We start from the raw sequence: 207,592 nt of genomic DNA, 5'->3' as shown, positions 1-207,592 counted from the left end.
GACATACTTCTGTAAATTAAAAAATGAGATTTGTGCATAAACACCTGCTACTTTCATTACTTCTTGTATTGTCATCAGTTAATTATACGTGCCTTTATTATGGAAATAGCTGCATGACAACAAGATCCTGACCCAGCCCTTTGTTCTACAATCCTGCCATTAAATTCATCTACATTGATCATAGCGCAGTTTTCAGCAATATGCATCTCCATGATACATTACAACTTTCTGTAATGGTGGCAGGCAGAGAAATAAGAGGTAGGTAGACAGATAGTAAATAGATAGATAGATAGATACACATATAGTTTAAATATAAAGAATTCCAGAAATAATGAAGTTTATATGTAAATTACAAAATAAGACAGCAGCAGAAACGTTAAGAGGCATAACAAGATTGAGCAAATTGCTTAAAATATGGCAGATAAAATGAGTGTGGTGGGAATCTGAACATTTCACAATGAATATATATATATATATATATATATATATATATATATATATATATATATATTTATAGTAGCAACAAGAAGCTGTAGGGCAGCTAGCCCCCCCGTCCCAAAAAAGTTTTATGTATAGAGAAAACCCTCATCGCCCCACCACCATATAAAGTAGCGCTTACTACTGATTATCAGCACTTCATACTTCCAAGCTTTCATTTGAAAATAAAAATGAAAACGGGAGAATACTTTGTTTTAGACAAAAGTTGTGTATCTGCATTTATTTATTTATTTTTAGACTTCAGAACACCAGAGTACCATTTCTGAAACATTGTGGTTGAATTTGTCTGATTCAGGAACTCCTAGTTTAGGTGAAAATGTGTATCTCGAACGAATTTGATACACTGATGTTGAAAGGGAACTAGCAGCGAAAAGGAGCTAAGAAGGCCGTAACAAATGACCTAAAAGTAATCAAGTAGATTCAGAATGCAGCAAGTACAACTAGCGGAATACTTGAATACAAAGAGAAAAAAAGGAGCTAAGAAGGCCATAACAAATGACCGAAAAGTAATCAAGTAGATTCGGAATGCAGCAAGTACAACTAGCGGAATACTTTAATACAAAGAGCAAAAAAGGAGCTAAGAAGGTCGTAACAAATGACCTAAAAGTAATCAAGTAGATTCGGAATGCAGCAAGTACAACTAGCGGAATACTTGAATACAAAGAGAAAAAAAGGAGCTAAGAAGGCCATAACAAATGACCGAAAAGTAATCAAGTAGATTCGGAATGCAGCAAGTACAACTAGCGGAATACTTTAATACAAAGAGAAAAAAAGGAGCTAAGAAGGTCGTAACAAATGACCTAAAAGTAATCAAGTAGATTCGGAATGCAGCAAGTACAACTAGCGGAATACTTGAATACAAAGAGAAAAAAAGGAGCTAAGAAGGTCGTAACAAATGACCTAAAAGTAATCAAGTAGATTCGGAATGCAGCAAGTACAACTAGCGGAATACTTTAATACAAAGGGAAAAAAAGGAGCTAAGAAGGCCGTAACAAATGACCTAAAAGTAATCAAGTAGATTCGGAATGCAGCAAGTACAACTAGCGGAATACTTGAATATAAAAAGAAAAAACACCACCTGTAGAAAATAAGATGTTATTATCCCACTTTACAGAAACTAGATACATTTACATCTAACATACTGTGTAGTATTTATTTAGTTTAGTTTAATTTGCTAGCCGGGAAATTTTGACTGGGCATAACTCATTTCAGTGTAGGTCTAGGGAGAAAAGCCCCAGTAGAAAAAAACACAACACAATCAAACATAACAACATTTTGTGGTCTTACAATATGACAGGTTCTACATATATACATACATGCATTCAATGAGTCTAAACAATACAGTACTATTAAACATAAATGGTAAACACTGATTTAGGTTACATTACTTAAATATTATGAGTTCTAAGGCAGTATGTACATGTTTACTTAGGGTTGTGTGAAATACTAGGACATATTATTTCACAAGAAAGTGGTGTGAATTTTGATCAGACTTCTTAGAAAGGTAAAAAGGGCACACAGTGACTGAATTCTAGAATGTGTGGGTCAAAATATAATCCCCAGAAGGATTGTGGAGGGTCTTGAATAAGATGTTAAATAAGTAGGACCTGCAGCTTAAAAAATCAAGGTGGGTTGTCCCTTTCCTTCCATCAAAATATGTTTCTCTAGTTCTGTTGGCTCAGAGGAACAGACCTCTGACTGTGACCCAGGCAACACACGTTTAGTTAGCGACGTGGGAAAGAGAAAGAAATGACAGTTTCTTGCTTTCTCACCTCTCCTGGGGGACAGGCAGGAATGATGTGCTGGTGAAATACAGGCTGCTTAGAATGACAGCTCACTTTGGCATATGGGTAAGTTTGGGAGGCATCCCTGCCTTAATGCCTGTAGCAGTGATGCTCCTAAGCCACTCTTCATTGTACTCTGTGGCTAATACAAGGGACGCCAGCAAGCTGATGGGTGGGGGAACTATGAGACAAGACAAAATCTCCTATTATGTGCAGCTATGGTGTCTCATTGGCTCGCCCTCTCAATTTACTTTGCTAGTAAATCAGATGGCTGGTGTCCTCCACCAATGGGATTGCAACTGAGAATCAAGATTACACATGAATGGGTATTTATGGAGAATGCCATGTTTTTGCAGTTGTAGACCCCTAACTTGCTATATGAAAATGTAAAAAAGCGCCTTTTCTGTTTTTGACAACATAAACCAACATTTAGGTTATGTGCACAGCAACAGAGTTCTTTATGGCAGCTGTATTTATCATTACAGGTATTTAGCTGTTTTGTTTTTTTTTTTGCAAAAAATGTTCTCCTTCATTTTCACCACTTAACCAAAGTACATCATTTTATGATTTTAAACACTATCCATTTGTGCCTTGTCCACCATTAAAAAACACTGTGCTGAATTGCTATAAGAAATGAAAGTAAGGCAGTCTAGCCAAATCATATGTAATCTGAACATGATTCAGTGAACTCAGCAAGTCTTAACAAAACTGCCAGTCTAACAACTGGGCAAAAGCAGGTTGATTGTCTACAAGACTGAAGTATGTGTTTGTGTGTAGGGGGATTGAGTTTGGAAGTGATCCATCAGTGGTCAGAAGTATGTGAAAGTGTGTTGCATTGTGAGTGGCAGATTAGTTTTTTTTTCTGTGTAAAAGGGAAAAAAAGTGTTGCACAGCTCTCAACCAGTCAGGGACAAAGCTCAACAGAACCAGGAACAAATCCAGAAATAATCATGGACACTGAAAATATTAATACTGTTAACTTGAAATATTGATAGAACGTGAATTATATACATTTTCTGAACTAAAAGAAGTCTATAATTTTAATAATTATCATCACTTATTAAGTGTAATTCACCACCTTATTCTCCAAAAGTCAACAGTTTTAAGAGGGATTGAGAGGGACAGAGCTAAAATTTCTGTCAAAATCAGGGACATCCCTGAATATGAGGGTCAGCTAAGAGGTTTGAAATGTTGGAGTACATGTTATTTTGAATGTTCATAACAGGACTGGTCAAACGAGAGGTAACTTAAAGCATGGAATAAAGATGAAACCATTGATGCAATCATGCAGAATACATTGTGATACAGAATATGAGATGGTAAAGAAGAAATGGAATGAAACAAAGATAAGTAGATTGTGGGAGGTACAAAAAGTATATGAAAGGGAAGGGTGAGCTATCTGGAATATTTTAAGAAGAATAAAAGATAAATAAATGAGTACAGTGTGCAGGTCCCTGTAAAGGCGTGGGGGGGTTGCCCTGATGCCCTTTCGCTGAATTGTTTTAGGTTGAAGTTCACCGAATTAAGTGTCATGTTAATGTGTTGGTCTGCTACATTTTTATATACTGCATTATATTTCATAATTATTCTGCCCTTTTGTTTGTTTGCTTGAACGATTCCCTTTTTAATAAAACATGCTTGAGGAAAGATGTAACGCTTTTCGTAAGTGCCTAAAATTGCATCAACAATTGAGTTTGACATTGTCGGTTTAAGTATGCGATATAAAATCTTTAAGACATTTTACCATCTAAAAAAAGAGCACTTCCAAAAAGCAAAGTGGAATTCATTTAAAAAAGTTAAGACAAAACTTCACAGAAGGATGAAATGTTTTACTGTAAATAAATGTACATTCAAAGAAACTGGCACTACATTTAAAAGCCTTTTAGTTACACTTGCTTAAATTTATTTAACGGTTAAATGTGAGCAAGAGCAATTTACGAATTCTTATTCTTAACTTTTTTTGTATCCTTCACTAACTTGCTTTATTCAGTTCCTTCCTCTTCAATTGAAGCGCTCCGCTCCTTCCATTTTCCAATCCAACAGGACAGGTGAAACTCAAACCATCAGCAAGTTGAAGGTGCACTGCTCAGTGCTCTGCTGTCCGATTGAATTAACTACTGCTGACTGGTTCTCACTCTCTTTTTCCCGGCACACAATGTGCAGAAAGAGAAGAGAGTGAGAACCAATTAGTAGCCATCCAGCCATCCGCGTCATGTACGTGACTGCAGATGTGGCAGTCCAATCCCCTTCTACTTTACTGCGGTTACAAACCACATAGACTTCTTGGCATCTGTACACTGATGCCTTCTCTTCTTAATTTGGACTGGTTTTACAGGTGTCCGAATTTACAAAAGAAACTTTTTTTTATACCCGAAACTCGTCGAGCATGCATGCAATTCGAGTCCGGGACTTTAACAGTGAGTCAGTTGGACTCACAGCTAATCAGCCACTGCCAGCCAGTATTAATTTGCAAATACTAAATATTTTCTTTTCTTTCTTTTCACAGCTGGGGGGGGGGGGCTGCAGTCCTGCAGTCTGATGGCACAACCCACCCCGAGTAAAACCAAGATAAAACTATTTAACTATTACTGAATAACCTGACAAATGATTGGGAAGAAGAACAGAAACATTCTCAGAAAGGAATCTTTCCAGATTTCAAATATGTCTGAAAAAAGCTTATGTTATACTACTATGATGTGAATTCAATTAAACATCAGCCCAGAAATGCTTTCAAAGGTGAAGTAGTCCATTTGTGACAGCTTTTGACAAAATGTATACAGATTTTTGACATCTGTGCCAAAAGTATGAAATTCCCTGTAATTTATTCTTCAAAAGAAGGCAGTAGTTGCAACATGCACAGAAATCTGTAACAGACAAAACACACTCTGAATCTGCTCATTTAAGCTTTTTTCACGTATTTACCAGGTCAGTTAAGTTGCCTTTTTCTCCTCATTTGCAAGATTAAATATACCCAAGCCTGTGAAATAATGTGACTGAAACTGCATGAACAGCAAAACTTTCAGACATTTAACAGTTCTTTAAACCCTAGAATACTTCTCAACTGTCCAGATATCTGCAGAATAACCACATTTTGCCTCATATTTTGGTCTGCTCCTCTTAAAATTTGTGGCAAACTACAGAAGATTTAAGCCAGTAAATAATGACGTACATTTGAGTTTCAGACTGTGTATCCTTCAGAAAAAACAAGCTAACACAAAACCTGTTAGTCTAGCAACATTCTAAATTCATAAAAACAATATTTAAAATCTGTCTGCATTTTTTGGGTTTTTGTCCACCCTATTATTTAGGGCTTTATCCAGATTTCTTATGTTAGGAACTTGAGAGGTATGCCAAAACAGTGGTATATATCTCCAGTGTAATTGTTTTTTTCCTCTAGTGTAATTGTTAATCCCAAACACTTAAAGGAATGCTTATCACTGTCACCCACTTTACTCATTGTATCTGCTTTCAATATATTTAAACTATGTAATTAATTAATCCATTTCACAGCTCTTTGAAAATAAGTAATACACTTGTAGCATACATTGACAAGCCCAGTTGTGATCTCAGGGTGAAATTGGCCAGAAATCCAAGTGCTTATGTACACTGACACACACACACACACACACACACACACACACACACACACACACACACACACACACACACACACACACACACACACACACACCATTGTCAAAATATCTTGCTGTCTGTTGTCATCAGATTTAAAAACAAAAACGTACAAGCCGTCGAGTATGTTTCTTTCTTACTTACCTTGAGAAAAAAGTAAATGTCCTCATCCTGCAACCTGTGGACAGTGGACACGAGTGGGCGGCTGTGTGGTGTCAGTCTCGTTCTCTCTGCAGAAGTTTGCTAGACTACCTGCTGCTGCTATTTTCTTCCTGAATCCCATCCGAGTATCACCTCTCCAGGACCAGCAGTCTTCCTCGTGACGTGACATCATCTCACAAACACAAGACGTTGACGTGACATACACTTTGGTTGGGTGCCACAAATAGTGGATGTGTTGTGGCTGTAAACAACTTTTTTTTAAGCTGAGTCACTCAGACTAGCAGTTAGGCACTGTCTCATCATGCTGACATCATCACGCATGCCTCTGCATGTTGATGACGTTGTGGGATAACATCAGAGATGCTTGATTAGATAAACTTTAACTACAAAATGTAGATAACAAAAATTGGGATTTGAAGGGGCCACTTGCAATTCATTTCACCCCCAAAAAGGGGAAATTCTGAGGAATTCAGTATGGTTTACTGCATAAGAAGTCATCAAACAGCCCTCTTCTCAGGCAAGTGCCAGAACTCTAGAAGGACAGTAGTGCTAATCAAATAATAAAGCCAAAATAGAAGAATAAGTCTCAAAAGTCTTCAGCCAATATAACCAAATCATTGATTAACAGGTTGCTGTTAGGCAGTAGACCAGTTGAGCCTATTAAAGTCAGAGGGACTGATAAAGGTCAGTTGGGTTCCCTAACTAACATATCAGGAAGATTGGAAACTACTTAGGCCTATCTATCCTAAGTATCAGATTCTGAGACCAAGCGTTATAAATAAGAAATTTTGTAAATTAAGAGTCCATCATTAAAGAAGGATAATATCCCCTTCCAAAAAGCATGACTGAGTCAAGCCTTAGTTGTAGAACAATTCCACAGATAAAGAAAATTAAGGAAGAAGCCCATAACCTCAAACCAGATGATTACGACCCTAGGCTAAAAATAATGAAGAAGTAAAACAACAGGCTGTTAAATCTGTGTGTGTGTCTGGGGGGTGGCTATGTTAACCTTAACCAGGAAAATGAATAATGATTTCTGTGTCAATCAACCACTTTGGGCAGGGTATTGTAAAACTATATCAGTGATATAAATACAGAGGAGGGAACTGCATGACCCTGAATGCATTTATAACAGATAACAGATGTCTGAAAATTATTTGTATAAGGGAAACTGTTCTAAAGGTGTCTTCCATAACAAATAAGAAATGGAAAGGGTGGACAGACAGGTGCATATATCTTGCGTTTTATCCTCTTCTACCATTTAAGCTGCCTTATCCATAGCTAAGTGATGGGCAAACCTGCACACCTACAGTTAAATTTAATCTGTTTCATAAAAAAAACCTTTTTATATTTGTTGTTTTAACTATTGCTCTTGTACACGTGGGGAGATGTTGCTGGGGGTACGCATACACCTATGAGCGGTCTCAGTCATTCTTTTGGGACTTGTCTGTTGTTCTTCATTGCAGGGGTGTATATATTCTGAGAGCTCTGCTCTCAGACATGCCCCCTGCACTCTTACACCCTCCATGCAAGATTAAGGGCTCAGGCAGTGCGCCTTCATTAATATGCATGTTGTGCTGCCGTCTTGCTCCTAAACGGCCATTTCCATGCAGGACTAGGCTATTCCTGCACAGACAGATAGTAAATCCACGGGCCAGTGTGGGCGGCTCCCCCTCATTACTTATATATACTAACTTTGACATTGCCAAACCACAGAGAAAAAGGAAAACACTGATGCACCATGAGCTTGGTTTTATTGGCCCCATTTTCGTATATTCATACACGAGAGCCTCAAAAATGTAAAACTGTTACCATATAGTACATATACTAGAACTCTTATTTCTTTTAATTTGTCACTGCTTACTTTTGTTTTCATTCTTAGTCTTAACATATACTAGAACTGTAGCTCAGTCAGTCATTGTTTTCTCTGTTTTCCTTTGGTACATATATGGGATGATTTATTTGGCAGTGGGTTCTCTCTGAAAATAGGTTTAACTCAAGTCAGCAAAATATAACAAATTAAAGTCACAATTGTCACATAATCACAATTTGTAAGTATTTATATATTATATTTATGTATGTATTTATGCATCATTTGTTAACTGGCCAACTGAACTGATCAACAGACCCTCTTCAATAATGGCTTTAGACAGAAGAAATATTCCAAATTATCACAAATAGAGACACAGAACATAAACACATACAGAGAAATTAAATCACTTGTTGAAAATAGCACTGTGAATAAACACAAAAATTGAAATAGCTACATAAAACTGAAATCATTTATTAACAGTAACATAGTAAACTCAAATAACACAGACACACACACGCACACACACACACACACACACACACACACACACACACACACACACACACACACACACACACACACACACACACACACACACACACACAAACATTTATAATACAGATGTTCCAACAACAGAGCTTACATAATGTTACTACACTTATATTTCAATACTTTTAACTTTGGAACTGTGTGATTAACTATTGTATCTGTACATTTGACACATGTAAGTATCCTAAAGGTAATCTTTAATTTGTACTGAATGCACTATTGCAGTGTTGTGTGGGCTTCTTTGTCCCATTTAAGCCTACAGTGCTTGAAAGGCATATTCACACACAGTGCTATTATTTTATTGTAACTAAATTGTGGTACTGAATTCATAGTATTTAATGACTGTGCAATTAAACAATTCCAATATAAAAAGAAATTATCTGAACAAGTACGATGAATGGATGCTTTATTTGTTCAGTTTAAAAGAATTTTCTCACATTTAACTTTTCATTGATTCTGAGCTTCATTCAATTATTATGCAGCCTACCAGTAGTCAAGAATGTGACATCTTATTAACTGACTGCCAGCAGCTATGAATGAGTTAAGTTTTTCCCTTGAATGTTAATATATTTTGTTAGCACAGTTTCAAAGGAACCGCCTCCTGCCTGGGTCCCTCGTGAATGAGGGGAAATTAGTATAAGAGCCCCCTGCTGCATGGATCATAAAGAGTAATGGGACGATGCTTCTGATAATTTTTCTGAAAGTGGTAGATGATAGCCAGGATGTAGTAGTCTAGCAGTTAGCACAGGGGATTAAGGCTCTGAACTGTTAACATGCTTCTTCCTGTAATGCATGGTATGAGTAAGTCATATAACCAAATAGTATTTCTGGGTTCACAAATGAATAAAATAAAACAAAAAATACAAATGGATTTAATACTAAGTTGAACCTTGCTATGGTAGGAAGAAAATTGGCTCCTATCTTGTTTAAGTTTTAGTGTGATCTGGAGTAGGTGCATACTGCCCAGAAGATGAAAGGCAAGCAGCAGATGTAAACGTTCAGGCCTTGCAATATATAGTTATTCCTATTGCTTTATTTGTTTCTGGTTTTAAGTGGTTTGAAAGCTTGTATCGGTCTTGAATTGTTTCAAAACTTTATCAGTGTGTGTATGTATGTGAGTGAGTGTGTGTAATTCAATGAAAGGATTAGCGTGTAAGCATAACTGAAGGCACTTGTCTGCTTCTATAATGTCATCTAAATTTCAAAGGAGAAAAAGGAGGCACAAATGTTTAAGTGTGTCTACTTAAATGTGTATATGGCTAGGCATCTTATGCTCCTTGTGATCACTTTGTGATCACTTACTTAGTATTTGTTATATGTTACTAGATCTTTAATCAGAAGTGGTTCTGCATGCTTGAGTTTCTGCTTGGTGCCAAATGTCATGGCTGCATAGGTGGCAGTTGTCCTGATAAGATTATTAGCTGTGAAGCAAGATCAGACTTGGTTAAATCTTCCTGTAGACCTTCCTTAACAAGAGCTCATAGGTTCATAGGCTCATAGGTAGATACTAGCCTATCAACCCAAGGGCCTATGTAAGCCTAGCGAACAAGGTTCCCTGGTTTATGCCACCCAAGAAAGTTATTTTCCTGTGCCACTGTCCAACAGAGACACAGAAGTGATCCCCGGGGTGTATTTCCTATTTCCCATACACTCATCAAGATTTTTCTTGAAGAGTGCTAATGAAGAACTTTGCTTGACATAGATGGGTAGCCTGTTCCAGAGTATGGGAAGTCTCTGGGACAGGAATCTATCCCTCCAGCATGTCCTGTTTATTGTGGTGACAATGTTTAGGTCCCTAGAGTGTGTAGCTCAGAGGGATTGGGATTTCTTTAGGTGTGGCATGTCTAACAGCTCTGGGTTTGACATAGCTTTATATGTTAGGCAGAGATCACCTTGGAGTAGACGATATGCTACGGAGTAAAGCTGGAGTTTTTTGAGGCGGTCAGTGTAGAGCATTTGTTTGAGACCAGTAATCCTCTTTGTGAGGTACTTCTGTGGCCTTTCCAGCTGTTGCAGATGTCTTGTGAGGTACATTCCAAAAGGGGTCGTTGTACTCTATAATGGGTCGAATGAGTGTCGAGTAGAGGGGAACAATTACCTCTTTTTTCCTGGATGAGAACCCTTTTATGATGAGGTGTGCCACAGAGTAGGACTTCCTGACTACTGTGGCGATGTGACTATCAAAGGAGAGACTACTGTCCACCTGGGTCCCAGTGTCTCTTGTCACGCATTTGGTGTTAAGTAGATTGCTGCCTATGTGGTAGTTCATGGGTACAGAGTTTTTACCAAAGGGGATGACACTGCACTTTTTGGCATTGAACTTGAGGCCATGGCTCTGACACCAGGCATCTGTCTCAGCGAGGCCCTTCTGTAGGATGTCCACATTGTTTGGGGACTTGACTATGGCTCCTAGTTTGCAGTCATCAATTAACTTCATTAGCCAGAGGCCTTTTGTTTTAGCCTGTACTTCAGAGAAGTAGATACCAAACAGGAGAGGTCCCAGGACAGAACCCTGTGGTACTCCACTTGTCACTGTTTTGAGGTCAGATTTGGAGTCTGCAACTTTTACAGTGTGGGTTCTATCAGTGAGCCAGTTGGCAACCCATCTTGTGACGTAGGGATTTATACCTAGTTTAGTGAGTTTAGTTATAATTCCAGAATGGGGGATGGTGTCGAAAGCCTTGGCGAGGTCAAGATAGGCTGTGTGAACCACCTTACCCTCATCTACGGCTTTGGTGACTTCCTCAAAGAAGTCGATCAGGTTCAGGAGGCATGATCTGCCTTTCACAAACCCGAACTGGGTGGGATCCAGAGTTTGGAGGGTGCCAATGTCTGTGTTTATGAGTTCCATGATGATATGTTCCATGGCCTTGCAGACCAGGCTCATCAGGCTAATAGGTCGATAGTTCCCAGGATCAGTGGTGGCTCCCCCTTTGTGGAGTTTGATAACTGTTGCTGTGCGCCATTCAGTGGGCACAAAGCCTGATGCAAGGCTATTATTGAACATGGTGCTTAAGTGGGGAGCCAGTTCATTCTGAAGTTCGTGTAAAATGCAGCCTGGGATGTTGTCGGGTCCCATGGATGCTGTGTTTTTGGCTTTAGAGAGTGCAGCTTTTACCTGCGTAGTTGTGATTACAGGGACTCTGCATTCTTCCTGTATAGATATGGGCCCTTTAGGGGGTGAGAGGGGGATAAAGTTAGCACTGAACCTATCTGCCAGGATGTTGGCAATATCAGTTGGTTCTGTAATTTTCTTGCCTTTGTGCTGTAACTCAGAGCAGATCTGGGTGTTGCCATCGAGATTCTTGACATAGCTATAGAATGCTTTGTGGTTGTCCTTGGAATTAGTGGCAATTTTGTTTTTGTAGCTAGCTTTGGAAGATCTTATAAGGGATCTCAGCTTCTTACTGAGGTTGATCAGGGAGCTCCTCCACTCATGGGATTTTACTCTCTTTTGCAACAGTTTCTTCCTTCTGTTGTACAGTTTGTTTATGGCAGGGGACCACCAGATTGGCTTCCTTTTTTTGGAGGATAGCTTCTTGGTTCTGTTTGGGATAGCATGATCCATGCACTCGTGTAAGTGCTTATAGAGTGCATTTGTGTAGGATTCAGCAGTTGTAGCTGTATTGTCCATCTGCATGGGTGTCATGAAGTTCACCACTTCTGCCTTAAGAAGCATGAAGTTGGCTTTGGAGAAATTTTGTACTGTGGTTTCCTTAATGGGGGGTGGGATGTCAATATCAAGGGTGATTAGCTTATGGTTGGATCGGACCAACAAGGAGCTGACTTCAGGTGTGGAACACCGGTCACTCATGTTGGTAATGACTATGTCTAGGATATTGTTGCCCCTGGTGGGGGTGTGGATAAGTTGATCCAGGGCATTGGAGTTTATGAATTCCAGAAAGCGTTGAGCTAAGGAGTTGGTACATGAGTAGTTTTCCCAGTTAATGGTGGGGTAGTTGAAGTCACCCATTATTAGGGTGTTTGGTTGAACCCTAATATTTTCCAGTACATCAAGAAAAGATGAGTGGGAATCCCAGGGCATGGTGGGGGATCTGTAGCAAGCTACAATTTGGATTGCAGTTTTGCCCAGAGTTAGTTGCACCTGGATATCCTCAGATACATTATGCTGAGCAACTAGCCATGAGGTGTGGATATCCTTAATGAATATGGACACACCTCCGCCTTTGGTGTTTCAGTCCAGGTTACATGGCCGAAAAATGTGGCATGAGTTATAGCCTGGTAGTGCAGGGGTGCTCTCTGGAGCCTTGAACAAGGTTTCGGTCACTGCACATATATTGATGTTCTCCATTTTAAGGAGTGCCTCGAGTGAGTGCATTTTGAGATTTAGACTTCTAGCATTGAGTAGCATTACCCTCAGTTTTTGCTTGCCTGTTCCTGTTATGGTGGTGAATTTGTTATTTGAACCTTGCCTAAAAAAGGCACTATAGGGGCAGCAAGAGCCTTAGCCAGTATCCAGAATCCCAGGGGTGACAGGTGCAGGCCATCTGTGGCAAAGCATCGTGGTCTGTCGACCATGTCATCCCAAGCAGACAGATACTGGATCCCCTTAGAATGACATCAAAAGCTTAGCCAATTGTTGAAGTCAATCATTTTGTCCTTGTACTGGGGTATCATTCTGGATGATGACAGAATGCTACTCAGGGCTAGGGTCATACCTGCCTGGGTAGCTCACCCCCACACCCCCCTTACTATATATACCAGCTCTGAGACTGCACTACAGTGGAGAAAAGGGGTTTGAAACACTTCCGTGTATAAGACGTTGTGTTGGACAACTAGTTACTTACTCTGTTGAAGAAATGAAAGTTTGATGACTAAACATTTGGTGTTTATTGTTCGCTGTTCAGCTGTTTGATATTTAGCTCATTCGACAGTTGAACATAGACCCAACCAAGGGTTATTTTTAACTTTTGATGGATGTGAAGCAGATCCTAACCAAACTTTCAAGTGAGTTTAGTTAAAGGTGTATATGGTTAGACAGCTTATGATCTTCATGATCACTTACCTAGTATTCTTCCTGTGTTCCTATCAATAATGAATAAAGAAAAGAAGACAGGGCCCCAAACCGAATCCTGAATATACCCCTACCTGCAGTTTACATTGTTCAAATCAGCAATTAGTATTGCAACCATGAATAATTCATTTTCCCAGTTTTTAACAAATTTGCTCTGTTACAGTACGAGAAGGTCGTTTGTAACTATGTCTCATAAAATATCATGTTGTATCCTGTAAAGTGCCTTACTCAAATCATCTGCCACAATTTTAACATCTGTTTCCCTCTTTATTATATTATCTATAGTTTCTCTTTTTATCATTAATAACCCTTGGGTTCCTCTTCCCTTTTTCTGAAATATTGTTTGTTCTAACATTTTATTTAATTTAGTCTCCAATCTCTTTTCCATCATCTTCACAAACATCTTATAATCTGAATTATTTAAATCTATCTGTCTTGTCTCCAGTTTTTTATATCCTGTTTTCCCCCTTTTTTCTATATAAATTTCATAGTTCTAACACATATTTCTTCTTTTCAAAAACCTTCCTCTAACCATTCATTTAATACTTCTACAAAGTACTCTTTCTGCCAATCTAACATGTCATATAAATAATATTCTATCCCATCCAATCCCATTGCTGATTCTACATTTACTATTTTTAATACATTATACATTATTCACTTCTTCCAATGTTGTTTTTTTTCTAAATCTTCATTGTCCTATTTTGTTAAATTTTTAACTTTCCACTTTTGTTTTCTTTCTATCTTATTTTTTATAAATGTCTTTTCTATATATTCTATTACATTCATTATTTCTTCACTTTTAACACTTTCTCTTCTCTCATTGCTTAATTATTTTCTTATTCTTTTGTTTTCTCTTACTATTCTGTTTAAATAAGGTGCCACCTCTTCATTTTTCCATTGTAAAAATACCTTTGTTCAAACATCTTTTTACTCTTCTCTTGATTCATCTCATACATTTCCTTTTACCTCTCAAAATATTCCTTCTTATTTCTTATTAAATCTCTAAAGCATAATTGCGTACTTCTTTGCATTTGTTTTTCTCATATTTTCTGTTTAAATTTTGCTATTAAAAAAAAACATTTCTTATATTTTTCTTTAAAACTTATCCACCAACATGTCCAGTTCTTGTAAAATTCTTTCACATCTACAAGATCTTTTCATAATTGCCTAACTCTTTCTGTATCTTTCTTATCTAAATCCTTTTCATTTTTTCTTTTAATACTTTTGCCTATTTGTATATATTCCCTTTTTCCTGACTATCTATCCAAATTGTATAATTTTCATACTTACTGAAACAATAAAGTAATCTACCTTGGCTCTTAAATTATATTCCTTCTGTAGGTCCAACGTCTATTGTTCCGTATATCTATCTATATAGATATATATCTATATATATTTATACATACACACACACACACACACACACATATATATATATATATATATATATATATATATATAGATATATATAGATATATATATATATCTTTCCATCCATGGTGGTGCAGCGGTAGCATTGTTGCCTCACAGCAAGAGGTTCTCCTGTTCGATTCTCAGCTAGTGCGTGGGGCGTGCCTTTTGTGTGGAGTCTACATGTCCTCCCCGCGGGTCGAGTGGCATTCCGAAAGACATGCGTGAATGGACGTGCCTTTGTTGAAGGTTGGGCATTGAGCTGGCAACTCGGCACCATGAAAATCTACTGCCAATCATTAGCGGACCGGAGTTCTGCTGTGGCGACCCCTAACCGGGAAAAGCCGAAAGACAACAACATATATATAGCTTTCCACCTTGAATTATGTCTGACATTATTTTAACATCATCACCCTCTTTTTTATTTTTCTCAAATCACAATTAAAATGCTCCATTAATATTAGCTCAATATTCACACTTACATAATCTAATATTTTTTAACATCCCCTCTACTTCTTTTTTTGGTTACATATGCATACACTGCTATAATTCTATAAACTTGCTCTTCCATCTCATATCTATTTTAAAGAAAAATCCAAAATTCCTATTGAACGTTTACAAGATATTCCTATACCTGAGCATGTTTTTCCCATATATTCTAAATAGTCTCACCTCCCCATAACTTTTCTACTTGTAATCTCACATTTTCTGTTAAAATTCTTGTGTCTTGCAGTATAATATTATCATCAAGTGTCATGCACCATTCCAATAGACCTAGTCTTCTTTTTATATTCTTTATACTGTTCACATTTATTGCTAAAATTCTGAGATTTTCTTTTATTGATTTAGTTTCCCTTTATTTATTATGTGCCTTTTTATTTTCTTTCATACCTAATCCTTTAAATTTCCTTTTCCTGTCTTTTACCCTTTTCCCAGTAGTTTTTTTCTTCCCTTAACCACTCTCCTACTATTTTTTTCTTTATCACTTGCTTCTATTATTACTTCATGCCATTCTTTTTCTATCATTTTATCTTTTACTTCTCCACCTTCTACTAGATCATTATTATCTGTCATTATCTGCTCTTCTTGTTCTTTTCCTTGATCTCTTTCTAGTTTTTCCTCCTTCTCTATCTCTTGTCCAGTCTCATGCTTTCTACCCACTTTCTTCTCATATTCTTCTGTATTTTCCTTACAATCCATCCATAAGTGACCTGTTTTTCACATTTAAAACATTTAAATTCACATCTTTTTGCATCGTTCCATACTTTACCACAAATATAACATTTCATTTTGCTACAATTGTTAATTAAATTATCACAATTTCCACAAAAAAAAAAAAAATTTTTTGTTACCCCCAATATTTTACAGTACATTTGTTTCTTTCTACATTTATCCAACTCCATTTTCCACCTGCCCCCACTACTCCTACTTTTATCACCGCTAGTCACCTGACCACACCCTGCTCCAATCAACTACCCCTTGTCTTTTTCTCCAGTCACACTCCCTATCTTGACTCTGTCCTTAGCACATACATAATAACTGCTGCCCATGCCCTCACGCTTGCCTCCATATTTGAACCACAATACCACTAATACCCAACCACCTCTCCCACACAAAATGCAATTCACCTTAGGATGTATATTCCTCACCTTCACACTCCTAACCAACATCACATCCATTCATACTAACACTTCACTAGAAAACACAATGTTCCATATAACACATACTTCCACTAAAACAAACTCACACATAAATTTCCCTATCAGCGCTACACTATTTAAAGAGAGCTGAATACTACACATATATAAGTTTCACATAACATATTACACTAGAAAAATATAATTTACATCCAACAAAGAAATAGCACACACAATTAGACACATATTATTTATCACAAAGAGACTTCTTATATCAGGAAACATGCACCCAAACCCAGGACCACTTAATACCCTATTCCCAACCAAACAAACGTCAGACTTACTGACTCTTAACATCAACACCAGGAGTATATCTAACAAGCTTCCTGACCTGCATGCATTTATAACCCACTACTCCCCAGACATACTAACCATTACTGAGACCTGGCTAAAACCAAGCATCCAAAATGAAGAAATACTACCACCAGGGTATAATATCTTAAGACTGGATAGAACAGGCAGGAAGGGGGTGGGGTTGCCATTCTCTTTAAAAATACACTAAACATAAAACCTCTACAGCCCCCTCTACCTAAATTTCAAAATGCTGCAACCATAGGCTCAATTCTATACATAAATAACACCAAAAAAAAAAATCAGTATTCTCTGCTGTTACATTCCCCCAGGTAATAACTCTCCCACTATTGAGGAAATCTTACAATGGACTTCAGATAATCTTCCACAGGAAACCATCCTACTAGGTGACCTGAATACTGACTGGTTAGCCTGTAACTCCAACAACCCCACTGACCATATTAATCTCTTTGGTTTTCCCCAACTCATTCAAGAAACCACTAGAGTAGATAAAAAAACCCCATAAACAATCGATTTTAGATTGGACACTAGTCAATTGCCCCAAGCAAAACTACCAGACAGGATGCCTACCAGATGGCCTAAGTGACCATCTCCCCACATTCCTCCTACATAAATGCACCAACTTTTCTAAGTCCATAGTTTTTAGACAAGTCAGAGATGACTGCAAACTAAATATATAGGATCTTAACTGTATTCTAAGGCAATGTAAATGGGAACCGCTACTAACCCTAGGTTTGGACCAAGCCATCGAATACTTTAACAGTACTCTCACTAATGTCCTTAATATAGTCGCACTCATTAGGAAAATTAGAGTCAAGGCAAACTATGCACCATGGCTAAGTAGGGACACAAGATCCCTATTAAAAGCTAGAGATAAGGCTTGGAAAATCTTGAAGAGGGATCACGCTTATCCAAACAAAACTACCATCAACTTAGAAATAAAGTCAAGAAACAAATCAAACTCGATAGACATAATTATTTCCTTGGTGTCTAAAACAAACACTCAAAAGATCCCCAAAAGTTTTGGCATACTATCAACTCCCTACTAAAACCAGGAAAAATGATCACTCCCACTCCCAGCTCCACCAATACTACTAAAGACATAGCCTCCCAATTTAACCACAACTTCACAGACTCCATCTTATCTCTATAATCCCAACTATCCAAAAACAACCATACATATATCCCAGTCAAACATCCTGATAATATCCCTTCCTTTACTCTCTCACCTGTTCCTACCTCTACAATCAAAAAACTCCTCCAAAAACTGAAACCTACCACCCTTTCTCCTGACAGTTTACCTGCCAACTTCCTAAAAATAGCTGCTGAATCTTTCTTACCCTGTTTCCGTCCTTATCAACTGCTCCATACAGGAAGCCTATATCCCTCAGCTATGGAAAGTATCATATATTATTCCTCTTCACAAAGGTGGGAACTCTTACGACTTTTCAAGTTACCATCCCATAGCCATCCTATCCCCTTTAGCTAAAGTACTCGAGAAACGTATTCACTCTCAGGTTATGCAATTCCTAAACTCACACAATCTCCTCTCATAGGTTCATAGGTTGGTACTGGGCTATCTGCCCGAAGGCATATATTAGCCCAGCCACGTTGTGCGGTATTCACCACCCCTTTAGTAGTTCCCTAGACCCTTGTACTAGCAGCTAGTACCCTTGGCCCCTATCTAGTAGTGCTGTTGGTGTGATCCCCGGTGTAAACTTTCTGTTACCCATCCACTCATCAAGGTTCCTCTTGAAGAGTGATAGTGAGGGGCTCTGTCTTATGTAGATCGGGACCCTGTTCCATAGTAAGGGAAGTCTATGCGAAGGGAATCTATCCCTCCAGCATATTCTATTCATTGTTGTGTTGAGATTTATATCCCTAGAGCATGTAGCTTGAGTAGATTTGGTTTTGCTAAGATGGAGCATGTTCAACAATTCTGGGTTGGACATGGCTCTGTACATTAGACAGAGATCGCCTCTGAGAAAGCGGTATGCAACAGAGAACAGTCTTTAGCTTTTTCAATCATGCTGCATAGGGCAACTGTTTGAGGCCAGTAATCCTCTTGGTTAGGTACCTCTGTGGTCTCTCCAGCTGCTGGAGATGTCTAGCCAGGTACATTCCAATTGGTGCATTGTACTCAATAATGGGTCTGATGAGGGAAGAGTAGAGGGGCACCATTACATCCTTAGATCTTGATGCGATCCCTTTCGTGATCAGACGGGTCACATAGAAGGATTTTCTAACCACTTTGGCAACATGGTTATCAAAGGAAAGCTGACTATCTACTTGGGTCCCTAGATCCCTTATTTCTTTTTTAGATTTCAGGGGATTACCTCCTATGTTGCAGTTTGCGGGTACTCTGTTTTTTCCAAAGGGGATTACTATGCATTTTTTTTGCATTTAGCTTGAGGCCATGGCTTTAACACCATGCATCAGTCTCATTTAGACCCTTCTGGAGGATCTCCATGTCGGCTTTTGTTATATTTTCCCTAATAGGTCCACCAGATATACCTTCACTGTGGCAAATCAAGTTCCAGTCCCCATCTATATTCCCTACTATTTCTCCCAAAATTTCTTAAGCTCCATAATAGCACTTTTCAGTAGAATATAAATACATGCCATTGTAATACTCCTCCCTTGCCAGTATCCCCTTACTACCAGAAAATCTACAATTTTTGTGTTTTTCTTCTCATCTGTCACTGTTGGAGCCCCTCTAGCAATTAGTATAATTATGCCTCTTTTCAACTGTCCCTGATATTCTGCTAAATATCCATTCTGAAATCCTCTGTTTGTCAAATTCACATGCTCATTTCTTTCCAAATGTGTCTCCTGCAGCATTGCTATTTGAACTCTGCATTTCTTAATATAATTTAGTAATCTCCTTTTTATCTGTACCTGCAAGGCCATTAAAGTTCCAGGATAATATGAACAGCATAGCCATCATGATAAAAAGCTATTGTTCCCACCTGTTATACATGACAGTTTTTTTTTGAATGTGTATTTCCAGCTTTTTTGTTACATGCATTTAGCTGTTAATTGTTAAGACTCATCTACCACTAACCTTGGCATAATTAAGTCTCCCATAAATATTTCCTTTTGTGGTTTTTCTTGATTTCTACATTTCTCTACTTTTATACAAATTTTCATAACATTTCTGAAATATCTGTAGTATTTTACAGGATCTCTGTTATGTTTCTTGTTATATGCTCTCTAAGTTTAACGACAACCTTTTCTACTTTCTGTTGCCTATCTCTTTGTGCTAAAAGTTTTTGTGCTGTCGAGTTATTATCAAAAAATAGTTGCTTAACAGCAAATTCGATGTTGTTAATCTCCATTCATTCTTGACTGATGGGTTTGGTTCCAACTTCACGGAACCAACTCAGCCGTCACACATAGCTCGTGCCAGGCAAAAACTCTTGAGCTAAGGCTCTACCCACAATACCCCTCTTCTCATTACCTCAGATCTCATTTGCCACTCTGAAAATTGGATGTGTCAGCTGATACTCTCAGATAAGTGCCTTTATTTAGTGCTTTTTGCGATTTTGCTAAAACGTTTAACTATTTCTTTCTTGATAGTCTCACTATTTTTCTGAGTGTTTGACTGCTTTCTGTTGTATTCTACTCAACCCCTTTTATCTGAAGGTATTCTTGTTACCATCACTGGTAACTTGCCTTCCCTCCCTTTCTCTTCTTATTGTTGGTAATCTTGGATACCATAGCTGGTATCTTTCTTTCACTCTCTTTACCTTTTTAGGTATTTTTAGTATACCATTACTGGTAGATCTAACTTTCAAAAAACAAACAGACTTTTTTCCCCCTCATACTGTTGTTTGTGTGTGTGTGTGTATGTGTGTGTGTGTGTGTGTGTGTGTGTGTGTGTGTGTGTGTGTGTGTGTGTGTGTGCATGTGGCGTGTGTGTGTGTGTGTGTGTGTGTGTGTGTGTGTGTGTGTGTGTGTGTATGTTTGTGTGTGTGTGAATTGGAAATGGCAGAAAAACAGAAAGGGACATCCAGTTTCAAACAATCAGGTCTGTGACAGAAAGATGCCCAATTTAGATGGGCATCTTTTTTGGGTGTACTGTTTGGGTGCACCCATCTAAACATTATATGTAAAATTTGTCAGGGCTTCAGTGCCCATTACTCTAGGAGAGAGACCTAATAAACTTATCTTGAAAGGCTTATTAAAATGTTCGTTTGATGAAGCCCGTATAAGTCTGAGACATCTAAATCTTCAAAGACAGGTACAGAAAAAGAGAAATCATTCTGTGCCAATCTCACCATAGGCACATGAGGTAAAGTCTCATAAGTTGCAGGTTCCCTCTGTCTCTTTGGAACCGACAGCAAAAGTTACTAAATTGACAGAATCAAGATCTTTCACACTGACAGTGGCAGAGTCTCCATTGGTACTGATGGTTATTGCACTGATACAGACTACTTTGGCACCGTCCACTGTTTCAGCTCCGATGACCTCTTCGGCACCGACAATAGCTTCTGCACCAGCATCACTTATTTCTCATTCGGTCCTGGCATCCCCTTCTACACAGCAACCGATGGTGCCAAAAGTCAAGTCAGTTATACTTCCCAGTACTACTTATTCCTCTTCTGTGGACCCCTTCTTGAGTCAACTCACCCAGCCCCTTTTATGACAGACCTGAGTCCCCTTCGGGAATGTCGATCTGTTCTTCCAGGAGTCTTTCTGAATTAGATGTAGTTAGATTGGAGGACCAGCTTTTGGCAGCCAGGAGTCTTCAGATCTCTCTCCCTCCCAGAGTTGAAGCTTACTGTCCAAGGACTCCACCAGTTTATCCTCCTTCAACCTCCCTCCAAGGTCTGGAGCCCTCCACTTTGATGTCCCCTGGTACCAGCTACCTTGGTGCCAACAGTGGACCTTACCTCGGCACCGGGGTTGTCTCTGTTGTCTTCAGATTCTTTGGATCAATTGCACACCTGGGACTGTGGTTCGGCTGTCGGTTCCGAGACCCTTTGTATGGTTTTGGTTGCTTCTATGGCGCTGTCTCTGGGTCTTGGGACTATAGCAGTTTCGTGCCCTCCCTGGCTCCTGTTCTGGATGGCGGCTCATCGGATTGGGGTGTGACCCCAATTCCAAGGTTGTCTTTCTCAGTTCTGGGTTCCCATTCCTCTTCAGGTGGGCCTGCCTTCCAGATCATGGAGAGAGCTTCGGCTTCAGCAGGCTCCCAGCTGGCTCCTTCCTCATCAGAGTGGCATATTTTTGTATCCTTTGGCTCACAGCTGTCACAGTCTACTACGTCTGGACAGGGGGTACAGGAGCAGCAAGACACCCCTGTTCAGGGTCTCCCCTCCTCAGAGTCTTTTTCAGAATTTCCCCCTGAGGAGACACCCCATAAGAGGATGTGCAAGAGGAAGCACCTAGATTCTCCAGAAGAATCAGTCACAGAAGACACAGATTACGATGAAGGGGAAAGTTCCCCCAGTCACCCCCTGAAGATGCCTCCTTCTAAGACCTCCAGGAAATATTGAAACAGAGGGGTGATTGGAAGCCCTCAAACCCATCCTCTGAGGAATCTGTGTTCTTGCAAGCTTTTCGTGCCCACCTATCTACTTCCTGGGTGACCCCCACCTGCTGGTGATCTAATTAAGCTGATTGTTCAGCGGGTGTGGAAGGCTCCTTATTCCATAGAGCCCATTCCCCAGAGACCAGATAAAATTCTGACAGCCCCAGAAGATCAGTCCCATTGGAGAAGGGGTCTAGCAGTGGATGCCATGGTGGTGGTGGCGGCCACCAAAAAGGAACTCGCCGAGGAGAGTTTGACTGTCCATCCTCCTAACTGAGAGCCTAGGATGATGGACAGGTTTGAGAAGTGGGTTTTTGCTTCATCAACCTTTGCTATTAGGTCCTTTAACTTTTTAACACATTTTACTAGACTTCAAAGGGACCTGATAACTGAGCTGTCAGTCATCTTTGCAAGAGCTGTATCTGACGAGGTTCGGGGCAAAATTGCCTCACAGCTTGCCACCCTGGAGTTTGTCTCAAACTCGTTCAACCTGCTCATTGCCCATGCAGCTGAAGGGACGGCTAGGGCAGTGGGTACAGGTGTTGCCATTAGGCGACATGCCTTGATGCGCTTGTTTGACTTCATGGAACCCTTCAAGTCTTCCTTCATCAACGCTCCGGTTAACAGCTCCTCTTTCTTTGGCCCAAAAGTTAAGTGTGAAAAAGACGGAAAGACCCTTTCTGCTGTAGCTGTTCATTTTTCTGTTCCTCAACAATCCTATTCTAGGAATCAGAGGAGTTTGAGAATGTGTTTCAGGAAAATCCCAAGGGCCTTTTTGTTACAAATGTGTTGAGTACTCCCCCCGGGGCAGAGGGGGAAACACTACTGGAAGACGTCCTCCCTGTGGCAGAGGAGGTCCGCATAATCAGGGTTCCAGAGATACCTTTTCCAGACAACCCTACCAGCGCTCCTGAATGGGGCCCAATTGCTTACCTCTGGAAGCAGTCAGGGGAAGATTTTCACTGCACCAATCAGCCTGGCTTATGATAACTGCAGATATCTGGGTGCAGAAATTTATCACCAGAGGTTACCCTATTCCCTTCAATCTCTTACCAAGGCTTCAAAAGCAAATCCCCAATGTTCCACCCAGTCAAAGGGATCTAGCAGCATTAGAAATCCAAAAGCTGCTCCTAAAAAGAGTCATCCAAGAAGTCCCACCAGACCAAATAGGATCCGGATTTTACTCAAGATTCTTTTTACTATCAAAAATGACAGGGGACTGGAGGCCAATTCTGCATCTTAGCCTATTGAACAAATTTGTACAATAGACAAAATTCCGGATGGTCATGGCTCAGTCTATCCATCCCTTTCTGGAGAAGGATGATTGGATGTTCTCTATAGATCTTCAGGATGCGTATTACTACATAAAGATGGACAAGCGCTCCAGAAGATATCTCCACTTCCGTCTAGGAGCCAGTCATTACCAATTTCAAGCACTGCCCTTTGGTCTCACCACAGCCCTAAGGGTGTTCACCAAATACATGGCAGTTGTAACAGCTCACTTGAGACTATGAGGATTCTGAGTGTTTCCATATCTAGATGACTGGCACCTCACTGTCCCCTCCAGGCATCTACTGCTTTATGTCACAGACTTCGTGCTGCACCTCGCCGAGGCACTAGGCATTTCAGTCAACAAAGAAAAAATCACAATTGACTCGTACACAAGGTTTAGAGTTCATCAGAGCAAGACTAAATACAATTTCCTGTGTGACATCCCTTCCCCTCCACAGGCTCATGAAGCTGAGGTCACAAGTTCAAGCGATCATTTCCCAAAACAAAGTTCTTGCTCACCTGGTACTGCAAACTCTGGGGACCATGGCAGTAGCTATAACCTTAGTACCCCTAACAAGGTATCACACGAGTCTGCTTCAATGACTGTTGGCATCACAATGGTCGAGTCTAACGCAACCGATGTTCCATCCAATCCTGATAACAAATTGCACAACAACCGGCCAACCAACACAGAAATAACAACAACTTTGTGTCTGCAATATTCTTAGACCTATCCAAAGCATTTGACAGGGTGTCACATTCCATATGGCCTCCCTATCCTTTGCCCCGTCAACTATTTCCTGGTTTAAAAGCTATCTGTCAGATAGACAGCAATCTGTCCAATGGCAAAGCATATGATCTTCCTTACTTCCAACTACTATAGGCGTACCACAAGGCTCGATTTTAGGCCCACTTCTCTTCTCAGTATTTACTAACAATCTTCATACCTCCACCCAGCATGCTACACTTATACAGTACGCAGATGCTTCATATCTGCTCTGCACCATCACTCACCACTTTACAACAGCTCACTCAGGAATCCTTTACCTCTGTGGAAAGTTGGATTACACAGATCCAACTTATCCTAAACCCCAACAAGACTAAATTGTTACTATTCACCCTCAACAAAACTAAATCCATCCTTCTACCCTTTACAATCACTTCCAAAAATGGTACTAGCATCTCTCCCTCTGACGACACCAAACTCCTTGGTGTAGAAATTGACAAAAACCTACACTTTGATGTCCATATTTCACAAACCATCAAAAAGGTCCATAAAAAAATGGGAACACTATATAGACACAAGAAATTCTGCTCAGATCAGGCACAGATCACCTTAGCCCAAACTCATCTACTATCCACTCTAATGTATGCCTCATCAATTCTTACCCAGATAAGAAAACTGGATCTTGCCAGACTTGAGTCATGTTATAATAAAATTGTCAAGTTTGCTAGCAACTCCACCTTCAGAGCCCATCACTGTCAAGCCCTAAGGGAACTTAAATGGCTAGAACTTCCCCAGCTACTCAATTATCACCAACTAATTATTGCCCACAATATTGTGAAATATCCTGATATAACCTCAGCACTAAGCCATCTTCTCACTCACTCCAGTTTAAATCGTCCTCTCCCTTCTACTGACAAATCCCTCCTCTGTATCTCCAGGGCTAACAACACTGCAGGGAAAGCATTACTCTCTCATAACATAGCTAGAAACTGGAACAACCTACCCCCTGCTCTGACTTCTGCCTCTACTACTACACAGTTCAAAAACTCACTTAAGGTACACCTGATGAATACCTGGCTATGTCCATGCACTACATAACCTCTGTCTGTCCACTCTTAACATCTACCTATCCTATTATACCTACTGTTAATTTGCTACAGTCTTAGGAATCTTTTCTGCTGATTTCAAATGTTATATCACTTTATGTTTAACTGTGTTATTTGATTCTGTATTAATGTTCTTTTATTTTGTACATGTCTTGTATTAGTATCATGTGTCTAATTATGTTTACTTAATGAGGAGCTTTTCTCCCTGGGCCTCCACTGTAAATGGACCTGTATCCAGTCAGACTATTCCAGTAAACAAATGTAAAATAAAAAAAATAAATAAATAAATAATGCTTGGAATATGTACTATTCTTTTGTTTTCCATTTTAATACAACACAATACTCCCAACCCCCAGTCCATAAACCACTATTATCATAAATTTTTGTAAAGTCTTTAACATCTTTACATACAGTCTTTAAATAGTCTATTAATTATTCTTTTCCTACTCCATTCTGAAACTGAACAAAGATTTTCTTTTTTGTCTGTCTATTAAAAGTTTGCAAACCATAAAAGTTCCATGGGTTGCAGTTTTTCTGTAGTTCATATTTTTCCAAAAAATTCTCCATGTTGTTGTTGTGTCTTTCGGCTTTTCCCGATTAGGGGTCGCCACAGTGGAACTCCGGTCCGCTAATGATTGGCAGTAGATTTTTACATGCCGAGTTCCTGGCCCCGATGCACAACCTTCAATGAAAGTACGCTCATTCACGCATGTCTCCACACAGAAGACGCTTTAGCTGAGAATTGAACAGGACAACGTCTTACTGTGAGGCGACAACGCTACCGCAGCACCATGCATGGTTCTGAAATATAATGTCAAAAAAGTATCTTTATTAATATGAATGAATGCTCTTACCTCTTTCTATGAAATATCAAACAGTGCCATTATGCTATTCCATTTCTTTTTCTGCTTTACAACTTTTTCTTACTAAATGCTTCTTTGTCCTTAATTCTGTCTTCTTATCTTCTCTTCTTTCTCCCTGTTTCATCAGTTCTGCATACAGGTTCATATTATATGATAGAACGCTAGAAATAGTGAATGATATATTATCAAACTCAAATGCACGAAACCACAAAATGTCGAAGAAACAGATCAGCGAATTTTTTCCCTGGGAAAAGTACAGGCAACATAAAGTGGGGGACTTCACCCCCCCACACCTTAAATATAACAACTCTGAGATCGCATCACAGTGAAGAAAACAGCAAAGCCCGGAGAATGGACCAGCAAATTTTTTCCCTGGGAAAAAATTCGCTGATCCGTTCCTTCGATATTCTGTGATTTCATGCATTTTGGTTCGACAAATGAACGTTCACTATTTCTAGAGTTCGATCATGTAATAGGAACCCTTCTGCATACAACTTCTTTTCTCTTATCACTTAATCCACTACTTCTTCTTGAATTCTCTCCATAATATCGGGGTGTATATTACCACATTGAAAAAGCTGTTAATTGAACAGCTTTATAACCGAAAATGCTGATAAAAGAACTATGTCAATGCCAATGGCAATGGTCTCTGGCTGACTAAATTTGCAGATGATTGCAAATTAGGAGCAGTTATAGAATCCCCACACAAATGTTCTCCAGGAAGGGCTGACACAGACAAATACCTAGTGTCAGAGTCATGAACTAAAACTAAATGTCAAGAAATGCATAATGATATCCTTCGGGAAGTCATCCAATAATGGCAACTATCATATTGACAACACACCCTTAAGAGTTGACCCAGTAGCCAGGAACTTGGGGAAACACATATACAGTAATCATGCCTTTGCCCATCACCTCTACAGTAGTGAGAAAATCATTCTATGTTGTGCAACTTATAAACAAAGGTATGGCATCTAGGTACAAAGAAGTCATTGTTAAACTGTATTTGGCATTCATCAGACCTGTCATTAAGTACAATGCTCCATTTCACATGTACCTAGACAGGCATATTCAACATTTGGAATGACCACAGAGGTTCCTCACTAAAAGAACACAGGGCATAAGTAACATGTCTTATGCAGACTGCTTCAAGGCCCTAACCCTGTATTCTGTCTCCTACAGGCTGTTGAGGAGAGATCTATGCCTGGCATGCAAGGCATTGTCAGACCCCACCCTGATGGACTTCCTGCATATCTGAAAATCAAAGCATAACAATTACCCATTCTAAAGACGTAAACATTGACTGTGATATAAATAGGACCTGTTGGAGAGACAGGTATGTATCCCAGAGACTACCCCTTCTCTGGAACAGGCTCCCCTGTTTTGGCACCTATGTCTCTAATGGACATAGGCAGCCTGTAAGTGGTTCATCTCCCAAGCCCCTGCCTACATTTATCAAGGGTACCAGAACTTGTCAGAGATTTAGGATGCATGGCTGGGTTTAAAAAAGTCCTTGTGGTCATTAGTCTAGTAAACACCTAAGAACCTATGAACCTATGATCTTCCCCTTTGTGGAGCCAAACTGTTTTATATAAGCTTTTGTAGATATAATCTCTTATGTTTTAGAATAAATTTTAGAATCTATATACAGTTTACTGATCTGTATTTCCTTACTCCTAACACAATATCTTATATATCTATAAAATAGCTTCTCATTATGATAAATATCTTTATATAAATTTACTTCAGTTTTTGTTCCTTATATTGTCTGTTTAATTTGTCTGTCCAGTTTGCTTAGTTCAGTTTTCAAAGTCATAGTTCATCCTTGTTTCTATTTTTTATATGATCTCTCATCTTAATTATCTTGTTCTTATGGAAATATATACTACTAACCTTGTGTGCCTAGATCCTGATATTATTTTTTTATTTTTTGCATTCATACGATTTGTCTTTCAAAACTTGTCACATTCCTTCTGTCATCTTTCCACTGAATGCATCACTGCAATTAGTTTTACATAGTGACTGTTTTGCTTCCATATAGTCTGTTATTAATCTTCTGTGCACTGGTTTAGATTTCAGTTTGGCAGATTTATCTATCAGTAGTTTAATCATTATAACCCCATGGTCATTGCACATCAAATTTGATAAAACTTGACATTAAATAACAATCATCTTTTTAGGAACCCAAAGAATACCCAGTATGTTCCATTCCCTGGTAGCAATCTGCAACAATTGTTGCTCCTGTACATACATTGTAAATAATTTCTTTACTAATGTTGTAGAATCAGTATTAATCCAGTCTCTTTGTGGTAAATTTAAGTCCTCAGCTACCACTGTTTTTCACTGCTGCTTTTCATGCAAGAAATATGTGAATTCATCCACTTGACATTAGTGGGCCATACAGTCCAACAATTGTAATCTGTTCCAGAGTTGTCTTTGTTGTCACAGTTACACAACCTACAGTATTGGTGTTAAAATCAAAGAAGTAATAATCTTCTTCTTCTTCTTTCGGCTGCTCCCGTTAGGGGTCGCCACAGCAGATCAACTGTTGCCATTTCTTCCTGTCCTCTGCATCTTGCTCTGTCACACCAACTGCCTGCATGTCCTCTCTCACCACATCCATAAACCTTATCTTAGGCCTTCCTCTTTTCCTGTTACCTGGCAGCTTCATCCTTAGCATCTTTTCCCCAATATACTCTGCATCCCTCCTCAGCACATGTCCAAACCAACGTAATCTTGCCTCTCTGGCTTTGTCTCCAAACCTTTCAACCTGGGCTGACCCGCTAATATACTTATTCCTAATCCTGTCCATCCTCGTCACACTCAGTGCAAATCTTAACATCTTCAACTCTGCCACGTCAAGCTCTGACTCCTGCCTTTTTGTCAGTGCCACTGTCTCCAACCGTATAACATAGCTGGTCTCACTACCCTCTTGTAGACCTTCCCTTTCACTCTTACTGGTACTCGTCTGTCACAAATCACTCCTGACACTCTTCTCCACCCACTCCATCCTGCCTGTACTCTCTTCTTCACCTCTCTTCCACACTCACCATTACTCTGAACTGTTGATCCGAAGTACTTAAACTCATTCACCTTTGCCACCTCTACTCCCTGCATCCTCACCATTCCTCTGTCCTCCCTCTCATTCACACACATATATTCTGTCTTAGTCCTGCTGACCTTCATTCCTCTTCTCTCTAGAGCATATCTCCACCTCTCCAGGGTCTCCTCCACCTGTTCCCTACTCTCACTACTGATCGCAATGTCATCTGCAAACATCATAGTCCATGGGGACTCCTGTCTGATCTCGTCTGTCAACCTGTCCATCACCATTGCAAATAAGAAAGGGCTCAGAGCTGATCCTTGATGTAATCCCACCTCCACCTTAAATGCATCCATCACTCCCACCGCAGACCTCACTGCTGTCACACTACCCTCATACATATCCTGTACCACTCTTACATACTTCTCTGACACTCCCGACTTCCTCATACAATACCACAACTCCTCTCTAGGCACCCTGTCATATGCTTTCTCTAAATCCACAAAGACACAATGCAACTCCTTCTGACCTTCTCTGTACTTCTCCATCAACACTCTCAGAGCAAACATCACATCTGTAGTGCTCTTCCCTGGTATGAAACCATACTGCTGATCACTAATCATCACCTCCCTTCTTAACCTAGCTTCCACTACTCTTTCCCGTAACTTCATGCTGTGACTGATCAGTTTAATCCCTCTGTAGTTACTACAGCTCTGCACATCACCCTAAGAAGTAATAATCACAGGTCTTAAAACAATCTTCAATCCCTGTCATAACACCTCCACTTGATTTTTTGTTAGAATGTCTGTTAACTAAAAAACAGTCATACCCTGACAGAATTGGTTTTCAATCATTGTTTTTTATCCATATTTCATTATCATAATCAACGCGATTTTCCACATTTTCTATATCAAAGCTATTGCTCTGGCTACAAAAGCCAATACATATTACTGAACTATGACAGCATTTAAGAAATATATGAATAAATTGCCAGATAAAAGGCGTGCAAAGCACATAATGTTAAATGGACAGACCTCCTTAATTCATAGTAGCTATTCCATTAAGTATTCATTTGTAAAAATGAATAATAAATAAATAAAAGTTTAAAAAGTCATGCCTCAGAATAACCATGTACAAAATAGTGAGTTCTTGGAACAGCTTAAGTGATATTGGATGCTAGCAAGACCTTAACAAACATGCAGATGAACAGGAGGTACCTATTACTCTAGCAGTTCATAAAAAGGGACTGGATGATGGATGCCTCTATTTTATCTACTAATAGTAAGCATCAACAAGAAATGGTGGTGACACCTAATTTATCACCTGATACAAATGTTAGCAAACTCAGTAAAAAATCAGTAGGCAGCAACTAAGTAAGACAATAATGCTTCTTCCCAACTCTTATGTTCTATCATGGAACAATCAGTGGCTGCACCTGTAAAAAGAGAGATACTGTAGCTCAAGAAACCAGATTGATTTCATTTATTCCCACCTGTGCTGCAGGTATGTGACACAGAATGTAACCAGGCAAGGGTACAAACAATAGCTGGTCAATACAGTTTCATAGTAAAATAAGTTACTTATTTTAGCTAACCTTTGAGGTTATTGCAGTCTTTAGTAAGCTTTTACCTAATAACTCTATTCAGCAAGTATGGGACACAGTTTTGAAGTAATAAATGGACCCCTGATTTAACAGTGGCATGAGAATGTATGCAGAGAGAACAAAATAAATATAAACACTCAGTTAATATGACACCAGAGATCTGCATACACAGAAATTGGCAACAGCTGCCTCTTTTGAGTTGTGATACTTGTTAATTATGCCTTTGAGCTGTATGAAGGTTAATGTGCCAAAGTCAAACTACACAAAATGTTTTTTTTTCTGTGGAAAGGAAAGCAGGTTGCACTTGCATGAATTGCAACTACTTAGCCTCCTTTGATTTATGATTAATTGATATACAGAACATGAATTAACTGAGCAGGATTGAGTTAAATATAGCAAACTAGTGAACACAAGAAATCACTGTAAGATAGTAACAGTCTATTAAAACCATTATATTTAGCTGTTACATATCAGATGATCAGTATAAGGAATCACCAGTTTGAAGAGGCATTATCTTTCAGAAAAAAAAGGATGATAAGAATGACAGAACAGAGAACACTGTTTGATGGCATAGAGTAGAATGGATACTGAATGACTACACACGTGGAATGGATACTGAATGACTACACACATGGAATGGGTACTGAATGACTACACACTTGGAATGGATACTGAATGACTACAAATGTGGAATGGGTACTGAATGACTACACACGTGTAATGGATACTGAATGACTACACACGTGGAATGGGTACTGAATGACTACAAATGTGGAATGGGTACTGAATGACTACACACGTGGAATGGATACTGAATGACTACAAATGTAGAAGGGATACTGAATGACTACACATGTGGAATGGATACTGAATGACTACACATGTGGAATGGATACTGAATGACTACACACGTGGAATGGATACTGAATGACTACAAATGTGGAATGGATACTGAATGACTACACACGTGGAATGGATACTGAATGACTACACACGTGGAATGGATACTGAATGACTGCACACATGGAATGGATACTGAATGACTACACACATGGAATGGATACTGAATGACTACACACGTGGAATGGATACTGAATGACTACACACATGGAATGGATACTGAATGACTACAAATGTGGAATGGATACTGAATGACTACAAATGTGGAATGGATACTGAATGACTACACACGTGGAATGGATACTGAATGACTACACACATGGAATGGATACTGAATGACTACAAATGTGGAATGGGTACTGAATGACTACACACATGGAATGGATACTGAATGACTACAAATGTGGAATAGATACTGAATGACTACACACGTGGAATGGATACTGAATGACTACACACATGGAATGGATACTGAATGACTACAAATCTGGAATGGGTACTGAATGACTACACACATGGAATCGATACTGAATGACTACACACGTGGAATGGATACTGAATGACTACACACATGGAATGGATACTGAATGACTACAAATGTGGAATGGGTACTGAATGACTACACACATGGAATGGATACTGATTGACTACACACATGGAATGGATACTGAATGACTACACACGTGGAATGGATACTGAATGACTACAAATGTGGAATGGATACTGAATGACTACACACATGGAATGGATACTGAATGACTACAAATGTGGAATGGATACTGAATGACTACACACGTGGAATGGGTACTGAATGACTACACACTTGGAATGGATACTGAATGACTACAAATGTGGAATGGGTACTGAATGACTACACACATGGAATGGATACTGAATGACTACACACGTGGAATGGATACTGAATGACTACACACGTAGAATGGATACTGAATGACTACAAGTGAAGTAGCTTATGTGCCATAGTGGAAAGTCTTACACAAAACTGTCTTCTTGAGGAAGTGTGGTGTCAGAAGCAGTGACATAATTTAAAATAAATGAAACTCAAGCACTACAGATAATGTCTATGACGTGTGTTTGATGTGGGTTCTGCTCCACCTTCTGAAGGCAGGAAAATGGAAGAACTGTCTAGGTTAAGTGTGAGAATTGTGTAAGCTAAGTAATACAAGTATCACTACGGAAACCGAATGTAAACCACAGCTGGGTAAAAAGGGAACTGTTCTAGCTGCCTGCAGTGTGTAAGCACCTGCAATATTTTCTCATGCAATTTTGGAAGCATGAAATGATCTCCAGCTAGGGATATGAAATGTTCACCAAGCATGCATACCTCCAAAACCAGAACTGGTCTTTTAATTCTGTTAAGCTGCCCATTACTGAGCAGCTTCACATACATAGAGCTGGAATTCATTCCTCACATCAAACTTGGGAATATTCATTATGTTTTTTTAATCTGTTTGTTTACTGAGCTCCATGCTGGGGTGCCTTCTGTGTGGAGTCTGCATGTCCTCCCTGTGGTCGCGTGGGTTTCCTCCAGGTGCTCCGGTTTCCTCCCACATCCCAAAGACATGCTGTAGGTGGATTGGACACTCTAAATTGTCCCTAGGTGTGTGTGTGTGAGTGTGTGGAAGGTTGGGCACCGGGCTGGCAACTCGACATCGTAAAACTCCACTGCCAATCATGAGCAGACAGGTGATCCGCTGTGGCGACCCCTAACCGGGAAAAAGCCGAAAGAAGAAGAAGAAGAAGAAGAAGTTTACTGAGCTCCATGAACCTTTTTCAGATTCAGCCTGGTAGTGCTGTCTTGTCAGGTGACTTGCTTAGAGTCACACAGACAATGGAGACTGAGGAAATCAAACCATTGACCACACGAAGTGGCTCATTATCAGCACCTTAATCCACTGCTAAAACTGTCAGTGGCTTATAATAATAACCGTGCAAACAATACTTATTGAATAATACATTTTAGTCACATTCATAGCTAATAATTCCTTGAAATCATACACTAATACTAGAAGTTGTTGATGTAACAATACAAATTCCAAGTTCAACATACAAAATGTGCAGAGACTAGGCAAAAAGATACCAGAAGTACTAATGGTGGAGACTCTTTTGGCTGATGTCAAAGAGACTATTGAAAGTGACATTAAGACAGTCAGTACACAATTAGCAGAATATGTTTCAGAGGTAAGGGAGTGTGAGTCAGAGACAGTGGATGTTATGAATTCATGTGGGGATGCTATTGAGGAGTTGCAAAAAGAAAATCTGGATTTAAAAGAGAAATAAGATTTCCTGGTGAATGAAGCAGAAATAGAAAAAGCAGGTAGATCTTACCTGTCAACCTCTTTGCTCAAGAATTCTGTATGAGGTCAAAATAATAGTGGGGACAGACCCAAAATCAGGGACAATTTTAAATATTACTCTAAGCAATTAAAAAGTTAATGGAACAACAATATTTACATCAATGTGTAGCTGCCATCTGACATTATTGACTAACTGTAATCCTCAGTGATTTACCAGGGAAATATATGAAGGACTGTGCAAAAATATAAGGAAAATCATGGACATTCAGTAAAATTCTGGACAGCTGAGAAGTGAGGTGGATATGGAGGACTGAGTCCTTCTGAAGAATATTTCAACCGCAGGAGTAAGACAGAGCATCAAAGACCTGAACTATATATATAAAAATAATAATGTAACAAGTTGGGCTGGGTTACATGTGACATTAAAGTAGAGTGAGCTCATCAACTATGTATGATGCACAGGTTGATGAAACTTAGACAAGCAAACCTAGAGTGTCATCTCTTTTACAAACACAATAAAAGATAGAGAATATAGGTGATAACAGTTTTTTTAACCACGGCCTTACCTCTCAACTGTCTATATTTTTGCAGAATGATCAGATTTTATTTGCCTCAAATGTTTGGTCATTTCCTCATAAAAGCTGTAGAGTTCTGGCAAATCACGGAGGCACTAAATAATGACAGATATTTTGAGTTGCAGGCTTCATATCCTTCAGAAAATGCATGCTATCACATAACCTGTTATTCTAGCAACTTTTTAAGTTTATAAGAGCAGTATTTACACTTTGTCCCTGTTTTTGGGAATTTGCCCCTCCCCATTATTTTAGGGTTTTGTCCAGATTTCCTGTGCAAAGAAGTTGAGAGGTATAACCACAGCTACTCATTTCATCCAAGAAAGCAGAGGACATAGTTTATAATAGCCACGAGGAGTGCAGGTGAGGAAGATCACATTTTGTTTATTCTGCCTGCTAATGGGTCGAGTATTTTTCATGAATGGTTGCAAGGCATTCACAGTCTCACAAACCTTTCAATCCATAAAAGTGTATGAGATGGGAAAGGATAGAAAATGAGAAAACTGCAAGAGGTAAGGCAGGAAATGAGGCAAGTTAAAAATATGTATTGCATCATGGAACAAGTTGAAAAAAATCAGAGATAGGTGCGGTGGTGCAACAGTAGCATTGTTGCCTCACAGCAAGAGGTTCTCCTGTTCAATTCTCAGCTGGAGCACCTTGTGTGTGGAGTTGGCATGTCCTCCCTGTGGTCAAGTGGCATTCAAAAGACATGTGCATGCCTTTGATGAAGGTTGGGCATCGAGCTAGCACCTGGGCACCCATAAAAAAAAATCTACTGCCAATCATTAGCAGACTGGAGTTCCGCTGTGGCAACCCCTAACTAGGAAAAATCAAAATAAGAACAGGTGCAGGAGAGCACTTGGGAAATTTTACATCTTGAATGAGGCAAAAGCAAAAGAAAGCAAGTAGCTTATGCAAGAATGGTAGATGAAAAAGAGAAAATGAGCTGTTGTTAAGTAAAGTAGACCTTTGTTTTCTGTGTTATGTCTTTTGAGAGAAAGAAGGCTAATGCAACATTTAATGTAGACATCTGCTTTCCAGGTTGGAAGCTAGTTTGTCTTGAAAGAGTGATAGTAGGGAGAGTCTCTGCCTGTCTAAGAGATGAACTATGGGATTGGAATTTCCTCATTGTAATGCATGAGGTACAGGACAAGGGAAGTTGCTGTTTGGCATTGCCTCATTGGAACACATTGGGGGAGGAGGGAGGGAGTTTGCTCACCATTTACAGCACTGGACAGCTAGAGGTAAAAGTTGTGTGAAGTGTACTGGGCAACTGGCTAAGTTGTTGGCTCTAATAATTATAATATTTTAGTAAATTTGTAATTTAAACTTAAGGGCAAATAATTATACAAAAATATGTAAGGAGTAAGAGTGTCAGATGGGGTGTAAAAGGTAGCACTACACCTGATGATTAGAGTTGTCCTTAGACAAGTATACAAATTGCAGATTAATATTAATTAGTGTTTGGGCTGAGTTCATTTATTTGGCAAAAAGGAGAGGAAAACCTAATGAGTTATCAAATGTGAACTCCTTGCACATTGTAACTGTCAAAACAGTGATATGCAATAAGTGAATTTCTCTCCTTTGCTCTAAGTTGTATGGCCTGAGTATTGCTATATAAGTTACAGTGGTGTAGTATGGGGAATGCTGGTACGCTGAGTGTTTCCTGCTGTAAAGGAAGAGTCTTGCTCATTTAACATTTTTTTTTCAAAGACATTGCCTAAATAAACATAAAATATGTGCTTTTTTTGAAAGAAAACACGTATTTTATCTATGTTTAGGTAAAGTGAAGCAGGCCAGCCAGGTAATGCTAACTTTGCACAGCATCTATCAGTGGCTTAATTTGTTTTTCTGCAGAACATTGCCTACCGCTAGAACTGAATTCCATGGCAGGGAATGCTCGTGCATGCTCTAGCTGTGGAAATAATATAGGCGGAGCTGAAAACAGTTTGTGGTACCAGCCAAACATTTACCCCCCCCCCCCCCCCCCCACACACACACACACACACACATACACCTTGAAATATCACACTGGGAATAAAGGATTTGTCTTAAAGGGAATCTTCAAATAGTTTAGTTGGAATGCTTACAAGCCAAGGTGTGCTGTCTAGTATCAGGTATGTATGGGTGGAGCATGGAAGCTTTGAATGAGGAAAATGTACCGTACATTTCCCTAAGCAGTCCCTTTAGTAGTTTCACCAAGTACGCATAAGCACCAAAATGAAGCATTTCCTTCAAGCACCACAATGAAGCATTTCCTCCAGTGATCCCTTCAGCTGTTTGATCAACTATGCACAATCATTTAATTGACACCAAAATGAAGCATTTTCCCAAACAACCCCTTCAGTAGTTTGTCAATGTATGCAAAAATCACTTCACGAACACCAAGGTTAATCATTTCCCCCAGCAACCCCTTCAGTAGTTTGTCCATGTGTGCAGAAGCAGTAAAATGCAGTAAAACAATTTATTAACTAAAGTCAATAATTGTACCCCCCCCTTTTACAATGTATGGCAGTACCCTATTCTTTTTTCCCTTCCCCTCGCAACTCTGTATTCTCTTAGTAATTTGCTGCTTACTGGTGTAAGTTCAGGGCCATTTGCATGTTTAGTATGCAAATGAGGTCCTGTCAGATTAATATACGTGAATCCTACTGATATACAAACATGTAAGGCCTCTTGTCTGCATATTAGCTGTCTCCCTGTCACTTATGTCTTAAGCATGTAAGGCTTTTGTGATAGGGAGGTGTGTTTAACAAAACTCCCTATCACTCCCTGTCACTTATGTTTTAAACATGTAAGGCTTTTGTGATAGGGAGGTGTATTTGACAAAACACCTTTGCAATGTTGATGTCATCCTGATAGATGTGATTTGCATAACCACTTAGCACCATTCTTTGCAGATTACTGCTACAAAAATGTGAAGGGCTGGATTATGAGTACAGACCTGTAATTCTGTCTGGCTTCATTTCAGAACTCATGGGTAGGTATTTGGGTACCACTGAATGTTTTGTAATACACTCATGTCACCAAGTTAAAAATGTAGTCATTGCTTGCTGATGAATTTTTCCTTTTACCTGCTGATACAATTTGAGTGTAAGGTGGTTATAAATTGAGGCATAGCAGAATTGTAAGTCAGCATCTGACTTGCCTGTGAGTGACGTTGCTATAGTAAATGATGACTGACTTGCTCTGGTTATGTGTTGCTTCTATAAATAAATGAAAAAAGTGAGCTGTTTATTTGTGTTGTTCTTGGGTTCAGCAATGTAATATTGTTCATTATGGATTATGGTTCATAGCCATGATACCCCCAAATGGTGTGACACTTTAATTCGTACAGCCCGTGTCACATTAGACTTATGCAGAGACAAAGCCATAATACCTAGAAACAAAGTAATTTGAGTTTTTTAAGTATTTCAACACTAAATTTGTGTACTACTGTGAGTACAATAGGTATGAAACCATGTGGAAGATGTTCTATCTGTCCTTTTATGGTATCATATTTTGATAAGATAAATGGGATTGCTTTTACTCCTAGATTAAGTGTTAAGCTGTAATACTAAGGGAGTAGTATATGCATTAAAGTGCTCCTGTAACCTGTTCTATATTGGTGAAACTAAAAGGTTATTTAGGACAAGGTTGCAGGAGTACTTAAGAGATATAAAAAAATAAGAAAGTGGAAAGTCCCATAGCACAACATTATATGTCATGTCATAATGGCAATAATGAGTGTTTAAGGGCTACAATATTGGAAGTTGTGCAAGAATGGATGATATAGAAGTCAAAAACAGACTTTTATACAAAGAAACTGTTTGTATGCTTAATTTGAAACATTGTCACCTAATGGGTTAAACACTGAGTGTAATTGGGGGGTGTTCCTTTAATTAGAATTTTAATTGGTGTTAATTTGTGCTCTGTATATGCTTAATACTGGATGTAATATTTTATCTCTTGAAGACTTGTTAGCTGAGGTGCTAAGATCGATTAAAGCTTTTTCTACTGTGGTCTGCTGTCCTTCTCTTTTGTGGTATTGTTTTTACTTGCTTATACCTGGTTGTTTTATATGGTCAGTGATCCAGATTATCAGTTCTCTAAAATTTTTTAGGGAAGAAGGAACTAATTCTGCTCAAAGAACCATTGATAGTTTTGTGACCAGAGGAGATGATGGTTTTCCTGAACCAGTTGCTGGCATGAGTGGGAAAGACAAATCTAATTTCCAGTGGAGAGAATTGTGGGAAGAAGGTCACAATTGGAGAGTGAATAATCCTTTCTCAGATGTAAGGCAAAGAAATGTAAGTTCCTTACAACCTGAGTTGCAGGAATCGGTGATGAAACTGGAAAGACTGTTAACTAAAAAAACCTCTCTAGAATATAATTTACTCTGCCTGCAAAGGTATGTGGAACTAGATTTTACCCCTCGGGGTCTTAGGGGTGCAATGTAACAGCAGGAGGAGGCATACACAGTGAAGGTTTTAACAACAATACCAATGCTGGCTTTGACTTCTGCTTCAGATTTATCATACTGTTCTCTGCATATTTATTTGGAAAATAATGCTTTAACTTATTTATTTCAAATAAAACACTTTATTATTGAAATTTAAATGCATTTCACTGATGGTTTAGTTATTGGTAAGCAATTATGCATTTTGCTTGTGCACCAGACTATGTAGTATGTGTCCTTAGAGTTATGACTGGTTAGATCTATTTGGTACTAGTTTAAAATATTTAAAGACTAGCTTATTTTAAGGGCAAACAATACGGTGCTTTTTGGTTTATTATTTTTGCTGAATTGTTGGCAGTGTACAGAATTGGAAGCTCCTGTCCATCACTATGGGTATAAGGACAGAGGTTAGGAGCCTGGAAAAGCTTCAGCAGACTAGCCGTATGCATAGGCGAACTTGGCAGCTACCTAGGGCTTCCTTTGGCTAGGGGGTATCTTTCTGATTTTATTTACTTATTTCCTGTTTCTTTACTTAATAAAGAATAGGAAAAATAAATAAAAGTGAGAAGGTACCTCTAGCTGAAGGGTGCCATACAGTAGAAGATACTAGCTTCTTAGTTGCTGCTGTGTGGTAGCAAGGATTAAAAAAAGTCTGTAAATTGATGGCCAGGTACACTATACCTTGCCGATCAATTTGTAGAACTTTTTATTCTTTACCATCACACATGAGCTAGTAGAAAGCCAACACAAATGAAACAAGTCAATTGACTGTGGGATTATAACAGTAGCAGCAGCTCACGATAATGCGAGGTAAACATTTTCTTTTTAAGATCCTGGCAGGTAACCAAATTAAAATAGTGAATACATTTGTAAGGTAAACTGTCAGGTACTCCATTTGCCCTGCAAAAGTGTCCACTGCAGCTGCTAATTGTAGATCAGTGTGCAAGTGATGTGTATCCTGTATCGTTAAGAAGCATTACTTCTAATTCTTGTAAATATTAGAGCATGCTACTTTTCAGCACTGTGACTAAACTGTATGTTTATATTTTTAGTACTCACACTTTCTTATGTGGATGACTATAATTTGTTCTGTATACAGCATTTCAGTTTGTAGTCTACTTTATCTTATGTATTATGTTTCTTTTTACTTTTTATTGCTGTAGAAGTTATTGGAGCTTTTCTCCTCGGGTGTCCACTGAAAATGTTTTGTTTTGTAACTCAGCCAGACCAACCCGGTTAACAAATGTGAAATAAATAATAAATAAGGAGTTGGGAAGGTGGCCTAATGGTTAAGGTGTTTGCCTTACAAACACAAGGTGCAGCGTTTGATTCTCACAAGGGATAATTGGCTAGACTTAAAATGGCTCACAAGAGCAGTTAGCTTAGTACGAACCTATGAGCTTTCATATCCCATAAGCATGTCAAGGCTATAGATGCACATATAAATTCCAGACATGTGGATTCCCTACTGTTATTTTGAAAGAGCAGCCAGGGAGAGGGTATGCAAGATCACAGTTGTTAGTTTGTATATAAGTTACTTAAGTTAAAGTCAGTAATCTTCTATAGTGATGTATTTGTATAAATAAAGCTACTTGAAGAGAACTCATGAAGACTCTTCTATTGTGTCCTAGAGAAGAGAGTGACATGGCGTCAGAACCGGGATTGAAGAGAATAATATTCAGAGCCATGAGGTGCAGAGATGACAGTGAATGTAAAATTGAGAGAAAAGAGCACAGGGCCAGAAAAGAATCAAAGGTAATGAGAAATAGAGCAAACTGTTTATTTAATACAAAATACAAAAAGGGACATTATAAGGGCACAGACCATATTATTAAGCAAGCAGAAAGACCAAAAAGTTTGTTAAAGGAAATGTTAAAATAAAGGCATTTTATAAAACGATTAATAGTAAAGCAAAACAAGTATGTTTAAAGCAAAAAACAGGCATGTTTACAGCAAAATGAGTGTGTTTAAGGCAAAACTGGGCATGTTTAGAATAAAACGAGCAGAAGAAAAGTACGTTGGGCATGAAAAGGGCTTAAACGAGCAAAACAAATATAATAAGGACAAAAAAAGGGCACATTAATGTGTTTTGGCAAAGTGCTATGTTTTGGCATAAATACGACTTCGTATTGTATCAGGGGCATAACTAAAGTTATTCGAAGTATCTCAAAGTGTATAAAAGTGCTTACAGAATGTGCTTATTACTGTGCATGCATTGCAAAGTGTTATGTGTAAAGTGCAACTATTTTGTGGAAAACAGTCAAAGTACAGCCATTTTGAAAAGTTTCTTGTGCTGGGTGTCTATTTGCAAAGTGCTGCCATTACAGAGTGTTTCTTGTACTGTAAAGAGTTGCCTAGCAAGGTACTGCCATTTTGGGGACATTTCAGTGTGCTGTATGCAGTTACTTGCAAAGTGAAATTACTTTGAAGTATTACTGAGTTTTGGACAAGAGATGTTCGATTTATTTGCATTGTGCAGCTATTTGATATGTTTCTTACATTGATATGAAGTGATTTCTTGCAAAAGACAACATTACAAGAGTATTACAGTGCCTGAGAGTTATCCAGTGGCATCGTAAAGTTGTTGAAAGGTTTCTTAAAATGATGATAAATGACTCTGACAAAGAGATGATAAATGACTTTAGCATTTTAGCCTTTCAAAACGATATTGCAAAAGTATAAAGTGCCCAACAAGTTTATTTTATAATGTCCAGTTATTCAAAGGTACTACGAGTTTGTCCTTTAGCATAATTTTGAGAAACTCAAAAGGCATAAATTCAGAAGTGCAAAGGCATTGGACAAAGTTACAAATACTCGCATAAGTTTCTGGCATATGTGCATGTGTGTATGTTTGCGCTTATTTGGAAAACCCTTCACGGATTTCAAAAGCCCCTACCACTTGTGTTTGATCAGACTATTGCAGACAATTGGAAAATATTTGAGCAAGAGTATGATATTTTTATACAAGTAGCTTATGCAGATAAAGATGCAAGCACCAGTATATGAAGGAGAAGCTGAAAATCATCATATTGTTGAACAGGCTGAATCAAGGGGAAGACCCCCAGTGTTTGAACTGCAAGTTCAGAGATATGTGTAAACCCCAGACGGATATTACATTAGAGAGGCATTTGTTTTACACAAGAGATCAGAAACCCTGGGGAAACATTTGCAGCTTATATAACTGACTTGAGAAACAGAGCTAAAACGTGTCAGTTTGGTGACTTAAAAGATGAGCTAATAAAGGACAGGCTTGTGTATGGCATTAATAGTGCTGCTATGAGAAAGATTTTACTTCGTGACAGTGATTTAACATTGAGCAAAGCCATAGAGATTTGTCAAATCCATGAGGTGACAGAAAAACAGACAAATATACTTGCGAGTCACAAGAGCATGATTTCGGCTGGCTCCAGAGCAAAGGCAGATAGTATGCAACACATGGCAAACAAAAGCAGGCCCAAGCACGTAGTAGCTACAGGATTTCCAGGGAAGGCGCATGGCTTTAAGAAAGTTCTAAGAAAGGAGTGCATTCAAGCTTAGTGCAGTTCAAGTATAAAACATCAAAACACAAGTCTAGATTCATTGTTAACTGTCACAATTGTGGTGTAAATCATGAGTCTAAAAGAAAGAAGTGCTGAGCATTTTGTTAGCAATGTCACAAGTGTAAAAAATGGAACCATTTCCAAAAGGTTTGCAAATCAAGTAAGCCTCACACAGTTGTAAAGAAAGGGCTCACTAAAAAACAAGTTGATCAAGTAGACCATAAACAGTCAGCTTTCTATGTAGATGGTGTATCGGTGCTTTGTGAAAGAGTTGATGCTGTGAATTTACTGACAAGGAGTGAAGTGTTTTGTACTGTCCGGATTAATGGAAAATCCACAGAACTCAAAGTAGACACCGGTTCAAAGTGTAATGTTAAATCAGCAGACACATTTGCTAAAGTGAGAACTAACGATCAACGCAATGTGGCCAGTAGTGCGAGACTTTTTGCTTATGGAGTTGATGAAATTCAAACTGAAGGTACAGTGATGCTTTCATGTTATTTGGCCGAGAACTGTTGCAACTTGTTATTTTATGTAGTCTTAAGACCAGTGCAGTCTTTATTGGGTCTCAAAGATAGTTTAAGAATGAATTTGCTTTCTTTTGCTAAAGAAGTCCATCACATAAGTGCATTTCCGAGTTCTAATTTTTCTGAAGCCATTTTCTCAGAGTTAGGCAAACTTCCAGTTGTATATTCCATGAAGTTAGACCCAGAGGTCACTCCAGTAGTCAGACCAGCAAGAAGAGTTCCGATAGCCATGCAGGAAAAAGTAAAAGCTCAGTTGGATAAAATGGTGCAGCAAAGTGTGATTTGTCCAGTCACAGAACCAACTGAATGGGTGTCACCCATGGTAGCTGCTCACAAAAAGGCTCAGATGAAATCAGAATATGTATCGACCCAAGAGATCTGAACAAAGCATTAAAGGGACCGTATCATCCCAATGTGCACAGTCAAAGACGTTGCAGCTCTAATCCCGAATGCTACTGCAGTTTCTGTTTTGGATGCAAAGAGTTCATTTTGGCAAGTGATGCTTGATCCTAAATCCTCATTTCTAACTACTTTGGTACTCCGTTTGGCAGATACAGATTCCTACAGATGCCATTTGGAATAAATTATGCAAGTGAAGTATTTCAGCGTGCAATGGAGCAAATTTGTTTTCGGTTATCCTTGTGCCATAATAGTAGATGATTTATTGGTTGGAGGCAATGGTGAAGCAGAGCATGACAGAAACCCTAAGAAAGTTCTAAACAGAGTACGTGAAGTAAACTTGAAGCTCAATCCTCTGAAGTGCAAATTCAGACTTCCAGAAGTTACATATGTAGGTCATTTGTTTATGAGTACACGCTTGAGACCAGACCCGACCAAGCAAGCAGCTATTCTTGAGATGTCAGTAGCAGATAATGTACAAGCTCTACAGCATTTCCTAGGCATGGTCAACTATTTAGGCAAGTTTATACCAGACTTCAGTGAGTTGACAACACCTTTAAGAGAGCTAGCACGCAAAAATGTTGTATGGTCATGGTTGGAACAGCATCAGAAGGCATTTGAAGACCTCAAGCAGAAAATTGCCACCCCACCTACATTAAGATACTATGATATGAACAAACCAGTTACTCTTTCCTGTGATGCTTCAAAATTTGGTCTTGGCGCAGTTATACTTCAAGAGGGCAGACCAATAGCCTATGCATCTAGAACACTTACCCAAACTGAGATGCAGTCTGCTCAAACTGAGAAGGAGCTTTTGGCAATAGTATTTGTATGTTCCAAGTTTCATGATTATATTTATGGTCGAGCTATTCAGATTGTAACTGACCATCAACCTCTAGTTACTACTATTCTAAAGAAGCCTATGCATTCCACTCCAGTGAGATTACAAAGAATGATACTCAAATTGCAAAAGTACAATTTCAAAATGGTCTACATAAAAGGCAAATTGCTCTATCTGGCTGATACCTTTTCTAGATCATGCAGAAATATGACAGAACAGCTTGATGCAGAGAATTTTGACTTTGATGTGATGTCAGTGCATAATGTTTCCACCACTAGACTTGATGAGTTAAGAGATCACACTCAGACTGATCCAGTTTTGCAAAAGCTCAGTCACTACGTTAATGTTGGATGGCCGTCAAAGCAATCTAGTGTACCACCTGAAGTGCAAACCTATTTTCCTTACAGAGATGAATTGTTGATGGAAGATGGAATTATTTTCAAAGGTCCTAAAATTGTTGTTTCTGCTTCCTTATAACAAGAATATATCCAGATTTTGCAGCGTGGTCACCCAGAATCTGCATCCACTAAGAGAAGAGCAAGAGAATTAGTATTTTGGCATTCATTACCAAAAGACATTGATAGAGTACATTCCTCTTGCTGAGTATGCAATAGTACTAGACCATATTTGCAAAGAGAACCAATTCAGCTAAGTCCAGTTCCTGAACTACTTTGATCTACTGTCGCAACTGATATCTTTGAGTGGAACGATCAACACTACTTGGTTTTGGTAGACTCTTATCCGAATTGGTTTCAGATAGATCTACTACCTAACCTAACATCCACTGCTGTTATTACTAAGTTGAAATGTCATTTCTCAGTTCATGGTAGTCCACACAAACTTCTTTCTGACAATGGTACTCAATTTACTAGCCAGTTGTTTTGGCAATTTTTAAAAGAATGGGACTTTGTACATGTCACTAGTAGTCCTGAATATCCTCAGTCCAATAATCTAGCTGAATGTGTAGTGCAAAGTGCAAAGCAATTACTTGAGATGGCAAAGCATGACAATACCAATATGTTCTTGAATTTGGTTAATCTCAGAAACTTACCCTGTGATGATATTCTTGGCTCACCTGCTAAAAGACTACTTTCCAGGCAAACTAGAACTATGCTACCCATTACTTCTAATTTATTGAAGTCTAAACCTAAGAACAATAAAATCGTCAAGGCTCAATTGTTGAAGAAGTGTAATATCCAGAAATCTAGTTACAACAGATCGAGCAGAGGGAAGGAGAGATGGTACAAGTCCAGACAACAAAAGGATTTGATTGAATAGCAGTCTTGTCAAGAAAGCCACAGGCAAACTCTACCTGATGTGTTAGTTGCTTTTAATCAATGCGCACTTTCGTTCGACTCCATGGCCGAACTTCCTTAGACTGTAAAAAAGTTTAATCTAAAAACATTCCAATAAAATATAACATAACAAAATCACATGCCTCAACACCATCGATGGTAGTGCACAGCCCTCACATTAATCAACACAATAATTGTTAACACCTATCCGCCCTTTACAAGCATCCATTACATGCCTAAGAACAAACAGTGGGCAGATAAATATAACCTCACATTCACATATTTAAAAGCCCTGTTAGATTAAGCATTTAAATATGCAGGATAAATCTGGCAACAATAAATCAAGTGCGGCTGGAATCACTACTTAAAATAAATCCTATAAGAATTAACATATGAAGTAGAGGGAAATAAATTCCTTACATAAGTACTTTAAGGATGCATCGGTCACAGAAAGAGAAAATGTCATCCTCTTGTTGAAATTTTATAAATACAAATAAACTATTGCATTGGTATAACATTCGGCATATAGCAATGCTTTCTAGCTTCTTGCCATTTAGCCTTGCTCCCAACAGCCCCATTTAGGCTGAATGGCATATATGGACCTTCATAGCGGCTCTTTTTTTTTTTTTTTAATAGCTCTTTTTCAGCAAGTTTACACATTTCCTAGGATAACTGGAGTCAGCGCAACAAATGCATACAACCCCTCCTTCACAAAATTGACGTAATGACAAGTCTCTCTTCTCAGAGCTCCGCCCATAAGAACTTGCTCGTAATCAAGTGGGCGTGTTGTATTGCCTTGAGACTTATCAGTAAACAGCAATAACAAAACATATGTTGCTCCACAAGAAAATGCTCATCCATCAGCCCAATGAGCGGAAATAACTAATACATCAATTTCAAAGCTAGAGCTATCGTAGTGAATAAAATACACCTACTCTAAGCAGCGCTTTTAATATTAGCGCTATAACTACAGAAACCTACTAGACTGAATAATGCCAATCAAAGATTAAAAATAGGTTGAATAAAATAAGACCAGAGGGTTCCCCATAAATTTCAGGGGTAATGGCTTATCTTATATGACTTTAGCGTATGGTAGGCACAAAACAGTGCTAACTAAACTACCAGCTCACACATTACAACTATAACATAGAGCTATCCTATATGTCCAAATGATGGTACATGGATATAAAACAACCATATCCAAACATTGAGTCTACTACAAAATTACTAAAGCTAAATGTAACATGCAAAAACATTTTATAGAACTAACTCATGTAACTATATTATGATATATCATATGCTATAAGTTTAATGAGCTCATATAGGGGTGCTCTTAAGATAAAAGTAAGATGCATAAATATTTAATAGAGCTAACTTATATTACTGTATTATGATATATCATATGCTATAAGCTGAATGAGCTCATATGGGAATGCTCTTAAGGAACTACCCTAATATTCACCTTAATTTATACATTACATCAAATGCATTATCTTCCCAAGCTTTTCAACTTTAGGACACATTTAATTAAGCAAGCATTGTTCAAGCCTGGATATTTATAGGCATCAAGCCTGATTTGCCAAAGCAATTCAAGTTCTTCTAACTTTAAACTCAAAGGGCCACCTCTTATATTGTGTGTAACACAATCGATAGCTGAGTATTTAAATGAATGGCCTGTGAAACATAAAACATGTTTTGTTAAGGCATTCTCTATCTTGTCCTTGCTAATTGCATATCAGTGCTCATAGATGCGTTCACGGACCTTCCGGTCCGTTTTGCCTATATAATAGGCAGGGCATTGTTGACATTTAGCAAGATAGATGACCGCCTTTGAGTTACAGCTAAATTTATGCCTAATTCTGTATTCCATACCATTAATGTGGAACAAATTAATGACTTCAATATGCCTACAAAAATTGCATGCCTCACATCTAAACATGCCAGTCAACTTAGGTTTCCTTATTATTTTTCCTGACAGAAGGTTCAAGTAGGGACCCCTCTTGAATATAACTTTTGGTGGGCCTCCTATTCTACTCGCCAAATCTGCATTGCTATTAATTAGGTCCCAGTTTTTATTTAAGCTATACCTTACCATCTCACTATCCATGTTAAAGGTAGTAATCAGGCACGAGGCAAAGTTAACTACCCTGTTCAAGGTAGATTCCCCTATGATGGTTCTCTGTTCATTTTCTCTAGTGGGGCTACTCCCATTACTGATACTCAATATAGGGGCATAAATCCCTCTATTCCTCTTAAGTTTAACTTCCAAGGTCAAAGATTCAATCAATTTTTCTGCGTAGCCCCTACTAAGAGACATTGTTTTCAATATCAGGCATTCCTTAACGAAATCTTCCTCCAGGGTTACTATCCTCACCACCCTTACCAACTGTCCCTTAACTGCAGAACATTTCTGGTGATAGGGGCGGCTACTGGAGAAGTGTACGAAAGAGTTCGATAAGTAGATTTATTTTATTTATTATTTATTTATTTTTTATTTTACATTTGTTAACTGGGAAAGTCTGACTTAATACATATCCATTTTCAGCAGAGGCCTGGGGAGAAAAGCTCCACATTGAAATTAAATTACACTAAACATTGTGGTTACAGAGAAGTCTAAAAACATTTAACATCAGTGACAGATTATAGTCAAGGTTACATTTAGATAAAAAACAATCATTGTTGGTAAATGGATTTGATATACAGAGATAACAATTACATACCTGAGGTGTATATAATAAAGAGAAGGATTTCCAGGTAGAACGTAAGGATGATAGTTAAGAGAAAGGTGGTTAGGTAAGAAGGAAATAATTTATTGAAGGCAGGAAAGTAGGTTATCTTCCTGATGATGTGATAAAAGAGTTCTAATGGTTGAGGGAAGTGTATGTTGTGAGGGTGGGGAGAGAAAAATAAAAGGGTAATCACCTCTGTGGGCTATGTTTGGGCTACCTTTGTCTTGGTATTATTTGGGTTAGTCTGGGTTTAGACCTGGTCATGGCTATGTTTATTTTGCCTCTTCTGATTTTTGTTTGGATTAGTCAGGGTTTAGACATGGACATAGCCAGTCACTGTTCATGTACCTCTTTAGGGATGTTTTGAATTGGGGCAAGGAGCATGTGGCGGTTAGTTCAGCAGGAAGTGAGTTCCATTTTTTTCCAGCAGAGTTGGAAAATAAGGAATCTCCAGCTGAGTTGTTGGCTTTGGTGGTTTGTACTAACATTTTATTGGATGAGCGGAGGGATGCTAGGTTGCTGTAGGGGGTAATAATATTAGTCAGAATGGGAGTACTGGTAGGTTGGTAGAGGATTTTATGAATAACTGAGTTGGTTATAATATATCTGATTGGGTAGTTCTAGCCAGCCTAATTTGTGAAGATTATGACAGTGGTGGGTTCTATAGGCTGAGCCTGTGGTAAATCTAGCTATATTATTATAGCAGCTAGTGATTTTGTTAAGGTTTGATTTGGTTAGATTTGTAAGGATGGGTGAGGCATAGAGAAGGGTTGACAGAAGATGTGTGAGAGCTATGGCGGTTCTGGCAGATGGGGTAAATAATTGCTTAATCCTATACATGGAGCCTATTTTTTTGTTTACTGTTTTTATGGTTTTGTCTATATGGGCATCATACTTCAGATTATTATCAATGATTATCCCTAGTAGTTTAGTGGAAGGTTGAGGAGTGATTATGGTGCCATTGTTGAAAGAGACTGTAATTGATGGTAATGCTAGCTTACGGGAGGGGGAGAAAAGTAGTAATTTGGTTTTGGTTGGGTTCAGTAGGAGATGATGATTATTCAGCCAGTTTTCTACTTTGTTGAAGGTGATTTGGGATAGGGATTATAAATCTGTGGGAGTGGAGGCAGAGCAGATAAGTGTAGAATCATCTGCATACTGTATACAAGTTGCATCTGAGTTAATTTTCGGTAGGTCAATGAATATAGAGAAAAGGAAGGGACCCAGGATAGAACCTTAGGGTACTCCAAGGGTGACAGGTAGAAGGGGGAGGGGATAAATTGTCTTTCCACAGGACAGCTTGTTGTCTGCCGTGCAGGTAAGAGTGGAACCAGCTGAGTACTGGGTTATCTAAGGACAGTGATTTTAGAGAGTCTAGGAGTAGGTGGTGATTTACTATATCGAATGCTTTAGATAAATCAAGAAAGACGGCAGAGGAGAGCATATTCTGATTATAGTTTTGATTTATAGTGTGAGAAAAGGAGAGAAGGGTGGTGGTTGTACTATGGGTTGGTCTGAAGCCATGATGGGTTGGGGCTAGGAGAGTATTCTGGGTAAGGTGGGTTAAGAGTTGCTTCTGTATGCATTTCTCCATTAGTTTGGCTAAAGGAGATAGAATGGCTATAGATCTCTAATTAGAGAGTTCGGTGGAGTTTCCCCCTTTATGAAGTGGAATAATATGAGAGATTTTCCAGATGGAGGGAATGTAGGATTTGTGGATAGTGCAATTGATTAAGATGGAGATAGGGTAAGCTATAACATTAGCGAATTTTTGTAGAAACTCTGCAGGAAGTTGGTCATCTGCCAGGGTGGTAGGTTTTAGTTTTTGAAGTAGGGATTTAATATAGTCTGTGGGGATAGGATCAGATTTGAGGAGGGGGGGGGGGTATTTTCCTGAGGAGGTGAGATTGTAGCAGAAGAGGTGGGAGATAGATTGTTATCTAGGGTCTGGACTGCTGAAGTCAGTGAAGAAAATGTTAAAGGTCTTAGCAACACATTTGGGAGGTAGTTGTACGGTAGCTGAGGGGGTGGGGGTAGAGGATTTACCTGGGTGGAGCAGTTTATTCAGTCATGACCAGAATTTTGAGGCTGATTTTGGTGCTTTTGCTGTAAATTGAAATAGTAGTTTTGCTTGTCTAACACAATAGACCTTTGTGCTTCATTTCTCATTTGTTTGAATGTAATGTTGGCTTGTGGGGATTTGGTGGCTCTCCAGGAGGTCCATGCTGAATTTCTAGCAGTAATTTTTTGTCTAGTAGTATTGGTTAGCCATGGAACAATTTTATTTTTGGTTCTGATAGTACGTGTGGGAGCATGTCTGTCCAAGATGGCCAGGAATCTAGTGTTGAATTCAGAGACTGCTTCATCAAGCGGAGGTGTTTTTAGATTGGCCCATTTGCATGAGCTAAGATTGGCCTGGAAACTAGTTAAGTTAAGATTCTTTGTATACCTAAGGATTTTAAAGGTGGTTTGGTGAGACATGTCATCCCTTTTCCTGATTATATAGGTTAGGAGGTGATCGCTCATGTCTTCAGGTAGGGTGCCTTATTTGTATAACTGTGGTTTGTTATTTATTAAGATCCAATCTAGGATGCTTTCCTTTTTATTGGGCTTGTTGATTCTGGTGGGGGTGGTAATAGTCTGGGAGAAACCATGTAAGTTAATATGGGTGGTGGGGAAGTTTGCTGAACAAGTTGTCCAGTCAATGTTGAAGTCCCTGAGAATGATTGTTTCTTGGGGGTGGGTAGTAGATAACCATTGGAGGGTGCTTTCTAAGGTGTCTATGTTGTTGTCTGGGGGAAATATAGCTGCATATTATGTTTATAGATTTGTGTCTGTTAAGTTGTACTTTTGAGATGATTGTTTCAGAGTTGTTAGGTCTTGTGGGGTGATAATTGTGGATATCTCAAGAGTAGATTTATATAGGATGGCTACTCCACCTCCTTTTCTACCTTTACGGTCAAGTCTTCTTATATTATAGTTGGGGGGTAATATTTCATTATCAGGGATAGTGGGTTTGAGCCAGGTTTCTGTAAGGCAGAATAGATCAGGGGAGTGCATGTCTAGGAGGGCATGCAGATAGTGGATTTTCTTATTTATACTTCTGATATTTAGGTGGCAGACTAGAAATGATTTGGGAGCATTATGTGAGCTTCTTAGGTTGGTAGGAGTAAAATTTATAGGGTTAGTGGTAGCTGGTGAGTTTGGGCCTGGTTGGGGTGGATGTCGCCGTCCGCTATGTGGTTAGGTAATATACTCCTTATGAGTTTGGTGAACTTAAGTAGGAGTTGGTAATAGTTCTTAGTCCTTGGGTTTAAGTAAGTAGGTTGTATGGGATGGAGAGGTTTTGGAGTAGTGCAATTGGTGAAGAAGTGGGTTAGTATTGGTGGCAGGGTGTATGTTTGGATGCTAGTGGTTGTGATTGATGTAGGATACTGAGAGCTAGGTAGGTAGTGGAATTCATACGTGATGAAAACATAAAGTATTATAAATGGGGGTATGAGGTAGTAATATGGTTTAGGTTATGGAGATAAGGTGGGAGTAAGTGGATACATTGTGGCTGGGGTAGTAGATGGGTTAACGAGTATGGGTGGGTGATAGAGGAGAGTGAAATATTGGTGAAATGGGAGTGGGGGTTGGGTGTGTAGAAAGGATGAGTTGTGATAGGATGGTTGTAGTTAGTGGGAAAGGCTGACTAAGTGGGGAGTGTGGTTAGGGAAGTATAAGAGTAGGTGTACTGTGGACGGGTGTGATTTGGGGGCAGGGTAGGGGAGCGGAGTGAGCCCGCAGGGCGAACAGAGAAGGTAGAGCCAGAGAAGGACTGAAATCAGGGAAAACAATCAGTGGAGTGCTGACTGTTAAGGTAAGTTTAAAGGGAGATAGTAAACTGTGCAGTTGAGAAATGTATGGTAAAAAGTGGGGTAAATTGGGTCTAGCAGATAGATAAATATGGTAAAGAGAGGAAGTCTGAGAGTTAAATTATCAGAATGGAGAATGGTTATGCAGGGAGAATAGACCTGGGAATAGGGTGCCACCTAGTTGGCAATGGTTATAATGCAATCAGGCTACTCTCAGGGCTAGCAGCTCTCGTGTGATAAGGTAGGGTGGCACAGGAGTAGAATAAGGAGGCTATAGGAGTGGAAGCTATGGTGGTTGGGAGGAGAGAAAGGTTTGGCTGCTGGGTGTCCTGGCTAGGGAGTTTACAATATACACCTGGGCTGATATAAGAAGTGTATCATTTACAAACAGTAGGTATACAACATAATTTCTTGTATCCTTGAGAAGAATAAAGTCCAGAGAGGTTTGCCTATGTTTCTTAGCTTGGGAAAGAGGCAGCAATCATAGACAAGGCTAAAAACCCAAGACCTAGTACAGGTCAAGCAGGTTGGAGTGCTGGGTAGATAAAGGGAGAGAAAACAGTGGTGAAGTAAGAAGTAGGTTGGACACACTCTTTAAGTAATTTACTAGAAAAGACAGTACTTTTGTAATCCCTTTAACCAAGAATGTGCTTGTTAGTATTCCAGATATTCATTTAGGTTAGTGCAACTGAGTGCAAGGTAGATGCAGTTTCTAGAGCAACTTAATACAGTAAAAGGTCTAAACTATCAGCTTAACAACAACTCTACAGGTCTGGTAAAATAAAGCAGTAGAAGAATACACTAGGCGTCCATTCATGTCATAGCACAGATTAGAGTGGCCCAGAATTGAGAACAGGGTATTTGTTCACTAAATACTACGTGAATTCTCTTTTAAAGGAAAGAACCCCTATGTAACTAGTTAATATAAAATAAAATAGCTGGGGCCAGTGTAACAAGAATGCTAAACCTAATTCAGCGTTTTAGCCTCATTAATATCCTGAGTTAAGTAAGATGAACCATGGCATTATTATCCTGATGTAAATAAGGTAAACCACTCAAATGAAGGTTAGACACCGGAGCGCTACTCTAGTCCGGTGTTCTTGTATTTAAAATAAGTACCGGATCCACATAGCTTGTTATCGGTTGCCTTTGACCGGAGCAGATGCGGTTTACAGTGCTGATTCTACAGCTATATTCTTTGTAAAAGTGGAACAGCATCCAAGATAGTCAGGTATAAACTTAATTACCTCTTTAATCAGTAACAACCTTAAGGAGCCGAGGTATGTGCATGCCGCATAAACATATAGAAAAAAATACTGGCATTAAAGATTAGTTAGTTAGAGCAGTTACATGAGTTATTAGTTCACTAAGCAGCCTTTGTATGTATTATAATCCGTGCAAGAAATGCTACCCTGACCTTATTTTAGCTGTACTGACATAGAGTATCCTCATATTGTTAATTTGCTATGTTATTCTGGCACAAATACCCTACATTAATTGTTATGATACCTCGCTTTGGTAATGTTTCTTAGCTAAGCTCCAGTACCACCCCACTTTATGAACAGAATGTTTTGTAATCCCGTTTAGTGGCACTAATCAGCTCCATGTGCTGCAAACATTCAAAATAATTCTTGCCAGAGATAGAGCAGCTAGGGCACCATTTCAAGTGTACAAAATAACATACATCTTTATGGAAACCATTACTCTCACTGTAACATGTCCTCATTAACAAATTCAGCATGTATCAGCTCCACGTGCTACAAACAGTAAAATATCGTATCTGCTAGAGAAACAGCATCTAGTACATCATTCAATTTAAAAAATATGGTTTGTTGCTATACAGAAACAGTTACAGATTGTTGTTGCTATACAGAAACAGGTACAAATTCAGCACGTATCAGCTCCACGTGCTACAAACAATAAAATATAGTATCTGCACTGGTGGTAGAGCAGCTAGTACATCACTGAATTTAAAAAATATGGCTTGCTGCTAAACAGAAACAGTTACAGTCACTATAATAAGTATTCAGCAAGCAAAATACAGCAGTTAGGAAGGCAGGAGCGCACAGCAGCCTGGGGTAACTCTAAGATTAAAGATGGCGCCACTTTGGGTTAGGTATATTTATGGGTTGGGTGAGGGAATAAGGTAGAAGGGGGAGGAGTGTAGTGGGTGGGTGCAGGTACAGACCGGAAGTGAGCAGTACACTGTTCCTGCAGGGTAGGTTGGAAACAGATAAAACCTATTGTGTTTCAATAGGCTGACATAGGTAGTCTTCAGAAAGGGGGGTGGGGCAGGGAACAAGGAGAGAGCAGACCGATAGGTAGGCAGTGGTGTGAAGGTATAGTTGTAGCAGGGAGGTGACTTTCAGGGAGGAGATTTTCTATACACTCTTGCTGCAAGGCCCTGGTTGTGGACATCCTTCCTTAAATTGATGTCCAAATAACTAATCTCATCTTTACTAAAGCTGAATGTAAATTTCATAAAATGTGTGGTTTTATTGAGGTAGTTAACCAGGGTCTCAGCTTTATCCCTATCTCCCTTGATGATGATGAAAATATCATCAAGAAAGCGTGTCTAGAAAATAATTTCATCACTAATTTGCTTGACTTTAAAAATGAACTCATATTCCCACTGGGCCATGACTACGTTAGCCACACTTGCCCCCCAAGGTGATCCCGTAGCCACCCCTATCTTTTGCAGATAGTATTCCCTCTCGAATAGGAAGAAATTATTGGATAAAGTTAAGTCCAATAATTCGAGCACTAAGTCGATTTCCGTTTTAACAGCACCCCTCCTGGTCAAGAAGGATCCTATCCACTCTAACCCTACTTCATGGGGGATTGAGGTATATGCGTCTTTCACATCTATTGTAAGGAACCCATGGTCATCATCAAACTTTAATTGATCTATTTTCTGCAAAAAAGACCATGAGTCCTTACAGATTTGTGTTTTGAGTGGTAGGTATTTCTTTAAAATGGAATCAACCCACTTGGCACAAAGATAAATAATCAAGTTTCTTGCATTAACCAAGGGCCTCATTGGGGGTGTCAGTCATAACTTTGTGGATTTTGGGGATCCTGAACAAAACTGGAGTTCGGGGAAATGGCATACTCAATTATATATGTTCATATCAATTCTTCCATCAATAAAGAATTCCTCTATTTGACTCCTAATTCTTTGTTGAACCATATTGAATTCGTTTAAGGAAACCCTTTGGTATGCTTCTATAGCCAAGATCTTATGCATCAGGGCTACATAATCCCAATTATCATAATAGTACAAACCAGTTGAATTCTACCTCAGGGCTTCTTGGGGTCCCCATTTTTGAGGACTGGGTTAATGGCATTTCAGCCTTATCATTCGATCACCCAGCCCCTGCTAGGGGACAACTGGCTGGAGGTTTGGATTCAAATCAAGGAACATCGGTATCAATCAATGAGAAATTAAATAACGTGGATTATAAACTTCTGAAAGTCAAGAAGTTACAACTGGAAATACAGTACTTTAAGGAATGTATCAAGCAACAGTTGGTACCAAAGGGGTTAAGGAAGGCCCAGTATCCTACTGGGCTCGAGGCTAACTCACCCTTCCATCTAGAGATAGAAACCAGTCTGAATGATGACCTCAAAGTAGTCACTAATACCACAGGTGACTTTAAAATTTATAATTTTTTGTCAGTGTCTGTATCATTGGACTTAGAATTGCTGTTGAAGGGGCATACGTTTGTCTCCAGTTTTCATATGGACCTACCAAGGACAATTATCAACTTTAAATGTTTGACTAAGAAATTGAACTTAAAGGTTCTATTGGGGGATGGTGTAACTGAGATGAATAACCCCTTACGTATAGCCAGCATGTTCAATTCCCACGACTAATCCAACATTACAAGTATTTGAAAGGATGTGCGAGTTGGACCTCCGGTCAATATATGGTAGAATAAATGTGAGACATCCTACCCCACTTAGTAGAAATTACAATGTCTTTAAACAAGAGTGTGAATCTTTGACTCTCCTAAGAACAGCAGATGTGAGAGTCAATAAGCCTGATAAAGGTTGGGGCCTTGTCATAATGGATAATTGGGATTATGTAGACCGAATGCATAAGATCTTGGCTACAGAAGCATACGAAAGGGTTTCCTTAAATGAATTCAATGTGGCCCAACAAAGAATTAATTGCCAAACAGAGGAATTCTTTATTGATGGAAGAACTTATATGAACATATATAATTATTTGAGTATGCCATTTTCCCGAACTCCAGTTTTGTTCGGGATCCCCAAAATCCACAAAGTTATCGTTGACCCCCCCACAATGAGGCCCTTGGTGGATGCAAGGAACTCTATTACTTGTGCCAAATGGGTTGATTCCATTTTAAAGAAATACCTACCACTCGAAACACAAATTTATAAGGACTCATGGCATTTTTTGCAGAAAATACATCAATTAAAGTTTGATGACGACCATGGGTTCCTTACAACAGATGTGAAAGACTTATATACCTCAATCCCCCATGAGGTCGGGTTAGAGTGGATAGGATCCTTCTTGACCAGGAGGGGTGCCGTTAAAACAGAAATTGACTTAGTGCTCAAATTATTGGACTTAACTTTATCCAATAATTTCTTCCTATTCGAAAAGAAATACTATCTGCAAAAGATAGGGGTGGCTATGGGATCACCTTGTGGGGCAAGTGTGGCTAACTTAGTCATGGCCCAGTGGGAATATGAGTTCATTTTTAAAGTCAAGTGAATTAGTGATGAAATTATTTTCTTCACATGCTTCCTTGATGATATCTTCATCATCATCAAGGGAGATACAGATAAAGTTGAGACCCTGGTTGACTATCTCAATAACACCACAAATTTCTGAAATTTATATTCAGCTTTAGTAAAGAGTTATTTGGACATCAATTTAAGGAAGGATGTCTGCAACCAGGGCCTTGTAGCAAGAGTGTATACAAAATCTACTTATTCGAACTCTTTCTTACACTTCTCCAGTAGCCACCCCTATCACCAGAAACATTCCATAGTTAAAGGACAGTTGGTAAGGGCAGCGAGGATAGTACCTCTGGAGGAAGATTTCGTTAATGAATGCCTGACATTGAAAAGGATGTTTCTTAGTAGGGGCTACCCAGAAAAATTGACTGAATCTTTGACCTTGGAAGTTAAACTTAAGAGGAATAGAGGGATTTATGCCCCTGTATTGAGTATCAGTAATGGGAGTAGCCCCACTAGAGAAATTGAACAGAGAACCATCATAGGGGAATCTACCTTGAACAGCGTAGTTAACTTTTCCTTGTGCCTGATTACTACCTTTAACATGGATAGTGAGATGGTTAGGTATATCTTAAATAAAAAATGGGACCTAATTAATAGCAATGCAGATTTGGCGAGTAGAATAGAAGGTCCACTAAAAGTTATATTCAAAAGGGGTCCCTACTTGAAGAACCTTTTGGCAGGAAAAATAATAAGGAAACCTAAGTTGATTGGCGTGTTTAGATGTGAGGCATACAATTTTTGTAAGCATATAGGAGTCATTAATTTGTTCCACATTAATGGTATGGAATACAGAATTAGGCACAAATTTAGCTGTAACTCAAAGGCGGTCATCTATCTTGCTAAATGTCAACAATGCCCTGCCTATTATATAGGCAAAATAGACCGGATGGTCTGTGAACGTATCTATGAGCACCAATATGCAATTAGCAAGGGCAAGATGGAGAATGCCTTAACGAAACATGTTTTATGTTTCACAGGCCATTCATTTAAATACTCAGCTATCGATTGTGTTACACACAATATAGGAGGTGGCCCTTTGAGTTTAAAGTTAGAAGAACTTGAATTGCTTTGGCAAATCAGGCTTGATGCCTATAAATATCCAGGCTTGAACAATGCTTGTTCAATTAAATGTGTCCTAAAGTTGAAAAGCTTGGGAAGATAATGCATTTGATGTAATATATAAATTAAGGTGAATATTAGGGTAGTTCCTTAAGAGCATTCCCATATGTGCTCATTCAGCTAATAGCATATGATATATCATAATACAGTCATATAAGTTAGCTCTATTAAATATTTATGCATCTTACTTTTATCTTAAGAGCATCCCTATATGAGCTCATTAAACTTATAGCATATTGATATATCATAATATAGTTACATGAGTTAGTTCTATAAAATGTTTTTGCATGTTACTTTTAGATTTAGTAATTTTGTAGTAGACTCAATGTTTGGATATGGTTGTTTTATATCAATGTACCATCATTTGGACATATAGGATAGCTCTATGTTATAGTTGTATGGCTCTATGTTATATTTGTAATGTGTGAGTTGGTAGTTTAGTTAGCACTGTTTTGTGCCTACCATACGCTAAAGTCATGTAAGATAAGCCATTACTCCTTCGATTTATGGAGAACCCTCTGGTCTTATTTTATTTTATTCTACCTATTTTTAATCTTTGATTGGCTTTATTCAGTCTAATAGGTTTCTCTAGTTATAGCGCTAATATTAAGTGCGCTGCTTGGAGTAGGTGTATTCATTCACTATGATAGCTCTAGCTTTTAAATTGATGTATTAGTTATTTCCGCTCATTGCACTGATGGATGAGCATTTTCTTATGGAGTGACATATGTTTTGTTATTGCTGTTGACTGATAAGTCTCAAGGCAATACAACATGCCCACTTGATTACGAGTGAGTTCATATGGGCGGAGCTCTGAGAAGAGAGACCTGCTGTTACGTCAACTTTGTGAAGGAGGGGTTGTATGCGTTTGTTTTGCTCACTCCAGTTATTCTAGGAAATGTGTAAACTTGCTGAAAAAGAGCTATTTAAAAAAAAAAAAAAAGAGCCACTATGAAGATCCGTTTATGCCATTCAGCCTAAATGGGGCTGTTGGGAGCAAGGCTATATGGTAAGAAGCTAGAAAGCATTGTTATGTGCCAAATGTTATAACAATGCGATAGTTTGTATTTATAAAATTTCAACAAGAAGGTGACATTTTCTCTTTCTGTGACCGATGCATCCTTAAAGTACTTATGTAAGGAATTTATTTTTCTCTACTTCATATGTTAATTCTTATAGGATTTATTTTAAGTAGTGATTCCATCTGCACTTGATTTATTGTTGCCAGATTTATCCTGCATCTTTAAATGCTTGATCTAACAGGGTTTTTAAATATGTGAATGTGAGGTTAGATTTATTTGCCCACTGTTTGTTCTTAGGCATGTAATGGATGCTTGTAAAGGGCGGATAGGTGCTAACAATTATTGTGTTGATTAATGTGAGGGCTGTGCACTACCATCGATGGTGTTGAGGCATGTGATTTTGTTATGTTATATTTTATTGGAATGTTTTTAGATGAAACTTTTTTATAGTCTGAGGAAGTTCGGCCAGGGAGTCGAACAAAAGTGCATTGATTAAAAGCAACTAACACATCGGGTGGAGTTTGCCTGTGGCTTTCTTGACAAGTTTGTTTTTTAAGAAGTTTTAGTTTGTTTTTGTACGCTGTTTTGTGACTGAATAGGACAGATTACAGACATCTGTGCCAAGCCAAAATCCTACCTGTTATCTCCGAGGCTGTGAAGTATAGCACTAACCATAGACATCTTCTTCCTGTACCAGAATCATCATCACCATCACAACATTGCTTCTGTGATGTAGACTCCAAATCTAAGGGTGAATCAGACACTGTTCCCATACCAGAATGTGTTCAAAATTCTGATTCCATTCCAGAATATGATCCGAACATTTCACATTAACCATTTTGCAGACACAGTTCCACTTACTAAATCTCATTCCCAGTTTTATGTCACGTGATATGCGCAAGTATCTAAGCTTAGTGCGAAATACGCAGTAACGTGGACCTGATTGTATATATGTGTATTTAATATTGAGTAATGCATGACCAAGAATTACCTGTGATTTCTGCATTGTATGATCTATTTCTCAAAGAGAGAGGGTGTAGATCAGAGTTCAAGTGATGTGTATGCTGTATCTTTAAGAAGCATGTCAAGGCTATATTTGCATGTATTAATTTCAGACACATGCATTCCCTAGTGCCCTTTTGAAAGAGCAGGATCTGCTGAGCCTGTCTGCTACAATGTTTTGCTCTGATGGGATGTATGAATCCTGCAAAGTCAGAGAATACTGAGAAGCCAGCTCCCAGGCCATCATTGCCAAACAATATCACATTACTCTGGTGTTGTCCATCATCACCTGGGGAGGACCCAGAGTCCATAAGTGATGAAAAACCTTCAAAATGTGAATCACTGCCAACATCTCCTTGATATTGATGTGCTTCTGTGCATCCTTGGGCTCCCAAGCAGCTTGCACTTGCTTCCTCACTGACAGCTCAACATGTGAAGTCGGACAAATTTGTCTGGACAGATTGCACACATATCAGAGGGGAGAATGGAAGTTCTGGAATGTCACTTAACTGTTCTCTCCACTACTGTAACTCTTTTATGATGAAAGGAAGCAAAGCTACCATTATCCCATTACACAAAGATGGTGCCTCCATGGACTCTGGGAACTAAAGACCCATTAGCCTGACTGGTCTAATCTACAAGGCCATGGAATGTATCGTCATGGACCTCATAAACAAAGACATTGCCATTCTCCAAGTATTTGACCCTACCCAGTGTGGATTTGTGAAAGGGAGATCATGTCTGCTGAACCTTGTGAACTTCTTTGAAATAGTCACCAAGACCCTGGATGAGGGGAAAACTGTGCATACTGTCTACCTGGACCTAGCCAAGGTATTTGACACCATTCCTCACTCGGGCATCATTGGCAAACTTACCCAGCTATACATCAACCCTCACTTCATTAGGTGGGTAGCAAAGTGGTTTACTAATAGAACGCATACAGCCAAAGTAGTGGAATCAACCTCCAAAGTAGACCTGTAACCAGGAGTGTACCACAGTGATCAGTCCTGGTATCCCTGCTATTCAGAATCCACTTCTCTGAGTTGAAGACAAAAACTAAAGGTCTATGGCTGAGAAAGTTTGCAGACAACTGCAAAATCGGGGCTGTGTTAGATTCCCCAATTGATGCAAACATTCTACAAGAAGGTCTCACCCTAATGAACTAATTATGCCAGAATCATGGCCTCAAACTCAATGCTAAAAATATATTATCATGCCCTTTGGCAAGAACAATATTCCTGCTAAATACAACATCAGTGGCAATGCCCTAAGCATGCTTTTACTGGTGAGAGACTTAGGCACACAAGTTGATAGCAACCTAACATTTGACCACCATGTCACCACAGTGGTAAGAAGGGCTTTCTATATGGGTCACCTCATAAGTAAGGGCATTGCATTCAGAAAAAAAGAAGTGATAACCTCCCTGTACTCTCCCCTCATCAGACCAATAATTGAGTATAATTCCCCCTTTGCTATGTATCTTTCTAAGCACCTGCAGCAGCTGGAGAGATCACAGAGGTTCCAGACTAGGAAAATTCACGGTTGCAAGCACCTACCTTATGTAGATAAGCTCAAATCCTTTTCTCTTTATTCTGTGTCATACAGATTGCTGAGTCTGGACTATGCTAGAGAATAGAAGGGAATAACAAATACTGGACAGGAACATGAGGTGGAACCTCCCTGAATAAAGGATGGTAATCTTTCAATGCTATCAGTAACCCCTGTTCAAAATGTTGAGCCCATTTGTCAGAAACCACTGATGGCCATGCCTCCTTTTTGAGGGACAATTGGCCACACCTCCTTGTTGAGAGACAATTTTAGAGAAGTAGCACCCAGTGGGGGGCTTGGAAAAGACAGGTGCTATGTCTTGGCATAGTCATAGATTGGGAGGAGGGTTATTTGTTTCTGATTTAGATGTCAACAAGTTTTGTTTACAATTTGATGGTTTAAGGATTGGTACCAGAGTTCCTTTCCTGGACGTGGTGCTTGACATTTCAGATGGCCATAATTTGGTTACTTCCATTAATAGAAAATTTGAAGGGGGTTTTCAATATGTACATGGAACCAGTGGCCATCTTCCCCATACTCTGCAGGCTTTGCCATATGGAGAAATGCTGAGAATTTCTAGGTTATGTAATGAACATCATACATTTAATAATGAATTATCTTCTATGGTACAATCTTTTTTGGCCAGGGGGTACAATAAACAAGTAATGGAGGATGGTTATAAGCGTTTAAATGGTGGCGAGAAACAAATTCATAATCAATCTTTCTTTAGGTCTAAGAAAAGTATCAATATCTATAATGGGTCACAGGAGAATAGAGAGGTTATATATTTTGTGTCGACATTTGGCTGCTTTACTGTAGAGTTCATTCAAATTATTAAACAATTTTGGGAATATTTATGTTCATTGGATAGTGTTCAGACATGGTTGAATTTGGAACTTAAATTTTCTTACTGCAGGGGTAAAAATATAAAAGATTTTTTAGTCAAAAGTAGATTTAATTTACCATTGGATATTCTTCATTATAACATTGGTAAAAAAGGCACTTACCCTTGTGGTAAGTGTAAGGCATGTAACTTTGTTGTATCTTGTTTTCCATATATTAATAGTATTAAGTTTAATACTAAATGCACCTTTCATTGTAATTCTGAGGGTGTTATATATGCATTACAGTGTCCATGCAAGAAATTTTACATTGGTGAAACTAAGAGAGCCTTCAAAGTGAGGCTCTTGGAACACATTAGGGACATTGATAATAAAAAAGAGTCAAGCCCTGTAGCTATGCACTTTTTAAATTTTCATAATGGTGATAGCAGGGGCTTACAAGGTATCATCTTGGAACAAGTTCATGTTTCTGAATACAATAATGTAGATATCAAATCACTTTTACTGCATAAAGAAGCTGTATATATGTTGAAATTTAAAACAGTTTCTCCTTTTGGTTTGAATGAAGATTTTAATTGGAAAGTGCTGCTAAACTAATTGTTAATTTTTATTAGTTAATTATATAATTGGTATTTTACTCAGTATATATTTGTCTGTGGTTTTTCATGTTTTATACTCCTTGAAGGCTGTGGCCGAGACGTCAGAGTTTTATAATAAATTGCTTTTGGTGGATCTTTTGGCTGTTGTTTTTCCTAGAAGGAGACACAATGTCTATAGTGTTGGCCTCTTGAACTAGGGAACTTGGTTGAAGGTGCTTAGAAAGGAAAGGTCAACACTGTTCACTACAAAAGTTCTTTTCTGGGAACCAGGAAAAGTAAGAATAAAAAGACCTTCATTCTCTTGGAAAGAGGAACTGGTTTTATGACCCCTGAGTCTAGACTATGCTAGAGAATAGAAGGGAATAACAAATACTGGACAGGAACATGAGGGGGAACCTCCCTGAATAAAGGATGGTAATCTTTCAATGCTATCAGTAACCCCTGCTCAAAATGTTAGGAGCCCATTTGTCAGAAACCACTGGTGGCCATGCCTCCTTTTTGAGGGACAATTGGCCACACCTCCTTGTTGAGAGACAATTTTAGAGAAGTAGCACCCAGTGGGGGGCTTGGAAAAGACAGGTGCTATGTCTTGGCATAGTCATAGATTGGGAGGAGGGTTATCCTTTTTTGGGAAAGGGCCCTGTCATTTTAGGCTTTGTGGTGCTCCCATCCTGCCATTTCCTTTTATTACTTGGTTCTTGTTATCCTGAGGCTTTTGTTTAAGAGGCCACCAAAACGCATCCTTCTTAAAGGAGAGAAACTTGCAAATATAAGCAATTTTGACACTCTTTCCATCAATTTACCTCTGTTATCCCAGAGTTTAAGGATCTGATTAGCTGTTGTGCCAAAAACACAATCAGACTCAATAGGAGCATTCAAATCTCATTTTTAAATTGTCAGTGAAATTCTGGTTGTGCAAACAAGCATTCCCCCTCAACATCACAGACAAAGCTGTAGTTCTAGAAACTGTATCATCCCCCTCCAATGCACCCTTTACCACATGTATTGATACCTGAGAAACATTGGAAACAATATCCTTGACAGACTTTTTGGTCAACAGGCAACAATGCAGCAAACTCTTCTAAACTATACATACATTTCTATACAAACTTCCACATAAAACAGTGATACTTAAATATTTTAAAAGCTACCATGCTGGACTACATCAGATTCTAGTCACTTGCCTAATTTATCTTGGGGGACCGGATTTGAGGAAGATATGGTCTTTTTATTGGAAACTCATGGTCCACAAAGGGGACTTAAAAACCTGGCATGACAAAGAATACTCAAAAAATTTTCTAAGCACTTTTTTAAGGAGAGCCTCAATAAACAGAGGAGAATTACAAGTTTTCTTCAAAACATCCTCCAATGCTGGGATCACTGGAGGAAGGGACTTGAGGACTGGTCCCTCATCCTCAAAAAGATCATATAACCTGCCAGTTTGGGGGTAAAAGAAGACTGCTTCCAATTTAAAACATCCCTAACGCTAGCCAGCATTTGGAAAAAGGAAACATCTGTTTTGGTTCCTGTACCTGTTCTTTATCAGAGGAAACTAACTGACTGATCTGACTCAGACAGGTCAGAACCCTCAGACACCTAATCCCCATCAAAATCAGGATCCTTAAATGAATGACCAGTGGTGGAAGCACTGGCATTACTAATAACAAGAGTATGCAACATGCACTACACTAGAAGGAAAATTTATGTAGGGAGATGTATCAGCTCTGGCAATGAATTCTGCACCCCTACTTTCCCTGTACCAAAAGAGTTTACTTTCCCTGTAAATGAGGATGTGTCTGACCCTTGTGTCATGCACACTTGTGGTATCAACACCATAACAGGGAACCTGGAGGTAAAAGAAGGCAAGTGGCCCAAGAGCACGCCCTTGGCTGAAGCTATTGGGAGTCACAAGCCATAGGCTGATTTATATTTTTTTGCTTTATTTTTATATTTTTTAACTGTAGATGAGGTAGATGGTAGTGGTGTTGATGTTGGTGGTGGGGGGGCTGTATCAGAATCCATCAAGACAGGGAGCAAAACACTAGCCAGGTCAGAATTACTGGAGAACACCAGGCCCAGTATCCTAAAGGACAAAATTCTAATATCCACCACTTAAATAGATAGGAAAATAATAGAATAATGTACTGAAGAAATAGCCAGTGATCTCAGTAATCAAACACGAAGCACAACGACATATCATAAAAATCCCAGTTAAATTAAAACAATGGCTAATTTCATCTCCATATGAATTAAAAAAACATGCTAAATTAGCCTTTGACAAAGAACTGAATATAAACTTAAGAAAAAATCCTCTTAGAAACAAAATGGCTCCAAAATATAAATTTAAACCAAAAAACTCATTTAAAAGGTCATCAAACTGCACAATTCCCTTACATACTTGATGCTATGAAGAGAAAAACAGAAAAAAAAAACAGTAAGTGTTCTTGTCAAACGTTTCAGAATAATGCCTTAAATCAATGGAAATGACTGCTACAAATTACTCGGGATTATGTCAGAACAAGGCAATGACAGAACTGCACTAAAAAAGAAAAACCCAGAGCAGAAACTCTGTAAAACATTCACCAAAGACCTCAAAACACTAAGAGCAGTCTGCCCTAGTTAGGATGTGTTAACAGGATGCAGGAAAAAAATCAAAGCTGAAAAATAAGACTGAATTTCTTTCCTTAGCCATGATTTTTGTTCAAGGTATCACTAAATCAAAATGATGGGAAACAACTCCTAAACTACAACTCATAACATTTAGAAACCCCGTGGCTTCCACTGATTTCATTCAGTTTTTTTGTCCATAGTTATTGCAATGCAGTCTGGCTGAGGGCAAGCGTGTTGCAAAGATGCAAGAGAAAGCTGGAAGAATAAGGCAAAATGTATAAAATGTAGAAAAAAGTAAATTGGATGATGTCAACAGGACATGACGGGGTGGAAGTGGACACTGATGGATGTGTGTTTGGGTGGGGTGGGGTGGGAGAGGTGGTCAGTCTGGGTGCTATGGAGGTCTTCGCCAAGAGTGTTATTTCACCTAAGGCTGGCTATAAGCTTTATATACTGAGTTGTCTATTGCATAATGGCAATACTCTTGTTGTTACTTAGGATGGATCACCATGCACCAGACACTGATATACATCTAGTATTACTGCAAACGTATTTATAACTGCAGATATATTTTAAGCCATGCTTTATTTTTGTATTTTTCCATAAAGGGCAATGACAATAGACAGAATGTCAGTTATGAAGCAGCAACAGAAGTAAATATTTTGTGAAGTGTAGTTGTGTACTGAATTTTATTTTCCATCAGTCTGATGTGTCTGTTTCTGTTGTTACATTTTAATCATTACAATTTAAGATTCATTCAGAAGATATGTCGTAAGCTGATTTATCAAATGTTGCCCTTGAAACATCTAGATCTGAATCTGTATTTTGGTCTTCATACTGTTGATCCTCTAGGCACAATTCTTTTTTTGCAGCCTGGGCATCACTTGATATTGCATGAACTTTTGGTAGGGAATCAAGTTGTTAAAAGGAGTGCATTGATTCATAGTTGTTATCTGGAGTGTGTTTTTCCTTGCTCCTTGAAGTATCATTGGCTGCCTGGGGAGTGAAAAAGATTAATGTTATTCTAGCAAGGTTTATTAAAATCTGTACAAACTGAAGAAATGTATCAGGTCTCTAGAACTCTCAACTTGTCTATTATAAAGATTCTTTCAGATAAAATCAATGGTGAGCATTTCAAAGTACCATTAGCAAGAGACCTATTAATGTTTTTGATTTTTCAATATTGTCTATCTTGAAGATTTTGTGACTTAACAATATGGATATAAATTTAGGACCCTTACCTCAATGTAGTGGATTATGATTGGGTCTCTGAGCATAACCATCTTATTATGCGCTTGAGGCATGGATGCCAAGAAATTCATCTAAAGTGAAGCTTGAAATGTAAATCTTGGCATCCATATCAAGAATACATAATATTGGTTATGATCAGTGAAACATGATCATAATTCTCTGTAATACATGCAACTTTATTTGCTCTTTGAACTACAAGTTTCAAAAAAATGTCGGAGCAGAAGACGTCTTACTTTCTTTCAAAGCCTTTGAAAGCCAGTAAAACACTTAGCAGTGCTGATCAGAGAGTAGGCAGAAATAAAAGCCCCCCCTGAGGAAGAAAGGGCTTCAAAAGCTGTTAGATACTTTGTCCTGCCACACATTTTGTTAGTAAGTATGGTGGAATGCAGTATCTAACAGCTTCTAAATTGTTTTACCTTCTGCCCACTGTACTGTGCCATGTTGTACTGTCCACTGTTAACTCCCCTAGCATGACACTCAATCTTAACAGAGCTTGGGGGTGCTTAACAAAACCTTCACAAGCACCATTCTGACACCAGAAAGGTGCTTAACAAGCTTGTGTTTTCCAGTTTCTTAAGCATAAACACAGTGTTCCATAAAACTGCATTTTTTTATGTTCCAACCCAAGCTGTGTGCTTTTGTTCATTCAGCTTTGATGCCATTTTAGTACAGCAAAAAACTAAACCATACAAATCAGTGGTGTGTTAAAAATGGGCTTAAAATGAACACGTGTCGAATTTTCATCTTTGGTAAACAAATCTCAAAAGCAGCTTATGGAATAGACAGCATCCTAGTCTAGACTTATACAGTTAGGAAGAGATTTTGGCACCTTCCTAAATGACTTTCAGCTTTTGACCAGCATGTAGAAACAGTAGTCGGGAAGTCCTTTAATCTAGGACAATTAATAAATAAAAGTATCTCATCCAGGTCAAAATAAGTAATTATTCCTCTATGCTCGTCTCTTATCAGACCAATCATAGAATATAATGCTCCTTTAAGTGTGTATCTATCCACTCACACGATGCAGCTAGAAAGACCTCAGAAGTTCCTAACTAAAAGAGATCATCAGATTAAAAACCATTCACTACTGAGACAGGTTTAATGCTCTATCCCTGTACTCTTTCTTTTACAGACACCTTCAAAGGAATTTATATGTAGTATCCTGTGCTATTAAGGACCCACACATTTACACTCTCCTACATATCCATAAAAACAAACAGCTTCACAAGCACTCAAATTATAGACTTGAATCTCCATTAACGAAATGAATAAGACATGATGGAGGCATAGATTTTCTACTTATCACTTACCCCATCTCTGGATGCATGCTACGTAAAAATAGAGAATAACCATCACTTCTATTACGGCCAACCTTGATGATTTGATGGGTGCTCATAAAGTCATCCCAAGAATGTCATGATTTGCTCTCCTGGAGGCAGACAGTGCCTTATGAGAGTAGGTACTTGCAAATTGGTTTTGGTACCTGAGCTGAGTACAGCTTGTAAACTCTTTGAATTAATAGATCTAGGAATGATTGGTGTCTGTTAAATCCCTCTGGTCTTCTTTTATTCTTTGGCATGTGCATCGCCTCATCTTGACGTGTGCATGATAATCTTCAGCTCTTTTCACTGCTATTGCAAGCTACAGCTCTTAGTGCTGCACCACACGTTTTTTGTGTGTAAAATAGTTAAAAGGCCAGAAAAGCTTATCATATTACTACAAAATGCTCTGTGTGTGTGTGCGTGTGAATGTGTATGTATATATATATATATATATATATATATATATATATATATATATATATATATCTATAAATATATATATATATGTCCCACTTAAGTTTTTCTTTAACTATGTCAGGAAGTTAAGATCTAACACCCAACAGTGTTCAGAGCTAGTCCACAATTATATTACACTCTCTGACCCAAAGGAAATAGCTAATATCCTAGCTAACAAATTTAGAGCAACTTTTACTCCACCCACAGTTATAACTATTCCACAAGTTCCAAAATCCTAACCCTGTACTCTTTCTTGGGAGGATGGCCTAATGGTTAAGGTGTTTGCCTTACAAACACAAGGTGCAGGGTTTGAGTCTCACAAGGGATAATTGGCTAGGCTTAAAATGGCTCGCAAGGGCAGTTAGCCTAGTATGAACCTATGAACCTATGAACCACCTTTTTAATTACTCTCAGCCCTTTCAAGAACTAAGAATGTTTCACTCATGGAGGCTGAAAACATTCCAGGTTGTCTTATTATTAATGCCAAATATGGCCTTTCTGAACCCCTACTTAACATCTCTAATCTGTGCCTCCCCACTGGTTACAATCCTGAGCCTGGAAAGCAGACATTGTAATGACATTACACAAGCATGACCCAACCACAAATTCTGGTAACTATAGACCCATTAGTCTCACTAGCCTCATATCCCAGACTTCATTACTCTGAACAATGAAAATCTCTTAACCCTGGGCCATCATCAATTTAGGTTTTTCAAAGGAAGGTCCTGCCTCTAACCTCATTAATTTCTTTGAAAAAGTAATTGAAGCAGTGGATAGAGGTTATGCAATACATGTAACATATCTAGACCTAGCCAAGGTCTTTAACACTATTCCCCATGCAGGAGTTATTGGTAGATTTGTAAATCTGAATATAAATCCTTATAATTTGTGATGGATAGTGAACTGATTGTCTGACAGAACTCATGTGGTTAAAGTAGCATATGTGACTTCTGAAAGCAAAAATGTTACCAGTGGTGTACTATGAGGCTCAGTTTTGGGATTTCTCCTATTTGGCATATATTTCTTAGACCTTCAAGCCAGCACTTCTGGCTTATGGTTAACTAACTTTGCAGATGACTGTAAATTGGGTGTTATTTGATCTTCAACTGAATCACAATTGCTCTCACATGGCTTAGACCTTGTTAACCATTGGTGGAAGGATAATGGTCATAAATTAAATGTAAAAAATGTAGCATTGTTTATTCTAGTAAACAAAACAGTTTCACATACCACATAATAGCTGCACCCCTTCCAGTGAAACACTTTTGTCAGGGATTTAGGTACTCTTGCTGATAATTCTTTATCATTTGACCATCATGCCTCCACAACAGTTCGGAAAGCCTTTTACCCGGCTCATTTAACTTCCAAAGGCATCTCCACTAGATCCAGAGAGGTCTTAATTCCCCTTTACTTATATCTCATCAGACCCATTATTGAAAATAATGCACCCTTTGGCATACATTTATCTATACATATAACAGAACTTGAGAAAAACCCAGATATTCATAACTAAAAAGATCAGTGGCCTCAAAAATCTTACTTATCAGGAGAGACTGGGAACCCTTTCTCTGTATTCAGTCTCTTACAGACTGTTAAATGTAGTTCTATTTCGAGCCTTTCGTGCCATGAAAAATCCAATCTTATTTGATCTCCTAATCCTAATTTGTTGGGTTTTATCTGTGAGCCAGTTAGCTAGCCATTGGGTTACATAAAGGTTTACATAAATTGGATTAATATACCGATAATGCCTGAATGTGCCATGGTATCAAATATCTTGTCCAGGTCAAAGTACATTGTGTGACATGATTTGCTGTCATGCAGTGCTACAGTGACATTATTCAAAGACTTCAACTGACTAAAACCCAGCACACAGAACAAAGAATTCTCCCTCCAGGATATAATATCCTACGGCTAGACAGAACGGGAAAGAAGGGTGGGGGCATTGCAGTTGTCTATAAAAATACAATTTCTCTCCAACCTCTACTAACTCCGCTACCTAAATTTAATACTGCTGAGATCATAGGCTCTGTCCTACTGTTAAATAAGAAAAAGAGCATCAATATTCTCTGTGCATATATCCCTCCAGGTAATAATGTTCCAATAATTGAGGAGATTCTACAATGGTCAAAAGATAATCTCCAACAGGAAACTATTTTATTAGGTGACCTAAACACTGACTGGCTAGCCTGTAACTCTAAAAACCTCACTAACCACATCAATCTGTATGGATTTTCTCAACTCATTCAAGAACGAACTAGAGTAGACAAAAAAATCCCATAAGGAATCTATACTAGATTGGACATTAGTAAATTACCCTGAACATAATTACCAAGTAGGTAGTCTACCTGACAGATTTAGTGACAATCTCCCCACTTTCCTCCTACGAAAACGAACTAATGTACCCAAACCTACAGTCTATAGACAAGTCAGAAATTACTGCAATGTTAACCCTCTAGAACTCAGCACTATATTAACAAAATGTAACTGGGAACCACTACACAGCCTTGACCTAGACCAAGCAGTGGACTATTTTAATAGGACTCTTATTAACATCCTTGATTCAGTTGCTCCAGTAAGAAAAAATAGAGCTAAGCAACACTATGCTCCTTGGCTTATTAAATCCACTAGAGCCCTCTTAAAAACCAGAGACAATGCATGGAAAACCTGGAAGAAAGCTAACACAAGTCTATCCAAACAAAACTATCAACACCTTAGGAATCAGGTCAAAAAACAAACAAAGCTTGATAAACAGAACTACTTTCTAGATATACAAAATAAACACTCCAATAAGCCCCAAAAGTTCTGGCATGCAATAAAATTTCTACTAAAACCTTGTAAAACCTCCACACCAGCTCCCACCTCCACCTCTACAAAAACAGATAGCGATATAGCCTCCCAATTTAATCACCACTTCACTGAATCCATTAAATCACTATCAACTCAACATTCCAAAAATAGCTACTCATCCATACCAACAACTCCTAACAACTCACCTCCCTTTACATTCTCTCCTGTCCCAACCTCAGCAACAAAAAAATACCTCTTAAAACCTAAACCCACTACTCTTGCAGCAGGTGGTATACCTGCTCATTTCCCAAAAATGGCTGCTGACTCTCTATCCTACCCAGTCTCAATCTTAATCAACCGCTCCATACAGGAATCCCACATCCCTCAATTATGGAAAATCTCTTATATTATTCCCCTTCATAAGGGTGGGAATTCCTATGATTTCTCTAACTATCGCCTCATAGACATTCTGTCTCCTTTATCAAAGATACTTCAGAAATGCATACACTCTCAGGTCATGCATTTCCTAGACCCTAACAATCTCTTCTCTACACAACATGGTTTCTGCCCACACCAGAGGACAACTTCAGCCCTTCTCTCTTTCATAAACCTGGTTAACCAACATAGAAATAACAACAGATGTGTATCTGCTATAGTCCCGGACCTCTCCAAAGCATTTGACATGGTTTCCCACTCCATTCTAATAGATACTCTTACCTCTTTATCCTTTGCCCCTAACACTTTTCCATGGTTTAAAAACTATCTATCAGACCAGCAACAAGCTGTCCAGTGGCAAGGAGTTATATCATCTTTACTCACAACTACCACTGGTGTACCTCAAGGTTCCATACTCGGTCCACTCCACTTTTCTATCTTTACCAATAATCTACATACCTCTACCCTACAGGCTTCACTCATACAGTATGCAGACGATTCCACCCTAATCTCCTCTGCTCAAATCTCACCACCCTACAGCATCTCGCCCAGGAATCTTTTACCTCAGTAGAAAGGTGGATCACAGATATTCAACTTATCTTAAATCCCAACAAAATGAAAGTACTTCTGTTTACCCCAAACAAATCAAAAACCACTCCACTCTCCTTCTCTATCTCCTCCAATAATGGAACTGTCATTTCACCCTCTCTCCACACCAAGCTGCTTGGCATCAAAATAGATAACAATCTACACTTTGACATCCATATCTCTCAAACTATTATAAAGGTACACAAAAATGGGGTCATTATACAGATAAAACGACTTTCTATTAGATCAAGCTCAGGTCATCCTTGCTCAAACCCACCTTCTTTCCACACTCATGTATGCAGCACCTAGTCTCACCTATGTTAGAAAATCTAACCTGGAGAAACTTGAGTCGTGTTATAACAAAATCGCCAAGTTTGCAAAAAATTCCCTCTTTAGAACACACCATTGTATACCTCTTAGGCAACTTCAGTGGCCTGTGCTCCCACAGTTACTAACCTACCACCAACTAGTCATAGCTTATAACAACCTAAAATATCCTGAAAAAACTCCAGCCCTTGGGGAACTACTGACTAACTACATTCCAAATTGACCACTCCGCTCTGCCAACAGATCACTCCTCTCTATCTCCACAGCCAACAACACAGCAGGTAAAGCTCTATTTTCTCACAGTATATCAAAAAGTTGGAATAATCTCCCTCCCTCATTGACATCTGCACCTAATACCAAACAATTCAAAAACTCCCTTAAGGCTCATCTTATTAGCTCTTGGCTATGTCCATGTGTTACTTAATCCTAGTATGCTACCACCATCTTTCTTCTCTCCAATTATCAGACCCTCGCTAAAAATGGAAGTAACAAATGGTATCCCTTGACATCTGGAAATGTTGTTGTGATCTCTGTTTGTATATTTTGAGTAACTTAATGTTCACTTGTATATATTGCTGATATGATCTTTCTTTGTGTACTGTTCTGTCATGCACAAAATACTGCTCAATAACAAAGTCTTTACTTTACATTATGTATTATTATCATTGTCTGTTGTATTAATTAAGTGGAGCTTTTCTCCCCGGGCCTCCGCTGTAAATGGACCTCGTCCAGTCAGACCATCCCTGTTAACAAATGTAAAATAAATAAAAAAAATAAATAAAATAAATAAACGTGGCTTACTATCACAATGTTTGAACCACACAATCTTCAAAATAAAAACCTGTAGATCATAATATAGAAAGACCAAAATGCTGAAGAACACAATATAGAACTCTTGGACTTGGTCTCTGCAGGACACATGTTGCCACTTGTTCCTGAGTCTACACCCTTGTAGGACCAATGTTAACACATGTTTCTGACTTCACACTTACATGGGGATTTGGTATTTAACTTTTGTAAACATTGTGGTCTTCAGGATATTGGTCTTTCAATATTTATGTTCTTCAGATTATGATTTTCAAGATTTTGTGGTTCAAGACTGTGATAGTAATCTATACATATATGTGTGTGTGTGTGGTATGTATATATATATATATATATATATATATATATATATATATATATATATATATATACGTAGATATATATATATATATATATATATATATATATATATATATATATAGTTTACTATTAAAATGTCAAATGGCAAAATATTTTCCGTTTGACACACCGGAAAAAAAAAAGAGAAAGTCAAAATGTACAACATAGCACAATGTTGAATCAGCTGAATGAATTCAGCAGATTTGACATCGATGCAGAACAGAATACGTGATCTCCATCTAGGAGCTCAGGTAAAGGAACTCCTATACCTAACATCACATTTTTGCAGGCTTGCACCCCCCTATGGGGGGGCTACACCCCCACACCCCCTGCTAACTATATATTTCAACCCTGAGATCGCACTAGAGTGAGGAAAGGGATGACTTTCCCACACCGCACTGTACTGCGATCTCTGTACAATACTTCGAGTTTATATTAGCACATGCACTGTGCATTTGCTGATATAAACCTTCAAACATGGAAATGTTCAGCAAGATGGAAATTCAAACATCCATGTTTTGAGTTTCCATCTGCGAAGATTCTCCGTTCCACCTTTTGATAGTAAACTATATATGTATATATATATATATATATATATATATATATATATATATATATATATATATGGGTCTACTTCATAAGAGCGACAGACCACTTGGTCGACCGACCATTTGGTCGACAACCAGTATTCAAGGAACTTAACAGGGATTTGCCCCCCTCCCCAATGTTGTGCGACTCTGGAGTTGATATATATAGTTAGGAAATACAACAAAAACTACACATTTTAAATGAAAATAGGTGGGGGGCTGTGTCCCCCACATCCCCCTTAACTATATATATATCGACTCCAGGTTCGCACAACATTGGGGAGGCAGGCAATTCCCAGGTTTTTGACTTGAATACTGGTTGTCGACCAAATGGTCTGTTGACCAAATGAATGTCAATCAAATGGTTCATCAATCTTATGAAGTAGACCCATATATATATATATATATATATATATATATATATATATATATATATATATATATATATATATATATATAGATATGTCAGAGATTAAAATAAGCAAATCTCTCTAATGTTGATGTCTGTTTTGTCGAAGCACTTTTGTCAACAGAACAGATGGTCAACATGCCTGCGAGATTGACAATCCCCAGACTGGGGAATATGTTTCTTCCTGGGGACCATGTGATCTCTGAGTTAGTATATATAATTTGCATGGGGTATGGGGGGGGGGGGTGCAGGGGGACAAAAAAGAATGTTTAAGTTTTGAATACTTTAAGGTTATGCTTGGAGCAAGTGAGATGTAGTGTAGATGTTCTGGTTTCTGACTTTTAGGTGTTGACATTACTGACATTGACATTTGTGTTTCAGATATTTTAAGTACTCCCATATATCATACATGTGCACGCGCACACACACACACACACACACACACACACACACACACACACACACACACACATACATATATATATGTGTGTGTGTGTGTGTGTGTGTGTGTATTAGGACCCAGTGAAAGTCAAGTATGGGCTTTAACATAGGTCAAAAAGTGAGCAAACCCATTACTCTCCCACTTCAAGTTTGAGACAAGAGTTGATATTTTATTTTCAATGAGCCATTGTTTGTTGAATTATGGCTCCACTAAATTCAGTGTACCCCTGAATATATATACATATATGTGTTTGTGTTTGTGTGTGTGTGTGTGTGTGTGTGTGTGTGTGTGTGTGTGTGTGTGTGTGTGTGTGTGTGTGTGTGTGTGTGTGTGTGTGTGTGTGTGTGTGTGTGTGTGTGTGTATATCATACCTCTCAACTTCTTAGAGCAAGAAATCTGGACAAAGCCATAAATAAAAGTGTGACAAAGATCCAAGAAGAGGGACAGTTTTTAAATGTTGCTCTTACAAACTTAGAAAGTTGATAGAATAACAGTTTTTGCATTAGCATGAATTTTCTGAAGGGTATGAAGTCTGAAACTCAAATGTCTGTCATTGTTTAACTTCAATATGTGATGATTTGCCACTAATTTGCCAGAAAACCACAATTTTATGAAAAACAGAGCAAAAATATAAGGCAAAAATCTGGACATTTTTGCAAATATCTGTATAGTTGAGAGGTATGAAGTGTATCTAAATATCTATATACCTATATCTATCTACCTATCTCTCTCTCTCTCTCTCTCTCTATATATATATATATATATGCACACACCTACACAAACACACACTCTACACACACACACACACACACACACACACACACACACACACACAGTCATAGATAGGAGAAACACCTGCAGTTCCCTGCTTTCACATCTATCACAAAATGATAGACAGATATGTATAAATCACAGTATCACTGTATTTCAAATGTTCAAAAGCCCATCGGTAGTCTAACAACACAAACCAAAATTCATATCCATCAGAAATGCAATGACTGAACCAGACTAAACACAGAGGCATGGGAACTACACATGGTGATATTTGTGAAGTGTACATGGAGCCATATTTGTTAACAGATAGGGCAGAAAACAGAAAGTGGATATTCAAGATTCAGCTGCATTGCATTATGTCAGTATAAGCAGGCAGTATGACATCACTACAATAACATGTTAGGTGTGCTGTACTAACAGTGTTCACTAAGAATGTGCTAATGACATTATAAATATATCCATAAGTTCTTTTGTGTAGAAATGGCATAAGGCAAATGAAATGTTCTATATGAGGTAAGACGTAGCAGCACATGCAAATGAGTCTCACAGCAGTCTCAGATAATATAAACTATGTAAGTTCACACCAAATGTATTACTTAACATTCACATACTAGCAACAATAAGGCAGAAGGCAGAACAAATACGTAGCTTACCTCATAAAGTGGAAAAAATGTGAAAGTATGCAGCCTAGGTAGATAAAATACTAAAAGATACCAACAATATGACTTCATCTTCAGTACCGATGAGAAAGCACTACATGTTGAGTATGTTGATGAGTTTGGTAAGATGTAAGGACATGTACTGATCAATATTGTAAATGACCATGAAGCAGTCATTCTGAAGACTATGCAAACAAATGCAAGACATGTACTCTGTATCTCTGCATCAAATTATTCAACACTAAACGAATACAAACACATGGGGTTTGTCAGCTGCTGCTGTTTTCCTGATCATGCCTTCTTATCATGTAGTGACTTAAATTGTATATTCTATTATTTATTATAATTTAGTAGTTATTTGTGCTTCTGTAAAGCTAATCCATTTACAGTCACAGCCAGGCAAGATAACTGAGCACTTAATGGGTAAACTGAAGACAGCGTGGTTGGTCTACCTCTGAAGGACCACTTCAGCCACTGCATCATGATGCACAGGAATCTCTTCTCTGTCATGGATGTGTGGGAGGTGGGGATGAGTGTGGTACTATTAGCTGGCAAAATTAAGCTATAACTGAAAAACTAAGCGAGACAGGTTTATATTAAAGTATGATTTTGAAAATATACCACCAGAGCTCAGACAGTGTCTGCAAAATTAATTTCTTTCATTAGAAGGGAGAGTGCACAGAGAAAACCTGAGATGTTTTGCTGCATCAGAGTATCTGGAAGGAATTCACAACATTAATTTTATGAATGTACAAATGAAAAAAATAGACTTGTTTTCCCAGCAGAATTTATTAACTGAGAGGGAACATTTTGTGTATGCTCCAACTATGACCATGAGAAAGTAGCCGAGACCTACATTTAGTATTGATGCAGTCATACCAGCAGAAAGAGCTGCTCTTGACAAAATTGAGGCAAAATGGAACATATTAAAAATTGGGGACATTGGAGGATATTTTTTTCTTTTTAAACAAGAAATTTCTTTATTAAATTATCATGTATGACATAGGCAATCTTGCCTTTATATAAATGAAAATAAACCATACAGACACAATCTCAGTTGTAAACATTATACATTACAAACCATGCCAAGATAACTGTAGCTGCAAACATTATACATTGCTTATAATATATCCAGTCACTGTCAGTCAACCACTGCATAGTTCATTCAAATCCTGCCTTCTCCTAAACCGTGTTCCTCCTCTGCATGTACTGATCCCACACTTCCCATTTTTCCTATGTAACTTGATCCTAACCTTTTCTAAAGATCCCAGTTCCAGTTGTTTTAGCTCTGTTACTATCTTCACTACTTCTAGTAAAGGTGGTTTACACTGTGATTTTCCTTTTCTAGTAATTGCTTTTAAGGCAGCCATCATAATTAGACTCAGCAAGGCCTTACTATGTCCAGACAACTTAGATTCTGTATCATAGCTCAAAAAATCATTTCCTTAGTTACACCAATTTGCTCACCCAGCATCTCTAACGGAGTAGTCAGCAAGGAATCTTTAAAGTCTGCCAACTCATTACCCTTCCAGAAAATATGTTCCCAGTTAAGGCTTTCTTCCCCATCACACAACCAACATTTGCTGTCCACCTGAGGAAAAATTCTTTGGAGTCTACCTGGGGTATAAAAATACCTGTGTAAATACTTCCAAGCAAAGATATTAAATCTTCTAGACTTTGTTGAATATTTGCAAGACATATCTATATTCTCTCATTGTTTCCTTGTGAATTGCTTACCCAATCTCTCCTCCCAATCCTTTCTAACCTCCTCTAATTGATTCTTAAAGTTATCATGCAATATTTTATATGCTCTACTAATTATTCCATTCTTAATGGCAACTGCTGTTCTAAATTCTTCTAAAAATTCTACCAGTGCTGGGCTTTCATTTAGGACCCACTTATTTATTTCTCTTTGCCTATACTATGATAGCAATTTATTTATTTTATTTTATTTATTTTACATTTGTTAACCGGGCTAGTCCAACTGGATACAAGTCCATTTTCAGTGGAGGCCCGAGGAGAAAAGCTCCACTAACTACTACTTAACAAGTTAAAAATATACAAAACTTATACAATAAAAATAAAAATAAAAATGAAAATAAAAAAAAAAAACAATGTCATAGGTTAATTACAGGCTATATCAGAATTTGATTTCCATGTGAGGTAGAGCAGAAGTCTAGGTTAGATAAAAATGCTAGGTTAAGGTGTGTTATTCAAAGACATAAGTATTTAGGTTAAGAAATATGAATGAATAAAGAGGAATAGACAGATGGATTAATAGGAGGGAAAGTTAAGTAACCTGGAGAAATGATGAAGAAGGCCAGGTGAAGAGTAAAGGAGGGAAGCAAGGTGAGTGAGAAAGGTTACCCAGGGTCGTTGCAGGAACATAGCCTGTGGTTGTTTAGGTAGAGTCTTAGATTGGATTTAAATAGTGGAATAGAAGTCAGTGTTGTGAGGTCTGGTGGAAGTTGATTCCAAATTTTGCCAATTGAGTTGGAAAATATGGAGTCTCCTGCTACATTGTTTGATTTAGAAGTTTTTATCAGAGTTTTGTTGAAGGAACGGAGATGCCTCATGTTGTGATAGGGTGTTATTGGGGACATTGGAGGATATTTTTTTCTTTTTAAACAAGAAATTTCTTTATTAAATTATCATGTATGACATAGGCAATCTTGCCTTTATATAAATGAAAATAAACCAAACAGACACAATCTCAGTTGCAAACATGATACATTACAAACCATGCCAAGATAACTGTAGCTGCAAACATTATACATTGCTTATAATATATCCAGTCACTGTCAGTCAACCACTGCATAGTTCATTCAAATCCTGCCTTCTCTTAAACTTTGTTCCTCCTCTGCATGTACTGATCCCACACTTCCCATTTTTACCTATGTAACTTGATCCTAACCTTTTCTAAAGATCCCAGTTCCAGTTGTTTTAGCTCTGTTACTATCTTCACTACTTCTAGGTTAGGGAGTGATCACTGTGATTTTCCTTTTCTAGTAATTGCTTTTAAGGCAGCCATCATAATTAGACTCAGCAAGGCCTTACTATGTCCAGACAACTTAGATTCTGTATCATAGCTCAAAAAATCATTCCCTTAGTTACACCAATTTGCTCACCCAGTATCACTAACGGAGTAGTCAGCAGGGAATCTTTAAAGTCTGCCAACTCATTACCCTTCCAGAAAATATGTTCCCAGTTAAGGCTTTCTTCCCCATCACACCTCCAACATTTGCTGTCCACCTGAGGAAAAATTCTTTGGAGTCTACCTGGGGTATAAAAATACCTGTGTAAATACTTCCAAGCAAAGATATTAAATCTTCTAGACTTTGTTGAATATTTGCAAGACATATCTATATTCTCTCATTGTTTCCTTGTGAATTGCTTACCCAATCTCTCCTCCCAATCCTTTCTAACCTCCTCTAATTGATTCTTAAAGTTATCATGCAATATTTTATATGCTCTACTAATTATTCCATTCTTAATGGCAACTTCTGTTCTAAATTCTTCTAAAAATTCTACCAGTGCTGGGCTTTCATTTAGGACCCACTTATTTATTTCTCTTTGCCTATACTATGATATCAGTCCTTAATAGGGACAGCAATCTCTAACTTGCAGTACAAATAAGTCCTTGATGTATTCCCATTCTATTAACTTTCCGTCTCTAGTTATTTGCTCCTAATACCTTGGTTTCTTTGCCAGTTTTCTCCATTAAATTCCAGTCCCCTCTTGTCTATTGTCTGTATACCTAATTGCAGTCATCTCTATTGGAAAAATCTCTTTTCTCCATTCCCGTGTTGGCTTAGTTCTTGGAATACTTTCTGCTACTTCACGAATATAATATTCTGTACGATTACTGTTATTCCCCTTAAAGGTCTGCATCCAAAATCCCAGTCTCTCCTTGTTTCTTGAGGTTACCCCTGTTTCATCATCATCTCCTTCCACTTTGAATTATAGTTTTCTGCTTGTGGTATGTATAGGAGTCTTAAGTGTGTTGCTCTGAAATACCCCTTCAAATCTGGTAATCCCAAACTGTCCTGCTCTATTGGAAGAATAAGCTTATCCAACTTGACTGTTGCCATCTTCCTACCTTAGATAAAATCCTTCAGCGGTTTATTAATTGCTATCCACAACTTCTCTGGTTGATAAAAATATGCCTGACCTGTGTTTAACACTAAAGGGAATAAAAACATTTTAACTGCTTGAATTTTACTATTGCTATTCATATTACTGAGCTTCTATTTTCTCTGTTTTTGTATTATCTTTTCTTGTCTTTTCCCACATATCCTTAGATGCCACACCAGAATAATTTTTAATCCATACTCCTACATTTTGTTATTGTATCATGTTCCCATAAGAATGGATATTGCTGAACCAGTTCGTATGTAGGTACATAATGTATTACTATTGCCTTTGTTTTAGCTTCATTAATTTTGTATCTTGAAAAGAACAGAATCTGTCTCAGTATGTTCTACAGCAATGTAATGTCCTTTTCTGGTTTTGTCAGGTATAAAATAATGTCATCTACAAACAGAGCCAGCTTTTCTTGACTACCATACCACTTACATCCTTGAATTTCTGAGTCCCTTATTTTCTTTGCCAATGATTCTAAATATAATGCAAATAACAAAGGGGAGAGAAGACACCCCTGCCTGGTTCCTCTGCTCAAGCAGACATTATCACAGAGGACCCTACCCACTTTAATTTTCACTTCTGATCCCTCATATATCCTCCTAATCAACCATATAATTTTATCAGGGAGTGCAAATGCTTCCATTGTTCTGCTCATAAAGTCCCAGCTTACTCTGTCAAATGCTTTCTCTGCATCAAGAGCCACCAACAACAGTGGTATTTTCTTACATTCTGCTTCCCTCTGGATCATCAGTGTCCTGTTAATGTTATCAAATGTTTACCTCCACTCCACAAAACTACATTGATCCATATCTATCAATTTTGGCATCACTTTTCACCATTATAGACAGAAACATTGAAATGGGCTTGTATGAAGCTGCATCTGGTGGCTCTTTACTCTCTTTAGGTATTACAGCTACCTCTGCTTTCTTCCAGGATGTTGGTACTTTTCCTCCTTTTAAAATGCTGTTAAACAAAACCTTCCAGATCATTAACAATTTTTCCCTCCAAGCCTCCAAACTTCCACAGGAATACCATCTATTCCTGGGGACTTTCCTGTAGATTGGTTATATGTCACCATTCTTATCTCATCTTCTTCTATCCTGTTAGTAATCGAGTCTCCTCTCCCTTTAACCTTGACTTATTTATTCTACCATAAACATTAACATATCTACCTTTTCTTGATTTCCATATTTCTCTGCTTTATACAGACTTTCATAGAATTTCTGAAATATTTCTAATACTTCTACAGGATCCCTTGTTATCTTCTTTGTCATAGGCTCCTTAAGCTTGGTGACAGGCTTTTCTACTTTCTGTTGCCTGAGTCATTGTGCTAAAAAGTTTTTGTGCTCTAGAGTTATCAAAAAACAGTTGCTTAACAGCAGTTTTTCTAAACTCATGCATATTATCGAGGAAATCCCTTATTTTCTGTTCAGCATTTTGCAGTTGCTCTTCTTCTTGTTCTGTGAGATTCCCCCTATTTTGAAATACTTTAATATTTGTCAGTCCCTCTAAATAATTCTTGTTACTTCTTAACCATGTCTCCCTTTCTTTTATGTCCACCCTATTTTTAAACTCCACTTTAATTTTATCCCACTCCCTAGCTATATTTTCTTAAGAAAATTTTATCTTCTCTAATGTTTTTATTTTAGTTATTATTGGCGCATGATCTGAAATAGTTATTGGGTGTGTATTAAGACCTGCAATTAAATGCATATGTTCCTGTGAAATGTAAATTCTGTTTAGCCTAGCCCAGTTTTATATCTTGGGGAATAATATGTAAATTCACTCCAAACTCCTAGTACTGAGTTCACATCTTCCACGACAAATATTTTCATAAATTTCTTTAAAAATCTATCCTCTTTTGTTATATTTTCTGTTCTGGGTCCCCAGACATGTCTTCACTGTTGCAAATCAAATTCCAGTCCTCACATATAAGTAATATTCCTTGCTGAAAGCTAATTATTTCTCCCAGAATTTTCTTAAGCTTCATTATAGCAGTTTTCAGTGGAATATAAACACATGCCAGTGTAATCCTCCTCCCTTGCCAGTTGCCCCTTAATAATAAAAATCTACTATTATTTTCTTTTTATGCTCTTTTTTCAATACTGGAACTCCTATCTTCCTTTGCCCCAGGTATTCCTCTGGATAACCATCCTGAAATCCTTTCTTTATCAAATTCATATGTTCAGTTCTTTCCAAGTGTGTCTCCTGTAGCATAGCTATTTGCACTCTACATTTTTTAATATAGTTCACTAGTCTTACTTTTTGTATTTATTTGTGAGACCATTCACATTTTAAAGACATTATAGAAAGTATCATATTCTTTGGAAATTATTATTCCCACCTTTTATGTATAACAGCTTTTTTATTAAATGTCTAGGTGAAGCTTTTGCATTACCTGCATGTACTGTTTGGCAGGTTAATCTTTTACACAGTTGTTTCTTGTCATCTCCATTTGAGCCTAGGCCACATATTACAGAACTTTTTGTTTTAATGAAAACCCTCAAACAAAAATACACGCGCACACACACACACACACACACACACACACACACACACACACACACACACACACACACACACACAAATACACAATAATCGCCCCTAAAACCTATTAACTTAATAATAACACACACAATTATGTACAGCTACAAATAGTGAAGTTTTACCCTACTAATGGGAACCAATGTTCCAAACTGACGGCCACACACACACAGACTGCAGCTAATATAAAAGAAAAGTTATGAAGCCATTTGTCTTTATCAGATTGTCTGTTAGGGACATGAGAACCACACACAAAACAAAACTGTTTACTAGAAAAAAAACATCATAATATTCAATGTTCTTTTTAATTTGCTTGTTTTCTTTAAAACTTTTTATTAGATTAAGCTAATGGCCTTAACCCAGTCATTCCGCTATCCAGGAATGAGAAAAAGCACATTAGTTTTTCATTAGTCATTGTCTTTTAACCAGATATATATATTTTTTTACATTTCAGTGCCTACATTTCTTAAAACTGAACAAGGAAAACAACAGAAGGGAGAAAAAAAACAGAAGCACCTATTTACAAAAACTTTACTTTATAACATGCAAAGAAAATCATGCAACAATTAAATAGTATTATTGAGAAAGAAATTATTTTACTTACAGTTAACTTTCTCTCACCTCTTCCCCTATCCTGAGTATTTTTCTGAACATTAATGACATGAAGTAGGGCATATGCTTTAAAGTCCCATACAAGTTTAACAAAGTCCAGGAAAGTCCAGTATATTGCCAGATTTTCTTGTTCTATTCATAGGTTCATAGGTTCATACTAGGCTATCTGCCCTAGGGCATTTATAAGCCTAGCCAGAGTGTGTTTGGCTTTCACCACCCATTTTAAATTAATTTTGCTATGCCCTTTTTCGAGGTTAGTATACTGTGCCTCTGTCTAACAGTGACACAGAAGTGATACCCGGGGTAAACCTACGATCCCCCATCCACTCATCAAGATTCATCTTGAAGAGAGTCAATGAGGGACTCTGCCTAACCTGGACTGGGATTTTATTCCAGAGTGAAGGGAGCCTCTGGGTTATGAATCTGTCCCTCCAGCATGTCCTATTTATTTCAGTGCTGAGGTTCAAGTCTCTCGAGCACGTAGCTCGATGGAATTTGGATTTTCTGAGGTGCAGCATGTCCATTAATTCCGGGTTGGACATGGCTTTATACATCAGGCACAGATCGCCTCTGAGCAGGCAGTATGCCACTGAGTAGAGCTGGAGATTCTTTAACCGGGTAGCATATGGCATCTGTTTGAGCCCTTTGATCCTCTTGGTAAGGTACTTTTGGGTCTTTCCAGTTGCTGCAGGTGTCTGGTAAGGTACATCCCAAAAGGGGCATTGTACTCAATTATGGGCCTGATGAGGGATGAGTAAAGAGGCACGATGACCTCCCCTGATAGTTTGCAGTCATCTGCGAACTTGGTCAGCCACAGTCCTTCCGTGTTGGCCTGTACCTCCGAGAAATATATACCGGACAAGAGAGGTCCCAGGACTGAGTCTTGTGGGACGCCACTTGTAACTGGTTTGGAGTCTGACATGGCTCCAGCAATTCTAACCATGTGGGTTCTGTCCTTGAGCCAGTTTGCAACCCATCTAGTGACATAGGGGTTTATATTTAAGCTGGTGAGCTTATCTATAATGCCCGAGTGGGGTATTGTATCGAAGGCTTTTGTGAGGTCCAGGTAGGCTGTGTGGACCACCTTCCCCTCGTCAATGGCCTTGGTGACTGTTTCAAAGAAATCAACCAGGTTTAAGAGGCAGGATCTGCCCTTAACAAAGCCGAAGTGGGTAGGATCCAGTGTCTGTAGGTCCCCAATATCTTTATTTATGAGGTCCATGATGATCCTTTCCATAGCTTTGCAGACCAAGCTAGTCAGGCTTATGGGGCGATAGTTTCCAGGATCCTTTGTGGAGAGGGACCACTGTTGCTGTACACCACTCTTTGGGTACATATCCTGTAGTAAGGCTGAGATTGAACAGTAGTTTTATGTTTGGGTTTAGCTCTTCTTGGAGTTCATGTAGGATACAGCCCGGGACACCGTCTGGTCCCATTGATGCTGTGCTTTTTGCTTTGGAGATGGCAGCTCTTACCTGAACATCTGAGATGTTGGGGGCAGCATTCTGCTGTGATAGATATTTTCCCTTTTAGTGGGAAGGGGGGGGAGAAGTTTGTGCTGAACCTGTCAGCAAGGATGTTGGCAATGTCTATGAGTTCGGTGTATTTTTTGTCATTTTGGACTAATTCTGAGCATATCTGGGAATTCCCACCCAGGTTCCTAACATAACTAAAGAAAGCCTTGTGATTATCCTTAGTGTCCTGTGCAATTTTTCTCTCGAAGCTGGCCTTAGACGATTTTATGAGTGCCCGTAGTTTTTTTCTAATACTGATCAGAGATGCCTTCCCTTTTTGGGATTTTGCTCTATCATGTAGTAGCTTCTTCCTTCTATTGTATAGTTTGTTTATGTCTGGGGTCCACCAGACAGGACGTCTGCCTTTGGAGGATTGGGTCTTGGTTTTATTTGGGATTGCATGATCCATGCATTCCTGAAGGTGTTCATAGAATGCATTTATAAAGGATTCTGCGGTCTGGGCCGTATTTTCCACAGGCCCGGGGGCTTTGAAGGATTCCACCTCGGTTTTGAGGAGTGTGAAATTTGCTTTAGAGAAGTTTTTCACTGTGGTTTTCTGGGCAGGGGGTGGGGTAGGGATGTGAATATCCAGTGAGATTAGTTTATGGTCTGATCTTACTAGTGAGGGATACACTTCTGGTCTGGAGCATAGAGTCCCCATGTTGGTGATGATCATGTCCAGTATGTTTTCCCCTCTTGTGGGAGTGTTAACAAGTTGTTCCATATCATTTGAGTTTATAAATTTTAGGAACCTTTGGGCTAGGGTGTTGGAGCTAGAGTAATGCTCCCAGTCTATGTTTGGGTAGTTGAAGTTGCCCAATATAATGGTGTTTGTAGAGACCTTCATATTTTCCAGTGTTCTCAGGAAGGCTGAGTGGGGTTCCTGGGTTTGGGAGGGTGGTCTGTAGCAGGCTATAAACTGGAAGGCAGTTTTACCCACTGTTAATTGCACATGGATAGTCTCTGATGCTTCGTGCTGTGCCACCAACCTGGAGGTGTGGGTATCTTTGACGAATATTGATACTCCCCCTCCTTTTGTGGTTTGGTCCAAGTTTTGGGGCCGAAAAGCATGGTATGAGGTATAACCTGGTAGTGCTGGGATGCTCTCGGGAGCCTCGAACCAGGTTTCTGTTACTACACAGATATCGATGTTCTCCATGCTAAGGAGAGTTTCGAGTGCGTGCATCTTGAGGTTTAGACTTCTGGCGTTGAGTAGCATTACTCTTAGTTTCTTATCCCTTGTGATACCTATGGAGGTGGGTTTGTCTTTTGAGCCTTGCCTAAAAAAGGCACTATGGGGGTAGCAAGAGCCTTTGCCAATATCCGAAAGCCCAGGGGTGATTGGTGCAAGCCGTCCCTAGCGAAGCATCGTGGCTTGTCGAGCATGTCATCCCAGGCTGACAGGCATTGGATCCCCTTTGAATGACACCAATACTTAAGCCAATTGTTGAAATTGATCATCTTGTCTTCATATTGTGGCATCATTCTTGGTGAGGGTAAGATGCTACTCAAGGTCAGGGTCATACCGGCCTGGGCTACATGCTCAGAGAGCTCCTCTATGACTCTTTTCATGTAGTCCAGGGAGGTACGTCTCAGGTCATTCACACCAGCATGGACAATGACTGAGTCATATTTGTACTTGCCTTGGAGTGACCTGAGTGCTTGTGTTATGTGGCGGATCCTAGTGCCCGACAGGCAGCTCACCATGACCTTCTCCTTGTTCAGCCTGGTGAGCGGGACGTCAGTGTGCCTGACGATAGAGTCACCTATTACAAGTGTATCAGGTGTGTTGTTTAGCCTTAAGGGCTGTGACTGTTCGGCACACTGGCTTTGTGAGCTATGTGTTGCACGTGTTTTGTTTTGGGGTAGCGGTTGCTTGGGTGTCTGCTTTGGAGGTCTCTGCTGCTTAGGCAGATTTTTATTTAGAGCCTCCGAGTATGTTTTTGTGTGTTTATGTGTTTGGTTTGCTGTTGTGGTAGGTCTATGTGAGACTGGAATTGTAGTGAGTGTGGTTTCCTTCTCCTCCTGACTGATTACGCCAGTACTGAGTTGAGAGAGCTTAGCCTCCAGTTTGGCTATATGGTTGCATCTCTCACATGTGTTGGAATTTGTTGGGAGGAGAGGGTTGTCTGTGTACATGAGGCAGTTGTAACATTGCCTCAGGATTCCCAGATTCACCAGCTGGACTGGAGAGGAGATTGACAACTGACCTTTGGACATGCTAGAATAGTATTGGGAATTCCTTTATAATTGAAAAAAGGGCCAATGGGGAACAAGGTACTCAAGGGGAGTTTGTGAGGGTGTAGTGCTTTTAATTTTTTAGTGCTGACTTATATAATTGCTTTAGTGAGCAAGTGCCAGGTAACTTAAATGCAATGTGTTACAGGTAACTTAAATGCAAAAATGACAAACAGTAACTTTCTTTCAAGTGAAACAAGGAAATAAGTACAGTAAGCAATGCAGATATCACTAGGGATCCACAGAAGCGCTGAAAAGCCGCGTTTTAGGTGGAATAAGCATTTCAGGGAAATAACAAGCAAACAAACAACAAGCATACAAACAAAGCTAGATTCAGCAGGCCTGGATCTAGTCTATGCTACAGCAAACAAGGTGTACCAATTTCAGTAAGAACCAGTTCAAATATGCAGGCACTATAAGCCTTTAACCAGAAATTCCAGGCTCAGAAGAGCAGAATCCAGCCTCTCTTCCCACAAGAGTGCAGACCACGAACCCTCTTAATGTAAAATAACTGGCCTGAAGCCCAAATGCTTAAACCAGAATTAATACACTTTTAGAATAACAGACAATGAGTCCTCAATCAGCAGTTCCCAACTTAGAAGGATGTAAGCTACCTGTCCTGCCACCACAGTGCAGGCCACAAACCTTCCTAATGTAAAACAACTGGTCTGAAGCCCAAGTGCTTAATCCAAAAGACTTAGAATGATAGCTACACTTTAATCAAGTTACTACCAAGCAGTAATAAATACAATTGAATACTTTAAAGAATGCCTGGATTAGTGCTCAAGTTATACAAACAAAGCTAGATTCAGCAGGTCTGGATCTAGTCTATGCTACAGCAAACAAGGTGTACCAATTTCAGTAAGAAGCAGTTCAAATATGCAGGCACTATAAGCATTTAACCAGAAATTCCCAGCTCAGAAGGGCAGAGTCCAGCCTCACCTCCCACAAAAGTGCAGACCACGAACCCTCTTACTGTAAAATAACTGGCCTGAAGCCCAAGTGCTTAAACCAGAATTAATACACTTTTAGAATAACAGACACTGAGCCCTCAATCAGCAGTTTCCAACTTAGAATGATGTAAGCTACATGTTCTGCCCCTACAGTGCAGACCACAAACCTTCTTAATGTAAAACAACTGGTCTGAAGCCCAAGTGCTTAAACTAAAAGGCTTAGAATGAGTTACACCAAGCAGTAATAAATACAATTGAGTACTTTTAAGATGACGCAAAAGCAAAGTAAAGTAGGAAGAAATACAAATACAGTAAAGCAGATAAATTTATTTATTTATTTATTTATTTATTTATTTATTTATTTTTTTGAGTGAGCAAATGAGATGGGCCCAGGAGGAGTATCCAAGTGCAAATTTACAAGAGGGGCTGGCAGTTTCAAAGCCACCAAGATTAACACCAAGACAAAAACAGGGAGGATGGGTGCGGACCTACAGAAAAAACAGTCACAACTTCCAGCTAGATATTGCTCAATGCAACACAAACAAATTACTTTAAATTGTGTATTATTTGATAAAAGTGTAGATAAAAATTTACTTAACTCCACTTATGTGTTCAGTTGATTGTATGCAGGTCTTAGCTGGCCAAAGCTCACAGTTTAAACAGAAAATAATTCACTGTACCACTTGTATAAGACAGAAACTGAATAACAATGAAGTAAACTACCCCCACTTATCACTGGCTATGCAGGTTTTTTAACAAGCCTTAACTGAATATACCACTTGTATAAGACCTACTGAAAACCAGTCACAACTTCCAGCTAGATATTGCTCAATGCAACACAAACAAATTACTTTAAATCGTGTATTATTTGATAAAAGTGCAGATAAAAATTTACTTAACTCCACTTATGCGTTCAGTTGATTGTATGCAGGTCTTAGCTGGCCAAAGCTCACATTTTAAACAGACCTTTTCATCATCTCCCAAACCTGTCTCTGGTTCATTCCCAATGTACTGTTGATTCTTCTAGTCAACTCTTGTGCTTTTTTCCTTCTCTCAAGCATTTTATTTTGAAACACTGTAAAAAGTTTCACTGGCACAATCTCTCGTATGGTCTTTATTATCAGAAAAACAAGAAGTAAAATCTTATTCTTTTCACAGATCACTTTTTGTTGGAAAAACATTTGTATTTCTTCCTTAGCATGTACTTCATCAAAAAATGATTTTGTTCTTCCAGAGGGAAATATTTTGAAGATAGCTGGGTGCAGCAGTTTAAATCTTATGCCTGCTTCTCAACATTCCCTAAATAATGGAATACATTTATTCCTCTTCTACCTGGTATACAATGAGTAGTCATTTTCCACACTCTACTGTCTCCCATTTTTAGTACTTTGTCCTTTTGTCACAACTTTCATGCTGGTAAGATTGTATCTTTACTATTAAAAGTCTAGGTTGTTTTCTCATAGCCAGGTTTGGAGCAGACATACAATGTGCCCTTTCAATTAACAATTCCTGCATACCAATGGTTGAATACCAGTCCAGTTGATTATTTGTGCTTTCATAAAATTAATACAATCTGTTCCTTCCAGCTTCTTGGGAACAGCAGAAAATTTCATGTTTTCTCTATGTGCTCTCTCCTCCAATTCTATTATTTTTAACCATCTCTTCTTGTGCAGTCTCATATTCAGACAGCATTTTTTAATCTCTGAGTTTTGCAGTTTTATCATCTTATCCCTATATCTGTTTAAAACTTCTTCCATTTTTCTAGCCTTTTATTGTTTCAGTTGATATACATCAGTGTTTCATTTATTTTAGTCAGGTCTGTGTGCAGTTTACTTATACTTTCCTCTAGGTTACTGGAAGTAATGTCTGGAGTCTGCACTGCGTTTTGCTGAACAGCTACAGTAGGTGTTTTGTTTTGTCATCTTTTGTAGCTGATTTTCCTTCATGTCCTATGTATTTCTTTTTTCCTGGCATACAGGCAGTGCACTTACTAGCCAGTTACTGAAATTTACCCAGAAATCTAGGTCCACTGGATTTCTCTGCTAAATTTCTATTTTTCACACAGGGAGAGCTAGAATTAAACTATTACTCAATTTGTAGCCATCTTGGAAGTCAGAGACATTAGAGTATTTGTGGAAAAATGACCATCCACTTTACTCCAGGCAGAAGAGAAGCAAACTTATTCCAGCACTCAGGGAATGTTTAGATGCAGTTGTGAGGTTCAATTTACTGTAAATATCTGTTCTCAGAATATTTTCCTATAGCATCAAAGACATTTTTGTGTGCAGAACAGGCTGTGGAGAAAATTGAAAAAAGTGAGCCAGCAAACAGAAGGGGTCTCTGCTTGTCATTCTTCTGACAAAGCTTATTTGGTGACTCTGTCAGTGAAACATTTCCATTGTTCCCCAAGGTAAATTCTTGAATGACAGAAAAAAACAGGGGTTGACTACAAGAATCAGGATTACACTGGATTTGAATTAAAGACTTGTGTTGGAGAATGGAGATGATCAATAAGAAGACCAACAACAATGATAAATTAGTAAATAAATGGGATACTGTAAAATATCAGTCCCGTTGGTTTACCTACACAAATGCGAAGCACTGTCTTTCGGCTCACTGTTCATATATAATATATATATATATATATATATATATATATATATATATATATATACATGGATTCCTATTACAAGAAAGAAAGTTCACTATTTCGAACTTGTAATAGGAAGCCTCACTTCTGCGAAAGTTCACTTTAATGAAAGTGAACTTTTGCGTAAGTGCACTTCACAGAAAACACTGCAGCACTGTGGAGGACATAAAAAACAAGCTATGTCCCCCACTATGGTGCAATAGTCACAGACCTTAGGGTTAGGGCACAGGTTAGGGTAAGGGGATAGTTAGTAAAGCTATCCCCTTACCGTAACCCATGCCCTAACCCTAAGGTTCGTTACTATTGCACCATAGTGGAGGACATTGCTATGTCCTTCACTGCGCTGCAGTCATCATGGACCTTAGGGTTATGGTAGAGGTCATGGTAAGGGGATAGCCCTATGGGCTATCCCCTTACTATGACCCGTGCCCTAACCCTAAGGTCTGTGAGTACTGCACGGAAGTTCAGTACAACACCCGTTCATTGTACTTTACTTCGCATAAGTGCACTTTCGATTAAGTAAACTTTTGCTGCAGTGAGCATTCCATGCACTATTTCGAATTAGTGAAAATTCGATCTAGTCTATGGAACCCACATATATATATATATATATATATATATATATATATATATATATATATATATATGTTGTTGTTTGTCTTTCAGCTTTTCCCAGTTAGGGGTCGCCACAGCGGAACTCCGGTCCGTTAATGATTGGCAGTAGATTTTTACAAACGCCGAGGTGCCAGCTCGACCTTCAACCTTCAATGAAGGCACGCCCATTTATGCATGTCTTTCGAATGCCCACCAAACCATGGGGAGGACATGCAGACTACACACAGAAGGCACTCCACGCACTTCAGCCAAAAAAACAGCCAAAAAACATAAGAGACAGAGAGCATGCCATAAATATATATATATATATATATATATATATATATATATATATATATATATATATATATACCGACTCCATAGTCTCACAACAGTGAAGAAAAGAGGAACGCCCCCCCCACCCCAAAAAAAGCACCACTGGCTCACATAATGCATTACATGGTAATGAAACTCACCACAATGAAACACTGTCCACACTAAAGACACATGATAACAAAGTCAGTGATGATTCGTAGGTGTGTCAATTCCATTAGATATATAATTAGATACGTGGAATATGCAAGAAGAAGGGGTTAAGGGAAAAAAGTATTTTGTTGAGTGGTGGGTAAATTCTAAAGTCTAAACCCCACTTTATGTCATTAATGTTTAGAAGGACACTGAAGGAACTGAAGAAGTAACTTAAGTAAAACAGTTTTTGTTCTTATTAATACTTGTATGAAAATCTCATGATGTAAATTGCATGTTATATGGTGCAGCAGTTTTGTAAATTCTGTAGTCAGAAGTATTTTAAAAGTGAGGTGGGAGAGTTTTATCAGTGACTACTTTATATGTTAAAGATATTAAAATAAGAAGGTTATTTTTCTTAGTTGTAAGGTATCCAGGCTTTACATTATAACAGTGTAAGAAATTCTGGAAAGAAGTATGTTAATATAATGTTGTGATATTGGCTTGTTAAGTGGGGGAATGCAGGGATGTATTGATTGTATTATTTTGAAATAAAAGACAATCATTTATCTTGTTTTTATAGAGGTAGGTGTCTTAATATCATTAGTTTAAGGTATAGACAATTTTTTAAGCAAATAGGACTGAAAAAATAAGATAAAATGAAAGCCATACAAATGGTAGCTCTTCCTTGCATCTGTACATTTATTAATAATGTTTTTCCATCACCAAATGCTTTTAGCTGGAGAAAAGAAGTCTTCAGGTGAAAGCAATTAATTATGAAAGGTTAATCATGAAAGGTCTGAAGAGTGTGTGCCAGTGAAATCTTCAAAGGCTCTTTTATATATTTCCAAGGTTATTAGTTATAGGATCATAGGATTATAGGAAGTTACTAGGCTATTGGCCCTGAGGCCCTTATAAGCCTAGCCAAAATTTAGCCGTTATAAGCCTAGCCAAAATTTAGCCGATGTTTAGACAAGTCAGCACCCAAAGCCCCTATCCCACAGCGACACAGGTGGAATAACAGTGGTCTATTTTCAGTTTCCCATCCAGTTATCCAGGTTGCGCTTAAAAAGGGATAATGAGGTACTCTGCTTGACGTGTAGAGGGAGTCTATTCCTGCCTCCCTAGCAGCCTCAATACTTTGTAACCAAATAACTGAACACAAAAACCTTCCTTCCAAAGGGTACTCCAGAAATTAAGCGACACAAATAAATATCTCAATTTAAATGAATGTCTGAAATATTAATTAATTCATTCATTCATTTAAATTGTAATATTTATTAATTTAATAAATTTGAGTGGCTTAATTTCTGGAGTACCCTTTGGAACACAATTTTGTGTGTGAAGTTATTTGGTTACTTGGTCTTGTTTGCACATGCATTTGTTTCTTGATTATCAGTCTTGGTACTTTAATGAATTTAATAAAACAGTGCACATCTTTGTTTATTTAAGGGTAAAGGGATTTTTTTTTCTTAGGGCTAAAAGTTAATGTTTATTGAAAGCATGCAAGCTGGTTTCCATGGTTTACTATCACAAGCTTGAAGCCCAGAATCTAGAAACCTATAATCATGAGACCATAATATTGAAAAACCTAAATGCTGACTACCAGAATGTCTAACAATCTTGAATACTAATTCCCCCTACCAGTGTGAATTCAGAAACATGGGTATGGACCCAGAAATTAGTGATAATAAGGTCTTGCAGGGGGGGAAATCTAGCAGTAAGATGAGGATTAACTATTAATATCTAAGACAGAAAGAGAATGATTAAATATCACAAATCTTATCTCATCTAATCAACAGGGAAGTCTCTAAGAACATATGGAATTTCTTTGGAAGTTTTGAAGTTTGATAGGAAGAAAGTTAATATTTCGAAGGTTTTGTTTAACGATATTTTATAAAAATGTGTGTGTGTGTTGGGGAGGGGGTACTACCATCTTGGAAGTAAGCTGTAGTGACTTTATTACTCAAAAAGAGTAAAGACCCTTCAGACCCAGGTTCATATAGACCTATTACAATTCAGAACCCATTATTATAAAGTGTTTATGTCTATATTAGCTAAGACAATGGTAAAGTGTTGCCAAAACTGATAGATATAGATCAATGTGATTTTGTGTAGGGGATGAAACATTTGACAAGATTAATAGAAAGCACAGCTGTATAAGTAAACTTAACATAACAGCCGATGCATGAATGATCAATATGGGTTTTATCCTGCTAAGGATATAAATGTCAGACATCGAGCTTCCAAAACTTTAAGGGTACTTTCCATGTACCCAAACTGTTATTCAGCCCAAACTGAGCTGAACAATAATAGTGGTTTAGATGCCAAGCCCTTTACAGCTTTCATTCCAACTGACAGAGGGAGACTAGTGCCCTGAAAAGGACAATGCAAGGAAAATCAAAATAAAGGTCCTTACTTTTGGAACAAAACATGCAGAGATAAAAGGGTAGAAGGATGGAGTGAGTGAGTGGCTACTAGAGTAGCAATAATTCAAACATTTACTGTTTTACAAAGTTTACTTACACAACTGTACGATGTTCATCATATTGATCACTGCTGCAATGGCCTCAGCTATAATGGGTCTACAGTACCATAGCTTACATTGACAGGGAGGAAAAAGGATGAGGGTCCAGGATCCCCTGGAGAATGGTCTTAGCAAATTCTGTCCTTGACCTGAAAAAATAATCTAGTTTGTAGTGCTTTGTAGCAGTACTCACAGAGGACTAAGTTACTGGTTTTAGAATGCTTATAGAATCCAGCTCTTTCCAAAAAGCCACAGATGAAACTAAGGCTCTGGTAGAAAGAGCCTTTACTCTGCCTGGAATTGCCTTGTTGTACAGAATATAACAAAAAATAATAACATGAGGCAACCATTTGTTAATAGTCTGCATTGACACTGGCTGTTCTTATCTTCGCAAGAAGTAAACTACTGATCAGAGTTCCTGAAAGATTTAGTTCTGTCAAGATAATATCTGAGTTGTCTGTGGACATCCACTGTATAGAGTAACCATTCCTCCATATTTCTAGGTTCTGGAAAGAAGACACAGAAGTGGATAGCTTGGCTCAAAGTAAACTCAGATACCTGTTTATACATAAATGAAGACCTGGTTCTTTAGAAAAGCTTGTCATTTTAGAAAATGAGATAAGGTTGACCCACCATAAGAGCTTGCAACTCAGATACTCTTTTTGCAAAAGTCAGAGCAATCAGTAACACTATTTTCCATGTTATGAAACTCAAATCTGCCTGATAAGTTGGTTCAAATGGCCCAAGAATATTTTTTTCCAAGATAAAATTAGGATACCCTGGAGGAGCCACCTATTCTCTAGGAGGCTTGGTATGCAACACCCCTTTCAAAAACATTTTTGCATGAAGTTGCATTGAAAGATGCAGCCCATTGCATACATTCTGAAATGGCTAACAAAAGTACCTTGATAGAGGAGTAAGACAGAATAGTAACTGACACAAATGATGTAAAACCAAAGAAATACTAGCCATAAAAGGGTCCTGGTTCTTGTCTTGGCAACAACTAGAAAATATTTTCCATTTACTAAAATATGACTTTCTAGTAGCAGCTTTTCTTGCCTCATTTAATACCCACGGCACATCCTCAGAAAACTGGTGCCTAAAAGGTATTAAGACTCTATCTTTCAGGCAGTTAGTTGCAGTTTGGGGTCAGGATGTATCACGCATCCCTTGTCTCATGTGAGTAGGTCCAGTCTGTTAGGAAGTCTGTGTTAGTTGCCCTTGGCCATTTCCAGTAGGAGAGAGAAACAATGTTTCCTGGATCAGACGACAGTCACCCCAGTGATCTTTGAAGAGTCCTTCTGAATCTTCAGAATCACCCTGGATATTAAAAGCAGAAAGGAATATTCCAGTCCACAGAAAAGAAAAGGCATCTGTTTACCGGCATTCTTGCATAGAGGCCTGAAGAAGAATTTGGCCAACTGATTGTTGTGACTGGAGGCAAAAAAGATTTATAAGAGGTGTTTCCCACAGCTATATCAGTATCTGGAAGATCCCACTCATCTAGTTTCCATTTGTGAGGGTCTGTCCTATTCCTGCTCAGCTTGTCTGCCACACTATACTGCTCTGTCAGAATGTAAGATGCCTGCAGAGTGAGTTTGTTGAAAAATATATTCCGGGCTATATCCATTACACCGTTATGCTAGCATACACTGAGGTTAAAATCTGGTTCCTCACCCCTTCCAGTTTGCCTATGTACTACATAACTGTGGTGTTGTCTGGTAATATTTGTAACAGTTAAGGGGACCAGAGATGTCTGAAAATGTTTAGAGCATCTATTACAGCCAGCATCTCTTTTGCATTTATGTGTTTTGGTCTGTCGTTTTCTGTCCCAAAGACCCTGCATATTTATCCCTATAGACAGAGCCTCCCAAGCAAAGTTTGAGGCATCTGTTGTTACAGAGCTGGAAGTGAAAATAGAAGCCCTAGATTTAAGTAAAATTGGTCTCTCCCCCAAATAATCTTTCTTTTTACAAACCCAAAATTGGAATCTGGAATGTCAGGAGATGTTGATGTTGGGACTGTCAAGAAAGGAAATCCTGCCAGCACAGCTAACTTGAGTTTTGTAAATAATTATATGTCATTTGTGAATATCAAAATGATTTATATAAGATGCTTGTGTTAAACTGTATTAGAACTGTATGTTGTGTATATCAAACTGGTTTGCACAGATGTGTGTTGAAGGGATATTTTGTAGTGTTTTTGTTTGAGATGCCTCCACAGAGGGCCCGCTGGAGGAAAACAGAAATGTACATGCCCTATTGTAACTCTCTAAATGTATATATTTTAACACTGGAAACTGGAATAGAGGAGGCTAACTTCAGTCCAGCAAATTTTAGGAAAATAGCTGAAATTAAATTACTTTATATGCTACGCAATAAAAGATGGTATCTTTCAGTTTTCAGTGCAGCTAGACATAGAAAGTCTGTGCTGAGAAGCTTTCCGTATTGTTCTTAGGGTGAACCAATTACGAGTTTTGAAATGTGAAGGAATGCAATTGTTTTATGACTTCCAGCATCTCCCAAAGATCTGATGTCTATGTATTTATACAGGTAGATGCTAAATTCTACCAGCTGCCATCAATAGCTGTTTTGGGCCTGGGGACTAGAAATCAGATGACTAGAAATTATGTCATTCTGCAAGCTAGCCAAGCAATAATGTTTGAAATATTAATTTGAGAAGTCTGTTAGTGATACAGCATTCTGATTCTGTCTTGGACCTGACATCAACTATAAGATCCATTCACCACATCTGCTTTGCTCTATTAGTAAGTTCTTAGATTATACTAATTCTCTGAGATTCAGACAGGAATATAGTGAAGCTTAGTTTAGATATTTTTCTTTCTTTATTTGAGACTGTCCTGCAATGTTGTTTTAAATATTTCCTGTGGTTTTGAAATCTGATGTCACTGTGAATATATATATCTAGTATTGTCTTGTTCTTTTATTATTTATTATTAAATATATTTAAACCTTTCATTGTTGCTGATTTGTGTAGAGATATTTAAGTTCTGAGAGTACTTGCATAATTATTTGGTGACACTATGTGGGCCACTAATAGCCTTGTTCTTGGCCAAACTATCATTTGTGCTAATATTAATATTACACAGTAAGATTGGACATCCTTTGTTAAGGGCCTTAAAGTAGCTGATAAGGAGTTGACCTGTGGCAGTGGAAACTACCTTATGGTCTGTGCAGATGGGGGCCTAGCTAGTAAACTTGTGCCAACTTTTACCAGGTGTGTGTGTGTGTGTGTGTGTGTGTGTGTGTGTGTGTGTGTGTGTGTAACTCAAACCTCAAAGAGAGATTGTTTCAACTACTTGGGCAGGGACACAAAGCACTGATTGGAAACAGAGGGTGCTGGAGGTCTTAGCTTGGTCACTCAGCTGAGATCTCAACTCTATAGCTGTGCCAATGGTGAGTCTTACTGGAGATCTGGAGAAAGAGGGAGAAACCAGCTGCATCTGGAAATACTGTGTGTGCTTGTCATTCTCCCAGTGTATGTCCCCCACTGGTGCCAGTGGTGAGGCTTCAGGCCCCTTGATTACTGGTCCAGTGGTGGGGCATCACAGGGACCATACTGATTTTAGGTACCACTGAATATTTTTCATGTGGAGTCTTGCTACAGGAGTCATAAGAATTACAGATGCCATGAATCCTAATATTATGAGAAATTCCCTTGCTGAGGCCTTGGTTTGAGTTCAAAAACTCAGGAATAGATTTACACATAGATCTACTTTTCCTGTGGAAGAAAAGCTGTTTGAAATGATGTATCTGGATGCACAACATGGAAAATGTGAGAAGTAGTTAAACAAGACAGACAGGGGCTAAATATGGAGGTGTCTCAATTTACATAAAAAATAAATATACCTTAAGGCTGGTCAAACAGGACTATGCACTTGAACTTCTCAATGTTCAAATCACACTAGGCAAAATTCCATACCACTTCCTTGCAAGCTATAGGTCCTCCTCTATGATCCAGGAAACCCATAACATTTATTTAAACTTGTTGGAAGTACTCACAATCCAACCCAATTCCATATTCATGATTGACTTTAATTACCCTACTATAAAATATGAATCCTATATGACACCAAATGTACAGACACAGAGATATCTGGAGTTTGTAAATACAAACTCCCTGGATCAGACTGTCAATACACTAACCAGGGGTGCAACCATACTGGATCCAGTCCTCACTAATATGGGAGAATGCTGCACAACCCCTAGTGTAATGTCTTCCCTGGCAATGTCAGACCACAAAAATGGCTTCCTTTGAAGTAAAAATAAAACCCGGACCCCCAGCTAACCTGGAATATTCAGGAACTACTTTAAGGCTAACTTCCTACTATTGAGTGATAACCTGGCAACATTCCAGACCCTCATAAACATTGACAACACTGCTGCCTATGCAGAAATGTTCACTGAAACCCTATACAAGCATGTTAATAGTTGCATAGAGGCAGTTATACCCACCAGGAAGTACAGAACTAACTCAAAAAAACAAGCCACCCTGGTGGAATCACAATATCAGTAGGATGTATAACAGAACGAAGAAAATCATGGCAAAAATTAGGAAGTGCAGCACTCAGCAGGATAAAAGCACTCTCATCAAACTAAACAAACAACTCAGAGGACAAATAAAATCTACCAAAGCCAAATTTGAAGTACATTTGGCCTATCGGGCCAAGATCAACCACAAGACATTCTTTAGCTATGTCCACAACCTCAATGGCAATATATAATTGTGTTCAGGGCTCATTGTAAATGGAAGCACCTACACTGAGCCAGAAGATATAGCAAACCTACTGGCCGACAAATTCAGCTCCAAATTTACCCCTCTCAACTTTCCCTCAGGAGATACAATCAAATATAACTCTCCCTGCTATCACCAGTGTACAGGTCTTTAATGCTCTCTCTAATGCTAAGAACACTGCATCAATGGGCCCAGACAATATCCCAGGATGCCTTCCAAATAGCATAAAAAATGACCTATCAGGCCCTCTGGAATTACTATTTTACTGTAGCCTTTAAAGAGACTTCATGCCTCATGAATGGAGAATAGCAACAGTTATCTCTCTGCACCAAGGTGGGTCATCTACAGACCCTGGAAACTACAGACCCATAAGTCTCACTAGTCTCATATGCAAAGCCATGAAATAATTATCATGGAAATGATCAGTAATAATAATAATGATATAGTAAACCTCCATACACTGGACCCAAACCAATTTGGTTTTGTCAAGGGCAGGTTATGCCTACTCAACCTGGTATATTTCTTTGAGAAGGTTACCAAAGCAATGGATAGATGAGGGTAAAATTGTTCACAATGCCTACCTTGACCTGGCCAAGGCATTTGACACAATACCTCACCCGGGCATTCTTGACAAACTCAAGAGGTTAGGTACAAACCCTTATGTCACCAGTGAATAGTCAAATGGCTCACAGACAGGACCCAGGAAGTTAGAACTGGGGAGTCCATCTCTACAAAGAGGCCAGTCACAAGTTGAGTCCCTCTGGGATTGGCCCTGGGACTGCTCCTTTTTGGCATTTACTTCTCTGAAGTGAAGGCCAATGTCAATGGCCTCTGGCTGATTAAATTTGCAGATGACTGTAAATTAAGAGCTGACACTAAATCCCACACTGACTCAAATGTTCCCCAGGAAGGGCAGACACAGACAAACAACTGGTATCAGAGCCATGGACTAAAACTAAATGCCAAGAAATGCATAATGGTATTCTTTGGGAAGTCATCCATTCCTTGTAACTATCATATTGACAAAACACCCATTAGAGTTGACTCAGTAGTTAGGGACTTAGGGAAACACATAGACATTAATCTTGCCTTTGACCATCATGTGTCTACAGTAGTGAGGAAATAATTCTATCTTGTGCAACTTATAAACAAAGGTCCAAGAAATTCACTGTTCCACTGTATTCAGCATTCATCAGGCCTACTACTGAGTACAATCCCCCATTTGGTATGTACCTAACCAGACATATTCAACAATTGGAACGTCTACAGAGGTTCCTCATTAAAAGAATACAAGGTGTAAGTAACATGTCCTCTGCAGACCACCTCAAGGCCCTATCCCTGATTCTGTCTCCTACAGGCTATTGAGGGGAGATCTATGACTGGCATACAGGGCATTGTCAGACCCCACAGTGATGGACCTCCTACATATCTGCAAAACAAACACCACCAGAATTACCTGTTCTAAAAGCTTAAACTTTGTCTGTGATATAAATAGTACCTGGTGGAGAGACAGGTATGTATCCCAGAGACTACCTCGTCTCTGGAACAGGCTCGCCGTCCATGTGAAGCAGAGTTCTTCCCTAACCCAATTCAAGTGTAGCTTGGACAACTGAATGAGGAACAGGAAATTCATCCCCAGTTTGGCATCTACATCTCTAATGGACATAGTTTATTTATTTATTTATTTATTTACATTTGTTAACCGGGCTAGTCCAACTGGATGCAAGTCCGTTTTCAGTGGAGGCCCGAGGAGAAAAGCTCCGCTATGTACTACATGGTAACAACAACAAAAACAAAATTAACAATGGTTAAAAAATCAAAAAGAAGAATATAAGTAACAAACCAGAAGGACAGTAATAACAATTTTAGAATGTTACAAAAAAGGAGGGATAGAGAGAACAAAGAAAAAGTGTAAGTATGGTAAGGAAGAAAAGGGAGAGAAGAATTTTTTTTTTTTTAGTTAAGATAATAAACTTTCATGTCAAAGGGAAAACAGATATTCTAGATAGAAGAAATCTATGTAGGAAGAAGTATGAGAGATGAAGGGGAGAGAAGGAGATGTAAGATGAGCTAGCTCAACTAGGATTGATACAAGAGCAAAGCCAGTGTTTAGTTAGAAATAGTTTTAGTTTAGTCTTAAATAGTGAAGTGGAAGTCTGGGATAAAATGTCTAGAGGAAGTTGGTTCCAGATTTTACCAACTGAGTTGGAGAATATGGAGTCACCTGCTGTATTCTTTGCAAGAGATGTTTGAATCAGTATTTTATTGGAAGAGCGTAAGGTTTTTAAGTTGTTGTAGGGTTTTATAAGGGTGGAGAGCATAGGTATGTTTAGCACCACCAGAATTACCTGTTCTAAAAGCTTAAACTTTGTCTGTGATATAAATAGTACCTGGTGGAGAGACAGGTATGTATCCCAGAGACTACCTCGTCTCTGGAACATAGGCAGCTTGTATATGGCTCATCTCCTAGGCCCTTGCTTTAAATGTTTTACCTCCCAAGCCCCTGCTTACACTTATCAAGGGTACTAGAACTTGTCAGAGATTTGGGATGCATGGCTAGGCTTAAAAAGGCCATTGTTATCATTAGCCTAGTAAACACATATGAACCTAAGAGTGTTTGATTTTCTTCTGGAACAGGAGTCTGTGCAGGAGGTGTCCCACCCAAGTAAGAAATTCCTGATATTTTGAGAAAGTCTTTGCAAAGATAAGCAAATATTTAAATAAGGGAAAAAATGTGAATATTTTCCTGTCTGCATTAAGCTATCACTGGAACTAGACACTTTGTAAATACCCTTGCAGCTGAAGATAACCCAAAGAGCAATACAGAGAACCGAAAGCGTGATCCAGACACAGAAAACATTAAGAAAATTTTGAAATCTGGAGTTATAAGAAAGTGATGATAAGCGGCTTTTAAATCTAAGATCAGTAGAAAGCTTAAATGGGGAATTAGAGGTCATATGTTGAGAAGAGATAACATTTTTAACTTGGAACTTTCGCAAACTGGTTTAAATGGACATATCCAGTACTGGACTTCATGAATCCTCTTTCTTTGGCACCAGAAACATTCTTGCATAAAATGCTTCTCCTATCCAAGGAGCAAGGACCACATCTATCACTCCCTAAGTCAGCAGATGCTGAATGACAGAAGGGAAAGAGAAGTTTGATATGATGGATGAGGAGGAATCCCTTGAAAAGGACAGAGAGATTTTGGCTGTCATTGTATCCAAGATGAATCACTTTCCAATCCCATTTGTCTGAAACCATCTATTGCCAAAGAGATAAATGGGGATTCAGATTTGTGGGATGGATTAAAGACTTACCAGGGTGGGAAGAGGGAGGGAGAGATTCTGTAATTAGTCATTCAAACTTGTTAGACTGTCCTTTGTTCTAGGGGTTCTGCCTTTCTTTTTAGAATCCCCTGCCATTGCTTTTAAAAATCCACTTAACAACAACTTGCTGTGTCGGCTTATTTTGCTTTTTTAAAACAAGTTTGTACAGGTAGCATTAAACCCTTTAACAAAATAGGAGGAGGAAGGCTGACAAATCTGTGAAATTTCCCAAACTGGCTTCTCTCTTTCATCACACCTTTAAAAAAAATGGTGCAGCAGATGGTCCAAAGACTACCTCTCTGTCTAAGGGAGAATTCACAGTTTCAGCTTTAACATCCCCAGGATGGTTTTGTGTATGCAGCCAAGCAAACCAACCTCAGAAGAGTTCTAATAGCAGCAGCCTTGGAAGTGGTATCAGTCTTATAATAACATTTCAAAGAGTGGGTAGCCTTTGAGACACAGCAGTAATAAGATTACACAAAAATGCTTTTTCCTCAGCTGAGGAAAAAGATGCCAAAATGTTCCAAATACTTTCAAATGAGGCTAACATTAACTTTAACATATGAGCTTGACAACTGAGAATTCTAAAGAGAAGTGTTGCAGAATAATGCACTTTTACCAAAATCTATCAGCAGCTTTCTCATCCTTGTCAGAAGAGGAAGGATTGTACATCTTCTGGGGTGTGTATGCTTGTTTGCTTTTTTCTTCTTTATTCTTTTGAGGGTTTTCTTTAAAGAAAACGTCTTGAAATGTGACAGGTTCAATTGTAGATGACAAGAAACAACTTTATGAAAGATCAACTTGCCGAACATTAATGGGTGCGTGTAACACAAAAGCTGGAAATAGACATTTAAAAAAGCTGACATATATATTTTATGGTTATAATAACTTCTTATCATAATGACTATACTATCCATATAATTTTGGAATGTGAATGGCCTCCCTGGTATGGACAAAAATATAAGAATATCTAATTATATTAGGAAATGCACAGAGCAAATAATGCTACAGGAGACATGTGGAAAGAAGTGAACATGTACATTTGATAATGAACAGATTTTAGGATGGACATTCACAAAATATCAGAGACAAAGGAAAAGGGGAGTACTTAAATTAACTATTGAGAAGCTACAATAGTGACAGAAGAGGAAAAAGGATAATAATAGTAGATTTGTGGCAGTAAGGAGCTAGTGGCAAGGGAGGAAGATTACACTGGCGTGTATTTGTATTCCACCTAAAAGTGTTATTATGCTTTCAACAGGAAATACTACTTATGTGGGACTGAAATTTGACTTACACTAGTTAGAGTATATCTGGGGGATCTAGAAGGGAAAATATAACAAAAAAGGATACATTCTGAAGTAATTTATGAAAATATTTACTCTGAAACATGTGAATTCAGTAGTAGGAATTCAGAGAGAATTTACATATTTTCTCCAAGATACAATGCCTGGACTAGACTAAATAGAACTCCTAGAAACAGGATAGACACTGGACACCTCCAGAATGTTAAAAACAATTTATTTAATACTCAAATTAATATAAGTGCTTTTGTCTGCTTATACATATAGACTTCCTCAGATATAGCAATTGAAATTAGCAGGTGTTTATATAATGAATTTAAGTATGACATCACACAATATTGTCTAATCAGAGCAGCTCAAACTATTTGCATAGGAATAAGCACATTTAAAGGTGTATGTATGTACACAAAAAACATTTTCACTTGCATTTGTGTAAAACTATGACCACATAAAAATCCCTACCACATCTTGTTACTCAAGTGGTCACCCATCCAAATACTAAGCAAGCCCGACCCTTCTTCACTTCCAAAACCAAATAAGGCCAGGTACATTGACTGGTACAACCACAATATAAAAATACTCAAAAAATTAAGATGAAAATGCCTTAAGATGTGATGAAAGTATATAATTTAAACTTAGCTAAGCACAAGAATTTAATTCTAGATGCCAAAATAACTCCTTCTCCAAAATGAACATCCACAGGCCCCCTTTGGCATCTAATTCAACATTGTGAATGGCCATAAACTTAAAATAATGTGTTGGATATTCTATACTATGTCGAGCCAAGGCATTATTTGGATTCTTCCTCCTAATACCATATAAATGTACGTAGGCTCTGTCCTTTAATCATCAAAAATGTATAACAGACAAAATGTGGGGATGAAGAAATCAGGTTTTTGTAATTATTGTGGAAGTATTTGTGAGAATGATAGGTTTATTATAAGAAACAAGGAATATCGAATATATAAAAAATTTAATTGAATCGAAAGCCCTAGTATACTTAGCCAGGTGTAATGATTATCCATGCTATTATATTGGTAAGACTGAACATAGATTAAAGGACAGAAATGTAGAAATCAAGAAAAGCAAAAATGGAAATATTTATGGATGACTTAAATATGCAAAGTTTAGAGGTAGATGAGGCTCAACAATTAATTAAGTTAGGAGGAGATGAGATAAAAACGGTGATGTATAATCAATCTGCAGAATAGTCTCCAGAAACAAATGGTATTCCTGTGAAAGTTTGGAAGCTAGGAGGGAAGAAAGTGATAAAGATCTGGAAGATTTTGTTTAACGGTATTTTAAAAGGAGGAAAGCACCTAGATATTGAAAGAAGGCTGTGGTGGCTGTAATACCTATATGCAGTAAAGACCCACTGGAACTAGCTTCATATAAGCCTATTTCAATTATAAAACATGATTTTAATATGATTATGACCGTAATAGCTAAAAGAATGGCAAAGGTGTTGTCAGAAATGACAGATATGGATCAATGTGGTTTTATTGAGGGGAAGAAAAAATTGACAACAATAATATTATGATGATCCAGAGGGAAGCAGAATGTAAAAAAAAATATTTATTCATTTGACATTTGTTTACCGGGATGGTTCATCTGGGTCAAAAAAATTCATTTTCAGTGAAGACCCAAGGAGAAAAGCTCCATCAGTACTAAAACAACAATATGCAAAAATAAGTTGTTATAGATACATGTGAAGAGACAAACAAGTCAGTATTTAAACACTGGCAGTGGAAACAAACATCATCAACTTCTTTCAGCTGTTCCCATTAGGGGTTGCCACAGTGGATCATCTGTTTCCATTTCTTCCTGTCCTCTGCATCTTGCTCTTTCACACCAACCACCTGCATGTCCTCTCTGACCACATCCATAAACCTTATCTTAGGCCTTCCTCTTTTCCTCCTACCTGGCAGCTCCATCCTTAGCATCCTTTTCTTAATATACTCAGCATCCCTCCTCAGCACATGTCCAAACCAACACACTCTTGCCTCTCTTGCTTTGTCTCCAAACTGTCCAACCTGAGCTGACCCTCTAATATACTGATTTCTAATCCTGTCCATCCTAGTCAAACCCAGTGCAAATCTTAAAATCTTTAACTCTGCCACATCCAGCTCTGACTCCTGCATTTTTGTCAATGCCATCATCTCCAACCCATATAACATAGCTGGTCTCACTACCCTCTTGTAGACCTTCCCTTTCACTCTTACTGGTACCCGTCTGTCACAAATCACTCCTGACACTCTTCTCCACCCATTCCACCCTGCCTGTACTCTCTTCTTCACCTCTCTTCCACACTCACCATTACTCTGAACTGTTGATCCCAAGTACTTAAACGCATCCACCTTTACCAACTGTACTCCCTGCATCCTCACCATTCCTCTACCCTCCCTCTCATTTACACACATATATTGTTTTAGCCCTGCTGACCTTCATTCCTCTCCTCTCCTCTCTAAAGCATATCTCCACCTCTCCAGGGTCTCCTCAACCTGGTCCCTACTCTCACTACAGATGACAATGTCATCTGCAAACATCATAGTCCACGGGGCCTCCGGTCTGATCTCATCTGTCAACCTGTCCATCATCACTGCAAATAAGAAAGGGCTCAGAGCTGATCCTTGATGTAATCCCACCTCCACCTTAAACATATCTGTCACTCCCACCGCAGTCCTCACCAATGTCACACTACCCTTGTACATATCCTGTACCACTCTTACATACTTCTCTGACACTCCCAACTTCCTCATACAATATCACAACTCCTCTCTAGGCACCCTGTCATATGCTTTCTCTAAGTCCACAAAGACACAATGCAACTCCTTCTGACCTTCTCTGTATTTCTCCAACAGCACTCTCAGAGCAAACATTGCATCTGTAGTGCTCTTTCCTGGCATGAAACCATACTGCTGATCACTAATCATCACCTCCCTTCTTAACCTAGCTTCCACTACTCTTTCCCATAACTTCAAGCTGTGACTGATCAATTTTATCCCTCTGTAGTTACTGCAGCTCTGCACATCACCCTTATTCTTAAAGATAGGTACCAAAACACTTTTTCTCCACTCCTCAGGCATCCACTGACTTTCCAAAATTTCATTAAACAATCTGGTTAAAAATTCCACTGCCATTTCTCCTAAGCACCTCCATGCTTCCACTGGTATGTCATCTGGGCCAACAGCCTTTCCATTCTTCACATATAATACACGCTTTTTACAACCTGGTCTTAGGATATCAGCCCAATCTGTTGAAGGATCTCTATGATATAGACAGTAGTTATAAATGTTGTGCCTTATTATATATTTATGTTAATCATTTTATAGTGATACTACAATGTTTAAATATTGGCAGAGGAAACAAACATATAATACATGTTATACAACCTGGCCTTAGGATGTCAGTACAATCTATTGAAGGGTCACTATGATAGTAGTTGTAATAGTTGTACTTTATTTTATTTTACTTCCACTGCTGTTGGTGGGCCTTGATGCAGACAAAGCATTTAAAAGAGTAAACTGGGATTTTATGAGTAGGGCATGGAGTCATTTGCATTTCTTGATATAATCTTCTTCTTTCGGCTTTTCCCGGTTAGGGGTCACCACAGCAGATCACCTGTCCGCTCATGATTGGCAGTGGAGTTTTACGGTGTCAAGTTCATTTCTTGATATAATAATAAGGTTAATTAGGAGGATATTTGAGGGATAAGAGGCAAAAATTAAAGTGGGAGAGTTTCTCTCTGATAAGTTGTGTGTGAACAGAGGAATCGAGCAGGGTTGTCCTCTTCTGCCTTTGGTATTTGTGTTATATTAGAGCCATTGGCAAAGAAAATAAGGGACTGAGAAATTCAATTATATAATTGGTATGCCAATCAGGAAAAGTTGGTTTTATTTGCAGATTATATTATTTTTGTACCTGATAAAACCAGAAAAGCACATCTCAGTGTTGTGGAATATCTTGAGAACGTTTCAAGTCTTTTCAAGATATAAAATTAATGAAGATTAAGCAAAGGCTATAGCTGTAAACTATGCACACACACATGAATTGTTTCTGCAATAACCATATTTCTGGGTACATGATAAAATGAAGCACTTAAGAGTATGGATTAAAAAGGATTCTGTTATGGCATCTAGGGATATGTGAGAAGAGACTACACAAAAGATAATACAAAAGGTGAGAAACTGGAAGGTCTTATTTTTGTATATGGATAGCAAGATACAAGCAGTGAAAATGTTTTAGTCCCTTTGCCTTTATATACAGGTCAGGCATATTTTTATTGACCAAAAGAGATGCAGTAGATAGTAATTAATAAAGAATTGAAGGGAAAAAGGCATGGGCCAAGTGGGATAAGTTGATTCTTCCAATAAACAAGGTGGCTTAGGATTACCTGATTTGAATGGAAATTTTAGAGCTAGGCAGTTAAGGCTTGTATACTTAATACAAGCAGAAAGCTGTACACCAGAGTGGAAAGGGATTATGATGAAACATGGGGAAATTCAAGAAATAAGGAAAGAGTGGGATTTTGGCTGCAGATCCTTAAGGAGAATAACAGCAGACATACAGAATATTATATTCATAAAGTAGGTAAAAGCATTCAGAGAAGTAAGCCAACATGAGAATGGAGAAAATAGATTTTCCTGATAGGGATAACTGCAATTAGGGGTACACAGGGCAGACAAGGTGGGCCTGGATTTTACTGGAGAAAACTGTCAAAGGAATCAAGGTATTGTGAGAAAGCAGCTAGAGAGGGGAAGGTAACAGAATGGGAAGAGGCCAAGAAGATATTTGATACTTTTTGATAGTACACAATAATCAATTTTAGATCCATTTGCCCCCTTCTATAAGTTCATTGATTTGTGTTCCACACAGATAATTTACCACATTGTATCACTTCTGTATTTTTTTACATCTTTCCCTTTCTTTTCACATTTTGCCCTTAAATTATAGCTAAAGTCCCATGAAATTATGATTTTTGTGTTAACCACCACATAGTCTAATATTTGGTGAAATAGATTATCTCTTTCCTCTCTTGTTATATATGTATATAATGATATAATTCTATAAATAAGTTCTCTCTACCTCATTTCCACAGTAGTTAATGTTCCCATCCTTAGCAATATTACATCTAGTACTTTCACTGTTTTTTACACAGCACAGCCACTCCAGAACAACATTCTCTTCTTATGTTCCATATCATATCTGTACCGTACATTTTTTCTGTTTGCAGCCTTTCATCACTTGTCGGGAATCTTACGTCATGTAAGAGAATAACAACCATATCACATTTAGAACACCATTCCAGTATCCCTATCCTTCTTACAGTGTTAATAATATCATCCATATTTATTGAAAGTACTCTAAAATTGTTGCTTTTCCTTCTTTTTAAGTTTAGGGGAAATGTTTTTAAATTTTCTTTTTCTTATTTCTACTCTTTTGTTTGTTGAATATTTTTTTCCTGGATTTATGTACAAATAATCCTTGATCCTCAGAATCAAATGTTTTCACTGGTTAGAACTTCAACAAATTATTAGTATCAATCCCTTCTCCTGACCTCTCTTCCTGCTTGCAGTCTCTCTCTTTATTTCCCCCTCTATATATTTTCTTCTTCTACTGTTTCTTCTTCACCAAGTTCACCCTTTCCCCAGCCTCTTTTTGTTCTTCCCTGTGCATGTTTTCTTCCTCATTATTTACTGTTTGCTCTTGACAATCCATAGAAAAGTGTCCCTTTTTATGCAACCTGCATTCAAGCACATACTTTCTTGCTGTATGATCATGCTTCCCACAATGTTTACATTGTAGCTTGTCACAATCATTAATTAAATGAGGAAAGTCCCAAGTAAAGAAATATGATTTAGGCTGGCCAGCATATCTTAATGTCTGTCAGGCTGTGACTAGCCACAAAAATAGAAAAACAAAAGCAGCAGGAACAGCAGCAGTGTATACCAAAGAAAAATGTAGAACAAAAACACCAAAAATCAGGAGAAAATCAGGTCTTTTAGCATAAAATGATTTAATTCACTATTCGTCAAAGGCGACTTCATCAGAAATACAATTCACTACCGCAAAAACACACTTAAAATACTGTCAGCAAGTGAACAATTAATTGTATAACAAGCTGTTCAACTCATAAAACAATTATTCAATTGAAGTGAACCATCAATAAACATAATCCTATAGACTACTGTTTGCAGTAAAAAATACATCTAAGTAAAAACTTTATTTTTTAATATTAACGTTTCTGTTTTTTAAAAAAACATTTTATATTGACTTTGTCATTCAGCCCAGGATGTATGTAAGAAGCCAATCTTAGTTGTCATACTGCTTCTTTCTGTTCTACTTTGTTCCTATAATCACCTCCCCTGATGTCCTTGTTCACTGACTCAAGAACCGAGAAGGTGAACTTTTTCCAGTTAATGCCAAACAGACAATACCGTCACTACCACAATCTAGTCTACCTGGAACAGTGATGTTGAAATCAAGGTGTTGCAAAAAAATATAAGAACCAGTGTGGATGTACCTACATACTTTACATTCCATACACTTATGCATATCTCTGTTGTTTACTCCTAAACAACGGGAAGCATGTCCCCTCTCCAACATATCCTTGATGTTACAATTTTTCTTGTACACAAAACAAGGCACCTCACCCAATACATTTACCATGTCACCATTACCTAAAATGACTTTCCAATTCTCATTAATAATTTTACAAATCTGGTTGTTGTCCAAACTCATGTCCAAACAAAACCGAGGTTTGCTTGGACCTACACATCCATATATGTTCTTTTTGTAAAACCTTTTACCAGAATGGGAGGAAAATCATTCTTCTTTCTAGAGATAATCTCACTGGCAGCTTTGTCCAGTAAATCTTTAGGATAGCCCCTGTCCAAAAATAACCTTTTAATAAACTGAACCTCCTCAAAAAAGGTGGTGTCATCCATGATCATCCGTGAAGCCCAGATGAACTGGCCACGAGGAATGTTCTTTTTAGTAAAGGTGGGATGATTACTTTTATAATGTACATAGCTGTTACAAAAAGTATTTTTTGGTGAATACTACTGTAAATCTCATTCGTAGTAGCTTCCCACCCAATAATCACATCCAGGAATGAAACTTCATGACCAAAACCACTTAAGGTGAATGTTAAAAATTCAGTGGTAGCACTTAAAGCCTCTATGAAACCATCTACACTAAAACCTTCCTTTTTAACAATAAAAAACAAGTCGTCTGCAAATCTTTTATAAAAGATGACCTTGTCATAAAAATCCACACTAGTCAAAATTTCCAACTCCCACCACCCAAGAACCAAACTTGCATAAGTGGGACCCACAGTGGCACCCATAGATACCCCTGACAGTTGTTTATAGAAATTACCATTGAACATAAAATAACTGTGCTCCAATAGTAAATCTAACAACACGGTGTAAGTGATCACACTGTGGTTACTCAAATTGGTGTACTTACCCAAAAGCCACCTAACAAAATCAACACCTGCTTCCTGGGGAATGCAAGTGAGCAGTGAAGTCACATCAACTGTGAGCATCAAAAACTGTTCACTGCCATTATCCAAACTGGAAAAAAATGTTCTTAAGTTTTCCAAAAAGTCCCAGTTACCTGCAATGTATGACAGTAACTGCTTCACATATGGCTTCAAAACATGATCTAAGTATAAAGAGATGCAATCTGTACAACTTCCTGAGGCAGAAATGATAGGCCTAAAAGGGGGATTGGTAATGTTCTTGTGGAGCTTAGGTATTCCAAAAAATACACCTATTCTGGGATCTTCCATGTGCAAGAAGTCGAAGACTTCTTTAGATATTTGACCATCCATTAACAAACCATAAAGAGTGGCATAGATGAAACCATAACATTTCAAAATGTCAAATTTAGACACCTTTTTATATTCCAACTGGTTAGCCAACATAAGCTCCATTACATTATTGTAGTCATTAGTACCCATGACTACAATCCCACCCCTCCTTGTTGGCCTTCATAAACCTTAAATCCTTGTTGCATACCTAATCATTGAGTGCCTTTCTCTCATTTATACTTAGGTTGTAAAAAGAACTGTAATTACTACTACCAGTTTGAGCCCTGATGTCTCTCTCACAAAGATTTTCAAACATTTTCAAAGTATACATTAATGTAGGATTGTACACAGAGGACTTAGTCAAAGTACTACCCAAAGTTACATCACACAAAATGTACTGCAAATTAAGCTTTCGAGTGAAAAATTTCAATTCCAAAAGCATTTTAGTCAAATTAACCCTTCTACTGGGTTGAAAATTTAAACCCGGCTATAAAACATTAACGTGCTCATCATTCAAAACAAATTCTGAAAGAGGCTAACTTTGAAAGAAAAATAGCCAAGGATTCGAAAGATAACCACAAAGCCTTCTTTAGCTATGTCAAGAATCTAAGTGGCAACTCGCAGATATGCTCTGAACTTGTGCAAAATAGCACAAAATATACTGAACTCACTGATATTACCAACATCCTGGCAGATAGATTCAGTGCAAACTTCACCCCCCTCTCACCCCCAAAAGGGCCCACAATAATACTGGAAAAGTGTAGTGTCCCGGAAATCACAGATACACAGATGAAAACAGCCCTTTAAAAAGCCAAAAGCACAGCACCACTGGGGCCAGATGGTGTCCCAGGCTGCGTCTTGCACAAACTACAGAACAAACTAACCCCCCCACCTAAACACACTGTTTAGCCTAAGCCTCTCCACAGGCTATGTGCCCATAGAATGGCACACAGCAATGGTTATTCAGCTCCACAAAGGAGGGGCCACAACTGACCCTGGTAACTATCGTCCCATAAGCCTGATTAGCCTGGTCTGCAAGGCTATGGAGTGCATCATCATGGAATTCATTAAAGACATTGGGAACCTCCAAACACTTGACCCGACCCAGTTTGGCTTTGTTAAGGGAAGATCATGCTTACTAAACTGGATTGACTTCTTCAAGACAGTCACCAAGGCCATAGATGAGGGGAAGGTAGTTCACACAGCCTAACTTGACCTCGCCAAGGCTTTTGACACCATTCCCCACTCGGGAATTATAGAAAAACTCACCAGCCTGAACATAAACCCCTACGTCACGAGATGGGTTGCCAACTGGCTTACAGACAGAACTCACACGGTAAGAATAACGGGCTCCAGGTCCGACTCTAAACCAGTCACAAGTGGAGCCTCACAAGGCACGATCCTGGGACCCCTATTGTTCGGCATATACTTCTCAGAAGTACAGACAAACACAGGAGGACTATGGTTAACCAAGTCCGCCGATGAGTGCAAACTGGGAGCCATAACTGACTCTCTGGCTGACACGGACATTCTCCAAGAGGGCCTTACTGAGACGGACACCTGGTGTCAAAGTCATGGTCTCAAGCTAAATGCCAAAAAATGCATAGTCATCCCGTTTGGGAAAAACAAAATACCCATGAATTACCACATAGGTGGCAGCCCCTTAATACAGAAGAGGTAATAAGAGAGCTGGGGACTCAGGTAGATAGTAATCTCTCCTTTGACAATCATATTGCCAAAGTAGTTAGGAAATCCTTCTATGTAGCCCATCTAATTATTAAAGGGTTCGCATCTAGAAATAAAGAGGTTATAGTGCCCCTCTACTCATCACTCATCAGACCCATCATAGAGTACAATGCCCCATTTGGGATGTACCTCACAAGACACTTCGAACAGCTGGAAAGACCACAAAAGTACCTCACCAAGAGGATTACTGGCCTCAAATATATGTCCTATGCAGCCCGACTAGAAAAACTCCAGCTGTACTCAGTCACATATCGCTTACTCAGAGGTGATCTCTGCCTGACTTACAAAGCCATGTCCAACTCAGAATTGATTGACATGCTCCACCTAAAGAAATCCAAGTCACTGCGAGCCACTCTCTCTAGTGAGCTAAACCTCGCCACAACAATAAATAGAACATGCTGGAGGGATAGATTCCTGTCACAGAGACTCCCCACGCTTTGGAACAAAATTCCTAAATACATTAGGCAGAGCCCCTCACTAACACTCTTCAAGAAAAACCTTGATGAGTGAATGGATAACAGGAAATACACCCCTGGGATCACTTCATTGGCTCTTCTTGACAGAGGCTCAGTTAATTAATCAATGGGACAGCGAAAGCTAACACACTCTGGCTAGGCTTATAAATGTCCTTGGACAGATAGCCTAGTACCTACCTATGAACCTATAAATACAGAAATACATGCACAGTCATAATTTACAGTCCCAACTACCTACGTGGTCCGCTCCTGCCCCGATTGCGGGTTTGATAACCCTTGCTCCTGCTTCTGTTCCTCTTGTTGCGAGAACTGTAGTCCACCTGTAAAAAAGGCTTGTTGGCACTAAAGCTGGCCCCTTTATTGTTGTCACAACCATTGTTCTGGCCAGTTCTTGCTTGTGAATGCTCACCCATATCACCAGAATCATCTGTAACAGCATTGGCTTTTTGCTTCCCCACTGTTGAACTCACATCACTACCGTCAGAAAAACTGGCTTCAGAATTATTGGAATTTAAAGGGACCACCACCTCTGGATTCTGAAGTTCTCTTTCAACTCTTCTATTAGAAGTGTTGCCTTTTAAATCGTGCCCCTGTTTAGTTTCTGCATTCCCAATGGGTTTAGCACCACTAGGAATATAATCAAAGAACTCTTTGCCAAGTTCATACACAGCCAAATCCCTTAGAATCTTCTTCAATTTGTGCTGTGTAACCTGTTTTTCCATTTTGTCAACCCGGTCTAATAACTGCTCATATTCTGTCACAACCTCACAGCAACCATCCATAAGTTGTTTAATGTCACTGTCCAAACAATTGAGTTCATCTATCAGTTTTTCTAGTAGACAGGTATTGTTTTTAATTAGCAGTTTCATGAAATCCATGCCAGCACTGTTGAAGAAGTTGGTAACCTCTTTAAAAAAAGGACTGTCAGTGGCAACACCGTTTGGCATTTAAAAAAAATGGAGACCTTTAGGAACAATCCCCACCATCACACAGTGCTCAAAGTATTTATTTTCAATATGCAAAGAGTGGTACCTTTTTAACCCGCATTCCAGCTTTTCAAGCATAACCATGACATTGTTTCTAGTTGTAACCTGGTTAACTTGAAACAGTTCTTCACAAAAGGGGTCTACATTCAAACTCTAGAGTTTGTTAACTTCACCAACAGCACCACAAACACCAGGAACAGACTTTAAACCAGGAACAACAGTCTGATTAGTCTTGCCACAAACTTGGCTTCCAGTCCCAGTAGCAAGCACTTTTCCTTCTGGATTCAAATCTTTAATTCTTGCAGCCAAAGCAGTCAAGGATTTTTGCAACTCACTAACCGTGGTCACTAGTACATCCAACACATTCTCCCTGTGAGTCGGGGTAGAATGCAGGGTGATGTCCAAGTCTTCATCTCCTGATAAACAAACCATACCCAACTGCAAAATGCCAACTAAGAAAAACAAAAGGCAGCAGGAACAGCAGCAGTGTATACCAAAGAAAAATGTAGAAGAAAAACACCAAATAATCAGGAGAAAACTAGGTCTTTTAGAGTAAAATGATTTAATTCACTATTCGTCAAAGGCAACTTCATCAGAAGTACAATTCACTTCTACAAAAACACACTTAAAATACTGTCAGCAAGTGAACAACTAATTGTATAACAAGCTGTTCAACTCATAAAAGTTGAGCACGGTTATTTTATGTTCAATGGTAATTTCAATAGACAACTATCAGGAGTATCTATGGGTGCCACTGTGGGTCCCACTTATGCAAGTTTGGTTCTTAAGTGGTGGGAGTTGGACATTTTGCCTATTGTAGATTTATATGACAAGATTATCTTTTATAAAAGGTTTGTAGACCTGTTTTTTTATTGTTAAAAAGGAAGGTTTTAGTGTAGATGGTTTCATAGATGCTTTAAGTGCTACCACTGAATCTTTAACATTAACCTTAAGTGGTTTTGGTCGTGAAGTTTCATTCCTGGATGTGATTATTGGGTGGGAAGCTACTACGAATGAGGTTTACAGTAGTATTCGCCAAAAAAAAAAACTTTTTGTAACAGCTATGTACATTATAAAAGTAATCACCCCACCTTTACTAAAAAGAACATTGCTCGTGGCCAGTTCATCCAGGCTTCACAGATGACCGGGGATGACACCACCTTTTTTGAGGAGGTTCAGTTTATTAAAAGGTTATTTTTGGACAGGGGCTATCCCAGAGATTTACTGGGCAATGCTGCCAGCGAGATTATCGCTAGAAGGGAGAATGATCTTCCTTGCATTTTGGTAAAAGGTTTTACAAAAAGAACATATACAGATGGTGTAGGTCCAAGCAAACCTAGATTTTGTTTGGACATGAGTTTGGACAACAACCAGATTCATAAACTTATTAATGAGAATTGGAAAGTCATTTTAGGTAATGGTGACATGGTAAATGTATTGGGTGAGGTGCCTTATTTTGTGTACAAGAAAAATTGTAACATCAAGGATATGTTGGAGAAGGGACATGCTTCCCGCTGTTTAGGAGTAAACAACAGAGATATGCATAAGTGTATGGAATGTAAAGTATGTAGGTACATCCACACTGGTTCTTATATTTTTTGCAACACCTTGATTTCAACATCACTGTTCCAGGTAGACTAGATTGTGGTAGTGAAGGTATTGTCTATTTGGCTATGTGTAGTGGATGTCCAACGTTCTATGTGGGAATGTCCACTAGAAGTTTGAGGACACGTATTCTTGAACATTTGTATGCTATAAGAACAAAAAATGTCAACAATGCCTTCTACAAACATTCCACTACGTGCATTAACTGGAAAAAGTTCACCTTCTCGGTTCTTGAGTCAGTGAACAAGGACATCACGGGAGGTGATTATAGGAACAAAGTAGAACAGAAAGAAGCAGTACGGGAATTGAGATTGGCTTCTTACATACATCCTGGGCTGAATGACACAGTCAATATAAAATGTTTTTTAAAAAACAGAAAAGTTAATATTAAAAAATAAAGTTTTTACTTAGATGTATTTTTTACTGCAAACAGTATTTTATGGGACTAAGTTTATTGATGGTTCACTTCAATTGAATAATTGTTTCATGAGTTGAACAGCTTGTTATACAAGTAACTGTTCACTTGCTGACAGTATTTTAAGTGTGTTTTTGTAGTAGTGAATTGTATTTTTGATGAAGTCGCCTTTGACGAATAGTGAATTAAATCATTTTACGCTAAAAGACCTAGTTTTCTCATGAATTTTGGTGTTTTTGTTCTACATCTAGCCACAAAAATAACATTTGGGAGTGTTTCACTGTGTTTCTTTTTCACATTTCAAAGCATCTTCCAACCTCCATCTTCCATTCCATAAGTTTTTTTCATCTCTAACTTTCACAATATTAACAGTTTCACACAAATCCTGCATGGATTTTTAGCATCTTTTTCTTCCAGTTCATCAGTTGTAAACTTCAAAGTAACATTTAACATTTACATTACTACGAGAAAACAAATAATAGCTCCACAGATAAATGCCCTTATTTTTGTCACACACTTCGAGAAACTTCATCATCAGCCCATCAATATGAAATGTTAAGTCATAAAAAGTCTCTGTCACAATTTGTATATAAAAAAAAACTTAACAGTTACTGAATTATCTCATACATAATATATATTACAGTGCCATTTTTTGTTCTTATTCTCATAGTTGGTCTTTGTTGCTGTTCTTTCTTGCCTGCTGTCACTGCTGCGTATGTTTTAGCTACTGCATTATCTGTTGTCACAAAACCAGATTCCTTCTCAGTTTGCTGCTGCTTTCCTCTTAATTTCTGTCACTGTTGCGTAAATTTTAACTTCTGCATTTTCTGCTGCCACATCACCTGGTTCCTTTTCCATATTACCATCCTCAGCACTTCTGAAAAAGTTATGTGACATATCACCCCAGGAAACAGCAGAACTGTCACTAGGATCTTCCTGCTCAATTATTTTTAACGGAACATCATTTGCAAGTCCACCTGATGCCAGTTTTGTTATCTGTATCACTTCATTAGACTTGCTTACTTTCTTCTCCATGGAAACAGCTAAACACTGCTCATTTGTAATATCCACCATGCAGGAATCTTTGTTTACATTCTGAAGGCCCATATCCAACAAATCATCATCATCATCATCATCTTTTGGCTTTTCCCGTTAGGGGTCGCCACAGCGGATCATCTCTTTCCATTTCTTCCTGTCCTCTGTATCTTGCTCTGTCACACCAACCGCCTGCATGTCCTCTCTCACCACGTCCATAAACCTTATCTTAGGCCTTCCTCTTTTCCTCTTACCTGGCAGCTCCATCCTTAGCATCTTTTTCCCAATATACCCATCATCCCTCCTCAGCACATGTCCAAACCAATGCAATCTCGTCTCTCTTGTTTTGTCTCCAAACCGTCCAACATGAGCTGACCCTCTAATATACTGATTCCTAATCCTATCCATCCTAGTCACACTGAGTGCAAATCTTAACATCTTTAACTCTGCCACATCCAGCTCTGACTCCTGCCTTTTTATCAATGCCACTGTCTCCAAGCTCCTTATCCAACAAAGTTTTCTCCAAATTCTCACTTTTCACATCCAAGCTTTCCATAGCTTTTCTCTTCTCCTCCATGCTGTTGCTTCAGTTAGGCCTCTTGCTTACTGCTGTAGGAGACCTCCAACCCCATCTAGCAGCTCTAAAGAGTAGGGAAAATTCCCCAATGTCCACTTCAGTTCTTTCCTGAAAAGAGACCACTAGTGTAGTGGGACTAACCTGGCCAACAAAGAATAAATGTAAAACCGGAAATGAAATATTGCATAATAAGTAAAAATCAATCAGTATAGGTTAGGAATGATTGGAAAAAAAGAAAGGAAAGGCAATTTATAAAGGAACAATGGGAGGACATATGTAAGGCTGCCAAGTACATAATAAGGTCTAGAAGGTTTAGGACGCCTTACAAGAAGAAACAGTTATAAAAGAGAAGAAAATGTTTGACTGGTGAATGAACTCTAAATTGTAAACTTCATGTCATTGATGTGATACACTGAGTTGTGATGGGAAAGAGACAGGAAATTAGGAACATGTACTTTGAAAATGCAATGAACTGGCAGATTTATTTATTTATTGACTGACAGTCTAAGAAGAAAAGCTCCAAAGTATTGCAAAAATATTTTAAGACAAATAATTTTACAATCTTTAAAAGTAATACAAACACATCTACAGTTTAAATAATTATACCAAATTAGACATAATGTGAAAACATAGATTAAGCATAATTAAAACTTGTATGCTAATGATTTAATATTTAGAAAAATGTTAGCTAGTTTATAGAGAAATTAAAAGTAAATTAGTATAATACAAACAGGAATTGCAATATGAAGTGAGAGAAAAGTAGGATTATGGCATATTTAGGAAAAAAATCAGGGAGAAAAACTGAGTGAAATAAGGGAGTGAGTGAAGAAAGGACAGTAAGGAGGTATAAGGTATGAACAGGTACTTTTTCATATTTAGGGATATAGTTTATCCTGGTGTTGAGCAAGAACAGAGACAGACTTTGGCTAGAAAGTCTTTCAGAATGGTTTTAAAGGACTGCAGGGAGGGTATTGATCTAATGGATACAGGTAAGGAGTTCTAGACTTAGAGACATGGCGTGAATACAGGCCACACCCAGCAGATTTAATAGATTTGCAGACACAGAGGAGTTTTTGGTCATTGGGCTGTAATGACCAATTGGGAACACAGTTGTGTAGAATGGAATTTAGTGCTGGACAAGCAGATGGATGCTGAACTACTAATGGGGTAGTTCAAACCAATTTAGGTTTTTAGTGCTATACAATGGTGGGTTCTGAAAGGGTTATCTACTGCAAATGTAGCCACTTTATTATAGCATTATTCAGGTTGTGATTTTTGTGATGCCTATAGGATAGTAAGGATGGCAGTGCCATAGTGCAGTCAGGGGAGGAGGTAAGCAATGGGAAGTGTAGTTTTATTTGCATTTGTGAGAAAGTTTTTGGCTCTGTAAAACATTCCTAGTTTTGGTCATTTTTGTTTGCAATTTTGCATATGCAGGTCAAATCTAAGATAATCATCCACTATCATCCCTAATAATTTGCTACTTGAAGAGACTTCATCTGGTGTATTATTATTAAGAGACAATTTTAAGATAATTAAGAGATTAAAAAAACATAAAATTATTTTTCAGAATTGCTAGGGGAGCAAATGTTTGTAACTACTGACCATGGGATGGGTAAGAACAATCTATAATTAAGTGGGATAGGCTATTTTGAGCAGAACTACAGAAACTGGATAGGCTTAAAATGGTCCACAAGGGCAGCTAGCCTAATATCTTCCTATTAACCTATGAAGTTATGAACTAAGGAAATATTTTTTTGAGCTGGGATATAACCCCCCCTCCCATAAAAAATGAAGAATGCTTTTAACTGAACAAGCAGAATTAAGACCAGCTGGGTTGTAGGCATTAAGACAAATTTCCCATTTCTGCTCCTTCTTTTCAGGAATGGCATTAGATTTCCCCTTGGACCCATCCTTCATGTTCAAAATGTGAAAATTAAAAAAAGAATGACCTGGTGATTCAATGCTGTGCTTTGCAAGATGATTATTGCTTAGTCTATTTCTAATTTTGGACTTGCGTTAGGTTATCCTCCTTTTAAACTTAGAAATAGCCTTCCCTACATAAAACAAATGACTCTTGGAGCACTGGACTCTGCAAACAATCTTTTCACTGTTGCAGTTCCCAAATACCTTACTGTTATATTTCTTGCCCGTACTAAAGCAGATGAAAAAATCTTTGCAGCTCAAGTATTCACAAAAGGTACAGAAAGGGGGGGGGGTGCACATTTAACGGTAGTAACTCTCTCCATATTGTCCTTATTGAACATCCCTTCAAATATTCTGCTTGTTCAATTTAAAGTATCCTTCAGTTAAGGAAACTGGGTCATGAATTACTTTATTGATGGGGTTGCCATGACATGCTTGCTCCTTTCTTCACTTTTCTTGGACATTTATTAATGCCTGTATTTTTGATGGTTTCTGCTTGTTTTCTGTTCTTTTACAACATATACATATTGGGTTGGGAGGGTGGCCTAATGGTTAAGGTGTTTGCCTTACAAACACAAGGTGCAGGGTTTGAGTCTCAAAAGGGATAACTGGCTAGGCTTACAATGGCTCGCAAGGGCAGTTAGCCTAGTACTAACCTATGAACCTATAGTTATTTGCATTTTTTCCACACATTTTATTGACTGTTTTTTCCCTATCTTTAGTGTATGTTTGATTTTATGGATGCTCAGTTTAACAGTTGCTGTTGTCTTTTGGCTTATCCTGGTTAGGGATTGCCACAGTAGCTCACCTGTCTGCTCTTGATTGGCAGTGGAGTTTTATGGTTTCGAGTTGCCAGCCCTGTGCCTAACCTTCACAGAAGGCACACACACTCATGCACCTACCTGCATGTCTTTGAAGCTCACTTGACCACTGGGAGGACATACAGACTCCGCACAGAAGCCACTCCAGAGAAGAGTTGAACCAAAGAACCTCTTGCTGTGAAGCGACAACGCTAACAGCTGCACCACCACGGCGTCTCATGCTCAGTATGAACGGGGATCTGATGAAGCCTTATGGGTGAAAGAACTTCTCTTTTCTTTTTTTAATACACTTATGATTACAGCTTTTGTTTTAGTTGTATTATTACCTGTGATGCCTCTTAATATCATATCTTTTCTAACATTACTATGGTGGATCTTGTTGTCACCTTGCTGTTAAATAGCCTTAAGTGAAGGGAGTTTTGTGACACCTTGCTCCTGTCTGGAGAAAACTAGGAGTTAATTACCAGTTCTGCACTTAAGTTTATTTAGAGTTTTCTTTTTTAATACTTTTTCCATTTCTTATTTTAGTTTGTATTGTAAAAAATTACTTGTGTTACATCAGGCTGGCTTTTATTTGTATGCTAGGTTTATTACTATGTATGAGGTTGTTGACCATGATTTATGATGCTTTGTGCTTTTTATGTTATATATTAGTTTTCCATGGATTAAAGCTGTTATTGAAAAGTCGATCTGATAAAGTCAAGTTCATGGATGAAAGTGCTTACCATAAATTAAAGTTGAGTTATTCCGGTGACTAAGCCTGTTTGAGTTTGTTTCTTTAGTACCTTTATAGAAGAGGAATTAACATCTGAAGTTTTGAACTGTTTGTTACTATTGATTAATAATTTAATGTTTAAGTGTTTTATTTTTCATTTTTCACAAATAACAAGGAATTGAAGTCAGTCCTCCACCAAAATGCCGGAGACAGCTATCTCTTTGCACCTCTGTTGTATTTTTTATACTTGTTCATCCTGTGACTCACTTTGTGTGCCACACAGGGTTCCTGGATGTGGCAGATTTACCAGATTTACCAGAGCTATTGGTGATATTTGTCATTTTATTTTAGCTGGGATATAGGATCTGAATTGTCTAGACATAGTTAAACTCTTTCTATGTTTCATGCCATTGGCTGCCAAGAAAGAAATGAACAGGATATGGAAATCAAAATCTAAACCGACTGTAACTGAAATATTGGATATTGTAAATTATGTAAAAGAACTGGAGGTATATCTTTAAAAAAGGGAAAGAGAAAATTACATAGAAATAAATGGAATTTGTGGAAACAATACATGCAGAGCAATGTCCAGGAAGAGGAGGAGTGACATTTAAATGAAGGTAAGAATTCAGGAATTTATGTAATGTATGTATGCAGTATGAAATAATAATGGAAATGTTACTACGGTTTGTTTTCTTTTCTGTTCGTGTACTTATATTCATGTCATGATTTATTAATGATATTAAAAAATAATGTTAGTGGAAAATGGAAGATACATAGTGTGACTATTATGAATAACAGGGTAAGAGAAGTTATACAGTGAAACAGAGATGCTATGGTGGACAGTACCCCAAAGAGGGTCTGTATTTGACAAAGAATAATGCTTGTGGCAAGTACAAGAAACAAAACTGGCTTGGCATGGTAGACAAAAATAAAGAAATAGATAAATAAGTACAGAAATAACTAAAACCAGCACAACTGATTAAGAAGCCACACTGCATCGAGAACAAATATGACACATTTCTGGTAAGGCAGAAAATAAAAGGTAATATAAAAAGAAATGACAAAGCAAATAACATGAAAATAGACAGTGACAGATGATACTACTACTATTCTATGTATACTATAAAAGAAAACAGTACAGCAAAGTCAAAAATAATAGTGAAGTTATTAAATTAAGAAGATAAACACTATTAGGCTTAAGAGTTTCAGTAAACATTTGAGATCACCATCAAATTACAGAAATCCTTCATCAGAATCTATACATATAACACAAAAAGTGCCTCTAGTCATAAACAGCTGTTGTGAAGCAGATGTCAGGGTACGTGACAAACTGATGAGGTCCATTTTAATTTACTTGAAGGCCATGGTTGAAATCTCTTTGGTTACTCAACAGCCAAATCATTAGGAATATAACACATAAACAGTACAAACTGATAAACAAGCAAAGAAAACAGACTTGCTAAACTGTTGAATGAATACAATTTATTTGAAGAAATTGGAAAAGTGAAGAACTATCAAGTAAAATGGCAAATTGACCTTAACGTATCTCCACTAACCTAACCAAAGAGGGGATTTTTTTCTCATCTGAGAAAGAAAGAAAGAAAGAAAGAAAGAAAGAAAGAAAGAAAGAAAGAAAGATGATGATGATCCTGAGAAATCAGAAGCAATTGACTTTATTGAAAAGGCAGCTGGTCTTATTTAATAAAAAGGAAAGGAAGAAATCTTCAGACTTGAGTACCTCAAAAAGGCTTTATTTACAATAACACATGGGCGCTTTCATCCACAGGTAATAGGACTTCTTCAGAACAATAATAGTTGCAACAGGCTGAATTTTTATACCTGTGGGTATATGAATTAGTAACCAGGTAGCTAAGTGCAGTGCCATGACACACACAGTTCAATAAATAATCCTCGACTGCATAACATTTTTGATGACAGGAGTCACTTATAGCACAAGATCAATCAGTTTAATAGACATTAGCATTAAAGGCAATTATGCATCAGTGACATAAATAATGCTGGCTATCATTGAGGGCAGAAGCACTTAATCTGTCTCAGAAAGAAATTAATAAGTTTATGGGTGAAAACATTTGCGCAGATTTCAAATGCACTCTGATAACTGCGAGCAAAGAGAGACATTGTCTCATGAGATACTGCAACTTTTTGAAACAATTGAAGACTTTACAGAGTATAACCATTGTCTTGGTGTTAATTTTATTTGGCTTTAAATAAAATGTGATTTTACAGATAGTGACAGATAATTTTAAAATATTGTGACACATTGGTACTGAACATAAAGCTACACTTCACAAAATAATTATGGATGGAAATGTGTTATTTCACATAAAGTGATTTTAAAATTTAGAAAAAGCCTTAAAAGATGAGTCAGAACACATTAATTTAATGATACATTGAAATGAAAGTGTGTGAAAGCTGTAAAAAGCTATGATTCAAAAACAAATTGTTGACGTATTTTACTGTGGCTGAAGACACAAATGTATTTACATACTATAACTCTGAATGAAAAGCAATATATTTTAAATTGGACAAATATTCCACACTAAAAGAAGGCCATGTGTTTAAAGCAATCTGCATATTTCTAGCAAAATATTGTAGTTATATAATGATATCATTCTTGTCCTCACAGCAAGATTTATTAACAGGGGCTAATCTGAAATGAGACATATGGCCAAGCACCCCAAAGCAGGTGCTTTGTATATAGGAACTTGGCACTTTACATGGAAGTGATTTTTACCGAAGATTGTACATGAATGCTGATTGGTGGAGAACATGGGTGCAAGATGACTAATTACTGTGCCTAGAACCAGCAAGTAAGTGATATGAATAATTCAAAAGTTTTGTTATGTTGGGAGTTCCCAGTGGTAGAAATGTGGTGAAATGTATTCTAGTGTATTTTTATAAATTCCTAAAATTATTAGAACAAACATTGCAAACATTGACAGTTTGGGTATTTGTAATAATGCATAAATTGTTACAGCAATGTGTCTCTTTTAGTTAAATAAATAATGCTTTTTAAAGCCAACCTAAACTCAAATCATACATTTGTGTGTTAAAAGCAAAACAAAACAAAACAAACAAACAAAAATAAAATAACATATAAAGTGACATCACTACCACATGCAGCACTATTTGACTTACTACATCTATAAGGATTACATTTGCTTGATGTTAGAAAAAGTAAATAAACCCTTCTAGTCTGTCCTTTTAAGTACTTTTGTCATTATAACTAAACTCCATTCTAAGATTCATCTCACTACTTCTCTACCTGTCCTATGCTCTCTTGAATGCCTTCATGTAGTTCTTGTCCAACACACATTCTAGTCTATTCCATGCTTCTACAACCCTCTCTGCGAAGACGTACTTTTAAAGATTTAGGGAGTAGCTGGTCCCTAAAATTTGCTGCCTAAGTGCCCTCCTCTCCCTTCTTCCTTCTTGTTCAGGATGACCTATTCACATCTCCCTGACATGGTCTTTTGTACTCATATGATGTGTCCTCAGTCTCTGTTCGTCTGTACTGAAACAACACTAGCTCCTCTAGTTTCTGGCTATATTGTTTCTGTCCATCCCATGTGAATTTCTGGTGGATTTCCTCCTGACCAGTGATGAGGAACCTTTTGGGTTTAGCATGTAAAAAGCTCTGGCACAAAATAATTCAGTGTACTTCACATGAGCAACGAATGCAAAAGCAGTGTCTTTGGTAACTTGGGTGTTGGTGATTGCTGGTGTGTCACCCAAAACATTGTGGAGTGTTTCACCTTGGACACGTGTGTCATAGGTTTGCCATCACTGCTCTAGACTCTTGCCTGCAGCCTAAAGATGCTCTCCTTGTATGGCCTCCAAAGGAGCACACAACATTCAAAGTGTGATCTGATCAGGTAACTCGTATAATGGAATACTGTTTTGTGTCTGGAATCTGCCCCCGGAGGATATATCCAACATTATGTTTGCTGCTACCACTACCTTCTCACTCTTCTTGGTGGCCTAGGCCACATGTAGGTCATTACCTTTAGATCCTTTGCTACTCTCTTGCCATTAGTGCCACTCACCCAGTCCACATTTTATACCAGGTTTGCTGTGGCCCAGGTCTCTGCTTTGTTTCTTTTGCCAATAAACCTCAAATTCTACTTTACTGCCCACTTAGCTAAACTTTCTAAATCCTTTCTTAAACTCTTTTCTCATCTTTCAGTGCTACACCTAACTTAATGTCATCAGCACAGAGGCTGATTCTGTCTCTCTTCCCTCAGACATGTATGAAATGAGTAATGTGAGCTATATGGACCAAAGAACAAGTTCTAAAGTACTCCTTCAGCCACCTTCCATATTGCTAATGGTGTCTCTCTCACTACAGTCCTCTATGTCCAACTTTTTATCCATGCAGTAATCCAGTTTCTCTGTTTCAGTCCTACTTTCAACCTGTATAGTTTTCCTTGTAGTCCTTTATGCATAACCAAGTCAATGGTTTTAGTGAAGTAAGTCCAGCTAGATCATACATCAACACCGTACTCCTCTCTAAATTCTTCCACAAACAAGTTTGCAGAAGTGGATCTTCTATCCACAGACTTATGGTGTCTGTTTCTTTGGAGTCTGCAGTCTTCTAAGAAAGCAAATGGCCTTTACCTTAGGATTGTATCCATGAATTTCCCAGTCACTGCTGTTAAGGTAAGAGGTTGCTAATTCTCCACATTTTTCATGTGTCCAACTTGACATCTTCCACTTCTGCAATGGAAGAAAGAGGTCATCATCTCTCTCTACTCATCCATCATTAGACCAGTCATCGAGTATAGCACCCCATTTGGCATGTACCACTAGACACCTGAAACAGCTGGAACAGGTCACAGAAGTACCTCACGAAGAGGATCCTAGGCCTTAAACACATGTCCTACACAGACAGACTCAAGAAACTCCAGCTATTCTCTGTCTCATATCATCTACTTAGAGGCAATCTCTGCTTGACTTACAAAGCCATGTCTGACCTAGCCCTGCTAGAAATGCTACATCTAAAGAAATCCCAATCCCTCCTCACCACACGCTCCAGAGACCTCAACCTCATTACCACAATCAACAGAACATGCTGGAGGGACAGGTTCATCACCTAGAGACTGCCCATGCTCTGGAATAGACTTCCCATACATGTCAAGCAGAGCACCTTGCTGGCCCTCTTCAAGAGAAATCTTGATGACTGGATAGGAAATAGAAAGTTCGCCCCGAGGATCACTCCAGTGTGGCTGTACTGGTTAGAGGAGCTGGAAACTAATGCCGAGCAGCATTATGCCAGGACACTTCTATGGGCTAGGCTCGTTAAAGCTCAAGGGCCATTAGCCTAGTACACACCTTTGAACCTATGAATGGTCCATGATCTGGTGAATGCTTCCATCAGGGCATCTACTAGTACACTGGCCAAGTTCCTGTGGACACCTGTAGGAACTAGTGATGTTTTATTAAAGGTTTTAGCTTCACATGGTTTTGTTATTGTTTCTTATAACATTTCAGTGATATTGTTATACAATATCAGTTCATCCAGTCCTTGTGCTTTATCCTCTCTTAAGGTAACAAGCTCTTTCTCAACGTCCTTCCTCTCTATCCTGATGTCAGTACACTCTTATCTTTCTTACCTCAATCCTAGCACTGCACCTTCACTTTGCATTTTTTACTGAAAACAAGTGTTCTTTCATCTTCTTCTCATCTTTGCTCATCCCAGCCAGGTCTGCCCCCCCCCCTCTTCTTCTGTTAATGTATACAAAAGCAGCCCTCATCTGGCAGTTAATGCAGAGGATTAAGGCTCTGAGCTGTTAACAAGCTTCTTCCTGCAAGAGTAGAGGTTTAGATTCCTTCCACCTTCATTTACCTACTGTATGACTTTGAGCACATCACTTAACCAGACAGTGTCTCAGGGCTGCCCCCTCAAAAGGACACTTTTGCACAGTGGACACACCTGATAAATAAATACATAAATGAAGCCTTTAAGATGACACAGTGGTGCAGTGGTTTGCATTGTCACCTCACAGCTAGAGGCTCTCTGGTTCGATTCTCAGCTGGGGTGCCTTCTGTGTGGAGTCTGCATGTCCCCCCTGTATACATGTTGGTTTCCTCTGGGTGCTCCAGTTTCCTTCCACGTTACCAAGACATGCATTTGGAGCATTTTTCCCTGGGCATCCATTGAAAATTGGCTTGTTCCAAGTCAAACTTTCTCCCCTTCACTTTTTGTATGTCCTGTCTCCTGTCCTTATCCCCCTCTAATGTAGCACATTGCACTGTTTCTTTCTGAATATCTCTTAAACTCTTGTCCAAAACCTTGAATACTGCATGTTTAATGCATTTTCATGGACTGTTTTCTCCATAAATGGTCTTGTCCCTTTATCTTATCTCTGACCTTATCCCTCAGCTCATCATAATCTTTTCCATTAAAATCTCATGCCATCATATTTGTCCTTGCAGGCTTATCCTAACAACAGATTCCTAATAGAAAGTATCTCGCCGTCCTGTAAAAGATCCCTGTTACCTAAACAGGCAAGAAAGTATGTGCTGTCTATACCTAGTGGTAAAACTGAACACTTGCCTAACAATTTGCATATGATTTCTAGCACGCTACCTAGCCAGGATACCTAGCAGCCATACCCTCCCTCTATCCCTAAAGGTATTCACTTATACCTATCCTATCCCTTTACCCCTTATACCATCAATTTATCTCTATCATTGTACTGTCTCCTGCAACTGTTTTTTGAGCCTGGCAAACCTTTTACCAACATCTCTGCTCACCAGCTTTGGCTGCAATTCATTATTTGCCCACTAGATGGCACCATAACCTAGGCTGATTCCTAGCACTGTTTGCCCTCATGTTAACTGGTGTAAGGCTCAGAACCTTCACTAATTAGGATAGCCTAAGGAACTTTTCTCCTGCACAGTCCTAGAAGCTCTTTCCTGTCCTGCTAATACCACTCTTTCTGAGACTCCCTCCCACTACCTGATATCCATCTCTCTACTGTCCCTTACCTTTCACTTCCCCAGTCTCTACCCTCCAAACTTACCAGTACCTACTGAACTGTTCCACAGAATTCAGCTGCACACAGATATGTTTTCTGCTAGTTCTTAGCCACTTGTTTTCTAACCTGTTCCGTTCACCCTGTGGGCTCACTCCGCTCCCCTACCCTACCCCCAATTCCCACCCCCAGTGGTCCTAGATTTATACCTCATAGGACACTCCCCTTCCACTAATGATCCAATTTGCTCATTACCTTTCTCCACACACTAGTTACAGACACACCCTTACTCACATTCCCCCCTCACTACTTCCACTACTGTACTATCTCTATCCTTCCTGGCTTCCTTTTCTATCCTATTACTACTTACATCACTCCCCATTCCACCATGCCTTCATCATATCAACCTAAACTTAAAAACTTACTCCTCTCTCTTACTGCAATACACATACTACTCATACCACTCATACTTACATGCTATGAAAACTCACACATCACTGCCTCTCTCCATCCTCTAAAACAGATATCACCTATCAATCTACCTACTACCCACAACCATACAAACATCACCTCTACCTCAACCTACCTCTCCCCAAAGTATCATAGGCTGGCCCACATTAATCTCCAACAAACCAGAAAATCACTATATACGCTCTTCAAACTCCTGAAACTCTTACATACATTTCAACAACACCCTCTGCTTCACAGGGATATTTACCCTAACCCAGGACCTAATAATAATACCCCACTTAATCCCCAACAGCCCCAAACTACCACTCATATTACCCTGACCAAAACCGCTAACTCCTTATTGATAGCCCATCTTAATAAACAGAGCTTAAACAATAAAATTAGCCAACTGCATACTCTACTGGACATACATTCCTTTGATATCCTGTGTCTAACAGAAACCTGGCTCAAACCAGGAGCAAAGGATAACGAAGTCATCCCACCAGGGTACAATATAATAAGGTCAGACCAAACAACTAAAAAAGGTGGAGGCATAGCAATTTTGTATAAATCTGATCTAAAGTAGACTTACACTTACCATTAGATAATCACGTAGAAATCCTTGTCTCTAAACTCCAGCTTAATTCTAGCAAATCTGTCTATATAATATGCTCCTACCTACCTCCAGGCAATAACGTCAACACCCTTGAAAATATCTTATGCTGCCTCTCATCTTCCCTCCCTCAAGAAACCTTTATACTTGGAGACTTTAATATAGACTGGAACTACTGTACTTCAAATAAACCTTCAATCCATATAAACTTGTATGTCTTTTCTCAATTTATCACCACCCCAGCAAGAATCCATAAGCCAACTAACAAAGAGAGTACCTTAGATTGGATCCTAATAAGAAACCATCCACTCACTTATATAGCAGACACCATGCCTGATGATATTAGTGACCATTCACTCAGCTATATAATTAGGCATAAAGCCTTCTTTCCTAAACAACCTATCTTTAAAGCTATAAGAAACAGAAAACACTTTAATGCTATAAATTTCCAAAAAGAGCTTGAAGCCTGTGATTGGTCTCCCTTAAAACAACTCTGCCTTGATGAAGCAGTATCCTATTTTAACTCCAAATTCTTACAAACACTGGAATATCATGCCCCTAGTCGTTCTTTTAGAACCAGATGCAAAGTGGCACCTTGGCTCTCTAAAGAGACAAGACAAAAAATCCTAGTGAGAAATAAGATCTAGTCTAAATGGAGATGTACTAAAAGCCCAACTGATCACCAGAACTACAAACAGCATAGAAACACCACAAAGAAATCTATACGCCTTGATAAAAAAACTACTACCTTAAACTCCAAGACAGGCATCAACAAACTCCCCCCAAACATTCTGGCAGCTATTAACATGCTTTTACACCCAGGACACTCCAAGACTCCAACTTCTTCATCACTTTCACTAAGCACACCTAAGGAGATTGCTGACACTTTCAATACCTCCTTTACAGAAACTGTATAATCTCTTGCAAATTCCTTACCTCTTGTCAACCCAACCCTCCCATTTGCCACAACTAGCAAACCCCCTACCTTTAAACTAAATCCTGTCTCTACATCTTTCATCCACATCTTACTTACTAAACTTTAACCATGTACCCCATCCACTGATCTCTTACCAGCAGAATGCCTGCAAATTGCAGCTAAAATTCTCTCCTATCTTATTTCCATACTAATCAATAGAACTATTACTGAAGGTTCCATCCCATCTCTCTGGAAAATTTCACATATAATTCCTCTTCATAAGGGTGATAACAACCAAAATATCTAACTATCGCCCTATAGCCCTGCTCTCCCCTCTAGCCAAAATAATGGAAAAATGTATCCACCACCAGCTACTTGATCACCTCCTCCAATATAACCTTCTAGCAGACTGTCAACATGGTTTTAGGCCATACCACAGCACTACTGCTGCCCTACTATCCTTCACTGATTGCATCAACAGGCATCACAACAATAATAAGCTCTCTACTGCTCTGTTTATAGACCTATCAAAAGGCTTTGATATGGTGAGCCATCAATTACTACTACAAATTCTCAAACAATACTCACTCAACACAAAGACATTACAGTGGTTTAAGTTCTACCTAGAAAACAGACAGCAAGCTCTTCTCTGGGACAATAACCTTTCTACTCTCCTTCCCATTACTCTTGGGGTCCCACAAGGCTCCATCCTGGGACCTCTCCTCTTCTCTATCTTTATCAACGACTTACAGCTAAATATTCCACAATATACCTGCATACAATATTCAGATGATTCCACACTAGTGTGTTCTGCTACCTCATCTGCTGAGTTTCAAGCTATCACCCAGACAGTATTTAACTCAGTTGGAAAATGTTTTTTGCAACGTTGCCTCCTACTAAACGCCAAAAAATACAAATTATTTGTTTTTACTCCTACACAGAAGTCCCCTCCAATATATCTAACTGTCAAATCCAGCAATGGTACTACAATTACACCTGATTCAACCACCAAGCTGTTAGGAGTTACAATAGATCACAATCTCAACTTTGATACGCATATTAATACTACAGTTAAAGCTGTTAACAGAAAACTGGGCTCACTCTATAAGATGAAGTCCTTCCTCACCCCTGATGCCAGAACCACCATTGCCCATACCCACCTGATCTCTCCTCTATGCTTCATCTAGCTATACAAATCTTTCCAAAACTAACCTAAACAAACTAGCAACCTCCTACAACAACATTGCCAGATTTGCTACATGTTCACCATATAAAACCCATCACTGTTTAAATCTCAAACAGATAGGCTGGCTTGAACTCCAAAACCAACTACTATTTCAGCATCTTACAATTACCTATAAGATTCTCTTTCACACTGCTAGAACTCCTATTCTTAATAGCATTGTCACTTCTTGTAGAAATCTTATTACCTTACGCTCAGCAAATAAATTACAAGTAACCACCCAGAAATCCCTTAATAAAGCCAGGGACTCCCTCTTTTCTAATTCCATGGGTAGGAGTTGGAACAAACTCCTTTGCAACTTACAATTACTTTCATCCTTATCACTTTTCAAACACCAACTAAAACTATACCTTAAAGTACATTGGTTATGCCCATGTACCAACCCAGATTAACACCAACCATCTAGCATAGTTCTTTGTCCCCCCTCTATTTCCCACTAGGGTGCAAATACACCCTCTTCTTAGCCAATATTGTAATTTTCTTATTTCCTTCTTACTTCATGAAACTTACTCTTCACTTTTCTATAATCCCTCTCCTCCTCCTAATATTTTCTGTGTCAGTGTTAGTACTTATGACACCTATGTCATTTTATGCAAAGCCCTGTAAGCATAATAACTAGATAGAAACCTTCACCCCTTCCTCACTATTTTTGTCTAACTATTGTCTAACTTTATACCTCTTGTATATACTACTCATACTTCCACTTAACCAACGCCCTCATTTATCCTTCTCTTTTGTTGTTTGTTCCTTCTATGTTAACCTAAACCTACTTTGAATTTAATTATTACTTACCATTTTGAATCTTTGCCGTTTGAACCTATTTTATAACTAAATTAGACTATACCTTTTGCTGTAACTGCATTTTCTTTTAACATGCATTATATTTTATGTAATAATTTTACTGTTTTGATTTATTTTAATTTGTAGTCCTGTTATATATTAGCTTAATTTTGGAGCTTATCTCCCTGAGCCTCTACTGAAAATGGGCATGTATCCATTTAGACTAGCCTGGTCAACAAATGTAAAATAAAATAAAATAAATAAAAAATTATCCTTAATTCTACTCTAAACCACACAGTAGGTTGGTACAGTTGGTTAATATTGTTTTCACCTGGGCATCCCTGACCCCTTCACCTTGGTTAAGACCACTCATCTCTGACCTTATCGCCCAGCTCATCATAATCTACTCTATTAAAATCCCATGGTATCATATTGGATTGATACTGTTGTTAATATTGTTTTCACCTAGGCACCCCTGACCCCTTCACCTTGGTTAAGACCACTCATCTCTGACCTTATTGTCCAGCTCATCATAATCTACTCTATTAAAATCCCATGGCATCATAGTGGAGTGATACTGTTGGTTAATATTGTTTTCACCTGGACACCCTTGTTGCCTTCAGCTTGGTTAAGACCACATCCAGACTTCTATACTTGCTAACTGTCCTGTATTAACTGGCTGACTTTCTTATAGTCCAAGCAGATATGTAGCTATGGTGGGGATGAAGAGGGCAGCCACCTTGGTGTAAATTGTTAGGAGGCACAACTGGGACAATCTTGATTGCTTTTCAGTGCATACCAGCATTGGATTTGTGGTCGGAACTGAAGTGCTGTAGAACTCTTATCAGATATAAACTGTAGCAGCTGTTGATACAAATGGAGGAAGCAGTTTGCTATAGATTAAAAGAAAAATAAAGCTTTTTTTTACATCAGGTGCAAAAATAAGTAGATACAGATCTGCAATTAAGACATCAAACAAATTTTACTTCCTCTGCAGCCTAGTGTTTGTAATCTCCCAGTCTGATGGTAGCAATAGCAGATACCCTGCAATTATAACCCTACTTCTCCTCTGCCTCCACTCCTCTGTTATCTTTTCCAGTGTCTCACCCTCTTCTATATGCATCTACCAGCTGATAAACTGCATCTTTCCACCAGCATTTTCCCTTTTTTTACCTTTACAGCCAGAGTGCTTATACTGGGTTCTGCCCCAGAATACACCCTTAGCCCTTTCATTTGTTGGTGTTCCTTTTTGTCTTCAACCTTACATTTGATGTCTTCCTTTAAGAATAGCAGTAGTCTACCCTCACTTAACAGTTCTGTCATTCTCGAGCAACCTGTACTCATGCACCTACATCTTGCTTTTTCTTGTTAATGAGGCATGTTTCTGTAATACCAGCAATGTCCATGCTCCCCTCCTGCATTACTGTCTGTAGTTCCTGTTCTTCTCACCCAGACTCCTTGCACTATTACTAAACCACTCGCTAAGCCAGTCTTGTTTGTTTCTCTGACATTTTCTGTGCCTTTTCCTTCTATCTGATATCCTTCCCTTCTTTTGCTTCTGTGAAACTCCCTCCTACTTCTGCCTTATCCAGCTTCAGCTAGGGTAAAATAGTGATTTATCACTTTAGAAATTCTTGGAACATGACACTGGAGGCCAGGCTGTGCAACTGGTATATTGTAATCAGTGCACTGCCTCAGTAGCACACTTAAATAAGTAAATAAATAAATAAAACACACAAACAAATAAATAAATAATGCTTTAAGTGTAGAAGCAATATATTTGTTAAGTGTGAATGACTCAAAGGACATGAACTGCACTGTAATAATCATACAGAACTGGGAATTTATAAGAGACTCAGCCAGACAACAACACCTCAAGAGATACTTGGATCACAGGGAATTATAAGACTAACAATCATAGTGGGACTTTTTAAGACTAGCTATGTTTCTCAAAAATATTTGACAGGTTTTGTTCCCCCAGGTGTGTGTGTGTGCGTGCACATGTTTGTGTATATCTTTGTATATATGCATATGTGCATATATATATATATATATATATATATATATATATATATATATATATACATATACACACACAAACACACACACATATATCTATCTATATATATATATATATATATATATATATATATATATATATATATATATACATGTATATTGTGCATGAGTGGTTGAGCTTTTACAATGTAACTCTTTCTTTAGTAGAGACATAGGTGCCAAACTAGAGGTAAATTTTCAATTTTCCATGCATTTATATAAATTATGCTTGAATAGGTTCAAGGAAGAACTCTGCTTCACGTGGATGGGAAGCCATTTCCAGAAAAGTGGCAGCCTCTGAAACACATACTTGTCCTCCAGCATGTTTTAATTATGATGCAGATGAGATTTAGGTTCCTGGATTGAAGATTTCTGATGCTGCTTGTTTTGCAGATGTTCAACAGGTCCATTAAGGGTGGATTAGAGGATGATTTGTTGGCCAAACACAGATCACCTCTCAATAACCTTCAAGAGATGAGTATAAGGACAAGGTTTTGAGGTGGTCCCCATAGGACATATTACCTACCCCATGTATTCTTTTTGTGAAAATCCTCTGTGGATGCTCCTGTTGTGACATATGCCTGACCAGATACATACACTGGGGCACTGTATTCAATGGTTTATCTAATGAAACCGAGTACAATGGAACCATGACATCTCTGGAAATAGATGCCATACCTTTGTTCATAAATTGTGCAACACAGAAAGCTTTCCTTACTAAAGTAGATACATGATGGTCAAAGGCCAAGTCACTGACTACATGCATCAAAGTTCCTGACTACGGGTCTACTCTCAGTGGTAATTTATCAGTTCTGTTATTTGGGTGGAGGACATCTTTCTGAAAAAAAAGTACTAGTGCATAAGTGCTGCTTATCTGTAACATTAATGTTGAAATGCCTCACTACCTCAGTGGCATTTTGCCAAGGTAACCCAATACTGGCCATCTTTCAAAAACTTCTCCATCCCTCTGTCTTCCTGTGATAGTAGATTGGCTGATCATCTTGACAGGGAAGGCTACAGCAGTCCACAAAGAAGAAGGGGAATACACCTTAAGTCAGAATTATTTAGCAAGAGTAAATTCACTGCCAACTACAATACCATATAAAACCCAAATCCAACAACAACTGAATCAAAGAGGTTGAAACTCACTTTAACTATGCACAATTTGGGGGATTAGGGGTTGGTGCTGTTACTGAGGCAGTGAGGAATTTGAACAGCTACTGTTATAGGTAAGTAGGACTTATGCATCTATACTATGTTCATAATTCCCACTGCCTCAGTGGCATTTTGCGTAGATTCCCAAAGCTTACCCTTCCTGGGAAATGGAATGATAAGGATCCAGAAACACCTGGAGAATGGTCTCAGCACTGCCTGCTATGGACATTGGAAAGGAAACCAGTTTGTAGTGCTTTGTGAAAGTTTAACAGAGGACCAGGTTGCTACCTCTAGAATGCTTCAGGAGTCCACACCTTTGTGATAGTGAGCATTAACTTTGCTTGGAAGAGATTTAGCATGCTGGGAGTAACATTAAACAATAGCAGGGAGCAGCCATCCTTCGATAGGTTGTTTAGAGACAGGTTGGCCTTTTTTAGCACTGGACAGGAGACAAACAGCTGTTCAGCATTCCTAAACGGCTTTGTTCTGTCAAGGTAGCACCTGACTTGCCTGTGTACCTCAATGGTATGTAGAATCTTTTCTCCCTTGTTTATTGCTTAAGGATAAAACATTGAGAGATTGATGGCTTGATTCAAGGTAAATTCAAAAACAACTTTAGGCACAAATAAAGGATTAGTGAATAACCCAACCCTATCTTTTTAAAAAATCAGACAGGGCTGGCCACCATGACAACTTGTAGCTCAGAGATTCACCTTGCAGGATTCAGAGCAATAAGTAAAGCAGTCTTCCAAGTAATGAATCTTAAATCAGCCTGTGAGGCAGGTTCAGTAGGAGATAAAGTCAATGTTTCAGGAACAAAGTTGAGATCCTAGAGAGGAGGAATTTGCTTTTGAGGGGGGTTTCAAGTACAGTACTCCTTTCACAGACTGACTACAAAAAGAGATGAAAGAGAATAATAAATCTAATAATAAAATGAGAAGTGGGTCCCCAAATGGGACTGAGCAATAAGCTAGAAAAAAATCAGCACTGGATCCTGAGAAGAGTTAGAGGACTTTTTTTTTTTAGATGGCAGAAAACGACTGAACATGCAATTCCTCTGACAGCTGAAGGCTTCCCTCTCAGAATATGCTCAGCCAATAAGCTGTCACAAGAAGAGAGTGGAAGGGGAGAGAGAGGGAGGAGGGTTTGAACTTTTGAAAGCTGACCAGTTCTGGATTACCTTGCAGATAACTCAAAATGTCACTGAGGCAGTGAGAATGATGAGCATGTATTATGCACCTCCTGGCACTGAGTTTTAGGCCATGACTCTGGCACCAATTATTAGTCAGTGTCAGGCCTTCTTAGAGGTATCTTTGTCTTGGAGGATTCAATGACTCCACCTAGTTTGCTATTGTCTGCAAACATGATCAGTCAGAGGCCTTTGATGCTAGCTTTGACTTCAGAGAAGTAGATGCCAAAAAGGAATGGCCCCAGCCCTGAGCCCTGAGGGACTACACTAGTGAATGGCCTTTTTGTTTAGGTAGGCTACTTTATCCTGACTTCTTGGATCATATATGTAAGCTAGATGGCTATCCAGTGGGTCCCGTAGAAGGTTATGCCTAATTTAGTGAGCTTGACTACAATGCCTAAGTGGGGTATTGTCTTAAATATCTTTGCCAGGTCAAGGTAGGCAATATACACAATTTTGCCCTTGTCCATTTCTTTAGTGACCTTCTTGAAGAAGCCCATCTAATCGAGTAAGCATGATGCTCCCTTGAAGAAATCAAACTGAGGTGGACCCAATGTCTCAGGGTTTTCTATGTCATTGTTTATCTGAAGCATGATTTTTCTCTCTATGCCTTACATATGAGACTAGTCAGTCTTATGGGTCAATTGTTTCCTGGGTCCACGGAGATAACAGTTGCAGTTCAACATCCATTTGGAATTAAGCCTGTTTGTAGGCTATGATTAAATAGTGATTCTAGTAGGCCCAATAGGCCATGTTTGATTAATGGGGCAGCCGGGGATATTGTCAGATCCCATTGATGCAGTAATTTTGACCTTGGAGAGTGCTTTGAGAACATGTTCCCTAGTAATATTTGGGGGAGTAATGGTTAGGGTATTTCTTGAGTGGTATCTGGGGATGAGAGTGGGTAAATCTGGAGCTGAATTTATCAGCCAGTGTATTTGCTATATCCTCCATGTCAGTATTAGTGAATCTGTTTACAATTAGCTTGGCACATTGTTGTGTATTGTCTTTGAGGTTGCAGACATAGCTGAAGAATGTCTCATGACTATACTTAGCCTGCAAGGGTACTTTTAATTCAAACTTAGCTTTGGTTGACTTAATTAGTATCTTAAGTTGCTTATTTACTTCGACAAGGAAATTCTTACCTTGCTGGGCATTGTACTTCCTAACTTTGAACATGATTTTTTTTTCTTCTGTTGTACATTCTATCAATGTTAGAATTCCACGATGGTGGCTTGTTTTCTGAGTTGATACTGTGCTTATTTTGAGTATGTACCACTGTCTGTATGCAGCTGTATACATGTAAAGGGTTATTGTGAATAACTCTGCATAGACAACAGTGTTTCCTGGGTTTGGGGAGGTCTTTAAATTTTGCCAGGGTGCCACTGAAAGTAGAACATTTGCTTGGAGTATTTCTTACAAATTCCAAGATTAGCTGGTGTCCCAGGCTTTATTTTTATTTTGAAGAAGACAGCTTTATGGTCCAACCTGACCAGTAAGGACATTACACTGGGGGGAGGGTCAATGTTCTCTCATGTAAATGAGAATTCGACCAAAGGATGTTTGTATATCTAGTGGGCATTTGGGATAGCTTATCCTAGATGTTCATCTTGACAAAAGCCTTGAATTTTTGAGCCTGGAAGTATAGGGCCATGTATAATTCCCTGTTTATAGTGGGGTAATTGAAGACTCCCATGAATATGTTGTTGGTTTAAATGGGGAGTGACTTCAATTCATTTAAGTGTTGTGGATTTCCTGGGCCATAGAGGAGTTCCTATAGCTCTCATAGATATAGTATGGGACTTTACTTATAGAATATTGTACATTGAGAAGCTTAAGTGCATCATATTGTTTGACCAGTCTTGAGGTGTATTTGCTTTTGGTGTAAATTGAGACACCTTCACATTTTGTCCCTTTCTGTGCCGCAGCTGGTCTAGATGGGTGTAAGCATTGCAGCCTTGCACTGCCAGGGTGCTCTCCATGGCTTTAAACCAGGTATCAATAACTACACAGACATCTGTGTTCTCTAGGGTGAGCAGAGTTTGTAGGGAATAGAGTTATTTGTTTAGAGTTCTGGCATTGAGCAGTAACACCTTTAAATTATCCTGGGCTATTTTAACTATGTTGGGTGGTTTATCAGGTTGGCAATGCCTAAGAAAGACACTGTCAGGATGGAAATCCTAGAGGAGACAAGTTCTGATCATATATGGCAAAACAGTGTGGTTTTTCAGTCATATCCTCCCAGACTAAAAAATACTGTGCCCCCTTCAAATGACACCTAAAACTAAGCCAATTATTAAAGTAAATTATCTTCTGTTCATATCATGGCATTGTCCTCTGATAAGGCAGAATGCCGCCCAATGCTAAGCTCATGCCAGCCTGGGACACATAGTGTGAGAGCTCCATCATGTCTCTGTTCATATAGTCCAGGAAAGTACTTTTCAGTTCATTTACACCCACATGGACAATGACTAAGTCATACTGGTACTTCTAGTTCAATGATATGAGGTAGTGTGAGATCTGGAAACATCACACATTTCTTGTGTTCGAATGGGACAAACGTTCTTGATTATACTGTAACAACCATACAGCAATGGGATTTGCTTGATATGACAATGGGGCAAAACAGTAGCACATGAAAAGCCACCTCAGGTAGGGAAGCAATGCACACTGTATGTGTTCCACTCGGACAAAGATTACAGATTATATTGTAGCAATGATATGAAAAGTGCCTGGAGCATTTGTAATAATCCAGAAGAAGTCTGGTAAAATAAAGGCCAAACGTGCTAAACTGAATATACTGCCTTGGAGGTCTGGTGCTCTATTTTATTATGTTAAATCAGTTTGGAGATACAGCCCTTTATAGTTGAGGCAGCAAAACAGCCAGTCAGGGCAGAGGGTATGGACTTTTGGAAAAGGGTCAGTATTGCAGGGGCGGTTAACAATGACTTTATACTAGGGTTCTTGGCACCCTTTCAGAGGAGGTTTAACTGAGTTCCTTCATATTCCTGCATTCAATTCTGATATTTGAACTATATGATCAATAATTATGCTGAACAATGTCATTAACTTGGTAACAGCAATAGAAAATAACAAAAATGTCATTGTTTTAAGTTTACTAAATATAAGCTGCTGAGACAAAACCTTGAGCTTACCTGATGCTTTTTCTTCTGGCGTGTCACAATGGCCAGGATAAATGCTACAATCGCCAGTAATAGTCCAACTGACAAAAACAGATAGCTGGCATTTTCTGTAAACTCCATGAGAAGAAGCTGGGATTTGATCATTTTTGCTGTTTCTGAATCAATAGTTGCACGCTAAAAAGAAATTCATTCAAGAGACAGTTTAGTGAGTATTCACTATTTGCAGTTATGTGCTTCTATTAATTTGAATTTACTGTAGTGCAAAATAATACATTTAATCTAGGCTTTAAAATATGAAAAAAGGCCTGCAAGACAACCAGGAACACTGATAAGCTGTTAGTACATTGATCTATTGAATAAAACAGGAGGATGTTGTTTAGAGACTCACTGATTAATATATCAAAAACTGTTTTGATAAGCACATTAGGAGCAAATAGGCAAGCTTGAGCAAATACTATAACTCACTCAGAGTTTTACTGATTTTAGAGCAAATTATATTAATAACGGAGGGTGTATGGTGGCTATAGCAGCCCCATAATAAAAACTATCCATTTGTTGCCATTCCACCTCATGGGCTCAACCAAATGGGATTTGTATTATCAACTGTTGACCTGAACTATTTCAGAATTGCATGCTTAGAACTGGTTAACTATGGTTACAGTATCTTCAAATACAATCTTGCGATCTGACCTTATCAAAGTGGTAAACAAGCTTCTTTTCATTGTTGCAACTGGACATTATATAAATAATTCAGTTTATTGTTTTAATAAGATTTTAAGACACAAAGCCCCTCCATAGGAAAGGTGTTAAAAAAAAGTTTCATTTCACAGCTGTGTCTGTAATTGATCAATTATGATCAGCAGAGTTATCTGGTAAACAAAATTTAAAATAAAAATAAATAACTGCTGTATCTCAAAGTATTTGCAGTGGCTATTTCCTTTCATAAAGGTTTGCTCCACAAGCAATCTTTTTCCCTACAAACAGTGACATCAAACAAAGGTCATGACATGCCTCTGTCTTAATGTTTACTAGTATATATTCCTAACATTTTATTAGGTACACAATAAACATCAGCCAGTGTTGCTATTTATAAAAATGATAACATCAATACATCTCTGTAAAAACTTAGCATACCTTTTTTAACAAATCTTAATTGGTCCATAACATTCATTACTATCTTAATGGGTAATTGCATAAAAAGGGATCATGGGTGACCCAGTGCCATTCCTATTAATTATAGTAGGTAAGCAATGTGGATAGAGTCAAAAGAGACACGTGTGAAAGCAAAACAAGTTACCAGTGGTACCACAGGTAGCCTTCAGACAAACTCAAGCCTTCAGACAAACACTCCTGGCTTATGGTTATCTAAGCTTTCAGACAACTTTAAATTGGGAGTTGTTAATCAATTTTCCACTGACTTACAATTGCTCCAACATGGGTTTGACCATGCTAAAAACTGGTTGAAAAACAATGATCTCAAATTAAATTTAAAAAAGCACCTCTTCAGATACTAAAGTACAGTCCTACCTGTATCACTGCAACATATACAGACCAAACAACTATGAAAAACTCATCCTTAAACAACAATACTTGAGCAACAAAACCCAAGTGTATTAGTATCAAGGCTTGAAGGGAAATCAAACAACACACTATTCTTATACAAATCGACTGGACATGAAACCATATAGCTATGTAACAATTCAAAAGTTTAATTCTATACATAAATCAGTGGCTACTTCTACATACTATACTGTTCATTTATAATTCTGGGTTATGCTGGCTGCATCACTTGGTAGAAATGAAGCAACTCCACATGCTAAAATCATCATCCATCATGGAAGAGGCAATATTTTATTTGCCAGCACAACAGGATTGTCAACCCAGTCTGTTGTGAAAAGGGCATATAAATATGTTGTCTGTCACTTTCAGGGGCATTATTTATAGAAGTCCTAGCAATTTTAGGAAAATTCAAGGCAGTTGAGTTTTGAGACCGTTATGCCATGCCATTTCCTAGACTAGACTATATCGGCCCTTACAAGAAGGACTAATCCAATCAAGCATGGGCTGAATTTAGGGTCTATGCCATACCTTCGAAGGATCCCTTCAGTGAACTGCTATTCATTGAGACAACAGCATCGAACAATCAATTCAGCAAATGTTTACATTGCTGAATGTTACGACAGCAAATTATATTAATTGACCATGTTAATAAACCATTAGTGATGTTGGCCAGCTAATTTAATTCGATATGGTAACTTTTGGCAATGTAAACATTTGCTGAATAGACTGTTCAATGCTGTCATCTCAATGAATAGCAGGTTGCTGAAGGGATCCTTCAATGGTATGACATAGGCACATGAATTTATAGCTACATAGATTCATAGATATTATGAGGCCATTTAGTCTCATGACCATTCTTGCCTTATCAGTAACCCTTGCTCAGGCAGCACCTCTTTTCTCCATGATGGCTATACTAGCCAATCCTGGAGTAAATTTGTGGGATACCCATCCAGCCATTGAGGTTATGTTTAAAGAAGATAGCAAGTCATACTGTTTAACACACAGCTGAAGTTTATTCCAGAACTTTCAGAGGAAGTGGCTTATAAACCTGGCTCTCTACCATGAATTATTTATCTGTTGGTGAAGATTAAAGTCACTGGTTCTAGTATTCGTAGAGATATTGGACTTGTGGAAAGCAGGAGTTCCAGTTTAATTGGGTTTCTAATGGTGTAGTAAGTAAGACAGATATCTTCCCACGAAAGTCTATAAGCCACTCAATAAAGGGATCAAGCTTCCAACATCGTTTGGTAGCATAATGCTCATGGTTTAAAGTATTTAGCTTGTGAGTGATGCAAGCATAGGGAATGGTGTCAAAGGCCACAGCCAGGTCAAGATACACTACGTTCATTGCATGAGCACCATCTATAGCCTTTGTAACCCTTTGGAATAAATTTACCAGGTTAAATAGACAGAATATACATTTGACAAAGGCAAACTGTTGGGCGGGCAAGTATAACAGGATTCTTGATATCACAGTTTATGAGGTCAGTCATAGCACATTCCATGGCTTTGAAGATGAAGCTTGTAAGGCTGATAGGTCTGTAATTCCCCAAGTCAGTTGTAATGTCACCCTTATGGAACTCCATCACCACTGCTGTGTGGCTCTCTTTGGGGACAAAACCAGCAACTAAACAGCTTGAGGAGTGTATTCTCAAGAGCATGTTTATCACTATTAATTAAGCAACCAAGTATACTGTCAAGTCCCAAAGAGAAAGTATTTTTGTCTTCGTTAGCACTTTCAGCAAATGATAATTAGAGATAATTGATGGAGTAAGGGATTCAGACCATTTGGGGCTTTGAATAAAGTCTCATGAGTGAAGTTGGCACTAAATTTGTTTCCAAGGATACTGCCAATGTCAATTGTGTCACAATGGGAAGGCCCCATTATGTATACTTTCTGATAACGCAGGATATTATTTTTTTATTACTGTAATGTAGGTAAATAAGGATTTATAATTTGGGCTTCAGAGGCCAGCCCAAGTTCATGGCTTCCTTCAGAGGACCTGAGCCTGTACTTCATTTTTTTATAATGCTTTTGATATTATCTTTGTGAATATGGATTTTGGATCTACTAAATTATTTAAGGAGTTTCTTTCTTTTGTTGTGTAGTTTATTTATGGTGGTGGACCACCAGGGTGGTTTCATTTTGAATTTATTCTGATACTTACTTCTGGCTGAGGTCACTAGTTTATTGCATTTTTTAATTCCTTAGTGAAGGTTAATGATGTAGTAAGGTCTGGGTAGGTGCAGCCATATGTAATTTTTTTACATTTCATAACTTAATAGGTCGAGGTTGAATTTATGAACATCTATCCAATTATCCGGGTCCAGTTTGAAGAAAGATAATACATCACACTGCTTGATCTGCACAGGGATTCTCTTCTAGAGGTGTGGGCAGTGCTGAATAATGAATCTGGCTCTCTGCCTAGTTTTACTAATCTGGTGAAGAAGAGTTTGATTCCTGAATCTGGTATCTGTGGGACTGTTTGATTTGTGAAGGTCCAAAAGATCCAGGACCACTGTGTCCCTAATTGCATTGAAGACAAGGCAGAGGTATATCTTTGAAGAGTCTATGTGATACATAGAAAAGGGACAGTACTTCTAGATGTTTTCTTATAGCTTAAGGTTTTTAAGTTCATGATCTTCTTAGTTAGGAACCTCTGGGGTCTTTTCAGTTGTTTAATGTGTCTAGTGAGGTACATACCAAAGGGGGGCTATATTCTATAACTGGACCGATCTGTGCTGAATATAAGGGGACAATGACCCTTCTAGATCTGGATGATATTAATTTGGTGATTAGCTGAACTAAGTAGAAGGATTTCCTGAAAAAAATGTTGTTACATGATGGTTAAAAGAGAGGGAATTTTCAACCCATGTTCACAGGTCTCTAATAAGGCTCTGTATTGTTTCAGATATCTCTCAAAGTCACATGAAGGTCTTGTTAAAAAGATTGAAATTGAACTTACCCATCCGCATACACTACAATGAAAGCAGTAATACCACTGCTGAATGAAAAAAACATGATCTGTTTTTTGTTCTGAGTTGCATAGAATAACCAAGGACAAAGTAAGGATTCAGAGCTGGAAAAACAACAATGGAAGAAAGTGAAAGCGGGTAGGTAAGGAATAGTTGAAGTAATGATAAAAAAAAAACACTCAACATTAATTTACAGGCTAGAAATAGTGCCACTGATGATCAACACAGAAAGCGTTGTGCTTATTCTCAGTACAACCCTTTGGATAGATGTAAAACTACCGTTTCAGCTTCTTGTTCTGATGGCTGTTCAAGCTACTGTTAAATCTTTTGTAATATTTCTCTAAAAAGCAAGAAAGAAATTTTCTTGGTGGCCTAACCAAATTGATCTCCTATTAGTGATCTTTGAATTTCCTCATGTAAATCAGTTCAGTAAAGTCTGGAAACAGACTGTCTACCCTGGATGGATTACTTATGAATGCTTAGTAACTCTGTATATATATTTTTCAAATTATATATTTTTTTATTATTTTTTGACTACCATTATCTGATCTGCTTAATATATAGTGATTAACTATATATATATATATATATATATATATATATATATATATATATGTATTTATGTATATATATATATATATATATATATATATATATATATATATGTATGTGTGTATGCATATATATATATATATATATATATATATATATATATATATATATATATATATATATATATATATGGATTGAAAATCTTCCACACTAAGAAGTTTCTTACACCGTCAATGAAATAAAATCTAACAAAGCTTAGAGATCAATAAAATAAAAAGTAAAATAAAAACTAAGTGTCCTAAAGTATATATGATACACTGCTTCAACTAAACCTGAACACTTTGTAGCAACTTAGTTTTGTCTTTGAAGAATATGCTATGTAGCATTTCAGGCTTTGCCTTTAAACATTTGAAAAACAAAGGGGTGTAAGTCATGTTTTCAAAGTATTCTCAATCAAATGCATCTATTGATCACAAAATAATTATATAACAAAATGTATTCAGCCTAAAAGAGAAATAATACTGACCCACTCCAGATGATAATGGAGTGGTAACATATGGTCCCATGTTTTCCATTATCTCCAAACAACCTTCACATTTTGTCCAAATGAATGCCTGTAGTTGAAAGAATACCGTTTATATACTATGAACACAACATCACCTGCTATAGTAAAATTTCCAAACCATTATTCAAAGTTTCTCCCACAGATATCTCACTGAATGTCTGCTTCCATGCTTATCTCATAAGTGCACTTAATAGCACAAGCACATCTAATGGCACTTCACACCTACCTTTATACCTTCCATTATCCGTCTCAAATACGATTCAGAAAAAGGTTGTTTTTCTGGCATACAGCCACACACCCTACATCTGAGTCCATCACATTACTTCCATTTGTCTAGTTCTGAGCCGGAAAGTAAGGAACAACAGCCACCATGCACTGAGATTTTTGCATGGCATTCACAGTTTCTGAAAAAGACAGTCCTCCCTTCCTTCACACTACATCATTATTTTAGCACTTTGTTCTGTCTCTAATGTTCATCAAATGTTTCTTTTGGGTCTTTTCATATCTGTCATTCCTCATCCTTGGAAAATGACTAAGGTTATTTCTGATGCATTTGCTCTACTTGACTCATGTTGAGAGTTAGAGAAATTGCCAAGAATGGTTGATTTCTCAGAGCCAATGTTATCATCTGTAATTACGAAGGCAACAATGAGTACATCAAACTTTTTTTTAAGGGGGAACAGTGAGTAGGTGAAGGAAGCCAGTCTGAGCATGTGATTTTTGGAACTACGAGCTGGATACTTAATTGCTGATATGTCTTTTTCCATCTTTGCACACAAGACTCAAGGATGAAACTCCTCTAAAGATTGTGTTTATCTGTGCCAAATGAGGGAGTTAAGGCTAGGATTCTCCTACTCCTAATTTCAGACATGGTCAGAACAATATAGCAGCAGCTGTCAAAATACGCAACCACTCTAAAATTCTGACAGCTATTCAAAAACACTGGCATTATCTAGTTTATTGCCAAGACTTCCATGCAGGATGCTGTATCACCTGTAACCCTTACTGCCGTAATCAGTTCTGAGGTAACTACATCTTAGAGGACAGGAGATATTGTCGTCTGAGAGTGTCAGAAGTGATTTGTGACAGACGGGTGCCAGTAAGAGTGAAAGGGAAGGTCTATAAGAGGGTAGTGAGACCAGCTGTGTTTTATGGGTTGGAGATGGTGGCACTGACAACAAAGGCAGGAGTCAGAGCTGGAAGTGGCAGAGTTAAAGATGTTAAGATTTGCACTGGGTATGACAAGGATGGACAGGATTAGGAATCAGTATATTAGAGGGTCAGCTCAGGTTGGATGGTTTGGAGACAAAGTCAGAGAGGCAAGATTGTGTTGGGTTGGATATGTGCTGAGGAGGGATGATGGTTATATTAGGGGTTGGAAGGGTGGCCTAATGGTTAAGGTGTTTGCCTTATAAACACAAGGTACAGGGTTTGAATCTCACAGGGGATAACTGGCTAGGCTTAAAATGGCTTGCAAGGGCAGTTAGCCTAGTTCTAGCCTATGAACCTATGAACCTATAAAAGGATGCTAAGGATGGAGCTGCCAGGTAAGAGGAAAAAAGTAAGGCCTAAGATAAGGTTTATGGATGTGGTGAGAGAGGACAATTGATGTGACAGAGCAATATGCAGAGGACAGGAAGAACTGGAAACAGATGATCTCCTATGGCGACCCCTAACGGGAACAGCCGAAAGAGAAGAAGAAGAACACTTCAGTGGAACAAATTAATCAAAACTGTTGCAGCTGTAGAAAATAATGCCTATTACAAAGGGGGGGTGGGTCACTAAAAAATAAATAAACATTGATCAACATACTACTTTGCTGTCCTGACTTTTATGGGTGTCCTTGACTTTGGTTAAAATTTTGCTCTGTCCCTCCTAAACCTGGAAAGTGGGGGAGAAAAGGTAGTGGATTACACTTAATAAATAATGACAATAATTTGGAATTATACACTTCCTTTACATCAGAAAATCCATGTTAATTCACATTCTGTTATTCTGTCAGCTCATTAGATTAATAGTACTAAAAGTTTTAAAAGTGCCTCTTATTGTCCCTAATTATTTCTGTATTTGTCCCTGATTCTGGAGGCAAGAGGGATCTGTGGGGGTCAACTCTTAGGGTTGCCATTTTTTACATATCCAAAGTGGGACATTCCTACTGACACTTGAGATTTTACAGAACAAACCACGCCATCAACTGGTGATAAATAATTATTTTCATCTTGATATCAAAATAAAGATGCTTATGTGCAATTCTGGCTATTTATACTACTTTATATGATATTAATATTATTTAAATGCAGTATCACAGTTTTGTGACATTTAGAGAGAAGTCAGAAAATATTTTGTTGTCTTGTAAAATATCATGATGTTTACCATATTTTATGACCCGCCCTTTTGCAGGACAGAAGTGGCCAACTCAGGAGCGCTATGCAGAAAGGGGGACAGGTGGTAACCTTATCAGCTATGTGTACTGTTTCTCCTCCTGTCCACAACAAAGACAGTGTAAAACAGTCTCACAACACTCTGTATGAGTTTTTTTTAAATAGTAGTTGTTGAAATCAGCAAGACTGATAGCTTATATAAGACTGGGGATAATACCTGACAGAAAAAAAACTACAAATGTCCCAGTGTCTCTGATATGTTATGCAGGTAGGGTTGCCACCTTTCATCATGGCTAAAATCAGAGTAAAGCCACACCCCTCGTGCCATCAGTAACCCTGCCCATCTTGCCCCCTCCCCCACCCACATTCCGCCCATTTTGTGATGTCATGATGATATCACTTGGCAAGGAACACCCTCTTTTTCCGTTCCTGCTGCCTGCTTTCGGTTGATTTACTATGCTTTTCTGTAACAAAAGCATAGTAAATCAGCCGATTTACAAACTCCGATAGTCTGTTTCTTTTTTGAAACATAATATCGGAGTTTGTACAGTGTTTTCCGGACTACTGGAGAATCAGTTTGATTTCCAGATAGTCCGGAAAAAAAACGGAGGGGTGGCAACCCTACATGCAGGTGGAGACAAACTTCCTTGTCAAAACATGAGAAGTTAAGCTTAAGTGATGCTTGAATCACAGGCTTGAAAATGTAGCCAAGCTAATTGTTATTTTTAAAGTAACAAATGTAGTTTAGTGTTGAAGTATGAGAAATCTGATCCCTGTGATTAATAGGTGTCACTTGGGCTGAGACGGTTTGCATTCCATTTACACATTTTAATATTGTAGTTAGAAGTAAAGTCTTCGATGTTGTGCTTCCTTCCCCAACTCTTTGTCTTAAATAAAAAATTGCAATCCAAAAGTGCTGTGAGTGTGTGTGTGTGAACTGAGTGCAGAGGCCATCGTATCACTTCCATAAGGGACATTCCCTCCAAACAGTTCCTCCCTGGGAAGCATGTGGTTTTCCCAGCCAAAACAAAATAAAAAAAAAATGGACTTCTACAGAAAATACAGTGCAGAAAAAAAATCAAATTTGATAGACAGTAAAAAAGTATGATGAAAATACTGTCTTCAGAATTTGATTAAAGAGAAAGACAACTAATTTGTAAATTGATATACAACCGTGTGAGTTTTTTTCATCTAAAAACTAACTTGTTTTTGTTCAGACTTCAGGCTACACTTTATATGAGATGTGATGCTGGCAATCTGTGACTGGTAAGGCACATTTAAATGTCACTGTTTAAGAGACATTGTTTTCTTAATGGGTCTGTAGTTAGAATAAGTGAAGTAACCTGCTTACTCTGCCACTCTTAGTAGCCTTTGTGATGTAAATATGATGAGACAAATGCAGGAAAGAATGACAAACAGAAATAAGTTCAGACATAAAACAAATGGAATAATTATTAAATGATGGCTTTTCTGTATGTAACGTGTGTAGTGTTGAATTATGGGAAAGAAAATCACTTTTTGGAAAGAACAGCTTGACATTTTGGTGGAGTTCTCCTGTAATAAAACATGTGTGGGCTTTCCCTTCCCTTGATTTTAATGCAAGGAATGGAAGTTTTACATGTATAGGCAGGTTTCTGGTAACTAAACAATACTGGTATCATACTGTAGGGAGAAAAGTAGCCTAAGGGTTGAGTTAAACTGTAGAAGACAGAGTTAATATTCCAGAAAAACAAAAATCAGAAAAGAAAATGCTGTAGTATTCAGATCATTATTTGCCTTTAAGTGCACTGGACATTAAATGTACGGATCCATATAAGTTTGTATAAAAGTGAGTTACCTTACCTCAATGAGATAAATAACAGGTAAGATCATTGTTCTTATTTTTCCAGTTTGTCTGTAAATTAAAAAAAAAAAACACAATGAAATGACATCAAAATACTGAATAAAAACAGTCAGAACTAGTCCAGCTGTTTATCTACAGGTAGTCCAATGATTGTTAAGCATGTTCTTTAAGACTGTAACTGAATAAATAAAAACCTGGAGTGTCGGCTGTAGCATTACTAAAACACCAATAACTAAAAAAAAAAATACTAGGTATGTAGTCACAGGAAAAAACAGTGTCTTATAGAACTAAAATGTTTTAATAACTTATTAAAAGAAATTCAAAACAAAGTATCTGTTAAACACTTTCATCTATTGACTTAGACTCCCTCAGAACCAAATAAATTCATACAGCAACCCACATATATAGCATTACAGCTTCCAGTAAAAAAAAGAATTAAATGTTTAAAGGGTGCTAGTCCAAATACAGAGTTGTCATTAGATGTTATCACTTCCCTACAGCTTTAATGCACTATCGAATTATGCTATACAAACATAAAATATATATTTATATATTAAAGCTTTTTATAGTTTTGCTGGATCTCCACAGCCCCCCACACCATATACCATGCATAGTCCACACACCTGTGTCTCACAGCCACTAAGGCTTCACTAAAAGCCCAACATATTAATCATAGGAGATTCCATTGTGAGACACACAGATGTGCCTCTCACCAGGCTGGAGAAGGGGAAAGTCACAGTTACTTGTCTGTCAGGTGCCAGAATCCACCATATCACATATGCACTCAAGTCTTTCAAGAACAGGTAGTCCATGTTGATGTGAAGGAGACACACCTCCCTCGACTATATAAAGACAGACATGATCGAGCTCGCTGATTATGTGTCCCAGGCAGGTAAGTCCCAAGCCTTAAGCAGCATTCTACCATCACCCAGAATGATGCCTCAATACAAACAGAAAATGATTGACTTTAACAATTGGCTTAGTTTCTGGTGCCACTCCAGGGGGATCCAGTAGATGATAGCCTGGGAAGATATGATCGACAGATCACAATGCTTTGCCAGAGATGGCATGCATCTGTCTCACCTGGGCTTCAGGCTTCTGGCAAAGGCTCTTGCCTCCTCCATAGTGTCTTTTCTAGGAAAAGTGATGGTGTTAAAAGTACCAACATAGAAATTTCAACAAAACACAAATTAAAAGGTCATGCTGCTAAATGCTAGGAGTCTAAACCTGAAACTGCACTCATTGCAAGTATTCTTAACCCTGGAAAATGCTGACATCTGTGCAGTCACAGAAACTTGGTTCAAAGCTGTAGAGAGAACCCCAGCCTTACCTGGTTACTCATCCTATCATACATTCAGACCCCAAACTGTGGGCAGCAAAGCCAAAGGAGGTAGAGTTTCAATATATATTAAAGACATTCACACCTCCAGCTGGTCAAAGAGTATGAGGCACAGGAGACACTCAAGGTGCAGTTAACTGTTGACAAGACCCCTATTTAAATCATAGCTAGCTATCAAATGGTTTGCCTCTTTCATAATCCCTTACGTCCCTTTGAAACTTTTTCAATTTTTTATCCTTTAATACTTGTTCAAGCTTAAGTAACTCTGTGGTTAACTGGTTAACCCGAGAGGAAAAAGACCCGCTTGATTCAAATTTATTGACCTCCATGCAAAGTATTTCCACCTCCTGAATCCCTTGTTTGACAGCCCGTTCATAAAAAAAGTTAAAGAATCCACAAATCCCATAGATGCAGATTGTTGAATCTGCGTCCATTCATCAGTTAACTGTTCATCAATATTATGTACCAGGGGCTGTACCTTTACCCTCAGACCTCGTGGTGTGATCTTTTTGAGTTGATAAGCCTTGAACAGGCGTAAATGCCAAACATTGGTACAGAGACCCTTCGTGCTTTTACCCAACTTAAAAAACATAGTTTCACATTGTGTGTCTGGGACCTGAATCACCCCCGTGGATTGGTTATTCACATCAGATAAACCTAAACCAAAAATGACCAAATCATTCATGTCAGAGGCCAATCCTTTGATGAGTGGAGTCAAGGCCATGTTGCAAAAAATATATATATAAAAAATAAAAAATAAAATAAACTAAACAATACTAAGGGACTAGTCAACAGTAATGAGACCAAAATCTCCAATCAAAAACAAACCATTTAAAGAAATATGTATATATAGTTTAGACACAAAAATAGGTCCAAAATAGATAATATAATACTTATATTCTGTCAATTCCACAGGGTATAAAAGTGTGCAAACTGGCCCATAAATCTGATTCAAGATGCCCAATCCGCCTATTTGGACCTGTTCAAATCTATCAAGATTCAACCCTTTTCCCTGATCCTGGGTGACTTTAACTACCAAGCATCTGCGTGATTTACGTACGGCAGCTGCACAGCTCGTAAGTCAACACATCCAAAACAAAGAAAAGTCAGCAGTAAAGGTGGAAACCCACAGTTTAATACATAAAATGAAAAAATAAAAAAAATCACATAACAAGGTAGAGGGTAATAAGCCCAACTACCTGCCCCAAACCGGTTTCGGCTGTAATAGCCTTCTTCAGTGAGTAAACATGAACAAACAAAAATCCACTCATGTATATACAGTAGTACATACAACAATTCATTGGTGCATTCATAATTGGTCGTTAAGCCCAGGTGGAAACAAAGCTTCTAACTTAATAATCCATTTGCGTTCCTTAAAATTAAGTATATCATGCCATCCTGATTTGTCCCTACATTTACCCACAATACAATCTATAACAGTAAAATAAAAAGATGCAGTATTGTGTTTATACACGTTTGTATAAAGCATTAGTACAACGTTTATTCCTGATATCACTAAGGTGCTCCCCGATCCTGAGACAAAAAGGTCTAGAAGTTTGTCCCACATAGAATGAGGAGCATGAACAGGTGACCAAATAGACAACCCACTCCGTGCTGCAGTTAGCCCAAAAATTAATGTTGAAAACTACTGATGTGTTGCGACTACTGAATTCCCTCATTTTCTGAACCCTATTGCAATGGGTACAATGACCACATGGCATGCAGCCTGTCAGTAGGCCACCTGTGAGTGGATGTTGAGTGGGAACCATAGAGCTAGGTCCCACCCTCTTGTAATGGCTAAAGAGGGAACCCAATGTACATCCTCTCCTGAATGCAAAAAAGCATCTATCACCCAAAAAAGGGTGCAATCTCTCCTCGGCCATAAGAATGTTCCAATGTCTGTTAATTATATTCGTAAACCCCCGTGTGTTGTGTCCATATGTGGTCACCAGATGAACCAAAGGACTGGAAAAACCTCTTGGTTTGTCCTTGTATTGTAACAATTTAGTTCTGTCTTGATTGGAAGCCCAGTGACAAGCAGTGCTAATTGTACCAGAAGGGTAACCTCTCTCATGAAAACGTTGTATCAAATCATCCCTAGTATCTTCAAATGTTTGCTGGCTTGAACAAATCCTTTTAATCCTGAGGAATTGTGATTTGGGGATATTCCGGATGATATGTTGGGGGTGGAAGCTAGTGGCATGCAAAAGTGAGTTACACTCGGGGAATTTCCTGTAAACCTGTGTGGCTAAGGTATCAATGGAATTCCTGCTAACCTCAACGTCAAGGAAACAATTTTCGATTTATAAAAATTAAGTTTAAACTCAATTCCCCATTTATTGTCATTGAGATAGCCAATAAACTCATGTAAGTATGTTTCATCTGACCTCCACACCACCCAACAATTATCCAGATATCGCCTCCAAATATCTAATTCATCAATATATAAATTATGACTAGAGTCATAAATTATAACCTCCTCAATGTAGGCCATAAATAGGTCAGCATAAATGGGTGCGAAAGAGGCACCCATTGCTGTACCCCTGACCTGCCAAAAACATTGGTCCTGGAAGTAAAATACATTGCTAGTAAGAACATATTCAGCCAGGCATACTAAAAAAGTATTAAAGCCTGGTTGGTATAAACCAGATCTTCCCAACCAAAATTCCAAAGCCAGCAAACCTGCCCAATGGGGAATATTCATAGAGAGAGAGGTTACATCCAAGGTACACATCAGCCAATGTGGCTCCAATTGCATGTCAGATATAATATCCAAAAACTGAGTTGTATTCTGAATTCTGGCCCATACCATAGATAGTAGTGGTTTAAGATAATGTATTAAATATTCAGAAAGTGGTTCAGTAATGGATCCCTGCCCTAATACTATTGGTCTACCAGGGGGACATTTAGCGTCCTTATGTATTTTAGGTAGTAAGTAAAAATACTGTTTATTCAGGGATGAAACTAGCAACTGGTGTCTAACAGAATCAGTAATAATGCTCTCTTTCTTGGCTTGAGTCAAAAAAGAATCAATCTTGGTCTTAAAATGACTGGTTGGCTCCAATGGCATAGCCATATAATACCTGTTATCACCCTGTTGTCTTAATGCTTCTTCATTGTAATTGACCCAATCTTGAACCACTATCACACCACCCTTATCTGCTGGTACAATGACAATTTCCTTGTTATTCTTAAGATCCTCTATACATTGTACCTAATCCTTGAAAAGATTGTTATAAGATTCCTGAAAATCCCTGAGGTTACAGTGTAAATCTTTTAGGACATTGGCCTGAAAAATGGATACTATATGTGACATAGGTGGAGTAAAAGTGGACCTTTTAAATCTAAACTCTGGAGCTTCCTGAGTAGTATCATTTTTAAAAAAACAATTTAAGATTAAGCAGATGACAGATATTGACCACATCCTGTGCTAAAGTATATTCTGGAACACAAAAGCCGGGGACAAAATTAAGGCCTTTATTTAAAACATTAATCTGTAAATCAGAGAGGTGTACAGAGGAAATGTTGTGTACATTCATATAGCCAGCTAATGTTCGATCATCAGTTGTAACAGACCCTCCAAACCCTTTACTGGTTTGGCATTTCTTGTGCTTCCTCCCCCCTCGTCTGTACCTGAACCCAAAGGGTGCAACAAACTCCTTCTTTTGGGATCAGGTGAGGCATCTGTGTGGTTACCCTCCCCTTCAGTGTTAGAGGAAGTCTCATCCCCTGATGTGTAACTCAATGACTCTGAATTTCATTTCAAAATAGATTTGGGTCTTTTTCTCTTGGAGGCTAAGGGCTTATTACTCGGAAGCCTGAAAGTGACATTCCTAGGCATATCAAATGGTTTGCCTCTTTCATAATCCCTTACGTCCCTTTGAAACTTTTTCAATTTTTTATCCTTTAATACTTGTTCAAGCTTAAGTAACTCTGTGGTTAACTGGTTAACCCGAGAGGAAAAAGACCTGCTTGATTCAAATTTATAGACCTCCATGCAAAGTATTTCCACCTCCTGAATCCCTTGTTTGACAGCCCGTTCATAAAAAAAGTTAAAGAATCCACAAATCCCATAGATGCAGATTGTTGAATCTGCGTCCATTCATCAGTTAACTGTTCATCAATATTATGTACCAGGGGCTGTACCTTTACCCTCAGACCTCGTGGTGTGATCTTTTTGAGTTGATAAGCCTTGAACAGGCGTAAATGCCAAACATTGGTCCAGAGACCCTTCATGCTTTTACCCAACTTAAAAAACATAGTTTCACATTGTGTGTCTGGGACCTGAATCACCCCCGTGGATTGGTTATTCACATCAGATAAACCTAAACCAAAAATGACCAAATCATTCATGTCAGAGGCCAATCCTTTGATGAGTGGAGTCAAGGCCATGTTGCAAAAAATATATATATATAAAATAAAAAATAAAATAAACTAAACAATACTAAGGGACTAGTCAACAGTAATGAGACCAAAATCTCCAATCAAAAACAAACCATTTAAAGAAATATGTATATATAGTTTAGACACAAAAATAGGTCCAAAATAGATAACATAATACTTATATTCTGTCAATTCCACAGGGTATAAAAGTGTGCAAATTGTTTTCATTAGTATATATATTTTTTGAGGCATAAATAGACCCCAAAGCTCCAAAAAAGAGCCTGATCCCTATAAGCCCCAATGATACAATGACTAGCCCTTGTGATATAACATGAATAAAACATAGAAATCACAATGCTGCGTATTACAATGGGTAGAAATTCCAACATAGACCAAAACCACCATACAGGTGAAATGTTGAGTATTTTGAAATATCAACCCCAACACATGTAATGTCCTAAAGACCAAAAAATAGGGAATACCTCCCCATGAATAACAGTGATACAATAGCTAGCCCCTGTGGTAATGTGGGAATTATGAAATTTCCCTAAGAAAAACCACAATGCTGCGTATCACCATAATCAAAAAATACTGAGCGCAAAACTGACCCAATAAGAGCAGTCAAAAAATGTCCACTAAATGAAACAACCACACTCAAATACAATGACCATATTCATATGATGGACCCAAAAATAGTGTCTAAGCTTAATCAACCAATAAACTGTGTGTGTTGCCCCAGCTATATTATCTGTATAAACTCTTGTAGGCAAATTGACAGTCCCTATGAATATTCAGCAAAACAAAAAAATAAAATAGATATATATGATGCAACAAGGCCAACCCAAAACATAAATAGTATGTTTCAACACATATAGTAGTTGAATAATAAAATGGTGGAATAGTAGAAAACTAGCCCCCAAGAGAAAAAAAAGTCACTGTTCAACCCAAATCGATCTGAAGAAGGAGCCATTCATATAAAACATGATATGAGAAATTATTATGCTAATCATTAAAGTAACAACAAATAGTGTCTCATTGAATGGCTATATATATAAAAACGAAAACCCAAAGTCAAAGTTAGCTAAATATAATATTAGCAAAATTTGTATGTTAAATAGTTATACAAGAATTACACATCCAGAAAATAACCTATATGCCACCTATAGGCTAGCGTCATACATGACATATCAAAATCCCAGGATCAGGTTCCAACGAAAGGTGGAGTCTATATAAATCCCCAACCAAACAATTGTTGAGTATCCTGCATTGTATATAAAAAATAACTGGGTCTGTTATAAAACCAAACTGTTTACAAAAAGATTTTCCATGAAAGAACAGTAAATAACAAAGCACATAAACTTCTACCCCTTTTAACAGCTAAACTGTTCATTCAGATAACCATACTAACGGTGATCAATAATTTGCACCAAAAAATAGAAACATGTATGTGTGTGTAAAAGCACAATCACAAAATCAAAATTAACTAAATTAAAAAATGACTAAACTGTAAATTGCATAATAGTACATGAATCATTTATCAAAAAAATGGCTTTTATGCCATCTACAGGTTCGTTTCATACATGACATGTATAAGTCCCAGGAACAAGTTCCAACGGAAAATGGAGTCCATATAAACCACCACAAAATTTTTGTTAAGTGTCCTTCGTTATATATAGAAGATAATAACCAAGTCCGTTGTGAAGCTGAACAAATTCCCGAAAAATTTTCCATAGAGGAACAGTAGATAGCCAAACACATAAACTTCTGCCCCCTTAAACAACAAAACTGCTCGCTCAGATAACCATACTGACGGCAATCAATAATTTATGTCCAAAAATTCGAACCAAAATTTCTTAGAACGATGTTGAGTGCCCAAAAAGTGAAGTTTGACCATTCAAATCCTTCTCTGAAGTGAACCAAAATGCCAGTCAGTAAATAAAGTCACATAGTCACCTGAAATTGCATGTAGGTCATCCCAAGTCAAGAAGCAATGAAAACGAAATAAAAGAAACCATCCATAAAAAAATTTTTAGATATTCTTAAGTAAATCCACAGGGCAAATGGAAGTAATCCAATGGCCAAAATCACCAATAAATGAAAAATAATCCACTCGCATGGAGGGAAACTACCAGACGCCAACAGCAACAAGGAGGAAAGAAGAACCAAGAATCTGTGTGATGCACATACAGCAGCTGCACGGCTCATAAGTCAACACATCCAAAACAAAGAAAAGCCAGCAGTAAAGGTGGAAACTCACAGTTTAATACATAAAATGAAAAAATAAAAAATCACATAATAAGGTAGAGGGTAATAAGCCCAACTACCTGGCCCAAACTGGTTTCGGCTGTAATAGCCTTCTTCAGTGAGTAAACATGAGCAAACAAAAATCCACTCATGTATATACAGTAGTACATACAACAATTCATTGGTGCATTCATAATTGGTCGTTAAGCCCAGGTGGGAACAAAGTTCCTAACTTAATAATCCACTTGCATTCCTTGAAATTAAGTATATCATGCCGTCCTGATTTGTCCCTAGATTTACCCACAATACAATCTATAACAGTGAAATAAAAAGATGCAGTATTGTGTTTACACAAGAAGCATTAAGACAACTGGGTGATAACAGGTATTATATGGCTGTGCCATTGGATCCAACCAGTCATTTTAAGACCAAGATTGATTCTTTTTTGACTCAAGCCAAGGAAGAGGGCATTATTACTGATTCTGATAGACACCAGTTGCTGGTTTTATCCCTGAATAAACAGTATTTTTACTTACTACCTAAAATACATAAGGACGCTAGATGTCCCCCTGGTAGACCAATAGTATCAGGGTGGGGATCCATTACTGAACCCCTTTCTGAATATTTAACACATTATCTTAAACCACTACTATCTATGGTACGGGCCAGAATTCAGGGTACAACTCAGTTTTTGGATATTATATCTGACATGCAATTGGAGCCACTTTGGCTGATGTGTACCTTGGATGTAACCCCCCTCTCTATATGAATATTCCCCATTGGGCAGGTTTTCTGGCTTTGAAATTTTGGTTGGGAAGAGTTGGTTTATACCAACCAGGCTTTAATACTTTTTTAGTATGCCTGGCTGAATATGTTCTTACTAGTAATGTATTCTACTTCCAGGACCAATGTTTTTGGCAGGTCAAGGGTACAGCAATGGGTGCCTCTTTCGCACCCATTTATGCTGACCTATTTATGGCCTACATTGAGGAGGTTATAATTTATGACTCTAGTCATAATTTATATATTGATGAATTAGATATTTGGAGGCGATATCTGGATGATTGTTGGGTGGTGTGGAGGTCAGATGAAACATACTTACATGAGTTTATTGGCTATCTGAATGACAATAAATGGGGAATTGAGTTTAAACTGAATTTTCATAAATTGAAAATTGTTTTCCTTGACGTTGAGGTTAGCAGGAATCCTGATGATATGTTAGCCACATGAGTTTTCATGAAATTCCCTGAGTATAACTCACTTTTGCATGCCACTAGCTTCCACCCCTGACATATTATCCGGAATATCCCCAAATCACAATTCCTCAGGATTAAAAGGATTTATTCAAGCCAGCAAACATATGAAGATACTAGGGATGATTTGATACAACATCTTCATGAGAGAGGTTACCCTTCTGGTACAATTAGCACTGCTTGTCACTAGGCTTCCAATCAAGAAAGAACTACATTGTTACAATACAAGGACAAACAAAAACTTTTTTCCAGTCCTTTGGTTCATCTGGTGGCCACATATGGATGCAACACATGGGGGTTTATGAACATAATTAACAGACATTGGAACATTCTTATGGCCGAACAGAGATTAAACCCTTTTTTGGGTGATAGATGCTCTTTTTCATTCAGGAAAGGACGTACATTGGGTTCCCTCTTTAGCCATTACAAGAGGGTGGGACCTAGCTCTATGGTTCCCACTCAACGTACACTCACAGGTGGCCTACTAACAGGCTGCATGCCATGTGGTCATTGTACTCATTGCAACAGGGTTCAGAAAACAAGGGAATTCAGTTGTTGCAACACATCAGTAGTTTTCAACATTAATTTTTGGCCTAACTGCAGCACGGAGTGGGTTGTCTATTTGGTCACCTGTTCATGCTCCTCATTCTATGTGGGACAAACTTCTAGACCTTTTCATCTCAGGATCGGGAAGCACCTTAGTGATATCAGGAATAAACGTCCTACTAATGCTTTATACAAACGTGTGTAAACACAATACTTGCATCTTTTTATTTTACTGTTATAGATTGTATTGTGGGTAAATGTAGGGACAAATCAGGATGGCATGATATACTTAGCTTCAAGGAACCCAAATAGATTATTAAGTTAGGAGCTTTGTTCCCATCTGGGCTTAACGACCAATTATGAATGCACCAATGAATTGTTGTATGTACTACTATATATACATGGATGGATTTTTGTTTGCTCATGTTTACTCACTGAAGAAGGCTATTACAGATGAAACTGGTTTGGGGCAGGTAGTTGGGCTTATTACCCTCTACCTTGTTATGTTATTTTTTTATTTTTTTTATTTTATGTATTAAACTGTGGGTTTCTGCCTTTACTGCTGACTTTAACTACCCAAAGGACTGGAAGAACTACTCATGCCAGAACACAAATGCCCAGAAACTCCTCGATTTTGTCAATGCCAATGCCTTGGAACAGCTAGTCAATATTTCGACAGGAGGTGATAATATCTTGGACTTGGTATTAACCAACATGAGTAACCACTGCAGCATCCCTACAGTATCATCCTCCATGGTAAGATCCGACCATAAAGCTGTCACTTTTGAAGTCAACATCTTTCCCCAACCCCCCCTTTAGCTAGGGTCAGACATAAAATCTTCTCCAAAGCTGATTACAGCCTCCCGACCGATGGTATAAACAGCTTCACAGCCCCCTACCCCTCTGTAGGAGCTGGCACCAATATCCAAAACTACACCAAAGCACTATACAAGCATTTATACAGATGCATGGAATCATGAACACCAAACAGGACTAAATCATCCTCTGTAAGGAAGAGTAAACCTGTCTGGTGGACATCTGCAATAAATTAACTCTATAACAAAAGGAAAAAAATGGCTGCCCAAGACCAAGAAAGAGCAGGTGCCCAATTGGAAGCAATGTTTCCTTAGCCTGAATAAGCAAATAAGAGCACTAGTGAAATCCTCCAAAGCAAACTTTGAGACCAGATTGGCCACATCCACTAGAGACAATCATATGGCCTTCTTCACATATGTCCGCAACTCAAAGGAAATACCTAGATCTGTTTCCCACTTTTCTGAGATTTAAAAAAGTTCAGTTACAGGCTTGCTGTTCTTGAACTGTTTGTAAGTTTGTGTGAGGCCATTTTTGCTTGGGCTAAAGGAAAGTCTCTCTGTTGATCAGTGGCAGTGAAAAACATTGAGCAGCTTCCCTGCCCCCCGTGGGAGTGGTTACTGACTTGAAACTGTAGTTGTATTGGCCGTTTTGGGTCAATTCCTGGCTCTTTCCAGTCCCTGCTATCAAGCACGCTTTAGCGCGGAGTTGCCACTAGAGCAGCATTGGGCAGCGCCGGTTTAACAAGGTTAAACTTTTTCTGGCTCCATAAAGTCTGTTTTTCATTTTTTCCCTTAGAACTGCTCTACTAGTGATCTAAACAGTATATCCCTTAACTAAAAAGCGCAGCACTTGTTCCTAAAAGCTTTTTTTTTTTCCTCCAAAAAAAAAAAGCTCAGCACTTGTCTTAAAAGTATCTTCTTTTCAGGTTTAGCACTTCTGTATTATACAAAGTCCCTCACTAGCAACCCCCCCCCCCCAGGAGTACCCACTTCCTTACTAAGTCCTCTCTTATTCAGTTACACCCCTAACTTCTTAATTTCTCTAGCATGTCAAAGGGCCAGATGCTGGCATCCTCTCCTGTCCAGTTAGTGAATCTGGGAATATTGAGGCAATGTTACAATTGCCTCATGTACACAGACAACCCTCTCCTCCTCCCACATAACACAAATACTTGCGAGAGATGCAGCTATTTAGCCAAACTGGAGGCTGAGCTCTCAACTCAGGACTGGCAAGACCAGACAGGAGGAGAAGGCAACTACACACACCACAAAACCAGTCTCACATAAAGCTATCACAACAATGAATCAAACACATAAACACACAAAGACATACTCGGAGGCTCTGAGCAAAAATTTACCTAAACAGCAGAGGCCTCCAAAGCAGACACCCAAGCAACTGCCACTTCATGACACACCACAGGCAACACATAAACCACAAAATCAGTGTGCAAAGCAGTCACAGCCCTTAAGGCCAAATACAACACCAAACATACTTGTCATAGGTGACTCCATAGTCAGACACACTGACGTCCCACTCACCAGGCGGAACAAGGAGAGGGTCACAGTAAGCTGCCTATCGGGCGCTAGAATCCGCCACATAACACAAGCACTGGTCACCCACAGCAAGTACAAATATGACACAGTCATTGTCCATGCTGGTGTGAACGACCTGAGATGTACCTCCCTGGACTACATGAAAAGAGACATAGAGGAGCTCTCTGATTATGCAGCCCAGGCAGGTATGACCCTGACCCTGAGCAGTATCCTTCCTTCACCAAGAATGATGCCACAACATAGAGACAAGATGATCAGCTTTAACAATTGGCTTAATTTCTGTGTCATTCAAAGGGAATCCAGTGTCTGTCTGCTCTGGGATGACATGCTTGACAAGCCACGCTGTTTCGCAAGGGACAGCTTGCACCTGTCACCCCTGGGATTCCGGATATTGGCTAAGGCTCTGCCACCCCATAGTGCCTTTTTTAGGCAAGGCTCAAATTCTAAACCTACCACCCTAGAAAACAAAAATTGGAAGAAACTAAGGGTAATGCTGTTCAACCCAAATCGATCTGAAGAAGGAGCCATTCATATAAAACATGATATGAGAAATTATTATGCTAATCATTAAAGTAACAACAAATAGTGTCTCATTGAATGGCTATATATATAAAAACGAAAACCCAAAGTCAAAGTTAGCTAAATATAATATTAGCAAAATTTGTATGTTAAATAGTTATACAAGAATTACACATCCAGAAAATAACCTATATGCCACCTATAGGCTAGCGTCATACATGACATATCAAAATCCCAGGATCAGGTTCCAACGAAAGGTGGAGTCTATATAAATCCCCAACCAAACAATTGTTGAGTATCCTGCATTGTATATAAAAAATAACTGGGTCTGTTATAAAACCAAACTGTTTACAAAAAGATTTTCCATGAAAGAACAGTAAATAACAAAGCACATAAACTTCTACCCCTTTTAACAGCTAAACTTTTCATTCAGATAACCATACTAACGGCGATCAATAATTTGTACCAAAAAATAGAAACATGTGCGTGTGTGTAAAAGCACAATCACAAAATCAAAATGAACTAAATTCAAAATGACTAAACTGTAAATTGCACAATAGTACATGAATCCTTCATCAAAAAAATGGCTTTTATGCCATCTACAGGTTTGTTTCATACATGACATGTATAAGTCCCAGGAACGAGTTCCAACGGAAAATGGAGTCCATATAAACCACCACAAAATTTTTGTTAAGTGTTCTTTGTTAAATATAGAAGATAATAACCAAGTCCGTTGTGAAGCTGAACAAATTCCCAAAAGATTTTCCATAGAGGAACAGTAGATAGCCAAACACATAAACTTCTGCCCCCTTAAACAACAAAACTGTTCGCTCAGATAACCATACTGACGGTGATCAATAATTTATGTCCAAAAAGTCAAACCAAAATTTCTTGGAACGATGTCGAGTACCCAAAAAGCAAAGTTTGACCATTCAAACCCTTCTCTGAAGTGAACCAAAATGCCAGTCAGTAAATAAAGTCACATAGTCACCTGAAATTGCATGTAGGTCATCCCAAGTCAGGAAGCAATGAAAACGAAATAAAAGAAACCATCCATAAAAAAATTTATAGATATTCTTAAGTAATTCCACAGGGCAAATGGAAGTAATCCAACAGCCAAAATCACCAATAAATGAAAAATAATCCACTCACATGGAGAGAAACTACCAGACACCAACAGCAGCAAGGAGGAAAGAAGAACCAAGAATCTGTGTGATGCATGTACGGCAGATGAACGGCTCATATGTCAACACATCCAAAACAAAGAAAAGCCAGCAGTAAAGGTGGAAACTCACAGTTTAATACATAAAATGAAAAAATAAAAAAATCACATAATAAGGCAGAAGGTAATAAGCCCAACTACCTGGCCCAAACTGGTTTCGGCTGTAATAGCCTTCTTCAGTGAGTAAACACGAGCAAACAAAAATCCACTCGTATATACAGTAGTACATACAACAATTCATTGGTGCATTCATAATTGGTCGTTAAGCCCAGGTGGGAACAAAGTTCCTAACTTAATAATCCATTTGCATTCCTTGAAATTAAGTATATCATGCCATCCTGATTTGTCCCTAGATTTACCCACAATACAATCTATAACAGTAAAATAAAAAGATGCAGTATTGTGTTTACACAAGAAGCATTAGGACAACTGGGTGATAACAGGTATTATATGGCTGTGCCATTGGATCCAACCAGTCATTTTAAGACCAAGATTGATTCTTTTTTTATTCAAGCCAAGGAAGAGGGCATTATTACTGATTCTGTTAGACACCAGTTGCTGGTTTCATCCCTGAATAAACAGTATTTTTACTTACTACCTAAAATACATAAGGACGCTAGATGTCCCCCTGGTAGACCAATAGTATCAGGGCGGGGATCCATTACTGAACCACTTTCTGAATATTTAACACATTATCTTAAACCACTACTATCTATAGTATGGGCCAGAATTCGGGATACAATTCAGTTTTTGGATATTATATCTGAAATGCAATTGGAGCCACATTGACTGATGTGTACCTTGGATGTAACCCCTCTCTATACGAATATTCCCCATTGGGCAGGTTTGCTGGCTTTGGAATTTTGGTTGGGAAGAGCTGGTTTATACCAACCAGGCTTTAATACTTTTTTAGTATGCCTGGCTGAATATGTTCTTACTAGTAATGTATTCTACTTCCAGGACCAATGTTTTTGGCAGGTCAAGGGTACAGCAATGGGTGCCTCTTTCGCACCCATTTATGCTGACCTATTTATGGCCTACATTGAGGAGGTTATAATTTATGACTCTAGTCATAATTTATATATTGATGAATTAGATATTTGGAGGCGATATCTGGATGATTGTTGGGTGGTGTGGAGGTCAGATGAAACATACTTACATGAGTTTATTGGCTATCTGAATGACAATAAATGGGGAATTGAGTTTAAACTGAATTTTCATAAATTGAAAATTGTTTTCCTTGACGTTGAGGTTTGCAGGAATCCTGATGATATGTTAGCCACATGGGTTTTCAGGAAATTCCCTGAGTATAACTCACTTTTGCATGCCACTAGCTTCCACCCCTGACATATCATCTGGAATATCCCCAAATCACAATTCCTCAAGATTAAAATAATTTATTCAAGCCAGCAAACGTTTGAAGATACTAGGCATGATTTGATATAACGTTTTCATGAGAGAGGTTACCCTTCTGGTACAATTAGCACTGCTTGTTATTGGGCTTCCAATCAAGACAGAACTAAATTGTTACAATAGAAGGACAAACCAAGAGGTTTTTCCAATCCTTTGGTTCATCTGGTGGCCACGTATGGACACAACACACGGGGGTTTATGAACATAATTAACAGACATTGGAACATTCTTATGGCCGAGGAGAGAACCCTTTTTTGGGTGATAGATGCTCTTTTTCATTCAGGAGAGGAAGTACATTGGGTTACTTCTTTAGCCATTACAAGAGGGTGGGACCTAGCTCTATAGTTCCCACTCAATGTACACTCACAGGTGGCCTGCTGACAGGCTGCATGGCATGTGGTCATTGTACTCATTGCAATAGGGTTCAGAAAACAAGGGAATTCAGTAGTCGCAACACATCAGTAGTTTTCAACATTAATTTTTGGGCTAACTGCAGCACGGAGTGGGTTGTCTATTTGGTCACCTGTTCATGCTCCTCATTCTATGTGGGACAAACTTCTAGACCTTTTCATCTCAGGATCGGGGAGCACCTTAGTGATATCAGGAATAAATGTCCTACTAATGCCTTATACAAACGTGTGTAAACACAATACTGCATCTTTTTATTTTACTGTTATAGATTGTATTGTGGGTAAATGCAGGGACAAATCAGGATGGCATGATATATTTAGTTTCAAGGAACACAAATGGATTATTAAGTTAGGAGCTTTGTTCCCACCTGGGCTTAACGACCAATTATGAATGCAGCAATGAATTGTTGTATGTACTACTATATATACATGGATGGATTTTTGTTTGCTCATGTTTACTCACTGAAGAAGGCTATTACAGATGAAACTGGTTTGGGGCAGGTAGTTGGGCTTATTACCCTCTACCTTGTTATGTTATTTTTTTATTTTTTCATTTTATGTATTAAACTGTGGTTTTCCACCTTTACTGCTGACTTTAACTACCCAAAGGACTGGAAGAACTACTCATGCCAGAACACAAATGCCCAGAAATTCCTCGATTTTGTCAATGCCAATGCCTTGGAACAGCTAGTCAATATTTCCACAAGAGGTGATAATATCTTGGACTTGGTATTAACCAACATGAGTAACCACTGCAGCATCCCTACAGTATCATCCTCCATGGTAAGATCCGACCATAAAGCTGTCAGTTTTGAAGTCAACATCTTCCCCCAACCCCCCTTTAGCTAGGGTCAGACATAAAATCTTCTCCAAAGCTGATTACAGCCTCTTGACGGATAGTATAAACAGCTTTACAGCCCCCTGCCCCTCTGTAGGAGCTGACACCAATATCCAAAACTACACCAAAGCACTATACAAGCATTTATACAGATGTATGGAATCATGAACACCAAACAGGACTTAATCATCCTCTGTAAGGAAGAGTAAACCTGTCTGGTGGACATCTGCAATAAATGAACTCTATAACAAAAGGAAAAAAATGGCTTCCCAAGACCAAGAAAGAGCAGGTGCCCAATTGGAATTAATGTTTCCTTAGCCTGAGTAAGCAAATAAGAGCACTAGTGAAATCCTCCAAAGCAAACTTTGAGACCAGATTGGCCACATCCACTAGAGACAATCATATGGCCTTCCTCACATATGTCCACAACTCAAAGGAAATACCTAGATCTGTTCAGAACTGGTGGTCAAGGACACTACATATACAAATGCTGTAGATATAGCAAATTTGCTGGCTGACAGATTCAGCAAAAACTTTACCCCTCTGTCCCCCCATTAGTAAATCAGGACATCCCCAGTACATCCCCCCTTTCCATTATATCTAGGGAACAGGTCATCATTGCTCTCTCAAAGGCAAAAAAATACAGCCTCCATGGGACCCAATAACATCACAGGGTGCATCCCACATGAACTCAGGCAGGAACTTGCAGCACCATTAGGTGCCCTATTCAATCAAAGTCTGAGAATCAGCTTCATCCCAGATGAGTGGAGGACAGCCAGTATCATCCCTTTGCGCAAAGTTGGAGTGTCCACCAATCCAGGAAATTATAGACCCATCAGCCTAACTAGCCTGATCTGCAAGGCCATGGAATGGATTATTATGGACCTCATTATCAAGGACATTGGCAACCTTCAAACACTCGATCCTACACAGTCTGGCTTTGTCTAGGGGAGGTCATGTCTATTAGGAGGTCATGTCTGTTAAATTTGGTTGACTTCTTTGAGGCGGTAACCAAAGCCATGGATGAGGGGAAGATGGTGCACACTGCCTACCTTGAACTGGCTAAAACCTTTAACACTATTCCCTACTCGGGCATAATAGATAAACTCCTTAAGTAGGCATCAATCCATATGTTACCAGATGGGTAGCAAACTGGCTCACTGATAAAACCCACCTAGTCAAAATAGGGGAAGCCACCAACCCACCTAGTCAAAATAGGGGAAGCCACCTCAAGCAGTAGACCTGTACAAGTGGCATACCCCAGGGTATAGTCTTGGGGCCTCTGTTATTTGGGATATACTTTTCTGAGGTGCAGGCCAAAACCAGTGGGCTATGGCTGACCAGTTTTGCAGATGAATGCAAGCTGGGTGCTGCCATCAATTCCCTTAGTGATGTGGACATTGTCCAAGAGGGACTCGCTTAGACAAATGAGTGGGGCCAGAAACATAGCCTCAAGCTGAATACCAAAAAATGCATTATCATCATCATCATCATCAACCCCTTTGGGGAGAGTGACATCCCCACAAATGATCACATTAATAACAATGTCCTAAGGATGCAATCAGTCATAAGGGATTTGGACACCCAGGCTGATAGCAACCTGACTTTTGACCACCATGTTAATTCCGTTGTATGGAAAGCCTTCTAAATAGCCCACCTCATAAGTAAGAGAATCTTGTCCAGGAACAAGGAGGTCATAACATCCCCATATTCTTCCCTTATAAGGCCTATTATTGAGTACAATGCCCCTTTCAGCATGTACCTCACAAAGCACATGCAGCAGCTGGAAAGACACAGAGGTTCCTCACCAAGAGAATGACCTCAAACATCTACCATACACAGGCTAAAAGTCCTATCCCTCTACTCAGTTTCATATAGACGTCTCAGAGTTGACCTCTGTCTGAAATACAAGATTATTACGGACCCCACCTCCATGGGATTACTACATATCTGCAAATCAAGCTCCACTTGAGTAACTCACATATGCAGCCTCAATCTGGTCTGTGACATCAACAGGACTTGTTGGCGGGACAGATTTGTGTCCCAGAGACTCCCCCATCTGTGGAATAGACTCTCTGTCCACGTCAAGCAGAGTACCTCTTTATCCCTTTTTAAGTGCAACCTGGATAACTGGATGAAAACAGAAAATACACCCCTGGGATTTCACCCGTGTCGCTGCTGGACAGGGGCATCGGGGGCTGACTTGTTTAAACATGGACTAAACTCTTGGCCAGGCTTATAAGGGCCTCAGAGCCAATAGCCTAATAATCTCCTATGATCCTATAAGGTTCAAAGCACGTTTTAAAGAAATTGCATCACTTAGGCCTGGTAAAACATGTGAATTTAATAATAATTGCCCAATTACCCCTCTGAATGACATGTGAACATTGTCAATTACAAAAAAGAAAACTTTCTGAAGTTGTGACACACTTGAGAATGTTTAAACAGAGAATTGTTATTATTACAATTTTTAATGTTGACTTTAAACAAGGACACCAAGTCATAAATTCTTTGCCAGCCGACACTGATTGCTTGGTACTTAGCTCTTTAGTGCTTCAGCACTCCCTTACTCTTCAGGCTTCTTATATAACATCTGAGCAAAACACAGTGGGAGACAAACTCCTGGTTAGACCCTAGTGACTGAAAACTCAATTCAGAGGTATTCCAGGAACTGATTCAGATGTGGGGAACAGGTCTATATCAGCTTGTCGAAGTCAATTACAGAGAATGGCTGTTCATCAAACCAAAATCACTAACAACCTTTTATCAAATGTTCACATCAGCAAACATTTTTCCCAAGGAAGGAAATGACTTGGTCAACAGACCAACTGACACACACACGCAGTACATCAAACCCACCAAGGTGGGGAGCTACGCCACTCATCTTCCCCAATGTGGGGGGCTGGACCCCACCCACCCCCTACATATATATATATATATATATATATATATATATATATATATATATATATATATATTGTTGTGTATTTCAGCTTTTCCCGGTTAGGGGTCGCCACAGCAGAACTCCGTTCTGCTAATGATTGGCAGTAGATTTTTACATGCCGAGTTGCCGGCCCTGACGCACAACCTTCAATGAAGGTACACCCATTCACGCATGTCTCCACACAGAAGATGCTCTATCTGGGAATCGAACAGGACAACGTCTTACTGTGAGGCGACAATGCTACCGCAGCACCACCACCACAGTTTATATATATATATATATATATATATATATATATATATATATATATATATAAATATTAATATATTTATACACACACACACATATACATGAATGATATATATATATATATATATATATATATATATATATATATATGTGTATGTATATATATATATATATATATATATATATATATATATATATATATATATATATATATATATATATACCAACTCTGAGATCGCACTACAGTGGGGAAAAGGGCAAATTTCTCTATGTTGGCCAAGTCATTTCCTACTCCTATATGCTGAAGCTTACTTCCTGTTTTTCCTATATAGGATGTTTAGCAAGAATGACAGATATCTATCTATCTCTCTCTCTATATATATATATATATATATATATATATATATATGGGTTCTATTCAGAATTTCGAAAAACTTCGAATTTCATATGATCGAAGATCTTATGTTCGAAGTTTCAAAACTTCAAATTCCTGAACGAAGATCAGCATACAGCGTGGACTGGGAGATTTCCCTTGTCCTTGATGTAGTACGATCTCGGAGTTGGTATATTTAAGTTGCGGGGGGTGTGGGGGTGCAGGGGAGCTTGCCCCTCGCATACACATGTTTTAGTGTGTTGGGTGGTGTTTTGGAGGGTTCACAATTTTGAGTTCTAAGATCTCTAGATTCTGAATTCAATATTCTGAAACTCGAGATTTTGGGATTTCGAAATTTCGTAGTGAACCCATATATATATATATATATATATATATATATATTATGCCACACTGTTGCAATTAAAATCCTCTTGCAATATGTATAAAAGTAGCAGACCACACTAGTGATCGACACTTTTATGTGTCATCACTAAAGTGCAGATACTGGGTTTTACAATGAAAGATCAAGATTGTGGTATCCAAAGGATATTTTCTTTTCCACGTGATATAGTGATCTTGGAGATGGCATATATAAGTAAATGGTATGTGATTTTAAGTGATATTTTTCATCATGACTGCTTTCCAAGGTTGAGGGTTTGCAATGTTTTTTGATCAGACTTACGAGAGTTGATGATGGACGGCTCACACACATGTGAATGTCTGTGTGTGTGTGTGTGTGTGTGTGTGTGTGTGTGTGTGTATACATATGTATATATATATATATATATATATATATATGTATATATATATATATATATATATATATATATATATATATGTATATATATATATATATATATATGAGAGAGATATATAGAGAGATATATAGAGAAGATAATTGGCTTAAATAATTGGTTAAATAGATGGTGTAATTCCAGGAGGATCCAATATCTGTCAGCATGGGATGAGATGCTCAACAGTCCAGCCTGCTTTACTAAGAATGGCCTGCACTTCTTGTTTTGAGGCTTTTGCATACGAGCTAAAGCCCCCAGTTCCCTTTTAGGCAGAGTCCAGTTGTCAGACATTCCAGCATAACTAATGGATCAGTACCAAATTTTGATCCTGTTAAGGTGGCTCTCTTCAATGACAGAAGTCTAAATAAAGTATTTCCTGTTCCTGAGGTACTCCTACATTTGGAAAATATTTATATCTGCATAGTTACTGACTCTTGGTTTAAATGCAGGGAGGACTCCTTCTGTACCAAGGTTTTGTGCTTTTCATGCCTTCAGAACCAATGACAACTGTGGTGGAGTTTCCACATTTGTCAAAGAACATATTACCTCCAGGCGGATCCTTATGGACTGACAAACTGAACCCATTACACTCTAAATCATTCTACATGGGATTAATGATCAGCTAATAGCTTGTCATAAACCACCTTCTTTGTCAAAAGATGGCCATATAAGAATCCCGAGTGTTCCAAATGATCTCTCTCTCTATCAGCAAAAACTCCATTATTTTGGGTGACTAACTACCCTTCAGTAAATTGGGGCACCTATACCTCCAGTGTAGGATATTCCCAAAACTTCCTAAATAGTAATAAACACAAATTCCCTTGAGCAGTGGGCAAATAAACCTTCTAGAGGAGACAGCATTCTTGACTTGATTCTTACAAATACGATCGTCTTTTGTACTGCTTCTTTGATATCTCCTTCTCCACTGAAATCTGTTCATAAATTTGTGACCTTCCTTAAACTCCCATAAGCTCCTACAGCAAACCCCACTGAATTTATGGACTACAAACATGCCAACCTCAACCTACTCTGTGATGAAATATCAAAACCTAGTTGCGACTGCAATTCCTTGAACCTTAATACAGATGCATGTTTAACTAAGGAATTCTACTCCCATTTAGAAAATGCTAAGAGCTAGCAGTCTTTTCCAGAACCAAGTATCACAGAAAGTTCAAAAACAAACCACCTTGGTTGTCCATTGCCATAATAAAGTATACAACAAAATAATGAAACTTTCTAAATTATTTAGAATGTTGGAACCCCCTCTTATAAAAGATAATAGCAAAAGTATTAGAAAAAAAAAAACTGAAGATCACTCTCAGGCCCACTAACGGTGCCCATGAACTAAGTCTGGCCTCTGAATTCAAGGATAATTATAATTCTTTCTTTAGCTTTGGTTAAAAAACTAAAAAAATAATTCCCTATATTGCCTTGAACTTACTCATAATGATGTCTGCTATCCCAACCAAATAGACATTACCAATAACCTGACAAATACATTTAGTGCTATCTTTATTCCCAAGACTTCTATTCAAATCTCCAAAATATACGAATCCCTTATCCCCCCAATTATCTTTAAGGATTATTTACTAAAAGTGCTAACCAAGACCAAAAATCCTTCTTCCATGGAACCTGAAAATATACATGGTTACTTATTAAAAGCATTAAATATACCCTGGCAAACACTCTCCTTGAACTGCTTAACATAAATTTAGCTACTGGTTTTGTACCTGATGAGTAACATACTGCAGTAATGATTTCCCTCCATAAGAGTGGCCTTACAACCAACCCATGTAATTTTCGGCCTATCTGCCTTAGGGGTCCCATCCTCAAAGCCATCATATTAGAAACAATCCCCAACAGGTTGGCTTTGTGAAGGGGAGATCCTGTCTATTTAATCTCGCAAACACCTTCAAAAGGGTTATGGAGGTTGTAGATGGTTGCCATGCAGTGCATGCAGAATATCTTGACCTGGCCAAGGCCTTCAATGCCATTCACAAAGTTGGCATAATACAAAAGCTAAATGTTTTAAAACTGACCCATATGTGGTAAGATGGGTAGTAAAATTATTGAAAGAAAGAATTTACACAAAGCAAGTTGCAGGTGCCTCATCAGAAAGTATGAAATTGACCAGCAATTCACCAACGGGATCAGTGCTAGAACCTCTCCTTTTTGTATTAATTTCTTAGACCTCCAAGTAGGGAGCCAAGACCTCTCACTAAAAAAGTTTGAAGATAACTGCAAACTGGGGATTGTTGTTAAGTCACTCTGTGGCACCCAAATCCTCCAGAATGAACTCTCCCTAATAAACCCTCAGCGTACTAAAAGTGGGCTCAAGGTAAGTCCTAAAACATAAAAACATAATCATTTTTGGTAGGCAACCCCTTTCCTCAACATATTGTGCAGACAACACACCACTACAAAATCAAAATACAGTAAGGTGCCTAGGTGTTTGTTTTGATTGTTCCCTCTCTTTTGACCATCATGTGAGAATGGTTTTCAGCAAATCCTTTCATTTGGCCTAGCTAATTGCCAAAGGAATATCATAATTTTCAAAGAGGTAATCACACTGTTATACTCAGAGTAGATCAGGCCAATTATCTAGCACAACACCCCCTTTGGGATGTATCTCACTAAACAAATATCAAACAATTAGAAAGACCACAAAGATTCCTAACCAAAAACATCACAGGCCTAAAGTCCCATAGCTTTGAAGACAGGCTGGAAGCTCTGTCCCTTTATTCAGTGTCTTATAGATTTTTGAGGTGAGACCTCTGTTCACTTACTGTGCCACTAGAGACCAACTGTCATAGACCTCCTCCTTCTCAAAAAACTCAATATCTCCACCAATACTAGAATTAAGACCTAATCTTCACCAACAGATAAATGAAAGGTGAAAGAGGGACAGGTTTATAACCCAGCATCTCCCAAACCTCTCGAATACACTTTCCCTGTATGTAAATCAATGAGATTTACTACCTTCCTTTAAGCTTAGACTAGGTAACTGGATGGGTATCCACACATTTACCCTGGGATTGACTGGCATGGCCTTCTTGGAAAAAGGAGGTGTGGCCTGAGAGAGGGTACTGACAATGTGCGAATGGTCTTGGGACTTATTGGCCTTGGAATATCTATGACACTATGACTGTATAATTAGCTGTTTAAGCAATAGGAAGATATGTTGGAACAATATAAGGCGACTTAAATATCCCATGAATAAGGTGATCTTCATAAATATATTCTTAGATCCTTTGGTTTCTACTTAAACTTCAGTCTTATAATCTTACATTTAGCTGTCAGTGCTGATACAGATGTGACTTAATGTTGTCTTGGCTACATTGTTGTTGGGAAAGTTACTAGTTAAAAATTGGCATATTCAAATTGAGGATATAGTAAACCGAGTGCTTCAACAAAAGAAGTTCAAGAAAGAACTATTTTTATTATTAGCCCCAACTGGGTAGGCTAAGGACCAACAGAAGTTTTTTTTGTTTTGTTTCTATTTTAGCATTGATCAGATTAGAGCAATGTATTCTAAAGTCCTGGATCCATCCCAATGTCCAGTTTCCATATGCTCTTTCACAGTCCAAGTTTACATCTTCACTCAGTTCAGAGAACCTACCTAATTTTGTTTTCTGATTGTTTCCCCCTGATTTGTATTTACGGTCAATAGTTACTGGGGTTAAAAGAGATCTTGCTGAGATTGGGTTTATACTGTATGTTATTCCTATATAATTGCATCTTTTCTTAGGAAATGGATTTTTACAATTCATGGATGTTACTACCTGGGATTGTTTTCCTTGTATGATGCAGATATTTTATTCTGGAGATAAATTTGTTTCTTCAACAAAATTAGAAAATTGGGATAAAAAGATCTTAATGACACACTTTTTCCTTGACTCCTTTCCTCTTGTTCATTTAGCTTAAAATTAGCCATTGTGCAGGCTAGCAAACAAGTCCTTCACTGCCATTTTCTGCTACTACAGAGCCAAAGTGTCATCCAATTGGTCATAGGATTTGCCAAAATCATTAACCTTTGTAGATACATTACTAATACATTCCTCCCATTGACCTTTTGAATTTCAGCTAGGACTATTTCTACTGAAACCTATCACTAAAACTGGGTAAATGTAACTTTTTTCTGCATCAGGCGCTTCATTTACTTGATCTCTCGGTTGACTGACACTCCCAGAATTCAGCAGTCCTGAATACCATTCCTTATTTTCTTTTACCTTCTCCCCAGCTTACATGACATACATCAGAGAAAAAAACGTTCTGCCACCAATCCTGCTAAAAACTTGAAACTTGAAAACTTTTAATAAAAATAAAACAATGATACAATAAAACACACTGGCTCATAAACCGGATAAGCGCTTTTGGTGTAATACCTTTTCAAATCCTAAATGTTAGCCAGTAAAACTTACTGTTAAATACCTTCATTCTCTGGCATTTCATTCATTCAAAGATACTTAGTAGCCACAGCAACGTATACACCCTTTCAATTAGGTTACTTAGAGTGCTGAAGAGGTTTTCCTTTCAGTGCAGGTTTTAAAGGAACAAATGTATTCAGACCTGGTGGCTGTTCTGAACATAAGTTCATTATCCACTTCATTTCTTCAATTTCTGTTTGATTTACTAAATCACCACCTCTTAATGTTTCATGGAGCCTAGTTAGTGTCATAAACTTAAAAGAACGGCTACCATTTGCACTAATGTGCATATAAAGTGCATTGCTAGTAACTTTATTTCTTATGTCAGATAAGTGTTTTAGGATACGTTCTTTAAACACTTGGTTCATTTTTCCTCTTTAGTATGCCTTGCAGTGGCTGCAGGTTACCACATATGTGATGTTCTTACTCCGACAATTTGCAAATCCTTCAAATTTATAGTTCTTCTTAGTTAAGGGATGTATAAAGATATTCGAGTTGTTAATGTAAGATCACACCTTGCAACTTCCACATCTGAACGTACCAACTCTCCTACTCATTTGAAAGCTCCTATTTTCGGAGATGGCTTCAGTTTCTGTTTTATAACATAGCAATCTTTTTAGATTTTTCATGTTCTTAAAAGAAAAACTGGGTTGATCTCCAACAATTTCTTTAATTTTATTATCAGATGTTAACACTGGACAAAATTTCTTAATGATGTTACCAATAGCAAAATTGTCAGTACTATATGTTAGCTGACATCTCAAGTTAGACTTTCTCTCTTTTTGTTTGGCCTTAATTATTCCTCCTTGGTCTGAAAAATAAGGTCTTGCTGTTTGAGATTGTCGTTCCAAAGTAGTTGCTTCATTAGTTTGTATTCCTTTGATTGTATATCCCCTCTTAGTAAAGTCATTAATGAGTTTAGTTTGCTCTTCCATATAGTGTTTGTCCCTCGTAAAAAGTTTAGATACTCGAGTTAATTGGTTGGTCATTATATTATCAAGGACATGTCTAGGATGCATACTGGTATTGTGTAACAGATGATTATGCCATACATACCATTCTAGTACTGATACATCCTGTATCATCTAGCATCAACTTAACATCCAAAATTTCTATCTCCATATTAGAGGAGGTCATTTCGAATTTCAAAAATGAAGTTGTGTTGGTCAAAAAACATACAAATTGCTCCAAAGAAGTTAAGTCACCTTCCCATAGAAGAAAAATATCATCCACGAATCAATTGAAGAAAATTATATTATTTTTCCATTTGTTATTAACATCCACTTTCCATAACTCTTCCCATCTTACCAGGACCAAATTAGCATAGCTATTTGCACATGGGGTTCCCATCGCTACTCCTGATTTCTGCAGATAATAGACACTACCATATAGAAATACGTTGTTATATAAAACCAATTCTAGCAGACTGCATATTAGGTGGATATCAATAGTTGTTTCATGTTTCATACCAAAGTCTCATGGCTTCAATCCCCCATTCATTAAGTATTGAAGTAAATAAACTGTCCACATCCAAGGTTACTAATAGTAAATCCTTAGAGATGTTCATCTGTTGTATTTTCTTATAAAGTCTATTCAAGAATTCAGCCGAGTCCTTAATCACTGCAGATGCATGGGGTAGCAATTTCTTTAACTCCCCTTCTATGAAAATAAAAATGGGTTCAGTTGTCCATCCCTTTCCCGAAACAATAGGTCACATAGGAGGGTCATGTAGATTCTTATGTATCTTAGGCATTCCATAGATGTTGGGTATAGGATGATGCACTTAAAAAAAATCAGAGAGCTCTTTACTTATAGATCTATTCATCAATTTGTCATAAAGAGTATATTGGACACTTCATTAAATCCTATTTAGTTCTCCTTTATCAGTCCTCTGGTAAGTAGCTATATCTGCTAGCATCTCCTTCATTTTGATATCATAGAATGACATATCCATAACTACAATTGCCCCTTCCTTATCAGCTTGCTTAATCATAATGTCCTACATATTCTGTAGTTCAAATAATGCTTTCTTCTCATTTAGAGTTAAGTTACGGAAATGATTGTTTCCCTTCTGTTGTCTATATAAAGCCACTTCATTTTCACATAATCGTATGAAGGCATCTACAGTCGGATGACAAACAGGAACAAAAGTACTTGGTTTCTTGTATCCATATCTAGCTTGAGATCCTTCATTATTTGTATTCCCAAAAAGATATTTCAAAGTCACTTTCCTTCCAAAGTACTTTAAATCTATAGTAAATTCACTCATGGGTGAGCGCAATCCCCTTCTCTAATAACCGAGTCTGGTGTCTAGTTAATTCAGTGGTCGATATATTGAACACAAGAGAATCATTTATTCTTAAAACCTCTGTTTCTTCCTCTCTCTCTGCTGTGAGTGCGTGCTTCCCTCAAGGTAATGTTCTGCAACAAAAAAGGAAGCTGTTGGTAAAGTGGTAAATGTATCACTCCATCTTTGGGTTTAGTGTCATTCTGCATATCAGGATTCTTGTTGTTTTGAATAGATATATCTTCTTCACCTTGCTCTGATAGTACTTCAATACTCTCATAAGTTCATAGATTCATAGGTTTGTACTAGGCTATTGGCCCTAGGGCCTATACAAGCCTAGCCATAACAATTCCCTGGCTATTTCTTCCCAAGTATTTACTTCCCTGGACCCCTGTCTAGCAGGGTGACTGACGTGATCCCCACAGTGAATTTCCTATCTCCCATCCAATCATCAAGGTTCCTTTTGAAGAGGTCCAAAGAGGTGCTCTGCTTGACATGTATGGGCAGTCTATTCCAGAGTCTGTGGAGTCTCTGGGTCAGGAACATATCCCTCCAGCATGTTTTGTTCATTGTGATGACAAGGTTTAGATCCATGGAGCATGTGACTCTGAGGGACTGGGATTTCTTTAAGTGTAGCATGTCCAACAGCTCTGGGTTTGACATGGCATTGTATGTTAAGCAGAGATTGCCTCTGAGTAGACGATATGCAACAGAGTATAGGTGGAGTTTTTATAGATGGTCAGCATAGGGCATCAGCTTTAGGCCTGTGATTCTTTTATTGTGGTATTTCTGCGGCCTTTCCAATTGTTGCAGACGTCTTGAGAGGTACATACCAAATGGGGTGTTGTATTCTATAATGGGTCTAATGAGGGATGAGTACAGTGGGACAATGACCTCCTTTTTTCTGGATGAAAAGCCCTTAGTGATGAGGTGTGCCACACAGAAGGATTTCCTGACTTTTGTGGTGATGTGGTTATCGAAGATGAGACCACTGTCCACCTGTGTCCCTAAGTCTCTTATCACACTTTCGGTGTGTAGTGTACTGCCACCTATGTGGTAAATCACAAGTACATGTTTATTCCCAAAGGGGATAACTATACATTTCTTGGCATTGAGCTTGAGCCCATGGCTCTGGCACCAAGCATCTGTTCCTTTTGTGGAATATCCACATCATTTGAGGATTCAGTAATGGCTCCCAGTTTGTAATCATCTATGAACTTTGTTAGCCAGAGTACCTTAGTGTTGGCCTGTACTTCAGAGAAGTAGATGCCAAACAAGAGCGGTCCCAGGACTGAACCTTAAGGTACTCCACTTGTCACTTGTCTGGAGCTGGATTTGGAGTCAGCTACTTTTACAGTGTGGGTTCTGTCAGTAAGCCAGTTCGCAACCCATTGAGTGAAGTAGGGATTAATGCCCAGCTTAATAAGTTTATCTATGATTCCAGAATGAGGGATGGTGTTGAAGGCCTTGGTGAGGTCCAGATAGGGTGTGTGGACCACCTTTCCCTTGTCCACGGCTCTGGAGACTGATTTGAATAAATCAATCAGGTTCATTAGACAAGATTAGCCCTTCACGAACCCAAACTGTGTGGGGTCCAATGTTTGAAGGTTGCCAGTGTCTTTGTTTATAGGTTTCATGATAATACGTTCCATGGCCTTGCAGATCAGGCTCATTAGACTGATGGGGCAGTAGTTCCTGGGATCCAAGGTGGATCCCTCCTTGTGGAGTGGGATAACTATAGCTGTGCGCCACTCAGTGGGCACGAAGCCTGAGGTGAGGCTATGATTAAACATGACACTTAGGTGAGGTGCCTGTTCATTTTGTAGATCATGTAGTACACAGCCTGGGATGTCACCTGGTCCCATGGATGCTGTATTCTCAGCTTTGGAGAATGTGTTTTTTTACCTATGTGGCCATTATTACTGAAATTTGGCAACCTTTTGGTATTGAAATGGGCCCTTTAAGGGGTGAGAGGAGGGGGTGAAGTTTGCACTGAATGGATCTGTCAGGATATTGTCAATATCCTTGGGATCAGTACATTTAATGCCATTCTGTTGTAGCTCAGAGCAGATCTGAGCATTGCCATTTAGATTCTTGGCATAGCTATAGAATGCCTTGTGGTTGTCTTTGGAATCTTTGGCAATTTTATTTTCGTAACTAGCTTTGGAGGATTTTATGAGTTTCTTCCTTTTGTTGTGAAGTTTGTTTATGGCATGGGGCCACCAGATTAGCTTCCTTTTTTTGGAGGAGAGTGCCTTGGTTCTATTGGGGATAGCATGATTCATGCACAAGTGGATGTGCTCGTACAGTGCCTTTGTGTAGGATTCAGCAGTCGAAATTTCAGTTCCCGTCTGCTTGGGTGTCATGAAGTTTGTCACTTCTGACTTGAGCAGCATGAAGTTGGCTTTGGAGAAGTTTTTTATGGAGGTTTCCTTACTGGGGGGGTGGGATGTGGATGTCAAAGGTGATTAGCTTATGGTCAGACCTGACCAACGAGGGGGTGACCATAGGTGTGGAGCATCGATTTCCCATGTTGGTAATGACCAGGTCTAGGATATTGGAGCCCCTGGTGGGACTAAGTATTAGTTGATCCAGGGCATTGGAATTTATGGATTCCAAGAACCGTTGGGCAAAGGTGTTGGTACATGAGTAGTTTTCCCAGTTAATGGCAGGGTAGTTGAAATCACCTAGTATTAGGGTATTTAGTTGTATCTTAATATTTTCCAGTATGTTTAGAAAGGTATAGTGAGAATCTTCAGGCATGGTGAGGGATCTGTAGCAAGCTACAATTTGGATTGCAGTCTTACCTAGTGTTAGTTGCACCTGGAGAATTTAAGACGCATTATGTTGGGCAACTAGCCTGGTGTTGTGAATATCCTTGGTGAATATGAACACTCCTCTACCTTTAGTGTTTTGGTCCTGGTTTGGTGGCTGAAAAGTGTGGTAGGAGTTGTAGCCTGGGATTGCAGGGGTGCTCTCTGGAGCCTTGAACCAGATATCAGTTACTGCACAGATATCAATGTTCTCCATTTTTAGGAGTGCCACGAGAGAGTGCATTTTGAGGTTTAGACTTCTAGCACTGAGTAGCACTACCTTCAGATTTTGCATGCTTGTACCTGTTATGGTGTTGTTTTTTTCCTTTGAACTTTGCCTAAAAAAGGTACTATAGGGGTGGCAAGAACCTTTGCCAGTAACCTGAATCCCAGGGGCGACAGGTGCAGACCATCTCTGGCAATATCAGTTCAGTATCAATTACTGAGCTAACATTGTCCTCCAGAGTCACAGCTTCATGAGTTTTCAAAACTTCTCTATTATTCTGTCTTAAGCTGCCTTTGGTGACGCTACCTACTTTTTCTTTTTTGCTTGCATATTTGTTTGGGAGCATCACACATTCACTGCACTATGGAATCTACATCTTTACAGCAACCAACATTGGAAATGGCAAGTAGAAGGATTTATGCTAATAATTTAATGGGTCTGTCTAACCCACTTCTTGATTTCAACTTTGAGAATGGTACTTTAGAATTACCCACAAACAGGGGAGAAACTTTGCTATTTGAGAACATTTATAAGGATGTAGTGAATGCAGCTTTTAAATTAAAGCATTTACAGTAGCAACACTTTCATATGGAGCCGTGCCTTTATCATCACATAGGCTTAAGAGTAAAATGTATGCCAACTTATAGTAATATGTATCCTGAACTACTTGCCAAATGGCAAAGGATAAATATAGAAACCATTTTCAGCTATATGAAACTTTTGATAGAATGTTTTAAGCCTCAGGAAGCTGAAGCAGCAACCCTAATAGAACAAAAACAAAATGAACTAGAACAAGTGACATTATCTGATAATAATTTGATGAAGCTAGGAATGCTGCAAGATAGACTTGATGCTTATGACGGTAAATTAAAATGAGTGAAAAGTAGCAAATTAACCAGGGATTTTAATGATTTTAAGAACGGCCATTTGTTTGAATGGCCGAAAGACAAGAAGATGGCCATGCAGACCAGAACAAATGTAAACACTGGATTTACAACAAACTATGAGAAGGAAGAGTTTCCTACTAAGAAACCAGTGAAAACTGCAATAGGTTCATAAGTTCATAGGTAGGTACTAGGCTATCGGCCCTAGGGCCTATACAAGCCCAGACAAAAAGGTACCCTGGCTTTTGCCACCCAAGAAAATTATTTTTTTGTGCCACTGTCGAGCAAAGCCACAGAAGTGATCCCGGGGTGAATTTCATATTTCCCATCCAATCATCAAGATTTTTTTTGAATAGTGCTAATGAGGAGCTTTGTTTGATATAGAAGGGTATTTTATTCCAGAGTATGGGAAGTCTCTGGGACAGGAATCTATCCCTCCAGCATGTTCTGTTTATTGTGGTGACAAGGTTTAGGTCCCTAGAGCATGTAGCTCGGAGGGATTTGGATTTCTTTAGGTGTAGCATGTCCAATAGCTCTGGGTTTGACATAGCTTTGTATGTTAGGCAGCGATCATATCTGAGTAGGCGATATGCAACGGTGTAAAGCTGGAGTTTTTTGAGATGGTCATCGTAGGGCATCTGTTTGAGGCTGGTAATCCTCTTTGTGAGGTATTTTTGTGGCCTTTCCAGTTGTTGTAGATGTCTTGTGAGGTGCATACCAAAAGGGGCATTGAACTCTATAATGGGTCTAATGAGTGATGAGTAGAGGGAAACAATGACCTCTTTTTTTCTGGATGAGAAACCTTTTGTGATGAGGTGTGCCATGTAGAAGGATTTCCTGACTACTGTGGCGATGTGATTATCAAAGGAAAGACTACTGTCCACCTGTGTCCCAAGGTCTCTTTTCACACTTTCAGTGTTAAGTATACTACCACCTATGTTGTAGTTCATGTGTACAGAGTTTTTACCAAAGGGGATGACAATGCACTTTTTGGCATTGAGATTGAGGCCATGGCTTTGACACCAGGCATCTGTCTCAGTGAAGCCCTTTTGTAGGATGTCCACATCATTAGGAGTTTCGATTATGGCTCCTAGTTTGCAGTCATCTGTGAACTTCATTAGCCAAAGACCTTCTGTGTTAGCCTGTACTTCAGAGAAGTAGATACCAAACAGGAGAGGACCCAGGACTGAACCCTGTGGTACTCCACTTGTCACTGGTCTGAAGTCAGATTTGGAGTCTGCTACTTTCACAGTGTGGGTTCTGTCAGTGAGCCAGTTGGCAACCCATCTTTTGACATAGGGATTTATACCTAGTTTAGTGAGTTTATCTGTAATTCCAGAGTAGGGGATGGTGTTGAAAGCCTTGGCAAGATCTAGATAGGCTGTGTGAACCACCTTACCCTCGTCTACGTTTTTGGTGACTGCTTCAAAGAAGTCTATCAGATTTAGGAGACATGATCCGCCTTTTACAAACCCAAAATGGGTGGGGTCCAGAGTTTGGAGATTACCAATGTCTTTGTTTATAAGTTCCATGATGATACGTTCCATGGCCTTGCAGACCAGGCTCGTCGGGCTAATGGGGCAGTAGTTCCAAGGGGTCGTGGTGGCTCCCCCCTTGTGGATTGGGACAACAATCACTGTGCGTCATTCAGCGGGCACAAAGCCTGAGGTGAGCACAAAGCCTGAGGTGAGGCTATGATTGAACATGGTACTTAGGTGGGGTGCCAGTTCGTTCTGTAGTTCATGTTGAATGCAGCCTGGGATGTTGTCTGGTCCCATGGATGCTGTGTTCTTGGCTTTGAGAGTGTGGTTTTTACCTGTGCAGCCGTGATTACAGGAACTTTGCATTCTTCCGGTATAGAGATGGGCCCTTTAGGGGGTGAGAGGGGGTTAAAGTTAGCACTGAACATATCTGCCAGGATGTTGGCAATATCAGTTGGGTCTGTATATTTAGTGCCATTGTGGTGTAACTGGGAGCTAGATCTGAGTGTTGCCATTGAGATTCTTGACATAGCTATAGAATGCTTTGTGGTTGTCTTTAGAATCAATGGCAATTTTGTTTTCATAACTAGCTCTGGAGGATTTTATCAGGGATCGCATCTTCTTTACTGAGGCTGACCAGGGAGCTCCTCCACTCATGGAATTTTACTCTCTTTTGCAACAGTTTCTTCCTTCTGTTGTACAGTTTGTTTATGGCAGGGGACTACCAGATTAGCTTCCTTTTTTTGGAGGAGAGCATCTTGGTTCTGTTTGGGATAACACAATTCATGCACTCGTGTAAGTGCTTATAAAGTGAAATTGTGTAGGATTCAGTAGTCGTAACTGTATTGTCCATCTGCATGGGTGTCATGAAGTTCACCACTTCTGTCTTAAGACGCATGAAGTTGGATTTGGAGAATTTTTTTACCGTGGTTTCCTTAATGGGGGTGGGGGCAGGATGTGGATATCTAGGGTGATTAGCTTATGGTCGGATCGGACCAATGAGGTGTTGACTTCAGGTGTGAAACGCCGGTCACTCATGTTGGTAATGACTAGATCTAGGATATTGTTGCCCCTGGTGGGGGTGTGGATAAGTTGATCCAGGGCATTGGAGTTTATGAATTCCAGAAAGTGTTGAGTGAAGGAGTTGGTACATGAGTAGTTTTCCCAGTTAATGGTGGGGTAGTTGAAATCACCCATTATTAGGGTGTTTGGTTGAACCCTAATATTTTCCAGTACATCAAGAAAAGAGGAGTGCAAATCCTGGGTCATGGTGGGGGATCTGTAGCAAGCTACAATTTGGATTACAGTTTTGCCCAGAGTTAGTTGCACTTGGGTAACCTCAAATGCATTATGCTGAGCAAATAGCCTGGAGGTGTGGATATCCTTAATGAATATGGACACACTTCTGCCTTTGGTGTTCCGGTCCAGGTTACAGGGCTGAAAAGTCACTTTGTCACTGCACAGATATCGATGTTTTCCGTTTTAAGGAGTGCCTCGAGTGAGTGCATTTTGAGATTTATACTTCTAGCATTGAGTAGCATCACCCTCAGTTTTTGCTTGCCTGTTCCTGTTATGGTGGTGAATTTATCATTTGAACCTTGCCTAAAAAAGGCACTATAGGGGCGGCAAGAACTTTAGCCAGTATCCGGAATCCCAGGGGTGACAGGTGCAGGCCATCTCTGTCAAAGCATCGTGGTCTGTTGACCATGTCATTCCAGGCAGACAGATACTGGATCCCTTTAGAATGACACCAGAAGCTTAGCCAATTGTTGAAGTCAATTGTTTTGTCCTTGTACTGCAGTATAATTCTGAGTGATGGCAGAATGCTACTCAGGGCTAGATTCATACCTGCATGGGCTACAAGATCGGAGAGCTCTTCCATGTCTCTTTTCATGTAGTCCAGGGAGGTACATGTCAGGTCATTCACACCAACATGGACAATGACAGAGTCATATTTTTACTTGTTGTGGAGTGATCTGAGTATGTGGGTTATGTGGCGGATTCTGGCACCCAACAAAAAGCTGACAGTAACCTTCTCCTTGTTTAGCCTGGTGAGTGGGACATCAGTGTGCCTGACTATAGAGTCACCTATGACTAGTGTGTTGGGTACGCTGTTTTGCTTTATTGATTGTGGTTGAGTGGCACACTGAGTCTGCGGGCTATGTGTCATTTGGGTTGTGTTGGGGGGTGGAGGTTGCTTGCATTTCTGCTTTGGAGGTCTCTGTTGCTTGAGCAGATTATTATTGAGAGCCTCCGTGAATGTTTTTGTGTTTCTATGTGTGGATTTTGGTGGTAGAAGCAGAAATGCATACTAATCCAAGACAGAATAACAGAGAAGTTTTGAAAACTCATGAAGCTGTGACTCACACTCTGGAGGACAATGTTAGCTTGGTAATTGATACTGAGAGTATTGAAATATTATCAGAGCAAGGTGAAGCAGATATATCTATTCAAAACAACAACAAGAATCTGGATATGCAGAATGCCACTAAACCCAAAGATGGAGTGATACATGTGCTACTTTACCAACAACTTCCTTTTTGTTGCAGAACAATACCTCGAGGAAAGCATGCCCTCACAGCAGAGAGAGGAAGAAATGGAGGTTTCTAGAATAAATGATTCCCTTGTGTTTAAAATATCGAGCACTGGATTAACTAGAGACCAGACTCTCAGGGAATGAGTTTTATACCTTCCTTGTGCTCACCCTTGAGTGAATTTACTGAAGATTTAAAGTACTTTGGAAGAAATGTGACATTGAAATATCTTTTTGGGAATACAAATAATGAAGGATCTCAAGCTAGATATAGATACAGGAAACCAAGTACTTTCGTTCCTGTTTGTCATCCGACTGTAGATGCCTTCGTACGATTATGTGAAAATGAAGTGGCTGAATATAGACAACAGAAGGGAAACAGACATTTCCATAACCTAACTCTAAATTAGAAGAAAGCATTATTTGAACCACAGAATATGCAGGACATTATGATTTGGCAAGCTAATAAGGAAGGGGCAACTGTAGTTATGGATATGTCATTCTATGATATCAAATGAAGGAGATGCTAGCAGATATAGCTACTTACCAGAGGACTGATAAAAGAGAACTGAATAGGATTGTACGAACTGTCCAAGATACTCTTTATGACAAATTGATGAATAGATCTACAAGTAAAGAGCTCTCTGATTTTTTTGAAGTACATCATCCTACTATACCTAACATCTATGGAATGCCTAAGATACATAAGAATCTAGATGACCCTCCTATGTGACCTATTGTTTCGGGAAAGGGATGGACAACTGAACCCATTTCTATTCTCATAGAACGGGAGTTAAAGAAATTGCTACCCCATGCATCTGCAGTGGTTAAGGACTTGGCTGAATTCTTGAATAGACTCTGTAAGAAAATACAACAGATGAACATCTCTAAGGATTTACTATTAGTAACCTTGGATGTGAACAGTTTTACTTCCATATTTAATGAATGGGGGATTGAAGCAATCAGAGACTTTGGTGTGAAACATGAAACAACTATTGATATCCACCTAATATGCAGTCTCCTAGAATTGGTTTTATATAACAACGTATTTCTATATGGTAGTGTCTATTATCTGCAGAAATTGGGAGTAGCGATGGGAACCCCATGTGCAAATAGCTTTGCTAATTTGGTCCTGGCAAGATGGGAAGAGTTATGGAAAGTGGATGTTAATATCAAATGGAACAATAATATAATTTTCTACAATCGATTTGTGGATGATATTTTTCTTCTATGGCAAGGTGAATTAACTTCTTTGGAGCAATTTGTATGTTTTTTGACCAACATAACTTCATTTTTGAAATTCAAAATGACCTCCTCTAATATGGAGATAGAATTTTTGGATGTTAAGGTGAAGCTAGATGATACAGGATGTATCAATACTAGAATGTATAGAAAACCTGTATAGCATAATCATCTGTTACACAATACCAGTATGCAGCCTAAACATGTCATTGATAATATAGTGACCAACCAATTAACTCGAGTATCTAAACTTTGTACGAGGGACAAAGACTATATGGAAGAGCAAACTAAACTCATTAATGACTTTACCAAGAGGGGATATACAATCAAAGGAATACAAACTAATGAAGCAACTACTTTGGAACGATGATCTCAGACAGCAAGACCTTATTTTTCAGACCAAGGAGGAATAATTAAGGCCAAACAAAAAAGAGAGAAAGTCTAACTTGGGATGTCAGCTAACATATAGTACTGACAATTGTGCTGTTTGTAACATCATTAAGAAATTTTGGCCAGTGTTAACATCTGATAATAAAAAAATAGAGAAATTGTCGGAGATCAACCCAGTTTTTCTTTTAAGAACAGGAAAAATCTAAAAAGACTGCTATGTTATAAAACAGAAACTGAAGCCATCTCCGAAAATAGGAGCTTTCAAATGAGTAGGAGACTTGGTACGTTCAGATGTGGAAGTTGCAAAGCATGTTCTTACATTAACAACTCAAATATTTTTATACATCCCTTAACTAAGATGAACTATAAATTTTCAAGGAATGCAAATTGTTGGAGTAAGAACATCATATATGTGGCAACCTGCAGTCACTGCAAGGCATACTACATAGGAAAAATGAACCAGATGTTTAAAGAACGTATCCTAAAACACTTATCCGACATAAGAAATAAAGTTACTAGCAATGCACTTTATATGCACATTAGTGTAAATGGTAGCCATTCTTTTAAGTTTATGACATTAACTAGGCTCCATGAAACATTAAGAGGTGGTGATTTAGTAAATCAGACAGAAATTGAAGACATGAAGTGGATAATGAACTTGTGTTCAGATCAGCTACCAGGTCTGAATGCATTTGTTCCTTTAAAACCTGCACTGAAAGGAAAACCACTTCAGCACTCAAAATAACCTAATTGAAAGGGTGTATACGTTGCTATGGCTACTAAGTATCTTTGAATGAGTGAAATGCCAGAGAATTAAGGTATTTAACAAGAAGTTTTACTGGCTAACATTTAGGATTTAAAAAAGGTATTTACACTGAAAGCGCTTATCCATTTATGAGCCAGTGTGTTTTTTTACCATTGTTTTATTTTTATTAAAAGTTTTCAAGTTTCACGTTTTTAGCAGGATTGGCGGCAGAACTATTTTTTTTTCTCGGAATTTTATACTTTGATGTGCTCTGCCTTTGGTGACGCTACCTACTTTTTCTTTTTTGCTTACATGACATATATATATCATGGGTTACCTCTTAAACATTGTTTTATTATCTTCTGCATGCAAAAACTTTTGACTTATGGTCAGTTTACAGCAACTGTTTACAGGAGTAGTGAGAAAAGATATATTTCACACAGAAGCACTGCAGAGTCTGAGACTTAACAAAAATATACTTTGGTATGACATAATTAACCTGGACAATACTGTGTTGAAATACCCCTGTTTAAAATGTAGTTTTACTAATGTGCTGTAGTAATGTTACCATTGTTGGTTTTTCATTTACTCATGTCTGACTATGTCTGACCTTAAACAATTTAGCAAACTAGGCCTGTCTCTCAACAGCTGTAATTTAACTTCTTGCAGATTCATATTCATTATTTCATTAATTTATTCATTAATGTCTTAGCCTCTACTGCTTCTTCCTTTGCTTTTGCACTTTTCCAGCATCTTCTCTAGTGAAGCCTGTCTTTGCATTATGTGGCCAGTGTATCTGAGGTTTAGTTTTGCTTTCAGAACTTTAAAGGAACAGTCTGAAAGTATGAAGGAGTGATTTTGTATTCTTGCAGTCCATAGAATGTTTAAAAGTACTCTCTAGTGTCAAAGTTCAAAAGCAACAAATTTCCAGTACAGCTTTACTTATAGTGAAATTCTCACAGCCATAATGGGAAATGATTTACAGAGATCTTTTTGCCCAGGGGGAAAAAAAAAATATATATATATATATATATATATATATATATATATATATCACAGCATCCACTTTTTTTTTCCATTTGTATGCAAACAACTGATAGGGAAGAATGACAAGAACTGTGTTTCTTTTTATATCTTTATGTTGAGCATCAAGTCAGTTTTGTGCTTTCTACTTTCATCTTCATCAACAGGTTCTTCAACTCTTCCTCACTTTCAGGCAACAGAGCAGAATCATCTGCATATCTGAGATGGCTAAATTTCTCCCAACAATTTTTATTCAAGCATCTAATACCTCAGTATTTTTGACAAAATATTCGGCATATAAATTAATTGAGTAGAATGACAATACACAGTGCAGTTACACTCCTTTCCTGTTGTTAAATCCAGTCAGTTATTCCATATTAGGTTCTGTTGTTTCTTGTTTAGTGCAGTTTCCTCAGGAGGCATATAAAGTGACCTGGTAACCCCATTTCTGTAAGATCCGGTCCTCAGAATCAAAGGCTTTACAGTAAGCGATGACTGAGAACTAAGTATTTTTTTCTGAAACTTCTTCCTTGTTTCCTCTTTTATACAGTGAATGCTGGCAATTTGATAAATGTGCTTTTACCTCTTCTAGAATTAGTTGTACATCTGGCATTTCTCAATCAATACTTTGTTGGAGTCTAGCTTGCTGGATCTTGAGCACAACAACACTAGCGTGTGAAACAAGTACAGTTCTTAAATAATGTAAGTACTCCTTGACATGGTCCTTTCTTTTTAGAACTGCAATACAAACTAACATTTTCCACTCCAATTAATTTTCCACATTTTCTAACAAATTCCAAGCAGCACTGTTGCCATAGTCGGCCTTAGGCATAGGCCAACGAGGTGGCCGCCTAGGGCACTGCTCTAGCAGGGGCACTTTCCCAATATTTATTTGGTGTAGGCAGACCAGGATAGGGGCACCAGGTGGTGTGGTGGGGGGCACCGTGGAGCCCTTTTGCCTAGTGCACCAGTTGACCTAAGGCCGCTCCTGACTGTTGCAGCAACATTTTACAAAATCTTAAACAATTTATTTGGAATTTTATCATTTCCTGCTGCCTTGTCATTACCAGTACTTGTTAGGGCCATTTACCTCCAGGATGTTTACCTCTAAACAGAATTTATGATCACATGTATCAATGATTATAGGAGCCATCTTTTATGGTTCTTCTGCTTATTGCTACGATCTCTTCCTAGTATCTTTTGCTTCTGCCAGGTCCCTCCTATCATTGTCTTTTATCATGCCCGTTTGTACCTGAATGTTTCCTTAGCATTGTCAGTCTTTAAGAGGTATATTGAGGCATATTTTCTTTCCCTTCTATAGTCTTCTTTAATTTCACTGCTCTGCTCATTTTAAATGTTTTCTTATGTTTTCTACTTGCTATTATTTGAAAGTCTGCTCCCAGATTGACATAATTCACTGCCAACATTGCCTTTTACTCTCCTTCTTTTCTTGGCTACTTCTAAAGCCTCTAGAGACAGCATTTTCCATCTTTATCTTCTTTCTGTGTGGAATATTTTTGTTGCACCTCCTGGACAATGTCATGTTCCTTGGTCTTCTCTTTAAATATATTAGAAAACTGCCCAACTTTGACTGATATTTTACAGCTATATGGTAAATATCTAAATGCCTCACTGTTATATTGTGTACATTGTAATGTCTTCTATATATATATATATATATATATATATATATATATATATATATATATATATATATATATATATAAATCTGTATGTAGTGACTATACAGGTGAAAGAAGGATTCTATTCAGGACTTTAGTGTCTTACCTGTATTTGTAACATGCTTGGAAAGCTCTGACTTGTCCCTCTGCATATCTCTCAGGGTCTGATGTTATTCACTATCACACCTAACACTAGCATGTCACGTTCATATTTGTCAGGAGTTAAGGTCTTTAGGGTCCTTGAAACATCAGAGATCCTGGTACTTGAAAGACAACTCACTGTAACTCTCAACTTGTCCAGTGTTACGAGTTACAAGTCAGTGTACTTGACAGTAGAATTACCTAGCACTAAATCGTTTTATTGCTGTTGTGGTTTGAAGTGATGACTTGGAGAAATTTTACTTGGGGTGCCTCTTTATGAGAGGTATTCATGTGGTGGATGTGGCCTGATTTGGGGTTGGACATAACCTTGTTTTCCAGGAAACTTAAAGAGGCAATGTTTTTATGGTTCCAACATTAGATATTTTGGTGTAATTAGAGAAAGATAACAATGGTGGTATATGAAGCTCACAGGGAAAGTTTTTAGGTGACAGAGAAATGTCCAGATTAATTAGGTATACAAACCTCTCACAGATGGAATTATTAGTGCTGAATATAAGTTTATTGTATGTGACACAAGGTGGTCTGTAGGCTGTTTAAGGACACCCAGTGCTAAAAGGCTGACAACAGAGATGAAACTAGGAGGCTGACCTTCCATTTTGTCCAGCGTTCTCCTAGTTACCGCTCCTTTTTTCCATCACCCCTTCTGCATTTGCTATCTACTGAGAAAAAATATCTACATTCTGACTGAGGTATGGAAATACCTATGCAAATACTTCCAATCCGTTTCTGCATACTTGGGAGTCATACAGATGCCCCCCACTGTTCCTTTGTAAACTTATTTTTCAGTCTCTCTTCCCAGTTTTTCAAATGTCTTCTAATTATTTTTTTTATAGCTATGTGATAATACCTTAGTTGGTCTTTCACAGCACCCCATTATCCCTTTCTCTTGGCCTATACTCTGATATCAATCTCTGGTAGGGAAGACAGTCACTAACATGCAGTCCATCTGCTTGGTCATCCTACTCTATTATTTTCCCTCTCTTACTCTCTAGTTATTTGCTCCCCAAAGCTTTAATTCCTTTGCCACTTTTCTCTTGTAAATTCCAGACATCTCTTACTTATTTTCAATACTCCTACTTCCAGTCATCCCTACTGGCAAATTTTTATTTCTCCATTTCTGTGCTGGCTTAGTTCCTGTAATGCTTTGTGTTACTTTATGAGTATAATATTCTGTATGGTTGTTATTATTCTCCTTATGGAACTTCATGCATAATCCTGCTCTCTCCTTATAACTTGAACTAGCCCCCATTTCATCATCATCCCTTTCTCATTTTGATTTATAACCTACTGTTTGTGTTGTATATATGCGCCTTAACTGTGTAGCTTTAAAGTGTCCATTCAAATCAGATAAGCCTAAACCACATTGTGGGGAGAATCAAATTATCCCACTTAACTCCTGCCCTCTTCCTTTCCCAAATACACTCCTTCAACTATTTATTAATTATTGGCCACAACTTCTCCTCGGGTTGATAAAAATATGCTTGCATAAATAAAACTAAATGGACCAGAAATATTTTCTCTGCTTGTATCTCACTATCCATATTCAAAAGCTTCCAGTTTTTCAGTGTTTGTATTATCTTTTGTTTAGTCTCTTCTGACATGTTCTTAGCTGCCATGACAGAATCCTTATTAAGCCATACACCTAAATACTTATTGTACCCCCTTAAATATGAATATTGCTAATCCAGTTCATATATAGGTACATAGTTTATCCTATAGCCATTGTTTTATCTTCATTAATGTTATATCCTAAAAGAGGTTAGAGTGTTTCAAAATGTTCCACAATATTGACATCTCCTTTCTGGATTTATCAAGTACAAAATAATATTATCTCAAATAAAGTTAACTTTTCTTGATTTCCATACCAGTTATATCCCTGAGTTTGTGAGTGCCTTATTTTCTTTGTCAATGGATCTAAATGTAAAGCAAATATCAAGGGAACTGTCTGGTTCCTTGGTTCAAACACAGCTAGTCATAGGGGTGCCCCCCACCTTAATTCTTGTGTTCGATCCATCATGTATCCTTCTCATTAACCCTATTATTCTATGCAGGAATGCAAGTGCTTCCATTGTCCTACTCATAAATTCCCAGCTGACTCTATTGAATGTTTTCTCAGCATCAAGACCCATCAATAATGGTGGTATTTGCTCACATTCTATTTCCTTCTGGTCATCATGTTTCTTTTAATGCTGTGAAATGTTGTCCTCTCTTCTATAATCCACATAGATCCACGTCTATTAACCTGTGCACTTCCCTTAACCTGTATGGACATATGCAAAGTGGTTCAAAGCGATGAGATGGAGAGATTTTACTTGGGTGCCTCTTTATGAGAGGTATTCATGTGGTGGATGAGTGGCCTGATTTATGCTCAGACTTAATCTCGTTTTCTAGGAAACTTTAAGAGTGAATGTTTAATGGCCTCAGCATTATATATGTTGGTGTAATTAGAGAAGGATAGAGATGGTGGTATATGAAGCTTACAGGGAAAGCTTTTAGGTGACAGAGAAACCTCCAGCTTAATTAGGTAAGCAAACCTTTCACAGATGGAATTATTAGTGTTGAAAATAAGTTCATTATATGTGACACAAGGTGATCTGTATGCTAAGGAGACCCATTCCTAAAAGGTTGACAGCAGGGATGAAACTAGCAGACTGACGTTCCATTTTGTCCAGTGCTTAGATGTTTAGATGAGTAAATGAAAAAAGGTTACCTCAACCTTTAGCAGTCAAAAGGAGATGAACTTCCCACTGTGATCCTTCAGTGTTTACTAGTATGAGCAGACAAGATAAGATGTTGGGAGCTACCAAAGACAAATTTATAGTAACGTCAGACAACTTAAAAGCCATTGAGGTTTTTTTTAGAAGAGCAACATGTTTGGCATAGTGAGCACTCTGTTTTCTAGCTCTGCGGAATACAATAGGACCGCAAAAGTAATTTAAATAGCTTAAGGGAAAAGACTTTGGTAATCATACTTTAGTACTTACTAACAGCAGTATCCAATAAAAGAGGAGAGGGCTGGAGTTTTGTGGTTAAATTATCAGAAGGGGTAGACAGCAATGGACAACAAGAGTAACATTGAGTATAAGAACACAAGAAAAGGGAGGGATGGTGGGAAAATTCTTAGCCACTTAGCTCTCCTGCTGAATGGCCTAGAACTGTCTTAAACCAGTCACAACTCCTGAACTAGTGTAGTTTCACTCCCCTCATAAGAAATAAACTGGGGTATAATACTAACAGACAGCAAAATGCTGTGCAGTGATTTACTAGAATTATTAATATAGGCTTAAACAGTTTAACTAAAACAGATACAGATTGTTAAAATGAACATAAAGAAGAAATGAAAAATCTTCATTTACCTCTATTTGCTATATGGCTTAGAACAATCTCAGACTTGAAGTTTACAAGATCACTTGGTTGGATGGGAAAATTTGTTGTCACTTAGCTCTGTTGCTAAATTGCCTATAATTGCCATAAAGTAATCACAGCTCTAGAACTTGCCCAAGATAATAATAATAATGATAATAATAATAATTTACTTTAAAAAATACTGCATCTCTTCTTTTAATGCTGGAAAATATTTATTTATTTACATTTGTTTACTGGGAAGGCCAACCTGATATTGATCTCCTTTTCAGAGATGGCCAGGTGAGAAAAACTCCAGAGTTATTATAATATGTGAAACTGTCATAAAGTTAGAAAAAACATAAAAATAATACAAGAAACAGAACCATAAAACAAGTAAGTAAATTGGTTGCAGTCACTGATGATGATTTGTACGCTTCACTTGTATAAATCTATTCAACAAAAAACAGAAAAATACAGAAGGGGGAACAGCAGGTTATAAATGTAAAACCAGTTTCAAAAGAATGCTGGCTATATTGTAAGAATGGGTGTTAGAAACTGAATTTAAAGTGAGTATTGTTAACTCCAGTAGAGCTAGAGTGAGTATAAGAATAGTTGATATTGGACAGAATTATCTGCAACATATTTTTATTATGTACAGTTTATTTACACAGAAGACTCTCTTGATTATTACAGTGGGCCTATTTTATTTTGAATTTGTTATCCATGGTAGAGCACTGATCCCATTGAACCTATTTTAGTCTCAGCCTGGGGTACCTATGGCAAGGATATGCGAAGAGGTCAGAAAGGGAAAGAAAAGTTAATATAAACAGCAACTGAAAATAAAAGATACTGAAGCAGTGTTCCTACATTTAATAATTATTTTGGATAGAATGCATGACCTCTGTCTGGGTGTTACTGTGACATTGTTTACGGGGTGAGAGCCAGAAGTCCTCACAACAGTTTATTACTTTATTGGGGTATTGTTTGTCCTAGTTACCATTCAGTGAGCTTTATGTTATTAGTGTAAGCTTGTTTTGTTATCTGAAAGAACTATTTATTCACCCAAGAGATACTGTTTCATTATCCATAGATTATTTCCTTTTTTGTACATACTTCAACCATCTGTATACATTCACATCTTCTAAGCACATTTATAGACACTCCCTTCATAATTAGGCTATCAAAATATCATTATTTGTAGATATGCCTCTTCTATAAGTCCTGGCAATTATCTCTTCCTTATCAATGAACTAGAAAATAATCGGAAGTTCGGGGTATACTCCATTTTCCTCTATTTAATTTCTGTACAACCTGTATTGCTTCTCTTTCAGTTCATTCCATTTACAGCTGTCAAAGAAGTCTTTACTCATGTATTTACTGGTGAGCTTTGCTGGTCTATGACTTACATTATGGCTAGATAAGAATACTGTATTATTTGGCTGGATACTTCATATGCATTTTTGCTGTATATTATCATCTCAAAACTTACATTCTTGATGGTGAGCTCTGCTAAGTTTTGTCTCTGCAGTAAAAAAGTTAATACATCTGAACGATTAGACATTGTATCATGTACGCATATTTCTGTACTCGCTTACTATACAATATTGACTTGTACCTTTTTTACTTTGTCCCACATTTCTCACATTACTGGTATTGATCATGCATTAAAAAGGTCTATTTTAAATTAGTTCACTCATCTTTAAGCAAATTAATAAACAGATAATGCTTATTTTCAATAGTTAGTACATTTTTGTTAGGAAACATTTTCTCATTATCCATAAGGATCACAGTGCTATAATTGCTTTTTCATTTTGTTAAGGTCCTTCTACTTCTGGCTTTGTGATACAGAGGGATAAATCCCTGCCTGCAACCCAGGTTATCTTAGTTCAAATGACAGCTCAAGTACTTGAACAGCCAGGTGGAGGATGTTGGGAGTGAAGAGCTCATACTGGCTTATCCATTCCAGGGGAAGGAAAAGTTTCCAGTCAGGTAAATGGAAGCTTGCGTGGCCAGGATTGGAAACACTGCCGTGGTGATCCCAAGCCTGTGAAGGTAGCCTTCAATAGCATTTGTGGAGAAACATATCCACACATGGGGAGGGTTTGGGATGCCCTGTAGTAAGAGAGATATTCAGGATAGCTACTGTGGGTGGGGTTAGGACCTAATTCAAAATCTTCAAATTGTAGGATGCCAGTGAAGGCACAAACTAGCTCCATAGTTGCCCGGATAATGGCCCCTTCACACATCTTTTGCCTCCCTGCTGGGGATACTCAGTACAGGGGGACAAATCAGCTCAAGACTGATAGGAGAGGCTTGAAGGTCAGCAGGAATGGAAACAAAAGGAAAGTAAAAAAAAATACTTACTCAGGTGCTCTTTATTATGAGTAAAGATTATCTTAATCAGCAAATCTGAAATTGCGGCTAATACATTCTGTTAAAATCCTCGAATGGTTTACAACTTTCTGGACCATTTTAATTACCAAAAGAAGTTTGAGTCTGTGACAGAAGATGAGTCCTTCAATATAGTTTCTGTGTTTCTTTTGAAGTTTAGAACGCTTTTATACAGTGCAATGAAAATGATAAAGTTCCAGGAAAAAAAAGTCTTCCTGCATTGTAATATTCAGTGTTTATAAATTACTTACGTTACATTTTCCACTGCTTCAGCCTTGATGCTAATTTGAAGTCTCTTTGCTACTCGAACAGGAGCACCACTTCTCTGAAAACAAGGTAAAAACATTTTTATGTTTTCATATTTTCTTCATCCTAAAATTCCTCATATTTTGTAAAATGATAGCTAATCACTGCTTCATATTTAGTTCATTAATCAGATTTGTGATTGTAAATTTATGTATTTAACCATCAAATGCAATGCTATTTTCAATCACTATCAGTCCAGTTTTAATACCTTTATTAAATTCTCACTTAAGGCATAGACACACATACATTACTGGAAAAGAAAACAAACTCTCCTTCAACCACCACATTGCCACTGTGGTCAGAAAGTCCTTCTGTGTGGCACATCTCATTACCAAGGGTTTTGCATCCACTAAGAAAGAGGTCATCATTTCTCACTACTCTTCCCTCATTAAACCAATCATAGAGTATAATGCCCCATTTGGCATGTACCTCACTAGACACCTGCAACAGCTGAAGAGACCAAAAAAGTACCTCATGAAGAGGATCCTAGGCCTTAAACACATGTCCTACATGGACAGACTAAAAAAACTCCAGCTATTCTCTGTCTCATATCGTCTACTAAGAAACGATTTCTGCTTGACTTACAAAGCCATGTCTGACCCAGCTCTGTTAGAAATGCTACATCTAAAGAAATCCCAATCCCTCCGCAGCACACGTTCCAGAGACCTCAACCTCATTGCCACAATCAACAGAACATGCTGGAGGGATAGGTTCGTAACCCATGCCCATAACTGCCCATGCTCTGGAATAGACTTCCCATACATGTCAAGCAGAGCACCTCACTAGCCCTCTTCAAGAGAAATCTTGATGACTGGATGGGAAATAGAAAGTTCACCCTGGGGATCACTCCAGTGGCTCTACTTGATAGAGGCACTGGGAACTAATGACAGGCGGCACAATGCCAGGGCACTTCTATGGGCTAGGCTTCTAATGGCCCCCAAGGCCATTAGCCTAGTACACAACTATGAACTCATTTGTTATCATTAACTGCAACATTACATAAAGTGCTCACTTCCTGCCTTCCCTTAAACATCCCTCCTCCTGAACATTACTATGCATGATTTGTTCAAACAAGTTCCTTTATTTCTATGTAATTTGTTCCTTTCGTATTCTAAGGATCCCACCTGCAGTTCATTAATTTATTTTACAGTATTCAGAACTTCAATTACAGTTGGTTTAAATTTTGATTTCCATTCCTAGTAATTGCTTTTTATGGCAACTGAAAACATTAAACTTAGTAAGGTTTTATTATGTCTAGGCAATTTAGATCCTATGTCACAGATAAAAAAAAACTTTCCTTAGTTAGAGCCATTTGCTCCCCTAACATTTCTGATAAAATACCCTGTAGGGAATTATTAAAATCTTCCAACTTGTTACACTCTCAAAATTATTCTTCTAGTTACCTCTCCTTTTTCCATCACCCCTCCTGCATTTGCTATCTACTGAGAGAAAAAAATCTGCATGCTGATTGAGGTATGAAAATATCCATGCAAATACTTGCATTTTCTGCATACTTGGGAGTCATATAGATGCCCCCCCCCACATTGTTCCTCTGTCAACTTATTTTTCAGTCTCTCTTTCCAATTTTTTCAAATGTCTTCTAATTGTTTTTTTTTTATAGTTATCATGCAATAGTACCTTAGTTGGTCTTTCACTTAGCACTTCTTTATCCCATTCTTCATACCTATACTCTGATATCAGTCCCTGGTAGGAAAGGTAGTCTCTAATCTGCAGTCCAAATTTATACTTGGTCATCCTCCTCTATTATCTTTCCCTCTCTAGTTATTTGCTCCCCAGAACTTTAATTCCTTTGCCACTTTTCTCCACTATATTCCAGACATCCCTTGCTTATTTTCAATACTCCTACTTGCAGTCATCCCTACTGGCAAATTTTTATTTCTCCATTTCTGTGCTTGCTTAGTTCCTGTAATGCTTTCTGTTACTTTATGAGTATAATATTCTGTATGGATGTTGCTATTCTTCGTAAGGAACTGCATGCATACTCCTGCTCTCTCCTTAACTAGCCCCCATTTCATCAGCATCTCTTTCCACTTTGATTTATAACCTTCTGTTTGTGTTATGCATATGAGCCTTAACTGTGTAGCTTCAAAATGTCCATTCAAATCAGATAAGCCTAAATCACATTGTGGGGAGTGTGACAATCCTCCACTGGACCAGTAATCAAGGAACCTCAATCTTCACTACTGGCACCTGTGGAGGGACGTTCACTGGGAGGATAACAGGTACACACAGTATTTCCAGATGCAGCTCTTTGCATCAAATGCAATTTCCCTTAGGAGCACATGGAGACCATAGTCAGTCTGGAGCTGGTTTCTCCCTCTTTTTCCAGATCCCCAATAAGACTCCCCACTGGCATAGCTATAGAGTTGAGATGTCAGCTGAGTGACCAAGCCAGGACCTTCAGCACCCTCTCTGTCCAGCCAGTGCTTTGTGCCCCTGCTCATGTAGCTGTCACACACACACACACACACACACACACACACACACACACACACACACACACACACACACACACACACACACACAGGGGAAAGGCTGGCACAGGTTTACTAGCTATACCCCCTTCTGCCCAGACTATAAGATAGTTTTCACTGCCACCAGTCACTCCTGCCAGCTACCTTAAGGCCCTTAACAGAGGATGTCCAATCTTACTGTGTAATATTAATATCAACACAAATGGTAGTTTGATAAAGAGCAAGGCTGTCAGGAGTGGCCCACACAGTGTCACCAAATAAATATGCAAGTACTCTCATAACTTAAATATCTCTACACAGATCAGCCACAATGAAAGATTTACATATATTTAATAATAAATAATAAAATAACGACAATACTAAATACATGTTCACAGTGACATCAGAGTTCAAAACTACAGGAAATATTAAAATAACATTGCAGTACAGGCTCATACAAATAAAGAAAAACAAAATCTAAACTAAGGTTTGCTATATTCCTGACTGTATCTATGAGAATTATACTATTCCCTAGTAACTTACTATTAGAGCAAGGCAGATGTGGTGAATGGTGCTTCTTGTTGTTGTTGTGAGGTCCAAGACAGAATGCAGAATGTTCTGTCTCACTAAGAGACTTCTAAAAATAATATCTAAAATATTACTGCTGGGGTAGCTTGCAGAATGACATCATCTGGTCATCTGATTTCTAGTTCTCAGGCCAAAACTCCCATTGCAGGCAGCTGGTAGCATTTAGCATCTACCTGTAAAAATACTCATACAAGGGCTTTTGCTCAGATTTTTGGCAGATGCTGGAAGTCATAAAACAATTGGATTCCTTCATGCTTCCAAAGTAGCAATTAGTTAATCCTAAAGACAATGCAAAACACTTCCTAGTACAGACTTTGTGTCTCTAGCTGCATTGAAACATCTTTATGGCATAGCCTTATAAAGTCATTTAATTTCAGATACTTTTCTAAGGTTTGCTTGACTGAGGTTAACCTCCTGTATTCCAGTTTCCACTGTTAAAATATATACATTTAAGCAGTTACAGTAGTGCATGCACATTTTTGTTCTCTTCACTGAGGATACATTTTAAACACAGCACTTTACAAATACCTTTTCAACACAAACTTCTGTTCAAAGCAGTTTGATATACACATGACATACAGTTCTAATACAGTTGTAACACAAACATCTTATATAAATTAGTTTGATATTCACAAATGACATATAAGTATTTACAAAATTCCAGCTAGCTGTGCTGGTAGTACCTCCTTTTGTTGCAGGAAGAATGAAATGATACCACTTAACTCCTGCCGTCTTCCTTTCCAAAATACATTCCTTCAACTACTTATTAATTATTGGCCACAACTTCTGCGGTTGATAAAAATATGCCTGCTCATGTATAAAACTAAATGGACTAAAAACATTTTCTCTGCTTGTATCTTACTATCCATATTCAAAAGCTTCCAGTTTCTCAGTTTTTGTTTAGCATCTACTGACATGTTCTTAGCTGCCATGATGGTATCCTTATTAATCCATACACCTAAATAGTTATTGTACCCCTTAAATAGGAAAATTGCTAAACCAATTCATGTGCAGGTACATAGTTTACCCTATAGCCATTGTTTTATCTTCATTAATTTTATATCCTAAAAGAGTTTAGAGTGTTTCAAAATGTTCCCCAATACTGATATGTCCTTTCTGGATTTATCAAGTACAATATAATATCATCTGCAAATAAAGTTAACTTTTCTTGATTTCCATACTGGTTATATTCTTAGGTTCATAGGCTGGTACTAGGCTATTGGCCTTAGGGCCTATACAAGCCTAGCCATAACAATTCCCTGGCTATTTCTTCCCACAATATTTACTTCCCTGGACCCCTGTCTAGCAGGGCGACTAACGTGATTCCCGGGGTAAATTTCCTATCTCCCATCCAATCGTCAATGTACCTTTTGAAGAGAGCCAAGGAGGCGCTCTGCTTGACATGTATGGGCAGTCTATTCCAGAGTATGGGGAGTCTCTGGGTCAAGAACCTATCCCTCCAGCATGTTTTGTTCATTGTGATGACAAGGTTTAGGTCCCTGGAGTGTGTGGCTCTGATGGATTGGGATTTCTTTAAGTGTAGCATGTCCAACAGATCTAGGTTTGACATGGCATTGTATGTTAAGCAGAGATCACCTCTGAGTAGATGATATGCGACAGAGTATAGCAGGAGGTTTTTTAGTCGGTCAGCATAGGGCATCTGCTTTAGGCCTGTGATTCCTTTAGTGAGGTGTTTCTGTGGCCTTTCCAGTTGTTGCAGATGTCTTGTGAGGTACATACCAAATGGGGCGTTGTACTCTATGATGGGTCTAATGACAGATGAGTACAGTGGGACAATGACCTCCTTTTTTCTGGATGAAAAGCCCTTAGTGATGAGGTGTGCCACACAGAAGGATTTCCTGACTGTTGTGGCGATGTGGTTATCAAAGATGAGACCACTGTCCACCTGTGTTCCTAAGTCTCTTATCACACTTTTGGTGTTTAGTGTACTGCCACCTATGTGGTATTTCACGGGTACATGTTTTTTCTCAAAAGGGATAACTATACACTTCTTGGCATTGAGTTTGAGCCCATGGTTCTGGCACCAAACATCTGTTTCTGTAAGGCCCTTTTGTAGAATACCACATCATTTGGGGATTCAATAATGGCTCTCAGTTTGCCGTCACCTGCAAACTTTGTTAGCCAGAGTCCCTTAGTATTGGCCAGTACTTCAAAGAAGTAGATGCCAAACAAGAGCGGTTCCAGGACTGAACTCTGAGGTACTCCACTTGTCACTTGTCTGGAGCTGGAATTGGAGTCGGCTACTTTTACAGTGTGAGTTCTGTCAGTAAGCCAGTTGGCAATCCATCGAGTGGCGTAGGGATTTATGCCCAGCTTAGTAAATTTATCTATGATTCCAGTGTGGGAGATGGTGTCAAAGGCCTTTTCAAGGTCCAGATAGGCTGTGTGGACTGCCTTACCCTCATCCACAGCTATAGAGACTGATTAGAAGACGTCAATCAGGTTCAGGAGACATGATCGGCCCTTCATGAACCTAAACTGGGTGGGGTCCACTGTTTGAAGGTTGCCAATGTCTTTATAAGTTCCATTATAATACGTTCCATGGCCTTGCAGATCAGGCTTGTCAGACTGATGTGACGGTAGTTCCCAGGATCCAAGGTGGATCCCCCTTGTGGAGTGGGATAACTGTAGCTGTGCACCACTCAATGGGCACGAAGCCTGAGGTGAGTCTATGATTAAACATGACACTTAGGTAAGGTGCCACTTCATTTTGTAGTTCATGTAGTACACAGCCCGGGATGTTGTCTGGTCCCATGATCTGTATTCTTATGTTTGCAGAGTGCGTTTTTTTACCTGTGTGGCCATGATTACTGGAATTTGGCAATCTTTCGGTATTGAGATGGGCCCTTTAGGGGGTGAGGGGGGGTGAGTTTGTGAGTTTCTTATTTTCTTTGTCAATAGCTCTAAATATAAAGCAAACATCAGAGGAACCCCTGCTTGGTTCCTTGGTTCAAACACAGCTGGTCAAAGTGGTGCCCTCCCTCTTTAATTCTTGCCTCTGATCCATCATGTATCCTTCCAATTAACCCTATTATTCTATGCAAGAATGCAAATGCTTTCATTGCTCTATTCATTAATTTCCAGCTGACTCTACTGAATGTTTTCACAGCATCAAGACCCATCAATAATGGTGGTATTTCCTTACATTTTACTCCCGTCTGGTCATCATTGTTCTTTTAATGCTGTCAATTTTTTCTTCCCCTCTATAATCCACATAGAGCCATATCTATCAATTGGGCAACACCTGTGCACTTTCCTTAGCCTCTATAGACATAAACACTTTATGGTCATTGTTTAATATTGAAATGGGTCTATATGAAATTGGACCTGAAAGGTCATTACTGTCATTGGGAAACACAGTTACCACAGCTTTCTTCCCAGTTGCTGATACTCTTCCCTGCCCCTTTAAAATACTGTTAAACAAAACCTTGCAGATCTTTATAACTTTCTTCTCTCCTAACTTCCCAACTTCTATAAGAGTACAGTTTGTTCCTGTAGACTTTCCCTGCTGATTGTGTATACATTACCATTTTATCTCATCTCGTCCTATCTTAACTATTAATTCTTGAGCCTCATCTTCCTCTAACCCTGGCATAATTAATTTTTCCATAAATATTTTAATTTGTGCCTTCTGTTGGTTTCCACATTTCTCTGCTTTATGCAACTTTTCCATAAAATTTCCAAAATATCTCTAATATCTGTATAAGATATTTTATTTTTGTTGTCATATCTTCCCTAACTTTTGGCAACAACCCTTTCAATTTCTCTTGCCTAAGTCATTGTTAAAAGTTCTGTTAAAAATGTTTGTGCTCTTGGATTATCAAAATTAGTTTCTTAACAGCAACCTTTCTATACTCATGCACACCATCCAAACACCCCTTGTGTTGTTCTGTGAGATTGCCTTTATTCTGCAGTACTTTAATCTTTGACAATCCCTGTAATAATTCCTATTATTTTATTTTTATTTCTACCCTGTTTTAAACTCCATTCTTATTTATCCCACCCACTAGTTATCCTTTCTGAAGAAATTTCTGTCTTACGTTTAACAATCAAACAATTTCCATTTCCCATTCCTTAAATTCCTCTCTTTTTAATAGGTAGGTAGGTAAGTATCAGTGTCTCATTTTTTACTTCATTATCCTGCTTCTTTATCTTAGTTTTTATCTGCAGATGATCTGAAATAGTAACAGGATGTTTGCCAAAGCTTTTAAATAAATGTATATGCACATCTGAAATATAATTTCTATTCAGTCTAGCCCATTTATTTTAACTTGGGGTATAATATGTAAATTTCTGTTAAAGTTCCTACTACTGAATTCATATCTTCCACAACAAATATTCTCATTTATTTCATCAGTGACCTATCCTCTCTCTTTTGCTATATTTTCCCTTCTAGGTCCCCATGATATAGCCTCACTTTTGCAAATCAAGTTCAAGTCCACACCCATGAATAATATTTCCTGCTGAAAGCTGATTATTTCTCCCAAAATTTTCCTTAAGCTTTAAAATAGCAGATATTCATCACTCCCACTGCTGCAGGAGCCATTAGGGCTTTATGGGTCGCATATTGTCCAAGACCCAGCAACTGGCCATCTTCTAAAGCTAAGGCTCCCTACTACACTTCCACTCTCTGACTGCTGATTGGTCAGCACTGGACAAGATAGAATGAGCTTTCAGAGTGGAAAATCTTCAATACTTTCTTGCCAGCTCATGAACAAGCAGCTCAGAGGCTTTTCAAGAGCAGCAGCTGGTCTTTCAGCTCTTTTCTGACAAATAAGTCCCCTTTTGAAGAACCCTTTTTCTCAGAAAATATTTATATTTAAGCTGTTTAGTATCTCTATATCTATCTATCTATCTATCTATCTATCTATCTATCTATCTATCTATCTATCTATCTATCATCAGTACTTTTGCTTGTTATATATGCCATTGTTTAAGAAACCTGGTATTTCTTAACTACCATCTCTTTACTGTTTGGGGTCACTGTTTTTAGCTTTGGCTACTGTTGGGGCTTATTTGAGGTAGAAGTGTGCTGCTTAAACAAACATTTTTATTTCTTTGTCAAAGTGTAAGTATGGATCAGTGTTTCATTTGCACAGGGAAGACAATGGAGCATGTAGAGCTTGTGTCCAAGTTGTGACAATTTATCTGCTATTTATTTCGGTCATACAAAATTTACTTCTCAGGGGCTTCTGACAGAATTTTAGTGTATTGCTTGTATATTACTGTGTTTTAGAGACTTTATTGGAATGGGTAAGTGTAGGTGTGTTGCTTGTATAGACTAAATTACCTTTTGATGGACTCATTCCAATAATTGTAGCCATGCCCAACACATTCTGCTTGGTCACAGCTTTGATACTTACCCCACACCTGCTGGTCTCACTTCCACAGTTACTAGAAAGAAAAAGCAACTTACCAGAGAGCCTTTGCTGACTATGTTGGCTCAGTCTGTGCCTCAGCCAATGGTGGGTGAATCTGCAATGGCCATTTGTTGTTTCTCAGACCACTCACTTACCTCGCTGGCTTCCTCTTGTGTAGTCCTTTCTGTCCCAATGAACTTGGGGTCAGCCATGTCCTCTTCAGCTGTTCCAATATCTGAAGTGGGCATGGGACAACCATCTCTACTGGAGCTTGGAGTTTCACCAGGGTATGCTACTGGATGTATCCAGGGAAGAGACCTCCCTAAGGAGGACAGTTTCCTCTCCTAGTCAGTCACAGAAGATACCTGTTAAGAAAAAACAAAGGGCTAAACATTGTGCACCTGAAGACACAGGTTCTTTAAGTAAGGATTATTTTCTTACCTGAGCTAAAAAAATTATTACAGTCAACCCTGGTACGCATCCTTCAGTATTTGTTAAGCAGGTTAGTCAAAATATCCATGAGAAAGACAGGTCAGATGAGTCTGATACAGGGAAAGCAGGGCTTTATCTCCTACAAATTCTTGAGCCCAGTACTCTGGTGCTAAGAAAAACTGGTTATCACAACCTCCTTGGGAGTTAATTTCTTTTCCCAAATTGTTGCTAGGATGAATAAGGTGTTTTTATGGGAATTAAAGGATATTCCAACTGTACTGACAAGATTTTATCATGTATTGTAAATGGATTTGCCTCATTCTGTGCCTATTCCTCCTGTAGTGCCAGCCTTGGAGGAAGTGTATTGTGCTGCTTGTAACATCCACGATTCACAATCTTCCGTCCCCATAAAAGCCTATAGGCTTTTAAAGTTTCTCAGACTATAGGCTTTCAAAGTTTCTCAAACTAATAAACACTTATTTTCTCTCCTTAGTTCTCATCCCATGGCAAGCTCAACTTCTCCACCAGCAGGTAAC

At 38.4% G+C, this 207,592-nt stretch overlaps 1 protein-coding gene across 1 annotated transcript; it reads right to left on the bottom strand.

The window, feature by feature from the left end:
• Window positions 1-66,591: 66,591 nt before the first annotated feature.
• Window positions 66,592-206,872, bottom strand: LOC122803176 (lysosome membrane protein 2-like). The gene is made up of 5 exons (XM_044072790.1): window positions 206,780-206,872; window positions 198,127-198,200; window positions 151,348-151,399; window positions 141,484-141,645; window positions 66,592-66,972 (listed from the first exon to the last, which is right to left on the bottom strand). Exons 1-5 carry the CDS (start codon window positions 206,870-206,872, stop codon window positions 66,898-66,900), a joined length of 456 nt encoding a protein of 151 aa, XP_043928725.1. The 3' UTR covers window positions 66,592-66,897.
• Between the last annotated feature and the right edge of the window lie 720 nt (window positions 206,873-207,592).

This window comes from Protopterus annectens, chromosome 5.part1, assembly GCF_019279795.1.
Source record: "Protopterus annectens isolate FY-2018-M chromosome 5.part1, PAN1.0, whole genome shotgun sequence".
Lineage (NCBI taxonomy): Eukaryota > Metazoa > Chordata > Ceratodontiformes > Protopteridae > Protopterus > Protopterus annectens.
This window is presented reverse-complemented; position numbering and strand designations above follow the sequence as displayed.

What these genes read in the sequence shown, in the direction of transcription:
- LOC122803176 (XM_044072790.1), bottom strand. Translation starts at nt 206,872, where the DNA reads ATGCCCACTTCAGATATTGGAACAGCTGAAGAGGACATGGCTGACCCC. An exon ending in GAAGCAGTGGAAAATGTAAC is followed by an intron (nt 151,400 to 198,126) that starts GTAAGTAATTTA and finishes TTTAATTTACAG; the next exon opens with ACAAACTGGAAAAATAAGAA. An exon ending in CTGTTATTTATCTCATTGAG is followed by an intron (nt 141,646 to 151,347) that starts GTAAGGTAACTC and finishes ATTTCTTTTTAG; the next exon opens with CGTGCAACTATTGATTCAGA.